General features: G+C 40.0%; 1 protein-coding gene across 1 annotated transcript; it reads right to left on the bottom strand.

Annotated features, from left to right (window-relative positions):
* Positions 1–15801: 15801 nt before the first annotated feature.
* Positions 15802–233341, bottom strand: LOC126259732 (uncharacterized). The gene is made up of 10 exons (XM_049956719.1): positions 231526–233341; positions 210604–210831; positions 179963–180157; positions 179252–179378; positions 158230–158484; positions 129219–129372; positions 100712–100836; positions 90928–91030; positions 55790–55998; positions 15802–20177 (listed from the first exon to the last, which is right to left on the bottom strand). The coding sequence occupies exons 1-10, from the start codon at positions 233042–233044 to the stop codon at positions 20060–20062; spliced, it is 3033 nt and encodes a 1010-aa protein (XP_049812676.1). The 5' UTR covers positions 233045–233341; the 3' UTR covers positions 15802–20059.
* Between the last annotated feature and the right edge of the window lie 55017 nt (positions 233342–288358).

Below are 288358 nucleotides of genomic sequence, written 5' to 3' on the forward strand. Positions count from 1 at the left end.
TGAGTTATAATAGGAAAGTGGGTAGTCTCCATGTGACCCGTGTTTACATTTAGTGATTTCACTGTTTCCTCTATGTCTACTGCACTCACGTCAAATGAAAACAAAATTGATTTCTTTGGCCAGGAGCTATCATGTGAATTAAAATACATTCACATAATTACGGAAGGCTAAAATATGTTATTAGTTTCAGATTGTATTTTATTTCCACCTTTCTGACAGTCAAGCATTAATTGCCATGCGGAACAATGAAGTTATTTTTATCGGTTTGCTGAAGAAATTTTCTTTTATTAACCTTTTCCGCTGAGGCAGTCCATGTATATGAAACAAAGGGTTTAATTTCAAACTATTAGCTAGTTTCGACTGTTCGGTGCATTTCAAGGGTACGTTTTCATCTTCTAGCACGTACGGCATTATGCCATGACAAAGAACCAGACATGAGATAACAAAGTACTGGTACCCAAGGAAATTTACATCCCAAAACAAACCACATTGAAAAGCTTAATATCAGGTCGATGCGTACTTCACTGGGAATCTGGGACTCATTTAAAAATCAGCTCTTTGATGACGAGCCACTTGGAAGAATTTATATCCCAGAAGATTATGTCGTTATTAAAAAAAAATTTACTGGCACATTTGTGTGGTATATCTTAAAATGTAATACATGCATAAAAGACCAACATTATATGTGAAAGCTTAGCTTCTCTTGCAGCGTATTGGCCTTAGAAACCAATATTATATGTGAAAGCTTTGTTTTCCTTGTAGTAACATTATATATATTAATTTAAACCATTAACTTTTCCTGTTCGTGTGATCGCGCTACTTAACAGTGATGTTGCTATTGGCTGACTACACCACGTGTCCAAAGCTCTGAATATCTGCTGTCATTGGCTGGTGAGATCACGTGACATGAGCTATGACTGGCCTAAAAATACGCATCGCAATCTCGATTTCAATGCTTCGGAAAGTAACATGTGGTGTTTGGTGGAATTCGAATTTATACTTTCGTAATACGAAAATATGCACCGTAACTGTTGCTGCACATCAAAGTTGTACAGTTCCGAGAGAAAATATACTGTCAATTAACAGGGAAAAACTATGTTTCCACCCGGGAGAAAGTGTATTTTTAACCGGGAAATCCGGGAGAAATCCAGGTTTTTTTTTTCCTTGTCCATGTATACACCCTGGAACAGCAAGGGTCCCAACACACTTCCCTGGGGTACACCCGAAATTACTTCTACATCCGATGATGACTCTCTGTCCAAGATAACATGCTGTGTCCTCCGCGTCAAAAAGTCCTCAATCCAGTCACAAAGTTCACTTGATACCTACACTATGTGATCAGAAGTATCCAGACACCACCAAAAACATACATTTATCATATTAGGTGCATTGTGCTGCCTCCTACTGCCAGGTACTCCGTATCAGCGACACCAGCAGTCATTAGACATCATGAGAGAGCAGAATGGGGTGTTCTGCAGAACTCATGGACTTCGAACATGGTCAGGTGACTGGATGTCACTTGCGTAATACATCTGTATGCGAGACTTCCACTCTCCTAAACATCCCTAGGTCCACTGTTTTCGATGTGATAGTGAAGTGGAAACGTGAAGGGACACATACAGTACAAAAGCATACAGGCCGACCTTGTCTATTGCTGACAGAGACCACCGACAGTTGAAGAGGGTCGTAATGTGTAATAGGCAGACATCTATCCACATCATCACATGGGATTTCCAAACTGCATCAGGATCCACTGCAAGTACTATAACAGTTATGCGGGATGTGAGAAAACTTGGGTTTCCATGGCCAAGTGGCTGCTCATAAGCCACATATCACGTTGGTAAATGCCAAATGATGCCTCGCATGGGATAAGGAGTGTAAACATTGGACGACTGAACGGTGGAAAAATGTACAAATCATGTTACACTATGTGGCGATCGGATGGCAGGGTCTGTGTATGGCGAATGCCCAGTGGATGTCATCTGCCAGCGTGTGTAGTGTTACAGAAAAATTTGGAGGCAGTGGTGTTATGGTGTGGTCATGGGTTTCTTGGAGGGGACTGCACCCCTTGTTGTTTTGTGTGGCAGTATCACAGCACAGGCCTCCATTGATGTTTTAAGCAGCTCCTTGCTTCCCACTGTTTAAGAGCAATTCGGGGATGGTGATTGTATCTTTGAACACAATCAAGCACCTGTTCATAATGCATGGCCTGTGCTGACGTGGTTACATGACAATAAAATTCCTGTAATGGACTAACCTGCACAGAGCCCTGACCTGAATCCTACAGAACACCTTTGGGATGTTGCGGAATGCCGACTTCATGCCAGGCCTCACCGACCAACATTGATACATCTCCTCAATGCAGCACTCTGTGGAGAATGGGCTACCATTCCCCAAGAAACCTACCAGAACCTGAATGAACATATGCCTGCAAGAGTGGAAGCTGTCAGCAAGGCTAAGGGTGGGCCAACACCATATTGAATCCCAGAATTTCTGATGGAGGGCGCCACGAAGTCATTTTCAGCCAGGTGTTCGGATACTTTTGATCACACAGTGTATGATCAAACTATTATCAATAAGCATAGATGTGATACTGAGTCAAATGCTTATTGGAAATCAAGAAATAATGCATCTACCAGATTGCCTTGATCTAGAGCTTTCAGTATGTCGCGTGAGAAAAGTGCAAGTTGGATTCGCATGATCAGTGTTTTTGGAATCCATGCTGATGGCATTGAGGAGGTCATTCTTCTCAAAATATATCACTGTGTTTGAGCTCAGAAAATGTTCAAAGATTCTACAACAAACTGATGTCAAGGAGATTGGATGGTAGTTTTGTGTATAACTTCTATTACTCTTCTTGTAGACGCACGTGACCCGTCCTTTTTTTCCCAAGAATTGGGAATGTTTTTTTTTTTTTGTTCAAGGGATCTACAATAGATTATGGTTAGACTAGGGGGCTAACTCAGCCACAAATTCAGTATAGAATCTAACACAGATTCCATCAGGCCTGATGACTTTCTTCAACTTTAATGATTTCACATGTTTCACACCACCACTGACGCTAATACTTATTTTACCTATCTTTTCAGTGGTATAAGGATTAAATTAGGGCAATTCTCTTGGGTTTTCCTTTGCAAAGGAACATTTTAAAACAGAGTTAAACATTTCAACTTTTGCTTTGCTACCCACAATTTCAATCTCTGTCTGATTTGTTAAGGACTGGACACTAACTTTGGTGCCACTAACAGTCTTTATATACACCCACAATTTCTTTAGGTTCTGTGAAAGATCATTTGACAATATTCTACCACGGTAGTCATTGAAGACGTCACACATTGCCCTCTTGCCAGCCAGATGTGTTTCAGTCAGCATCTTTTTATCTCTAGCTCTACACTTTCTTTTACACCTGTTATGCAGTAATCTCCATTTTACAGTGGCTGTATACCATGCAGGTTCCCTCCAACTGTGGACTGTTCTACTGGGTACATATCGATCCAGTGCATGAACAACTATGCTTTTTAACTTGAGTTACAGTTCCTCTATATGCTCCTGCACTATACTGAAAGTTTCAAGCTCCTCATCGAGATATGATACTGTATCTAGTTTACTGAACATATATCGCTCTCTGTCTGTTGTAGTTATGCTATATGCTTTGGTAATCATTGTTGCCACAACCACATCATGGTCACCGATACCAGTGTCGATGTGGACATCCTCAAAAGAGGTCAGTCTGTTCACTGCCATTACAGCCCATATGTTTACATCACGGGTGGGGTTCCCAACTATCTATTCTAGGTAGTCTTCAGGGAAGCCACTCAGTACTGTTTCACAGGATGTCTTACCACACCCACTACTAAAAAAAGCTGTAATTTTCCCAGTTGATTGTTGGATAATGAAGTCTCCACTGATGATTACAGAATGATTGGGGAACTTATGTACAACTGAACTGATGTTATCCCTAAAGTTTTTGGTTACATCAGGAAACGAGTCTGGTGGGTGATACGAGGATACAATTATTTCATACCCATCCGATAGTCTTGCCTAAACAATCTCACACAGCTTCACTTTATATCTCAGTGGATTAAGTTTCTTGTCTACTACGCCAAGATACATCACCTTCATTTCCCATTTGCCTACCCTTTTTGATATACATTTAAATTTCCCCTCAAAATCTCGCTACTATCAATTTCAGGTTTCAACCAGCTTTCTGTATCTAGTATCACATGAGTTTCACTGTTTTTCATGAGTGCTTCAAACTCTGGCACTTTGTTGCGAATGCTTCAGCAGTTTATCATTAGGATTTTAATACGCTCACCTGTGGTAGGCATTTGTATTGATCTCACACAGATTCTTCTGGGTTTCCTACAGTTGTCATTATCTAAATTGGATGGAGAGTTGCCTAATTAAAAAAAAAACTCTTGTGTGCACCTCCCACCCAGTCAGCTACCTGAGTAGCAGCCACTGACGTGTAGTGAATACCTGACCTATTTAGGGAGACCCTACAATTCTCAAACCTATGGCGCAAGTCCAGGAAGTCGCTGCCTAGCTTGTCACAGAATCTTCAAAGTCTCTGGTTCAGTCCTCCCACTCAACTCAGAACCAAAGGGACACAATCAGTTCTGGGGACAATGCTGCAAATTGTGAGCTTCGTTGAAACTCAACACGCAAAGCTGGTCTTCTCAACTTTCTCCAAAAGTCACTGACTGGAATATCCAACAATGACCTTGGAGTCCACACAACAGTCATCATTTGCTCCAACATGCACCAAAATCTGCAGTTGGTTGCACCCTGTTCGCTCAATGGCTGCCAGAATGGGCTCTTCAGCATACTGAATTAGGCCCCCAAGCATACATGCTAACTACATCTGGTTATCCTTTCCTGTCCCTTGCTGCCATTTCCCTAAGGAGTACCATCATTTGCTGTATGTTTGAACTGGCGGGGATTAATAGACGCCTACCCTTGTGTGTTTGCCTCCAGTCGACATTGGACAAAACTGATGAAGTGAGTCCCACTGGCTCACTTTCTGACCTGGACCGTTTATTTCATGTAAAGGAGAATTCAAGGAACAGCTGCATTGCAAAGACGGCAATGCACATGTGCAGTATTTGTCCAAAAATAAGGTGTAAGCATGGCTGCTACAAGGATAGTACACTGCAATATGACAATGAGTTACAAAAAACAATTGCTCTTCAAAATAGTCGAAAGCAGATAGACTTACCTTGGCTACTTGTGGATCCTTGAATCTCGTTTCTGTACCAGTTGGAATAACCACATCTATGAAAATGAAACTATAATGTAATTGGATAGATAAAAAATCTACTCACCAAGTGGCTCCTTCAGCCAGAAGTGTTGAAGGGGAAGGAAAAGGGGAGAATGAAAGGGGCTGGAGAGGTCTAGGAAAACGAATTGATTTGGGAAACGTCACCCAGAACCTTGGGACATGGAAGGCTTACCAAATGGGATGTGAAGGGAGGACTGATTGTTGGTCTTTCCTTCTCATCCTGTCTGATAAGTCTCATCCTGTCTGATAAGCCTCACTCGATCTGTGGTCCTGGGTGACTTTTCCAAAATCCACCCCTTTTACTAGACCTCTCCAGTCCTTTTCCTTCACCCCTCTTCCTTCCCTTCAAACCTTTGGTCTGAAGAAGGAACCACTGGCTCTGAAAGTTCACCTGATTATAATCTTCTTTTATGTGTGTGTCCTGCTGCCTCTTGGTGAGTAGATTTTTTATCTATCCAGTTACATTATATTGTCAAAAATAGTTTTTGTTATTGTAAACTATAAACTATGATACACTTGATAAATTAAAAGACTAAGGATTGAAGTCAGCTGACTTTTCTTGCTGAGTGAAAAAAAAAAAAAAAAAATCAGAGCTAGTAGTTTATAAAAGAACTGTAATTAGTTGTGTAAGTTGAGTTTCATGGTGTCTTATGTCTAAGCAGGGGAACCTGCAGCAAAATGTGAGATTTTCTGGAATAACATGTTCCACTATTATCATCTTAGGCTGACAAAAGATGTTCATGGAAGTCGAAAATAAATTTTTGTAGCTACTAAGAAGAGGACTGCATATCGTGTATGCATTTTTTGGATTTATGTGCAGAAACGAAGGGGAAAATGTCAGCACAGTGGATTACCGAGATGTGATGATGAGAAAGTGGTTTTATTTGAAACGCATGGCTTGGGGATACTGTGGACTTCAGAGAAGAAGAGGTGTGGATGACAAAGATTTCACATTGGAAAAAAATAAGATTGTTAAATAAACCCTGACTGACTTATTTACTCACCATCTATATGCCATGCAAAGAAATACTATGGAGAGACTAGCTACAAGCACATTGTAATAAGTGATCAGTTCACTCTATATTGTACAGAGTTTTGAGAATAGTTCTTTAAATCATGGTCATGTGATTTCATAGCAAGTTACTAGGAAGTATGAGGTCTCTTACAGCCCTCAACCCTCTGCAGATCAATATGAAGTTCAGCAGTCAAATTATAGGCACTGCTTAGCAGGACCACAGCATTAAGAAAATACATGAAGACAACTATCAAGACTGAATAAGATAACTCTTATTGCATACAGTATCAAGGTGATCGATCAGTACATGTTGTTTGAAGCAGTTCTACTAGTAGAATCCTCTATTAAAACACTTCATTCGGCATCCAAAGTGAAAGACATGCATGAGAGGTACTAAAATAAGACCGCTTCAACAGAAAATTTTATAAAATAATGGAAAAATATACAACATTGCCTGTGGCAGCTGATATAAACAACAGAGAAGATAAAGGCAAACACACGCCTTAGTGTCATCTAATATAAGTATTATACTCGAGAAGAAGTTATTTGGTGATTTAATGAAAACCACGTAAATTTGAATTATCACAACATCCTAAACGAAGAAAATTAGTTGGCCATTGCAACCCCATCAACAACCAGGATTATTTACATTCTTGAATAACTTCTCAGCTTCTAAGTTAGAAGAAACATTACAGCAACAAAATGAAAGATTGCTGCATGCTGTTTTCGAGCCTATAAGTGCAGCCACTACTTCAGACAGGAGTCAAGCTATGCAACAGCAGTGCAGTTATGCATTGCAATGCTGCAGCTGGTTATCTGACTACACAATGGCTACACAGCATGTCATCGAGACATCGTTGCAAACAATGACGATATTGGCAGAGCTTTGCAGCTGCTGGTACAACAAATTAGGTGAGCTGTACTATGCACCACCTCTAGAATTTGTCTAATGAATCATTTTAAAATGATTTGTCAAAACTCTTTTGAAGAGTCTGTGGTGGAGTTAATATATTTGTACTAGCAGGGAAGAGCTATCAAGTGAAATTATTGTAAATTAGATTGTATACCAGTCCCTACCCACAGCACAAATTGTGATATGTCAGAAATCTTAAATCGGATAGAATAAATGTTCAACAGTTTGAAGCCCCAAGAAGAATTGTCTAACAGAATTAAAACCCAAGGGGAAGAATTAAAATGTAGTATCAGTATCTAGGAACAGATGTTATAAGAGGTATACACAGAAGCAGATTAGATTTATGGTTGGGAAGCTACTTCAGAAGTTACCAAAGGATTTACAGATGGAAATAAATAACCAGTGTCAACTAGTTAGAATAGAAATGACTGAACAATTTAGTGAAGTAGAGAATAAAGTATGAAATACCAAGGTGGTAGTCACGAAGAATTGGAAGATATATACAACCAAATCTCAGAAATGCAAGGCTCAGTAACTGCACTAGGACAAAATAGAGACCTGATTAGCATTAGTAGTGATACAAAGGCTTAGATCAGTTTGGAGGAAAGACCATAGGAATTTGTAGAAGTAAAAGTACAAGAGAAGCTAGAATCTGCTGGCACTACACCTAATTCCAAGACTGAAAAAACAGATAGCTAAATGGAAATCCATAAGCTGAGAGAAGAATTTTTTTTTAAAAAAGAAAAGACTCAAATCAAACTAGGAAAAAGGTCAAAAAGAAGTAATATGGGGAGAGCATGTGACTGGTTAGAAGATTTTCAATTAGGAGCAGGAATGAAGTCACCGAAACAGTTACCTAAGTTCAAGCCTGACAGGGAACTGCATCCTACATATTTTATAAGGGTGTTCTCCAGATCATTACCAAAGAAATGGGATGACTCTAAGAAAACATATTTTGCACTCAGTTATATGGTAGGGGTCCGCCCCGATAGCTGAGTGGTCAGTGTGGCGGTCGGTCACGCAAAGGGGCCATTGTTCGATTCCCAGCTGGGTTGGAGATTTTCTCCACTCAGGGACTGTGTGTTGTGTTGTCCACATTATTACTTCATCATCAGCAGTGAAAGACAATGGGAAACCACCACTGGAATCACTTCCCTAGACGCTCATGCGGTGGACCTCTCTGACGAGGCTTCCCCCACGACAAGACCTGGGGAAGGCAGAACACAAAGTTCAGTTATACGGTAGGGGGTTCTGCAACATAGGAACAGCCCATTCACAAGAATTCATGTATTGGGATGATTTAAGAAAAACTTAAAAGGAAATATTGATCAACTGGTATGCGAGAGAAACTAATGTAATTATATCCTATACATTATAATAGCTTGTGGGGTCGTTATAAGATAGATACTGAAGGGCATTTAACTAGATTTAAATATTTAGACAATACCAAGCTGTGGAAAATCCAGGATGGAATGTAACGGTATTATGAAAAGGATGGTAGCTACTCACCATACACAGACGATGCTAAGTCAAAGATAGATACAACAAAAAGACGGTCAGAAAGTGAGCTTTTGGCCAACAAGGCCTTCATTAGAAATAGTCGTCGTCCCCCCCCCCCCCCCCCCCCCACACACACACACGCAAATGCAATTCACACACATGACCACAGTCTCTTGGTGCTGAGGCCAGACTGCGAGCAGTAGTACATGATGGGATAGGCAACTGGGTGGTGGGAGTAAGGAGGAGGCTGGGGTGGGGAGGGACAGTAGGGTAGGGGTGGGGATGGTAAAATGCTGCTTGTAGGAGCGTACAGGGACAAGGTGAAGAGACGGCAGGGCAGCTAGGTACAGTCAGGACGTTAGACAGAGGGCAGGGGGGTAGTGGGAAAGGAGAGAAGACCAAGGGTGCATTGGTGGAATAGAGGGTTGTATAGTGCTAGAATTGAAAAAGGAAGGGGGCTAGATGGTTAAGATCAATGACTAACCAAGGTTGAGGCCAGAAGGGTTATGGAAATGTATGATATATTGCAGGTAGAGTTCCCACCTGCGCAATCAAGAAAAGCTGATTTTGATGGGAAGGATCCATATGGCACAGGCTGTGAAGCACTCAATGAAATGAAGAACGTCATGTTGGGCAGCATGCTCAGCAACGGGGTGGTCCAGTTGTTTCTTGGCCAAAGTTTGTCGGTGGCCATTCATGTGTATAGACAGCTTGTTGGCCGTCATGCCCACATAGAATGCAGCACAGTGGTTGCAGCTCAGCTTCTAGATCACACGACTGGTTTCACAGGTAGCCGTGCCTTTGATGGGATAGGTGATGCTTGTGACCGAACTGGAGTAGGTCGCTGTGGGAAGATGTATGGGACAGGTCTTGCATCTATGTATACTTTAGGGATATGAACCATGAGAGAAGGGGTTGAGAGCAGGGGTTGTGTAGGGATGGACAAGGATACTGTGTAGGTTCGATGGGCAGTGGAAACCACTGTGGGAGGGATGGGTAGGATAGTGGGTAGGAGATTTCCCATTTCAGTGCAAGATGAGAGGCATCTGGAACTCCCATAAGCAGCACTTTATCATCCTCCCCCCCCCCCCCCATCCTTGTATCCTTCCCCCTCCCCACCCCACCACTGGTTGCCTCTTCCATCATGCACTGCTGCTCGCAGTCTGGCCTCAGCTGCCATAGACTGTGGTTTTGTGTGTGTGTATTTCCGAATAAGGCCCTGTTGGCCAAAAGCTCATTTTCTGATAGTCTTTATGTTGTACTTATCTGCGACTCAGTATCTCCGCTATATGGTGAGTAGCGACTATTCTTTTCAGAATATTTAGAATTTTGCCTTGCTAAGATATCAGTGCCAGTACATATGTTGCCACATAATACAAGAAAGGAAATCTAGTGCAGCAGAGGATGGATGACTGTTAGTGATGTATTGACCTGCATGGAAGCATTATATAAAGAATGTAATGGAGACATTCAGGAGATAATCGTGGAAATACAAATTCACAAAATAAATGCTTCCGCAATAATTTTGCAAGAAAGCAGAAAACTAATTCATTTTGAGTAAGGAACTGAGGTAACAATCAAAATAACTGATATAGGAGAAAATGAAGTAATACATAGTATCAAGAGTAGATAATAATAGCACTAATAATGCAATACCTGTAGATACATTCATGGCTAATAATGTGGTAAGAAATGGAAACTATTCTGCTACATAATGCAAAACATAGAATGCCTTGGGACAGGATCAAGGACATGACAATATAGTAGTACGCCCATATATAGAAAGATTCATAACCTTTATTCATAAAATACCTACACAGGAATGACTGTTAGATGATGAGGAAAGTGTTGGACACAAACCAAAACTTATAATAGTTGGGGGAATTATATGGAAAGAAAGTAGATATTTATATAGACTCTGGCCGTGACATTTCCCTGATATCAACACATACACGCTACAGAAAGAAGATCTGTGCCCTATACTAGCAGTTATAGGTGTGTATATTGTGGGTATTATTGGCAATACAAGTACATTAATTCAACAGGAAACAAGTGTTCCAATAAGTATCAGATATTTTCAGTTTACGCAAACTATTCTCACAGCGCCTAATACTAATCTACAGGTATTATTTGGTGTAGACTGGTTAGTGAGATATAAGGTAACTTTATATTTTGACACAGAATTATTGGTTTTTAAAATTAATAATAATGGAACAATAGTACAAGGTGTAAAACTTTGCTTCTGCCACTTTTTCCCCAATATTTGAGGCTCTAATGAAACAAATTGGTTACACAAGTTTCATTCAAAGTATTTTCCATCACTGGCCACTACTTTCTCCCACCTTTCGGGCAGTGTATGAATCCCGCGTCGAAAAAATTGTTCATCTTTTGAAGCGATCCATGAATTGATACAATTTGTGACTTCTTCATGAGATCGGAAGTGTTGGTCAGCCAAGCCATGCGCCATTGATCTAAACAGGTGACAGACAGAGGGAGCAATGTCTGGAGAATACGGTGAGTGGGGTAGGACTTACGATTTTAACGTTTCCAAGTATGTTTTGACCTATTTTGCAATGTGGAGTCCAGCACTGTCATGCTGCAAAATCATTTTATCGTGGCTCTCACTGTATTGCGGACGCTTGTCTTTTAATGCTCTGCTCAAACGCATTAATTGCATTCGATAACGGGCACCTGTGATTGTTTTACTTGGTTTTAACACCTCATAGTACATGACACTGAGCTGGTCCCACCAAATGCAGAGCATGATCTTGGAGCTGTGAATATTTGGTTTGGCCATTGACGTGGAAGCATGGCTGGGATATTCCCACGATTTTTTACGTTTAGGGTTATCGTAATGAGCCCATTTTTCGTCCCTGGTCACAATGTGATGCAGAAATCCCTTCTGTTTTTGCCTCTAAATAAATGTTCATAAACATACAAATGCCGTTTAACGTCCCTTGATTTCAGCTCACATGGGACTCAAGTTCCTTCTTTCTGAATCATGCCCATAGCCTTGAGACGTTTTGAAATGACTTGCTGTGTCACTCCTACTAATCATGCCAGTTCTTTTTAAGTTTGACGTGAGTCTTCACTCACCAGTGTATCCAATTCTGCATCGTTGAAAACATTCTCTTTCACCACTATGCCTGTCTACGACGTTAAAATCACTGTTCTCGAAGCATAGAAACCACTCAGGACACGTTCCTTCACTAACAGCATCCTTACCATACGTACGTGAGAGCATTCAACGAGACTCAGCTTTTGTTTTCTTCATACTGAAACAAAACTGTAACACTTCCCGAAAATGAAGAGAATTAGGCTCGTAAACTTACATTTTCAATCAAGAATAACTTTATGATGCATACACAAATCGACTAATGTTTGAATGAGGTTATGTTGACCGAGGTCCAAGCCAACTTCCTGACATCAGCGATTTGTTTCTTTTGACCGCTACTTACCGTTATCGCGACCTATCGGCAAAAGGCAGAAGCAAAGTTGTACACCTTGTACCAGTTAAGATAACTCTGATAATGGACAAACAACATGAAGTGATGCACAGTATATTATTTATTTCAACTCAGAGATTAAACAGCAGAGAAGAAGTTATAATTTATATGCAAATTGATGACACTCAATATCCTTTTAAGAAAGGCATAGGATAAGTACTTCGCATAGGTTTTTATAACAATACGAAGATGACAGAGAAAAATAATAAGCTGTTAGTAAAAATGTAATAAAAGCCATTGACTAGGCTGAAATAAATAAATCAATATCACATTAAAGTATATATTTGCTATTATGGGAAAGACATTATGTTAAGGAAGAGACAATATTAAAAGGAAGTGATGCTTTCTTTTATAAACTGAAGTAAGTAATAAATGCTTCTATAAAAATGAAACTGTAAAGTATGATACTTCCACTTCACGAATTGAAAGATTAGAGATTGAAGTTAACTGACTGAAGATCATTCATTTTTGTGTGTGTGTGTGTGTGTGTGTGTGTGTGTGTGTGTGTGTGCGCGCGCGCTAAATAGGGGAACCTGTAGCAGAACATGATATTTTCTGGAATAACATTTTCCACTATTATCCTCTTAGGCTAATGAACGGTGTTCGTGGGAGTTGAAAACGTATTGTAGCTGTTAAATAACGGATTCCACACTGTGTGTGCACTTTTGGGACATATGTACAAATATGAAGGGCGAAATGTGAGCATACTGTATTAACAAGATGTGATGACGAGTGTGTCATTTCGCTTGAAATGGAATTGTTTACATTTTGCCATGACGGTTTTTGGGTGTTGTGGACTTCAGACAAGAGGAGGTCTGGATAACAGCAGTTTTGCACAAGAACAAAGGAACGTTCTCAAATAATCTCGAACTGACTTACTCACTCACCATCTATATGGCATGCGATGAAGTATTATATAGAGACTGGCTATGAGCATGTTGTAATAAGTGACCTGCCCACTATGTTGTAATGAATTATAAGAATAGCTAAATACAGAAGAGTTCTTGAAATCATGATCATGTGATTTTGTAGTGAGTTTCTAGAAAGTACAAGCTCTCTTACATCCCTTGACCCTCTGCAGATGAAGTTCAGGGATCAAATTAGTGACAATGCTTAGCAGGTTCACAGCATCAAGAAAATATGAGGCGTGTTTTTTAAGTAAGTACCATTTCGAAATTAAAAAAAAAAAAAAGACGTGCTAAGATATCTCAATAATTTTAGTTTTACATGAAAGCCTGTACCTTAATCTACTTTTCTAGATAATTTCCGTCAATATTGAGGCACTTGTCATAACATTGTACCAGTTTTTGAATACCCTCCTCATAGATGTCTGCCGCTTGACTTGTAAACCACTGCATCACCACTGTTTTGACTTCATCATCATCTTGAAGACGCTGACCGCCCAGGTATTTCTTCAAGTGATGGAACAGATCGTAATCGTAGTCACTGGGCGCAAGATTGGGGCTGTACGGAGGATGATCTAGAGTTTCCCATTGAAAAGATGTGATGAGATCTTTGGTCTGTGCACATCCGTCAACATTTTTGGTACCCAATGTGTGCACAATTTTCGGTAATTCAAGTGTTAGGTCACAATGCCATACAAAACACTACAAGAAACATTAGGAAAGTCATCCTGTAAAGAGGAAATTGTAAAGCGTCTGTTTTCTATCACCTTATTGCCCACTTCCTGCACCAAACTTTCATTAACGATCAAAGGACACCCACTCTTTTGTTCATCATGCACATTTGTGCGGCCATCTTTAAATGCTCTCACCCACTTTCTTACCATTCGATCACTCATAATGTTTCCTCCGTTAATTGCACAGATCTTACGATGAATATCTATCGCTTTTAGGCCTTTAGCACTAATAAATCTGGTAACAGCTTGTACTTCACAGTCGGCGGGACTCACAATTATCGGAGGCATCTTAAACACTCGGTACACAACATAAACAAGGAAGAATCAGACAGTAATGGCGTCAGTGCGTAGACAACAGATGTAGGTACCCAATCGCGCATGCGCAGAACGCCGACCACAGCGCTGCGGCCGCGGTATGGCAAAATGGTACTTACTTAAAAAACACGCCTCATACATGAAAACAGTCATCAAGATTGAATAAGGTAACTTTTATTACTGACAGCATCAGAATGATGGATCCATACATGAAGTTGGAGGAGTTCTAAGAACCCACTATTAACACACCTCAGCAACCAGAAGAATAACACCTTTTTCTGCCAGTTTGTGTACTGGATGGTATGAAGTGCACTCAAATAGTAAATACATATGAAGCAAAGCCAACAAATATCTCCAAACAAATTTGTAGTATTTGGTAAGTTTGATCTAAATTGAGACACTTGTTACCAATAATTTTACTATAATATTCTGCAGATTTAAACTTCATTAATTGTCTGTGCTACAATGGAATCAGTTTTAAGTTCACTTGTCTTTTCACCCATCAAAAATGAACAACTGATATCATGAACACTGCATTACACTTGGTGGTACACTATTGTTGACGCAGAATGAGACACGACATTGTATACTCTCACATTGTGTTCCATTCCTAAGACAGGAAGCTATTTCCACAATTGTCTGTTTAGACTACAGCAATTTCCCTACATAAATTGATTAGTATTAATTATCACTATTTAAAGTTTAAGCAGTTTCTGAATGCTGCTGCCAAAACCAAGAATAAGGTAACGTATGCCAATTATATGAATATAAAAAAAGTAATTAAAGGTCTTGGGTATGTCGTGTAATGATACTGGTATTTATGCGTTCAATGACTTAGTGTCCACAGAGTTGAGATACATATTGCATAGAATTATATCCCCTGCATTTATTCTTAGTTGAAACATGGTGTTCGTGTCATAGCAAGAACATTTAATTACATTGCAATTATTTAATTAAGTAAGAGCAGTGCTTTTTTCCTAAAAAAAAGTTTGAGGGTACTCCGACATTGGATAGCACAAATGAAGCAGGCAACACCGAGAAACACCTAAACATACAAGAGAATGTGGTATCGAACACTTCAGTTTACATCACCTCGAATGAAGCATGCAATTCCCATCAACCCCTGAACAATAAAAGAAAATGGTATCGTACACTTCAATTGACCTATAATACACCTCAAATGAAACAGGTGAGTCCAATCAACCCTCAACAGTCAATGACATCACTTTTTCCACCAAAAACTGCACTGGTTTCGTTCGTATTGCAATTACCAACACTAAAAGATGAAATAAAAAATTTACGTCCGTGAAATAAATCTTTGGTACTCTTCCAAGTTCTCAACATCGTAAAAAAATTACTTTGTCGATGAAAAAGTTTAGGGGTGTGCATCCCCCAGTGTTCCCCCAGAAAAACAGCACTGAGTAAGAGTATGACAACACCATTGCAGTGGTAGACATACCGTAATTAACTTAAAAGGCAGCTTCCATGCAATAAATTATCAACATAAAAACATTTTTAAGATTATATGTCACTCACTTTTTCCATCTTGCACAGACTGAAAAGGAAAACACTGAAGGTGGAATTCAATTTGCTCAGCAGAAAAGGAAGGGGTAGTGGGGATATTTCTCTGCATTACTTTAATGTTATATTTATTAATATTAAATTAACACAGTCTGTATTACAAAATAAAAATTGCTGAACAGATAGAGGAACTAATCACATACAGCCTTGCTGCTTATGTGTGTTTTGCCTCTCATTGTGGGCCGTAACAAACTACATACTGGAGTTATTGTAACAAAACGGTTACCAAATGAATTACTTACAGCTTACAACTGTATTATTATTGTTTGCATCCAGGGAGTTGCATGTAAATGCTTGTAAAATGTTTTTACCTGTCTCCCCTAGTTCTGTTCTTGAGCTGATTGTGGAAGAAATATTTATGACATTTGCTTTTTCAAGCACATGAAAATAAACTAAATAAGAGTCTTATTACAGTTAACTGCAGTCCTATAAGTTTTGCTTTCTCATTCCACAATTGTGTATAAGAATAAATATTTACCAGCTTTTTTTTACATATCATTTCTTTACATATTAAAACTATTCTCATAACTTGACAAATGAGCAGTACTATAAACAAACAAATAAAAAAAAATAACTGTTCCAATGGTACAATTTGTAGTGATGTTTGGAGAGTATTTCAATAATATTATTCAACTGAATATCTATCTACCATTAACAAGCTGTCACGAAAGTGAAAAAAAGCAGTGTACAACTTGAATCCACAAAGGACTGAGTACATAAAACTTATGACACTTGAAGGATTAATACTGTAATAAAGTTGCATTATGAATTTATAAGAACTCTCGACATGTAAGTTTTGTTATATCTTGATTGTCATAATTCTATGTTCACTGATATCACAATTAGCTTCAGTCCACAGAATAAGGTAAATAAAAAAAAGTAGTTATTTAAAAATTATCATTTCCCTATGGGAGATGAACTGCACAAAAATAATTTTTTTTACATGCGTCTCACTAATTTAACAACTAATTCCATGCAATTTTGTAAGGTTTTATGTAAGAATAATTCACAGCCATTGCATAAAATAATACTACAATGTAGATGTGTTTCTGAACAAATATGAGATTACAAACCTTTAAATCAGACACAAGCTATGCCGGCACGCATGCAAGAGCATGCGGGAGCACGCGTGATCTCTCTCTCTCTCTCTCTCTCTCTCTCTCTCTCTCTCTCTCTCTCTCTCTCTCACACACACACACACACACACACACACACACAAAATCAATTTATAAGTTAATTTGTAACAAAGAACATGAAGGCAGTATTTACTGTATATGACATAGCAATGTTGACAACAAAGCATGCTCCTCACATGTGACCAGTCCACACATTCACAGGCCAATGGGTGTGCAAATTATCAAACAGTATTTTGAAAAATAAGTTTCAGATAAAATGTGTGCGTGGACTGCATGTGTTCCCATGAGTCACACAGATGCACAGTAGAAAATAAAATATTTTAAAACAAGTAATTACAAAGTAAAGCAGTCAAAATCTAAAAAATAAATGAGCAAGCCACTTCTGGCTGCAATTCCAGTCATGAAGTTGACAGAGGAAAGTGTACCAATGGAGTAAGACAAAAGGAGTATGTGAAACAACAGACCCCTTTTTTGTTACTTCATTTGGTGTAAAAGAATCATTTAGTGCAACAAATTTCATTTGGGTTGATTATAGTTCCATTTTCTGATAGCTGATGCATTGAATATTCTACTCCAGTAAGTGTTGATTGATTTAAAAATATCTGACAGGATACTGAGCAATGTAACCAAACTTGCTCCAAATCAACCAGTCAGGAAAATTTTTCTTATCTCTGTTCATCCAGCCATACTTCATCTAAAACAATGCTTGCTGCTTGGATACGCCCTTGAAGAAAGAGATACCATATGTTCTTAACTTCTCTGCATAATGATCCTGAGGCAGCAGTTTAATAAATCTGATACCAAGAAGTGTGGTGATTTCGACTATAATTTTCTTGGAAAACACCAAAAAATTATTTATTGTAGAACTCTGTTATATGCTGTCCAATTAAACTGAATGATTAGTAACACATAACTTTAGGATTAAAAAGTAAGCAGTGTGTTTAGTTGTTAATTTAGACACGTGTGATTTAAGGTATACCTCTGTCCATTTCCCTACTAATTCGTAGATACAAAAGAGAAAAAAAATCTGTAAAAGTCCGAAACTCACTTATACACAGGCGATATTCCTCCATTCTGTTACAAAAACTTCTAAGTAATACCACTAATTTTTTGATGTAACACTGAAATATAATTGTCTGGATACCTTTTTTTTTATCAAAGAAATGAAATAAATAGGATTTTTAAGGCATGAAATACATTAGTCACCACCACAGAAACACAGCCCTTCCTCAGTACTCAAGGTTTTACTCCTTTCTGGGTGCCAGGGATTACAATATGTGAACATACAAACTAAACCACTTTTGTTACACCTAATCTTCACAACCTCAAAAGTGCACAACATTGCAAATTTCAGCACTAGGGTTGTATGGTACTTAAAACTCTCTCTCATCTACTTCAGGAGAGTAAATAAAGTTAAATACTGTTAAATAATTCATTCATTTCACAAATTTGTATGATAAAACTCAGCAAGGGTCAGGCTAGAGAAAGAATCCCTCAATCTCCTTTCAATAAGATAAATGGAACCACACACAACTAAGCAGAATGTCTTTATTAAATAAAGGATGCTCCCATAAAATTCTGCTTTATTGGGTAAATATATAGCTTTACAAAGGCAATTATATCTGCTTCATATGTGTAAGCCTCTTGATGTTTCAGCTTATTACACTGCCGATGCAGGATTTAAGAACAGAAAACGTACACTTAAGTGTAATGAGGAGATGGTAAATTGCCTGCCATTACATCAGTTATGTGGATATCTTTCATAGCTCCTCAGGTAGGTATGGCGATGAACTTAATATGTCGATTGATAGAAGTGATACTTCTCATTACTAAAACAAGAGAAAATAAGCTAAATACCTTGGGCTCTAAGTCATGCCAAAATCTACAATACTGCAAAAATTGTTTGGTTTCTTGTAAAAATCTTCTGCTCCTTTAATATCAGTGTATCCACTTTTTTGAAAAAATTGCATTACAAATATAACCAACACAAAAACAAATTTAAACTGACTTTTTTAGAGAAGTTTGTATCACCAACTCCTCTTTCTTAACATAATATAACCGAAAGATTAAATTTGCATCTGAAATCCTGAAGTACAAGCCAAAGCTAGTGAATGTACAAGAAAGCAAAATAAGAGTGTACAAAATCATACAATATCCAAGTTGAAGAGGAAATCTCATTATGCCACAGAAAAATGAACATTTCCACTCTAATTATGATACTTGGCAAATATAGTTTAATTAAGAAGAACTAGCAGATAGACTGAAAGTGTTTGTTGTTCCCTCCTGTTGATGGGTCTTTTACAGTAATAAAACTCCTTATGACAAAATGTTAATGTAACACACGTCTAGGAAGCTTTAAAATCATTATTAGCAAGAAATGAAACTTCTGCAGTCATATACAAACATGATAAATTATCATGAACACAAACATTTTCTCATGTCTCTCAGTTTCATTTCAATAAAGAAAATTATTACTGTCACTACATAAGTGAGAAAACTATATACTTAAACACAGGTATGTTGACTCAGATGTTGGAAAACAAAAGAAAAAAAAGACCCTTACAAGATTTTGAATAGAGATATGGGTATTCAATACCAAGGCACATGAAAGACAGACTGAGTCAAAAGGAAAATGGATTAGGTACACAGTTGCAAATGCAACATCAGTATCTGATGTATGTTATCCCTTACACAAAACAAGCGGGAACAAAGGAACAAAATAAACCGCTTACAAAGAATGAAAAAAATATTTTCTACAGCATGTTTCATTGTGCTAAAGGTAGGGTAGTGTGTATGTTCTTGCACTTTTACCCTTCATAATAAAGCTGTTGTCACTGTTCCTCATTTCTCATCAGGGAGGATGCTTAAGCTGTAGAACCTTGAACAAATATCAAATTTAGGCTTTTGAATGTTTTTGTTAGCTACAGTGCTTCAGTCAGAGCGCAAGTGGAATCTATTTTCAATTCCTATTTATATAAAAACAAGAACACTGTCTGAAGTCATTCATGTGAGGCGTATGCAATGGTAAATAGTGAAACTATTATCACTACTTTAGTGTGTGTTATTTTTCTAATAAATTCAAAGCTGAATAAATCCACATTAAAGTGGTCTCACAATTGTAAAGCACATAAAGTCATACACATTAAAAAAATCACATTTTGTTAGCTAAAGATTCACTTCTTTTTTCTTCCTTTGCGACGGCTGCGACCTTGATCAGAACGGTTGCCACCTACTTCGCCATTGCTTGAATGACTGTAAAGATTGTTCAGAAAATTCTCCAAGTCAGCTTCACTGAAAAATGTTAAGATTAACACAACTGAAAAGTTTATTCACTTTTTAATTTTTGTGTACATTAACAAATTGAAAATACAGTTACACATAGACAAATTTTTCCCCATGCATTAAGATAAAGCTATCATCAACCCAAAGATTGGTCTAAACACCACAATGCTTTACTAGTCATGACCCTATTGCAGGTGATGTGTTTATGACCTATGAACCAACACAGCCAGCCAGTTACAGGCAGGCCCACAGTTTAATGTGGATTCCAAACCACAGCGCAACTTGGCATTTTTTACTTTAATCAGTCACTGACAGATGTGAAATAAATGATAAATGACAAACAAAAAGCCTTGAACCTTCATATTTGCAATCTGGCGTGTATCAACTGAGTCACATCCCCAGGCACTAGAAGTAAGATTCTCAACACTGAGATAAAATGAAAAGCTATTTTTTGTCAACAGACTAGTGATAGAAAAGCACGGTTCCATTCTTTAACACTAGCAGCACTTTACAGTTGTCTATTATGTACTCCAGAGTCTGGTGTCTATCCACATGTGTAAAAATTATTTCTTTAAACCAAATATAGAAAAAATGGAGTTGGCATGACAGTTCACCAACTGTTGAAAAGACAGATATCTACAAAATCTATAAACTTTAGCAATACATAGATACATTATGAGAACAAGGTGAAATTTCTCAATTTGCTTATGAGAAAGGGTGTTCTTTTAGTTTAAAAACTCACTGATTATTTTATGTAATCCTTTTATGTCAAGGCACTTTTTCTACAGTTTATCCCTGAAGTGCAATTCTGAAAGAGCACAAAAATGCCTTCACTGAAATCAAAACTTTTTGTAGCCATAAATTTCTTCACATGTGACAGTATCTGGAAGTAAGAGGACACAAATCTGCAGCATAGAGTGGATGTTCCAACAATTCGCACTTCTAATTTCTCAGTATTTTCCCCCAATGTCAAGGGCTTTTGTAGGAGATGCAAATGGAAGGGACTATTAATTTGTGGTGATTTTAATGTAAATTTTTTGAAGAAATCTGACAGAAAAGTGATCTAAAGGTGCTTTTAGCCACTTATAATTTAATATCACACACAAATTTCCCTACAAGAGTTCCTCAAGACAATTCACACAATAAGCAGAAGTTAAACCTATTCATGCCTACCCTACAGTAAATGGATTTCAGATCCTGATGCACTATAACATCATGTAACTTAGATCCATATATAGTTTAGAAACACTCTAAGAAAATAACGAGGCTGAGTAATGACAGAACTACAGCATACTTTATTAAAGTTTAAAAAATGCTCACTGAGGTGGAGTTTAATCAACACATTTTTATTTCTCAATAGGTTTGTATCCATTGTTAAAATAGTTTTCCTAAAAATATAATTAAATGTCATAGTGGGAAGCCTTTAAAGAAACCTTGGATCACGTATCAGCTTCTCATAAGGAAAAAAAGGACTTGTACAAAAGAACAAGTAAAAAGCCAGAAATACTCATATTATAAATAATGTAGTACTTTGACATATCAAGAAATGTAAAAAAGCCACAATTATATCCAACTTGTCAGAAACTGACAGATCAGACAGTAAAATCAATCGAAATGGAATAATTTTAAGAGAGATACAGTAAGAACTCATAGAAGATGATTTTATTGTTACTAAAGAAAACAGAAGCATTGTAAAAGACAGTTCATGTGTAGCAGATATTTTTTATGATTTAGTTTTTAACAGTATACTGAAGGAGCAATGCAAAGGACATTTAGTGAAATAAAAATTAATCTCACACCCATATCCAAAATACTTAAGTTCATATAGGGTGGATAATGTGTCTAATAAGGTACTAAATAGTTGTGGCCCCGTGATATACAACGTTCTTTGTCACTTATGTGTTTTCCAAGATAAATTACTATATGGAATTGTTAGGCTTCCCTACAAGAAGAATGACATCCAATATATCAATCAGTACCGCCCAGTGTCACTCCTTACATTATTTTCCAAATTTTTTAAAAAGATAACATACTCCAGAGTTGTCGCCCACCTATGTACTAATATGATTCTTAGACAGTCACATTTCAAATTTCAAAGTGGCCACTCTAGTGAGTTGGCTGTTTATACATTTACTGAGCACATAATAAAATCTTTAAATCACAAAATATCACTAGCTGGGATCTTCTGTGACTTACTGAAGGCATCTGATTGTATCAATCATAATATCTTATAAAAGAAATTAAGTTTTTTAATGAAATATGTAGTTCCACATATGCCTGGTTTTGTTCTTATGGAAAAAAAAAGAAAACAGACTATGAGAAGTTAACCTATGCTTTTCAAGTAATACAAAAGAGGATGCCATATCACCTGCTTGGGGAGAAATTACAATGACAGTCCTCCGCATTTGCTCATTGGGCCACTACTGCTGCTTTAGGTTAATAATCTGCCATCTTTATTTGAATCAGGAGCCACAATTATTCCAGTTTGCAGATGACACAACCATCATTCTGAATCCAAGAAAAGGCATATCAACAGAGAAAATAGAAAAATAAGTTCTTGTAAAAGTTACTGAAAGGTTTTTGCATAAATGGGCAAACTTTTAAGTTCCACATTCTGGCCCTAGACAAGCCAAATGGATCCGACAGACTGCTGTGTCATCCTCTGCCAATGGTGTCATCAGAAGCAGTATAGAGGGGACTGTGGTCAGCACACTGCTCCATTTCTTGATCTGGGAACCACTACTAATTGATTGAGCAGGTCCTCAGTTGACCTCACAGTCCTCTCACCAAGGAAAAACTTGCGGCAGTACCCCCAATGGATGTCAGTCATGCTGGCCACTTAGCTACAGAGGCAGACATTATGCTAGACACCAGCAATAGGTAATAAACAGGGCAGAAAATAGTTAGTCCTTCGACTGCATATTGATGAAAACTTAAAAGAGGAAAAGCCATATACTAAACCTGCTAAAATATTTATTCTGCTACTTTTGTTATACATACGAGGTGTGTTTTTTAAGTAAGGTCTGTTTTGTTGTAGACACTAGTAGTTTGCATGCATACTACAACGAGCGTGTGTGTCATGTACTGGCATGCCTCGGGAACAACTGTGCTCAGTTTCAGCTCTGTAGCTAACCTGTACGGTTCTGTTCTGTGCTTTCAAAATGTGTAAGACTATCAACTCACCCGCCGTGTGTGAGGTTCGCTCAGCGATATGGTTTTTGTCAGCAAGGAAACTGCCTGCATCAGAAATTCATCGACAGATTTGCAAAGTATATTGTGATACTGTAATGAGTGAAAGCAAAGTGCGTAAGTGGGTACGAGAATTCAAAGATGGCTGTGACAACAGCCATGATAAGGACCGCTCCAGTCGCCCTTCTTTGATTACAGACGATTTGGTGGCTTCAGTTGAAGCGAGGATTCGTGAGAACAGTTGCTTCACAATAACACATCTCTCAAACAAGTTTCCTGACGTGTCAAGATCACTGCTTTACAACATTGTTTCTGAACACCTAAAGTTTAGGAAACTGTGCTCCTGTTGGGTCCTGAAACTCCTAACAGAGGACCACAAAAACCAAAGATTTGAGTGTGCAATGAAGTTCTTGACTTGTTATCACGAAGAAGGTGACGGCTTCTTGAGTCAGATGGCAACTGGAGACGAAATAGGGGTTTCGCATATCACGCCCCAATCGAAGCAACAGAGCATGGAATGGAGACACACACACTCTTGTAAAGGTGAAGGCCAAACAGACTCTGTCCCAGTGCAAGATCATGGCATCGGTGTTTTGGGATAGGCATGATGTTTTGTTGGTCGACTTCATGCAACGAGGAACCACTATCAATGCAGAAGCATACTGCCAAACCCTGAGAAAGCTACTCAGGGCGATTCAAAACAAAAGACACGGCATGCTGACAAAGGGAATAGTCCTTATCCATGACAATGCAAGACTTCACACTGCAGGTCAGACCCACGATATATTGGACAGTTTTGGCTGGGAAGTTTTAGACCACCCACACTACAGTCCTGATCTTGCGCTGAGCAATTGCCATCTGTTCCTCCATCTCAAACAACACCTCAGTGGCAACCATTACAATGATGACGACATGAAAACGGCAGTGAACTCCTGGTTACTGGAGCAGGCGGCAAGTTTTTATGAAGAGGGCATTTTAAAATTAGTTGAGAGGTATGATACGTGTTTGAACAAACTTGGCAACTATGTCAAGAATAGTGTGAAATATGTAATTTCTGAAAATAAATTTACTTTTTTAAATAACCTTTCATTGTGACTTATGTTCAAATGGGCCTTACTTAAAAAACACGCCTCATATAATTGCCAACTTTGGGGATTCAGAAGTCAGGAAGTTAATATACTTTGCACATTCTCATTCACTGAAGCCTCAAAGGATAGTATTCTGGAGAAACCACTAACTTAGCTAAAAAGTATTCATTGTACAACAGAAATTAATTAGACAGTGGCAAATCCAGGATGGAATGTAACAATATTTAGAAAAGGATAGTTGCTACTCACCATATAGTGGAAATTCTGAGTCACAGATAGATACAACAAAAAGACTGATGGAAATGAGCTTTTGGTCAACAACGCCTTCTTTGAAATTAGACCACACACACACACACACACACACACACACACACACACACACACACACACACAAGACCACGGTCTCCGTCAGCTGAAGCCAGATTGTGACCAGCAGCGCATGATGAGAGGCAACCGGATGGGGGGGGGGATAAGGAGTAGCATGGGGGGGGGGGGGGATAGCAGGAATGGGAACAGGGATGCCTAGATGGGTAAGGACAATGGTTAATGAAGGTTGAGGCCAGGAGGGTTATGGGAACATATGATACATTGCAGGGAGAGTTCCCACGTGCGCAAATCACAAAAGGTGGTGTTGTTGAGAAGGATCCAGAAGGCACAGGCTGTGAAGCACTCACTGAAATAAAGAACATCATGTTTGGTGATGAGCTCAGCAACAGGTTAATCCAACTGTTTCTTGGCCACAGTTTGTTGGTGGCCATTCATGGGGACAGACAGCTTGGTTGTCATGCCCATGTAGAATGCAGTACTGTGTTTACAGCTTAGCTTGCAGATCTCATGACTGGTTTCACACGTAGCCTTGCCTTAGATGGGATAGGTGATGGTTGGTTAGTTGGTTGATTTGGGGGAGGGGACCAAACAGTGAGGTCAACAGTCCAATCAGAATAGGTAAGGATGGGGAAGGAAGTCGGCTGTGCCCTTTCAAAGGAACCATCTCAGCATTTGCCTGGAGTGATTTAGGGAAATCATGGAAAACCTAAATCCGGATGGCCAGATGCGGGTTTGAGCCGTCGTCCTCTTGAATGTTAGTCCTGTGTGCTAACTGCTGTGCCACCTCGCTTGGTTCATCGGGTGTTGGGAAAGGTAGTGTTCAATACCCATAAGACCATGGGCATTAGGGATGTTTGTGTAACATGTGGTAAAGGAAGAGGAACTGTGGAGAGTCGGTGGAGGAAATGGTTGGTATGTTTTATATAGGAGGATGGGTTGCAGGTAATAGGCTGAAGGTGCTGGTCTACAACAGCAGACATTCTCTCATTGGGGGCCAGTAACTGCCAGAAAGGGGCAGCTGGGTGGTTGAGTTTATGGACATTAAGAAAGAAGCATATAGTAGTGTGGGGAGTAGCAGGGGTGAGGAGAGAGATGGACACCGGGGAGAGGTTCTGGGATGGGCCTAAGGATTTGAGGAGACACTGGAGATCCTGCTGGATTTTTGGAATAGGGTCATTGTGGCAGGATTTGTAGGTGGATGAGTCTGACGGCTGGTGGAGTCATTCTACCAGTTAATTCTGGTGGTTCAAAACAGCAGTGGTGGAGCCTTTGTCAGCAGATAGGATTATAAGGTCAGAATCAGTTTTTTGATGGTGGATTGTGGTTCTTTCTGTGGAAGTAAGGTTAGTTTGCATGTTGAGGGATTTAGGGAATGATGAAGAGGCAAGGTCTGAAGTTAAGAAATTCTGGAACATTAACAGGGATGGCTTGGTGACAGTGGGGGTGGATCACGGTGTTGGATGGAGGGCTGAACTGAGTCAGGCAAGGTTCAACACTGATATGTGTGTGTGTGTGTGTAATTTTTTAGAAGGCTTTGGTGGTTTAAAGCTTAGTTTCCTCCAGTCTTTTTGTTGTGCCTATCTGTGACTCTGCAAACTATGGTACGTAGCAACTAATATTGTTACTTTCTATATTGGTTTTTCCATTGTTTGTTTTTGTCTGGCAGCTTTTCTTCCATCCTAACCCAATGCTGTTTTCCTTTGTTGCTACTTTCTAATGCGTTACTACACTCAGTGTCCATCCCGCTTTCTCTTCTTTCCTGTGTTTCTCTTGTCACCTTACAAACTGAACTGCACTCTTTAATTATGAGGCAAACTTATAAACTATCTTGGCAGTGCACAACAGACGGATGTAAGACCATGCTAATTGTTGGTACAGCATCTCAAGTCCCACATTATTCCCACAGATAGCATTAATCCTATATCTGCAAACTGATCACGCTTCCTGTGTCACTCTCACATATTTCTGCATGTTATTTCCCGTACCCTTCCTGAGCTACATGAATTTGTATCTCATCTTACCAACCCCGCCCCATCCCCCCACTCCTTCTCTTCTCTATTCCAGTTCTCACCTACTAACTTTACCCAATGTAGTCACATTTGCCATCCCTCTTCTTCCTTATTCACCCACAGACGTGCAGCCCACATCAAAATCTTTGTATTTATTTTTGTCTCACTGTACCTTTGCGCCAAATTTATTTGATTTTTGCCTTACACTGTCGGCCTAATCCCTTGATTTAATCTAGTGTTTGGGTGTATTTTTATAGGTTTATTTTTACGAATTTTTTCGCACATAATTTTACGTTATTTATGTCTTCTTATACCTTTTTATCCACCACCATGGATCCCTGCTCCTTCCATCTGCGACAATACACAAAAGTTTTGTTATTGCTGGCCAGAACCAAACCCCACATACGGTTTGTAAGTCATTACTCAGTTTATGGAATCTCTTACCATCTCCGGCTGCCACCCTTCCTTCCAAGATGACTTCATCTGTTCAGATTCCGCTGATCCTTAATCCTCACCAACATAGTCCTGCAAAACATCAGTCAGTCCCAAACCTCCATGCAATACCTTCTCTCCACCCACAAAATTCTTCTGCTGTGCAATTTCAAGTTCCTGGAACCCAAACAGACAAACTCTTGTCCTCCAGGAACTAGAGCAACATGCACAGCACCACCTCAAAAAACCCTCCACCCTGTTCATTTCCTACTCCCACCTTGGACTACCTATATTCATCACCTTTACAATGACCGTTAAACCTCTCACTTTCCCTCATAGCTGACAAATACCGTCTCACAGACCTACTACATTTACCCCACCCTCAAAAACTCCCTCCCACCACCACACAGAAACCAGAACCTATACAGACCTGAAACACAGTCATGAACCTTTCTTCCAAGTGCCGTAGCCCCGCAGAAGTATCAGTCCTTTCCAAAGGGTTCACATTTTGCCTCACTTCCAAATTGTATCATGCAGGAATTCTTAAAGACCTTCTCTCCTTCTCCCGGTCCCTACAGTGCAAAACATTCGCCACAAACCCTACCAATCAGGCTCAACCAGAAACCAATATTAAACCCTATCTGACTCATTTCACTCCTCCATACAAGTGTGATCACTCCCACTGCCCCCTAATCAACTCCTGTTAACTTCCCCGAATTTTCTTAACCTCCTTCCTTGCCTCACCATCATTCTCCAAATCCCTCAACATGCAAACTAACCTTACATCTGCAAAAACTGATCCTGACCTTATAATCCTACCTGCTAACAAAGACATCACCGCTGTTGCTGTTTTGAAGTACAAGGATTACCTGACAGAAGGATTCTGCCAACTGTCAGATTCGTCCATCTATGAACCCTTCCACAGAGAACCCATTACAGAAATCCAGAAGGATCTCCAGTCTCTCATCAAATCCTTAGGCCCGTCTCAGAACTTCTCTGAGTAATCCATTTCTCTCCTCACCCCTGCCACTACCCACACTCATACCTCCTACATGCTTCCTAAAGTCCATAAACTCAACCACCAAGGATGCCCCATTGTGGCAGTTACTGGGCTTCCACCGAGTGGATCTCTGCTCTTGTAGACCAACACCTTCACCTTCAGCCTATTACCCACAACCTATCCTCCTATATAAAAGATACCAACCATTTCCTCCACAGACTCTCCACAATTCCTGTTATTTTATCACATGGTGCCCTGCTTGTGACTCTTGATGAAATCTCCCATTGCACTAACATCCCTAACGCTCATGGTCTTACTGCTATTGAACACTACCTTTCCCTATGCCTAACGATTTCAAAACCAACCACCTCCTTCCCAGTCAGCATGACAAACTATATCCTCCCCCACAATTACTTCTCCTTTGAAGGAATTACCTACAAACAAAGCTGGGATATGGCTATGGCCACCATCCTGTACCAACCTAGTCATGGGCCATCCAGAGGAATCCTTCCTGAACACCCCTCACCTGGTTCTGATTCACTGATGACATCTCTGTGATCTAGATCGAGGGTGAGGACACCCTATCCAAATTCCTCCAGAACCTCAACACCTTCTCTCTCATTCACTTCACCTGGTCCTACTCAACCAAGCATGCCGCTTTCCTCGATGTTGACCTCCACCTCAAGTACCTCTGTCCATATCAAACCTACCAACCACCAGCAATACCTCCACTTTGACAACTAAGTGCCATTCCATACCAAGAAGTCCCTTTCATACAGCCTAGCCACCTGCTGTCGTCACATCTGCAGTGAAGAGCAGTCCCTCTCACTGAGGCCTTCACAGATTAATAGATCTACCATGCCTTATCGTTCCAATCACCCACTACCTCCCAAAGTCCCACTGTCTGGCCACAGAGGAGCATTTCCCTCACGAGTCAGTACCACCCAGGACTGGAGCAACTGAATTACATTCTCCACCTGGGTTTCAGCTATCTTTCATCTTGCCCTCAAATGAGAAATGTCCTACCCAAGACACTTCCCACCCATTCCCCAGTGGTATTTAGCCACCCACCAAACCTACACAATATCCTTGTCCATCCTTAAACAATCCATGCTCACAACTCCTTGCCTCATAGTTCATATCCCTATAATAGATCCAGATGCAAGACCTGTTCTGAACATCCTCCCACCATTACCTACACCAGTCTGATCACAAACATCACCTACCCCATCAAAGGCAAGGTTACCTGTGAAACCAGTCATGTGGTCTACAAGCTAAGCTACAACCAATGTGCTGCTTTCTATGTGGGCATGACAAACAACAGGTTATCTGTCTGCATCAATGGCCACTAAAAAAGTGTGGCCAAGAAACAGCTGGATCACACAGTTGCTGAGCAAGCCACCGAGCACGACATTCTTCATTTCAATGAGTGCTTTACAGCCTTTGCCATCAGTTTCCTCCCAACCAACACCAGCTTTTCTTAATTGAGCAGGTGGGAACTCTCCTTGCAATATGCTGTAAATTCCCATAACAGTCATGGCATGCACACCTGCTTGTTTGTGTGTGTATGCTGCCAAATTTCAAAGAAGCCCTTGTTGGCCGAAAGCTCACTTTCTGACTCTATTTTTGCTGTGCCTATCTGCGACTCAGCATCTCTGATATGTGGCGAGTAGCAACTATCCTTTTGACAGGAAAGGAATTACATTTGTGTGTGTGATTCACACACACGTCTTGCAGGTAGCTCTATAAGCACGTAGAACATTAACCCAAGCCGTACAGAACATTAACTCACTTATGAAATTTGTTTTCAATAATCCATCTGAGTTTCAGAGTAACAGATATATTCACAAGTACAACAACAGAAGGAGAAGTGATCTGCATTACCCTTTAATGAATCTCAATTTGGAATTGCTTTATATCCAATAGTACCAGAAGACATTTGGGATCTTGTGACTGTGAATTTGTTTGGTCCACTGCCTCACAGCCGCAGAGGAAAGGCATACATTTTTGTGATGGTTGAATGTTAGTTGGCATTGGTGAAACTATTATCATTATTTTAGAATGCAGGGAAAACCAACAAGTTGTATTTCAGTTTTAGATCTCAGCTCACTGCACAGATATTCACACCATTTTAGCTTGGCAAAATGTACACCATATATTGATTTCTACATGCAATCTGCAAGAAAATCCAGAGGAATTATGCGTGAACTAGGTTGACTTTGCAGAACCTATTCTGCAAAAAGGCTTTCAAAGTGCATGAAGTTAATTGAGGAATTTGAGAGGGTGCTGAATGAACTGACCCATTCAGTTATGAAATTGGCCCCCGTAGAGGTAGTAGGACATAAACCTGAAGGAAAACCACTCCTAAAATGGGTAAACTGGCCTCCGTATTGACCTGACACACAAATACAAATAACAAATACAAAAGAATGTTTGGTCAAGGAAGGAGCAAAATGGAAGAAATGATGGGAACACGGGAACAGCCATAGGAATAGCATAAAAAGTCAGGAAGTAGTAGAACAATTACGTCCACTATATGAAGGACCCTTTGTAGTTATCAACATGCTACACTCCAAGGCAATGGTGCTAGCCAATCCCACTACTGGAAAGATCAAAGGAATGTTTAGCACACAACATGCACAATTATTTGTAGGTCAGAAAACAAAAGCAGAAGGACTACAAAAACAATACCAAAATGTTGGCGGCGGTTCAATCCCGCGTCCGGCCATCCTGATTTAGGTTTTCCGTGATTTCCCTAAATCACTCCAGGCAAATGCCGGGATGGTTCCTCTGAAAGGGCACGGCCGACTTCCTTCCCCATCCTTCCCTAATCCGATGAGACCGATGACCACGCTGTCTGGTCTCCTTCCCCAAAACCAACCAACCAACCAACCAACCAACCAAAATGTTGGGCACTGAAGCATCTTTGTGATCTTCAAACCACAGTTGCACACTTGGGAATAAACTTTTGGTGATGTAATAATTTGAAAGGATATTTTTCAACAAGTCTCACAAATACCCACATTAATTTTATTTATTGAGAGGTACAATATTTTCCTTGATTTTGTAAGTAATAATTCTGATGGATGTAGTGGACTGGTGGGAAATCATGTACTGTAATAGCATATAAATGAACAAGCACAATGAATTACACTTTAGTGTGAAGAGTGATATCACCACCTTCTTGAGAATTGAAGTCATGCCTAGCTGGGATCCTAGTTTCTTTACCTTATACTTTGTTGTGATTTGTCTGTCATAAATATTCCTTTTGAAGTTTGTAGGGCATCAAGTTTGATCAACCTGTGCCTAACGTCATCCCAAAGTGCAGCAGACACCTGTGCCGTATACTGCTCCAAGAAATAACAATGACTCAAATGTCCTGCAGACAAGTATGTCAATGACATTAAGGCTTCTCTGTAAGTAGTGGACTGGTGGGAAAAATCACATGCTGTAGTAGCATATAAATGAACAAGCATGATGAATGTGTGTTAATGAGAAGTTAAATACTTATATGTAAAACACAATGAGAGTGGAGTAGTTGTACGAAGAGTGAAGATTAAATAGAGTTTTGTTCACAAGTGATTTGAGTTACTCCTTCAGTAGGCTTGCTAATAATTAGCGCAACAAATACCTGAGGAGAATCTGTCATGAGTCCATCAACTTTTACTGCATCAGAAGAGTTTGACAGAAATGGATTATTGCACTAATAATATACGAGGGTGTTAGAGAAAGGAAATGGAAAATGTAATTATAGAGTGAAGAACAGTAAAGCTGATTAGTGGATAGTGAAGTTGAGTTTAGTGTGCGCGTTTGTGTGTGTGTGTGTGTGTGTGTGTGTGTGTGTGTATTGGTGAAGTGTAAAGGAGTGGAGACCTGTGGAAAGTCTGCAAATAATTACTGACGGCTTAATACCCTTTTCTTTCTATGCAGAAAAGTGCACTTTTTCTTTGTTAACTGGAAGTCCCAATTTACTGGTTGAAATGCAGCTCATATACACTCCTGGAAATTGAAATAAGAACACCGTGAATTCATTGTCCCAGGAAGGGGAAACTTTATTGACACATTCCTGGGGTCAGATACATCACATGATCACACTGACAGAACCACAGGCACATAGACACAGGCAACAGAGCATGCACAATGTCGGCACTAGTACAGTGTATATCCACCTTTCGCAGCAATGCAGGCTGCTATTCTCCCATGGAGACGATCGTAGAGATGCTGGATGTAGTCCTGTGGAACGGCTTGCCATGCCATTTCCACCTGGCGCCTCAGTTGGACCAGCGTTCGTGCTGGACGTGCAGACCGCGTGAGACGACGCTTCATCCAGTCCCAAACATGCTCAATGGGGGACAGATCCGGAGATCTTGCTGGCCAGGGTAGTTGACTTACACCTTCTAGAGCACGTTGGATGGCACGGGATACATGCGGACGTGCATTGTCCTGTTGGAACAGCAAGTTCCCTTGCCGGTCTAGGAATGGTAGAACGATGGGTTCGATGACGGTTTGGATGTACCGTGCACTATTCAGTGTCCCCTCGACGATCACCAGTGGTGTACGGCCAGTGTAGGAGATCGCTCCCCACACCATGATGCCGGGTGTTGGCCCTGTGTGCCTCGGTCGTATGCAGTCCTGATTGTGGCGCTCACCTGCACGGCGCCAAACATGCATACGACCATCATTGGCACCAAGGCAGAAGTGACTCTCATCGCTGAAGACGACACGTCTCCATTCGTCCCTCCATTCATGCCTGTCGCGACACCACTGGAGGCAGGCTGCACGATGTTGGGGCGTGAGCGGAAAACGGCCTAACGGTGTGCGGGACCGTAGCCCAGCTTCATGGAGACGGTTGCGAATGGTCCTCGCCGATACCCCAGGAGCAACAGTGTCCCTAATTTGCTGGGAAGTGGCGGTGCGGTCCCCTACAGCACTGCGTAGGATCCTACGGTCTTGGCGTGCATCCGTGCGTCGCTGCGGTCCGGTCCCAGGTCGACGGGCACGTGCACCTTCCGCCGACCACTGGCGACAACATCGATGTACTGTGGAGACCTCACGCCCCACGTGTTGAGCAATTCGGCGGTACGTCCACCCGGCCTCCCGCATGCCCACTATACGCCCTCGCTCAAAGTCCGTCAACTGCACATACGGTTCACGTCCACGCTGTCGCGGCATGCTACCAGTGTTAAAGACTGCGATGGAGCTCCGTATGCCACGGCAAACTGGCTGACACTGACGGCGGCGGTGCACAAATGCTGCGCAGCTAGCGCCATTCGACGGCCAACACCGCGGTTCCTGGTGTGTCCGCTGTGCCGTGCGTGTGATCATTGCTTGTACAGCCCTCTCGCAGTGTCCGGAGCAAGTATGGTGGGTCTGACACACCGGTGTCAATGTGTTCTTTTTTCCATTTCCAGGAGTGTAGAACAGTTTACCAGAAAAGGTAATGCTAATATTAGCGGTGTTGGAGGAAGGAGGACATCCTATGAGAGTCTTTTGCTATGAGAGAAATGTTCTACATTAAAGATTGCGTCAATCCTCTGACAAGTTTCTATATTATGATTACTAGTATATAATTTTATTCATATTTATGGTTGGATTTCATAGGTTTAATTTATTGAGCAGTGACAACTGATAAGAGTTTGTGCTGTTTTCTACGGAGTGGTAACATCAAAATAGTACAGGTTTTGTGCACATGGAATACGTATTGTTTGGAATTTTCTCAATGACAATATGGTTGGTATTTTTCTAAGGATGTTTAGGTTAGTTGTAGTATGAGTACTCAAGCTTATTCTCATTTTTTCAATACCTAACAAATTTAAGAAAGGGCTGCATGTGTAGTTAGTCAGTCAGTCCACTTTGTAGTCTAGTCAAGACATTTTAAATGATGTTGCACCAGAAAGAACTTAACATTAACATTTTCCTAAATAGGAAATAACACTAATATTTATAATGAAACATGCCATATCTCATGAATGTGACGGGAATTTTCTTTTTATAAAAGCGTAAAAGAAGTGGGTTACCAAAATAAGACTACGGGAATTAATCAAAGAAAGGGCAATAGAACCTTTGTTGTAGTAAGTGGAAGATTTGGTATTGTCACTGGAAGACCAAGAGGACATCTCCATTGTAGTAAATGGAAGATCACGGTAGGTTAGAAGTGACAGATTCCTTAAAGTAGAACTTAACTGCACATGGTGACTAAGTTTCAGTTTAAAATACAGGTGGTACATGAAGTCTGGGAACACTTTCAATTACTATTGCACAAGAATTGAACACTGTACAGATGTCATACATATTGCATTTTGATGAGAAACTCTGGAAGTTTTTTTCACAAACATTCAATATGCAAACCATGAGTGACCTGGCAGACATCAATAAGGTAATTGAATTCTTGCCATACCCGTCCCAGCATGGCATCATCGACTGTGGCAGTCGCTTCCCATATTCTCTCTCGGAGCTCTGCTACATCACGTGGTAGAGGCGATACATACACCATATCTTTAATGTGTCCCCACAGAAAAAAGTCACACAGAGTTAGATCTGGTGATAGGGGAGGACATTTCATGAAACATGCTGTCCCCTTCTATAGCATGGCCGATCCATCGATGCAGCACCTCCGTGTTCAGGTACCCACGAACTTCACGATGAAAATGGGATGGCGCCCCATCCTGCTGAAAGATGAACAGAGTCCGATTGCATTTGAGGCATCAGCCATTGCTGCAACATGTCCAAGTAAGAATATCCAGTGAAAGTTTTCTCGGTGAAGAAGAATGGCCCATACAGTTTTCGATGTGACAAGGCACAAAAAACATTTACCTTTGGGGAATCATGCTCAAATTTAATGCATTCGTGTGGACGCTTTGTACCCCAGAGTCAACAATTATGCCTATTCACTTTCCCATTAGTGTGAAAAGTGGCTTCGTCGCTAAAAATTAAGCGATCAACGATGCCATCCCCACCCTCATTCAGTTGTTGCAAACTGTGAACAAAACTCAAAACGCTTGTGTTTGTTGTCGTCTAAGAGCTTCTGCACTAGCTCCAATCTGAACGGTTTCACAGACAGCTTCTGTTGCAGGACTTTCCATGCTGTCACTGGAGCCATTTCGAGTTCACAGGATGCACAACACACCCATTTCTTTGGACCCTTTATGAATGTCTCTCGTATGCGCTCCACATTCACTTCACTCACACTGGATCGTCCACTTCTCTTTGCCAGGCACAAGCAACCCATCATAACGAATTTGTTGTGCCAGTAGTAAATGGCTTTCCTTATTGGTGGTTTCTTAGCATACTTGGTTCCAAACATCTGTTGAATAGCTGTAGCAAACTTGTTTTTGTCGAACTCCAACACACAGAAAGCTCGCTCTGCACCTGAACTCACCACATTTGTGACTAGCTCCGACTATCGGCAAATTACCAGACATATACATAAAAGGGGGGGGGGGGAACTTTAAGGGTTTCTCTTCAAAATAACATATGTATGATATCTGTACAATGTTTGGTTCTTGTGCAATAAATAACTGAAAGTGTTCCCATACTTTACGTACACCCTGTATGTATTACGGCATAGTGTAACTGATAGCCAGGCAGATTTTTTAACAGAAGGAAAAACACTACACTGCTGAGTCATGTGACATCTCTCTCTCCACTCCTGCTATTCATACATGCGCCAACCCATCAGTCGAGCTGTGTGCCTGTGTGTGTCCATAGCCTGGCAAAAATTTTGAAAGAGCATCAGATTAATGTGAAATTTTGAGTGAAACTTGGAAAGACAGATAGAGACATCCATTCTTTATTGAAACAAAGGTTTGGTGATGACCATCTTTCACACACTCAGATTTCTGAGTGGTTTAAGTGGTTGAAAAAGTGATGAGAAGAGATTGAAAATGAGTCGCATTTAGGGCATTAGGGAAATCATCAACAATAAAAATGGGCGAAAACATTGAAGGGAGTGGAGATTTAATCTGAAAAGACTAGCAGTTGAGTATTCATGTGATTGCTGGTACTATAAGAATTGACAAAGAAACAATCCTACAGATTTTCACATAAGAAAAGTTTGTTCAGAAATGGTTCCGAAGAACCTGTTGTCTGTCAAGCCGTTTCTGGCTAAGCATGGGATCTCTGTGTTGTAACATCTGTTCTACTCACCAAATTTGCTCCATGTGATAGTCTTCTGTTTTTGAAAGTGAAATCTGCATTGAAAGGAACCAAATTTGAGACAGCTGAAGCCATGGAATAAAAATCGCACATGTTTTCAGATAACTTCAAACATTGCTTTGAGCACCAGAAAATTCATGTGGAGCAATGTAAAGATTGTGGAGGGGAATATTTTGAAGAAGATACAATAAAAGTTTTGAAGAAGTAAAAATAAAGAATGTTACATCCCAAATCCGGTATTTTTTTAAGCCAAACCTCGTATATACTTACCTGATATAATTCATAAGCTAATAGCTTGCAAAAGCAAACCTGGAATGGTATAGATATTTTGAATGTATTAATAGTTAATCAATGAGAAAGTAAGGTAAACATAATTAATATTCAAGGATTTGTTGTTTAACTAAAAGAAATGATTCTTATTATAATATTTCATATTTGAATTAGATGGTTTGGAAAACAAATACAAATTTACTAATATGGGGCTGCATGTGGGAGGATACAGAATTACGCTGAATTAAATTTGAAAATTTTCTGATAGGCATTAAAGGTGCAAAAATTTCTGTACCATTGTTTTCTATGAACGAGTAAGCATGTGTGAAACTTATTTTATTATAATGACAATGATATGGAAAGGATAGATTGCTACTCACTATAGAGGAGATGTTAAGTCACAGACAGGCACAACAAAAAGACTGCTATACATGACAGCTTTCAGCCAAATGTTGTTCTTTTAACGATGGAGAAACACACCTTCATATAAGCAGAACTCACACACACATGACCACTGAGTTTGTGGCGGGAGAAATGTTATGTCGTAAGAATCCAATGAAAGTGTTAGCACACAGGTCACTATCTTATAGGGAACAGCTTCCAAACTCCTCCACTGACCCTCTGAAAGATATCTGAATATAATTGCACCGAGCACCCAATAAGGCGACGTGAAGCCTCTGACAATGGTGGGGTTGAAGGATAAGCGAACAATACAACCGGACTACCGGACTAGGTGTCCACAGGGGAGTCAGAAACATGTAGCCAGTCATCGGTGAAACAAGTAGAAGAGCTGTATGGAAATACAGTCAGAGTTCTTGCAGAGTAGAAAGTACAGGTTAGACAAGAAGCAGTCACAGATGGAGGCAACCAGTGTTTGGCTGAAGTCGCTGAGAACAAGTTGGATAGTTGCAAGGGTTCTTGTGGTCTCAAAATTCATATCAGAGTTTCAGTGAATGTTTTTTGTTTGCTTTAGTGTGGAGGCACTTCAGCGAGGGAAGTCATTCTGTAACTTGAGATTCGGAAATAAACTTAGAGGTAAATTGTATTCTGAGTTGCTTATCAACCCCATCATCTATCCACCTAAGTGCATTTCCATCAGACGACCAAGTCTCCCTCTCCTCTCACTTTCATCAACCAACTGAATTCCCTGTGGCTAGAGCCCCTATTGCTCAATCCCTTGCCATACCCACCTTGGGATGTGACAATCCCATCCTGGATCCGTGCTTCACGCATGTCTGTTCAGAAAAGAATCCCTATGTACCTAAAACTTAGCTCCACATCATGTTCGTTATATGTTGTGTAATTCAGGTTTGTGAGCAACTGACCAGCTAACAACAATTAATGGCAGGTGAATGGGCGGGGAGGGGAAGGAGGAATCAGAGCAAGGTAGCTCCGCTACTAGTGTTAGTTCTGATGTGCTTCGCAGTGTCTAACTAATGCCTTTTGTGACACATTTATTTTCTTAGATTGTTACATTGACAAGAATTAACAATGACATGAAACTTACATTTCTGTAATTGGTTATGCAAAGAACACGGTGTACTTAAGCATGGAACCTGATATTTCTTATGATTCATAGTGTCTTATGACGAATGCCATTATCAGATGAAGTTTAAATTGATGTACACTTGTATTTCGCGACTATTTTATTCAAATGTCAAACATAAAAACACTGGATGTCAATGTATACTACTTATTCTGCTTTTCACCAAAGCATCAACGTCTGATACCATTTCTGACCACTGCTAATTTGAAGGCAAGATTTTAAACTGAAGTCTGCCTGTAAGTTTCTGTGGGTAGATTTCATTTTCCACATTGCAGAGAAAAGTTGCTCACATACGTACATAGGCCAAACGTCAACATAATTGTAACTGAAAACTTGTAAAGCCATGGATAGGCATGCTGAGTAAAATTTTTATACAAGTCTACTACAGTTATTTTATTACAAAACTTATCATGCAACTACCTGTCATGCCTTAGGTCTATAAGTTCTAACTATAGGTAGGCATCCTACACTGATGTGTTGTAAATTGATGTTGGTGTGCTTGAACTCCACTTTAAAGTTCCGAGCCAGGCCATCATGCTGCTTTCCACTGAATTAAAATGAGCTACTTCCACTTTAAGCACTGCACTGCTTGTATATACACTCATGTCTAAGGCTATGGGGAACCTAATACATGGTTATTCCTCTGAAGATAGCACACAGTTTCCACTTCCCCTGCACTACATGACGACATCTGATCGTCCCATTTTACCATTAGTGCAATTCTCTGGGGGCGAGCAACTACAACTTATCATACAGACATAGCTGCTCTGTGAACATGCCTGCTCTAATCCATGGAAAACCCTTTTCAAAGGACCATACATACAAATCCTTCTCTCTGGAAGTCATACCACCTTCCATAATGACCTTCGAATCTTCAGAACCTATCAATGTCTAACCCTCTTTAAACTAATAATAGAAAAGCAGAAAATCTCTGTCTCAGGCATCCCTGAACCATCTCTGCTCCCTCTGTAAGATACAGCTACTCTGAAACCACAAGCATTTAAATGTCATCAAGTTACTGGAAAACCTTGATTTCCAATATGAGGAAGAGCACTTCAGACACCACTTTGTAAAGTCTTTCAATTTATTAACATCCTACTCCCACATTGGAGTACCAATACCCACCAATATCTACCAGACAACTCCCCCCCCCCCCCCCCCCCCCGTGAATCCCCTAATCAATACTACATAGTGGCCACAACCTGTCTAGATGACATTCCACATGTGAAACATCCACCATACTTCCTCCTGACATTCCACAAAACCCAGAACACCATCAATGTTGACAATCTGTTGTCAAAATTTCTATAATCCCTAGAACGGAAACACTTTTCTGCTGTCAACCCCTCCAAGCAATTCCTTAGCTTCAAATTAGCCTCTTCTTCCTTTCGTAAGTCCCTTCCCAATTCCCGCAAACCTCTTGAAATAGAAAAGAACAGGCTTTCATGACCTTAAAACATACCCCAGTTTAATTATTCTCTTTGCAAACAAATGTTTCAACATTATCACAATGAAACACTGTGATTACCTGACATAATTATCCATTAGTCGCCTGACTCTTCTACCCACAAGCCCTGTCACTGTGATCCCATCCCAGAGGTCCAACATAACTTTAAATCCCTAATGATATATTTGGAGCCATATTGTAATCCCTCCCCTGAATCAATTACTGTCCTCACTCCAACTATCCAATGCCCATCCACCTTCTACACTCTTCCCAAAATCTCTTATCATGGACTGTAGCTGGTTACTGTGCTCTCATGGAAAGAATTTTGGCTCTTGTTGATAATATCTCCAGCCTGTTGCTCATAGCCTATCTTCCCAGATCAAAGATGCACACCACTTCATTCTCCATCTCTCAGCTAACCTATCCCATTATTACCTGGACCTTTACGTGCCACTGTTTCATCACCTCTCTCTATATAAACACTCCTCATGCCCATGGCCTCACCACTATCTCTCCCAATTTCCCACCAACTTCAAGCTCACTACTTCATTTCCTTTACACCCAACAAATGACAAACATGAGCACAGGTGCTATTCTTCTGAGGGGGAGAAATATACAAACAAACCCAGGGCACGGCCTTGGTCACCCACAAGGAACCCTCCACTTCAAATCTGTTGCAAAAGACTTGCTGTAGCTGTAAGTGAACTCTTGGTTGTGGAAAAATAAACCATGAAGAACATTAATAAATGTTTGTATGTAATGTGAGGTAATGGTGAAGTTCAGAGGAGTACTTCTGGATTATAGACAAAGAGAGTTAAAGCACCAAGAAGCACAGAAACTGAGCTCCATGATTAGTCACGTCTCATCACAGCCTCTGCTCGCAACATTGTGGATTACATAGATGCCATTAATCGTGCAGACTTGCACATTACAACTCGACAACTGGCTCTACAGCTATTAGTGAGCATTGGAAGTGCAGCTACAATGATTGAGACTCTTCAGTATTCAAAGCTCTCCTGAAAATCGGTTCCACAAATGCTTATGAAGGACCACAAGATTAGAAGAAAAGCCATTTCATCTGAATTGCTCGAGCAGCTTGAAGCCAATGGAGAGGCCTTTCAGTCAAGGACCATTACAGGTGGCGAAAGCGGGGAGAATCACTTTGAGCAGGAAATGGAAAAGCAGTTACTGGAGTGGCAACGCCTGCAATCATCGAAAAAGACAAAATTCAAGGCAGCTCCCTCAGTGGGCAAGTTTTGATGACAACACTATGTTGACATTGTCGTGGATGTATTGCCAAAATGGTCAACCATTAATGCAAATCCACATCTGATGACTCTGAACAAACTCGAGATCTGTTTCCGATGTGTCCAGCCAGACAAGAATTCAAAACAACTATTGCTCCCAACACAACACTGCACACTTAACACTTGTCTCAGCATCCACAAACACATCGCTTTATTGGGCTGGACACTATTGCCTCAGCCACTGTATAGCCCAGACCTGGTACCCTCGGACTTCTATCTGTTTGAGCCACTTAAGGGTTTTCTACATGAAAAACAGTTTTAAGGTGATGAAAACGTAATTGATTCAGTGAAAACAAACCTATGAAAACAGGAAAAAGGCATTTACCAACAGGGAATATGTGCTGTTACATGAAACACCACAGAATGTGATGGGCACCATGTAGAAAAATAGTACATGTAAAATTAATGTTGAGTGATACTGTCAGTAAATTCTAACTCTTAAGAATAAACATGTTCTCAGCACAAAACTGTGTGGCATTATTTACTGAATGACACTCAAACATCTACAACCTCAACATCTCCTCTCCCAGCCATTTCATGTGACCCCCATCAGCCCAATGTTCCACCTTTTTGGACACCGAGCTCCACTTCTCGAATTGCTCCACGGGAACCACTGTCCATATTATGCCAATTAATTATCAACAATACCTCCATTTTGAAAGCTGTCATCCCTCCCGCACTCTAAGGTCTCCTCTATGTGGTCTGGCTAGCTGTGGATGGCACAAGATGTTGAGGCTCTTACTAAGGCCTTCACAAGCAACCATTACCCGTCTAACACAACCGACAAACATATTTCCTGTTCCATATCGACACATGCCCCTAATCTTCCACTCACCCCCAGAAACCAACTGCAAATGAGTTCCCCCCTCATCACTCAATATCATCCCGGACTTAAACTACCTAATCATTTCCTTTGCCAAGGCTGTGACAACTTATTGTCATGCCTGGAAATGAGAAAAACCCAATCCACAATCCTTCCCACACTTCCCAAAGTAGTATTCCACCACCCTCCTAATCTCTGTAATATCCTAATCTCTCCTTATGCCATACCTATTCCAAACTCGTTGCCATATGGGTCATACCTGTGTGGAAGTAAAAGGTCCAGACCGTGCTCTATTGCCCACCCAGCACATTCACCTTCGGTCCCATTATATGCATATCCTATCCCAGGCCTGTTCAGGAAGTGGCAAGGTGAGCACGAATGCTCGTGCTTGCTCGCCACCTGGGTAGTGAGTGCTCTTGGTAAAATGCATCTGAAAGATGTGATTATGCAGCACAGAGGAAGTGCAAACTTTGTTTTGTCTTCAGAGGAATGACAATATGTTAAGTCTGCTGCAGTTTTAAAAGCAAAGGTTTATACTTAAAGACACAGTGCTTAAAGTGGAGAGTAGCTCTCTTTAAATTGATGAAAAGCAGCACTATGGCCAGGTCAGCAACTTCAAAGTGAAGGTCAGACACAACAGTCAGTATCAATTTATAACATGTCAGTACAGGATGCCTAGCTACAGTCAGAAATGTAAACAGTTAGACAGGCAGCTGAGTGATAAGTTTCATAATAAAATAAGTCTTGTAGACTCGAATAAAAATTTTCTTAAACATAATTTTCCAAAACTTCAAATGTTTCAGCTATAATTATGTCGATATTTGGATCTGCCTATCGGAGTGAGCAATTCTGTTCCACAATGAAGAGATTGAAATCTACACACATTAGCTCACTGACAGACTTCAATTTAAAAGCTTGTCTTCGAATTATCACTGCTCAGAAAGTGTTACCAGACATTGATGCATTAGCAAAATCAATAGTATTCATTGATATGCAGTGTTTTAATGTGTGAATAAAATAATCACGAAATACATACTGATATTAGTTTAAACTTCATCCAAAAACAACATTATCACAAGGCTGCATCAATTGTAACAAATATCATGATTCATACTTAGCTGCACCACATTGTTTGCCTCACCAATTAAAACAAATGTAAGTTTCATTTCATTGACATTTTTTATCAATGCAACATTTTTAGGAAATAAATTTGCCACCATGAAGCAATACATGTCTGTAGAACTATTAGCAGCTGTAAAACAGATTTGTTAACAATAGTTTATCATGCTGAGCTGCCTTGTTGTGATTCCTCCTTCCCTTCCTTCCTCTTCCCTTTCCATTACTCAACGTGACCTGGCCAGATGCTCACTACTGAGGCTTCAGTGCAAGCCAGCTTACACGAGTAGATAGTAGTCCAGTCACGTCCTGTCCTATCACAGCAAGGCCACTTGTGGAAGCAGCCGTGTCTCATACCATCTCTTCTGTAATTTCTACACAGCAGTTTGTGGGCATGAAAACCATCCAGATGTTGAATAGAATGAATGGCCTCTGCCAAACTAGTAAAAACAACCTACGGTGAAATTAAAAGAAAGTGTTGTAACATTAAGAATGCAATGGAAAGCTATCTAGATCCTTCTCCCAACAGAAGCTTATTTGAATTATGTAGACAGTAATTTTCCTCGTAACACATCCTTTGATCTTGTAATCCTCCTGGCCTCAATCTCTGCTAATCCCTGCCCACAACTACCTCCATCTCTGCTCCTTGACCCATCCTGCACTCACACTCGCCTTTCTGCATCCTCCCTCTTCCTCTGTTTTTATCCCCCACCCCCATCCAATCCATTCCCCCACATTCCATTCGACACAACCCCTCACCCCAGTTGTGCCACACGGCCAGCATAATTTAGTTGGCTGCGGCTTTAGGGACCAATTTGTCCAAAAGATAGCAACATTCTCATCTCCTTTACATGACTATCTATAAGGCGCCACCTCAACTATTTGATTAATGTCACCTTTACTGCTAAAATTGTTTATACTCCACCAAGACTTTCCATTACCACAAGTATTGTTCAAGTCAGTAGTTTAACTCCTGAAATACATGGGAATGCACGGAAAAAATACACTAAAATCACATTTGAAAACACCAAAAGTAATTTTCTGTCCCTACAAGAAAAATTATGGCAATTCGCAGACCTGTCAACATTGATTTACTGTTGTGTGAAGCTGGAGTTCCACAGTAAATTGACACATCTCAATTACATGTTCCATCCAAAATCATTGCACAAAACATCACCAGTATAACATCTTGTGCAACACAGATATTTAGTGAAAGCAGCTTACTAACTATTCACACATCACATCACAAAATTGACATGGTATCATAAAAACTGATCCCCACTTTCTGTAAAATAATCACAGATGAAGTACAGCAAATTTTTCTCATATAATACAGAGATCGTTGCTAACTATTCGATAAAATGAAATAGTTGATACGCTTAATAAATACTGCAATGAGTATCTGATGATGCATTATAACATGATCTAAGTGACTGGGATTTAGTTATCACTCAATTCAATCCATCTCAGGTTGAGAGAGAATATGTGCACAGTCTATGTACTCAGAGAGAAAAGAAAAGTTTGAAGTACAAATATCATCCTTTATTGCATTCATTTTACTATTAATTGCTATTATTAGCCATTTTCAAGCAGCATATGGAAAGGAAGCATTTAGCATATACATTTTATCTGCTGCATCTGTCAGCAATGGTGACAAGGATTCTCATTATCACACCACCAGCAACACACTGTTTTGCTAGCTTAGACCTAGGGTAGTACTTGTGGCAAAGAACATTCTCCCTGCCGCCACGTAGGGTAACATGGTTGGAACTAGTGGCATATAGGATCATGTGGCGAGAACCAGTGGTCTCCAGAGCAGTGTAAGTGTAAATAGGCCCGTATAGTGAACGACAGGCAGACTCCTGTGTTTGCTTGCTCGATATTATCAAGTTATATTCTGACTGCATCAGCTACAACTATGGATCTGAAAATGTAGCATCTCCTTTTGGTAAAAATCTGCATATATTTTTGGCAAAATTGCATATATTTTTTTAAATGATCAGACAGACCAATTAAAAGACCATGCTAAGTGCTTGTAGATGGAGCCTGAGTGCTTTAGCACTGACCGTAAAAAAAAGTGGTGATATACAATCTTCAACAGTTTCTTTTTCTGAAATGGTCTATGTTCGTTTTCTTTTTCTGAGTACATCCAAACTTACACAACAAATGATTGTTTTTGTTCTGAAGCTGTAGCATTTTCCCAACAGTGAACAGAGTGCTTCTCTAATTTGAGGTGTTCCTCAATATTAAGTTTTCTAATCCCACTTAATCTTCACCTAAATTCGATGATTACAAAATTTGCAGAATATTGTTTTCAATTCTTTGTGGGCATTTGTAGCCATGTTAGCCATGGACCCACTGTCGACAATGCTAAAAATAAAACTGACAAGGTATTTAGCACAGAAATTGAACCAAAAACAATGCATTTCCAGATCAATGGAAGACTTTTGATGTGAATTCATACCTCAGCATTCCTCCACAATTTCTACTCCCACACCTTCCTCCAATACCAAAATGACATTTCCTTGATGCCTCATCATGTGTTCTACCAATTGATCTCTTCTTTTAGTCAAGTTATGCATAAATTTCTTTTCTCTCCAATCTGATTCAGTACCTCTTCAACAGTCATACGAGCTATCCATCTAATCTTCAGCATTCTCCTTTAGCACCAAGTTTCAAAACCTACTATTCTTTTCTTGTCTAAACTACTTATCATCCATGCTACACACTAGATGGAAAATTCAGAAAAAGTCTTCCTAATACTTAAATTTATAATCGATGCTAGTAAATTCTTCTTTTTCATATTGCTTTCCTTGCTAAAGCCAGTACACATTTCATATCCCCTCTAATATCAGCAGTTCTTTTGCTGCCCACCCAAAAAGCAAAAGACATCTTATATCCTAATCTAATTCCCTCACTGTCCCCAATTTAATTCGGCTACATTCCATCACCCTTGTTTCACTTCTGTTGATGATCATCTTAAAACCGCTTTTTAATAAGCTACCCATTCCATTCAACTGCTCTTCCAAGTCCTTTGCCGATTCTGAAAATTACAATCACTGCCATTATACCTTGGAGTTTTTATTTCTTCTCCTTGAACTTTAATTCTGCCTCCACTTTTTACTTTGATTTCCTTTACTGTTCATTTAATGTACAGATTGAATAAGCTCGAGGATGGGCTATAACCCTTTCTCACTCTCCGCTCTATTACTACTTCGCTTTCATGTGCTTTTTACTCTTATAACTGCAGTGGTCTCTGTACTTACCAACTTCTGCTTCTTGTATTTTATCCCTGCCTCCTTCAGAATTTCAGGGAATGTATTAAAGTCAGTACTGTCAAAACCTTTCTCTAAGTCTACAAATTCTACAAACATAAGTAAAGACTCTCTCTAAGGTCAGTGTCTACCACTTTTTTCATTCTTCTGCAAATAATTTGTACCAGCATTTTCCAACCATGACTTATTAAATTTTCCAACCATGACTTATTAAACTGATAGTCTGGTAATATTCACATGCGCTGTCTACAGAAATGGTATTACTAAATTTTCTTGAAGTCTAAGGGTATTTTGCCTGTCTCACATATCTTGCACACCTCGTAAAACAGTTCTGTTGTAGCTGGCTCTCCCAAGGATCTCGATAATTCTGAGGGAAACTAGTCAACTCCAGGGGCTTTGTTTTCAGTTAGATCTTTCAGTACTCTATCAAATCCTTCTCACAGTCATCATATCTTCCATCTCTTCTTCGTCTACTTCCTTTTCCCTTCCTATGATATTCTCTTCAAGTTCATTTCCCTTGCAGGGCCCACGTATACTGCCGTGAGCTATTGTTCATGCAGCTTACTGTAGTGGGTGTAGTGGTAAGTATCACTGCCTGGAGTGTTGCGGGCCACCATTCGTACATGACAACCAGCAGTTATTTGTTATTTAGTACCAATCATTTCTGGATAATTCTTGTAATTTTCTATGTTTGTACATTCTGGAACATTTGATGTTTGTATGAAGAGCTGCACTCTCTGTCCAGGAGATCAGTCCTGCTCTGGCTGTAGGTTGGTGTCAGTAATAAATGTGCTTTAATGCTAAATGCTATCTTTCATCGATGACCCCGCTTTTGGATTTGGACACCTTTCAGCTATCAACTCCTTGCTTAGTATTGGCTTGCTGTTGAACTCTTAGCATTCACACAGCTGTTCTCTTCTGTTTAATCTCCCTGCAGGTGGTATCTATCGATCTATCTATCTACCCTTGTTACACATGCTTCAACAACCTTGCATTTGTCCTCTGGCAATTTCTGCTAAGCCATTTTGCACTTTCCGCTAACATTATTTCTTAGACATCTTTATTCCATTTCAGTTGCTTTACTTGCTGTATGTTTATGTTTTCTCCTTTTGTCAATGAAATTCAAACTCTCTTGTGTTATCCAAGGATTTCTACTGGACCTTGCATTTTTATCTATCTGCTATCTTAACTTTTCATCCCTCAAAGCTACCCATTTGTCTTCTACTGTAATCCATTCCCCTGTTTCAGCTGTAAGTTGCCTAATGTTCCCTCTGAAACTCTCAAAAATATCTGGTTCTTTTAAGTTATCCAGGTCCCATTTCTTTAATTTATTTCCTTTTGGCTATTTCTTAAGTTTTAAGTTACAACAACAATTCATAACCAACAAATTATAGTCATAGTCCACATCTGCCCCTGGAGAAGTTTCTCAGTTTACAATCTGTTTAACCATTACATAATCAAGATGAAACCTTCCAGTGTTCTTGGGTCTTCTTCATGTACACAACCTTCTTTCATGATTCTTAAACCAGGTGTTAGCCATGACTAAACTATGCTCTGTGGAAAATTGTGCCGGACAGCTTCCTCTTTTGTCCCTTTCTCCCAGTCTAAAGTATCCTATTATTTTTCCTTCTCTTCCTTAATTATGTGAACCATTTCTTACATCTCAGTCATCATACATTCTTTCAATTGTTCATAATCTGCAGAGCTAGTTGGCATGAAAATTTGTACTACTGTGGTGGGTGCTTGATTTGTGTTTATCCTGTTATGATAACGCAGTCACTACGCTGTTCATAGTAACATATACACAGTCATATGTTCTTCATTATTAACTTACTGCTGAATTATCCCTATCTGGTTTTGTATTTATAAGCTATACTTTCTCAACCAGAAATCCTATTCTTCCTGCCACTGCACTTCATTAATTCCCATTACATCTAATCTCAACCGATTCATTTTCTTTTTCACATTCTCTACCTTCTGTACCTAATTACAGGACCTAACATTCCACCTTCTGAACCACAGAATGACAGTTTTGTTTTCCTGCTGACAATTTCGTCCTGAGCAGCCCCCGCTCACTGATCCAGTCGTGAGACTTCCTTACCTCTGTAATATTTTACCCAAGAGGTTGCCACCATCATTTAACCGGACAGAAGAGCTGTACGCTCTCGGGAAAAAACAAGGCTGTAGTTTCCCATAGCTTTTAGTCGTTCACATTACCTGTACAGCAAGCCCATGTTGGCTATAGCAACAAGGGAAGATCAGTCACCACCTATACTGTTGCCCCTGCATCAACTGAAAAGGCTGCCACCACTCTTCAGGAACCGTATGTTTGTCTGGCCTCTCCACAGATACCTTTCCATCGTGGTTGCACTTATGGTTGACTATCTGCATTGTTGAGGCACTCAAGATACCCCACCATGGCAAGGTCCATGTAGGGCGAATGAATGTATTACATCTCAATGGTTGCAATGAGGCTATATGGAATCCACAGTGTTATGAGATGAATGCAACAATACAAGAACTTCTGAAATCCTAAGAGGAGTGACCGAAATCACAAAAGCAAAACCACCACTAGCAGATAGCCATGAAGCATCTAAAAATGGTCTTGCTGCAACAACAATGAGCAGCTATATTCACAGTGACACTTACAGTTTCACCACAACTATCATTTTAGAATGGTACTGGTGACTAGGACATGTAGTGAATCTTATATATCACCAATCTGCCACTTCTGATCTTCAAAAATATTTTGGTCCCCTTGGTAATCTCAGGAAACAGTATGCCATCTTAGAAAATTAACCTCCTTCACAATCCTGACAGATAAATTGTCCTCCAGAGTCTGAGAAGGGCTTTCAGAATATTATAGTTGCAGAATGTTTTCCAAATTAGAATTCCACCACCATCAGATATTACAGTCTGAATTGACCGTGGCTGGGTATCAAAACTTATAAGGATTGAGTCATCAATGCAATTTTGTGTGTGAAAATTAACTATGTAAACAACTGGACATTGCTTCTCTAATCAGAGACTGGTTTCTTTGCTAAGCATCTGGTAAAGAAGTGCATACTAAGATGTTAATGTTTACGAATCCATCTTTGGACAAAGTCCTCAGGTTTCTGCAAAGTTAAGAATTCTCACTGAGATTGAAAAGTGATGGCAAACACACTCCGAAGTTTCTGAACTGTGCACAAGTATAAGGGTCAAACAAACAGGCAGCAGGTACAGCTAAGGGCAGAAATAGCAAAAAATTGAGTACACAGAAGTATTCAATTATGGGGAAAATTATCAAACAACATACTCACAGCACTGTTTGGATTTCGAGTCTTCTTCCTCAGGTGACACTAATCATAGTTTAGCCTCAAATACTCATCGAGCGAATGTTATCTTCTTGTCCTGAGTGTTTTGTGTGGCACTCATGTCATCACTGTCTTAGGTAGCGTGTAATATGCTTCTATTATGAGATATCTACATCTACACTCTGCAAACCACCAAGAGGCGCATGGCAGAGGGTATGTCCCATTGAATCAGTTATTAGTGTTTCTTCCTGTTCCATTCACTTATGAAGGACGGGAAGAATGATTCTTTGAATGCCTCTGCATGTGTGTGCAGTAATTATTCTAATCTTATCCTCACGATCCCTATGTGAGCAATATTTAGGGGCTTGTAGAATATTCCTAGAGTAATTGCTTAAAGTAGTTTATTGAAACTTTGTTAGCAGACTTTCTGGGGATAGTTTACTTCTAACTTCAAGAGGCTTCCAGTTCAGTTCCTTCAGTATTTCTGAGACACTCTCCCATGGATTAAACAAACCTGTGACCATTCGTGCTACCCTTCTTTGTATACGTTCAATATCCTCTGTTAGTCCTATTTACCTCACACTTAAGCAATATTCTCGAACCGGTTGCACGAGTGATTTGTAAGCAATTTCTTTTGTAGGTTGATTGCACTTCCCCAGTATTCTACCAGTAAACCAAAGTCTACCACTGCTTTACCCATGACGGGTCCTATGAGAGCATTCCATTTCATATACCTACAAACTATTACAACCAGGTATTTGTATCGGTTGGCCAATTCCAACAGTGACTCATTGATATTATAGTCAGAGGATACTACACTTTTTTGTTTTGTGAAGTGCAAAATTGTACATTTCTGAGCATATAGAGCAAGTTGCCAATCTCTGCACTATGTTGAAATCTTATCAAGATATGACTGAATAGTTACGCAGCTTCTTTCTGATAGTACTTATTTATACAGAACTGCATGATCTGCAAAAAGCCTGATTTTACTATTAATATTGTCTGCAGTGTCATTAATGTACAATACAAACAGCAAGGGTCCCATCACATTTCCCTGGGGCACATTCAAAGTTAATTCTACATCTGATGATCACCCTCCATCCAAGATAACATGCTGTGTTCTCCCTATCAAAAAGTCTTCAAGCTAGTCACAAATTTCATTTGATACCCCATATGACTGTACTTTTGATAATATGTGTAGATCCACTACTGAGTCAAATGCTTTTCAGAAATCAAGAAATACTGCATCTACCTGGTTGCCTTGATCCAAAGCTGTCAGTATGTCATGTGAGAAAAGTGCAAGTTGGGTTTCACATGATCTATGTTTTCAAAATCCATGCTGGCTGGTATTGAGGAGGTCATTCTGTTCAAGATACCTCATTATGTCTGAACTCAGAATATGTTGTAAGACTCAACAAAAAATCGATATCAAGGATACTGTTTGGTAGTTTTGTGGATCATTTCTACTACCCTTCTTGTACACGGGTATGAATATTGCTTTTTCCAAGAACTGGGCACGGGTTTGGCTTTGATGAATCTATGATATAGTTAGAAGAGGGGACAACACAGCTGCAAATTCAGTATAGAATCTGACAGGGATTCCATTGGGCCGTGGAATTGTTCAGTTTTAATGATTTCAGCTGTTTCTCAACACCGCTGACATTAATACTTATTTCATTCATCTTTTCAGTGGTATGAGGATTAAATTGGAGCATTTCACCTGGGTTTTCCTTTGTAAAGGAACATTTGAAAACAGAGTTAAGCATTTTAGCATTTGCTTGGCTACCCTCACTTTCAGTTCCTGTCTCATTCAGTAGGGAGACTAATAGCCTTTACATATGACCAGAAATTCTCTGGGTTCTGTGAAACATCATTTGATAATATTCTGCTACAGTAGTCACTGAACGCTTCAAACAATGCTCTCGTGACAGCCAAACACGTTTCGTTCATCATCTCTCTATCTATAGCTCTACATCTTGTTTTACACACATTATGCAGTAATCTCCAAAATGGCTCTGAGCACTATGGGACTTAACTCCTGAGGTCATCAGTCCCCTAGAACTTAGAACTACTTAAACCTAACTAACCTAAGGACATCACACACATCCATGCCCGAGGCAGGCTTCGAACCTGTGACCGTAGCGGTCGCGCCGTTCCAGACTGTAGCGTCCAGAACTGCTCGTCCACTCCGGCCGGCCAGTAATCTCCATTTCTTTACAGTGACTGCATACCATGGAGGTTCCCTACCATTATGAACTGTTCTACTGGATACATATCTATCCACTGTGTGGTCACCTATTCTTTTAAACTTGAGCCAGAGTTCCTCTACATGCTCCTGCCCTCTGATGAATGTTTCAAGTCCCTAAATGAGATATGACACTACTGATTTTTTATGTAGTTTACTGAACATATCTATCTTTCTGCTTGTTTTAGTTGTCCTTTGTACTTGGGTAATCATCGCTGCAACAACTGTGTCATGGTCACTGATACGAGTTTCAATATAGACATCCGCAAAGAGGACAGGTCTATTTGTTGCCATTAGATCCAATATATTTCTATCATGACTGAGGTTCCTAACTATCTGTTCTAGGTAGTTTTCAGGGAAGGCATTTGGTAAAGTTTCACAGGATGTCTTATCACCACTAACAAAACTGTAATTTTCCCAATTAATTGTTGGATGATTATAGTCTCCACCAATAATGATTGGGGAACTTACATATAAGCGAACTAATGTTTTCTCTAAAGTTTTCAGTTAAATTGGTGATGAAGATGATATGTGGTCATATTAGCAGTGCTTTCAATTATTGTGCTCCATGTAAGGCCAAAAAGCAATCAGTGAATAAAATTCAAACTTAGTAAATATGGAAACAGGCAATCCACAAAAATTGTTAATAGACTTACAAATCTCAGGTAAAACAAAACGGATAAAGAAGCTTTTGTGTCACTTAACAACTGAGAAGCATATATAGTTCCTGGATCTCCTCCATTACAGCATCATGTAAGTGTGTAGCCAGAAAAATTTACTTTTTGATTACTATTTCATTGAATACTGACAACTTTTTTGCTTAGACACTTTCAATCAGTTTGGATTCTTAAGTAAAGTGAAAATCCACTGAGCTTCTGTTCAAAGTTCACAGGCCTTTTCTTCTTTTGGGTCAGGCTGTGCAGCTCAGACACACATCAAGCCACCTGCATGTACTTGTTTTGCGCAAGTCCAACCTACACCAAATCCTCCATGATGGAGTTAAGCCTACAGCCTACAGAAATGAAACACATTCCATCTCATCTACCTGCTGGGCACGTCTGATGTTAGTAGTTGTCTGGAATGCAAATGGCACCCAGACTGGGGGGGGGGGGGGGGGGGGCTTAAAGGCACTACATTCTCAAGTTGTAACACACACATTTCTGATGCCTTACACAGAAGATTTATTCTCCAAACTACAAGTAGGCGAGTGCTACACCAAAGACAATCTGACTGATGCATATTTACAATTTCCACTTGGAATTTTCCATGCCCCCATCATCTTTCAATGCTGTCAAAAATGGCTGATAATCAATTTTCCTGCATGTTGCAATTATCCTGGTTACATAATTGTCAAGGGGCTAATACATATGAAGATATGGGGAACATTTACACAATAGTAACTATATTGTAGAATGTGAACCAGAGAAGCAATCTAAAGAAATGTCACTTTTCCAACAATCTGTGGAATACCTAAATGGCAATAATCACCAAAAAGGATATTCTTCCCATCTGATCGAATGTAAAAGCCATCAAGAGTATGCTTCCATCTCCCAACATGACTACAATCCTTGATGGAAAAAGTAAAATATTAGAACAGATTCACTGCCAATTTATCAATGGAAAACTGATCAGACTATCAACTTGAAACCATTTTCTTGAGGGCAGTGGTGACGGGGCAGGGGGGGGGGGGATGAGAAAAGAAAGAGGCTGAAATAGGAAGTTCATATAAAATGAAAACAGTGTGCAAGGCACTTTGAGAGAGGACAGTAAATGAAATGATTGGAAAATGAGTCAAAAGGACACAAGCTACCAGTGTAATGAGCATTAAGTCACAATGAGTAAACAACAATGCTTCAAAATATACCACATATGACAGAAAATTATACATGAAAGGCCCCTAAATATGATTTCTGTGCATAAAATAAACACTACATTTCATTGTTAAATATTTTTGTATAAAAGATCCATCTTTGCTTCTAAAAATTCTGTGCATGCACCATGGGCCAGTTTTTTTTTTTTTTTATTTTCAAAAACAATGGTATAAGAGTAGAGCATAGCACACCACTTTCAACTAGAAAGTATGACTTTATGATTAATGTAAATGTCACTTCCATACTATAAACTTTCTGAGACTTACTATAGCTTAAGATACGGTAAAAAATGGTAAGGCTTTTCAGCACAGCTTTGCAGGACCTAATATTTTAAGCAAAGGAAAATGGTTTCATAATTCTAGAATGGAAGAAACAATAGAAAGTACATGAAATAATTCAAAACTGACAACAGGTGACTAGAAAACACAAACTCCTGACAACTGCTGATAATTAATTGTTTGAAATTTTTACAGCAAGGATGATAACTAAACCTAAGGAGAAAAAGGTGTAATTAAAAAAGAAGTACAAAAAGGTACAATTGAGAAACAAATTGTGCAAATGGAGGGAAAAGATAGAAATTATTGAAAAATGAGATCACACAGCGAAAGAATACAACATAAATACAAATGTCAAAACAATCAGAGGCTCACACAAGGTCTCGTAAATGGAATGGTATACTGTTAGTCTGTCAACAATTACAAATGTAGAGGTGACCCTTTACATAAAAGTTTCCAGACATTTTATCTTGCATGTTTAATATCTCATCACTTTGTCAAGGTCAGATGCAATCAATTTGCATTCTGCCATCATTATGACGGAGAGTGAACTAAAGCAAATCTCGATCTTTGCCAGTTGTTAGTTGCCACAGAAGACATGTCCCTGGCTCATTTGAACAATCCTATTGTATGAGGGTATGGTTACATTCACAAAACTGCAGTTTGAAACATACCGATGACATCTACTGTTTTATTTTGTGACTGAGGACATTGCTATTCCCCTTACAGTTTATCATTCCACAGATTCGCGAAATCAATTGCCAAGGTATCGTATCTAAATTAAAACACCACTTTAAACTCAAACGTATGATATCTGCAACTCCTGGAACCCAATATTTGAATTGTGTTGCAGTTAAAAGTCAAGAAAAGTGGAATGGGCATAATTAACTGCTTGTGGCAATCTCATGTGGTTGTACATCAAGTTTTCCTGGACATAACACATTAACCTTTCTCCCTGGAAGTGTCACAAATATTAACTGATGCCCTAATTGTTTGTCACTGTGGAAAAGGGGAACAAGGGAAGACTATGAAAGAGAATGTAGATCAAAACTGAAGATTCTTACATAAAATTGCTATTATGGGAGATGCAACAATAGCAGACTTTCTATTTTAGTACTGCTGGTGCAAACTACCGCTGCCGCCCCTCCCCCTTCCCCCTCCCACACACACACACCATTCAAACATACAAGAAAAACTACATAACTTTTGGAATTATTACTTCCCTTCTCAGGGAAGAAAGAGGAGCAAATTGGAGAATTTGAAAAAGGAGGGGCAGGTCATTAAGAGGGTTCCCTCTGTTCTGAAGACAAGGATAAAGGAGGAGGTGTTCAGAGATACAAGGATGAAGGAAGAGGTGTTAGAGAGACAAGGTAGTCCCTCTCATTCTCGGGTTTTAGGGATCTGCTCCTCCTCTTGAAGTTTCCCTAATGTATCCCTCCTTTCTCCTGTGGAAGGAACTAACATTTCCTCAAGCTAGACTGTTTCTTGTACAGTTAGGTTTGTGTATAGTTAATACTAAAAATTTCGACTCCTAAAAGTTAGTGCTGGTCAGCTTTGGAAGTCTTGTAATTTTATTGTTTCCTCAAGTTAACTTTCCTTCTGATACAGTATTACTTTTTCTTTAATTTTGGAACATTAAATGTGTTCCACATAATGATCTGCACAACAGATCATCCTAGTTAGTTACCCTAGCATCCATCTTAAAATGCTTTCTTACATATAGTCTCTCTCATTAATCTCTGGATTCTTGTTTTTAATCAAAGAAAGGTTTGTCAGATACAGCTACAAATTCGATAGATGGCTCTGCCGCGAAGTGGAAGGGATACAGAAAGGAGAGTTTGAAGGCAAGTGGTACAGCAAATGCAATCAAGTCTCATCTGTAGAGAGTTTACAATGTTGATATTGCACTAATAATCTACGAGGCAGGAGCCTGAAAATAAAAGTAGTTTACCTGTGTGGTTCTGGCCCACGATGTCGAGGTGGAGGCTGATGGCGGCCCAGCACTATACGGTATTGGACCGTATGTGTATTGGCACGTAAATGACGCAAATTATCAGCTTGACAGGCAGCCCACTCTGTTATGTCATATATTGCACCATCCATGCATGCATAGTAATGCCACAGGAAACCAAGCATAGAACTCTCTGCCCAAATGTCTCCCTAAAATCAAGAATGAAGTACGGTTATCATAGAAAGCGATTTCTCAACATCACATCAGCTTACATTTTTACAAACATGCCTGTGACAACTTGGAAACACAGTCCATTAAACAAATGGATTTGATGATTTCACTTAAAATATCTGTCTGGTCTTCATGCATTATGTTACAATAATGAGGCCAGGAAAAAAATGATTTTTGAGTATCAAACAACAGAAAATCCAGAATGAGATAACAACATTATGAACAGGATCCATTGCTACTTATTAAACACACACACATACACGGTTGTCGCGGTGTGTTAAGGTCTGACTGTGACTGCGTCTGAGGTGAGCAGCAGTCTATGGGGGGGGGTGGGCAGTGGGGCTAAAGGAGAGGTTTGGGTTGGGAAGGGGAAGGGATAGCAGGTTAGGGGTGGGGGAAGATGCTAGTGCTGCCTGCGGAAGAGTGGACAGACATGGTGGGGACAGGATAGTGGGTTGCTAAATGTGGCATCACGAAGCTACACTTGGGAGGGTGGTGACAAATGGGAGGGAATAGAAGTAGAGAAGGGCAACGACCACACACATGGGCTGGCGGGATAGAAGGGTTGATGAATTTAAAACATTTGGGTGCTAACCAGTGCGTACATCAACGTCCTTTCTCAAGATCATTGTACTGGTGTATGAGTAGTTACCCTTGTTAAAACAAAAGGCAAAGGCCAAAAAATTACAGCTATTCATATACAATCTGCGGTGTTTCTATTCATACTGCTTCATACGTTAACAACGTCAATAAAACAGTGAATGCCATTAAAATGGCTGGTTGAACATGGATATGACAGAATGAGCCATCCATCCAAAAACACATTATAGCCATTATCCAATTAAACTGGGTCGGAATCCTGATGCAATACAAAATGTCAACAATTTCCTTATTATTATTTTCCTCCTCATCCTTTCATCATCATCACCAACATGGAAGTCACCCAATGTGGCGTCACCTGAAATAAGACTAGCAACCCGGCAACCGAACTTCTCTGGATGGTCCTTTCGGTCAACAATGCCAAAGAATCATTTTTCAGTTTTGTCAATGTGTGAGTTTTGCATCAAAATTCAGACCAATGTACTTCCCCACCACACTGCTTCCCAGGTATTGTTTCATGTAACTTTTTCCTGTTCCCAAAATTAGAATCAATGATGAAAGAATCTATTTTGATGACGTCAAGGAGAACTCGTCAATGGTGCTGAAGGATATTCCAACGAAAGCTTTCTGAGATTACATCTCAAAATGTAACCACAACTATTGCAACTGAGTGAATAGAGGAGGTGTATACTTTGAAATAAGAAGGGACTTAACACCTGTAATAAACTAAAAATATAATTAACAATAAATTTGGTTATTGTTTAACAGATCAGTTACAATATTTATAAATGATCTGAAGGATATGTCAAAAGTTCCAAGAGGCTGTTCGCAGACAAAGCTCTTCCTAAAGTCAAAATGCTAGAAAATTACAATGAAATTATGGATGATACAGCTCTCTCATAAACTGATAGCTCATAAAAGATCATAGCACGTGTTGCTATACTGATTTGACATTCAAGAGAGACCAAGCGAGAATGACAGTTCTCATTTATTCTTCACGTATTCTTACATTTACATTATTGCTAGCGCCCTTTCATCCACCACTTCCAAGGCACTGCCAAGCCACAACATCAAACCATAAGAGAGTCTCACAGCAGATGGAGGCACGCATTCACTATCGTGCCTTGTCGATATTCTGAGGTGACTTAGTTTTCATCAGTCTGACTTCCTTTTCATCAGTCTGCACATACAGCAAACCAGAGCACACAGTGGGATGTACCACACTTAATATCAACCTAAACAACATTTTCGTTTTCCATGAACATCTTTTGTTGGCCTAAGTGGTTAGAAGTGGAATATGTTATTTGGCAGAATCGCCATGTAACACCACACAACACACAACTGAAACTGTAAATGCACAATGGCAAGTTGTAACAACACAAGTCATAGCACCACTTAATGATAACAGATAGTTACAGAGACGTTCCAAGATATATTCTACACCGTATTTGTGTAGTGAACGTGCCCTCTGTAGATGGTGGACGTGACATCAGGCGAGTGCTGCGGGAACAGGCTCTGAAAGCAAGAAGCAGGCATTCTGTTGCTGGCAGCCACGAGAACAACACATTTGTACAACGTGGAACTAGACAATCTGTTTTAACAAAAGTGTTCAATGTGCGTGAAACTTTTATTTCAATCCATCATCACTTAAATTCAAATATTTAAGTTATTATTTTAAAAATTTGTAATAGAACTTTATAACATGTGGGTTTGATGTGGACATGTCTGAAAAAATCACAGGCAAACCCTGAGTCGTGATTAAGGTAATATGAGTGAAACCAGAACAGTATGCAGGCAAAGAGAAATTTGAGACAAATGATATGATTTCTAAAAGACATCATATATCTACAATGACATCACAAGCAATGGCAGGTTTGGCGACAATAAGCTGTCAATGTAACCTCATGGCGCTACTGATCATCTTCCTCATCATCAGCAGCAGCAGCAGCAGCTACAGGACAGTGGGGAGTCCAGCAAGCGAGTGCTGCAGCCACACAGCAGCTGCAACTGCAACAGCAACCTACCAGCTTTGTGTGTGTTGTGGGAAACAGAAGGACACCTAAAGACAAGTATAAATGGTGAAAAGTGAACTATCTTGCAAAGAGATGTTTTTTCAAAACTTGTACTGCGATTAGTGAGAATATAAAAGTTAATAAATCAACTGGAAATTGTGTTAACAAAGTCCCCAGTGTCTGTAAATCTTCAGAGAACGAAAGCAGTATAGAGACCCTAAACAGCATTGAAATGAAAGTAGATCCTGTAAATTTAACACTGTAATCTCTAGCAAATACCATTTAGGTGAAATTAAACAGAGTATAAAAGATCAAGCAGCTGATGTTAAGAAAAGCATGCAGTCCATGGGAAATATTTTGTGGAAGGGAGAAACTGACACTAAGAACAAGCTGAAGTCTGAGATAAAAAGTAGCTCAAACAATTACATAAGATTTAACGGCAAGGTATGGGGGTGCGATAGACAGGGTAGATGATAAGACAGAAGCTGAATGTTCCCTATTAGAGCTGGATAAAGGTGAACATTTGCAGCAGCGAAATAAATTAAATGTATTTGTGAGAGTGACTACAACACAGAGTAACATGTACATTGACGTAGATCAAAACTCTGTAGTTTCACCCGTAAAAACTATTTATTTTAAGTGCAATGCTGATTATGGCAGAGCTGGTAGTGATTCAGATAAAGATGTATCTGATTTTTTTTTAATCATGTAGAAAATGTTGATGTTGCAGAAATGTTTCTAGTAGTGAAATTTGATACAACAGCTGCAGAAATGTTTCTAGTAGTGAAACTCGATATAGCAGCCGAGATAAAAGTAGATGATACTGTGGAACCAAAGGTGTTAATATCAAATATGGGGGCACCATTGGAAACTGTTACACAATGTCAAATAGGGAAAGCTATTACTGCTACTGAATTGATGGGAACGAGTGATTTTTATGAAGTGATTAAGAGGTTGCAGGGAGGAAATGATATTGAAAAGCTAATGAATTCAAGTTTTCCAAAGATTTGTTGTGTAAAGTAAATCAGAAAAGGTCACAGAAGGAGATATAAGAAATATATGGAAGTGAATTGGAAATAGAGCTTTTGGAAAAGTGATGCGGACATACACTCAGTTGCTTATAAAAATATCTTTTAAGACATCTGCTATGATTTTTTAATGGAAAGGATAGGGCAGAAGAAAAGACCATGAGAGCAAGGTAAAACAGATCAAGTTTAACAGTGTGACCATGTTTTAACTAGATTCAAAGAATGTCATACATATCTTAAGGCTTATGAATGACAAAGTTTTATTTGTTTTGTATGCATTGGACTGATTTTTAGTTTTATTAACCCTTCGAGTGGGCATGACCGACATATATGTCCACACTCTGCTAATTCACAGTGAGATGGATGGATATATCTATCCGGTGCATTCTGTGGCTAGTAGCTAATGGGAATGACGAGGTATCTGGTACTATAGTTGAATTCTTTTATCTTGGCGGCTCGCGCATGCCCGCCCAGACGCGGGAGATTGCTGCGTTGCCAGTTGCACACGACGCACGCGCCTAGAGAAACAGCGCCATAGTACAGTATAGTTCGCAAGCTTACGTTTAGGGGGGAGCGCGCAGTTTATGAAGTAAAGCCACCACGGCCGCATTAACCCTTTCGCTGCTACAGAGACGTGCTCCCCGCATTCCGCGCTGTGCGCGATTTTGTCACTGCACTGATCGCCTGTGCTGACACATGGTGTTTCCGACTGCTTTGACACACTTATCATTCGATTCCACAACAACTATTTGGCCCAAAAATTAGATTTTTACACATCTTATTGACTGATACCTTCCCCCCACTTCCTTTGACTGACTGAAGTGCTTTAAAATAAAGCCAAACGCGCCCGGTGTAAATAAAACTTTTATTACAGTCGCGAAAGACGGAATATTTCTCAATATTACATACGACACCTATGTGGTACTTAAATTAAATGAGATATTGTTATACAGTAAATTTTATATGAAATTTAGGTACCTTGTCCACATTTCATTCTCAACATTGTGGCAACTAAAATCGACCATACGGAAAGTATACGCTATGGACTTTTACCTCTGCAAACTCTTCAAAATTTCGTGCAATGGTTTACTACATTTAATGCTGCACAATAACTGGGTTGAACATCGAAACAAAATTAAGTTATTTATGGGGGGAAGGTATCAGTCAAAAAGATGTGTAAAAATCTAATTTTTGGGCCAAATAGTTTTTGTGAAATCGAATGATAAGTGTGTCAAAGCAGTGGAAACACCATGTGTCTGCACAGGCGAGCAGTGCAGTGATGACAAAATCGCGCACAGCGCGGAATGCGGGGAGCACGTGACTGCAGCAGCGAAAGAGTTAATGAAGAGACAAAGCACTAGAAATTTCAAAAAACTGCATTCAAACGAATAAAATTCGTGAAGTAAGACACTTCAATATTGTTTTAAAATAAAAAAAAATATTTAGCATCGCACAAGGTTTGAACTGGGTACCTATCGCCTTCAAATCCAACGCCTTAACCGTTACGCTAACGCAGCTCGTTCTGCAATATTACTCCATAAGGACTCTCAACACGTCACGCAAAATTCTGACAAACACTGTTGGTATGCCTATGAATTACTCGCACTTCGTCGAAGTACAATAGGAAATAAACAATTACCGCTGTTCTTTATTGCGAAAAAGCGGTTCGTGAAATTGATACAAACACCTTTCCTTGCTATCGCCTGAATTAAGAGTCTTATTGCTTGTTTGGTTTAATTAATTAATAGAAAATGAAGCAATTGGCATAAAGAATGGTTTTTCCAAACTTTCAAAAAACAAAGTCTGCTCTCAAGACATTGCTTTTGTTCTATTACTTTATTTATGACTGAACGTTTCTAAAACTGAAGACCCTCGTCCGTGCTCTGTACTACAGTCGAGATCTGGCAACGTCGTTCTCTGTTCATTGGCTGACTGTATGTTTTGACGTCAGATGCGCAGAACGAACCTAAACTCGGCCGCCAAGATATATGACGCGCACTTTAGTTGAGCTTAGTCTACTAGATGGCAGCTCTCTCAGGCACCACAGCACATTATGGGTTAGTTACAACATTTCCCACTTGAGCACACTTCAGCAGTATGCATCCTGTGAAGCAACCACAAATGCACACCATTTAATCTCTGTTTATCACTGCATTAGTATCTGATCTTTTGCAATGTCAAAAGAAGTCCTTTATTAGATTTGGAGGTAGAGCAGCTGATTTTAGAAAGTGATGATAATTTCAGTGACAGTTCTGAAAGTTTTCAAGATATGATGTTGAGGCTAGGGAAAGTGATTGCGATTCAAAATCATCTGATTATGAGACACAACTGCAGCGGGTAGTACCTAGTGCAATGCATTTGCGCATGTTAGTTCAATTCATGATCAATATTTGTTCAGTGGTAGTAATGGTACAGTAGTGCCTCCAAAACGATATGATGTGATGAGTTGTTTTATGTGCTTTGTGAATGATGCTTATAGCAGAACACTCCAGGGTTCATAGTTGGCAGCATACTACAAGGAGCGAAGTTAAAATATTTATTGGAATGCTCATACTTCAAGGAATTCTTCACAAACCAGAACACAAGATGTATTTTTCAGTGAGAGGATCAGTTGAAACACCTTTCTTCAGTATACTGACGAGTGAAAAGGGGTTTCATCTTTTACTGAAATTCTTCCATTTTGATGACAACACTTTGTATGATTCATTAGACACTATCAGTAGAAACTTATTCAAAATTCAACACTATTATGGAGCATCTGCGGCACAAATTCAGATCAGTATACATACCAGGGTGGGGGAAGGGAGGGGGGGGGGGGGGAGGTGACGACTGACAAATTATTGTTGTTCTTGAAAGGACAGTTTGGATGGAGGCAATTTAGTCCATCAAAATGCAGAAGATTCAGAATCAAATTTTACGAACTCTGTGAAAGCAGCAGTGGGTACGTACAGGACTTTGTTGTTTACACTGGAAAGGACATTAATCAGGGTAACCACAACCCAGAAGAAACAATAATGCTTCAAATTGTTTTGGAGCTTGCAGATGATCTACTTAAAAAAGGCACTGCATTTATCTTGACAACCGATATACAAGTCCAGATTTGATGGACAAACTAATTGCCAATAATACTGCTGTTGTTGTTGCTGACACAATGTGGCAAGACAGGAAGGGGTCCCCTGGCTTCGTACAAAAGGAAAAACTGAAGAAAGGACAGTACATAACAGGGTACAAAGGCAGGCAGATGGTACTGAAATGGAAGGACAAAAGAGATATTGTAATGTCAGCATCTTCCATGACGCCGCATTTTTAAATGTACACTTGAAGAAGGGAAACATTCACAGGCCACATGTTGTTGCTGATTATGACAAGAATATGGAAGGCACGGATAGGTGCGATTCTCACACCCAAACCTCCAGACGTCAGACACTCAGATCGGTACCAGATGTTGTATGCCGATAGAAGTACCAACCAAAACTCTGATTCAGTTTCTACTGTGTGCTGTCGTCCAGCATAATGGGCATAAACATTAATTAAAAGGAACACCAGAACTATAAAAGCATAACTGTGAGTAACCAATAGGTGTAGTTTCCATGGGAAAATTTGTACAGCATTAGAGCGTCGTACTAAGGGTTCTGGGTTCTAATCCCAATGATGACATTTTTTTACTGTATTATGCTTGAACCATGGACCTTCCCGTTGGTGGGGAGGCTTGCGTGCCTCAGCGATACAGATAGCCGTACCGTAGGTGCAACCACAACGGAGGGGTATCTGTTGAGAGGCCAGACAAACGTGTGGTTCCTGAAGAGGGGCAGCAGCCTTTTCAGTAGTTGCAAGGGCAACAGTCTGGATGATTGACTGATGTGGCCTTGTAACAATAACCAAAACGGCCTTGCTGTGTTGGTACTGCAAACGGCTGAAACCCAGGGGAAACTAAAGCTGTAATTCTTCCCGAGGGCATGCAGCTTTACTGTATGGTTAAATGATGATGGCCTCCTCTTGGGTAAAATATTCCGGATGTAAAATAGTCCCCCATTCGGATCTCCGGGCAGGGACTACTTAAGAGGATGTCGTTATCAGGAGAAAGAAAACTGGCGTTCTACGGATCGGAGAGTGGAATGTCAGATCCCTTAATCGGGCAGGTAGGTTAGAAAATTTAAAAAGGGAAATGGATAGGTTGAAGTTAGATATAGTGGGAATTAGTGAAGTTCGGTGGCAGGAGGAACAAAACTTGTGGTCAGGTGACTACAGGGTTATAAACACAAAATCAAATAGGGGTAATGCAGGAGTAGGTTTAATAATGAATAGGAAAATAGGAATGCGGGTAAGCTACTACAAACAGCATAGTGAACGCATTATTGTGGCCAAGATAGATACGAAGCCCACACCTACTAAAGTATTACAAATTTATATGCCAACTAGCTCTGCAGATGATGAAGAAATTGAAGAAATGTATGATGAAATAAAAGAAATTATTCAGATTGTGAAGGGAGACAAAAATTTAATAGTCATGGGTGACTGGAATTCATCAGTAGGAAAAGGGAGAGAAGGAAACATAGTAGGTGAATATGGATTGGGGCTAAGAAATGAAAGAGGAAGCCGCCTGGTAGAATTTTGCACAGAGCCAACATAATCATAGCTAACCCTTGGTTTAAGAATCATGAAAGAAGGTTGTATACATGGAAGAACCCGGGAGATACTACAAGGTATCAGATAGATTATATAATGGTAAGACAGAGATTTAGGAACCAGGTTTTAAATTGTAAGACATTTCCAGGGGCAGATGTGGACTCTGACCACAATCTATTGGTTATGATCTGTAGATTAAAACTGAAGAAACTGCAAAAAGGTGGGAATTTAAGGAGATGGGACCTGGATAAACTGAAAGAACCAGAGGCTGTACAGAGTTTCAGGGAGAGCATAAGGGAACAATTGACAGGAATGGAGGAAAGAACTACAGTAGAAGAAGAATGGGTAGCTTTGAGGGATGAAGTAACGAAGGCAGCAGAGAATCAAGTAGGTAAAAAGACGAGGGCTAGTAGAAATCCTTGGGTAACAGAAGAAATATTGAATTTAATTGATGAAAGGAGAAAATATAAAAATGCAGTAAATGAAGCAGGCAAAAAGGAATACAAACGTCTCAAAAATGAGATCGACAGGAAGCGCAAAATGGCTAAGCAGGGATGGCTAGAGGACAAATGTAAGGATGTAGAGGCCTATCTCACTAGGGGTAAGATAAATACTGCCTACAGGAAAATTAAAGAGACCTTTGGAGATAAGAGAATGACTTGTATGAATATCAAGAGCTCAGATGGAAACCCAGATCTAAGCAAAGAAGGGAAAGCAGAAAGGTGGAAGGAGTATATAGAGGGTCTATACAAGGGCGATGTACTTGAGGACAATATTATGGAAATGGAAGAGGATGTAGATGAAGATGAAATGGGAGATATGATACTGCGTGAAGAGTTTGACAGAGCACTGAAAGACCTGAGTCGAAACACGGCCCCCGGAGTAGACAACATTCCATTGGAACTACTGATGGCCTTGGGAGAGCAAGTCCTGACAAAACTCTACCATCTGGTGGGCAAGATGTATGAAACAGGCGAAATACCCTCAGACTTCAAGAAGAATATAATAATTCCAATCCCAAAGAAAGCAGGTGTTGACAGATGTGAAAATTACCGAACTATCAGTTTAATAAGTCACAGCTGCAAAATACTAACACGAATTCTTTACAGACGAATGGAAAAACTAGTAGAAGCCAACCTCGGGGAAGATTTGTTTGGATTCCGTAGAAACACTGGAACACGTGAGGCAATACTGACCTTACGACTTATCTTAGAAGAAAGATTAAGGAAAGGCAAACCTACGTTTCTAGCATTTGTAGACTTAGAGAAAGCTTTTGACAATGCTGACTGGAATACTCTCTTTCAAATTCTAAAGGTGGCAGGGATAAAATACAAGGAGCGAAAGGCTATTTACAATTTGTACAGAAACCAGATGGCAGTTATAAGAGTCGAGGGACATGAAAGGGAAGCAGTGGTTGGGAAGGGAGTAAGACAGGGTTGTAGCCTCTCCCGGATGTTGTTCAATCAGTATATTGAGCAAGCAGTAAAGGAAACAAAAGAAAAATTCGGAGTAGGTATTAAAATTCATGGAGAAGAAATAAAAACTTTGAGGTTCGCTGATGACATTGTAATTCTGTCAGAGACAGCAAAGGACTTGGAAGAGCAGTTGAACGGAATGGACAGTGTCTTGAAAGGAGGATATAAGATGAACATCAACAAAAGCAAAACAAGGATAATGGAATGTAGTCTAATGAAGTCGGGTGATGCTGAGGGAATTAGATTAGGAAATGAGACACTTAAAGTAGTAAAGGAGTTTTGCTATTTGGGGAGCAAAATAACTGATGATGGTCGAAGTAGAGAGGATATAAAATGTAGACTGGCAATGGCAAGGAAAGCGTTTATGAAGAAGAGAAATTTGTTAACATCGAGTATAGATTTAAGTGTCAGGAAGTCATTTCTGAAAGTATTTGTATGGAGTGTAGCCATGTATGGAAGTGAAACATGGACGATAAATAGTTTGGACAAGAAGAGAATAGAAGCTTTCGAAATGTGGTGCTACAGAAGAATGCTGAAGATTAGATGGGTAGATCACATAACTAATGAGGAAGTATTGAATAGGATTGGGGAGAAGAGAAGTTTGTGGCACAACTTGACCAGAATAAGGGATCGGTTGGTAGGACATGTTCTGAGGCATCAAGGGATCACCAATTTAGTATTGGAGGGCAGCGTGGAGGGTAAAAATCGTAGAGGGAGACCAAGAGATGAATACACTAAGCAGATTCAGAAGGATGTAGGTTGCAGTAGTTAATGGGAGATGAAAAAGCTTGCACAGGATAGAGTAGCATGGAGAGCTGCATCAAACCAGTCTCAAAACTGAAGACCACAACAACAACATGCTTGAAAGTGTTACATAAGTCTATTAATACTTCCACAAGTGTGATGCAGTTGTTTCTTTATTCTACTGTTCCAACTCTTTATGTTTCTTCTGTGAAACTACAAATGCACTATCTGCTTCATCATGAGTGGTGTCTGTTCTGTTGCACATGCCTGGCAGAACACCTCACTTATCTATACAAATGGACTCCATAGGTTTGCTACTTTCAACAAATGGGGCGAAAGCAGACTGCCAAAAGAACATTGCTGCAAACTCCAAAAAGTGCTTTCATGCTTTCACATGTCAGGAAAATGCTCTCCCTTATAACAGTTTCACATGTAAAAAAAGTGAGGTTCAAATGCAGGACCTTCGGTATGAAAACCTCGTGCTCTACCAACCCACCCATCTGAGATCTACAGTACAATCATTCTCAGATATGCTTTTCCTGTATATAGTTATGTGTTACTTTTAATTAACATTTACGCATGTTCTATTGGACAACAGCACATAGCACGAACTAAATGGGTGTTTTGATTGACACTTTATCAGTGTACAACATTTGGTACCAATCTGACTGTCAGACATCTGGAGGTTTGCATGTCAGTTCCAGAAGAAAGTTTTTAATCATTGTTTTAAACAGAACTTTTCTTGTAAAACTTATGTTTTTTGGGATAGAATATTTATCCCACATTAAACTGTTTTGAAGACTAAACAGTAAGTTACTCATACTTAAACGCAAATATACAGGAAAAACGAACAATGGAAACTTCAGCTTGCAATAGCAACAATATAAGGAATGTGACAGATTGCCAATCACTGTAAAGATGACCTGCACTGAGTTACAGACAGGCGCAATGAAAAGACTGTTACACATGCAGCTACTGGCCAAAGCCTTCCTCAGCAAACACACATTCACACAAGCAAGCACACCTCACACACACACTTGGCCGCCACCAGTGGTAGCTCCAACTGGAATGTGAATGCCACATGAATAGCCATCTAGAGTGTGGTGGGGAAGGGGAAGAGATAGCAGGATACTGATGGGAGGAGAGAAGAGCTCTGTCTGGCATGGTATGCAGGGACTAGACATTTCCAGATACAGTGTCAGGAGGTCCCTGGTGTGTGTGTGTGTGTGTGGGGGGGGGGGGGGGGGGGGTTGGTTGGTTGGTTTGTGGGATTAAAGGGACCAGACTGCTACGGTCATCGGTTCCTCTTTCCAAAACTTAAAAACACCTACACAGAATAAAAATGAACAACGAAAAAGACGAATGATGACACGGGACAAGAAATACTTAGACAGAGACCAGACAAAAGGAATTAAAATCACACTGAGTGTGACAGTAGTTGGCCGACCATAGACACAAAAAAGGAAAAGCCAACCATCGAGAAACACACTAAAAACTCAGACTAAAATCGTAGGCCAAAGGCCAGAATCAATAGAAAAAGGACAAACACTTAGATTAAGTGATAAAAGCCCCCTGCCCAAATAAAACGCAAAACTAAGCCTGCCATAGCAGGGCAGGGAGCATATCAGGCAGCGCAAACGTCTGCCTGAGCACAGTTAAAAGGGGACAGGCCAACAAAATGTGGACCACTGTCAAAGCCAACCCGCAGAGACATAGAGGCGGGTCCTCATGGCGCAGTAAATGGCTGTATGTCAAGCGGGTGTGGCCAATGTAGAGCCGACAAAGGACTACGGAGTCCCTGCGAGTGGCTTGCATGGATGACCACCACACATCCGTCGTCTCCTTGATAGGACGGAGTATGTTTGGTCTGGTCAGGTTGCGCCATTCAGTGTCCCAAAGTTCGAATACTTTACGATGTAAGATCGCTTGCAAATCAGTCTCCGGGAGGCCAATGTCCATAGATGGTTTATTGGTGGCCTGTTTGGCCAGGTGGTCAACATGTTCATTGGCGGGTATCCCAATATGGCTTGCGGTCCACACAAAGACCACAGAGCGGCCGCAACGGGCAAGAGTATGGAGGGACTCCTGGGTAGCCATCACCAGATGAGAGCGAGGGAAACACTGGTCGATAGCTCGTAAACCGCTCAGGGAGTCGCTACAGATAATGGACTCATCTGAGCAGGAGCGGATATACTCTAGGGCACGAGAGATGGCGACCAGCTCAAAAGCAGCGGTGGAAGGCCTCCGGAGGGACTGAGTCCTTCGGGCCCTGTGCAAATTCAAGCTGAAGGCAACGGCGGGGCACGCACCACGTGGATGTACGCAGAGGGGCCCGGAAAGGAGGTGGAAGAGGGAAAACCCCAAGCCCGGAGAGAAGCTCTCTGACGCGGACCGCGATCGAACAACCCAAGCGGGGCCGACGGTCTGGGAGATGGACGACCAACTGAGGGAACAGGAGACGATAATTAGAATGCCCGGGCGAGCTATAAACATGCGTAGCATAAGCGGCCAGTAAATGTTGGCGCCGTAACCGCAGTGGAGGGACACCTGCCTCCACAAGTGTGCTGTCCACAGGGCTGGTCCGGAAAGCACCAGTGGCAAGTTGGATTCCGCTGTGAAGGATTGGGTCCAGCACCCGCAACGCAGAAGGGGATGCTGAACCATAAGCCAGCCTCCCATAATCAAGACGGGACTGGATTAATGCATGGTAGAGATGTAAAAGGGTAGATCGGTTGGCGCCCCAGCTGGTGTGGCTCAAGCATCACAGAGCATTAAGATGCCGCTAACACATCTGTTTAAGCTGCCGAATATGTGGGAGCCAAGTCAACCGGGCATCAAAAACCACACCCAGAAATCGATGTGTCTCCACCACAGCAAGAAGTTCGCCATCAAGATAAAGCCATGGCTCAGGGTGAACAGTGCGTCGCCGCAGAAATGCATAACGCAGGTCTTGGCAGCCGAAAACTGGAAGCCATGCGCTACAGCCCAAGACTGCGCCTTGCGGATAGCGCCCTGCAGCTGACGTTCAGCAGTTGCAATGCCAATGGAGCTATAGTAGAGGCAGAAGTTGTCAGCATACAAGGAAGCCGAGACAGACGTTTCCATCGCCGCAGCGAGCCCGTTAATTGCAATTAAAAACAGGCAGACACTTAAGACGGACCCCTGCGGTACCCCGTCCTCCTGAACTCGGGGGGAACTATGGGAGGCCACGACTTGCACGCGAAAGGTACGATGTGACAGAAAATTTCGTAGGAAAATCAGCAGTGGACCCCGAAGACCCCAACCATGAAGCGTAGAGAGGATGTGATGGCGGCATGTCGTATCGTATGCCTTCCGCATGTCGAAAAAGACAGCGACGAGGTGCTGACGGCGGGCAAAGGCCGTACGGATGGCTGACTCCAGGCTCACCAGATTGTCAGCGGCAGAGCGGCCTTTACGGAACCCACCCTGAGACGGAGCCAGAAGGCCCCGAGACTCGAGTACCCAACTCAACCGCCGGCTCACCATGCGTTCGAGCAACTTGCAAAGAACATTGGTGAGGCTAATGGGGCAGTAGCTGTCCACCTCCAATGGGTTCTTTCCAGGTTTCAAAACAGGGATAACAATGCTTCCTCGCCATTGCAACGGAAACTCACCCTCGACCCAGCTACGGTTGTAAAGGTCGAGGAGACATCGCTGGCAGTCCACCGAGAGGTGTTTCAGCATCTGCAGTGGATGCGATTTTACCCGGGAGCTGTATCAGGGCAAGCAGCTAGGGCACTGTGGAGTTCCCACTCAGTGAATGGGACATTGTAGGATTCAGGATGGCGGGTGTGAAATGAAAGGCTCTGATGTTCCAACCACTCTTTAATGGAGCGGAAGGCCAGTGGGTAATTCACAGATGCGGAACTGAGAGCAAAATGGTCTGCTAAGCGGTTTGCGATTATGTCGGAGTCAGTACAAATTGCCCCATTCAGTGACAGTGCAGGGATGCTGACAGGGGTCCGATAGCCATAGAGGCGTCTAATCTTGGCCCAGACCTGCGATGGAGAGATATGGGGTCCAATGGCAGAGACATACCATTCCCAGCACTCCTGCTTGTGTTGGCGAATGATGCAGCGGGCCCGCGCACGGAGCCGTTTAAAAGCGATGAGGTTTTCTAAGGACGGATGCCGCTTGTGACGCTGGAGCGCCCGCCTGCGATCTTTAATCACCTCGGCGATCACAGGCAACCACCAAGGCACAGTCCTCCGCCGAGGAGACCCAGAAGAACAGGGAATGGCAGATTCTGCGGCAGTAACGATGCCGGTTGTGACCGAGTGAACCACCGCATCAATGGTTTCATTAGAAAGAGGCGCAATAGCGGCCATGGAGGAGAACAAGTCCAAGGCAGCCTTATTCATAGCCCATCTGCAAGGGCGCCGAAAACAGTGATGCTGTGGCAGTGACAGAAAGATCAGAAAGCGGTCACTACCACACAGGTCGTCATGCACCTTCCATTGGACAGACGGTAAGAGGCTAGGGCTGCAGATCAAAAGGTCGATGGCTGAGTACGTGCCATGCGCCACACTGAAATGTGTGAAGGCACCATCATTTAAAAGGGAAAGGTCGAGCTGTGTCAATACATGCTCAATGGTGGCGCCTCGACCTGTTGCCACTGACCCAACCCACAGAGGGTGATGGGCATTGAAGTTGCCCAATAACAGGAAAGGTGGCAGCAATTGGGTTAGCAGCACAGCCAGGACATGCTGTTGGACATCACCATCCGGTGGAAGATAGAGACTGCAGGCAGTAACAGCCTGTGGTGTCCACACCCGAAGAGCGACAGCCTCTAAAGGTGTTTATAGAGGGACAGACTCGCTGTGAAGGGAGTGAAGGACGTAGGTGCAGACGCCACCAGATACCATTTCATAAGCCGCCCGGTTCCTATAATAATCCCGATAGCCACGGAGGGCGGAGGTTCGCATTGCCGGAAACCAAGTTTCTTGAAGAGCAATGCAGAGGAAAGGGTGAAGGCTGATAAGTTGTCGGAGCTCAGCATTGTGGTGGAAGAAACCACTGCAGCTCCATTGGAGGATAATATTGTCCATGTTTGAGAAAGGCGTGAAGGGACTGGGGAGGCAGATTACGCCACTGGGTCACCTGCTGCTTCCAATGGAGCACCTGTGCAAGTGCTATCCATCGGATCCGAGGGACCGGCGAGATCGAGGTCCTCAGCGGACGCAAGGATCTCCACCTCATCCTCAGACGCAGAGCTCGAAGGGTGCGGTGGGGTGGGTGGGTGTCACCGCAAGTTCTTTGGCCTTAGAGGTCTTTCTCTTGGAATTCTCTCGCTGAACCTTGGGTTTCACCGGCTGGGAGGGCTTCACCAATTCAGTCTCCGGGATGGAGGAGGATTGCGAAGCCCTACAACCTTCCGGTGACGGGAACTTATGAAACTGTTGGGCGTCATCCTTTCCGCTGGTGGAAACTTGGGAAGGGAGGGAACCAATGGACCCCTTCCGAGCGAGAGTAGCCGAAGAAGTTGGACGCTTCTCTGGCTGAGAAGCGGGGATGGACTTCCCCGATGGGTGGGAGGGTGTTGCTCCCGAGGTAGGTGGCACAGGAGCAATGGTGTTGGGAGAGCCCTCTACAGGCAAGGGGGCATGGGGCGTTGTATGGCTCTGTGATTTTGCTGGAATATGCTGGAATTCTCTCGCTGAACCTTGGGTTTCACCGGCTGGGAGGGCTTCACCAATTCAGTCTCCGGGATGGAGGAGGATTGCGAAGCCCTACAACCTTCCGGTGACGGGAACTTATGAAACTGTTGGGCGTCATCCTTTCCGCTGGTGGAAACTTGGGAAGGGAGGGAACCAATGGACCCCTTCCGAGCGAGAGTAGCCGAAGAAGTTGGACGCTTCTCTGGCTGAGAAGCGGGGATGGACTTCCCCGATGGGTGGGAGGGTGTTGCTCCCGAGGTAGGTGGCACAGGAGCAATGGTGTTGGGAGAGCCCTCTACAGGCAAGGGGGCATGGGGCGTTGTATGGCTCTGTGATTTTGCTGGAATATGCTGAACTGATAGGGGCTAACACGTTGTCATTGCAGCAGCATAGGAGAAAGTCATTTGGACAGGATGGAGGCGCTCATGTTTCCTCTTAGCCTCAGTATAGGTCAGTCTGTCCAGGGTCTTATATTCCATGATTTTGCGCTCTTTCTGTAAGATCCTGCAGTCTGGCGAGCAAGGTGAATGAGGCTCCCCACAGTTGACACAGATGGGAGGCGGGGCACATGGAGCATTGGGATGTGATGGGTGTCCACAATCTCGACATGTGAGGCTGGAAGTACAGCGGGAGCACATATGGCCGAACTTCCAGCACTTAAAGCACCGCATTGGGGGAGCGACATAGGGCTTCACGTCACAATGGTAGACCATCACCTTGACCTTCTCCGGTAAGGTATCACCCTCGAAGGCCAAGATGAAGGCACCGATAGCAACCTGATAGTCCCTCGGACCCCGATGAACACGCCGGACGAAATGAACACCTCGACGCTCTAAGTTGGCATGCAGCTCGTCATCAGACTGCAAAAGTAGGTCCCAATGGAAAATAATACCCTGGACCATATTTAAACTCTTGTGTGGTGTGATGGTAACGTTAACATCCCCCAACTTGTCACAAGCAAGTAACCTGCGTGACTGGGCAGAGGATGCCGTTTTTATCAAAACTGATCCAGAGTGCATTTTGGACAAGCCCTCCACCTTCCCGAACTTGTCCTCTAAATGCTCTGCAAAGAACTGAGGCTTCACGGATACAAAGGATTCCCCATCAGCTCTGGTACAGACGAGATACCGGGGCGAATACATTTCACTGTCATTCATAGCCTTTCATTCCTCCCACGGTGTGGTCAGGGAGGGGAACGATTTGGGGTCATACACATTATCTTTAAAATGAGCCCTCGAACGCTTCGAGACTGCTGGCGGCTGGCCACCAGCGAGAGATGATGTACCATGCTTCATTGCGGGTCATTCGCCCTGATGCCACCCACTCCGACCAAGGGGCCTCCCCACGGGCACCACCCAGCCTCAGCAAGGGCCACCTGGCAGGATGGCCATTGCCAGGAGTCCCAATGCTCCAGGAAAATAGGCATCTACTCCTTGGCATACGTGGGGAGTTAACGGCGCAGGCATCAGCAGAGCGATCCCTGTGTTGTCAGGGGGCTACAACCAACAGGGTACATGGCGGCCCCACCACATCGGACTGGCCACCATGCTGGATCTGAGGTGCCAAAATGTCCAAGGTCGTCGTCGCAGCAAAAAGCAACACTGCACAGTGCAGCGTGGTAATCGCACCCAGGGACGTATCCTCGCCCAAGAGATGGAAAACGAGCGGCACAGCATTGCAACGACGAGAAAGCCGGCTAAAGGTCTCAACGCACAACGGATATAGTGCACCATGTAAGGCGCCCTTCCCCAATTGGCTCGACCTTCGGAAGAATTTGGAAAGAGAAACATGTGAGACTCCTTTTAGTCGCCTCTTACGTCATGTAGGAATATCGCGGGCCTGGGAGGGGGGGGGGGGGGGTGATAACGGGGAGTGAAAAAGGATGAGAGAAGAGAAAGAGTAGAGCAGAAAGCAGAAAAGGAGTGGAGAGGAAAAGGAGGAGAGTGGAAAAGGGGGGGAGCAGGGAAGGGGAAAGGACGGACAGAGGGTGGCACACAACAAGAATGTGGAAACACGAGAGGGGAGGAGGTGAAAGCACGAGGGGGCAGAAACTGTTTGGTGGAGTGTTTGTGGGCAGCAGGTTACCGTAGGGCAGGGCTTCACAACATACGTGCTCGCGGAGCAAGCTGTGAGCAGCAAGGCGCGAGCACGGAGCAGCGCGAGCACGCTACCCCCACTACCGGACCAGAGCGGAGAGGGGGGAGAGTCACGTGGGGCACACAACAGCTGCCGCCAGTCAATGTAAATCCGCAGCCACCTGCAGGGATATCACTCACGAATTATTACTGCGACAAATGAAACAAATAAAGGAGAATTTACACGTGCCACATAATTTTATTAGCTTAGTGTATGCCTCTACATTCGTATTAATTTGTGAACTGTTACACAATAAAAGGTGTCACTAAAGTATGGGATTCTCGGTTATCTTGTACTTTTTGCCCTTTACAATTGCATCTACGTTCAGAGTAATTGTTCTTTTGCATTGTAGGCGCAGCGTGCAGTTTAAATTTCGATCAGACAATGCGTTTCTCAGGCATGTCTTGTTACATTTAATTGCAGAGAACAGTTGTTCACAAACATATGTGGAACCGAACATTGATATAATTGTAGCCGCCAGTTTGTGCAAACGAGGAAATCTATCCTGAGGGAAGTGTCTGTAGAATTGCAAAATGTTTTTCTTGTTCTGAAATTTGTCTCTGTATTCTCTGTCACACAGCAGGTCAATAATTTCTAGTTGCAGCTCAGGACGAATCTCTTCATTATTCGCCGAATATGGAGAGGAGAACAGTTCAAAATAACTGTCTAGTGCTGTCAGATCTTGAAAGCGTTGATCAAATTGTTTCTTAAGGGCAACTAAACTATGTGAATAACGTTCACAGTCTTTGTGAACATCTTCCATGGATAATAATTTAGGAAAATGAGCTAGATTTCCTGTTTCCAGCTGACTCACCCAAAGTGTCAATTTCATTTTAAAAACTCGTATTCGATCTATGAAATGAGAAATTAGCAGATCTTTACCTTGTAGTGAAATGTTCAAAGCATTCAGATCGCTAGTTAAATCTGCTAAGAACGCGAGATCACATTTCCATGAAGGCTCTTTCAATTCGGGAACACACGTTATTTATTTCGATGAACATATTTATCTCATCTAATAGGCAAAGAAATCGATTTAATAATTCGGCACGACTAAGCCAGCGGACCTCGCTGTGTTAAGGCAGGCTACCATACTGGCTTTCTACATCCTCAAGAAAGCTTTTAAATTCATGTGTTGTAGCCCATGCTTCCTTATATAATTGGTTGTACGAACAACAACACTCATCACGTTTTTTAGAGTGATACTCTTTGCACATAATTTTTCCTGGTGGATCACACAGTGAACGCCCCTTATTTCATTCGGCATGGTCAGTTTTTGCATTTTCTCCTTCAACAGCGCAACGAAACCTGATTTTTTCCCTGTCATCGCTGTTGCACCGTCTGTAGACACTGAAACTAAAGAATTCCACGACAATCCTATATTTTCAACACTTTCTTCAACACTACTTAAAATATCACCTCCGGTTGTAGTGTTCTTCATGGCTACTACATCGAGGAGCTCCTCCCTCACCTGAAGATCTCTATTAACACCTCTAATAAATATGGCAAGCTGTGCTGTTCCAGTGATATAAACACTTTCGTCCAGAGCTAGAGAAAACGCCATAAAATCTTTATAGATATTTGCAAGCTGGCTCTGGACGTCGTCTGCCATGTCCTGTATGCGGCACATATAGGTCATGTTAGATAATGGCACAATCCGAAACTGTTCAGCTTGAGATGGACACAAATGTTCCGTTGCAACTACCAAACATTCTTTTATTAAATCGCCATCAGTGAAGGGGCGCAGGGCTTTTGCTAAAAGCAAAGCAATTTTGTAACTCACTCTGAGAGCTCCCTCGGTTGATTTTTCTTCGTCGTCCAGATCATCTTCGGATAGCTTCCTTTTAAGTTTAATAACTTCCTGTGCACGATCTGGACCATCACATTTTCCACTTCCGTGGTCTTTCGCGTGGTACGACATATAATGTCGCTGCAAATTAAATTTCCTAAAAGAATTCAGCGTTTTGTGACATACTAAACATTTTGCAACACCATCTTTTTCTGTAAACTGATACAATTCATCCCAATGGGGGTTGAACTGCGAAAGCATGGTTGGGGTTACACAACGGTGACTTCACATGATTCTTAACCAGCGAAGTGACTGTTATCTGGGCTGATCGTAGTACTTTAAACGTTACACAGTCGGCGCGAATTCAATAGGCACGCGGCGGCCCTATTCAAGCGTGCGCGCGCATTTCCCCTCCCTCCTCTCCCTCCGCACTCCGCGACCTTGCAGCTGCTCGCGAGCACGTGCCTGAGCAGACGCGAGTACTCGCGCTCAAAACCGGCCAGTTGTTAAGCCCTACCGTAGGGTAAGGCTGGGATGATTTACTGACAATACTAGTTTGACAAACGTTCGATATACTGTAGCGAACTCACACTATCAGTAACACTGACAAAAATTGAGAGTTGACAACGAGTTTTTACATGGTTAAGACATTGAACACCCAAAAAGAAAGCTTGCATAGCAATTCTATTAGCTACAGCCTGCAAGCAACAGAAAACAATGAGAAACGGAAATGGGCCCAAGACTGGTTGAAAAAAGCAGCAACTGGTCACATGTTAATTTACTAATAATTTACTAACTGAAATCAGAATTATGGATCCAAAATATTTCATAAATTATTTTCCAAATAGTTCTGCATCATATGACAAGTTATTAGTGTCGATATGAGATATAAAGGAGAAGCAAAATGTGTTAATGAAAGAGGTAATCACATTCGGTAAGAAATTAGGAGTAACTTTTCAGATGTCTGACAACAGACAGGTCATTCCAATGTTCAAAATATAGTTCTCTAATATCAGCAAGCACAATTAGTAAAATTCTATGGAAACCTGTGAAACAATTATATCTGCCTGGCACTGACAAGTTCAAGCAATTAAAGTAAATTTTTTTTATGCAAGCGCTGTGATAGTTTGGTGAAACTGACTTGTATTTTGCATATCTCTTACTAGTCATTACACATATATGATGTATTTCTCAAAATGGGAGCATTTTGCAAAACTGCTATGTAACACACAATCTATACTATATGTTCAAATGAATGAAGTAAGCAACGTCATAGAGAATCCTCCGTCAACCACCCTAAAGTGGCATATACAATAATTACCCTTGCAAAGGCCTACTAATATTTTTCTATGTTAAAGGCTCCTTAATAATCGAATCTGTGTTATGATATACACTATGGTGAATTGAAAATAAATAAATAAACAGAGCACAATAACACCACGTGGCTGATTCCTGAAGCTCTGTCAACATCTGAATGGAGAATACTGTCAAATTGTCAATATTAGAGCTTTCTTACAAATTCAGTATGTATTGACAATACTGAGAATATTTTGATTTCCATCAATATTGCTCATCAATACATTTAATATTGACAATATGTCAATAAGTGCCCTCAGATGGTCAATATTTTTATAGTTTTATCATATTATTGAATGTATTAGAGTTCCTTGAGGATAACTTCCGTCTGCGCCGTTCAAAAAAATTGGTGGTGGAGGGGAGGATCCAGATGTGAGCCAGTCGCTGAAATCAAGCATTTATGTTCTGCAGTATGTTGTGCCACAGGGCTGTCTACTTTGCTTTCGTCCACAGTTTGGCAGTGGCTGCTCAGCCTTGTTGGTTTTGGGTTTGCTTTGCTTTAGGGTGCAAAAAACAGCTAGGGTCATACAGGCCCAAGTGAAAACTATAGAACACAAAGACAGAGAGGAGTTAAAAAACAACTATACGTCAGTCCCAACTGGCATAAGAGAAGACAGCTAAACACAGGCATGTGGAGAAAGTTATAAAAAAAACACCATACAGGAACTGAGGTCCAAAACTAAAAATTAAATCGCCTTTGCCATATTGCTTTGGTGGATACAAAGTAAAATGCAGTCGACAGCCCACGCATCGTTTGCTAAAAAAGCTGATAACACAGACAGCAAATCCAAGCGGGAATGCAAACGATTAAAAAAACTGGCATTCCGTCAAGAAATGGCGGACAGTTAAAACTTGCCCACAATGTCTACAAAGTGGTGGGGTAGCGCCACTTACCAAATGACGATGGCTAAAAAGTCAGTGCCCAAAATGCAGCCAAGTTAAAATTACCTCCACACAGTGGGAGGGCCCAGAGGAGGTTGTCCGAGCCGCTGGTAGAGGCTTAATAAGCTGGAGATTATTCCCATGAAGGGAGGAGCATTGACGATGCCAAAGGGACACCACTTCCTGACAGACGGCAACACAGAGATTGTCGGAGGGAATATAGGAACTGGCAGGCTGAGGTACGAGGACTGAAGCCTTGACAGCAATCTCGTTTCCTGGCAGACCGTCATGACCAGGAACCCACAAAAACATCACACTGGCTCCACCAAGACTGAGCAAGTGACAGTTGTCCTGGACCCACTGCACTAAGGGATGGGAGGAGTACAGCGCACATAGACTTTGAAGGGTGCTGAGTGAGTCCGAGCAGAGGACACAACTGAAAAGGCCGTGTCGCCGGATGTACTCCGTTGACCGATACAGGGCAAAGAGCTCAGCTGTAAATGCTGAGCAGTGTGCAGGAAGCTGATATCAAAAGAAACAGGTGCCAATGACAAAGGCACAGCCAATCCCATCATCCGTCCGAGAGCCATCAGTGTATACAAAGGTACTATTGAAAGGTTCCACGCGAAGATCGTGAAACATAAGGTGATAGAGCGAGGCTGGAGTAGTGTCCTTGGGAAGTGAATGAAGGCCATGGTTAACATGGGCCACTACACGAAGCCAAGGTGGTGAAGGATTCACACCCACCGCGAAAGTTGCAGTTAGTGTGAAGTTAAGCTGCCATAGCAAGTGCCCAAAGCGGACTCCAGGAGGTAACAGGGAAGAGGGACGTAACCCATACTGGCGATCAAAGGAATCATTGAAGAATGGAGGCATAGGATGGGTGGCCACGCATGGCAGGTAAACAGCATGCATACCTGCTGTGGAGAAAGTCATGGTGGTAGGACCGTGGTAGTTCAGCAGCTTCAGCATACAGACTCTCAATTGGGCTAGTGTAAAAGGCACCAATGGCCAAATGGATGCCCCGATAGTGGACAGCGTTGAGATGTCGTAAGAGGGATGGATGGGCAGACGCATAAACAAAGCACCCATAGTCGAATTTCGAACAGACAAGGGACCGGTACAAATAGAGGAGGGTGGTTCGATCGGCACCCCACGAAGTACCATTGAGGAACCATGTACAGCGGGCTGCCAGGTAAGACACATGGGAGGACCAAGAGAGTTTCCTATCGAGCATGAGCCCAAGGAATTTCGTAGTTTCAACAAATGGAAGGGCAACAGGCCCAAGATGTAAAGATTGTGGGAGAAACCATTTGTGCCGCCAGAGATTCATACAGGCAGTTTTGTCAGTGGAAAAATGAAAGCCATTGTCAATGCTCCAGAGTAAAGACAATCAAGACATTGCTGAAGACGCTGCTCACTGAGACAGGTCCACGGAGAACTGCAATAGATGACAAAATCATCAACAAAAAGGGAGCCGGAGATGCCTGGCAGGAGACAGGCCATTATAGGGTTAATGGCGATAGCAAAGAGGATGACGTTCAGGACAGAACCCTGAGGCACACCGTTTTCCTGGATAAAAGTATCCAACAAGGCAGGACCCACACGCACATTGAAAACTTGGTCTTTTAAAAATTCCTGATGGAAACAGGGCAGGTGGCCACGGAAGACCCATGTGTAAAGAGTACGGAGGATAACAGTTCTCCAGCAAGTGTCATAGGCTTCTACAAATCGAAAAACACGGCCAGTCTGGGATTTCTGCAGAAAACCATTCATGACATGGGTGGACAAAGTAATGAGATGGTCAGCTGCAGAACGGGCACTCGAAATCCACGCTGTGCATTCGTCAGTAAATTGCGAGACTCGAGCCACCATACCAGCCGGGCATGAATCATACGTTCCATCACCTTGCAAACGCAGCTGGTAAGAGAGATGGGGCGGTAGCTATAAGGAAGGTTTTTGTCCTTACTGGTCTTAGGTATGGGTATGATGGTGGCTTCATGATAATGTCCAGGAAATGTGCCCTCTGCCCAGATGCGGTTGTACGTGTTAGGCAGAAAGTGCTTGCCTGCAAGAGAAAGGTGCTGCAACATCTGAATGTGGACAGCATCTGGCCCTGGCATGGAGGATCAGGATGAATTAAAGAGCATGATCTAGCTCTCTTATAGTAAAGGCAGCATTGTGGCACTCACGATTCGGACTAGAGAAGGGTATTGCCCACACCTCCTCCACTCATTTCTGATGGACGAAGGCAGGGTGACAGTGGGAAGAGCTCAAAAAGTCTGCAAAATGGTGGCCCAAGATGTTGGAGATAACAATAGTGCCACGATGATATCGTCTGCTACTGTCAGGCTGGAAGTTGGGGAACGGATCTTGGTCCCAGAGAGCCATCGGAGGTTGGCCCACACAACAGAGGAAGGGGCAGAACTGTTAAAAGAACTAGTGAATGAAATCCAGTGAGCTCTTTTGATATCCAGAAGAACAAGATGACACCTTGCACGTATCTGTTTATAATGAATGCAGTTTGCCATTGTAGGACGATGTTTAAACCATGGAGAGCTCGTCTCTGTGCACGAATTGCGTTACGGCATGCCTCAGTCCATTAAAAGACTGGGACACGACGTGGTGGGGAATGGAAAGTTCTGCAGCAGAAAGGATAACGCTTGTGAGATATTCCACCTGGTCATCACAACTGGGTAAATCTTGTGCTTCGAAGGTCGCCAGGGAGGAGTAAAGCTACCAGTCAGCCTTCGTAAGCTACAATTTGGGCGAGCATGCAGATGGGATAGGAGTCAGCAAACTGATAACACACAGGAAATGGTCGCTCGAATATGTGTAAGAAAGAATGGACCACTCAACACGATGGGCAAGCTGAGCAGTGCAGAAGGATAGGTCCAAATGGGAATAGGTGTGTGAGGCGTCGGTAAAGAAAGTGGGTGCTCCAGTATTAAGGCAGTAGAGGTTAAGTTGGTTAAGGTCAGCCAAGAGGGCACCTCTCCGACAGGTCCTGGTAGAACCCCAAAGGGGAAGACGCGCATTAAAGTCACCAAGTAGCAAAAATGGGGGAGGTAGCTGTCCAATATGCTGAAGGAAGTCTGCCCTGGTGACACTGAATGATGGAGGGACACAAATGGTACAGACAGTACAAGTCAGGTGGGGAAGGAAAAGGCAAACTGCAACAGCTTGAATATGGGTTCTCAGGGAGATGGGTTGACTATAAATGTCATCCCATATGAGCAGCACGACGCCCACATGAGATGGAATGCCAACCTCAGTGGGAAGGTCAAAACAAACCAGCAAGAAATGTGAAAGCTCAAATCGGTCGTGTGAGGGCACAATTTCGTTTCCTGAAGGCAGAGTACAAGGGGACACTGCGATGCTTAAAGCAGCCATGAATCCTCTTTGTGGGACTGAAGGCCGTTAATGTTCCATTGGAGGAGAGTCATGATGAGGAAGAGATGTAGGGGTGTCATCTCATCGTGGGAAAATCCCCCGATTGCCAGCGTCTCCGATGGCACGCTCTTTCCAACTGGGGGTCCCTTCACAAGAAGGTGCATTCGCCTTACGTGATTGGTCAAATCTCAGGTCACACTTCCCGAACACCTGACAGAGGAACCAATCGGCAATTTGGGAAGGTTATCACCCCCCCCCCCCCCTGGGCCTGTCCTGTATCAGGGGATATGTGCAATCCCTACCTGTCGATCAGGGGCTGGAAATTACGCTTTACCCAGTCACCTGTTAAACGTCAGACACGTGGGCCAGCCTTCAGGAGCGAGGAGCACACAGGGAAGGAGAAAAAGAGGAACCTCAAACTCCAAAGCAGAGGAATGACAGGAGAAGGAAAACAAAGAAAGGAAACGGGAGCAAAAAAACAAAGTTGGGACTGTTCTTATGTCAGGAAAAGACATTACAGAACATTCCGAATAACACCCCAGACATGTTCCCCAAGGGAGGGGAAAAAGAATAGCAAGAGGATAGACATGCAACATTGAAGAGTACAAATGCTGCAAAGGCTGGGGCCCCATGGTAGCCAAGCACGAAGCCACCAAAAGGTGACGAGCCCCCTGGGGGGGAGTGGCTCAGCCTTGTGGACAGCTAGTTGGTAGTCATACCAATATAAAAAGCTGTGCAATAGTTGCAGCAGAACAGGTACACAACACGGCTCCTTTCACAGGCGGCCCAGTCTTTGACGGGGTAAGAAAAGCCTGTGACAGGACTGAAATAGAAAGCGGTGGGTGGGTGGATTGGACGTGTCTTGCACCCATGCCTTCCACAGAGATACAATCTGTGTGGCAAGGGGTTGGGAGTGCGAGTGACACATGGATGTCCTAGGATGTTGTGGAGGTTGGGTGGATGACAGAACACCACTTAAGGAGGGGTGGGTAGGATCTTGGGTAGGCTGTCCCTCATTTCAGTGCATGAAGGAAGATAATCAAGGACCTGACAAAGGATCTGGTTCAGTTGTTCCAATTCTGGGTGGTACTGGCTGATGAAGGGCGCACTCCTTTGTAGCTGGCTCTTGGAGGTGGTGAGAGGATTTGGGATTTGTGGGGATATAGCATGGGAAATCTGATTGTGGACTCGGTCTGAGGGGTGGTGCCTCTCTGTGAAGGCCCTAGAGAGACCTTCAGTATACTGGGAAAGTGAGTTCTTGTCACTATAGATATGCTGTCCCTGGGTAGCAAGCCTGTATGGGAGGGACTTTTTGATGTCGAAGGAATGGCAGATGTCAAAATGTAGATACTGTTCATTGTTGGTGGGTTTAATGTTGGCAGGGGTGTGGATGTAGCCACCAGAGAGGAGGAGACGAACATCTAGGAAGGTGGCATGTTGGGTAGAGGGGGACCAGATGAAGTGTATGGGAGAGAAGGTGTTGAGGTTGTGAAGGAATGAGGATAGGGTGTCTTGGCCTTGAGTCCTGATCGTGAACATATCATCAACGAACCTGAACCAGGCCAGAGATTTGGGGTTGTGGGAAACTAGGATGATTTTCTCTAGATAGCCCATAAACAGGTTGCCATAGGAGGGTGCCATGAGACTGTGCTGCGGATTTGGTTGTATACCTTCCCTTCAAATGAGAAGTAGTTGCATGTTAGGCTTAAGTTAATTAGGTGAATGAGAAATGAGGTGGTGGATTTAGAGTCTGAAGGACATTGGGAGAGGTAGTGTTCAATTTGGCAGGACAATGAGCATGAAGACTGTTGGTGTAAAGGGAAGTGGTGTGAACAGTGACCAGTAGAGGACCAGGAGGTAAAGGGGTGGGGAAGGCGGAGAGCTGGTGAAGGAAAGGGCTGGTATCTTTGTCGTGGGAGGCTAGATTGCTGGCAATTGATTGGAGGTATTAGTCAATGATGGACGAAAACCAGCTACAATGGGGCGTCCAGGGTTGTTAGGTTTGTGAATTTTGGGGAGCATGTAGAACACAGGTGTGCAGGGTGCCACAAAGGTGATGAGGACAATGGATTCAGAGGAGAGGTTCTCGGAAGGGCATAAAGCTTTAAGCAGGTGTTGGAGGTTATGCTGGACTTGTAGAATGGGATCACTCTGGCAGAGCTCATAGGTGGCCAAGTCAGACAATTGGTGGAGCCTTTGTTAGCAGGGAGGATGATTTACTTCAGGATCTGTTTTGAGATTGTGTAGGGTTGTCCTTTAATCTGCTGAAAGGCTGGTGTTCTTAGGAAGGGATCTGGTGGAGGATGGTGAGGCAGGGTTCACTATTGGAATTAGGTTGGCTTTGGTTGGAGGGATTGCTGGCAAAGAAGTGTATCCACAGGAGAAGGAGAGTAGGTCTTTGAGTAGTCCAACATGGTGAGATTTGGTTGTAGGGCTAAAGGTGAGGCCTTTGGATAGGACTGAAACTTCTGTGGGGCTGAGGATTTTGGTAGAAAGTTTGACAACAGTATTCCGAGATTTTTTGGGCTCTGGATTTGGAGTGCTGATAGGGAGTTTCAGAGGATGTAGCAAGTTAAATAGGTCCAGATGCTATGAGGTGAGGATAGGCATTGGATAGTGGTGCCCCACGGTAGCAGTAGGATGCCAGCAAGTTGGATAACTAATGAAGGTGGTGTCTGGAATGCTCTTTCACGTGCTGGAGAGCAAGGGAGAAGCACTTTGTATAGGACAGGCATTGGATAGTGGTGCCCCAGAGAGTGGCGCCCCATAGAAGCAGTAGGATGCCAGCAAGTTGGATAACTAATGAAGGTGGTGTCTAGAATGGTCTTCCACGTGCTGGAGAGCAAGGGATTCAGTTTCAGAAATGTGATGTATGTAGCAGGGATTGCACAGTAGCAGTTTCTTGTGGAGGGGTCAATGGTGGTTCTGCGATGCTTATGCCATGGAATGAGTTTTTGCAGTACCAGGTTTGTGAAGGATAGGGACTGTTGGAATGTGGAAAGGTGGAGGTCATTGTGAAAGGAAGGCTGGGATTCGGGGAAAGGATTCCCCATATGTTTTTGTTTTGTTTTGTTTTTTTCTGAGGGAGACTTTGGTTGGTAACTGCATGTGTAACAGTCTTTTCATTGTGTCTGTCTGCAACTCAACGGGTCATCTTAACAGTGAGTAGCAATCTATACAATTCCTTGTATTGTTATCAATGTATAGGAAAAATGTGATTTATTTTATATTCTATAGAAACCATACATACTTTTCATTAAAAGTCTTTAAGTGTTAAGCTTTATTGGACAGCACACTTCAGGCACATATTACTGACATGATAACAGGCTGACTGCTGCACGAGGAGTGTTTTGGTGTCACTATGAGGTCCCGTCCTGCAGTTTAATTCTTCTTCATATGTATCCAAATATGAGTTCATAACTTTAAAGAGAATTGTTTGGTTTATATTGTGCACATATTGTGCAAGGTGCAGTGATAAGGTGTCATGATCATTCAGAGCAAAAAACTGCCTCATCATAGGGGCTCAAATATCAATGCGTGCAAAGAATACCCCATCGTTTTCAATTCCATCATTACAAGTTTCAGATTATTCAAGGACTGAAACTTAATGATTCTGTGTTTCACACACAGTTTTGTGAAAACCTGTTAGCTATAATCAATGACGATGCTAATTTCACTGAAAATTTTTGGATGACAGATGAAGCCCAGTTTTCACCAACGTGAATACTCAAATAAAAACAACTTGCGTTATTGGCTACATGCAAATCCTGCTACACCTCACCAGCATCAGTTCCACAGGGCTAAAGTTATCGTATGGTGAGTATTGTTGTGTTGGGGCACCATACAACTTCATTGAAAATGAAGGTGACTCCACTGTCAGATGATTTCTCAATGTCGTGTCAACATGACAGAGACATTGTCACTTCAAGATTCTGTTCCCAATCTTCGCATTAAGCACACTTGTTTTAAATAGGATGGAGCTACTTCACACACTGCCTGTCTGTCTATGGTTACTGTAAAGTATCTGTTTTGGAAGTGAATAATTTCAAGGAAAGTTGAGATTGCTTGGCTGCCACTATGTCCAGACCTCTCAGTCTGTGACTACTTTTTGTGGCTACATCTGAAGAGTGTTATTTACCTGATAAACCTTGCCAAGCACAAGATTCAGACTGCACTGTGCAAAATTTTCAGAATCATCTAACTGAATGTGCACAGCAAAATGGACAGCACTTAAATGACATAATTCTTAATAAGTTACACCTTGCAAAATTTCCACTCAGCACCAAATAAAATGATATAATATTATAAACAGGAGAGGCTGCTGCTCACCACATACAGGAGATGTTGAGTCACAGACAGACACAACAAAATGACGGCTTCCCAACCTTGTACAGAAACATGTATCTCGTGCCTTGTCTCTCCAGTCACCTACCTTTTCCCACATTCCCACCATCTGGCCAGAAAGGAGCACTCCCCTCATGACTCAGAACCACACAGGACTAGAGGAACTGAATCACATTCTACACCAGGGTTTGAGCTATCTATCATCATGGCCATAAACGAGGAATATCCTGCCCACTATCCTTCGCACATCACCAACAGTGGTATTCTGCTACACTGCAACTACTGTAATTGTTCTACGTCGACACGACAACCAGTAAGCTATCTGTCTGCATGAATGGCCACTGACAAACTGTGGCCAAGAGACAGCTGGACCAGCCACTTGCTGAACATCCCGCCAAACACTATGTTCTTCACCACAATTAGTGCTTCACAGTCTGTGCCATCTGGATCCTTCCTACCAACACCAGTTTTTCTGAACTACACAGGTATGAACTATCCCTGCAATATATTGTACATTCCCGTAACCTTCCTGGCCTCAACCTGCAGTAGGCTGTCCTTCACTCACATATCCCCTTTCCTGCTCCCACTCCAGCACTACACAGTCTTCCTATTCCACCACTGTATCCACTAGTGCCTTTCTCTCCGTACCTAGAAGCCCTACCCTGTACCCACTACATGCCTGCATGTACCCTCCTCCCCCTCCCACTACTCACCCCAGCCTCTTCCTTCCTTCATGATACAGATTGCTTCTCCTATCATGTGCAGCTGCTCAAAGTTGGGCCTTAGCGGCCACAGACAATGGTCATGTGTGTATGTATGTGAGTTGTGCTTGATTGAATATATGTGTGTGTTTTTTCTACTCTAAGAAGGACTTTTGGCTGAAAGCTCATATGTGTAGCAGTCTTTTATCTGTGACTCACCATTTCCTCCATATTGTGAATAGCAAACTATCCTTTTCATAATATTAAACAACCAGGATGGAATGTAACAATATTATGAAGAGGATAGCTGCTACTCACCATATAGCGGAGATGCTGAACGACAACAAAATGACTGCTAGGAAGTGAGATTTTGGACAAGGCTTTCGTCAAAAATAGACAACGGCTGTCGGAGACTGTGGTCACGTGTATGAGAGTTGCGTTTGGGTGTGTGTGTGTGTGTGGGGAGGGGGGGGGGGGTATTTTTTCAACAAAGGCCTTGTTGGCCGAAAGCTCACTTTCCAACAGTCTGTCTGTTGTGCCTGTCTGCAACTCAGCATCTCCTCTATGTTGTTAGTAGCCACTATCCTTTTCATAATGTTGTTCTTTTTTTATAATACAGGGTGATTCAAAAAGAATACCACAACTTTAGGAATTTAAAACTCTGCAACGACAAAAGGCAGAGCTAAGCACTATCTGTCAGCGAATTAAGGGAGCTATAAAGTTTCATTTAGTTGTACATTTGTTCGCTTGAGGCGCTGTTGACTAGGCGTCAGCGTCAGTTGATGCTAAGATGGCGACCGCTCAACAGAAAGCTTTTTGTGTTATTGAGTACGGCAGAAGTGAATCGACGACAGTTGTTCAGCGTGCATTTCGAACAAAGTATGGTGTTAAACCTCCTGATAGGTGGTGTATTAAACGTTGGTATAAACAGTTTACAGAGAACGGGTGTTTGTGCAAAGGGAAAAGTTATGGACGGCCGAGAACGAGTGATGAAAATCTAGCACGCATCCAGCAAGCATTTGTTCGCAGCCCAGGAAAATCGACTTGCAGAGCTAGCAGAGAGCTGCAAATTCCACAATCAACTGTATGGAGAGTCCTACGAAAAAGGTTATTTATGAAACCTGAACGTCAACTACCCGAGGCGATGGATCGGCCGCCAGGCAGCCCGTGACAGAGCACTTCATCACTGGCCTCCAAGAAGCCCTGATCTTACCCCCTGCGATTTTTTCTTATGGGGGTATGTTAAGGATATGGTGTTTCGGCCACCTCTCCCAGCCACCATTGATGATTTGAAATGAGAAATAACAGCAGCTAGCCAAACTGTTACGCCTGATATGCTACAGAGAGTGTGGAACGAGTTGGAGTATCGGGTTGATATTGCTCGTGTGTCTGGAGGGGGCCATAATGAACATCTCTGAACTTATTTTTGAGTGAAAAAAACCTTTTTAAATACTCTTTGTAATGATGTATAACAGAAGGTTATATTATGTTTCTTTCATTAAATACACATTTTTAAAGTTGTGGTATTCTTTTTGAATCACCCTGTATTATTGATATTCCATCCTGGATCTTTCAAATACAAGTTATGTCAGTTTACTTCAATTTTTCTAATTATTTCAAATATTCTTGTTTCTCCACACTTCACTGTATAATAAATAGTTACATATGTCTGCCAATAGATATTTTATATTGTATTCATGTAGCGAATGCACCCCATGTCACTGGCAGATGTGGTGACACCATGTCACTGGCAGATGTGGTGACAGGCACGAGATGCAGGAGGGGGCTCTGAGAGTAAAGAGCAGGCATTCTGTTGCAGGCAGCCATGAGGGCAACATGTTTGTATTGTGTGGTACTACCAGTATGTTTTAATAAATGTGTTTAGTGCAAGTGAAACATTTACCTTAATCTGTCATGACTTAAATTAAAAATTTTTACAGTTATTTCTTTAAAAACTGAAACAGAATATCATAAAGTAAGGAACACATCCAGTACAATTCTGTTGTCAATGGAAAACACACATCATCATACAACTTCGAAAAAATACCCCTACTGGCTCTGGAAAAAAAAGCAAAGAAAAAGAATCAAGTTCAATAGCTAAGATATATTCATCTTGTTTGTGTTCTGTGTTCATGTTTGCTTCCCATACTGAAGGGCTGTCTTTAGACAAACCATTGTTTGGATTCCAATGGATTTGTTATTGTTATATGTTTTAAATACTAATGTTACGTTAATATATCGGAAAACACTATTTTGTTTTATGTAAACAGATAACAATATGATAAATAATAATAACCAATTATTACTGACATAATAAGTTTATAAATATTGCAACCTATACGACGAAGTACAAACGCTTTATAGCTATAAATTTCTCATATACAAGGTGAAGAAGAAAGTGCTGCATGTGGTTGTTGGAGTGTGATTCCTCATCCCAATTCAAGACAAAAATGTATCTAGCAAAACCTAGTCCCACCAACTGGTTCAGCAGAAATATGATTAAAAAAAATTCGATTCTGGCAACTTCGTATTCATGGGTGACATGTGGGCAATAATGGTTGTTGTGGAGGTTGAAAATACCTTCATGAGTGAAGCCAAATTCATCAGTCCATATCACATTATTTATAAAATGTTTGTTATCTTCCACTTGGTGCAAAAGCCATACTGTACTTCTTGAATGAAGTCTTCTGGCTGCTGGTATTGAGTTAATGTGTGATGATATGGGTACAGTTCTTCACCAATCTTTCAGATATCGGGAACTGCCTTGCAATATCCTGGGTACTTCACCGAGGTGATTGATGAGAGGTTTCAAGAATCAGTTCTTCCGTTTGAGGAGTACATCTAGTCCTTGGAGAACTTCAGTCCATTTCTTGTGGACGAAGTTTATTGGTTTCTCGAAGGCCTTGCTCCAGGCAATGAAAAACATTTTCATCAGTAAGGCACTTTTGAGGATACCATGCAGTGTATGCACGAGCAGCAGCTCGGTTATTGGATGTAGCCGGCCCCAAAAGCATATCGACATATTCATTGTCTGTGTACTACTTTGGGAAGTGACCCTACATGAACTTGACACAACCAGTTATGGTAGTGTACTATGGGGTTAGTAGATACTTGCATGAAGTTTAATGGATCCCACTGTCAAATGACAAAATGATGTTCTGCTTATGAACAACAAGAACAAGGGATGGAAGTCTAAAAAATAAAAAAAGGATCCCAATGAAGATTCGAACCATTGCTTCATGTGGCAGAAGTGGGCTTGATGTCCCAGCAGGCTACCCAGTGACTATGATGGTTGGTATGGTATTGTGGGATGACGTGTTCCTCTGTAGACTCCAACACACTGCATGGTATGACAATGGTGCCAGCTACTAATTTTCAGACGTGTGTTTTCAAAATGCATCCAATCTGATTTTGCTAGATAAACTTTTGTCCTGAATTTGGATGAGGAATCGAATGCTGACCTCCAAGTGCTGCATTTTTTCTTCACCGTATAAAGCAAGCATGTTTACATTGTTTCTCTGAAGGTATCTGATATTGGCGTAATTTGTTTCACAATGTATCTCAAGTAACTGACTTTCCACCAAACTTTACATGGCCATAAATGTAGAAAGAAATACAACCAAATGCATACTGAAAATGTAGTCTGTAACATAAGGAGAAATTTTATGCTGGGTAGTAAATGCTTCCTCTATTATTTAGACATTTATTTCTTGGGGTGAAATATGAAAATTAATAAGAAATCCTAACAGATTACTTTAACAGTACCCATCATCCAGGATGACTCTTGTTCTTTGAGAAAAGCAATTTTGAGATCAGGTGATTTTGAAGCAAAATGACATTGTTTTACTAAATTTCAAGAGTTTTTACAACTTTTAAGAGCAACAGCACAGTTATGGCAGCATTAACAGTACTCAGTAGAACAAATGCTACTGTTGGGAAGAGTTCCTCTTTGTGCCTGCTTTTCATTTCTTGACTTTTTGCCACCCCCTCCCCCCCCTGTACTGTCATACCTTCTAAGTATAGTATAATAAATATAGGGGAACAGTACTGGTGATGAGAGATAACACTGGGAAATGGTCAACACTTATTTTCATGAATAATCCTGAGAACATTCATTTAGGTCAGTGAATGCAGATTAAATCTTACCTCCCTGGCTGCATGATGTATCTTGCACTGTGCACATAAACGAGCTGCATAACATGGCCGGTCAACACTTATTCTGCGGTGCCTCTTCCCACAGTTTGTGCATCTGTGAATGTATGTACAGCCATGAGTAAATTTTCTCACTTCATACCCCCCCCCCCCTTTCCCCCATTTTTCTTTACAAAAGAAAAGGTGTGACTTTGTAGGACATTTCATTGTTCCTCATGTAGTCATGAAAGTACAGGGGCTTATATGCTGTGATTAAATCTTTCAGTGTACTTTTGTAATGTAAATTTATATGTGGTGGCTGTGTTTAGATTATGTAACTACATTTTATTGCAGCAGGTGTACAGTTCATAAAAACATTTGTTTGTCAAACAACAGAAACTCCAGGTTGGAATACCAACAATATAAGGAAAAGATAAGAGTGCTGTTTACCATAAAGGCCACACGTAAAGTTACAGACAGGCACAATGAAGATACACTTACACATAAGCTTCAGCCAAAGCCTTTGTCAGAAAAGGAAACACACACACACACACTCGAGCAAGCACATTTATTCATACAAGCAAGCACATCTCATGCTCACATGACCACAGTCTCCAGCAGCTCGGACTGGAACACATTACAGTCTGAGCTGCTGGAGACGGCAGTTATGTATGCGTGAGGTGTGCTTGCTTGTTTGAATGAATATGTGTGTTTCCTTTTCTGATGAAGGCTTTGGCTGAAAGCTAATGTGTAAGCATCTTTTCATTGTGCCTGTCTGCAACTTAATGGATTCACTGCTTAGTTTTGCTTGCACTGATGTGGTGACGTAGCTCAAATTTAGAGTAACTGACTGATCACAGAGATAACTAGCAGATTTTCATTTCATGGCACAGGAATTCATTTTCATTTTTCTATGTTTCAAAATACAGAAAAAAGAAAATCTGTTCCTAAAGCATAAAATTAAATCCCATTTTTCATCCATGTGATCACAGGTAGTCAATTACACTTAATATAAAAACATGTAAGGTTGGTAATATAAATAACACTAACTGGATATCAATTGTAATCTTAGTTCAGAAAATGAAACCAGTTCAAGAATCTGCTAAATTTGGATCGGATGAATGAGTTTCAGTGTTGTTCTAAATTAGCACGATACAAATTCCGCAACACCACTAAATCTGCTAGTGACACAGTTATTCTAATTTGATAGCAGATATAAATCATACCTTACAGCTACAGAGTATTTACTACTGAAGGTTTTGTGTTGTAGAGATGGAAGAAAATACATGGAAAAAATTTCTCAAATTTCTTTACAAAACTCTTCACAGCTGAGCTGTATTCAGTAAATTACTATATGTAGATTAGTAATGAGGTTAAAAAAGACTGGCAAAAAAGGTGCTTCTTTCTAAATGTTTATTATAAATTTAAGTCTGGATTTTTTTTCTGTTTAAAGTAAAACTGATTAAGATTGGAAAGGGTGGAATACAAGTGAAGGTATTTAAGAGCCAGAACAGCAGCCCTCTGGGTCTTTCATTCATAGCCTTTTGCTTGTGGTCTTGGGCTTAGTATCTGAGTACTAACTTGGCTGCTGCTGTGAATGACATATAGTAATTTTTCAGTGAGAGTTTTAGCAATAATCTAACAGCAGTTTTGTTCTGTGGCTGTGTATGCTTCCTGAATCTAATATTAAAATTTCTATTCCTCTGCCCAATATAAAATTTGTCACAATCATCCCACTCCGTGCTTTGAAGACACTTGAATTTGAAACCTATTACATATGTTACCTATCTTGTGTCAAAGCCAAAGTTTTAGAGTGTTCTTTATCTGAAAAATAGATGTGATGGTTGTGTTCTTAAATTTTTTCTCTAGCTGTTGAGAAACTTTTCCATAGTGTGTCATCTGGACAAAAATTTTCTTATTCTTTGTCTAACAATAGACACACAATATTCTGAAACTTCAGCTAAGACACAAGACAGGTAACAAACATATTAACTTTTCGAACTCAGACATCTATAAAATACAGTACGATGGGCTGTTGTAGTTCTTGCACAGCCTGTTTTCTGACCCCATCTATTGATTGTTTTGCAACCTCCATTTAAACCACCCTTATAGTCAGTCAGTTAGTTAGTTAGTTGCATGTTCCATTGATCAATCACACGGTACGGTAGCCATTATGATGTGTAACGTGTCAAGTGCACAAGAAATGCACGTATGAAACAAAATTTTTTAACATACATATTACAATACAAAGTTAAAGAGTAATATTTCTATTATTTACCCCATTCCCTTAAATCACACAAAATCCATATACTATATTTATAGATTTATTTATTCCTATTTAACAATTCATCTATGATATAGAAGGAGTTGTCAAGGAGATATGATTTCAATTTATTTTTGAAGCTATTACTGCTGTCTGTCAGAAACATTATTTCATCTGGTAATTTGACGAAAAATTTTTATAGCACCATATTTTACCCCTTTCTGTGCCAAAGATAGGTTGAGCAAAGGATAGTGTAAGTCCTTCTTTTTTCTGGTATTATAATCATGAATGTCACTGTTGTTTTTAAACTGATTCATGTCGTCGAGAACAAATTTAATTAGTGAGTAGATGTATTGTGAGGCTGTTGTAAGAATTGCCAATCTTATAAAAAGATGTCTACAAGATGTGTAACTATGAACCCCCCACATTATCCTAACCACTTTCTTTTGAGCAGTGAATACTTTTTGTCCAAATGTTGAGTTACCCCAAAATATTATTCCATGTGACTTCAGAGAGTGAAAGTATGTTAGCTTACTAACATATATCTATATACATCAAAATTGGCAATTATTCGGATCACAAAAGTTGCTGAACCTAGTTGCTTTAGGAGATCCAAAATATGAATTTTCCAATTAAGATTCTCATCTATATGTACACCCAAAAACTTGGTATGCTCTACCCTGTCTACTGACTTCCGTTGATGTTATATTTATTGAAGGAACTGTACTTTTTGCACCAGAAAATAGGATGTACTGTGTTTTTTCAAAGTTTAGAGCAAGCCCATTTTCAGAAAACCAATTAATGACTTTTCCAAAGACCTTATTTGTACCATTTTCAATTGGACTTTCTTTTACTGGATTAATAATGATGCTTGTATCATCAGCAAACAGTGTCAGTTCAACTTCCTGTTTCAGATAGGAAGGGAGGTCGTTCACATATATCAAGAACAGAAGGGGAGCCATGATTGAACCCTGTGGAACATGTAATGTAATTTCACCCCAGTTCGATGAAGAGGCAAACTTATTTAAATCACTTGACCCATACAAGGACACTTTTTGCTTCATGTTCTGTAGTAAGACCCAAATAGAGAAGTAGGCTGAATCTCCAGGAGCGAGTTACAAGCACATTCTATGCATCATCTTATTCTTTAACACTCCTTTAAACAATTTTTCGGTTTCATGGAGGTATGTTCCATCAATGCTACTAATTGAAGGCAGTTTTTTTTTTTATTGCCATGCCCGTTAAATGTAAATAACAATCAATACAAGATCTCTTACAGGTGTAGTTCAGAGGTCATGTTCTACTGTCAGTTCCATTCTAAAAATTCGAGACGACAAAGTTTATATGTACTTTTTCTGTGATTAAAGCCTACTTAATTCCATACATACAAAAATTACAAAGATTGTAAATTGATACACAAGAGTGGTAAAAACTGTGTGTGTCCGAGAAAGTGGCCATTTAGGTGCTGCTACTTGGGATGGAGCAGGTGTTCCCTTCAGTTGTCCGCTACGCCCATTTATAAATACAGCCTAACAGGCAGTGTCCCAACTTGACTTTACTTCACACCCAGCTACCATACGGTCCACGTCAGTCAAACGCCGGCTTAGCACTGTCTTGAGTGATGTCACAGCCAGGCCGCAACTAAATGCATGTTCTGAGTACGAATAGGAAGTGAACTTGCGAGGACTGTAAACCATCCTGGACTGCTTAGATCTCACGAAGTAACTGTTTGAGTGTCACCTGTAATGTTAAGAAAACTGCATGGCAACTGATGAAATTATTTTCCACTTTTTTGGTGGGCAATTAACTTTGATTATCAGAAGTCATGGCGAAAGACCGTTTAATGGCAACTTACCACAGAGGTCGCCTCTGGACTGCTCATAATGCTGTTTATGATAGAGAGATTGTTATTTCTGACCTTTCTCAGACCTTAGGTCTGGTTCGAAATGAAAGTGACACGGACCTTGATCAAGCGTAACTTCCTTTTAACTGTACGGTATATGTTACATTGCGTTTAGGAACTTTCGGGTAATTGAACATGTATCAATAATTACGGATTTCTGTAGTTGTATATATATGTTTGGATGTAGCTGTATTGCGTTGATGTACTGGTGGATATTGTGTGGTATGACTCCTGTAGTTGATAATATAATTGGTATGATGTCAACTTTATCCTGATGCCACATGTCTTTGACTTCCTCAGCCAGTTGGATGTATTTTTCAATTTTTTCTCCTGTTTTCTTTTGTATATTTGTTGTATTGGGTATGGATATTTCGATTAGTTGTGTTAATTTCTTCTTTTTATTGGTGAGTATGATGTCAGGTTTGTTATGTGGTGTTGTTTTATCTGTTATAATGGTTCTGTTCCAGTATAATTTGTATTCATCATTCTCCAGTACATTTTATGGTGCATACTTGTATGTAGGAACGTGTTGTTTTATAAGTTTATGTTGTAAGGCAAGCTGTTGATGAATTATTTTTGCAACATTGTCATGTCTTCTGGGGTATTCTGTATTTGCTAGTATTGTACATCCGCTTGTGATGTGATCTACTGTTTCTATTTGTTGTTTGCAAAGTCTGCATTTATCTGTTGTGGTATTGGGATCTTTAATAATATGCTTGCTGTAATACCTGGTGTTTATTGTTTGCTCCTGTATTGCAATCATGAATCCTTCCGTCTCACTGTATATATTGCCTTTTCTTAGCCATGTGTTGGATGCGTCTTGATCGATGTGTGGCTGTGTTAGATGATACGGGTGCTTGCAATGTAGTGTTTTCTTTTTCCAATTTACTTTCTTCGTATCTGTTGATGTTATGTGATCTAAAGGGTTGTAGAAGTGGTTATGAAATTGCAGTGGTGTAGCAGATGTATTTATATGAGTGATTGCTTTGTGTATTTTGCTGATTTCTGCTCATTCTATAAAGAATTTTCTTAAATTGTCTACCTGTCCATAATGTAGGTTTTTTATGTCGATAAATCCCCTTCCTCCTTCCTTTCTGCTTAATGTGAATCTTTCTGTTGCTGAATGTGTGTGATGTATTCTATATTTGTGGCATTGTGATCATGTACGTGTATTGAGTGCTTCTAGGTCTGTGTTACTCCATTTCACTACTCCAAATGAGTAGGTCAATATTGGTATGGCATAGGTATTTATAGCTTTTGTCTTGTTTCTTGCTGTCAATTCTGTTTTCAGTATTTTTGTTAGTCTTTGTCTATATTTTTCTTTTAGTTCTTCTTTAATATTTGTATTATCTATTCCTATTTTTTGTCTGTATCCTAGATATTTATAGGCATCTGTTTTTTCCATCGCTTCTATGCAGTCACTGTGGTTATCCAATATGCAATCTTCTTGTTTAGTGTGTTTTCCCTTGACTATGCTATTTTTCTTACATTTGTCTGTTCCAAAAGCCATATTTATATCATTGCTGAATACTTCTGTTATCTTTAGTAATTGTTTGAGTTGTTGATTTGTTGCTGCCAGTAGTTTTAGATCATCCATGTATAGCAAATGTGTGATTTTGTGTGGGTATGTTCCAGTGATATTGTATCCACAATTTGTATTATTTAGCATGTTGGATAGTAGGTTCAGAGCAAGGCAGAACCAGAAAGGACTTAATGAATCTCCTTGGTATATTCCACGCTTAATCTGTATTGGCTGTGATGTGATATTATTTGAATTTGTTTGGATATTAAGTGTGGTTTTCCAATTTTTCATTACTATGTTTAGGAACTGTATCAATTTAGGATCTACTTTGTATATTTCCAATATTTGTAGTAACCATGAGTGGGGTACGCTATCAAAAGCTTTTTGGTAATCAATGTATGCGTAGTGTAGCGACCTTTGTTTAGTTTTAGCTTGATATGTCACCTCTGCATCTATTATCAGTTGCTCTTTACATCCTCGTGCTCCTTTGCAACAGCCTTTTTGTTCTTCATTTATAATTTTGTTCTGTGTTGTATGTGTCATTAATTTCTGGATAATGACTGAAGTTAATATTTTGTATATTGTTGGTAGGCATGTTATGGGGCGATATTTAGCTGGGTTCGCTGTGTCTGCTTGATCTTTAGGTTTCAGATAAGTTATTCCTTGTGTAAGTGTATCAGGGAATGTGTATGGGTCTGCAATGTAACTGTTCAATAATTTATATAATAGAGGGAAACATTCCACAAGGGAAAAATATATCTAAAAACAAAGATGATGTGACTTACCGAACGAAAGCGCTGGCAGGTCGATAGACACACAAACAAACACAAAACACACACACAAAATTCAAGCTTTCGCAACAAACTGTTGCCTCATCAGGAAAGAGGGAAGGAGAGGGAAAGACGAAAGGATGTGGGTTTTAGGGGAGAGGGTAAGGAGTCATTCCAATCCCGGGAGCGGAAAGACTTACCTTAGGGGGAAAAAAGGACGGGTATACACTCGCGCACACACACACACATATCCATCCACACATATACAGACACAAGCAGACATCTCACAAGCAGACATATTTAAATATGTCTGCTTGTGAGATGTCTGCTTGTGTCTGTATATGTGTGGATGGATATGTGTGTGTGTGCGCGCGAGTGTATACCCGTCCTTTTTTCCCCCTAAGGTAAGTCTTTCCGCTCCCGGGATTGGAATGACTCCTTACCCTCTCCCCTAAAACCCACATCCTTTCGTCTTTCCCTCTCCTTCCCTCTTTCCTGATGAGGCAACAGTTTGTTGCGAAAGCTTGAATTTTGTGTGTGTGTTTTGTGTTTGTTTGTGTGTCTATCGACCTGCCAGCGCTTTCGTTCGGTAAGTCACATCATCTTTGTTTTTAGATATATGTTAAATAATTTAGTTAGATGTGAATGTGTTGAGGTGAACTTCTTTAGCCAGAAATTTGCTATTTTATCTTTTACAGGGGCTTTCCAATTGTGAGTAGAATTAATAGCTTGGGTGACTTCATGTTGCAAAATTATCACTTCAGGCATTTGTGGTATCATCTTGTATGTGTCTGTTTCTGCTTGTATCCACCGTGCATGCCTGTTATGTTGTACCGGGTTTGACCATATGTTGCTCCAGAAGTGTTCCATGTCTGTTGTGTTTGGTGGATTGTCTATTTTAATGTGTGTGTTATCTATTGTCTGGTAAAATTTCTTTTGGTTTGCGTTGAATGTTTGGTTTTGTTTCCTTCTATTTTCACTTTTTTTGTATCTCCTAAGTCGTTTGGCCAATGCTTGTAATATTGTTATTATTGTTATTATTATTATTATTATTATTATTATTATCAGGAATATTCCTACGTTGTGCGTATGAAATTTTCTTAAATATAACTGAATCAGTTAGAATTCAAAAGTTTTATTTATAATTACAGTTCCTGATCCCGCTGAGTAAACAGAGTAGAAATGTTTCTTTCAGTGAACAAAAGAAGAATGTGGACTTGCAGACTGTAAACTATGGTCATTGTTTTCTGGGTGACCACAAAAGTAGAAGTAGTTTTCAGGTTCTCGTTTAGGATGCCCTTCAACATATACTGAAGGGTTAGTTCAGCACGAATTTGTGAGACGGGGACAAACTGTTAATTGATGGTACTATTGGGATGTGTTGTGAAGCCTGCGAGAACATGTGTTAACCTCCTCAGATCCTCTACCCTCTAAATTTAATTTTGCTAAAAAAAATTGCGTTTTATTTGATGTTATGGTTGATATTAGCAAGGAAACATTGTTCTTTAAAAATTTTTTTGATTGGTTTTTTTGAGAATCTGATGTGTCCTATCCGACACACGTGTACAAAGCCTTTTGTAGTACAGTGAAAAATATTATTTCGTGGTTTTAAAATGCTCACATACCGAGCATTAGTATTTGCGTCAAACATTATGCACGTTAAGGTAACACAAAATGTAAATAACTTTACATAGATGGGTACTTACAAAATCTCGACATCATTTTGTCCGCCTTTTCACGCATGCACTCAGGAAACAAAGCTCACACTCGTCACTTCACGCGCCAGACCGCTAAAACTCACAGGAATCCATGCTGACATCTCGCAGACGTCTGGGAAACTACTTAGACATGTGTCTCTGGCGTTACATCGGAGCTGTGGCTAAACAAAGTTCACCAATTTGGTGTGTCGTATACGACACGCGGGATCTGAGGAGGTTAAGGAAATGGCCTGAAATGTGGCGAGACAATTCGTGGCTCTTGCATCACAATAACACACCTGCACATTCATTCCTGTTGGTACGCGACTCTTGCACACAAAACGAAATCACTTTGCTGCCTCAACCTCTGTACTCTCCAGACCTGGCTCCTGAGGACTTTATTTAATTCCAAAGTTGAAAACCCTGTCAGAAGGATGAAGATTTGCAATGTTAGGCAAGATAAAAGAAATTCACAAACAGCACTTCGAGCAACCCAGCAAGAAGTGTACCTAGACTGCTTCCAGAAGTGGAAACAGCTTTATCAGCGTGTATCAATTGTGGAGGAGAGTATTTCAGAGGAGACCATGCACAATAATTAAAAGGTAAGCATAGAAACATTTTGTGGACAATGTTTTGAAGAGAGCTTGTATGCTATGCATAAGCTAACTTTCGTACACTCTTTTCGTTGCGCATTTCTGTGACCCAGCATCCCCGCTATATGGTGAGTAGCAACTATCCTTTTCATAATATTATTAATTTCCATCCTGTATTTTCCACTGTTTGACTCTGTCACATAATTTTTATGTTCATATAAAGTTAATAAACTGTGAAATAATTATTTTTATCATATTGTACAAAGCTAGTTATGTTACTTTGATTAGAGGTAAAATGTTTAAATACCAAGTAGGATCTGATGACAATCAAAGACCTCTGTCTCCTATAAAATAAAAAGTATTTTTCCAAGTCCCATACATGGTAACAGATTTGCAGTCATAGCTCATAAAAGAAAGTAAATGTTTCAGCTCTCTAGTTCTCATTTGATGGAATCAGATCAGACACAGTTTTCAATACTTCTGTATGGATCAAGAAACAAACTGCAATTAACTGAGATTCACACCACTGCTTATTTGCACTCTAATGATTTTACGTAATGTTTTTGATAGTTTTATTTTTCAGGCAGTCTGTGAGTCTGTAAATAGTATGAATTTTGCTTGAAACAAAATTCCATAATTTCTTGCTGCAAATGGTTGAATACTGGTAGATACTTGCTGTCGTCAATTACAAAATAAATAAACTAAGCAACATGGATAAGAAGAATATTTTAAAAATTCATTCACTGCTTCATTTCTTAAGAAGTGTGTTGCACGATTAAGCACCGAGTTACTTTCACATCAAAAAAATCTTGCTATAGTATACAAATTTTCTAGACCACACGACACAAAATGTCATTAAGTTCAAAAGATTTCCAAGAGTAACTAAAAGATTATGGTGTATTAAGACACTGTACAATGCACAATTCAAAATAAATTTTTATATCCAGATGCATCAGTAAGGCCAACTAAACAATATGACTGTAGTACCTACCCAAAGGAAAGTAATCCTCAAATGTTACATTTAAAGTATGAAAGCTCAAATACTATTTACCTTATTGTGTTGGCCGCATACTCCATCTTCTGATGCAGCTGAGACAGCAAGTCATTTAATTCACTCCACGCTTGTTCCACCTGTTGCGTTTCAGCTACTCTCCGATCATATGCTTTACGCCGTTCCTTTATAGATTGAAACAAGATGATCAGTATCTCATTGTCTTCATGTTAATGGTGCCTATGACTACACAAAAAAATATAGTAGAAATTACATGTCAGAACTTCTAATTAAGTAACACTGTTCAAATAATAATAAAGTTTTCCTTTGTTTTGAATTTTTTTCTGACATCTTTATACAACTGGAAAACAATATTTTCTATTCCATTATTAAATGAAGGTACATTCTCTTCATTTGTTATGCACTTCTTCTAATTAATAATCTTAAAGTAGTTAAAGAAATATAACAACACTGGAACCAATTAGGGAATGGTCCAACCTGACACGTCAAAATTTGCTCTGTAATTTTTTATACAAGAAGAATATGCTTCAAGAAAGACACTGTCAAAATGTTAGCAACTATGATGCACTGCAAGTATTTAAAAAAAAAAAAGTTAAAGTTGATAAATTCACAGCTCACCAGGTGGCTGGCGAATTGTACATCCCTATCGGAGCTGTAGCAAACTGCACATGCACAACATGACAGGTGTGTACCTTTGGTTGATGGCACATTGATAAACAAATAACATAACTATGAGAGACTGTAATTTGTAAAGCCAATTTGTTTTCAACTCATTTAATACCCTAAGTAATTACCTGTTGCTTTTGCGGTAGATGGAGATTAAACTGAATTAATACACACTATGTGTAAGACTTAATGTTAAGGAGCATGCAAACCCAGTTTTGTTTCGTAAAATATGACCATGAACCATATAAAGGGAAAAAAGTATTTACCCAAAGTAATAAATACATGCCAAAATAAAACTCACAAAACTGTGGAGAAAAAGAAAAAATATCCACAAGATATAATGTAAGGGTAGTCACAAAATCCCATTACCCCCCTTAATAACTGGCATAAACCACTAACTTGAGTTTTCTTGAGGTATGAGAGCTGTTTGTGAGAAGCAATGCACTGTTAATGATAGTGATCTACAAGACTGGATCCTCCGAAATGCATTTGAGATGAACATTGTTGATTTGAAGCCTTCTACGAGCTAGTTAAACAGATTCAAGAAATCATACAGTATATGAAGTTGCAGAGCAACAAGGTTTATTTCAAGTAAAAGTGTAGAGGAGATGCCGTTAATTCCTAGCTGACATGAAGATGAAGTTTGCTGTGTCTAATGCTGATAAGCCAAGTTTCATGAAGGAAATGCGAGCAACCCACACTAGATCATCTCCAGGCGAAAAAAGACAGAGTGTGCCGTGCAATCAATTAACTCTTAACCTGTGAGTTACTTGTATTGGGCACAGTTTGTGAGTTCAGGTCTACCACACCACTTTGCTTTATTATTTCCTCACATTTACAGAAATCTCAGATCGGGTATCCTGATTGTACAAAATAATATATAAAACTCTATATATGTACACTTTATACAACTTGCTTTCATTGCGCTTAAAAAAAATTCATAGAAAATTATTCTTATTGATTTAAACCTTTGTACCAAGTGTACTGTATTAGTAAAAATATTACATAATTTACTGCATATTTAGAGGTGAATGGATTCAACTGAATGATTAAATACTGGGTTTAATATAACGTATTCTGGTTTTTTTATATTTTTACAGTAATCCGAGTATTTCTTACCGCTGATGTGCAACAGTGATGTTTTGTAAAGAATAGAAGAAACACATGTGTATTATATTCATAGCTATTGTTCTGTTATAAAGAAAACATGAAAGTTCACTTACCAATACTTGCGGTGAACTACTTGCGGTGAACAACTCAAAGAATCAATACTATTATTTTGTAAACAAAAGAATACATATTTTTGTGACAATGAAAACTGCTTGTGCTTCACAGTTGTGCAGCAAATCGTTTACAACATTTTTATGCATTTAAGATACACTGTATTTTTACACAGAAAACAAATATGTCTTCCTCTTCTTACGAGGTTCGTACAAGGAGTAGGTTCTCCTCTTTTCAAGCTTTTCTTTTAGTGTGTAAGAAATCATCTCTTCTGATACCCCCAGGACTTTTTGAATACACACCTGGAGTTCACGATTTATTTCCGTGTCATTCAATCTTCTTTCTAGTTGAGGACTGACAACAGCTTTGGCCAGGTTCTTCATGAAGTCAAGCTTGGTTGTCTGTGAGTTATGTTTGAAGGAGCTATATACTATACATGGATAGAGAGCTCTAATGTCCAGAATCTGGTAAAATATTGCCATCATCTAGTAAGTCAACCACTACAGTAATTGGTGAACTTCTCATTCAGAGAATCTACTCCTTCTTTGGTGAGGTCATAAAATGCTATCAGGTCTGGTTTCTGAGTGGTGGTGTCAACAGACACCTCATGACGCATAGATGATAAAACAATCACTACCTTGTTCTTTTTTGGCATGTAAGAGGCTACAGTCTAGTTCTTCTTCTTGTTTTTTAATACAAATTGACAGGAACCTACTTCTCCCGATTTACTGGGGAGGAATTCAATTGGTACCTCTCTTTTTTGCCTCACTGTCCCAACATAATTCAGTCTTGGTCTTCATGATATCCACAAGCTGTATAGAAGAAAACCAATTGTCCCTGGTGATGCTCCTATTTGTTCCTTGTATAGGCTTCAATAGGCTTTTTACTTACTCTGTTCGTTTTGAGAATTTTAGTTGTTCTTCTGAAAGGGTATCTCCATCAGAATTTTTACCACCGCAGATATATCCACCCAGAAAATACCCATTTCCAACACCTGAACGACACATCAGTTTTATGCCATACTTGGCAGGTTTCTTAGGCACGTGTAATTTGAACTTCGAAAATAGTTCTGAAATTGGAGCTGTAGAATCTGTTTTCTTCTTCTCTTCTCTGGTAGCGGCACTGTCAAAGCACAGCACTGAAAGAAGTATCGCTCACGGCACACCGAAAAATCTCTCTACCATAACCACTGTTGCAAAAACTGCCCTACTACTATTGTGATTCGACTTCAGTGCGGCAGAATACATTAAAGGTCACAACAAAGTGCAGAACTCTAATGCCTATGTCATGCATATCAGTGCAGTGCGGAATTTTATATTTTTGCCCTTCAACTCCAGTTTTCTTGTTGGTCAAAGCTACTATTTCTTGTAGCATTTCTTCTGTGGGGGGAACAGATTTCAAACCACCTCAGGTTCAGCTGAATTTACTACTATACATGCTTGACTCTTTATGCCTGGCAGCTGAAGAATGATATTGTGCTTCGTGTCCTGCATCTTGTGATAAAAGGTTCACAAGACCACTTAAACCTGTTTTTCCATAATAAACCTTACCACAAACACTGCTTATTGCAATATCCTTCCTTTCATACATAACTCCACATAGAAGTCTTCCTCATACTCGTCAACATCGCTTACATCATTTAGGCATGACTGTATTACAGAACCGTACTGTGGATCACTTAGACGAATGCTACTATGTGCGGGCTTACCTCCACTCAACATAACATAGCTTGTGAGGTGCATCACACATACCGCACATGTTAATAATAATGGAACAGTTCTCACTCAGTAACAGCTGGAGATAAACTGAAACGTCAACAATTCTCATGGACATTAGTGCATAAGGTAGACAGAAGTTGGGACAGAAAACACAAAACAATATGTCAATGTAAAATTTTAGAATTACTGATTGGTAGAGGAGACCGCACTTCATAAGTTAAGGGTTAATGCTGTGTCACAATCAAATACAACAATGACAGTGATAAGTATGAGTGGATTACCATTTCTGCAGCTTTATATACGTCTACAGGTATCTCAAGTCATATTGTGACAAAAAAAAGAGAGAAGAAGAAGAAGACTGTTTAGTGGCAGACATCTTATAATCAATCTATCAAAATCTGGAAAAATAGGAAAAAATAATTTTTAACATTTCATTCAAAATGATTTCTAACCAGTTACAAAAATTAACTCATTTTGTTAGACTCTTGGTCGGGACATAACAATACCTCCGTCTCTAAAGAAGACAGCAGAAAGACTGTTGACATAATTCACATTCCACCCCGAACAACCAATGTGACTCTCCATAAAGAATTTTTTGACTGTGTTAAGTATTTTTAAGGAAATTATGGGAGAGAGTAATTTCCAACAGCTAAGTGTCATTTGACATCTATCAGGAGAGCAGTATTCTAAAATTCCAGTCTTTTCTGCATTATAAGTTCACACTGGCACGTTTTACGAATTGCTTAAAGTATGCTTGGTATGCAGCATAATAAATACAGCAACAACAGGACCACTTCTTAGTCCACCACAATTCTGCTAAATAAAACTAGTAATTACCTCAATGTGCCTGAAAGCATACATTTTTCTTTTGTCAAGTGTGCCTAGTGCAAGGAAAATGTTTGTTTTCATCATTCAAATCACACTTTGCTTTATTGTGATGCCTATGGGGCACAAACAAGGAGCTGTTACATTGCTAACAAAATTTAGATTATCATACATAATCATAAATGTACATTGTCATAAGAACTATTCTACATGAATTGTTATAAAATGATGTATGTGTAAGAAATACTTAATTTCAATAACATACAGTCATGACTGATGGAAGTCATCTATAATGTAACAGCAAACATCGCATTGATTTATTTTCCCAGAAAACACCGCCTTGATTTATTTTCCCCTGCTATCACCTTTATAAGAATTACGTATTATACAGTTTAACTGGTGATGCAAACTGTCTCTCTTTCAAAACATTTATGATACATGATGTTTTTAGATGGTTTAGGTGTTTCAAATACCTTTTGTGTCACTACACATCGCTATACTGCTGTCATAAGCAGCCCTTTGAGCGATATAAATGGGCAACTTCAACAATTTTTAAAAAATACTTGCAGTAAGTCTTAACAGCTAAAATTTTGACAGTGCATTTCTTTCATTGCATTATTCCTGCATAAAAATTTCAGGATGGGTTTTGACATGTCGGATTTGACCACTCCCTTGTAAGTTACAATTGTGTAACTTTGTTTTAGTGCATGCAGTATGGAATGCCATGAATAAGTTCTGTAATAGTTGATTTTAGACTTGTGGTTTCATGGTTTATTTTTATTATAACTGATAAAGTGTCAAAATTACTTAAACTGGAAAGCATTGCTTGCTTTTGTATTACACCATTCTTAGATTGTTCAATAAATTTAAGTGAAGGCTGAACACTTCCACAATACTTTCTATCTTTTGTTAATGGCATCACAGAAGATTAAGTATTCTTAATTTCACTTATATCTGCAATTCTTTTCAGTGTGTTATGAAATTCTCAGAGTGTTTTTAAATGATTGACATGCTCTGTAACCAATAACTTCTTTTGTGCTTGCTATTTCCAAACATATTCTTTTCAGTGTGTTATGAAATTCTCAGAGTGTTTTTAAATGGTTGACATGCTCAGTAGCCAATAACTTCTTTTGTGCTAGCTTTTTCCAAACATATTCAAGAAATTAGGAAGCAAGGATGTCTCTCACAAAAGACTGGAGATTACAAAAATTACAATGCAATTGAATATTAACTACTTTGTGGCAACAGATGTTCATTTCTCAAAACATTCTGATAATAAGGAATCAGGGGCAACCTTAATCCCACGAGTTCTGTACATACAATTAAAATTGTAGAGTATTCACCACATTACTTCACTTATTTTTGTTTCATTCACTTATGACTTACAATGATGTACAAAAGAATATGCACAGGCACATTTAAGTGTGTATGAATACAAAGCAACGTAAGTTATTTACATACGCAAATTAGTGACATATCATTCACAACCCTGAGGCAACACTGTATGATATTATATCTTACAATTTCTATTCCAAGCAATATCTGAGGCATATAGCTGAACCCTCTCAAACATCATTACGGAGTTTCAAATTTCATCTTAAATGGCTTTTAAATCTGGCATCTAATTTCAAGGTTTATAATGTGTTAATGGAGTGAGAGAGTGCTTCCTCATGGCAGAAAGGCATTTCTTCACAAAGACCACACATTAATACTTCAACAATTCAATTACAAAATTTTTGCATTACTTGCAAGTACAGATTGATACGTGGTCAGCACAAAGACTGAGTTAAGAGTCCAGTACAGTGAATATTTCACAATGCTAACATACAAGAGGTAGTCACAAAGATCACTTTGTAGTTAACCTTCTGTTTGTTTGCAGGTACATGTCTACATCCCTGGCACATACTGACTGCAGACATATACCTGCAAACCAACAAAATAATAATTATGTTCTTTTTTTGAGGTTATAATTAAAACTTTATGACTACTTCTTGTATATGTTTACCTTCACGTATGTGACTAACTTCACAATCTCCTAGAGATCAACAGTTTTCAAACTCATGGAAACAAAAGAGGGTGAAAAGTGGTTAATTGTATAGAAAGGAAGAACAGTAAGGAGGGACTTCAGGGACATGTAGAATGTTCTTTGAAATGGAAATAAGAGAATGACCAAACAAAAATCTTGACAAAACAGTTCATGGGTGAGCAACAAGAAGGCACTGTCCAATGGGCACAATTTTTTGGCAAAGGTTCATGTTGCCATTGTAAAGTGTGCTGATGAACTCAATGCCTAGAAGCTGGCAACAGGCTTATATACGTCGCCTCCTACTTCGTGCTCTGTACGAGGTTCACACGCAGGTGCAGGCTACTGTCCAGCATCTCTCCTACTCCCCCCCACCTCTCCTGCCACCAAGTCGTTCCGCCCAAGGGACATGTGCTGGTGGCGTCTCTGATGTTGCTCTGCCTGCCTCTGAGTCAGTTTGTCATTTGATGTCTCCTCCTTTTTCTTAATCAGACTCAATGCAGCTTTCCAAGCCTTATTAAAGACGTAGTAACTAGCACAAATGAACTTACTCGAATCTTGATAGATTCTTTAGTTGCAAAGTCCCAGACGTTAGACATCTCTGTCAGAATCTTAAATGGTCATAATCCAATCCATGTAATTCTGTAGGCGATGTGACCTCCCCTTCTCTCTTTGCTCCATTTCTTTTGCTGACCTTTCCTCTTCTTTCTTCCTTCTTCGTACCGTGGCTATATCTCAGGGTTTTCAATGCAGAAAGGTAGTGAGAAGGGGGCACATGTGTGTGGTGGTTCACGATATCGTAGTGCTGTGAGGAAGCGTCACTTGTGCCTCTGGTTTGAGAAGACTGATGACTGAAGTACGAACATTTCTCAAAAGAAAAACAGGTATGTCCTCTCTTTTCTTTTAAAACTATAAATAGTAGCATAGCTAGTACTATCTATAGTTCTACTAAACTGAATAAGCGCAACACCATCGAAGTTTCAACCTCAGAAGAAGTTTATTAATACTAATTAGCTGAAATAAAAAAAAAGCCTCATCCAATCCAGAAGTCACCCACAGTTAGAGTAATTAGTTTCTGATTTGTGTAGAGGTCATTGATACTTAAAAGATCGTTTCAGTAATTCTATCACTGTCTGTTTATGAGTTTGCTAAGCAACGTATCAACAAGTTGACTATGCAATGATTAATATTTGTCATATCCCCGCAGTAAATCGCTTCTCGCTTGCTTTAAGCATCAAGATGATTACTATGCCACTCATATAAGTCTTTCATAGTTATTATCAAGTTAATGTCCGTATATTGAGGTTAATGTTACTGAATCATACATGTGACAATAATGCCCAATATCCAGCCACGTATCTTAAACTCCGCACAGATATTCGAGAATAATCGCGCGATTTGTTTGCACCAAAGTCAGGCCGTGGTTTCCTAGAATAATTTTTAAATCAACTCCAGGTTGTAAATTAACAATTCTATGCTCATTCATGAAAGTTACACAAGATCCACACTCGACAACTACTTGATCAGGCACTCGAGCAACACAGAAGTTTTTTCTTACAAAGAGAAAACGTATCATGCATAATGCGACAAGGTGATTTGCTAGGTCGAAACATATTTATATCTATCTCATTAAAACTCATTACCTATTAAATGTTGTACATAATTAAATTCTTTACTCTGCAAATAATCAATAAAATTTAGAAATGAATTACATGTATATATAAAAAAAATCTCATAAATTAATAGAGGGAAACATTCCACGTGGGAAAAATATATCTAAAAACAAAGATGATGTGACTTACCAAAAGAAAAGCGCTGGCACGTCGATAGACACACAAAGAAACACACACACACACACACACACAAACACAAACATACACACAAAATTCAAGCTTTTGCAACAAACTGTTGCCTCATCAGGAAAGAGGGAAGGAGAGGGAAAGACGAAAGGATGTGGGTTTTAAGGGAGAGGGTAAGGAGTCATTCCAATCCCGGGAGCGGAAAGACTTACCTTAGGGGGAAAAAAGGACGGGTATACACTCGCACACACACACATATCCATCCACACATATACAGACACAAGCAGACATATTTAAAGACAAAGAGTTTGGGCAGAGATGTCAGTCGAGGCAGAAGTGCAGAGGCAAAGATGTTGTTGAATGAAAGGGGAGGTATGAGTGGCGGCAACTTGAAATTAGCGGAGATTGAGGCCTGGTGGATAACGGGAAGAGAGGATATATTGAAGAGCAAGTTCCCATCTCCGGAGTTCGGATAGGTTGGTGTTAGTGGGAAGTATCCAGATAACCCGGACGGTGTAACACTGCGCCAAGATGTGCTGGCCGTGCACCAAGGCATGTTTAGCCACAGGGTGATCCTCATTACCAACAAACACTGTCTGCCTGTGTCCATTCATGCGAATGGACAGTTTGTTGCTGGTCATTCCCACATAGAATGCATCACAGTGTAGGCAGGTCAGTTGGTAGATCACGTGGGTGCTTTCACACGTGGCTCTGCCTTTGATCGTGTACACCTTCCGGGTTACAGGACTGGAGTAGGTGGTGGTGGGAGGGTGCATGGGACAGGTTTTACACTGGGGGCGGTTACAAGGGTAGGAGCCAGAGGGTAGGGAAGGTGGTTTGGGGATTTCATAGGGATGAACTAAGAGGTTACGAAGGTTAGGTGGACGGCGGAAAGACACTCTTGGTGGAGTGGGGAGGATTTCATGAAGGATGGATCTCATTTCAGGGCAGGATTTGAGGAAGTCGTATCCCTGCTGGAGAGCCACATTCAGAATCTGATCCAGTCCCGGAAAGTATCCTGTCACAAGTGGGGCACTTTTGTGGTTCTTCTGTGGGAGGTTCTGGGTTTGAGGGGATGAGGAAGTGGCTCTGGTTATTTGCTTCTGTACCAGGTCGGGGGGGTAGTTGCGGGATGCGAAAGCTGTTGTCAGGTTGTTGGTGTAATGCTTCAGGGATTCTGGACTGGAGCAGATTCGTTTGCCACGAAGACCTAGGCTGTAGGGAAGGGACCGTTTGATGTGAATGGGTGGCAGCTGTCGTAATGGAGGTACTGCTGCTTGTTGGTGGGTTTGATGTGGATGGACGTGTGAAGCTGGCCATTGGACAGGTGGAGGTCAACATCAAGGAAAGTGGCATGGGATTTGGAGTAGGACCAGGTGAATCTGATGGAACCAAAGGAGTTGAGGTCAGAGAGGAAATTCTGGAGTTGTTCTTCACTGTGAGTCCAGATCATGAAGATGTCATCAATAAATCTGTACCAAACTTTGGGTTGGCAGGCTTGGGTAACCAAGAAGGCTTCCTCTAAGCGACCCATGAATAGGTTGGCGTATGAGGGGGCCATCCTGGTACCCATGGCTGTTCCCTTTAATTGTTGGTATGTCTGGCCTTCAAAAGTGAAGAAGTTGTGGGTCAGGATGAAGCTGGCTAAGGTAATGAGGAAAGAGGTTTTAGGTAGGGTGGCAGGTGATCGGCGTGAAAGAAAGTGCTCCATCGCAGCGAGGCCCTGGACGTGCGGGATATTTGTGTATAAGGAAGTGGCATCAATGGTTACAAGGATGGTTTTCGGGGGTAACGGATTGGGTAAGGATTCCAGGCGTTCGAGGAAGTGGTTGGTGTCTTTGATGAAGGATGGGAGACTGCATGTAATGGGTTGAAGGTGTTGATCTACGTAGGCGGAGATACGTTCTGTGGGGGCTTGGTAACCAGCTACAATGGGGCAGCCGGGATGATTGGGTTTGTGAATTTTAGGAAGAAGGTAGAAGGTAGGGGTGCGGGGTGTCGGTGGGGTCAGGAGGTTGATGGAGTCAGGTGAAAGGTTTTGTAGGGGGCCTACGGTTCTGAGGATTCCTTGAAGCTCTGCCTGGACATCAGGAATGGGATTACCTTGGCAAACTTTGTATGTGGTGTTGTCTGAAAGCTGACGCAGTCCCTCAGCCACATACTCCCGACGATCAAGTACCACGGTCGTGGAACCCTTGTCCGCCGGAAGGATGACGATGGACCGGTCAGCCTTCAGATCACAGATAGCCTGGGCTTCAGCAGTGGTGATGTTGGGAGTAGGATTAAGGTTTTTTAAGAAGGATTGAGAGGCAAGGCTGGAAGTCAGAAATTCCTGGAAGGTTTGGAGAGGGTGATTTTGAGGAAGAGGAGGTGGGTCCCGCTGTGACGGAGGACGGAACTGTTCCAGGCAGGGTTCAATTTGGATAGTGTCTTGGGGAGTTGGATCATTAGGAGTAGGATTATGATCATTTTTCTTCGTGGCAAAGTGATACTTCCAGCAGAGAGTACGAGTGTAGGACAGTAAATCTTTGACGAGGGCTGTTTGGTTGAATCTGGGAGTGGGGCTGAAGGTGAGGCCTTTGGATAGGACAGAGGTTTCGGATTGGGAGAGAGGTTTGGAGGAAAGGTTAACTACTGAATTAGGGTGTTGTGGTTCCAGATTGCGTTGATTGGAATTTTGAGGTTTTAGAGGGAGTGGAGCTGGAAGTGGGAGGTTGAGTAGATGGGAGAGACTGGGTTTGTGTGCAATGAGAGGAGGTTGAAGCTTTCGCAACAAACTGTTGCCTCATCGGGAAAGAGGGAAGGAGAGGGAAAGACGAAAGGATGTGGGTTTTAAGGGAGAGGGTAAGGAGTCATTCCAATCCCGGGAGCGGAAAGACTTACCTTAGGGGGAAAAAAGGACGGGTATACACTCGCACACACACACATATCCATCCACACATATACAGACACAAGCAGACATATTTAAAGACAAAGAGTTTGGGCAGAGATGTCAGTCGAGGCAGAAGTGCAGAGGCAAAGATGTTGTAGAATGACAGGTGAGGTATGAGTGGCGGCAATTTGAAATTAGCGGAGATTGAGGCCTGGTGGATAACGGGAAGAGAGGATATATTGAAGAGCAAGTTCCCATCTCCGGAGTTCGGATAGGTTGGTGTTAGTGGGAAGTATCCAGATAACCCGGACGGTGTAACACTGCGCCAAGATGTGCTGGCCGTGCACCAAGGCATGTTTAGCCACAGGGTGATCCTCATTACCAACAAACACTGTCTGCCTGTGTCCATTCATGCGAATGGACAGTTTGTTGCTGGTCATTCCCACATAGAATGCATCACAGTGTAGGCAGGTCAGTTGGTAGATCACGTGGGTGCTTTCACACGTGGCTCTGCCTTTGATCGTGTACACCTTCCGGGTTACAGGACTGGAGTAGGTGGTGGTGGGAGGGTGCATGGGACAGGTTTTACACCGGGGGCGGTTATTGTGTGTCTATCGACGTGCCAGCGCTTTCGTTTGGTAAGTCACATCATCATCTTTGTTTTTAGATATATAAAAAAAATCTCAAGTTGATATGACGTTATGGGTCACTACTTGTTTCGACTCCCCTACACTCACGTGATGCAAAGTAGGTCTGACTATATTGGACATACTCATGTAATGCTACACATTGTAAGAAGCATCACTGTCTCTGCCAAACATACTGCATCCCACATTTACACTAAATACTGTAAATGCCTGGCGTATGCAGTCCTAACTGGTCTTTGGAGGAGCCAAGCATGTCCTTAATTTTCTGTGTTGCATGGAAAATGGTCATTATTTGATGTTTTGCTGTTATTCTCGTCACCTTGGCTGTTGGAAGTCCTGCATATGGCAGAAACACTATATGTTTGGCTACTTCTTCCTTCTGATTTGTCCTCCCACTTCTTATCTGCCTTTAAGGCACGTCTCATATTAGTCTCACTGTAACCATTTTTGCGGAAAGTGTGCTACAGATGTCTTAACTTATTTAAAAAGCTCTTCTTATTGTCGATCAATCTTGCAGCACGTACTAAGATGGTTAATACTGAGTTGTGTTGTGTCTGATGGTGGCAACTCCAAGCATTAAGGTAAAGGGGCACATGTGTCTTCTTCCTGTAAACCCAGTATCGCAAAGTCTGGCCTTCTCTTGATCAAAAATGTCCAAGAAGGATATGCTTCCAATCTCTTCTATCTTCATGATGAACTTAATGCTGTTGTAAACGGCACTGTAGGTTTCTTCTGCCATATGGCCATACCACATATGTATTATCTTCATACCTGTAAAATGTCTTCAGTTTTAGATTGGTGGTATTCAGCACTATGTTTTTGAAATGCTCCATGTATATATTAGCCATACCCAGGGCTAACGGGAAGACCACAGCAAACTTACCTATTTACTCATAGAATTTCCCAACAATTTGAAATAAGTGGTTGTTAGTAAACATCAAAAAAATTTGTCTGTGTACTCCTCAAAGTATCCCTCAGTTAGAGCTAAGGAATCTTCCAGTGACACCCAGGTGAAAAGCTGAATAGTAGGTCCTTCTCATCTAAGTTTCGCCCACATGGGCTGCGCCACATTTCCCATCACTGGCATGGCACCTGCTTCCAGAAGCACATTACTCGCCTGCCCACAGGAGAGGACAGCAGTTCAGCGGCTATACAGATATGCAGAACACAGCAACCCAACATTTTGCCTGAAGATGATACATACAAAACTCACTGAAACGTTGCAACAGGACGACGCCACCTCTCAGCTGATCACCCAAGAAGATTTTGTTATTGGAATACAGTGGGAAAGCCTCCAATCACACACATTCTAAGATTGGTCATACTAGCATCTTGTATGCAATTTCCTGTACAGATGCACTGCACTTTCCTGGAACTCTTCCAGCAAATCTAAATCTTCCATTTGCTTTCCCTAGTAATGGTTTTGTGTCCACTGCATTACACACTGCTTCTTAGTATTATTCCTATATACTCATACAATTTGATGTGCTTGTGATGATCACCACTAATCTTGTAATCTGATACTATCTGGTTTGTTCTCTTTTGTACAGGCATTATCTTACATTTGCTAACACTTACACAGCACTGTCATTCATTTGATAAGTGCAAATTTTGTCGAAGTTTCGCTGTAATTTCTTATGATCCTCCAACAACAAAATTTTCCTGTACACAACAGCACTGTCAGCAAACACTCTTATAGGCAAGATAAGAACCCCTCATGTCTAAAATTACTTCTGCACTTCATGCAGCAATTTTTCAGTATTTTGATTAAGTGATGCTAATGACTGTGGCCGTCATTAATATGAGATGGGTACAATTTTCCTCCCCATACTTTACTGGTCTGTGTGTGTGTGTGTGTGTGTGTGTGTGTGTGTGTGTGTGTGTGTGTGTTTTATTGGTAACTGTTGCTACACACAGTACAGAGTGCACTGTGTCAGTTTGTATCCTGTTCGCTATTAAATGGGAAATCTCAACAAAAGTAACTTCAATAACTAATATCCAATTTTCTCAAATAGATATTTCAAAATTAATGTGCCTAAATAGGCTGGCGACCGTTCATTTTTTTTTCCATTCACTTATAATTTTACCACTTCTGTTAACTCCCAAGGTTAAGCCCCATTTGGTTTTACTGTCAACTTAACAAAATTCGAAATTATAGTCCAATACACTTTTCCATTACACACACGCACAGTCGAACTTTGAAATCCTCTCAGAGGGTAATATTAGTGTGTTTCACGTCAAGTTAGTGTTATACGTGGCAACCGTGACAGGACATTCGTCAAAGTTTTTCTTGCTAAAATATAGATTGTTACATAAATATTGGGCTTAAAATAACTGTAAGATGAGCATTGAATGTTCAGCGGAGCGAACATGCAATATATCAGGTGCAAAATGTTTAATAGAAAGCTTTACAGGTCTTTAAAAGGTAAGATATAAAGTATTTAGAATGGATACGAAAATGGCAGTAGGTCAGAATGAGCGTAACGAAAAAGTACCTAGTGTACTAGGTGGCAGCAGTTCACTAGGTGAGAGCATGGATGATGCCATGGGATGGCTACAGGCTTACGTTGAGTACCATACACACGCCAATGATCAAATTCAGATGATGAGCCCGTCACAAATAAAACAAGGTATGAAGGAGAACATGAATGAAGACAGTGGTTATGTTAATGACTCGATGGATACATTTGATTCATCAAAATTCGAAAGTGAGCCGAGTGAAACATGAGAAGTAGAATCTGAGTATGAGGACACCTTGTAACAAAGTAGCAAAAAATGACCGACCATGAATGATTTGTTAAAAATTGCAGCACAAGGTAGTAATATTAACACCCAGCTTAAAACACAGACAGATGTAATTAAAACACAAGGTGTTAAAATCAGTAAACTAATTGAAAATGTAGACTCAAAAATAGGTGTGTTGTGAGTAATGCAATCAAGGATTTAGAAACTTTAATAGGTACTATCAATAACAATGTCGCTACTATGCAGGGACAGATTAATGACATCAAAGATAGGTTCAATACCGAAATAATGAAGATTCAAAACACTGTAGAACATCTGGTTGTAACAAAAGTTGATGAAAAGGTTTTCGGCCTCAAAACCGAAATAGTAAACAAACAGAAAACCGAAATTTCTCAACTGGGACAAACAGTGAATGATTCCGAAAAGGAACTGAATAAACAAGTGACAACATGTGAAAAATAGGGTGAACAGAACACTTCCCAAATTCAAGGTAAAGTGAGTGACCTCGAATGACAAATAAGAGAAAAGCCAAATTATGTCACTGACAGAATAACATGTAGCAAATTGCTAGGGGGAGAAGAATGATTCAATCTGGCAAAAAGGCATAACAGATGGCACCCGTTAGATTTTTTGAAAAACAGTGAAAGGAATTGTCCTAATTATGTAACAGACCAAGAAAAGGTCAATGTGGTCATTAGCAAATTAGCTGGCGATGCGAAAAGATGGGACCTACATTTGGATACAGAACGAATGTCATTTGGTGAATTTAAATAGAAATTTATAGAGTAATACTGGTAGGTGCAAAAACAGGACTGCCTATGGTGGGAGTTTATCATGGCCAGGTTATATAACAGAGGCTCAATGAAAGAATTTTGGGAAATGTGGTATCAGAAACTGACACACTTGAGAAACAGACGAACGGAATCCTAAATAGTGTGGGAACTATGGAGAAAACTCCCGGAGGATTCAAAATGTTATGTGGGAAGTAATCACAAAAGCTTCTCGTCATTTTTGGAAAGGGTCAAAGACAAAGACCACTGGAGAGGGAACCGTGATTATCAGCAAAATAATAACAACCGGAATCGGGATAATCATGAGAATAATGAATAGAATGAGAACAAACATTACTGTGTAAATATGATGCAAAGAGGTAGAGGCAGAGGTCGCGGTAACATGTCATTTTGTGGTAGGGGATTTGCACTGTAAAACTATCAAAACTAAAATTATGCAGAAAGCTAAGGCCCGCGTGTTTTATGGGCCAGATTCGAACAGACAAATATTACCGGCCCAAACTAAAGAAATCATTCCGGCCAAAACAAAGTGTTTAAGACATGAGTAAGTGGCAGCACAGCGCCACAGGACAGTGCTCACAGAACAACAGGTGCATGCATAAGTGAGTCACAGGCAACAGGCTATGCTACAGAGGTGAGAGTGTGAACTTAGCAACCGCGTCAATGAACTTGGCAGAGCGATCAGCTGCCCGTAGCGTGGCTGCAGTAGTGGCAGCAGGGAGAGATGACGTCACAAGGGAATTCAGTGGACCTGTTTCGGTGGGAAATATCACCGAAGCGAGAATAGAATTGGACATGTTGTTAAGTAAAAGAGCAAGCATCCACAACCAAGCAAAGACAGACAATTTGTGTGAAAAGGAGACTTTAATGATTGTGGAGTGGCATGATGTGTGGGTTTTTTTTTTTTTTTTTTTTTTTTTTTTTTTTTTTTTTTTTTACGGTTTAAAGCAATATGAGTGGGAAGATTTTAAAAGGGGTTATATGGCTAGTGAATTAATAAAAGGGAGAAATGAAAATGGAAACGTCAAAAAGAGGGTGTTGTCTGAAAATGAAAAGGAGATGAAAGTAGTTAGTGCTATGCCAAGGTGCATGAGCAGTGATTTCAGATGAAGTTGGTAAGGGAGAGGAAGGCGTTGCGCAAAGCATGCGAGTTGGCGAAGTTAAAGAAATTGGTGCTAGAAACAGAAAAATGGTCGGTACAAATAGGAATCTGGAGGAGGATGAAATTCTCGATATTGCAGATGAGGTGATCCTGGCTGACGAAAGACTCATACAATTAGCTGTTGTTGACGGTCAAGAGAACATAGGTTCAGATGAGTATAAGCAAACCACTGAAATCCATGACGATTATACTAAATATGAAGTTAAGGTTGATGTCACCAGAAGTGATACTGAAGATAGTTTAGATGAAGAACCAACTGTGACTGAAAATGAATAGAAATGTTAGGAAAGAGTCGAAATTTTGAAAATACGAAAACTGACGGAGGGTAAAAAGAGGAGCTTGCTCGTTGTCTAAGAGTAGCGTTCATGTTAGAATCAGACAGTGAATATGAAATATAGTTCAGATGAGGAATATGTAGAAATGGAGGATAAGGAAAGAAGTACAACGGAAGATGACTCTGAAAAGCAAAATGAAGTCTTATCCAAACAAAATCCGGCAGTAAATACCAAACCAAAAAAGAAAGAGCAACCAGATGATACGATACCACAGCAAGAAATGATTAGAGTCATGAAAGACATCGAAATCAGAGAACCGAGGAAGCTCCCAGACATATGTGATTTGCCAGTAAATAACATATCTTGGAGCGATCTGATGGTCGAACAAGATTTCTTATTGGAGGAACAAGAAAATTCAGAAAATAGTACAATCAAACTACCATCTCAGCTGAAATTTACAGTATTACACTGAAATTACTTTTAGACACTGGATCCCAAATTAGAGCCTTTTCACAATCTTTCTTTGAACACATTTCCAATAGACCTGGGTTAGTTAGGAAGTCAGTAAATGGTGTGAAAAATGTAGGGGCAATTGGCAAATCCAGCAAGCCTATTCGAAGACAAGTGTTGGTAGAATTTGAAATTAATGGGCAAAAATTTGAACACGGCTTCCTGGTCATGCCTGAAGTGAATATTGAGATGATTTTAGGTATAAATTGGTTAGATAAGGTAAAAGAATTCATTCATTGTGATAGCGGGACTGTCACAATTAGTAATAAATCTGTTATTTTGGAAGTTGGATTTGAGGAGAACGAAATTTCACAGAACACCAAAGTTGATTCATTGCTATTAGAATTAGATCCTGGGAATGATGGTTTGTTCAATTTATATGAAATATACCACATAAAGAACATAATGATTGATGACCAAAAAGTAGAAAATTTTAAAGAAATTATTAAAGAGGTACAGGAACTTTCAGAACAGTAGCCGATCTGTTTAACATTCTGACTACTAATCAGGAAGTGTTTTCAAAGAAACCAGGAGTAGTAAAGAAATTTGAATACCATATTGAAGCAATAGAACATGAGCCATTTTTCATGAAATATTATCCAGTACCTCTAGCTAAGAGAGAAGCCACGCAGGCAGAAATCGACAAAATGATTGAATGGGGAATTATCAAAAGGAGCAATAGTGAGCACAATAGCACTCTCATTATTGTGAACAAGAAAGATGGAGGTATGCAAGTAGTAATCGATGCACGAACACTAAACAAGATTGTAAAAAGAGAAGCAGATCATCCATAAAATTTAGACGAACTGTTGCAAAAGTTCCTCAATGTGCGATATTCGACTACCTTAGATCTCATGGTGGCATATCGGCAAATTCCATTGCATAACGAGTCTCGAAAGTATACCACATTTCTATTTGTGGGAAAATGTTATCAATACAAAGTTGTTCCTCTTGGTCTTAATACTTCCTTCTCAGTCTTTATTAGGGCTTTAGATTCCGTGTTAGGAAGGGAACTAAGTGCCAGATTGACTACATACATGGACAACTTGTTGATCGCCACGGGAAATTGGAAAGAACACTGTGAATTATTAGACAAAACCTTTTCTGCTCTTCAAGCAGGAGGGATGACACTAAAACTGAAGAAATGTGAATTCATAAAACAGGAAATAAAATTATTGGGAGATATTATTAACACTTCTGGGATTGGAAAAGACCCAGACAAGTTTAATGCCATTGGAAAATGACCACCATATAAGAAGTGAAAGCAATTAAAAGCATATCTCAGTCTCTGCAGATTTTACAGCAAATTCGTGAAGGGGCAAGCATTTAATAGTCCTAATTTAAACGGGTTATTTAAGAAAAATAATGCAATCATTTGGACAGAGGAATGCCAAAAAGATTTCGAAAATTTGAAAAATGAATTAACAAGAAACAATATCTTGCATAACCATTCTGAGTGAACCATTTCATATGAGTACTGATAGCAGTGTGTGTGGAATCGGCATAGAAATTTTCCAAGAAAACATAGATACAGTAGAATCAAAACATAGGACAATAGCTTTCACTAGTTGAAACCTGATTAAGTATGAAAGAAATTACATCATTCTGAAAAGGAAGCTCTAGCCATCATATGGAGTTTGAAAAGGTTTTGAAATTATTTGTGGAGGCATAAAACAATTATACATTCTTATCGCAAAGTGTTGACATTTCTTAAAGACTGGCGCTTATTTAGTGACAGATTAAGCTGTTGGGCACTGTACCTCCAGCAGTTTGACTATAAAATTTTTTATGTTAAAGGAACTGACAATTATGTAGCATACTACCTGAAAGGATAGACAGTGTACCAAAGGGAAATAATGAAGATGGCACTTTCCATATGAGGTTCATCAAAGACAAGCAGGGGAAAAGGAAAATCGAACAGATTTGCAAAAACATGCAGTACTACCAAATTGAATACGAAGTCTAGAAATCAGTTAAAGTAAATTTTAATAATACAAAATATCCTCAAATTATTAAGTATTATAAGATCTTCAACAGTATTCTATACAAATGAAAAGATGTGAGTAGAGGGGAGTGGAAAGTGTGCTGGCCATCTCAATTTGAGACCGAAGTACTTGACTACACTCCTGGAAATTGAAAATAGAACACATTGACACCGGTGTGTCAGATCCACCATACTTGCTCCGGACACTGCGAGAGGGCTGTACAAGCAATGATCACACCCACGGCACAGCGGACACACCTGGAACGGCGGTGTTGGCCGTCGAATGGCGCTAGCTGCGCAGCATTTGTGCACCGCTGCCGTCAGTGTCAGCCAGTTTGCCGTGGCATACGGAGCTCCATCGCAGTCTTTAACACTGGTAGCATGCCGCGACAGCGTGGACGTGAACCGTATGTGCAGTTGACGGACTTTGAGCGAGGGCGTATAGTGGGCATGCGGGAGACCGGGTGGACGTACCGCCGAATTGCTCAACACGTGGGGCGTGAGGTCTCCACAGTACATCGATGTTGTCGCCAGTGGTCGGCGGAAGGTGCACGTGCCCGTCGACATGGGACCGGACCGCAACGACGCACGGATGCATGCCAAGACCGTAGGATCCTACGCAGTGCCGTAGGGGACCGCACCGCCACTTCCCAGCAAATTAGGGACACTGTTGCTCCTGGGGTATCGGCGAGGACCATTCCCAACCGTCTCCATGAAGCTGGGCTACGGTCCCGCACACCGTTAGGCCGTCTTCCGCTCACGCCCCAACATCGTGCAGCCCGCCTCCAGTGGTGTCGCGACAGGCGTGAATGGAGGGACGAATGGAGACGTGTCGTCTTCAGCGATGAGAGTCGCTTCTGCCTTGGTGCCAATGATGGTCGTATGCGTGCATTGTTGCGAAAGGTGGATATACACTGTACTAGTGCCGACATTGTGCATGCTCTGTTGCCTGTGTCTTATGTGCCTGTGGTTCTGTCAGTGTGATCATGTGATGTATCTGACCCCAGGAATGTGTCAATAAAGTTTCCCCTTCCTGGGACAATGAATTCACGGTGTTCTTATTTCAATTTCCAGGAGTGTATTTTCACCTCACCTTCAGACACTGTGGTCCGAAAAAGTGTATCGAATAACTTTCTGATGTAATGACAATAAATATCAGTTCTACAAAGAAAGTAACAGATCCAATTAAGCCATGTGATATTTGCCAGAGGCCAAAGGTCACAAGTCGAACCAATCAAGGTAACATGCAAACAATGTACCGGAAGATAATATTGACTTAATCTCAGTGAATTTATACCAGTCTCTCCTGAAAACTTCCGGAAATTCCACCTACATTTTAGAGGTATTAGAAGTATTTTCGAAGTTTATCAAACTTTTTCCCATTAGGAAAGCTACCGTAAAGGCAGTACTTAATAGAACGACTGAATATTTCAATGCGATAGGAATGCCAAAGGCAGTACTATCAGAAAATAAATACGAATTCATTAAAAAACTCTGGAAGGAAGGGATGGAACAGAATGGCATTCAACTGAAATATATTTTGGCATACCATCCTGCAAGCAATCCAGTGGAGCACTGTATGCATGAACTAGGTAGATTGTGTCTAACATACTGCCACCACGATCATAAGGCATGGGGCAAGTTTACTGCAGACTTTGAAATTATAATGAATACCCTCCACCATGAAACAACAGGATTTACACGTGAGGAACTAGATCTGAGGGAGAAAAAAGACTTAGGAAGAAAAAGAATGAAACAAAAAGTGGAAGCCAGATCTAAAAGGCATGATAAGCACCTTAAGGTGATCAAATTCGAAATTGGGGATTTTGTTCTCGTAGAAACTCACAAAAAAATCAAGTGACATAAACCACGAATTTATAAGTTCAAATATATTTATAATGGCCCCCTATGAATTGCAAGGAGCTGCGCACACTAACACTTATTATCTTGTTTACGCTAAGTCAAAGAAGCCATTAGGTGTTTGTAACATTGTCAATTTAAAACCATACGTCCACAGAAATGAGTAATAAGGGGCAACATTAAAAAGTGTATACGGAATTAATGAAATAGTATTTTATTCTGTAGATACTTGTTCATATGTTGTGTTATCAAGTGTTCTGTTGGAAAACTTTTCTGTTATGAGACTACTGATACATGTCTGTAAGTTTCAGATCCTGTGTAATATAATTGGACATATAAATTATATGTAAACTCCAGGCTATGACACACATAAGGACTGCACTGACTGAATACTTGCAGCATAATCAGGAGGACTGCCAAATTTGTCAATTGGCGGACAAGTGTTGAAGTTGAAAATAAAAGTTGACTGCCTCTAGTATTGAAGGGTCAGTGATGAAAAGTTTGTATAGTGCACTAAGTGTTATATTTTTCATGATGAACTGCATGAATATTTAAAGAAGACACAACATAGTTTCTTAATGATCACACAGTAAAAAATAGGTATGAACTAATCATGTGAAAGGAAAGCATTAAAATCTACATCTACATCCATACTCCGCAAGCCACCTGACGGTGTGTGGCAGAGGGTACCCTGAGTACCTCTATCGGTTCTCCCTTCTATTCCAGTCTCGTATTGTTCGTGGAAAGAAGGATTGTCGGTATGCTTCTGTGTGGGCTCTAAACTCTCTGATTTTATCCTCATGGTCTCTACGCGAGATATACGTAGCAGGGAGCAATATACTGCTTGACTCTTTGGTGAAGTTATGTTCTCGAAACTTCAACAAAAGCCCGTACCGAGCTACTGAGCGTCTCTCCTGCAGTGTCTTCGACTGGAGTTTATCCATCATCTCCATAATGCTTTTGCGATTACTAAATGATCCTGCAACGAAGCGAGCTGCTCTCCGCTGGATCTTCTCTATCTCTTCTGACCAGTATTCAAGCAGTGGGGGAACAAGCGTACTGTAACCTACTTCTTTTGTTGTCGGATTGCATTTCCTTAGGATTCTTCCAATGAATCTCAGTCTGGCATCTGCTTTACCAACGATCAACTTTGTATGATCATTCCATTTTAAATCAATCCTAATGAGTACTCCCAGATAATTTATGGAATTAACTGCTTCCAGTTGCTGACCTGCTATTTTGTAGCTAAATGATAAGGGATCTATCTTTATATGTATTCGCAGCACATTACATTTGTCTACATTGAGATTCAATTGCCATTCCCTGCACCATGCGTCAATTTGCTGCAAATCCTCCTGCATTTCAGTACAATTTTCCATTGTTACAACCTCTCGATATACCACAGCATCATCTGCAAAAAGCCTCAGTGAATTTCCAATGTCATCCACAAGATCATTTATGTATATTGTGAATAGCAACGGTCTTACGACACTCCCCTGTGGCACACCTGAAATCACTCTTACTTTGGAAGACTTCTCTCCATTGAGAATGACATGCTGCATTCTGTTATCTAGGAACTCTTCAATCCAATCACACAATTGGTCTGATAGTCCATATGCTCTTACTTTGTTCATTAAACGACTGTGGGGAACTGTATCGAATGCCTTGCGGAAGTCAAGACACACGGCATCTACCTGGGAACCCGTGTCTATGGCCCTCGGAGTCTCATGGATGAATAGCGCGAGCTGGGTTTCACATGACCGTCTTTTTCGAAACCCATGCTTATTCCTACAGAGTAGATTTCTAGTCTCCAGAAAAGTCATTATACTCGAACATAATACGTGTTCCAAAATTCTACAACTGATTGACATTAGAGATATAGGTCTATAGTTCTGCACATCTGTTCGACATCCCTTCTTGAAAACGGGGATGACCTGTGCCCTTTTCCAATCCTTTGGAATGCTACGCTCTTCTAGAGACCTACGGTACACCGCTGCAAGGAGGAGGGCAAGTTCCTTCGCGTACTCTGTGTAAAATCGAACTGGTATCCCATCAGGTCCAGCAGCCTTTCCTCTTTTGAGCGATTTTAATTGTTTCTCTATCCCTCTGTCGTCTATTTCGATATCTACCATTTTGTCATCTGTGCGACAATCTAGAGAAGGAACTACAGTGCAGTCTTCCTCTGCGAAACAGCTTTGGAAAAAGACATTTAGTATTTCGGCCTTTAGTCTGTCATCCTCTGTTTCAGTACCATTTTGGTCAAAGAGTGTCTGGACATTTTGTTTTGATCCACCTACCGCTTTGACACAAGACCAAAATTTCTTATGATTTTCTGCCAAGTCAGTACATAGAACTTTACTATCGAATTCATTGAACGCCTCTCGCATAGCCCTCCACACACTACATTTCGCTTCGCGTAATTTGTGTTTGTCTGCAAGGCTTTGGCTATGTTTATGTTTGCTGCGAAGTTCCCTTTGCTTCCGCAGCAGTTTTCTAACTCGGTTGTTGTACCACAGTGGCTCTTTTCCATCTCTTACAATCTTGCTTGGCACATACTCATCTAACGCATATTGTACGATGGTTTTGAACTTTGTCCACTGATCCTCAACACTGACACATCTTATCACCCAAACAAAAATATTATGTAATGTAAGCTGTGTATGTAAGCAATATGTAAATCCCTATATATGTTTTCACAGTATGGACACATGAATAGAATAGTATACATTTTCTGAATATGACAAAAATTCATGTTTGGGTACTTGATGAAACAGTGTTTTATGTAAACATTTATGTAAAGTGATTGTTGTGCAATGCACTTGCAATTTTTTTATAGTTGCCCAACAATGTTTTGAAGTGTTACTGATATTTCATTGATGTATCCCTGTCGGGAAATCTCAATGACACATGGAGCATGTGTAAAACTTATATCGATTATGAGTAGGTTTATTTTAAGTACCTGAGTATCTGCAATTTATAAAGTGTACATTCTGTGTTGTTTGAACTCCTTGATGTATGGCAAGAAAATTAGAGTTTTGTAATGTATATATGAAGAAAGCAAAAGAATATCTTGAAATTTTAAATTATTATAATATGAATATGTTTATGAAAGAAGTATGTATGTTAAAAGCTGGTTCATGCTTAGGGCACTTGTATCTGTAACATGTAAACACTGTTGGAAATTCCCTCCACAACGAAAGTGGCATGGCATGATGAAAAAGGTGGGTTTGGCAGTCGAGCTGAGTGGCTACTTTGTGTGAACAGCACGCAGTGTGTGGCTAGCCTTAGCACGGTAGACCTCGATGGTGCTAAGAGAGGCAATTGGAAGCTGCATTACAAGGGATTTGCCTCAGATGTGGATCTTGCTGTTATTTGGTAATCACTGAATAATGGAATGGCTCTAATATGTTGAAAATCTGATGCCAAGAACATTTTATAGAGCATTCTCACATCAAGAGTTGTGAGTACAGTTAGCTGCCATTTCGCCTGCCACCAATCTTCACCACTGCTTCACAGACTTCATACACTCAGTTACATAATGTATACTGGTATGGACAGTTAATTCGTGTGATGTTTCAATAATATAATAATCACATAAAATGTCAATTCATGTTCAAAACCATAACTTCAATCCTGATGACAAACCTATGCAGGGTCCTCACCTAAGTGCTACTAAAACCAGTATCCTGATTTAAATCAACAATTTTGGCATTCATGTGTTTAAAAGTGATTTTTTGTCTAAAATAAAAGCAGTAACAAAAGTTAAAGTGAGAGTAAAATTTGGATGCTTCATTTATGGACTACTAATAGTGAAATTGTTAAGGTAGAAAGTTTAAGTACAAAAATTTAAAGATCATCAATAGGAAAGTCAAAGCCTTAATTATTTAAAAGCTAAAACCATAAAAGCAAAGTTTGATAAGCTTTTGCTGAAGTATCCTTAGTTTATTATAAAATATAGCTTTGTAGGATTACAGTGCAAGGTTGTCTATATATTATTGCCAAGAATACCTGCTTCACAGGTGATTAAAGTACAAGTACGTACAGAGTGAGGCAGTGAAACGGCACAATTCCGACTATGGCTAAAGGGTGCGGTCGGGGGTTATGGGAGTGGGGGAAATGACCTTGAGTGTCTAGACAGGTGGAAATTTCAGTAGTCATGGAGCGTTGGTCAAGTGCGCAAAGTGTGTTTGCTGTAAAAGCATATTATAAAAACACAGATAGTGTGATTGGTGCCCAACATACTTTCCGTCTTGAGTTTAATCTACCGCCATGGGCTCCCGTGCCATCAAGAAAAGCTATCCTCCTGCGGGTAAAAAACTTTGAGGCCACTGCAAGCATGACGACAAAAATAGGCGGTAGTGAAAAAACAATCCGGACCCCAGAGAACATTGATCGCGTGCGCGGTGCATTGTCACGAATTCCCCGAAAATCAGCAAGGCTGCACACTGCGAACTTGGTCTCAGCAATCGATCAGTGAGATGGATTCTGAAGAATGACCTACACTATCATCCATACAAAATGCAGATAGTGCAAGCCCTAAAACCTAATGATTAAAATCAACGCATACGCTTTTGCCAAGCGATGCCTAATGTTATTGGAAGATATGGAGAAAGAGTGCATAACTTATGGATGAATGATGAAGCCCACTTTCACCTTAGTGACTACGACAACAAGCAGAACTTCCAGAATTGGTCTGCAAATAACCCACATGATCTTCATGAAAACCCTCTCCATTCTGAAAAAGTAACAGTTCGGTGTGCAATATCTTCTTGTGGACTCGTGGGACCCTATTTTTTTTTAAAGATGAACGTAGTAACACAGTAACGGTGAACTCTGAGCATTATGTTGACATGTTGGCAACTTTTGGTGTGCCTGAAATCGATCAGCATGATCCAGATGAAAAAACACTCTTCCAGCAAGGTGGTGCAACAAGCCACACCACTAAATGTCTCAATGGATTTGAATAAACTCACATTTCCAGGACGGCTAATCAGCAAGAATGATGATATCACTTGGCCAACCCGTTCGCTAGATTTGACCGCCCCAAACTTCTTTCTTTGAGGCTATCTTAAATCCACCAAGAACAAAAGAAGACCTGAAGGAGTGAATCCGGCAGGAAATTAACAACATTCCGTTGCAGATGCTACAGAACGCCATGGCCGGACTTCACCTTAGACTCTGACAATGTGCGCAAAACCAAAGCGCCACCTTACTGACACCATTTTCAAAAAATGATTGTTTTTAAGGTAAAACATTAATTTCCACACATGCACTTAAGATTCATGTTGAAATAATTACACTATTTTGTAAATATATTATTGGTGATTTTTCAAAATTGTGCACATTTTCAAAGATAGTGTAGTTTTGGTCCCTTTTGAAGTTAATTAAGCCCAGTGTTGCATTTTATTACCTTGCACAGTAATTTAAGTGAATGATCAGCTATTAGAGATAGTTTTTGCTTTTGCAATAATCAAAGACCCTTGGCTAGTGAAACTAAACCAGTTTTGGTCCCCATCATATTGTCCTCCTATTAAGAAAAAAGTCAAGATAAGAACCCCTCATGTCTAAAATTACTTCTGCACTTCATGCAGCAATTTTTCAGTATTTTGATTAAGTGATGCTAATGACTGTGGCCGTCATTAATATGAGCTGGGTGCAATTTTCCTCCCCATACTTTACTGGTCTGTGTGTGTGTGTGTGTGTGTGTGTGTGTGTGTGTGTGTGTGTGTGTGTTTTATTGGTAACTGTTGCTACACACAGTACAGAGTGCACTGTGTCAGTTTGTATCTTGTTTGCTATTAAATGGGAAATCTCAACAAAAGTAACTTCAATAACTAATATCCAGTTTTCTCAAATAGATATTTCAAAATTAATGTGCCTAATTAGGCTGGCGACCGTTCATTTTTTTTTCCCATTCACTTATAATTTTACCACTTCTGTTAACTCCCAAGGTTAAGCCTCGTTTGGTTTTACTGTCAACTTCACAAAATTCGAAATTATAGTCCAAAACCCTTTTCCATTACACACACGCACAGTCGAACTTTGAAATCCTCTCAGAGGGTAATATTAGCGTGTTTCACGGCAAGTTAGTGTTATACGTGGCAACCGTGACAGGACATTCGTCAAAGTTTTTCTTGCTAAAATATAGATTGTTACATAAATATTGGGCTTAAAATAACTGTAAGATGAGCATTGAATGTTCAGTGGAGTGAACATGCAATATATCAGGTGCAAAATGATTAACAGAAAGCTTTACAGGTCTTTAAAAGGTAAGATATAAAGTATTTAGAATGGATACGAAAATGGCAGTAGGTCAGAATGAGCGAAACGAAAAAGTACGTAGTGTACTAGGTGGCAGCAGTTCACTAGATGAGAGCACGGATGATGCCATGGGATGGCTACAGGCTTACGTTGAGTACCATACACACGTCAACGTTCAAATTCAGATGATGAGCCCGTCACAAATAAAACAAGGCATGAAGGATGACACGAATGAAGACAGTGGTTATGTTAATGACTCGATGGATACATTCGATTCATTAAAATTTGAAAGTGAGCCGAGTGAAACATGAGAAGTAGAATCTAAGTATGAGGACACCTTAGAACAAAGTAGCGAAAAATGACTGACCATGAATGATTTGTTAAAAAATGCAGCACATGGTAGTAATATTAACACTCAGCTTAAACCACAGACAGATGTAATTAAAACACAAGGTGTTAAAATCAGTAAACAAATCGAAAATGTAGACTCAAAAGTAGGTGTCGTGAGTAATGCTATCAAGGATTTAGAAACTGAAATAGATACTATCAATAACAATGTCGCCACTATGCAGGGGCAGATTAATGACATCAAAGATAGGTTCGATACCGAAATAATGAAGATTCAGGGCACTGTAGAACCTCTGGTTGTAACAAAAGTTGATGAAAAGGTTTTTGGCCTAAAAACCGAAATAGTAAACAAATGTAAAACTGAAATTTCTCAACTAAGACAAACGGTGAATGATTCCCATAAACACTGTGCAGTGGAATACTATAGCTATGAATGAATTGCTCACAAGATCAAATGAGAAAGACACAGTATTTCATGCATATTATTTAAAGCATGCACGAGGTATGCAAGTTATGTTTATTTATGGTCTTGCATATATGTTCTTGTGTGTGTGTGTGTGTGTGTGTGTGTGTGTGTGGAGTAGTTACTTGAGTACACTGTTACATCACTGTGAAGCCGTTACTGCTGTTGGCAATAATTGTCAATTGAGAGACTGATAAAATGATTCATCTGTCTATTATGTGTCTTCCCAGCATGTTGTGAGCACGCGCTTGCCCACACCCACACCCACACCCACCCACCCACCCACCCACACACACACACACACACACACACACACACACAATTTCCAGTTTACACATTTTTTTTTTTTCAGACAACAGGCAAAAAATACACTTACAGGTTCCCCAATGAGCTCGAAAGCATGCACAAGTATCTTGAACGCTTCTTCTGCCCCAGGTTGATTGTTTTTGTCCGGATGAACAAGAAATGCCTGTCGTTTATAATATTTCTTTATGTCATCATCAGAGCTATGAGGAGTGACACCCAAAATGCTGAAAGGAGAAATAATTTATGTTAAATATTCACTGTAGAAAATAAATGCTGATAACAAACATGAAACTCACAAAATAAGACAAATGCTCACCCTAAAAAAATGTTGATTATGAAATTGAGCTGATCATTAATTGTTCAAATAATGATCAAATCTGTGAAGGAAGTACAGGTATGATAATGAAAATCAGATACAGTGACCGTACAATGCATACCCTGCCTTATCATCGGCATTACATCAATGTTTATAATAAACAAACAAAAATAATGGATGCAAATAGCACTCGGAATCTATGGCTCACATGTTGCCAAGGTGGTTTCAATTACCCTGCAGAAGTTACCCTGGGAAGCCCTTCACGTCCTCCATACAGTCCTGATCTTTCCCCATGCAATTTCCATGTGTCTGGAGCCCTGAAGGAAGACGTTAATGGCTGACAATTTGCTTCAGATGAGGGAGTGCATGCATGTGTACAATCATGGTTCCATAGGCAACTGCAGCCATTTTTCCATGAAGACACCAGCCGCCATGTCTTACAGTGGAATAAATGTATTTTACGAGTTACCATAATTACTATCAAAATAATAAAGAGTTTACTTAGTTTTTATGGTTCATTACCATCTGTCTGTCCATCCAAATATTCCAAAACCCTTTCTCTGAGGAACAGGTATACTTATCTAGTTGAAATTTATGTCACACATTAAGGTCTACAGTCCCTTGGCGATGTAAAGAAGTGAAGCTTCTAAGTTCGTGCAATCAAAAGATACAGCCACATATTCTGATACTTGCAAACTCACTCATCAAAACCTGGTACTTCCCATTGACCTAGAATAATGAAATCTGCCAAGAAGCACAGATTCACCTTACAAATAAAAGGAAAAAATCCAAAAATTGTTAATTTGTAATTACATCACATGAAAAAAAAATTTTCTGTTATTTGTTACCTGACTTCGAACTTGAAACTAAAACATTCTCGACAGTGTTGGAATCCCTGGGACCGATATCTTGCCATTATCAATGTCAATAACAGGCAAAAATCACCCGAAATCCTGTATTCACCGAATAGATGAACTGTCTGTATACATAATTAGTTTTGTACAGAACCCACAGTGCACAAGTCCTACTCGCTTCTGGCCAATTTTTTGTCCTTTGTTAACAGATTGACTGTCTATCTGAACCTTCCTGGCAGATTAAAACTGTGTGCCGGACCAAGACTTGAACTCGGGACCTTTGCCTTTCGTGGGCAAGTGCTCTACCAACTGAGCTACCCAAGCACGACTCACGCCCCGTCCTCACAAGCTTTACTTCTGCCAGTACCTCGTCCTTTCTTTCAGGAGTGCTAGTTTTGCAAGGTTTGCAGGAGAGCTTCTGTAAAGTTTGAAAGGTAAGAGACAAGGTACTGGCGGAAGTAAAGCTGTGAGGACGGGGCGTGAGTTGTGCTTGGGTAGCTCAGTTGGTAGAGCACTTGCCCGCGAAAGGCAAAGGTCCCGAGTTTGAGTCTCGGTCCGGCACACAGTTGTAATCTGCCAGGAAGTTTCTTATCAGTGCACACTCTGCTGCAGAGTGAAAATCTCATTCTGTCTATCCATTTGTTAAGACCTCCTTCCATCCATCTCTTGAAACCCCTTCTTCTCAGGAACAGGTAGATGTATCATGCTGAAATTTACATCACATGCTGAGGTCTACGGTCCCTGGGAAGTATAATAAATATTAGCATCTAACTCAATGTAATCAAAAGACGCGGTCATTTGTGTCACATATTTGATACTTGCAAACTGACTCATTAAAACCTACAGGTTACTTCCCCTTGATGTGTGATCATGTAATTTGGCAAGAAGAAAGTTTCACAGTACAGGTAAAGGAAAAAAAAAAAAAAAAAAAAAAAAAATCAGAAAACTCTTAGTTTGTAATTGCATCGTTCAAGAAAAGTATTTCTTTCATCAGTTGTTGTTGAGTTCAAACTTGAAATTAAAACATTCCTGATACTCATGAGTCTCTGGGACCGATATCTTCCTGCTATCAATGTTGATAAAAGGCAAAAAAACGGCCATGCAATGTTCCCTACTCACGGTGTGGCAGTTCAGTTGCCACACACATACACATACACACATCAAAGGGAAGCACTGCATCTTCTGGCAGAATCTTGTACCATTTTGAAGGCCATCTGTCATCTATATACCTCAAAAATTGGAAACTGTTTGCTGGACAAGGCTTGGCAAATCAGATCGACCCAACTGTGAAACACTTACACGCTAAGAAAAATCTGGAGCCATATGAACCACATCAGAACCAGACACACAAAATGTGAAGCATTCATTTATGAACAGGGGATGGTAGAGGGACAGTAGACAGTCCCGAATGTAGTTGTGGAGGAATGGAGCAAATAAAAGACCACATTACTTGTGAACATCAAATAAGGAATTCAAAGAGACTGGAGCAACTTCATAAATGCTTCTCCAAAGGCTACTGCGTGGTTAAGTTCATTAGATATAGAGCTCTGATGAAAAATTAATAACATCCTTAAATGTTCACCTACTATACTTCAATACTTTGTTAATATTTTAATATTTATTTCATGTCTTCTCTTCCTCTTCTACGTATGGCATATATTTCTATAGTCCACCGTAATCTAAATACAAAAATAAATAAAATAATAGTAATCACTCCTGTGGGCCTCTGGCACATTCATGTCAAAATCTCTTGAACTTTAACAATATTATGAAAAGGATAGTTGCCACTCATCGTATATCGATGATCCCCCCCACACACACAAACGCAACCTGCACACTACTGACCACAATCTGTAACAGCTGAAGCCACATTGTTATATTGTTACGTCCCATCCTCGATTTCTCTTGAACTTTAGGTGCACACCCTGGCATTAGGGGATTAAAGTCATTTCCGGACATACAACTATTTTAAATGTGGTACATCTGATGTTCTCAACTCAAGAAGCTACCTACATGTAATTTTTCGCCATCCCTCTGATGGCTCCCAAAAATATATTTCCACACCAAATGTATGAACTACCAAAAATATCTCTACATAAATAAGTCCCTTCCCACTGGTCATCACAATCATCACATCTCCTGTGGGAGGCAGGAGACAACCAAACATACTGACGTCTTGCTAAAGCCTTTATGGACAAAGTTCTGCCCACTAAGTTCAGAAAAACATCTGTTGTTATTGTTGTTGTCTGTGTTGTGGTCATCAGTCCAAAGACTGGTTTGATGGAGCTCTCCATGCTACTCTATCCTGTGCAAGCCTCTTCATTTCCGAGTAACTACTGCAACCTACATCCTTCTGATCTGCTTACTCTATTCCTCTCTGGATCTCCCTCTACGATTTTACCCTTCACACTTCCCTGCAATACTAATTTGGTACTCCCCCGACACCTCAGAACGTGTCCTATCAACCGATCCCATCTTCTAATCAAGTTGTGCCACAAATTTCTCATCTCCGCAATTCTATTCAGCACCTCATTATCAGTTAGTTATTCAGCACCTCGTTATCAGTTAGTCTGTAGCACCATATTTCAAAAGCTTCTATTCTCTTCTTGTCGATGCTTTTTATCATCCACGTTTCACTTCCATACATGGCTACACTCCATACAAACACTTTCAGAAAAGACTTCCTGACACTTAAATCTATACTCGATGTTAACAAATTTCTCTTCTTCAGAAATGCTTTCCTTGCCATTGCCAGTCTACATTTTATATCCTCTCTACATCGACCATCATCATTTATTTAGCTGCCCAAATAGCAAACTTCATCTACTACTTTAATTGCCTCATTTCCAATTTTAATTCCCTCAGTATCACCTGATTTAATTCGGCTACATTCCATTATCCTTGTTTAGCTTTTGTTGGTGTCCATCTTATACCTTTCTTTCAAGACATTGTCCATTCCATTCCACTGCTCTTCCAAGACCTTTGTTGCCTCTTACAGTATTACAATGTCACTGGCAAACCTCAAGGTTTTCATTTCTTCTCCATGGATTTTAATTCCCACTCCAAATTTTTTTCTTTTGTTTCCTTTACTGCTTGCTCAATATGCAGATTAAATAAAATTGTGGACATGGCTACAACCCTGTCTTACTCCCTTTCCAACAACAGCTTCCCTTTTGTGCCCTTCGACTATTATAACTGCCATCTGGTTTCTGTACAAATTGTAAATAGCCTTTCGCTCCCTGTATTTTACCCCTGCCACCTTCAGAATTTGAAAGAGAGTATTCCAGTCAACACTGCCAAAATCTTTCTCTAAGTCTACAAATGCTTAAAAAATGTAGGTTTGTCTTTCCTTAACCTCTCAAGTCGTAGGGTCAGTATTACCTTGCGTGTTCCTACATTTCTCCGGAATCCAAACTGATCTTCCCTGAGGTTGGCTTCTACCAGTTTTTCCATTCGTCTGTATAGAATTCGTGTTAGTATTTTGCAACCGTGACTTATTAAACTGATAGTTCAATAACTCTCACACCTGTCAGCATCTGCTTCTTTAGAATTGGAATTATTATATTCTTTTTGAAGTCTGGCGGTATTTCGCCTGTCTCATACATCTTGCTCACCAGATGGAAGAGTTTTGTTATGGCAGGCCCTCCCAAGGCTACCAGTAGTTCTGACAGACAGTTGTCTATTCCCAGGGGCTTGTTTTGACTTGGGTATTTCAGTGCTCTGTCAAATTCTTCACACAGTATCATATCTCCCATTTCATCTTCATCTACATCCTCTTCCATTTCCATAATATTGCCCTCATTTACATCACCCTTGTATTGACCCTCTAAATACTCCTTCCACCTTTCTGCTTTCCCTTCTTTGCTTAGGACCGGTTTTCCCTCTGAGCTCTTTATATTCATACAGGTGGTTCTCTTTCCTCCAAAGGTCTCTCTAATTTTCCTGTAGGCAGTATCTATCTTACCCCTAGTGATATATGCTTCTACATCCTTACATTTGTCCTCTAGCCAATCTTGCTTAGCCATTTTGCACTTACTGTCAATCTCATTTTTGAGACATTTACATTCCTTTTCACAGACTTCATTTACTGCATTTTTGTATTTTCTCCTTTCATCAATTAAATTCAGTATCTCTTCCGTTACCCAAGGATTTCTTCTAGCCCTCGTGTTTTTATCTCCCGGATCCTCTGCTGCCTTCACTATTTCATCTCTCAGAGCTATCCATTCTTCTTCTTCTTCTTCTTCTTCTTCTGTATTTCTTTTCCCCGTTCTTGTCAATCGTTCCCTAACACTCCTTATGAAACTCTCTACAACCTCTAGTTCTTTCTGCTTATCCAGGTCCCATCTACTTAAATTCCCATATTATTGCAGTTTCTTCTGTTTTAGTCTACAGTTCATAACCAATAAATTGTGGTTCAGAGTCCTCATCTGCACCTGGAAATGTCTTACAATTTAAAACCTGGTTCCTCAATATCTTTCTTACCATTATGTAATCAATAAGAAATCTTCCAGTGTCTCCAGTTCTCTTCTGCGTGTACAGCCTTCTTTCACGATTCTTAAACCAAGTGTTGGCAATGACTAAGTTATGCTCTGTGCAAAATTCTACCAGGTGGCTTCCTCTTTCATTCCTTACCCTCAGTCCATATTCACCTACTACTTTTCCTTCGCTTCCTTTTCCTACTACTGAATTCCCCCCCCCCCATGATTATTAAATTTTCATCTCCCTTAAGTATCTGAATAATTTCTTTTGCATCATCATACATTTCTTCAATCTCTTCATCATCTGCAGAGCTAGTTGGCATATAAACTTGTACTACTGTGGTAGGCATGGGGTTTGTGTCTATCTTGGCTACAATGATGCATTTACTATTCTGTTCAAAAATGGCTCTGAGCACTATGGGACTCAACTGCTGAGGTCATTAGTCCCCTAGAACTTAGAACTAGTTAAACCTAACTAACCTAAGGACATCACAAACATCCATGCCCGAGGCAGGATTCGAACCTGCGACCGTAGCAGTCTTGCAGTTCCAGACTGCAGCGCCTTTAACCGCACGGCCACTTCGGCCGGCTACTATTCTGTTCATAGTAGCTTATACACATTTCCATTTTTTTTTTTCATTATTAAACCTACTCCTGCATTACCACTACCTGATTTTGTATTTATAACCCTGTACTCACCTAACCAAAAGTCTTGTTCCTCCTGCTACTGAACTTCACTAATTCCCACTATATTTAGCTTTAACCTATCCATTTAAATTTTCTAAACTACCTGCCCGATTAAGGGGTCTGATATTCCACGCTCTAATCCGTAGAATGCCAGTTGTTTTCTCCTGATAAAGATGTCCTAAGCAGTTCTGCCTGGTGATATGAATGGGGCGACTATTTTACATCCGGAATATTTTACCCAAGAGGATGCCATCATCATTTAACCATACAGTAAAGCTGCAGGCCATCAGTAAAAATTACGGCTGTAGTTTTCCCTTGCTTTCAGCCACTCACAGTACCATCACAGCAATGCTGTTTTGGTTGATGTTCCAGGCCAGTATAATCAATCATCCAGACTGTTGCCCCTGCAACTACTGAAAAGGCTGCTGCCTCTCTTCAGGAACCACGCATTTGTCTGGCACCTCAACAGATACCCCTCCATTGTGGTTGCACTTACAGTACGGCTATCTGTATGGCCAAGGCATGCAAGCCTCCCCACCAATAGTCCATGTTTCAAGGGGGAGAGGGGGGTGAGGAGGAGGAGGAGGAGGCGGGGGAGAGACTTCTACTAACCAGTTATTTCCATCATCATCATCATCATCATCATTTAAGACTGATTATGCCTTTCAGCGTTCATTCTGGAGCATAGTCCCCCTTATAAAATTCCTCCATGATCCCCTATTCAGTGCTAACATTGATGCCTTTTCTGATGTTAAGCCTTTTACTTCAAAATCATTCTTAACCGAATCCAGGTACCTTCTCCGTGGTCTACCCCGACTCCTCCTACCCTCTACTGCTGAACCCATGAGTCTCTTGGGTAACCTTGCTTCTCCCATGTGTTTAACATGCCCCCACCATCTAAGCCTGTTCGCCCTGACTGCTACATCTACAGAGTTCATTCCCAGTTATTCTTTGATTTCCTCATTGTGGACACCCTCCTGCCATTGTTCCCATCTACTAGTACCTGCAATCATCCTAGCTACTTTCATATCCGTAACCTCAACCTTATTGATAAGGTAACCTGAATGTACCCAGCTTTTGCTCCCATACAACAAAGTTGGTCGAAAGATTGAACGGTGCACAGATAACTTAGTCTTGGTACTGACTTCCTCCTTGCAGAAGAGAGTAGATCGTAGCTGAGCGCTCACTGCATTAGCTTTGCTATGAGGTGCGGCTAGAAAAAAACCGGACTGATGCTGGAAAAAAACATTTATTTACAATTATTTACAATTTCATGTTATCTCCTTCAATGTACTCTCCTCCTCGGTCTCTACACCGCTCCATACGAATTTTCCACTGTTCATAGCAATGCTGCAGATCATTTTCGGTAAGTCCATAAATTACTTCCGTCGCTTTTTCTTTTACTGCTTCAACAGTCTCAAATCTAGTTCCTTTCAAAGCTGACTTGACATTAGGGAAAAGAAAAAAGTCACAGGGGGCCAAATCAGGTGAGTAGGGTGGATGATCTAAGATGGGAATGTTGTGTTTTGCCAAAAACGTCTTCACTGACAACGCACTGTGAGATGGGGCATTGTCTTGGTGAAGGATCCATGATTTTTTTTCTCCACAAATCATTCCGTTTTCTCCGTACTCGCTCACGTAGGGTAGCCAGGACGCTAATGTAGCAATGCTGATTCACTGTTTGTCCCTCTGGTACCCAATCAATGTGCACAATCCCTTTGATGTCAAAAAAAACAATCATCATTGCCTTGAATTTCGATTTTGACATTCGTGCTTTTTTTTGTCGTGGAGAACCAGGAGTTTTCCAATGCATCGATTGGCGTTTAGTTTCGGGATCGTAAGTAAAAAACCACGATTCATCGCAAGTAATAACATTTTGTAAGAAGGTGGGATCACTTTCAATGTTTTCCAGGATGTCAGAACAAATCATTCTTCGGCGTTCCTTCTGTTCAATTGTGAGACACTTTGGAACCATTTTTGAACACACTTTGTTCATGTTGAAACTTTCATGAAGAATCTGCCTAACACTTTCCTTGTCAACTCCTGTTAACTCAGACACTGCTCTGATTGTTAAACGGCGATCTTGTCGAACAAGTTTACCGATTTTTTCAATGTTTGCATCAGTTTTTGCTGACAATGGTCTGCCAGTGCGAGTGTCATCACTGGTGTCTTCGCGGCCATCTTTCAATCGTTTAAACCACTCAAACACTTGTGTTCGCGATAAACAATCATCGCCGTACACTTGTTGTAACATTACAAACGTTTCACTTGCAGATTTTCCTAGTTTGAAACAAAATTTGATGTTAACACGCTGTTCTTTCTACTCAACATTTTCCGACGCACAGACAAAACGTCAACTACTTCAAACAGACGCCACGGGCAGACTGAGTGCAGGAGGCAGATGAAACTCGAGCAGTAGGCGGAGCGAGAGTCACATGACAGGCCACGCGACTTTCAGCCTTATTGCATTCGTTTTATTGTTTCACCAGTACTAGTCTGTTTTTTTTCTAGCCACACCTCGTACACCTCGCTTCCAGTTCTTTCGCTATGTTGCCATCCTGTGAGAATATGCATCCTAAGTACTTGAAACCGTCCACCTGTTCTAACTTTGTTCCTCCTATTTGGCACTCAATCCGTTTATATCTCTTTCCCACTGCCATTACTTTCGTTTTGGAGATATTAATCTTCATACCACAGTCCTTACGTTTCTGATCTAGCTCTGAAATATTACTTTGCAAACTTTCAATCGAATCTGCCATCACAATTAAGTCATCCGCATATGCGAGACTGCTTATTTTGTGTTCACATATCTTAATCTCACCCAGCCAGTTTATTGTTTTCAACATATGATCCATAAATAATATGAAAACAGTGGAAACAGGTTGCAGCCTTGTCTTACCCCTGAAACTACTCTGAACCATGAACTCAATTTACCGTCAACTCTAACTGCTGCCTGACTATCTATGTAAAGACCTTTAATTGCTTGCAAAAGTTTGCCTCCTATTCCATAATCTCGTAGAACAGACAATAACTTCCTTCTAGGTACCCGGTCATACGCATTTTCTAGATCCATAAAGCATAGATACAATTCCCTGTTCCACTCGTAACACTTCTCCATTATTTGCCGTAAGCTAAAGATCTGGTCCTGACAACCTCTAAGAGGCCTAAACCCACACTGATTTTCATCCAATTTGTCCTCAACTAATACTCGCACTTTCCTTTCAACAATACCTGAGAAGATTTTACCCACAACGCTGATTAAAGAAATACCTCTGTAGTTGTTACAATCTTTTCTGTTTCCATGTTTAAAGATTGGTGTGATTACTGCTTTTGTCCAGTCTGATGGAACCTGTCCCAACTCCCACGCCATTTCAACTATCCTGTGCAGCCATTTAAGACCTGACATTCCACTCTATTTTAAGAGTTCCGACTTAATTTCATCCACCCCAACCACTTTATTACACTGCAATCTATTGACCATTTTCTCCACTTCCTCGAATGTGATCCTATTTCCATCATCATTCCTATCCCATTGTACAGCAAAATCTGAAACATTATTATTTCCAGGAAATCAAAAAGTCTGTCTCCAGTACAAATGAGCGACATCAGCGACAGTACAAATGAGCGACTAGTACTGGTGAAACAATAAAACGAATGCAATAAGGCTGAAAGTCGCGTGGCCTGTCACGTGACTCTCGCTCCGCCTACTGCTCGAGTTTCATCTGCCTCCTGCACTCAGTCTGCCCGTGGCGTCTGTTTTAAGTAGTTGACGTTTTGTCTGTGCGTCGGAAAATGTTGAGTGTACAGAAAGAACAGCGTGTTAACATCAAATTTTGTTTCAAACTAGGAAAATCTGCAAGTGAAACGTTTGTAATGTTACAACAAGTGTACGGCGATGATTGTTTATCGCGAACACAAGTGTTTGAGTGGTTTAAACGATTGAAAGATGGCCGCGAAGACACCAGTGATGACACTCGCACTGGCAGACCATTGTCAGCAAAAACTGATGCAAACATTGAAAAAATCGGTAAACTTGTTCGACAAGATCGCCGTTTAACAATCAGAGCAGTGTCTGAGTTAACAGGAGTTGACAAGGAAAGTGTTAGGCAGATTCTTCATGAAAGTTTCAACATGAACAAAGTGTGTTCAAAAATGGTTCCAAAGTGTCTCACAATTGAACAGAAGGAACGCCGAAGAATGATTTGTTCTGACATCCTGGAAAACATTGAAAGTGATCCCACCTTCTTACAAAATGTTATTACTTGCGATGAATCGTGGTTTTTTACTTACGATCCCGAAACTAAACGCCAATCGATGCATTGGAAAACTCCTGGTTCTCCACGACAAAAAAAAGCACGAATGTCAAAATCGAAATTCAAGGCAATGATGATTGTTTTTTTTGACATCAAAGGGATTGTGCACATTGATTGGGTACCAGAGGGACAAACAGTGAATCAGCATTGCTACATTAGCGTCCTGGCTACCCTACGTGAGCGAGTACGGAGAAAACGGAATGATTTGTGGAGAAAAAAAATCATGGATCCTTCACCAAGACAATGCCCCATCTCACAGTGCGTTGTCAGTGAAGACGTTTTTGGCAAAACACAACATTCCCATCTTAGATCATCCACCCTACTCACCTGATTTGGCCCCCTGTGACTTTTTTCTTTTCCCTAAAGTCAAGTCAGCTTTGAAAGGAACTAGATTTGAGACTGTTGAAGCAGTAAAAGAAAAAGCGACGGAAGTAATGTATGGACTTACCGAAAATGATCTGCAGCATTGCTATGAACAGTGGAAAATTCGTATGGAGCGGTGTAGAGACTGAGGAGGAGAGTACATTGAAGGAGATAACATGAAATTGTAAATAATTGTAAATAAATGTTTTTTCCAGCATCAGTCCGGTTTTTTTCTAGCCGCACCTCGTATATATGTATAGGGTGATTGATTGAAGCTCCTGTTCCCTATTTCTACCATTATACTGCTTTTAGCTCTAGTTCTTACACTTCTTAAGCTAATATACACCATTTTCTTCCATTTTAGAAACAAGCACTTATCTTTAATTTATCTCACTTACTGGTATGAGATTTGATCAATTACATAAAAACACTGAATTATGACAGAACCTTATGATATGCAGTAACTAATTTTCTTGTAAGTTGAGAGACATTCTCTATTCTCATTATACACTTTTACCATCTATTGATAGATAAAAATGTCTGCCTTAAACTAGTGGAATGCAGCTATGAAGACAGGTCAAGATCAAATGTGCAGAAGTATATGGAAGTGTACTACGTGACTCAACAGCCAATCGTGTATCTGCGACATTCTTGTCTTCGATCTGTGTGCATTGTGCTATGTTTGTAAAGCTTACTGCTTATTCCAGTCACAGTGTCCTGTACTGAGTGATTATTTTTTCCCTCACAGCGTTCATCATGAGCAATGGTAAGCAATCATCACAACATGCAAGAGGAATAATGTTTCATTTGTATCTATACTTTACAAGACAGTCTTCTGCTGAATCCATGCCGGCACAAGTCACATTTCACACTACTGGCAAATACCCAGAGGAGACAGGTGAAACACATGGTATTGGTTTCAGGTCCATTCAAAGAATATCCATCAAATCTAAGGTGTCTATGCAAGCCTGTGGTTCGGCTGTTTTCAAGTCACAAAGCAAGCAAAACAATCGCAAAACGGAAGAGAGTGAGCAATATGATTTTGTGAAAAACTTTTGCAGAAACTAGTGTTCTACAAGTATGCTAAAGGCGAATACATCTGACAGTAGAAAAATTAGTTTCATATATGAAAGAAGCAAAAATTTTAACAGAAGCAAATGGAGCATGTTGAGGGCACTGAAAGACATGGGGCTCCGATATCAGAAAATGAACAACTAGAGGAAATCACTCATGGAACGAAGCAATATTGTAGCTGCAAGGATTGTGTTGTTGAGAACAATGCAGGAGGTCAGGTAACTTGGCATGTCTTGAATTTATAATGTAGATGGAACTTTCATCAATCAAAAACATGCAAGGGCTACAAGCTGGAAGATGAGCTACGGGTATAGTGGGTTAAAAGTTCCAGTTGGCAAGGATAAGAGAATTGTAGTGATTCGCATCATACAAGTAAAAACTGGCTTTATTTACCAGAGGAAGCTGGTTTTTAAGGCACCAAAGGGTAAGAATTCTGAAAATTAGGATTCTGAAATGATGTGCAGTGTCTTCAAATGGTGGTTTAAAGAACAACTGTTGCTGTATATCCCTGAGTGTTCAGCTATTGTCATGGATAATGTGGGCATCCAACCTGTGCAACTGAACAAAGCTTCATATACCAATTCCAAACGGGCTGACATCATTGCACGGTTGTCATCTAATGGCATGCCTTATAGTTCGTCACATACCAGAGCATAATTACTGGTTCTTGTCAATGCCCACAAGCCTGCATACAGAGTTTATGAGATAGACGAAACTGCAAAGCAGCATGGACACTGTATTGTTAGATTACCCCCATATCATCATCATTATAATCCAGCTAAGCTGGTATGGGATCAGGTGAAAGTACATATTGCAAAAAAGAACAATAATTTAAAATTGCAGATTTTGATAAACTTACACTTGAGGCAATAGACAGCATCTCAAATATTTGCAAGAGCGCCTTGTGTAAGACACGAAGAAAAACTGCAGAATGAAGATTACCACAGAGAAACTGGCAGGGACACTATGAAACCTTTCATTGTGAATCTCACTGAAAGTGAGACATCTACGTCAGACTGCGAAGACAATGGTGTGGATTTCTTAATGTGACATATGTAAGTAATAATTACTGCTACTTATGACTTTCTTTGTATGACTGTATCTGCAGTTGCACTAAAAATTATTAATCGCTGAAGTATTCATCTTTGGCTTCATAATAATGCAGTTTTTGTCATAGCAGGTTCCACAATGAAAGAAAATTAATTTTTAGTAACCCTTTAAATGATTTATTTCTGATATCCTTTTAAGGCGCCACATTTTTAAAGCTTGATGCCTAATGTAAGCAAAATATACTATTATTGTTCAAAAGATGAAACATTAAACATCAATAGCATTTAAAGGAAGACGCTAATCATTACTACTAAAAAAATTTGTGTGTGTGTGTGTGTGTGTGTGTGTGTGTGTGTGTGTGGGTGGGTGTGTGTTTTACTAAGAGCGTAGTTCACTGTGGTACAATGTGTATGGTAGCATCTCATCAGCTGTTACAGTGCTTGAACTGATGGAAGAACATCACAGCAGCGCAACAGATCTTCCCTTTCTATTTGCGCAAAACGTGCGCCACACCTGCCTTTGTAGCTGCTCTCACACTAGTTGTAAGCATCTTTATGAACAGAAAATTTATAAAAGTTTATGATGGCCAGATCAGGACTGCTGAGGTCAAGTACTAACAGTTCACATTTCAATTATAATCACTGACTTCAAAAACTTGTTTCAGAAACTCAAAGATACATGTTCCACTTGACTGTTGCCCTTGAAATAATTTGGTTCCTTACAGATTAATTTGTTCTTCTTCCAGTAATTTTTGGGTTTGCAGCTGGATCCCATCAACATTCTGTCTAGGTATTTCGGCCCAGAGACGTCCAGCCATCCTCACGTGAGCAGACGAAGTACTGAAGAGACCTGATGCAGTCAAGGTATTTATAACCAATTCTGCATATGGGAATCGTACTGGCAGTTTAGGGTGCATGCATTAGGAGGTGACATGCACGAGGCAGACAATTTGTGTGTGCTGCCCTCAGCGGTGAAGTAAGAATAATCTAATCGCTGAGTATCGACTGAGCATGTCGATTCCGTTGTGACCGCATAATTTTAATTACTGGATTCCAATTTTTATCCAGCTTAAAGCCATTGTCACAATTCATTAAATTATCAGCAAGACATTTTTCCACGGATTATTTAATTACAGAGTCCCAGAAGCTGGAAACTGGTGCTAAAATTTTCGTATTATTGTATTCCATTGAATGTCCCATGGAAATGCAATGTTCTGCTACTGCTGATTTCGAAGGTTGCTGCAGATTGGTTATGTCTTTCATGTTCTACACAGCGTTCCTGGACCGTTCGTGTTATCTGACCTATATATGCAGAGCCACACGCACAGGGAATTTTATAAACACCCGACTTCCCCAATTGTAAATCGTCTTTAAAAGATCCGACTAAGGCCCTGCTCTTTGCTGGTGGATGGAAGATGACATCGTATCACCACCTACTGCATGCGCCATAAACTGCCAGTACGATTCACATGCGCAGAATTCACTATAAATACCTTGACTGCATCAGGTCCCTTCAGTACTTCACCTACTCACCTGAGAATGGCCGGACGCTTCTGGGCCGAAATATCTTGGCAGAATGTTGATGGGATCCGGCTGCAAACCAAAAATAATTAGAAGAAGAAATATGCCGGGAAAATTTCAGAAGTCACATAATTTATTCTTATTCAAAATGTTAAGATACTTTCCTTGAATGCTTTACAAAAGCTGGATAATAATGACATGGGACTGTAATTCTTACTATTAATGTGTCATCTTTCCTACAGAATAACTGCATTGTTGAGTGTTCAAATATTTGTTGAGAATATTTACTGACTACAGAAATTTTGCTTATTATTTGTTAACTAATAGTGCAGTTTAATAAAATTTTTTTGAACTTCCAGCTATATCAAGTGACTAAAGGAGCTTTAGGACAAATGCTTCTTGGCCACTGTCATGCAGTAACTGCTTGCCATTTCACTAATGGTCTCATCCCTATAGCCATACACACACTATTTAATGCTGAGAAATCAACTATGGCACAACACAAATTATAAATTGGCATCTTATGAAACTTGATGCCACTCTCAGATAGTGTGACACAATAAGTGACAAAATTAAAACCTCAGTAAACACCCACATTAATATGGCAGTCTCCAACTCAGCACAGCCTGAAATTTGGCCACTGAGATTCTGCAGTGAATACGGCGAACACATCACGTAAATGCATCTCTGAGTCATTGGCTGTACAAATACACCTTCACTCTCTACCGGCTTTGATTCAATAACCATCTTCACTGGAAGAAAAGCTGTACAATGATGAGTCAAGACAGCTTTTCCTCCTGTGAAGATGGTTATCTAACTGAAACTGGTATACAATAATGGTGTATTTGTACAGCTGATAGATTAGAAATGCATTTCTTCATATATCTGACAACTGTAAACAATTATAAAATATCTAATCACATTATGTAAACTTGTCTAATTTGACAATGGACTGAGCACCAGTGGGATCACGGTCAGCAGTGAAGCTATATAAGGATGAGGCCAATGATGAAACAGCTGTCAGATATTACTCGACAATGCCTCGTAAGCATTCAGCCAGTAGTTCATGCAAATTTGGCTAGGAGCTCATGACCACATTATTTCATATTGTCATGAGATCATAATTAGATAAGCGTATTTTGTTTCAACTTAGCGTATTTTGTTTCAACTTCATCAGACAATCTTATATGGGATAAAGGCCATTTTTCCAATACCATTCCTGCTTCTTCTACTTTGTGATTATAGCACACACCTTCACTAAACATAATTTGAATAATATTTTATAATTTCCACGTGGAAACTATAAAATATTATTCGAATTATGTTTAGTGAAAGTGTGTGCTATATTCATATAATGTGCATGAACTGTTTTGGCAACCTGTAGGGATTTCTGTTTTCTGTTTCCGCCAATTAACTGCAGTTATTGTAATACAAGAGTACAGTATTTTTTAAGAAAGCTTAGTCTATATCCTATGTGGATGGATGCAAGATGGCAGCCAGTGTAAAAGTAGCTCATGTATCTCCTTGAAAAAATGTGAATACTGCAAGTAAAAAGAAAGCATATGTATATTCTAAGAATGAGATTTCAAAAGTAAACGCATATGTATCCAGTCTAAAATTTATCGCATATGTATCCAGTCTAAAATTTATTAACAGTGCATTAAAAATGGATATTAATAAATTTCAAGCACCAAAATGCGAACCACCTGCGACACGACATACATCGAAATTTCTGTGAGAAATGTTGGCCTTTTTCTGACAAGTGGTCAAAAATTGTATACGAGAACAAAAGTATAAAAGAGGTGCAGGAAAAGAAGTGTTGCATTGCATAAAGTAAGGGAGATGGGTGTGCAAGTAGGTCACTTTGACCAATCTGTAGTGGAAAATTCAATTCATAATGCATGTTACACATGCAATCTGTTAGATCTAAAACTACAACTAGTAAAGAAAATGGAAAACAAGTTTCAACTCACAATAAATTTACAATAAAAAATTTGTGATGCTCCTGAAATGAATCATTCACTGAATATTGGAAAACAAAAGTACAGTGGACTGGCAACAAATAACCAACAAGACAGGAAAACTACAGGGGAAACTTGGAGAATATTTCATGAAAACTTCCTGGTCATGTTGTATTAACTACAGAGTGGGAGATCAATTGATTAGGGTGAGTATTAGACACAGGGAATCATGTGAAACTGTTTTAAATGCCTTATCTGACAATCACCTTGAGCAGTTAATAAGGAAAGCCACTCATTAAGGTAATATCTAAAATCTACTGGTGCCAAACATATCAGAACTTTCCGACTCAGTGTAGAATAGGGAGTCACTGCTCAGAAGGCCATTACAAAGCATTATCTTAGCAACAAAGGCAATGAATGGATTTCAGATTACCTGAGAAATCAGCATGAAAATTTAATCTCCAGCACTAGTAATGCTGAGTATCACTGAACAAAGTTGAAGAGCACTATACAATACACTTTAGACAGGTACGTGTCGAGCAAATTTATGAGGGATGGAAAAGATCCTCCTGTGATTTCACAGCCACGTTAGAAAGTAGAAAGCTGCTACGAAATCAAAGAGTGCTGCACTGCAAATTTAAATATAGCTGAAGCCTCAAAATAAATAAATTGTACGAGGAGGGCCATACGTGAAGTGTTCAATGAATTCAGAAGTAAAATTCTGTCTACCAGACTTGACAGATAATCCCAAGAAATTTTGGACTTATGTTAAATAAGTAAATGGATCAAAGGGATCTATACTGACACACTTTGACTGTAACAGCATTGAAACTGAGGACAATACACAAAGATACAAAATAACAAATGTTTTTTTCCAGAACTTATTTTCTGAGGAAGATCGCACTGCAGTACCTCCTTCAAATCATCGCACAAATGGAAAAAGGGCCACACTGAAAAAAGTGGGATAGAAAAGCAGCTTCGACTGTACTTGACAAGATACCAACATGACTGTACATAGAGTGTGCAAAAGAACTTGTCCTCTTCTAACTCTTCTAATAACAGTGTCCCGTAGGTCTCTGAAGGAGCAAAGTGTTCCTTATGATCAGAAAAAGCACAGGTCATTCCCATTTTCAAGGAGGGTCATTGAAAAGGTGCACATAACTATAAGCGTGTATCTCTGAATTAGCCTGTTGTAGAATTGTGGTAAACAGTTTATGCTCTAATATTATGAGCTTTCTGGAAGCCAAAAATTCTCCAGCTCACTCTGTTTGTCCAAGAGACCCAGAAGGTGACAGATACTGATGCACAAGTAGATCCTGTGTTCTTCGACTTCATTCAATACAGTTCTGCGCTGTCATCTAATGAACAAAATATATGAGTTTGTCTACCCGACGAGAGGCCCTAGCCACACGAGATTTCATATGAAATAAAAAAATTGTGCGATTGGACTGAAGAATTTCTGGCAAATAGAATACAGCATGTTGTTCTCAATGGAGAGAAGTCTTCAGACGTAAAGTGTGTGCAGGCATATCCCAATGGAGTGTTATAGGCCGTCACTTTTCAGATTATATATACGTGATGTAGTAGACAACATCAGAAGTTGCATAAGGCTTTTTGTAGATGATGCTGCCGTATTCACAGATGCTGCAATGCTAGAAGATTGTAGCAGAATGCAGGAGGACATGCACAGGATCGACACTTGGTGCAGGGAGTAGCAATTGACCTACAACATAATAAACATAATGTATTGTGTATATATAGACAGAAAGACCCAGTATTGTATGACTAAGCGATTGCAGAACGATCACTAGAAGCTGTTACTTTCATGAAATACCTAGGAGTATGAGTATGGAGCAATTTGATGTGGAATGACCACGTAAAACTAACTGTGGGAAAGGCGGATGCTACACTGAGATTTATCAGAAGAATACTCAGGAAATGTAGACTGTCTACTAAGGAGGTAGTTTACAAATCCTCATTCGACCAATAGCTGAATATTGCTCATCAGTATGGGACCTGTAGAGATAAGACTGATAGAAGAAACAGAGAAGTTCCAAAGAAGAACAGCACATTTAATTAGAGGTTCATTTAGTATGCATGGAAGCGTCACGGAGATGATCAACCAACTCGAGTGGCAGATGCTGCAAGAGATGCATTCTGTATCACAATGTGGTTTACTGTTGAAGTTCTGTGAGTGTATGTTCCAAAGAAAAATATTGCTTCCTTCTTCATATGTCTTGCAAAACAATCACAAAGATAAAATCAGAGAGATTCCAGCCCACGTGGAGGCTTACTGGCAATCTTCTTCCCTTTTTTTTTTTTTTTTTTTTTTTAAAAGCGTGTGACAAGGGCCTCCCATCGGGTAGACTGCTCGCCTGGTGCAAGTCTTTCGATTTGACGCCACTTCGGCGACTTGCTCGTCAATGGGGATGAAATGATGATGATTAGGACAACACAACATCCAGTCCCTGAGCGGAGAAAATCTCTGAGCCAGCCGGGAATTGAACTCGGGCCCGTAGGATTGACAGTCCATCGCGCTGAGCACTCAGCTACCGGTGGCGGACAATCTTCTTCTTGTGACCCATTCACAACTAGAACAGGAAAGGGGGGGGGGGGCAGATGTGTACAGAAAGTGGCCTGTGCCACACACCGCAAGGTGGCTTGCAGAGCATAAATATAGATGTAGATAGAGAAAATTCAAGTGATAGTCACGGAAGAAATTGTAGCAAATTACTACAGTAAAAGACTGACAATCAATTCATTGTGAAAAGTATTAAAAACTCTGGTGCATAAATCATAGCTCAAATGACACAGATAAATAAGCCACTGAGTGTGTTTCGAAGGAACACAACAGATTTTCTGGAACAAATATTGAAACTAACACACAAAATGAATGTATTAATTAATCTGGTATCTATTAGACATGATACGTAAGACCTGAACAGAATAATGAAGTCTATGAATTCACAATAGGAAAAAAAAATCATTACTACTATGAATGTGTGTAGGAAGAGACTGACTGTGAATTTCAAAACTGCACTACGGCAAATAAATGTATACTCACCATTTCCAGCTGGACAAACAAGGAAAGATGAAAAATGTACATTTTGCAATGAATTGCCTCTTTCATACTACGAATGGAAAAAAAAAGTACCAGTAAGAAAGCATACACAAACAGAGAAACACATAAAACATGACTAAACAGCTGACAGACAATTACGGACCAGTATGTGAGTAGAAGCAAGCAAAAAATTAAGAAACAACACTCTTAGTGAGCTGAATTTCAAACCTACACATACAGTAACAATGCAGCTACTAATGGATGGATGAGTGAAAATGGAAAGTAATAAGTAATTACGTTAAAGTGCCAAAATAAAGCAAGACTATAGGCCCAAAAACAACTATGGGCAGGTATGCGAATAGAAAATACATAAGAAAATGCAACACTACTGCTGATTTGAATTTACACTAAAGGTATGTCTTCTTCTTCTTCTTCTTTCTTGGGTTTTCCTATTTCTTTACGGTGTTGGCATTGTTATACGGTTGTATGGGTTTTGGCAGTGTTGGTGACAGCTGGTGACTGGATGCCCTTCCTGACACTGTCACTACCTCTGGAACAGAATTTATGCACCCTATCTGCCTGTGTACATGTCATGTCCAAGAATGAGAATGTTTTCTAAATGTTTATGCACCGTGTATCTGAGTGGAATGTGGGTACCCGCCTGGCATTTACCTATTTGGATGTGGGAGGCCACCTAAAAATAACATTCAGGCTAGCTGGCTCACCAGCCCTCGTCATTAATCCATGAAGCCACCTGGGTCAGGGGAAGGCTCCCCTCCCCGAATCCCAGAAGGGAAAATATGGTACATAATTGTCAAACCACAAATGCACCTGATCTAAAAATTTATCATCATAATGTACAATCTATGAATAATAAAACAGACAAAATTTACAACATTTCTGAGGACTGGCTGAATTAATTCAATGTACAAAAATAACTAAATTCATTTTGTCTACCTATTACTGCAAAAACAATAGCAAGCAGGGTACAGGAGCAATTATGGTAAAGGAAGATACAGGTTTCACTTCAATACTGACTTCCTTATAAAATGTAGAAACAGAGGCCCTTTTGAACTTTGCTTCATTCTACAGTTTATATGGTGATGTGAATGCTGCTACCCGAGTAACAGACACTTGCTAAACACTTTATATCAGTTCCTATTAAAGAAAAGTTTATACCGCACTTCATTCAGATTTCCAATTGAGCTTTAGCTCAAACACTAAGCTAGAAAGTAAAATCAGTATTGGGAATAACATGTCTTTAAGAACCACATGTAGATGCTATAGTCAGAATAACATGAACTGCCTCAACAGCTTATTAAACACACAAAAGTGGTCACATGTTTACAAAATTAATGGGTTAAGTGAATAATTTTACACCTTCACTGATATACAGGGTGTATCTGGAGGAATCGCTAATATTCTGGGGTACGACAGCAATGATCATTTGAAGCAAAAAACATCGTATGGACATACGGCCTATTCCAAACAGTTTCCGAGATAGAACACATTTACTGTGCATTGTTATTTATTTTCTGTATTTTTCAATATGTTATCACATTTACAATTGTACAACAGTTAGTAAACTTTACAACATACATTTTACAAATATCAATCACATATTCACCTTTAAGCATTATACACATCTCATTACAGCTATTGTGCAGTTTGCAACAAATGTTCAAATATCCCACGGTCAGCTTCAGTGCGTTTATGCACTCTTGGAAGCACATGTTATGTTGCTTGTCAATGTGCCTCTACACATTCTCTAATGAGGACAGCAGTGCCCATGGTGTGCCCAAGCAGTTCATCTGGCATATTCACCTTACATTTGTACACTTCAGATTTCATCCAGCACCATAAACAAAAATCTAGTGGCGTAAGTTCTGGTGGCCTTGGTGGCCAGTTAACTGCATTATCATGACCAATTAGTGTAAGTGAGGTTACGACATTCCCCCAGGTCTGGTGAAAGGAGGAGGGGCTCCACCATGATGGAATTACGTTGAGGTGCACATGGCCAAAGGAATGTCCTCAAGGTGTTCAACAAATATATTTTTCAAAATGCAAGTAATTCTGTACTGTCAGTTGCTCGTTTAAGATGACTGGCCCTATCAATATGTTACTGATCATGCTGCACCAAACATTGATCGAAAAATGAACTTGGAAATTGGTTTCCACTGTAGCATTTATAATCGCTGTGACCATCAATGATTATTACGTGTGTTGTGATTCCATTTTATATAAATGTGGCATCATTAGTGAATAGTATTAATGGAAGCAAATGATGACTGTCATTTAACCAGTGGCAAAATTCAAGTCATGTGCCACTGTTGCCAATGTGAAGATTGTGGACACACTGCAAATGAAATGGGTACAAGTTTTCCACATGTAATATTCACCATACACATGTTCATAGGACATTGATGCATGCAACAAGGTAAATTGGGCTAGAGCAAAACATCAGGTTGGTGAGAGACAGCCATGCATGCCAGTACCTTAAAAACAAATGTGCACTAAATGTGTTCCATTTGGAAACCATTTGAAATAAGGTATATGTCCATACGAAGATTTTTGCTTCACATGATTGTTCCTGTCATATCCCTAAATATCAACCATTACTGTTGTATTAGCCCATTATTTTCAAATTGCATTTCCACAGAAAACTCTAACCATAACAGGCAACTCTAGAACAAACAACAGGGTCACAAGGGGAACATGGGCTTCATGCCAGAAGAAGAGGCTACTACATGAAATGTCTAACTTGAATAACTCATCAGCTGATTAAGTGTATGGCAAAAAAAAACCTCCAAAATTCTAAGAAAAGTAAAACGAGTAGCAAAGAATAATGTATACTGACAAATACATAATATAATTCAACAAATAAAACGAAGGCCATGTAGAGTGTAAAAAAAAAAAACACACACACACACACACACACACACACACACCACCACCACCACCACCACACAAAACTGAGCATCATGTAAAATTATAACTCTCTCACAAGAAAAGAAAAAAGTAATAAACCCTTTAGATGTTGCCAACACATTATATAACAACTTCTACAGGTGTTGCACATAATATGATAAGATCAAACATAAATGAGAATACTCAATTGAATAAACATAAAAGAAGTACATGCAGGTCTACGTACATCATCACTGTCAAACAAATGAAGTGGCAAAAGCAATATAGGCAATAAACGAACTAAAAAACTATTACTCTGCAGACACTGATGGTGTCCCTGCAACAATCTCAAACAAGAGTGCTCTAAAGCTAGTTGAACTATTTACACACTTATGTGACCATTTAATTCAAGTGCACATTTTCTTCAACTTATTGGAAATGTCTAAGGTAATCCCAATCTATTAAAAAAATGGTCGTAGAGATAATGCATATAACTAAAGGACTATCACACTTTACTCTTGCATTTCAAAAATACTAGAAAGAGTTGTGGATGACAAACTTATAGAATTTGTAAATAAAAACAAAATCATGTGCAATGAAATGAAATGTCGTGTGGCGAAGGTCCTCCTGTCAGTTAGACCGGTCGCCTCGTGCAAGTCTTTTTAGTTGACACCACTTCGGTAACTTGCATGTCAATGGGGATTAGATGATGAAACACCCAGTTCCTGAGTGGAGAAAATCTTGGACCCAGCTGGGAATCGAACCTGGGCCCCTTTGCACAGCATTCTGCCGCACTGACCACAGAGCTACTGAGGTGGACATCACGTGCAAAGAACAGCAAAGATTCAAAAATAAACAATCAATAATTACTGCCACTTATGAGTGCTTTAATTGTATGCTAAGCCTGATGAACAAGAGACAAGAATCAACAGCAGCATTTGCCTGATGAACAAGAAACAGTAATCGATAGGAGTATTTATTCACTTATCAAAAGATTCTGATGTGATGGATGATAAGATTGATAAGTATGGTATTCGAAGTCTGTCTAACAGTTGGGTTCTTCTTGAGCAATGGTACGCAAGCAGTGATCATCAAACACACTACTGTCAACCTTCAAATTATTTCTGAACACCTGTCAGAGTAGAGAGTAATTAAATCTGATGCACCCCGAGGTCAGTAATGGAACCATTTCTGTTTCTTTTGTACAGTAACAATTAAATTTAAATGAGGGTTCTCATACATTTGCCTCCCCCAAAAAATGAAGAAAGGAAAAAAGTTTATCGCTTATCACATTTTTGCTGTTTGTGTAGTGAAGCTGCCGCATCAAAAATGATGTTTAAATTTACTACTTCTTTACACTAACTCTGTTTGCATCACATTTTGCATATAGAATCCACATACACCACTAAATGTGCCCGCAAAATTATATCATTTTACAACACACAGTTCCGGAAATATAACATCATAAACATGGAAATGTGTGAAAACTGTCACATCAAGCATGATGATTTAATGTATTACTCATTTAGTACCAAATCTATTCGTAACAAGTTTTGCATGCTGTAGCCACAAACACCACTGAATGTCCCCACAAAATTATATCATTGTATGACATATGGTTCAGGAGATATTATGTCATAAACACTAAGATGTGTGAAAAACTAGCTGTTCTTAAAACAGAGAGCAAATTACCCAGACTATACTCATCCAGTGTTTGATAATGAGAGCACTTAGCAACTTTCAACAAACTTTAATATAATTTCAAATTTTTTCAAAACTTTTTCTCATCTGCACACTTAAAGTCAAATATTTAATACAATAACTCATTTGCAAAGTAATCAAAAGTTAGAGTTGTTTTATATAGGCAAGTTTGATTCTTTAAAGATTCCATCTGGAAAGAAGCTCTAAGGAGTTTATGAACTATCTACATCCCAGAGGCATGGCACTGAAAAGGGGGGTGACAGACAACAAAGCATAACTCGGAACACCAAATTTGTTAGGTACATGACTTATTTATGGTATAAAAATAATATGCGAATGAGATTCCCCTCTACCGCTAGGGGCAGGGTTGTGGATGAGAATGTATGACATAAAAACATTTGAAAAGGATCTGATGGTTTTTATTTCCAGTATTGAATTGATTACAAATAAATTTAAAAGTGTGGAGTAACATCTGTCTCTTATTTCTGCTGTTAAGTGTGTCAATCAGTTTGCAAGAATGAGCATGGCAGCAAGCAAATAATTTTGTTAGCATATTTCGGGAGCTAAGATCAGACCACACGGCTGAATATCACTGAAAAATTTAATATACTCCTTGGAGTAGTATGGTGTAAAACAGCAGAGAATCAGACATATAGTAGTGCAACATACATTACATATGCATATGTTCAACATCACTTCATAAGTCCCTGCATCAATTTCAACCACACTTGGTACATATCTTACTTACTATCTGGAAAAAATACCATGCGGGTAAAAATCACCAATCTCTCTTTGAAGTAGGGGTCAGAGTGGTGGACAGACAGAGGGGGAGGAGGAGATGAAAAGACGAAAGGGGGGTGGGGAGAGGAGGAGATGGACAGAGAGACGGGGAGGCAGAGATGGACAAGAGGGAGGGGGGAGGCAGAGATGGACAAGAGGGAGGGGAGAGGAGGAGATGGACAAAGAGGGGGGGGGGGAGATGAGAAGATGGACTAATAGAAGGCTGGAATAAATACATAACTGAGCAATGCTGGTTTCTCAGCTAATATTTAAATGTGTGAAGCATAGTATTTGTAATTTTAAATGAGTATTACGCAAAGAAATCACCTTCACCTGTATGCACATAAATTGACTTTTCCAATTTCTTATGCATAAACTGCTTTTGTAGATAACAGGACCAATAAAAATACAATACATAAGCTACAGAAGCCACCAACAGTGTGCAACACTTTCAGGAAATAAAATGCCAGTGATGTTAAAAGCATTGCCTGCCACCCTCTACAACACACATTGTTTGAATTCTGTGAGTTTGAATCTTATCACTGTAATAAGTGCAATAAAGTTAAGCCGGAAAGTTGGTTCAGTCCTGAAATTTTTTTTAAAGTAAGTCTAAAGATGTTGCACAAATTTTTGTATCAAAATTGTTGAAGAGACGCTAAATGTGCAACATGAAGCAGAAAAATTACCATAACTCATTTATGTCTGATCAAGAAAGGATAATCGTGGCCAAAGCAATGAGCAACAAGTAAATATTGTTTCTATTTACTTTTTTTACAAAAAAAAAAGAATACTGCAGAAGAAGTTATTCCTGCAGGTGATGGAGGTCAGGTTATATTTTTTAAATACACTTGTCTTTCAATTCTCTATGAAGTATATGTTGCATATAGCACCCCTTTTTCCCCTGATTTTTTCTAATACAGGCTATTTATGCTGCTTTACTCCCAAGAAACAACATTCATCCATTTCTTAGCAAAATTACAGTCAGCTGATTGGTTCACTTAGTAGCAGGAATTTGTCACTTACATACAGGACACGTAACCATGTCAACTGATGCTGCTGCTTGTAGCCATTATGTTGCACATCTAGAGCTCACAAACTGTTACATGATTTTGTTACTCATATAGGATGCAGCCTTAGGGACTATAGGTATACTGAAAGCGGTTCTCTATAACTACAGGGTGTTTCAAAATGTACTTTACAACTTTGAAAAGCCATATAAATTAATTCACAGTACCTACAGAGGTGATTGTAGCGTCAATTTGTAGTGAAATACATCAAGTTTTGTCTCGCATAGTTCAATAATACTGAATCTCACCGTAAGGGGTGCTAGCGGCAGTTGCGTTAGAGATGGCTGCCTTCACTGGACCAGAGCGTGCTAGCGGTGTGTTTTGGTTTGAAGAATTGAAGTCGGCTACAACAGTGCAGCGTAATTTCTGTACTAACAAGGGAACCTCCCCATCGCACCCCCCTCAGATTTAGTTATAAGTTGGCACAGTGGATAGGCCTTGAAAAACTGAACACAGATCAATTGAGAAAACAGGAAGAAATTGTGTGGAACTGTGAAAAAATAAGCAAAATATACAAACTGAATAGTTCATGAGAAGATAAGCAACATCAAGAACACTGGGAACGCAGAAGCGCTGTGGTCTCGTGGTAGCGTGAGCAGCTGCGGAACGAAAGGTCCTTGGTTCAAATCTTCCATAGAGTAAAAAGTTTAATTTTTTATTTTCACTTTATGTGACAAACTCTTATGTTTTCATCACTTTTTTGGGAGTGATTATCAGATCCACAAGAAAACCTAAATCGGGCAAGGTAGAAGAATCTTTTAACCCATTCGCCAAGTGTACAAGCTAGGTGGGTCGACAACATATTCCTGTCATGTGACGCACATGCCGTCACCAGTGTCGTATAGAATATATCAGACGTGTTTTCCTGTGGAGGAATCGGTTGACCTATGACCTGGCGATCAAATGTTTTCGGTTCCCATTGGAGAGGCACGTCCTTTCGTCTACTAATCGCACGGTTTTGCGATGCGGTCACAACCACAGACACTAAACTTATACAGTGAACAGAGACGTCAATAAACGAACGGACAGATAATAACTATGCAAAAATAAAGAAAGTAAAATTTTCACTCGAGGGAAGACTTGAACCAAGGACCTCTCGTTCCGCAGCTGCTCACGCTACCACGGGACCACAGCGCTCCTGAGCTCACATTCTGCATGATGTTGCCTATGTTGCCCATGGACTACTCAGTTTGTGTATTTTGCTTATTTTTTCACAGTTCCACACAACTTCCTCCTGTTTTCTCAATTGATCTGTGTTCAGTTTATCAAGGCCTATGCACTGTGCCAATTTATAACTAAATCTGAGGTGGGTGTGATGGGGAGGTTCCCTTGCAAGTACACTAAAGATCCTCCTAGTAGGCCTACAATTTATGAGTGGCATAAATGGTTTGCAGAAAGAGGGTGCTCGGTAAGACATGAGAAATCATCAGGTCGTCCAAGCACATCTGACGATGTCACTAAGCAAGTGAGACAAAGTTTTGTCAACAACTCTATAAAATCAACCCTGCATGTGTCTCACAAACTGCAAATCCCACATATGATTGTTTGGCGTGTGTTGTGAAACCATTTGCATTTGAATCTGTACAAACAGATGATCGTAGCAGCAATAAAAGACACTGATAAAACTGCTTGCAAGTACTTCTGTGTGGATATGTTAAATCGATTACATGAGGATGAACATTTCTTGAACAAAATAATCTTCTCTGACGAGTCGACTTTTCAATTAAGTGGCAGGGTTTGAGGCAGTGAAAGTCTGCACTAAACATTGCAACATGTTTGTGATAGTCCTAAATTGAATGTTTTTTGTGCACTGAGCAAGACCAAAGTGTACGGCCCCTTTTTTTCTCTGAGAGAACCATCAACGGGATAGTGTACCTAGACATGTTACAACAATTTGTGATACCACAGATCAATTAGGATGACCAAGAACAAAATGTTTACTTCATGCAAGATGATGAACCACCCACCACCAGACTGATGTCTGGGATTTTCTCAGTGACCGCTTTCCAGGTCAATGAATTTGCCGTCATGCACCAATTGCGTGGCCCCCACATTCCCCAGTCCCGAAACCACTCAATTTTTTTATGGGGATTCATCAAGGATAGTGTGTTTGTACCTCCTGTGCCGGCTTCTCTACCTGAACTTAATAAAAAAAACTTGATGTTCTTTCCTACAAAATAACTCTAATCCGAACTTTATATCTTATTTCAATAAATTTATATGGATTTTTAAAGTTGTAAAGTCCTTTTTGAAACACCCTGTATTTAAAATAATTTTAGTGTATTATTAAGAATAAAATTATAACAAAAAGTGTACTTTTAAGTAAGAATTTAGAGACATATCGATTGCTTTAGAATACTTGGCAATATAGCTCTCTGTATCATATGGACCAGAGCATCAAGAGTCAATTTCTACCATTGTTTCAAAAGCATGTAATTCTTAATTAATTCTTTATTAATGCTTTCTTTCACTCGCACAGCAGTTGATCACATCATTTTTGGGAGGTCAACTACCATTTAATTAATAACCTCCACTGGACACTGTAACTATAATACTTCAAAATGTTCCAGTGTCAATACCTAATCAGATCAATTATTTCCAGGGATTCAACTTTGCACAGGTATGATGATAAACATAAATATACTTATGCACATATTAAATTTAGAGATAGTGTATAATCTTCAGTGTGCATGTTGATAAACTCTAAGCCTAAATTATGTCCTCCTTTGTATGTTATTTGTACGTATTGTAAATGTGTGCAGTACTTGTTCTTTGTTCCTTACTTTCACACAAATCATAAATTCTATATCACTAACTGAGAAGAGGAGAAAGTAAGGTAATCACTAACACAAAAAGTGAATCAGAGAGGCTGAGCAAAAACAACAGCACAAGACAGCTATTGCTATTAATATGTAAATTGTAAATCAATAATATTGTTTCAGAACGTACCTGTATGGATCTTTACCCTTACATGCCAATAATCTTTTCATTGCTTCTTCTCCAGTGCATGGTAGTGAAATATTGTTCTCTAAACTGGCTGGAATACCACCGTGTGATTTATCTTTTGTTGTATTATTAGAATTTGATTTTGTACTACCTTTCCACCAGTTTCTTGGCCATATACTTAATTGGTAAATCACTGCAGTTAGCTTGAAGTATCCCTTTAATGACCAACTGTGCACCTGTGCACATACCAGCACACACCTGTGAACAATTTGCGCATAGTTTTTAACAATTAAGATACATACTGCAGACAGAAGAAATATACATGCAATGAAACAGAAGACCAACCATGGGTGCAAGCAACATGCTCTATTCATTAAATGGTAAAAAAAATGGAGATAGACACTGAACACATTACTCTTTTACCTGTCTCACTTCACTTGTAACACCAGAAGTACTGGGTGTTCCTCTAAATTTTCACATATTTTACATTTGTTCACTGTGTAAAAATCATTGTAACTGTATTATGAAGTTCTGACATATGTATGTCATGAGATGAATAAAACACAATTCACATTTCTACTAAAAGATTACACATACATATGTAACTTGAATCACAAAATATCACTTTGGGCTGGATGGTCCCTCTTTACATTATTAGGCTACATTACACTCATTTATCAAAAATGGAAAAAATTAAGATATACACAAGTTTTACATATTTCATTTTTCCCTGTATGATCATGAATATCTTGGGGAAAACTAATTAAATCTGTGACACCAGTAATAAAATATCTCTTATGGGGTTGGAATGTATGAATAATTCGAAGTAATAATTTAAAGTCACAGAAAAGTCTAAAAACCAAATGTGGCTCATCTTAACAAAATTCCTAAACATGTAACCCTATCGCCATTTTTGTTTGCACTTTTTTAAAATCAAACCATCTCCTGCATATTAACAAGTCAGCTACATGGGACCTAAAATTTAATGTGAAATCTAAACAACAATACAGCTCAATATTTGTAAAACACAAAAAGTACTATGAAACGGGAAAGTTGGGTTGATTAAGTTGAGCGAGGGGGAGAAGAGAATAAAAAGGAAGAAGACTTGGACTTTCTGCTGCCGAAGTTAAACCTTTAGATTTGTAGTTTCATGTGTATCCATGGTACCATCAAGCCAATAACCTTTACCATATTTTGAAAAACAAAGATGATATGACTTACCGAACGAAAGCGCTGGCAGGTCGATAGCCCAGCGCTTTCGTTCGGTAAGTCACATCATCTTTGTTTTTAGATATATTTTTCCCACGTGGAATGTTTCCCTCTATTATATTGTTACCATATTTTGATATTGAAAACCATGTCAACGCACAGTATTTAATTAACCACAGTACCTATTTTCAAAATTCAAGAAACCAGAGAATGGTACACACTAACCTTTAGATACTGAAAACCAATTATAAAGTATTTCTTATGTTTCAGACATTAATGTTAGAGGATGCAGTGAAGAGCACTTCTTGTCTCACTTCTTGCAAACAACAATTCTCACAGTTTCAACTGTGCTTTTCCCCAAACAATGATACAACTACAATCATATTTCAGCCTCACAACTCACATGTTATACATGTAACTGCGCACCGCAAAGTAATGGGATACACACAGTTTTAGGGAATTTAAGATGGTTGCAGCAAATAAGTATTGAACATGAGTAATATAATGCTGTAGTGTGACATTCATGAAGTTCAGCGAAGAAAGGAAGGTTTGAGTTTATCACCTTGTCGACAATGAGATCATTAGTGAAGGAATACAATTTATGATGGGGAGAGGAAATCTACCGTCATCTCCAAAGGAACTATCTCAACATTTGCCATAATCAATATAGTGAAATCAAAAGAAAAACTAAGTCTTAATGGCCAGATAGTGGATAGAGCCCCTTTCATTCCAAATATGAGTGCAGTGTTTGGATCACTGAGCCACCTCCCTTGGTAAGACGTAATGACAAAATTGGCCAATCATAGCAACATTTTGTCAAATTACATTTGCAGAGAATATTCCTTAATTAGGAATAGCTATTTAAATATTCTGTCCCCCTGTGCAAAGCAGTAACCTGGTTACTGACATCTTTAAAAATTATGGCACTTTTCCTCCTATACCATGCCACTGTCACAGTTCACATACGAATGTGTTTACACATAAATTTAAAAGAAATACTTGTGAATTGTGGCAGTCATATTTCATTAGGAATATTATTCTAGTACCAACAGACATTTACCGAGAGCAACAAACTAAAAATCTTTTAAACGGAACTCCACTAAGAGGAAAAAATAAGCACATTACTTCTATGTGGTAGTTACTTTTATATCTCATTAGCACTTGAAACTGTATCTTATTAGTCACAAATGGCATTTACAAGAAAATTTCCAGACAAGTTACCACAAGAATGGCAATGTTCCTGAAAAGGTGTCTGCTTGATGTAACATGCAATATATTCATTGACAGCACTAGCAAAATACTTTATTTCTACCCAATTTCAACTTGAACATCTCACTCTTTCTCATTATCAATTTCCAACATAAAATTATTTTCGCATTTCTTCATTTTCATGCTTCTATTTAAAAAAATTGATTGACATTTTTGAATAAAATAATTCACATAATAAAAAAAGAACAATCATCATCAGCCATTTGACATACACTCGTTGAGAAAGGCATCCTCAAGACTTCTCCATGCCTGTGCAGTCTTTGTCAAATTGCTGACACCATTTCATTATATCTGGATCCAACATTGCATCTGATTCATACAACATCAGATTTTCTAAATGAATCAGGGTGCAATTTAGATGTCTGGCCCACAAGAATTGTTCTGTTCTGCATACTTCAACTTTAGAGTAAATTTCAAGTTGCCACACCATCTCACTCATAGAAAGTGATGCACCTTTTACCCGTATTGCAACAGAATGTGTCCGCAGGAAATACGGAATATTTACTCTCTTCTGACAATGCACCACTCTTGTGCAATAGTCTTATTGTGGGACAAGACGTGTAACATTTACTTTCTGAGGTTCTCTTTGTATTACTATTTCTCCAGTTGTAATCATTTCTGAGATCTCCAGGCAGCTTCCCTTTATTCATACAATGAATGGCATTACAAATCTCATCTGGTATTACGAACACCATTATTAAGTATCTCATTCAGCTTTTGAATTATACAAACCTGGAAAGAGATTTTTAATTCTTGTAAAACTTCTACTTCATTGTTAGTTACTGTACCATCTGTCGTCTTAATCAATGAAATGTTATGTACTAGTCAAAATGATTGTCTATTCTATTTTCTTCATATTTCTGTTGATTTAAATGGTTTGACAAGTCAAAAATTTTCATTGTAGTTCCTCAAATGCCCCAGAATACACTGCTTGATCTCTTCGTTCCATTCAACGTGTTCTGTCGTGTTCCTACCTTAGTCTGCTTGAAACTTTATTTTTTAATAACTATTTTATTTTATTTGGGACTTTCATTACATATGACTTCTTTACGGCTGCAATATCTCTTGATGTTTGTCTAACTACCATTTTGGAAATAATTATCACATTTGTGTTTGCCTATATAATACTCATCATCTACAACGCTTAACTTGCTTAGTTTAATCTGGTGTAATTACTTATCCTGAAACAAATTCTCATTAGCTACATTTCTAATTTCCTGCCTGACGAGTTTCTTCCAATATAAATTCTCTTTTTTTTTCTACTGTGAACCTCACTTGTCTATGATGACCTGAAATTAATGGCTTAGGATTACAAGAGCCTGTATAATTTCTTTATTATCTGTTATAATGTTGTCAAGTTTCATTTTTTGTTCCATTTTGTACTCACCTGGTCTATTTCCTACACATTTTCTTCTGGAAGGAAGTGGTAACAAATATGTTGTTCATCTTGGCAAATTCTATTACTTTTGCATTAAAATCCCTCATCATCATGATCACATTCAGATTCAAATTCTTTATTCACCTTTGTCCACATAAAGTAGAATAGTATTTTCCCACTGTTAGCAAGTTACAGTTGCAATCTAAGTATTAAAATTTAATGTTCATATTACATGTACAAATGAAGTATCTTATAAACAGCTACAATCTTAAATATTAAAATTAATATTGTCCAGGTCATAGATTGCTTTTATACTGTAACACTGATTTTTTGCAAGCCAGTAATATAATTTTAATTTTTTAAATGACAAGGATCGAGCAGCAAGAGGAAACTTGTTAAAAATTTTAAGGTCATTAACTTCGTGGGAGTTTCCTGTTATTGCTAGCCTGTGTCTTGGGATGTCAATTTTTGCCTTATTTCTAGTGTCATGTCCATGAATTGTTTCCCTGATAACACATTCTTTAATGCTGTTCTTGACAAAGAGTGCAGACAAATACATATACAGCTCCACCGTTGTTAGTGTCCTAAGCATGGTAAAAAGAGGGGGGGGGGGGGGGCGTAACAGTGCCCTTTAGGACAAATCTTTCATATTACACAAGCTTTTTTTTTTTTTACTTAAAATGTTACTGATATGAGGAGAACATCCCCATATGAGTAGGCCATATGAAATACGCCATACAGAGATAATTATTGCCAAGCATAGTACTCAGTTTGCACATGAGGTAGGGCACTCATGAGATCTTTTTACAGACCTGGCTGATATGCTTTACTCAATTGAGTTTGGCATCAATACGTATTCCTAAGAGTTTGACACATTTATTATTCATGGTATTATGAGAAGGAAAGTTGCTACTCACCATATAGCGGGGATAATGAGTCGCTGATAGGCAGAACAAAAAGACTCTCACAATTAAAGCTTTCGGTCATTGGCCTCCGTCAACAATACACACACATATGCACACCACACACTCACGCAAACGCAGCTCACACTCATAACTGCAGTCTCGTGAACTGAAACCAGACAGTGGTTGTGCGAGTGTGTGGTGTGCGTATGTGTGTCTATTGTTGATGAAGGCCAAAGGCCAAAAACTTTAATTGTGAAAGTCTTTTTGTTGCGCCCGTCTGCGTCTCAGCATCTTCACTGTATGGTGAGTAGCAACTGTCCTTCTCATAATATTGTTTTATGTTCACAGTCTTAAGACAGTCCTAACATAAGCTTTTGGTTTTGTCGGGATAACAGATAAGTTTATTGGCTGCAAACTAATTTAATGCAAAGTCAAATGACTTACAAGTTCATGGAGCCCTCAATTGGTAATGCTGGAATTCAATATGGTATTGGCCCACCCTTAGCCTTGATGACAGCTTCCACTCTCTGAGGCATATGTTCAATCAGGTTCTGGAAGGTTTCTTGGGGAATGGCAGCCCATTCTTCAAAGAGTGCTCCACTGAAGAGAGGTATCGATGTCGGTCGGTGAGGCCTGGCATGAAGTCGGTGTTCCAAAACATCCCAAAGGTGTTCTATAGGATTCAGGTCAGGACTCTGTGCAGGTCAGTCCCATTACAGGGATGTTATTGTCATGTAACCACTCTGCCACAGACCAGACATTATGAAAAAGTGTGAAAGATGATCATGTTGAAAGATGCAATCGCCATCCCTGAATTGCTCTTCAACAGTGGGAAGCAAGAAGGTGCTTAAAACATCAATGCAGGCCTGTGCTGTGACAGTGCCACGCAAAACAACAAGTGGCCAAGCCCCCTCCATGAAAAACATGACCACACCAGAACACCACCACCTCTGAATTTTACTGTTGGCACTACACACAATGGCAGATGACTTTCACCAGGCATTCACCATACTCACATCCTGCCATCGGATTGCCACATTGTGTACTGTGATTTGTCACTCCACACAACAATTTTCCACTGTTCAATCATCCAATGTTGATGCTCCTTACATCAAGCGAGGTGTAATTTGGCATTTACCGGCATGCTGTGTGGCTTATTAGCAGCCGCTCGACCACGAAATCCACGTTTTCTCATCACCACCAACTGTCATAGTGCTTGCAGTGGATCCTGATGCTGTTCATAATTCCTATGTGATGGTCTGGATGGATGTCTGCCTACGACCCTCTTCAACTGTCAGCAGTCTCTGTCAGCCAACACATTTGTGAAAGTGGCAAAATTGGACTGAGCAAAGGTTGGGAATTTGTATGGGTGCTGATAACCGCGCATTTGAATGCCCTACAAACCAGACATCATCATCATCAATCATCATCATCATCTATCAGCCTGTGCGCTTTTGTACTGTACATGTCCCTTCAAGTTTCCACTTCACTATCACACTGGAAACAGTGGAACTAGGGATATTTAACACTGTGGAAACCTCACGTACAGACATATGAGAAAGTGACACCCAATCACCTGACCACGTTTGAAGTCCGTGAGTTCCATGGAGCGCCCCATTCCACTCTCTCACAATGTCTAATGACTACTGATGTCGCTAATATGGAGTACCTGTCAGTAGGTGGCAGCACAATGCTCCTAATATGAAAAACATATGTTTATGGAAGTGTCCGGATACTTTTGATCACATAGTGTATGTTTGAATTATTTCTATAGCTGAGGCATTGAGTGCTAGACAGGCAAATAAGCAAGACTAACTGAAAGAAACAGAGGTTGTACAGAGTTTCAGGGAGAGCATAAGGGAACAATTGACAGGAATGGGGGAAAAAAGTACAGTAGAAGAAGAATGAGTAGCTCTGAGGGATGAAGTAGTGAAGGCAGCAGAGGATCAAGTAGGTAAAAAGACGAGGGCTAGTAGAACTCCTTGGGTAACAGAAGAAATATTGAACTTAATTGATGAAAGGAGAAAATATAAAAATGCAGTAAATGAAGCAGGCAAAAAGGAACACAGACGTTTCAAAAATGAGATCGACAGGAAGTGCAAAATGGCTAAGCAGGGATGGCTAGAGGACAAATGTAAGGATGTAGAGGCTTATCTCACGAGGGGTAAGATAGACACTGCCTACAGGAAAATTAAAGACACCTTTGGAGAAAAGAGAACCACTTGCATGAATATCAAGAGCTCAGATGGAAACCCAGTTCTAAGCAAAGAAGGGAAAGCAGAAAGGTGGAAGGAGTGTATAGAGCGTCTATACAGGGGCGATGTTCTTGAGCACAATATTATGGAAATGGAAGAGGATGTAGACGAAGATGAAATGGGAGATATGATACTGCGTGAAGAGTTTGACAGAGCACTGAAAGACCTAAGTCGAAAGAAGGCCCCGGGAGTAGACAACATTCCATTAGAACTACTGACAGCCTTGGGAGAGCCATTTCTGACAAAACTCTACCATCTGGTGAGCAAGATGTATGAGACAGGCGAAATACCCACAGACTTCAAGAAGAATATAATAATTCCAATCCCAAAGAAAGCAGGTGTTGACAGATGTGAAAATTACCGAACTATCAGTTTAATAAGTCACAGCTGCAAAATACTAATGCGAATTCTTTACAGACGAATGGAAAAACTTGTAGAAGCCAACCTCGGGGAAGATCTGTTTGGATTCCGTAGAAATGTTGGAACACGTGAGGCAATACTGACCCTACGACTTACCTTAGAAGAAAGATTAAGGAAAGGCAAACCTACGTTTCTAGCGTTTGTAGACTTAGAGAAAGCTTTTGACAATGTCGACTGGAATACTCTCTTTCAAATTCTGAAGGTGGCAGGGGTAAAATACAGGGAGCGAAAGGCTATTTACAATTTGTACAGAAACCAGATGGCAGTTATAAGAGTCGAGGGACATGAAAGTGAAGCAGTGGTTGGGAAGGGAGTGAGACAGGGTTGTAGCCTCTCCCTGATGCTATTCAATCTGTATATTGAACAAGCAGTAAAGTAAACAAAAGAAAAGTTCAGAGTAGGTATTAAAATCCATGGAGAAGAAATAAAAACTTTGAGGTTTGCCGATGACATTGTAATTCTGTCAGAAACAGCAAAGGACTTGGAAGAGCAGTTGAACGGAATGGACAGTGTCTTGAAAGGAGGGTATAAGATGAACATCAACAAAAGCAAAAACAAGGATAATGAAATGTATTCATATTAAGTCGGGTGATGCTGAGGGAATTAGATTAGGAAATGAGACACTTAAAGTAGTAAAGGAGTTTTGCTATTTGGGGAGCAAAATAACTGATGATGGTTGAAGTAGAGAAGATATAAAATGTAGACTGGCAATGGCAAGGAAAACGTTTCTGAAGAACAGAAATTTGTTAACATCGAGTATAGATTTGAGTGTCAGGAAGTCATTTCTGAAAGTATTTGTATCGAGTGTAGCCATGTATGGAAGTGAAACATGGACGATAAATAGTTTGGACAAGAAGAGAATAGAAGCTTTCGAAATGTGGTGCTACAGAAGAATGCTGAAGATTAGATGGGTAGATCACATAACTAATGATGAAGTATTGAATAGAATTGGGGAGGAGTATGTTGCACAACTTGACAAAAAGAAGGGACCGGTTAGTAGGACATGTTCTGAGGCATCAAGGAATCACAAATTTAGCATTGGAGGGCAGTGTGGAGGGTAAAAATCGTAGAGGGAGACCAAGAGATGAACACACTAAGCAGATTCAGAAGGGTGTGGGTTGCAGTAAGTACTGGGAGATGAAGAAGCTTGCACAGGATAGGGTAGCATGGAGAGCTGCATCAAACCAGTCTCAGGACTGAAGACCACAACAACAACAACATTGTTCCCACATTCTGCCTGATAACATCGGCTGACAGCTTGGTCACAGTGCTTCCTGATCTCCTTAGTTTTCGGTGGGATCAAGGAGGTTAGAATCTATTATAGCTTATATATGTTGTGAAAAGAACTTGTTGACTACTGTACACTATTTTCTCAGTTACTTGAATAGCTATACAAGTTTTATGAAAATATGAGATGAAGAGAGAAACATTTTATTGCATACTCAAGATGATTTGTGATGACACTGAAAAGCACAATTACGGACACACTGCACAAATTCGATGACTGTTACTGAGTATAAGTGTGAAAATCTAACAATGGAAAGACCAGAATGAAATAACAACAATATGGAAAAGGCAGATTGCTACTTGCCACACAGAAGAAGCACTGAGTTGCAGAGAGGCATAATTAAAAAAAGAGAGAGAAAGCCAGAAATATTATAAATAGAAATATTACCTCTGAAGAAGGACTCTGTCTAAAAGCTAAAATATTTCTAGCATTCTTTTTAATTCTTCCTGTCTGCAGCTCAATGTGCCCTCCTATATAATGAGTAGTGATCTACTCTTTCCATATTCTTGTTAGACAAACATAAATTTTAGAATAAGATAATCTGAACAGCTAAAAAGCACTAAGCAGTGGAAACACATACACATTTGCCAACCATCTCATCTAACAGGATCACCACCCTATTGGTGTAACACAACCAGTACGAAATAATTATAATAATTTGAAGACATCTAACGTCCACCTACAACAACCTAAAAACAATCCACTACAATAACTTGAAGCTAAAAATTGACATATACCACTTCTCTCTTTTGAGCAAACATTTTGAGGTTCAAATCTAGGCTTAAAATGTCTGACGCACATTATGCCTTTATTGCAGATCACATGCAGTGTGAAGTATAGAGATGAGGCTAAAGTTGGGCCTGGTGGACTACTGGTAAAGCAAGTGCCTGGAAACTGAAAGGTTGTGGGATCAAATCCTGTTCAAATCATGGATTTTACAGTCTGCGTTTAAACCTAGAGTTCACCTCTCAACAATTTGAGGAGTCACCAGAAACCACAAGTGGTTCAGATTCCACATTGAACTGTAGGTCCCCTTTTTCCCAGTTGGACAACTGGTGTCAGTTAGGGACACCCGTGCTGCCGAAATGGCATCCAATAGAAAGACTGCCACCGGGCCACTGAATCACCTGAAATTATTATTATGAGGCTGAAATGGCTAAAGAGCCACAGAATATACATAGTATAAGGTAATGTTCAATTAATTATTATTAAATTTTCAAGCTGTTAGCAACTTGTGGTTCCCAGTAAAGTAGAAATCTCAGACCACATATGCTGAGATAAATCCCTGTAATTATATTACTCATCCTCAGGATGCCACCAACTCCTCCTTTTTAGCACTAGACCAGTTCAACCCAAGAATACAAACTGATCTGAATTACGCTGACCATCGCCTGAAGTCTCTATCTTTGAGCATTGAGACTGGTGCACCGAGAACACCAGTGAGACCCTTGATACTATTAACTGTGGTATATCAGAGTAGCAGGGACCGAAGAGTTTGGAGAGACACATGGACAATTCTAAACATTGGTAGAAATATAGTCATAGCAGACCAGACTACTTCTAAAGCTCAGATTCTGAGTACAAAATGACAAGTTAATATGCTGATCATGTGCCAGCAGAGCCCTCAAGTCAATATTATCATTTGCCATTCAGTTACTTTGTGTGTGTGACTTGCAATGAATTCAGGCATAGTAGGTTGTAGACATTGTTTGCAGTATAAGTTTGTGAGTAGCTCACCCACAACAAACCACACTGGTAGCTGAAACAGCTTTCGTTATTGTCCGTTTAGAATACTATACTTCAAAACACTAAGTAAAAATTTCTGTGAATAGTTACAGATTTAGAGGAGTTAAATATTTGCAGCAAACACCAATAGCCATGTTTACATTATGATTAATTACTGTGCTGTTCGGAAGACCATTTTGCTAGTTATTCTCTCCTTCATAGCAGTGACATGAAGATCTATGGTTCCTTCAGTTAAATTAATGGTGCACAGCTGCTAAATTTAAGACTGTTGAAGATACATTCATTTTGAGTTTAGTTTAAGCAAAAAAACATTGAAACTATAGTGTTTTATATTGTAGTACAGACTGTTGCGACCCACAACAGAAACTAAAAACAACTGAACATCTATGTTTCTCCTTCCGGATGGGACTTTCCATTTCCTCTTCATCATGGAAGTATCATCCAAACAAGAAACAATTTGAGAAGGCACAAGGAAGTGAGAAACAATGGAAACCATATCAGTTGTGCAGGGGAGAGTATGGAAACTATTCCCTGCAGGGACCTAGAGTAGCTATAATTCAATACTGAAAACTTCACTAGCTTTTGGATGAATCCTTTTTCAAGCTGGAGCTCATGGACTCACTCTCTCTCTCTCTCTTTCTGCAGTGTAACACGTGATTATCCGCAATAACATATTCCACTATTATCCTCTTAGGTCAATGAAAGATGCTTACGAAAATAAAAAATGTATTTTGGTAGTTCGTAGGTAGCAAACATGCAACTGTGTACACTTTATATTGATACATACAGAGATGATGAATGAAGCATGCACACAAGACACTGGCAAATCATGAGAGTGACTAAGTGTCTTCATATGCCTTGAAGGTGTCGCGGCTTGGCAGTGCTTCGGATGGCAGATCCCTTGTCTACAATGAAAAAGTGCACGAAAACAATTTTAAAATGTTTCAAGTCTGTTATGTCACTTGAATCGATGTACTCTTTGTGGTGATATCATAAGATTCACCCCAAATATGTTGCTCCAGTTAATGTCAGATCTGTTCACTCAACTGTGCAATGGTTTGATTTGAGCAACAAAAAACAGAAGAGTTCTTTCAAAAGTGGTTATATCATTTCACTGTAAGCTCTCTTACAGCCCTCGAGCCTCTGCAGACAGCAAAGAAGTCTGCATATTATAATTAGTGGAACTGAACAGGTCCATGTCATCAAATAGGTGATGCAAAAGATGAGCATGGAAAAGCAGCAGAGTGACAGACCAATTGAGTAGTGAGAACTTAGTTACAACCCATAACAAAGGAATCCCTCATTGTTTAACTTCAAGATACACCCACCTGTACCACTACAATGTACCAGCCAGATACACAATTGGTGGTTTTACACGCAACAAGCATGAACCATAATTAACAAACAGATTAAAAAAAGGTTATAATTAGTAAAATCCTAGTGGTAGCAGAGTATTATGTGCTAATGTTCTACAGCACACTGCAAACATCACTTGCCATCTCACTTTGAATGAGAGCCACAAATCAAACTAAAATTGCACCATTTCTCTTCAAATGATAGCCGTAAATCATTTCTCTTTGAATGTGTGCTGGCATCAAAATAAAACCGATGAAAACATGTTTTGTAGTGCTCTCTTCACAATAACTAGAAATCAGTGTCGAGTGCTGAAATGACCGTCAGGCACACTACAATCCACTCAGAGAAGTGACACAGCTTTCTGTTTTCTGCTGCATATGTTTTGTTGTGACGTCATCCCTTCTGGCACTATGACTGCTATGTTGCACATAGCACCATGTCATTATTTTTATGTGAAATTTTTTTTACTGTATCATGCAAGTGTAGAATATGATGACTTTTTAAAGAACCACTGTCATGATGGTACTGAAGGCAAGTGGTGTAAAGCACAGATTGGTAATTTATGGACCCAGGTTTGATTCCTGCTGATAGCAACATTTCTTTTTTTCATTTAATTTTTGATACAATCTTTGTAAGTCAAAAGCCTATAGGCTAGATGATGGTAAAACAAGTGAGTATATGAGGAAATGTAGTATGAAAGTATTTCTGTAGATAATTTGCTAAAGAGGCACTTTTCCAGTAGACCTTTCAGGGAAGTGAGATTTAAAGAGTTAGACAGATGTACTTCAAATGTAAATCTAATTACAGGGCTCATGTATAACAACCTCGGTTGCACAAAATTATCGTCAAATTGACCATGGTTTCAACTGAACTAAGGTGGTCTTCATCAGAATAAAAAAAAATTACATAGCATTACCTAGAAAATATAATGACATGGCTTGAAATACTATATACTTAATAGAATTGCGTCCATAAATTGTACAGACAGAGAGTAATTACATGTAATCACACCATGGGTGAAAAACATCTGAGCAAAAATGCTCTCGTCAAATAGAAACTGTCACAAGATTAAAAACTAAAATTTAAAAATGTAACATGTTTGTCAACTGGAGAAAATATTCCATGGTAATACAATGACAGCCGCAAGGTCACTTAGGGCCAAGAACTGCATCAACACAGCTGCTACTGTTGGACTAAAACAGCTAACAGGCCAAGGCAGCCACGAGGTGGACACAAAAACAAATTCGCACCATCTAGCAAGAAGTAATCGAACTACAGACAAGAGCAAATGAGGCACTGCAAAGACAAATTTAAATATTACAGTTAACAAACAGGAGCCAGTGTATGAAAGTTACAACATAACAGGCTTTTTTTTTCTTTTTTTTTTACAAGAAAATACAGTCCAAGTAATGTACAAAGAAAACATGAAAAAGGAAGGGAAAACAATGTTTAAGAGAGCACATTGAGGAGAGTGGCCCCATTCAGACATTTTTAATAAGTGGCTCTATAACTTGAAAACGTTTTTGTTGCATAATTGCAACTGTTTGTTAAGAATGAGACTGTCCTTCATAGATAGGTGTTTAAAAATTTCTAGCTCTTCTAAGATGTTAAGCCTAAAGTCTTTTTCTCCGAGTGCAAGATCTGGAGGTCTTTTACATCTTAAGGATTATGTCCTGTGATTAACAAAAGATCAGCGAAAGTTGGATTGTGAACATTGGTGCCTTTTTTGCCTAGAAGGCATTCCTTGAATCTTATCGAAATAGCTAGGCCTGTTTGCCCTATGTAATAGGCGGGACAATTGCCGCAAATAATTTTATAAATACCAGAATTTTGCAAAGGGGAAAGCGTAGGTTTCAAGTTATGTGTGATGTTACTTTTTAAAGAATTATTGGTGGAGAAGACTACTTTACAGTTATATTTACTTGAAGCAGACACTGATTCCTGTAAGAAATTGGACCCAGAAATGGTATAGACAAAATTGTTTTCTTTTAATTAGATTCATTATTAGAAAGGCCTAGGATGGTGATTCTCTTATTGGTTTTCCCACTAAAAATATTATCTGCTGAAGGGTTGTAGCCATTATTGACAATAGTTTTAATCAGATTTATTTCACAATTGAGATTTTCACTAAAAAAGGGAGGTGAGGTGGCTCTATGATTAGCTGAATGAAAAAAGGCCTTCTTATGAGAATGCGAGTGTACTGAAGTGAATGGTATAATTTGATCAGAACTGGTTTCTTTATGGAAGATACTGAAGCTAATTTTGTCATCTACTATCATGAGATCTAGAAAGTTTAACTGCCGGATCTTATTTTCACGATCACAAGTGAAAGAAATATTTTCACGAAATGCTTACAATATATTAAAAAGCACTTGCTCGCGAAAGGCAAAGGTACCGAGTTCGAGTCTCGGTCCGGCACACAGTTTTAATCTGCCAGGAAGTTTTATTTGGTTCCTGTTTGCACTGCTTAAAGTTCAAATAACACTTCACATAATTAGGTACAAGTCCCCTCACTTCACATTGTTTATTGAAAGTAATTGTCATACCTGTATTCAGAATTTTCATATTCAAGTCTTTGTATTTTGTAACAACCTTAGATGCCTCGGCAGGTAGGAATCTCGAAATTTTAAACATTTTTGTTGGCTAAGACCAAGCAACCGTACATTATGTTCTAACATTCATACACTGGCTTCTGTTTGTTGCCTGTAATGTTTAAAATTGTCTTTGCAATGTCTTATTTGCTCTTGTCTGTAATTCGATTACTTCTTGCTATATGGCACGAATTTGTTTTCGTGTCCACCTACTGGCTCTCTTGTCCTGTTAACCATTTTAGTTTGACAGTAGCGGCTGTGTTGATGCAGTTCTTGGCCCTAAGCAACCTCGCGGCTGTCATTGTATTACCATGGAATATTTTATCCAGCAGTCAAACATGTTACATTTTTATATTTTAGTTTTTGTTCTTGTTACAACTTCTATATGACAAGAGCACTTTTGCTCAGACATTTTCCACCCATGGTATGAATACATGTAATTACACTCTGTTTGTACAATTTATGGAAGCAATTCTATTATGTATATTGTATTTCAAGCCATGTCATTATATTTTCTAGGTAATGCTATGTAATTTTTTTTTTATTCTGATGAAGACTGCCATAGTGCAGTCGAAACCATGGTCAATTTGACAATAATTTTGTGCAGAGGAGATGTCTATACATACATCCTGTAGTTAAATAACGTACGGTTGCTAGATCTCAGTCAATAAAAATCTTGTAAGCTACAAGATTCCTACCTGCCGAGGTATCTAAGGCTGTTACGAAATACAAAGACTGGAATATGAAAATTCTGAATACAGGTATGGCAATTACTTTCAATAAACAATGTGAAGCAAGGGGACTTGTGCCTAATTATGTGAAGTGTTATCTGAACTTTAAGCAGTGCAGAACAGAACCAAATACTTTTTAGTGCAAAAAAATCATGTCTGAAAAAAGAAGTCAGAGCTGCAATTAACAATGACAAATCTCTTCTTAAACCTTTTCAAAAAAAGAAGGTGATCGACATGAATCTGCAGACGCCTAAGTTACGAGTTCAATTTAAAAGTCCATAAAAAAGACAATCCGATCCGACAAAATTCCAATGGAATTAACAGTGCCTATCACGACTTTGCCAAATTCTTGCAAGATATAATGAAAAAATCTTTTGTTTTCCACAACAATTATTTTGTTTACAACAGTAGAGATTTAGTTAATAAAATTAAAGACCTTCACTGTGTTGGAGATATGAAATTGCTTTCTTTTGAGATTAAAAATCTGCGGACAATGTCCATACATACTACACTAGAGGAAAAAAATAACCTTTATTACCCATTATTAAAGCTGTCAGTGACTCAGGAAGGAGTTCCATATGTAACAACAACAAAATTTTGATGACTTTCCCAATAATGTAAAAAGTCTGACAAGTAGGATAGCAAGTTTTAAATTTAACCTCGTGGACAATGCCTTATATTCCGTAGATGAATTTTTATTTAAAAACTGGTAGCCGGGAGAAGAGAGGGAAAAATCCTAGTTTTTTAAAGTGTAGTTGCTTGGATAGGACTAAACATACATTTAGTAATATTAACACTACTCACCTATACATAGCCTGTAAACTGACTTGTTCCACATCATTTTGATAAAAGAATCGTTCAAATTATCTACAGAGAATGTAACTTAACTAAGCGACTGTATGCGTGCGTGTGTGTGTGTGTGTGTGTGTGTGTGTGTGTGTGTGTGTGTGTATTTTTGTGCACTCTAGCGCAGAAAAGGATTCCTCAGAAATTTAGTGAAGTTTTTAGTTTCATTTTGTAGTCTGTTGACAACTCAATACCTCTAGTATTTGAGGAGCCAATAAATCTTAGTTGTTCTTGTGGTCTTCAGTCCACAGACATTTTATGCAGCCCCCTACGCTAGTCTATCCTGTGCAAGCCTCAACTGCTGCAACCTACATCCATTTGAACCTGCTTACCCTATCTAGGCTTCATCTCCCTCTTTTTTTTTATCCCTCACACACACACACACACACACACACACACACACACACCTTTCCTTTAATATCAAATTGACAATTCCTTAACACCTCAGAATGTATCATATAAATTGAAAAAAATTGTTCAAATGGCTCTGAGCACTATGGGACTTCTTAAAGGCCCTCCTCTTGCATGGGTGGAGTCCTAATTTAAAATAGAAAAGGATCACTTTTGGAGATTATATATCAGGAATTGGAGTAAATTTCAAGTGGGGGAACATAATATAATGCATCACAGCATTAAGTGTTTGGCTTGCTACTGTTATTGGTCTACATAAATAATTTACTTGGGACAGCCAATGCCTTCACCCTTAATAACGTGATAACTAATATCGTGCACTTCCAAACAAATCAAATTGACTTCCAGCTGGTGCAGTAGAGATCAATGAACATACACTGGATGAGGCTTCTTGAATGAAGTTTCTGGGCATCCAGATGGATAATAAACTAAGGTGGCACAGTATGTAGGTAAGTTAAAAATCTCTATTCCGTTTGATTTGCACATAAAAATGTCTCTCATGGTGTTCACCTGCAGACAGCATTAAGCATACTTTGCACACTTTTCACTCAATATTGTCCTTTGACCATCGTTAGGGCACTGCGGGTACAACCAAAAAAGGATTTATTCTACAGAAGCATACAGCAGAATGCTGTGAGTAGTTGATACCCACACATCTTGCAGAAATCTCTTAAACACCTAAGGATTTTTACCCTTCTGTCTCGATAAATGTTAGTCCAAAATGGTATTTGTAGTTAATAAGAAGGGTGAACTTAAGATGATTTTTTTAAATTCCCAACCATAATATGAAAAGCAAAAATAATTTTTCTTATAGACTATGCAGCCTTCTTTGGGGTTCAAAAACGTTTTATACTATAGTGCAAAAGTCTATAACAGGTTGGCAGTGGACATCAGGCAGGAAACTGAACATCCCCAAATACTCAAAAAGATAGTAAAGAATACTTCTTAGGCACACCTCCTACAATTTATCAGAATATATGGATTCCGGAATGTAAATTCCACAAGACTCTGATATTTGTATTAGATAGATCCTGACTTAACACGTTCACTGCCATCGGCGCACCAGCGCGTCCGGCCGATACTAGTGCATATGCCGTCGACGCGCCTGCGCGGCGAGACACTCAGCTGTTTCTCAGCGCCACAGTTTAGTCGGGCACAGCCATTCGGTGTGGTTCATTGCGCAGGCACTCTAAGAACGTATTGTTTTCAATTTTTGCGGGTGCGGTTCGTGTGTTTTCCCTACAGTTTTTCTCTGTTGTGGGACTGAAAATGGAAGACAATCGTGACACGGCGGGCCCTTCAGAACCTAAGAAACGTAAAACACAGGACACAAGAAACGTACAAAAACTAACGGATGCGGAATTATTACGAATATTAGAAGAAAGCGATTCGGAAACGGAACTGGCCAGTGAGGAGGACGGCGTGGAATCCAGTGAAGAGTCTGACGGAGCCGAGTTTGTTTTAGATGAGACTGTAGAAATGGCTGTGAATCCTAGCGACAGGGAAATGGCAGAAGGAGTGGTAACAAGAGATAACGCAGCTGATACAACTGTTGCGTGGGAAAGAGAGCCAGTTGGAATGATAAATTGCCCATTTATAAAAAAAGAGGGACTGCTTATTCAACCGACGGAAAACACTCCCTTAGATTATTTTCGTCTTTTGCTGACGGACGAATTTCTATTGACAGTTGTAGAAGAAACAAATCGAAACGCGATTGAATTATTCCTTTCTGCGGGAACCAAAGGACAATCACGAATAAACTGTTGGAAAGATGTGACTGTTGGCGAATTGTTAGTGTTCTTGGGAGTTTTCCTGCACATGGGAAATGTAAAGATGAGGAATTTGCAGGACTATTGGAAAAAGGACGCTTTATTCAACGTGAAAGGAATTGCCGATAGTATTTCACGAAATCGTTTTCTGCTAATACTACGTGCATTACACTTTTCTGAAAATCCAAAACAGGGCAAACCAACACCATCCGACAGGTTGTATAAAATACGTCCCGTTATCAATTTTTTCAATGAAAGGATGTGCCAAGTTTACTACCCTGGACGGGAACTGTCTCTGGACGAATCAATGATCCTTTGGCGTGGACGATTACTTTTCCGCCAATACATCAAAAACAAAAAGCACAAATATGGCATAAAGCTATATATTTTGACAACTCCCACTGGAATGGTCCTAAAATTCGCGGTATACACTGGCATGCTGGACGATTTAGGAGGAAGAGGCCATGCGCAAAAAATTGTTCTTCATTTACTAGATGAAAAGTTGAATGCTGGTCACCATGTGTACATGGACAATTACTATAACAGCTTCGCATTGGCAAAGCTGCTCCTGGATAAGAAGACCCACTGCACGGGAACTCTGAGGGCGAATAGGAAGGATACACCCAAGGAAATACAGGAAGCAAAACTACGAAAAGGTGAAGCCGTTGCCAGATTTGCGGAAGGAGTTATGATAGGTAAGTGGCGTGATAAGAGGGAGGTTTGCTACATTTCTAATGCATTTACAAATGAAATGGTTGAGGTTGAAACCAAAAGAAAGGAGAAGAAATCTAAGCCCTTGGCCATTGTAAACTACAATAAATTTATGGCGGGAGTTGATCGGCACGATCAGATGTTATCATATTACCTCTCGGAACGCAAAACCATACGCTGGTACAAGAAACTTTTTATCCACGTTGTGGAAATGATACTGACAAACGCACATGCCCTACACAATAAATATTGTGGCACAAAAATGCCCCTCCAAGAATTTAGACTCAGTATTATAAGAGCACTATTGCCACGAAAGCAGGTAGAACGGCCAGTCAGAAATCCCCAACATGTTGTGGTAAAACGAGAATCAAATGGAAAATCAAAAACACCGCGAAAAAAGTGCAGATCATGCGCCAGCCGTGGACAACGAACAGACACGATTTACGAGTGCCTAGATTGCCCAAATAAAGCAGGATATTGTTTGAATTGTTGTGTTATTCACCACCTCTAAAGGCAGATAGCACTTTCGTTGCTCATTTATTTTTCGACAGTTATGTGTCGGTACTATTCTTAAACTTTGTATTTATTTTATTTGTTTGAGAGTAATGGATAAAGCTCTAGATTGTATTTTTCTTAGATTTGACATACATTTTATTTCAGAAGTTTCTTCGAGATCTTGTGTTTGTATTTGAATGTTTCTACTATATTTTTTGTCCAATAAATATGTCGTTTGTCAGTAGGATGTTTCGTTTCATTTATGAATATAAAATGAAATTGTAGTAACCTAAACTGTCACACTAACCAGGAACAATACACTAGACGCATTGGCGCGTCCACGGCCACCCGCTACAGAATATGGCCTGATATGCCACTGACGCCTTAGTGCGCCCCAAAACAACTTTGATTCACGAGAGTAAATTTGATTGTGTACTTATAAAATAAATACATGTTATATTACTTTTAGCAATATATTTTCAGATTCTATTAAGAAAAATATTGGTTACGTGGCAAAGCAAGGCCAATTACAGTGGCAGTGAACGTGTTAACCAGTATTTACACAGATGATGGTAGTTCTGTCTTAAATGACATGAATTCTTTGTTTAATGTATTAGATAAAAACAGAAGCAAAATACTGGCTTTCTTCGAAGTACCTCTTTTCTCCTAAAGTATATATGTACAGCATCGAGAAGCAATTACCATAATAGTCAGTAGGTGTAAAAAATTATTCGTAATTTGTCGTTAGTACACTTTACAAAAGTAGCCAGCAGCGGTTTCTTTTCCCTGCTAATCTCTAACATGACGTGTTCCACATCCCTGAATGCTCTCCTTCATGATGGGATTTACAGAATGTGATGTGTGAATGAATGAATAACAAGGTGCGTATACTTCATCAACTTGTGTTTGGTTTCAGAACTGAAGTATCATTCCTCGTACCTCATTTATTCATCACCTTCTGCAGTGCATTGGGACTGAAAATACAAAGCTGACCCTGGTATTCATGTTTCTGTTGCTCTATCAGTATAACTTGCATCCACCGAATACACATTTTCCACACCTCAAAAAGCAGTTACAGACTTGAAAAAGCTCACCAAGCCAAGCTGTTAATATGTTTCCATGCAATGATTGGTTCGTGACATCATTAATCTAATCATTAATATGCTGTGATGCACAAGGGGCCATAAATATTCAAATGCACATTAACAATTTTAAAAGAAATGAAGAAGGATTGAAATCAAACAAGTTGTGGGTCTTAGTGTTAAATAGAACAAACAGCACCAACTCTTCCTCACTGTAAGCTCTATAACATATGTTACCACGTATCTGTGATCTTTGTCAGTGGCCTGATGTCACGAACAGACCTCTCAAATACAATAACTGTTTAAAACAATTCATCTCTCCAAGTAATTATCTCCACATGTACACAGAACCCCCCAGCCCAAAAAGGGAAAGATCTATATTTCTCATCAAATCAAAAACATATGCAGAATGCAAAGGGCAAATGGCAACTGCATTCATCACATCCAGAAATCATTAACAGATCTTATTTTCTGGGAAAAAAAATATTACTTCACTGTAGATAAAATGTGTAATGCATAAATAATCCGAATGTTTCAAGGCAGATTAAATTGTGAAGTCTTACAGATGTGCCAATAACTGTGTGCTCATGTCCAAGACATCAGACAGCAGAAGCATGAACCACAACAGAAAACTAAACACCATCTGACCCCAACGCCATATCTGTTGCCTTATTGGCTGGCACACCATAGCTGAAAAAAGAAAAACGTTTTAATTCAGATTACTGTGTGTTGCCCAAAAGAAGCAGAATTCTAGATTTTAAAAAGAATTATTGGCTCTGAGCACTATGGGACGTATCATCTGAGGTCATCTGTCCCCTAGAACTTAGAACTACTTAAATCAAACTAACCTAAGGACATCACACACATCCATGCCTGAGGCAGGATTCGAACCTGTGACCATAGTGGTCGCGCAGTTCCAGACTGAAGCGCCTAGAACTGCTCGGCCACACCGGCCAGCAAAAGAATTATTCAACATGTGAAAAATGAACACTGTAAAAGAATTATAATTACACAGAGTACTGCCCGAAGGCAATAAAGGTAATGGTTCTAAACATTGTGCTTTGGATAAAGTAGGAACTGCATACTGCACATGAAATATTAAGCTCATAACTGAGCATTATACTGGGTTAGCAAACACAGTTCACATTCCTAAGCAGTGTCTACAAAATGCTTCCAACTTTTTCTGATAATTATCTTTAAGAATGCAATTCATTCAAAATAAAAATTACAATGTAATTATAAAATAGGTAAGAAATTCAGAATGAATTTATAACCGATTGGCGAATGCAAGGTGCGCTTCCTTCCACGTTGGTTTCTTTTGGCTTGTGCTGCTTTTTCCGGTCCTCCAAATCCATTCTGTGACACAGGCAATGGGCTTGCACTACTAGCTCCAGCACCCCTGCAAGATGCACTCCTTCCAGAGCTCTGTGATCCAGCTTTGGCTTCCCCTTTCAAGATTGTTGAATTCCCTGTAACAGCATCATAATAAATAACAACTTAACAACAAACATTCTCAATACTGTAAATCTTTGTTACCAAGACACATTTATAGCATAAATAAATGGCTTTTGAAGAGAACAATATGAGAACACATTGTTTACCTCTAGTAGTAGCAGCAGCATAGGAGAACTTTATAAGCTAATGTGAACACTCATTCACATTTTTCACAGTGCTTTTTGCCAGGAAAATAATAGTGTTAGTGTGTTCCTGACCCCCCTCTGCACATGCGCGCGCCCGCCCAGACACACACACACACACACACACACACACACACACACACACACACACACACACACACAATTCTAAATACAGCATAAGCTGGCCAATTTGCAGGCTGCTGTTGTCTGTAGATGAAGTGTTGTCCTCCGCTCAAGCTGTCCATTAGTGTATATGCTTATAGTGTACTGTAAATGATTTTCAGAGTAGATGCTGTGCTCACTATTCAAGCCCAATCACTGGATTTTTTTTTACTAAATTTTGAGTATATGGTAAAGGTATGCATCTAATGGAATGAGGATTTACTTTACTTTCTGACTTGCTAATAACAATAGATCTATCTAAGGACACTTCTGTGACATAAATGTCTGGTTATCTTCGAAAGCACACTTCACACTTTCAAGTTGGCCTATTACGCATAATGCAGCAACTGCTGCCTGACAGCCACTGTCTAGGAGTTCACATAAATGCATTCACCTAAGATCTAAAGCATCTGCTATTGCTCTCACTTTGGCAAGGATTAGGTTATTTATTGTTGTTGTGCATACTTCAACCAAGAAGTTATTTGAGAAACTGAGTTAATATCCTGTAGTGCACACTCAATGAAAACACAGATACAGAGCCCAATTCTGATTTTCCTGTCGTGAGAGTCATGAAGGGCATTTGCTCATCAAAAGTGATACAGTGGCTATTCAACTACATTTTTTCCAAAACTAGTTCTTTTTAATGCTACCTTTTGTAAAAGGGTGCAAGAACTTAGTTGCTGCTGATGTCAATATCAGAAAATTTCAGACATAATGATAGTAAAGTTAGACATGTGACAATTGTTAATGCAGGCTACAGAATGAGGAATACTGAAGTACACTACTGGCCGCCAAAAATGCAACTCCATTAAGACAGTATGTAACAAACATGAAAATGAAAAGAAGTGTGAAAGGTGGTTGGATCTGCAAATGATTAGCATTTCAGTGCAACTGTAAAAGGCAAGTAGGTGTAATGCCATTCTGTGAATAAGGAAAAGATTACACAGAGGGTTGCTTATTAAGAAATTGTATTTTAAGGTCTGTTTTTTTGTGAGAATATTGTACTACAGCTCATATTAAAAGGAGAAACATCAAGAAGCACCTGTCAGAATTCAACAGTGGTAGGATTGCGGTCTACCGAGAGTGCATTTTTTCGTCCTGTGATATTGCTGCTAGCATCGTTTAGGATCCCAAGACTGCCGTGCCAATATGGAATAGAACTGTTCACCAGGACCACACTCAGCACTATGCAGATCTCAGTGATCCAACACGACTAGAACCTCAGAGGTCTGATCGTGTTCTCTCAGCTGTACAGGATTGCATAACCCAGCCTGGTACCTCAAAACAGAAAATGGGTTCGTTTGCTGCAACGCAAGAATCCCCATTGGCAGTCATGTGAAGAGCACCACAGACTGTTAGCATGACAACCATTGTTATGGTTTCCACTGATGTGACAGTGGAGAGAAATGAGCTGGCAGTGATACCTTCAATGATAATACGGAGACAGGAGTGGCACCACATCACATTTTCAGATATTTCACTTACAGCACCGTGGTAGGTTTATCTGTGTGTGGTATTTACACAGAGAATGCTGTCAAATTACATTTGTCATAATCATACGGACGTCACCTGGCACAACACTACGAGCTGCCGTAGGATACACAAGACAATACCTTCTGGTTCCTATTCCTGACAATTTGGACAGTAGGCATTTCATTTCCAATGTATTAAGTCTAGTGGCTAAGCCTCATATTCAATGTCTCTATGACATTATCTTTTGAAACTTTAATGCGAGACAGAGCATTGTGCACGCTATCACAACCTACTTCAACTACTGCCCTGACTGGCATATTCTCCCGATCCATCATCCACTGAAAATATCCGGCACTGAGTTGCCGAGAGATTGGCACATCACTGATCACCAGCCACTGCGACTGATGAACTCTGGCACAGAACTGAAGCAGAATGGAATGAAGTACCAATATCTGCCCTCGAAGTTCTGTTCACTCAATGCTCAGCTGGGTTAGAGCCATTGTTTCTATCAGAGGTGGCAGCTCTGTGTACTACATACATCCCAAATGACCAAGAAATTTCACTGTGCATATTTCTCACTGTTTGTACATGTACATGACAGAAAAAGTAACATCAAAATTAACTTCCCAAAAGAGCATAAAACAGTGAAAGGAGGAGGTACTTTTGTCTTAACTGACAGTCTATGTGCAGTCTTGTATGATACACAAGTAACATTCAGGACTACCTCAAAGGTGTGGAAATGTAGTTTTGAGAGTACAGAAGCCCAACTGAAAAGAAAATATTTAGTGTCATACAGTAGTCAATCATCTTTAGTGAAAATTATAAAAGTCAATGAAGAAACAAAAGTGCAGAATGAAGAACTTGTTTTACAACGAAGCAACACTAATTAGTCTATTCATTCCTTCCATAATGTTCCCCAAGAGGATTAGTGCCTAATTTACAGCCAAAATCTGAATTTGTGTCATTAATATTTCCCTCACAGTTTTTAACAAACTCCTGTTGTGAAGTAAATAGGTGTTACCAGATCAGATACTTATGACTACTCCTCCAACAAGATACTAAATCAAATTTCAAAGGAGAAGACTTATGGAGCATGGGGTTTCTTAAGATTTAATAATTGAGTTTAGTTTTAGTTGTTTGCAATTTGATTGAAGAAGAAGGAAAACTTCTGACAAAGTATATTATTCATCCAGTGTGATTTGAGTCATTAGATACATCAGCATTTTCTGCAGAAAACTAGTGCATTTGCCTTGAAGCTAATGAGACATTACTGTGTTTAAGAGTCTTATTGGCACAATGGAAGTCAAGAAGTCAAGGTAGGTAGTTCACAGGGTTAATGATGCAAGTAGTTGTGGCTTATGCATGCAATTAAAAATTAAATTTACTTGCTATAACATTTCAAATGAGAATTTTTCAGAATACTTCATCAAGGTGATACAAAAAGTTAAGTGACTTTAGCTAGGTAACTCAATGCCACATCTAGAAGTAAGTGACCAATCATTAAGCTTCCAAATACTTCTTGCAATATTTTTGAAGATAACACCTTGCCTGTATATGCGATAATTTTTATTCATAAGAATGCATCGGTAATTCCAAACTGTAATAACAAAAAAAGAATACAGACTATTAGAAACTATGGCACCTTTCAAGAAAATCTGCACAAACCAATCAATTTCATGTGTAGTCTCAACTACAGTTGTAACCTGAAGAATTCGTTTTTGTAGACAAGCTTGAACACATCCAGACATCTCATGCTACTAGAAGGACTTCTTATACACAGAATAGGTAATGCACTAAAGCACCGGTAGGAATACTACATATGTGACAAAGTCACACAGGAAGCAGATGACAATTCTTACAATAATCACTAGTTCTGAATTCAGGATGACAGGGTCACAATGGTAAAAGTCAAATATCAGGTACAGAATGACTTTATTGCTGATATTGTGTGTTTCAGAATTATCCATCATCAGATATCTACCAAAAAATCAGATACAAAAATATTTTATAAAATGTATAAATGGATTCCACTTTGATTGAAAACACCTGGCACAAACTACAATACACCTATCCAGGAGCGATTGTTGCACATAGATATAGCATTTCCAGTTGTATGTGTAACAAATATTCTCAGACTACTGACATAATTTTGCAGTGTGTGGACCAAGTAGACATTTTTGCCGGCAGGTGGCGATACAAAATGTATAGTTGCACCACGTTGCATCAACAACCATACATTTATTATATTGTGACCTGATGGCTGTGAATCAAATTGTCATGAAGAAATATTTTCTATATACAACTGGTAACGACTTTACAGTGATAAAAGGTTACACAAAATGTTTGTTAAATTCGGGAGTATTACATGGGACCACACATCGTCAAAAGTTACAGTCACAACAGGTGTCCAATATGACATGAGACATAAAATTAAAAATACAACATCAGTACAAACATACACTGCAAACTGAAATACAGGCAGTAAAATGGGGGAAGGGAAATACAACAGTCATGTTGCAATTAGGATTGTCTGTCAGATTCAATTCAGATTCCAGAATTTACTCAATATGTGCTGCTGTACTTATATCAAACAGAAGAACAATTTTCTGATAATGAGCACAACCAGCTTTTTAATGACAAACAGAAAGTATTTTAGTACAAACAAAAATCAATCATGAGGGAAGGGGGGAGAGGGATTACACATCATATCTATACAACTAAGAAATATTATTTGGTTCTATGTATCGTCAAATGTTAAAAATTGTAGTTTCAGGTGATGCTTCTCAAAAGTTATAAACTCACAAGTATAAAATACATAGTGTAACTATGTGTGAACCATACAACATAAGACACACACAGTAGAAATTTGGGGATGGAGGAGGGGGGGGGGGAGGGGGGAGGAGGAAATCAGTATTTTATGAAACATAAGAAATATTATTTTAGTAAAGACACAAGTCAGTCATCGGATATTACAGATCAGCCACATAAAACTAAGAAACATAACTTGGTGCTGCACACTGTCAAATGTCAAAAAGCAAAACGTCTTGTGACACTTTACAAAAGTTGTAAGCCAAAAGTATAAAATACATAGTGTAATGGTTCATCACAAGCCATAAAATATGAACTATAGGCAGTAGAAGTTAGAGGGGGGAGAGGGAGAGTTTGTTTGACTCTATGTGCAAGATTGTTAGAGACTTTTCATCGTATCTCAATAATTCTTCTGATCACTGAGATGACAACCCACAGCAGTAGTGTTTTTATAACAATGTTTCCTGAATCTAGTTAAAAAGTCATGTCCTGTCTGCCTAACATAAACACTGTCACAGGATCCACACGTAATTTCATATACTTCTGACTTTGAATACTTATTCTGCTTATTGTCAAAAGATGTATGAAAAAACTATCTAAAGTTCCTTGTGTGCCTGGAAGCCAGTATGTATTTTGGCTTTCTTAAATGCACTCAAAATGCGTTCATGGAAATGTCCTGTACAGGATAAAATACAAATTTATGTGGATTCTCAGGAGGACCCAGAATAACATTTTTCCTTGTTTTTGAAAAACGATTCACAGATGCTAAGTATGATACATTCAGTATAAATGTTTTTCAGACCTATTTGTGTGATATATAAATTTCTTTTCTAACACTTGCTGGGCTTAAGTCAAGTTTAGCTAACCTGTTTAACACTGACAGAAATAAAGCAAACTTATGTATGTGTGAATGACAAGAGTCCACATTAATAGTTACAACTCTAGTGGATAGTTTGATGAAAATATCTAAACAAAAAAATCTGCATATTGCCTAGTAATATTCAAATCTAAGTAGTTAAGACTTCTATTTGATTCCAACTCTACGGTGACAAAATTCAAGAAGAGTAGCTACCCACCACATAGTGGAAAACATACACGACCATTGTCTCTGGCTGTTGAGGCCTCCCTCCCTCCATCCCTCCCCTACCCCAATCACAAAATTAAATTTCTTCTTTGTCATATGTTATATGGTTGAGATGTAGTTACACTATGTACTGTATAATTTGAGTTCTTAACTTTTTCACATTTAACAACACACTAAAACAAATACCATTTCTTAGTTATATGGACACGACATGTAATCCCCCATACAACTGACTTTTATTTATACTAAAATACTACTATTTTTAATAAAAAACTGGTTGTGCTCACTAGCAGAAAATTATTCTTCTATTTGATGTAAATACAACAGGACATATTGGACACTTTTCTGGTACCGAAACTGAGACTGACAGATGTGCTGTCCTACTTGTAACAAAAATACTGTATTCCTCCTCCCCTATTTTACTGCCTGTATTTCAATGTGTGGCATATATTTGTATTGCTATTGTATATTTTAGTTTTAAGCTATTTGTCAAATTGCACAGTGGTGATTGTAGCTTCTGACGATGTGTCATGTAATACTCTAAAATTTAACAAATATTTCTTATAATGCCTTAACATTGTAAAATCATTACCAGTTGTATAAAGAGAATATTTCTTTTATAATAAGTTGATTCACAGCCATCAGACACACAGTATAATAAATGTACAGTAGTTGATGCACCTTGGCATCACTACACATCTTGTAATGCCACCTGGTGGTAAAAAATCTATGTGCAGCAATTGCTACTGGGTAGGTGTATTCTAGTTTGTGCCAGATGTTTTCAATCAAAAGGGAATGCTACAGCCATCCATTATTACATTTTATAAAATATTCTTGTATCTGATTTTTTGAAGATATCTGATGATGGGTAAATTCTGAAATGCATCATAAGAGCAATAAAATCATTCCTTACCTGATGTTTGACTTTTACCATTGCATCTCAGTCAGCCTGAATGCAGAACTACTGATTATGGTAGGAATAATGTTCAGATGCACAGAAGACAATCTTCCCTGTAACATAAGCACATTATGACTGTGTGAGTGATCCTTCTCTGCAGCAGCTGCCAACATTATTTTGATTTTTTCTATAGTTTGAAAAGCTCACTCTATTTTTTTTTCTAAATGACATATTTTAATGGTTTTTTTTCCCCATATGTTTCCACAACACCTGCTTTTCTTTTCACTGTCAGAAAGACTGGAATCAAACTCTGACTGTAGAAATTCATCAGTTTCACTTACTCAGGCTTCTTGAAGTGGGTCCTAGAACTTGTTTAGGGAATGAATTAGTGCCGTTTGCTTTCTTTAATATCCAGTTCTAATGTTATCTCACTCTTCTTTTTAAGTCGGCCTCCTGTTAATCGTCAATAAATAACACATTCCAAATAGACATCCTTTCCTGCACTTGCAATGATATCAGTTACAAGCTACTGAAATAATTTTTTTAACAAATATTAATGTTGATTTTCATTTTCTTGTGTAATAAGATGAATAGTTTGCCATCAACGTCAATGGCTTGCAAAGTGAAAAAGCACAGAACAACAGTTTTTTTTTTTTTAATGAAAGAAAAGAAATCCCCCCCCCCACAAACACACACACACACACACACACACACACACACACACACAGACAGACATCTATGCACACATGCGCACACAGAGTCTATACAAACAAAATTTTATTGTCACTCCTAAACACCTTATATATTCCTCCAAGTCAAGTGGACATAAATTTTCTGATAGTTTTCAATTAGTACCTGCTATTCACAGGTAAATTCAATTGATCTCACAACTTATATTATGAATAAAGCTTATTATTGGAAATATGTTGTCTTGATTCTAATTACAGTATACTATCAATAACAAAATTCAGTAAATGTGCCAGCTCAACTGTAGCTAGAACAATTTCCATACAGCTTCAGATCGGTGATATACATGCTGCAAATCAGGTTTCTGAAGGAAAGATGGTATTGCAGTAAGAATGAAGCTATAACTTTTCATAGCTAAATATAAAATGAAAGGACACAGTGATACCAACTACATCACAAGCATAGGTTGAACGTCTGTGGAGTTGGCATGTTTATAGGCGTAAATAATATGGTCATTTCTAGTAGGGTTAGTACAAATTTGTAATGCAAAATAATTTGGATGAAGTGGATCAAACGTGATAACTAGATGTTTCTATAGACCCCCTTCCTCAGGAACACTATTGCCAGAAAATGTTAGGGAAAACTTGGAGAAGATTTGCATAAATTTCCTTGTCACATTACAGTGTCAGATGGAGATTTCCACTTCAAGCTATAGACTTAAAGAGTCTCAGGAGATTTGGGTGGGTAGTGGGGACAGGGAATCATTTCTAAATACCTCATCCCAAAACTGCCTTGAGCAGTTGATCAGAGAACTGACTTGTGAAGGTAATGTCTTAGATCTTCTGATCACCAACAAGCCTGAACTTTTATTAGGCTCGGTTAACACGAAACAGAGAATCATGATCATAAAGCTGTTACACCATTGCCGAATAATGTTGTAAATAGGCATATAAAGAAAGGTAGGAAGATATTTCGGCTTAGTATGTGCAACGAAAAACAGACTTTAAATTTCCAGAGTGGTTATGACGTAAGATTCATATCGAGGACTGAAAATATGGAGCATAAATGGACAGGTTCAAGAGTACTGCCCAATGCATCTAACACAGGTATGTGAGCGATGGGAAGGACCCTCCGTGGTCTGACAGAAATGTTTGAAGGCTTCTCCAAAAGCAAACTGGAAATTTATACGTAGGCAAATCCCACAGAAAAACTAAAACTGAACACAGCCAAAATTAATGTAAGGAGAGTCTTATGTGAAGCATTCAACAAATTCTATCTACAGCAAACCCTAAGAAGTTCTCTTCTCACATTGAAACAGTAAACAGATCAAAGCCGTTTGTTCAGACACACTGTGACATTGAAATGGAGGAAAGAATGCTGAAATACTAAACTCTAGTTTCCAAAACTGTTTAATGAAGAATACTGAACCACAGTTCCTGCATTAAATCATCGGACAAACATCAGAGTGAAATATCAAAATCAGTGAGCGTGGGATAAAAAATCAACTAAAATTGCTCAACAGAGGAAAGCCACTACATCTGTGGGACACCAATACAATTATACACACACAGATTATGTGAAAGAACTGGCTCCTCTTCTAGCAGCAGTGTGTGGTAGGTTCTGCAGTAGCAAAACATTCCTGGTGATTGAAGAAAAGCATAGGTCATTCTTATTTTCAACAAAGGCTGTCGAACAGAAGTTCAAAATTATTTGCCTATATTGCCAATGCTGGTCTACTGTAGAATTTTGGAACATGTTTTATGACATTACTGAAGACTGAAAATCTGCTCTGTAGGAACCAACATGAATTTTGCAAACAATGTCGTGTGAAATCCAGCTCACTCCATTCGTCCACGAGACGAGACACAGTATACACCAGTGAAAATGCTGATGCTATGTTCCTTGACTTCTGGAAGCAGCTGGATACAGTTCTGCACTGCCACCTAAGGAACAAAATATGAAATGTCACATCAGTCACGTGGTTGGACTGAAGAGTTCCTAGCAAACAGAGCACAACATGTCACTTTCAACAGAGAGGAATCTTCAGATGTGTAAGCAACTTTGGGTCTAACCTGAGGTACTGCTATAGGTCTGTTACTATTCACACTATATACATTGAAGCGCCAAAGAAAGTGGTATAGGAATGCGTATTCAAATACCGAGATATGTAAACAGCCATAATACAGCAATGCAGTCGCCAATGTCTATATAAGACGACAAGTGTCTGGCACAGTTGTTAGATCAGTTACTGCTGCTAAAATGGCAGGTTATCAAGATTTAAGTGAGGTTGAACATGGTGTTATAGTTGGCACATGAGCGATGGGACACAGCATCTCCAAGGCAGCAGTGAATTGGGGATTTTCCTATACGACCATTTCACGAGTGTACCGTGAATATCAGCAATCTGGTAAAACATCAAATCTCAGACATCTCTGCGGTCAGAAAAAGATCCTGCAACAATGGGACCAACTAGGACTGAAAAGTATCATTCAACGTGATAGAATTGCAACTCTTCTGCCAACTGCTGCAGACTTAAATGCTGGGCCATCAACGAATGTCAGCATGCGAACCATTCAACGAAAGATCATCGATAAGGGCTTTCGGAGCCGAAGGCCCAATCCTGTACCCTCGATGACTGCACAACACAATGCTTTACACCTCGCGTGGGCCCGTCAACACTGAAATTGGACTGTTGATGACTGGAAACATGTTGCATGGTCAGACGAGTCTCGTTTCAAATTGTATCAAGTGGATGGACGTGTAGGGGTATGGAGAAAACCTCATGAATCCATGGACCCTGCATGTCAGCAGGGGACTGATCAAGCTGGTGGAGGCTCTGTCATGGTGGGGGCCGCATGCAATTGGAGTAATATGGGACCCCTGATATGTCTAAATACGACTCTCACAGGTGACATATATGTAAGCATCCTGTCTGATCACCTGCATCCATTCATGTCCATTGTGCATTCCAACCGACTTGGCCAATTCCAGCAGGACAATGCGACACTCCACATGTCCAGAATTGCTACAGAGTGGCTCCAGGAACACTATTCTGAGTTTAAACACTTCCACTGCCCACCAAACTCTCCAGACATGAACATTACGGAGCATACCTGGGATGCCTTGCAATATGCTGTTTAGAAGAAATATCCATGCTCTCGTACTCTCACAGATTTACAAACAGGAATCATGGCGTCAGTTCCCTCCAGCACTATTTCAGACATTAGTGGAGTCCACGCCACATTGTGTTGCGGCACTTCTGCATGCTTGCTAGGGCCCTAAACGATATTAGGCTGGTGTACCAGTTTCTTTGGCTCTTCCATGTATAAATGGCCTAGTGGTATCATCAGATGTCCCACAAGACGTTTTGCAGATGATGCCGTTACATAGTCACAATACTAGAAAACTGTAGAAAATTGCAGGGAGATCTACAGATGATCAATGCTTGCTGCAGAGATTTGCAGTTGACTCTAGACATAAAGGAACATTATGTATAGAGCATACGTAGGGAGAAAGGTACGTTATGGTATGATTATATGATTGCAGAACAATCTCTACAAACAAACATAATATTCTATTACAGACACCATGTTTTTTAGGAATACATAGTTCAGTACATGCCTGGTTTATTTCTTATTTATGGAAGAGAATGCAGAAAGTGATTCATTATGTGACATGGTCAAATTTGGAGACAAAGCAATGTGAAAACAGTGGATTCAGAAAAACCCTTAATAGTCAAGACAGCAAATGTAATTTTACTGATTACTAGTTTTGGCTTATCTAAAAGCTATCTTCACATCTGTGATATAGAATATTGCATCTAAGGAGTACAGAAATGTTAAATTGTTAACATAAAAGTTCCAGCTCACAATACATACCATAACAAATGTTAGCAAACAGAAGTATATCTAACTCTTTTGTTCTGTATAATTAATTACTCATGTTGTCATTATATTAATTGTTCATTGGTTCTGCTAAGAGAAGACTTAGTTATTAGTGCCATCTGGCAAAACTTGGCTTCCTGTAAGCCTTGACGCACAGCATCTGTTAGTCTTCTGCCTGCCACAGCATGAGACTGACTTGTCTACCGAGGCTTGTGTCATGAGCAACACATGATGTTTATGTTTGCATATGGACTTTACATACTTTCTGATGTAAAACAGGACCTCATTCTACAGAGTTCACAACAGTCTTGCTTATCAAGTTACTTTAGAATAATGTAATGTGGCAAGCATGCTCTCAAGTGTTCACAGACAAAAACTATGTGATTCTGTCAGTGCGCATTACATATGACAACGTTTTGTTGTGGGTAAGAGTTGTAGCTGGGGTAAGCCAATCAAGTGTACAATGAATTCTGAAGGCTGCAAAGTGGAAAGTGTACATGCACCACGAGGAAGAATGGTTTGCAAGGATGGTTAACTGGTCTGACGAGGCTCAATTCGAAATGAACGGTACTGTAAACTGACACAACTGCATGTACTGGGCTCTTGAAAATTCTCACGTTCATGTGGACAAACATGTTAATCTACGAGGTGTTAATCTTCGGTGTGGTCTGTCATCAGGGGCATGGTGGATTGGCTCATTCTTTTTTGAAGGCACTGCAACTGATTGGGTGTATCTTCATACACTGCAAACATCAATTTTACCTGCCACCCGAGAGCATTAGGAAATTAAAATTTTATCTACAACAATATGGTGCTCTGCCTCACTACCACAGAGTTGTCAGAGCCTACTTGGATGAAAATCCCCCTGAATGATGACTAGGTCGAAGAGGAGCTGTTGGGTATCTACCACAGTCTCCAAACCTTACACCTCTTGACGTCTACCTATGGGGAACCTTTTTGTCAGTCAGCAACTGAAAATTGTCACAGCACTGAAAATTGGAAGTCATTTAAAAAAAGAGAACTTCTGAGCTAGCACAGGCAGCCATTAACAGGTGAGAGTGAAACGAATACGAAAATCAACAAATCAGTCAATTATGTATTGATGTATTTAAACAATAAATTTTACATAAAAAAGAATTTGAAAATAAAATGAAAGTAAAATCCACTACTTATTCAATGCTGTTAATTGTAAGCACTGAATGGCTTTTCTGGTAAATCATTAGTCTCTGTCACAACTGCACAAAATATGACCCCTTTTAGAGGTCCTTACTTTTTGGTTGAAAATATTTTGAAAAAATGAATTAATGTATTTACCTTGCAGGTGCAAGTTTGGTTGGTTGGTTGGTTTGTTTGTTTGTTTGGGGTATAAAGAGACCAAACTACAGGTCATCAGTACCTTTTTCATCATGCAAACAAGGCCCAAGTTAAAACAATTCCCAAAAGTAGTTGGGGAAAGGAAAAGGGCAGAAAAGTAATGGGGGACCACACGAAAAGAGAAAAGGAAAGAAGCTAACCAAAAGGATAAAACGTACAATAAAAGGAAAAGTAGTGAAATGTATTAAAATAATATAGTAGATGGCCAAGGTTGGCTGATCACAGGAATCAACAATGACAAGCCAGCCACTCTGCAACATACCAAAATCTCCAGCCCAAAAGAGAAGGCGAGATGAACACACATAAGGACAAGAATAACACCAAGGCAAACAAATAGCCATGAAAGAGTGAGTAAGAGGTAAAATGGAGGCAGAGAGGGAGGCCTGGGAGAGAAGGCCAGATGCCCAACCTTACACTGTGTGATAAAACGTAAAATAACAACAGCCACTGAGGCATTGTGACTCAACACCAGAGACAGGGTGCTGGAAAGGTTAATAGTCGGCTGCAGAGCAGCTAAAATTGGGCAGTCTAACAAGATGTGGACGACAGTCATGTGGGAGCCACAGCAACACCAAGGTGGGTCCTTGCGACGGAGGTGGTGACCATGTGTTAGCCAAGTATGGCCCATGTAAGGCCAGCAAAGGACAATGGAGTCCCTGCGAGGGGCTCGCATGGATGACTGCCACACATTCATTGTTTCCTTGATAACATGTAGTTTATTTGGTGTACTGACACTGCGCCATTCAGTATCTCAGATCATTTGCGGCGGAAGACCAATTGAATATCAGTCTCCGGCAGGCCAATCTCCATAGTTGGTTTACTGGTAGCCTGTTTGGCCAGGCAGTCAGCAAGTTCATTGCCCGGGATCCCAACATGTTGTGGAGTCCAAATGAAGGTCATTGAGTGTCCATTGTTACCAAGGCCATAAAGTGACTCCTGGATAGCCAGCACGAACGGATGGTAAGGGAAGCACTGGTCGAGAGTTTGTAGGCTGCTTAAGGAGTCACTACAGACGGCAAAGGACTCCCCAGCATATGCTCGAAGAGTGCGATAGATGGCTACCACTTCTGCAGTGAAAACACTGCAGCCAGCCGGCAAGGAGTGCTGTTCAGTATGTCCAACATGAGTGTAAGCAAAACCAACATGATTTTTGACCAGTGATCCATCAGCGTAGCCTATTTCTGAGCCCTGGAATTTACCGAGAATAGAGAAAAATTGGCAGTGGAGGGCCTCAGGTGGAACTGAGCTTTTTGTGTCTTACGATAGGTTCAGACGGAGCAGTGGCTGAGGCACGGACAATGGAGGTGTACATAAGTGGAACTGCAGGAAAGGTGGTAGAAAGAAAGTGCCGAGTTCAGTAAGAAGCGACCAGACATGGACTGCAAGGGGATGCCCCATTCTGGGTCGTCGTTGCGGGAAATGGATCGCTGTGTTAGGAAAACAGAGACAGTAATCAGGATGGTGAGGCGAACGATGAATGCGAGCAGTAGTTTCCACTGGAGCCACAATAGAGGAATGTAAAGTTCCACAAGGAGGATGTTCACTGGGCTCATTCAGAAAGCTCCCATCTCAAGCCGAACTCCACAGTGGTGGATAGGGTCTAGCAGCTGCAGTGCAGAGAGTGATGCTGAACCATACACCAGGCTCCCATGGTCCAGACGGCACTCCACAGTACAGCTGCAGCAATGTAGAATGATCAGCACCCCAGTAGGTGTGGCTCAGGCATCAAATAATATTAAGATGCCACCAGCACTTTACCTTAAGCTGACAAAGATGGGGAAGCCAAGTTAAGTGGGCATCGAAGACCAGTCTGGAAATGCGGTAAGTCTCCACTACATCAAGTAGATGGTTATCAAGATAAAGTTCTGGATGGGGCTGGACAGTACGACAATGACAGACATGCATGACACAAGTCATGGTGGCCGAAAACTGAAAGCCATGAGAGAGGGCCCACGACTGCACCTTTTGTATGGCTCCCTGCAACCAGCATTCAGCCACACCAACAGAAGAGTAGCAGTAGAAAATACAAAAATCATCAGTGTTTAGGAAGGGAGATACTGATAACCCTCTGCTAGTGCAATACCTTTAATGGCAATTAAAAGAAAGGGAAACTCAGGACAGAGCCCTGTGGGATCCCATTCTCTTGGATATGGGGTGCACTGTGGGAAGCACCGACACGAACTCTGAAAGTCCGAAGAGACCAAATGTTCCGTATAAAAATCGGCATTGGGCTCAGAAGACCCCACTCATGCACAGTAGTGAGGATGTGGTGTCGCAGGCCTTTGTCAGGTCAAAAAAGACGGCAATAAGACCAATCGAATGGCAGACTCCAGGTGGACCAAATTGGTGGTGATGAGCACCCTTGTCGAAAACCGCCCTGGAACAGAGCCAGTAGGCCCCGAGACTCTAGGAGCCAACACAACCATCGGCTCACCATATGTTCAAGCAGCTGGCGCAGAACATTGATGAGATCAATAGGACAACAGCTATCTACATTGAGCAGGTTCTTATCAGGCTTTAGCATTGGAATGATGATACTTTCCCACCACTGCAATGGGAATTCGTCATCGCTCTAGATACCATTGAAGATGGCAAGGAGGTGGCACTGGTAATCTGCTGACAGATGTTTAGTCATTTGGGAATGGATGCAGTCTGTGCCAGGGGATGTGTCAGGACAGTCAGAAATTCCCACTCACCAAAGGGGGCATTATATGGCTTAAGATGGCGTGGAGCAAAAGACAGTTGTAGTTCCACCTGCGATCTGCAGAGACAAAAGGAGAGGCGGTAATTCTCAGATGCAGAGGCGCAAACATAGTGCTTGGCAAGGCACTCTGCAGTTACATCTGGACTGGCAGAAACAGATCCATGTGTGGAAATTCATGGTACAGCTGCAGGGCTCAGATAGCCGTAAAGTCATTGGAGCTTGGTCCAAACCTGGGAAGAAGAGGTTCATGTTCCAATGGTGGAGACATATCATTCCCAACATACCTGCTTCTGTCATTAGGTGAGTAGGTGGATCTGGGCACAGAGAAGTTTGAAGGCAATGAGGTTCTGTTGGCGATGAGTGGTGCTTATGATGTTGGAGGGCCCGCCTACAGTCTGGCCACAGCGATTTCCGGCAACCTCCAAGGCAATGACTTCCCCCGCGGGCAACAGGAGGAACAAGGGATTGCCAATTCAGCTGTGGCAACAATGGTAGTAGTGATGATGTGGATCACCTCACTGATGTTAACATGCAACGAGATTCAGTGGTGGTAGTGGAGTGAAAACATACCAGTCACCCTTGGTAAGAGCCCATTTGGGGAATCGCCAGATGAGTGAAGCTGGGGTAGGGACAGAAAGAATGGAAAGTGGTCACTACCCCACAAGTCGTCGTGAACTCTGCAGTGGATAGACAGCAGAAGGCCAGGACTGTAAACCGAGAGATCAATGGCCGAGTATGTACCAAGCGCTAAACTGAAATGAGTGGGGGGTACCTGTATTTAGAAGGCAAAGGTCGAGTTGAGTTAAGAGGTCCTCAATATCTTTATCACAGCCAGTAACCTTGGTGCCACCCCACAAAGGGTTATGGGCGTTAAAATCACCCAAAAGCAGAAACGGTGGGGAGAGTTGGGAAATTAGTGCAACCAATAATGAGGCAGCATTCACCATCTGGATGGAGGTAGATGTTACATATGGTAATTTCCAGAGTTGTTCTCACCCTGACAGCCACAGCTTCTAAAGGTGTTTGAATGGCCCCAGGTTCGCTACAGACGGAGGTAAGGACATAGATACAAACCCCACCTGACAGTCAGTCACAGTTAGCATGGTTTTTGTAGTATCCCCAATAGCCACGAAGGGCGGGGGTGCACAATGCGGGAAACCAGGTTTCCTGAAGGGCAACACAAAAAGCAGGTGTAACACTTAAAGAGTTGTCGTAACTCAGTGAGGTGGGAGAAAAAACTGCCGCAGTTCCACTGGGGGATGACACTTCTGTAGTCGAGGATGGCATGAAGAGAACAAGGAGGCAGTTTACGCCTCAGCATCACTTGCTGCCACCAGTTGAGTATTTGTACCAATTTCGATTGCGGGTGAGACGTTGGCGAGATCCAGGTCCTCAAGTGATACTAAAACCTCCACCTCATTCTCAGACGTAGAACTTGTAGGGAATGGTGGTGCTGGGTCCACCAGAGTCTTCCGTTTCCTAACAGACTTCTTCTTTGTTTGTTTGCACTCTCACCACTTCTTAGGGGCTTGCTGGGTTGACCACGAGGGGGACTTTGGAAGGCAGAGCCCCAAGGGACGCCTTCCGCATGAGTGGAGTCAGAGGAGGGGACCAATGTCCCTGACATTTGTCGGGGCAATGCTCCCAAAGCCCAAAGCAGAAGCTTTGGGGGCAACAGTAGTAGTGTCCCCAGCCAGGAGGGGGGTGGGGAGGGATGAAGATGAGCAGCCCTGAGGGCCCAGTGGAGTAAGCTTAGATGAGGAGTGTAATTGGATCACAGTGAGCAACGCCGTCATAGCGGCAACATAAGAAGACAGCATTCGAACAGGGGTCAACCTTTCATATTTTAGTTCAGCCTCGCGGTGAGAAAGCATGTCTTTCTTCTCATTTTGGAGTACCAGGCAGTCCAGCGAGCAGGAGGAGTAGTGCTCTCCACAGTTGACACAGGTGGGAGGAAGCACACTTAGAGTATTCGGATGCCGTGAACGTCCGCAGTCTCTACATGTGGTACTCGAATTGCACTGGAAGGACATGTGCCCAAATTTCCAGTATTTAAAGCACCGCATATGGGGAGGCACATAAGGTTTAACGTCACATCAGTATACTATCACCCTGACCTCTTTCAGGTAACGAATCACCCTCAAAGGCCAAGATGAAGGCACCAGTTGCAACTCTATTGTCTTTCAGCCCCCTATAGAAGTGCGTGACAAAGCCAATGCCCCTTCGTTCTGGATTGGCATCTAGATCATTGTTTGACTGCAACAGAAGGTCGCGATAACAATTAATTCCCTGGACCCTGTTGAGGCTTTTATGGGGACTGACTGAAACAGGATTACCACCCAGCTTGTCACAGGTCAGTAATGTCTGGGTTTGAGCTGGGGATGCCATCTGAATGAGGACTAACCCACTGCGCATTTTGGACAGTGCTGTCTCTTCCCCAAACTTATCCTCCAGGTGCTCAACAAAGAACGGAGACTTCATATCCAGAAAGGAGTTCCCATTGGTTCTGCTGCACACTTTGTTCTGTAGCCCTACGTTCTTTCCATAGTGTTGCTACGGAGGGGAACAACTTGGGGTCATATGCCACTGCATTGTATTCTACCATCTCTTTCTTAAAGATTGCTGGGGCTATTCAGTGCCCAGCAACAGATGGCTTTGTCAGCTTCACTGTGGGTCATCCACACTTATGCCGCCCACGCCAATCAGTGGCTCTCCCAATGGGGCCACCCAGCCACAGCAAGAGCCACCTGGCAAGATGGCCGTTGCCGGGAGTCCTGATGCCCCAAGAAAATGGGCATCTACTCCTTGGCATATGTGGGCATCTACTACTTGCATACATGGGGAGTTTGCAGCTCAGGCATCAGCAGTGTAATCACTGTGCTGTTGGGGCTACCACCAAATCGGTACATGGCACCACAACAGACTGGCTACCATGCTGGATATTGGGCACGGAGAAATCCAATATCGTCATGGGGTGAAAGAGGACAGTAGACAACGGAAGATGAAGACATACCTCAGAAGGTGTCCTCGTGCAAATAGCTGAAATGCGGGTGGAAATGCAGAGCCACGACAATAAGAGGTGCAGGAGATCTAATGTAACTGCCATGTGGACAACTGAGGCACCACGTAAGGTGTCATTCACCAAATGATTGGCACTTCTGTAGAATTTTGAAAGTGGGAGGTCCAACCATGATATGGGACCTGAATGTATTGAGCCAAAAAATGGGAGACTACTATTAGTCACCTCGTGCAACAAGCAGAAATACCTCGGGCCTATTCTAACCCCTGAATCCACAGGGGGCAGCAGGTACAAGATAAATGAAATGATTATATTGATAGTTTTTGAATTAATGGTGAATTCTCTTCTCGAAGAACCATCTCACGAAGTATCTTTCCATGCTCCTGAGGGATCTAAACTGTGGATGGTTAGACATTCACGTACTGAGAAAGTTTATGTTTCTCAATGAAGCTAAACTGCGACCACAAGAACAAATTGCAATTCATTCTGCTCATATCTTCCTTACTGCTATGTATGTCAAAGCATGATCTTGTGCTACTTCACAAGCAAAAACTCCGTAGTTGGATTTCAGAATTCTTTCAAAACTTCATATTTATAAATTAGGTTGTTAATAGTGACAGCCTGTGAGTGGCTTTACAAAAACTGAAATTTCAGTTATGGTTCCTGTCCCTTGCTGTTGCTTTAGTCTTCTGAATCCAAATTTAAAACTATCATTGTACTGAGTCATGAAGCAGAACTACAAGACAAATATACATAATAATTCAAATACAAATCAATCAAATCCCAAAAATTATCACTAATGGAACTGAACGGCTAGTTTCTAATAAAATAAGAGTATAGTTAAACAATTTGGTTTGAATGACAAGTTCCTTAAGAAAGATTCCCCACAGTGTCATGTACACTGAAGTGAAAAAAGTTATGGAATACCTTCTAATATAACGTCGGACCTCCTTTTTACTGGCATAGTGCAGCAATTATGTCCCACAAATGTTGAATGCAATTCATGTTGGGCGATTTGTGTGGCAAACTCCTTTGCTCAAATTGTCCAGAATGTTCATCAAACCAATGGCGAACAACTGTAGTTCAATGACATGACGCATTGTCATCCATAAAAATGAAGTCCATGAATGGCTGCAAATGGTCTCCAAGCAGCCAAACATAACCATTTCCAGTCAATGATAAGTTCAATTGCCCCAGACGACCCAGTCCATTCCATGTAAACACAGTCCACACCATTATGGAGCCACCACCACCTTGCACAGTGCCCTGTTGACAACTTGGGTCCATGGCGTCTGTGCCAAACTCCAAACCTACCACCAGCTCTTATGGACTGAAATTGCAACTCATCTGACCAGGCCATGGTTTTCCAGTCGTCTAGGTTCCAACCCATATGGTCACAAGCCCAGGAGAGGCACTGATGATGATTCTGTGCTGTTAACAAAGGCACTAAGTCAGTTGTGTGCTGTCATAGCCCATTAATGCCAAATGTCGCCATGTTGCCCTAAGATACATTTGTTGTACATCCCAAACTGATTTTTGCAATTATTTCCAGCAGTGTTGCTTGTTTGTTAGCTCCAGCAACTCGATTTAAACGCTGCTGCTCTCGGTTGTTAAGTGAAGGCCGTTGGCCAATGTGTTATCCATGGTGAGAGGTAACGTCTGAAATTTGGTGTTCTCAGCACACTCTTGACACTGTAGATCCCAGGATGTTGAATTCCCTAATGATTTCCAAAATGTAATGTACCACACATCAAACTGCAAATAGTATTCCGCATACAAAGTCCATTAATTCCCATTGTGCAGCCATAATCACATCAGAAATCTTTTCATATGAATCACCTAGCCCCTTGCTTGTTCCCACTCCACAGCTTTTTATTCTACAAGTGCACCCAGAGGCTTTTTACTTCGCTCCTTTTCATCACCCCCCCCCTCCCTCCACCGTCTAACCTTCTGACTGTCTCTAGCTGCCCTACCCTCTCACCATCGCATCCCTGTAAGCTCTCATACACAGCACCACACATTCCCCAACCTATACCCTGCTCTTCCTCCCTTTCTCCATCGCAGCCACCCCCACCACCCAGTCTGCTTCTCCAACCATATGCAAAGTTATTGCAACAATACAGAATAATAATTAAATTGCAAGTAATAAAGTTTCTTGCTGAAAAGGTACTTCTGAACAATACTTCTTCGAGATAAAAAGGAAATACAATTTTATGCCATTCTACAATTTTTCACATGGAGAGCCATCCCTTCTCCCTCTTCTACGGAACCAAAATCATAAACAACTCACTTTTTGTGCAAAGAAAATAAACTAGGTGGCAGCACAAGAAAACAACCAAATTTGAAAAGTAAGAGGATACCTAAGTGTCACATTTTATTTTTTATGTGCAATGGTTACAAGAAATGCAAAAATCAAAAGTTTTGTGTAAACCAAAAATACATACCTTGTGATAAACGTGTGTTCTACAGTTGATCAAAACGATACAGAGATAAGTAGGTTTCTTTGTCTGCTGTGTGAAAATATGTATACATCACATACAACTTAATTTTTATAAAATTACATAATTACAAAAAAGTTGAACTGGAACTTGGAATAAGTGACTACCCAAAAAAGTACAAGTCACAGGTGGGAACGAGACAGGTCGCAACCATTCGGAGAATGAGGACTATCTGCTACTGTTCCTGGAATGACCAAAGTGAACAGTGAATGAGCCTTCCTTAGAAATTGTTCCTCAGTCTTTCTGTTCTCTTTAATGAATCACTCCTTTGGACCCATGCACTTGTGACCCACCTATCTCTAATCTCAACTGTTAATTGTTTTCCTGAAACTACAGTTTTAATCCTAAACTATTCAGGTAATACAAAGAAGGATGCCACAGCACAGTAGAAATTACAGTGGGAGTCACACTGGGTCTGATCACTGGCCCACTACTGTTCTGCTATAGCTTGATGACCTGTTGTTTTATTTGAATCTGGAGGCTGAATTAGTCCTGTCTGTAGGTGATACAAGCACTGTTGTGAAGCCAAGCATAGAAGCATCAACAGAGAAAGAGTTAATTAAGTTTAAAGTTACTGACTGGTTTTGTACAAAGAGGTTAGCTTTAAACTTTGAAAAACACAGTTCATCGAGTTTCGTACTATCAAAAGTATAAAATCATCTATAAACTTAGTACATCAACAAGAAATAATAAACAAGCAAAAGGTATTCATAGTATAGAAAATGTAATTTTAATTATGTGTGGGTTTTACAAATGTACACCTTGCAGGCACCTCTCTAAGCAACTGGGAATATTAACCACACTCTCAGTACATTTATTTACATATGATTTTTTTTATCAGTAATCCACCTGAATTTGAAAGACACATTTACAACACTAAACGATGACCAACATTACCCTTTAATGACTACCTTTGGCACTGAAAGGGGTGAAATATATAACAATACAACTCTTTGATAATCTACTCATGATAATAAAATGTTGGGCGGAAGTATTTCCAAAAAAAGATTAGAGATGTTTCTGCTTAAAACAACTCGTTCTATTCTATAGAGCAATTCTTGAATTGAAATAATCAATCATTTTTACAGAACAAGACCTGTAATCACCAGCATATAGGCATATAAACATTTTTTTCATTTAGTATGTGTGTTGTGGGGGAAGACCCCCCCCCCCCGCCCAAACACACACACACACACACACACACACCATTATGTTTACTGTGAATATGATCTAGGGAACAAGAGCCTAAATACCTAAAACATTAATTAAACATCTAGAAGTATGTGTACAGAGTATTTTAAAGTGGAATGGGCACATAAAATTAATTGTAGGCAAGGCAAATGTCAATAGAAGAATTCCCATGAAGAAGGTAGCTTAACCACTGGGGTAATTAGTATTAAGACTATAGGGAATGAGACCATCTTAACCAACAATACACAAGTAGTTAATGTATTTAAAAACCATTTCTGAAGTGTAGGTGAAAAACTGATGAGAATAGTTCAGAAGAAAAAGCCAAGCAGTACATGGAAGAGTCAGTTTTGAGAAATATTAGTCAGATTAATTTTCACTTAATGACCACTTGTGAAATAAGGAAAATCACTAAATCTTCAAAAAATAAATGTTCTGTTGGAGTAGATGACATCTCTACCAAGATATTAAAACAATGTGGAGCAGTTACAGCCAATGTTCTGAGTCACATATGTAATCCATCACTAGCTCAAGGTATTTTCCCAGATAAGTTAAAATATGCCATTTTCAAGCCTCTCTACAAAAGAGGGACATCACAGATGTCAATAATTACTAGCCAGTATCCTTGCTTACAGTATTTTCAAAAAAGTAATGAACTCTCTCCATCTCAACAGCAACGGGATACTTAGTAAACCACAGCTCGGATTTCAAAAATGCCGTTCCCCTGAGACAGCAATATACAATTTCACTGCCCACGTAACAGAGTCTTTAATAGTAAAATGTCGTCAATAGGAATTTCCTGCGGTTTATCGAAAGTATTTGATTGTGTGCACAATGACATGTTACAGAAATAACAATTCTGTGATATAAATGGAACAGCATATGAGTGGTTCAAGTCATATCTGCAGAATAGGAAGCAAAAAGTTTCTTTATGTGGTTTACGTGATTTAAGGAAGTTTGCCACTTCGTCTAAGTGGGGTGAAATTACATTAGGTTTTCCACAGGGTTTGATCATGGGTCCCCTTCTGTTCTTGATATATTATGTGAATGATCTTTCTTCCTATCTGAAACAAGAAGCTAACTGACCCCGTCTGCTGATGATACAGGCATCATTACTAATCCAGTAAAAGAAACTCCAATAGAAAATCATACAAATAATGTCTTTGGAAAAATTATTAATTGGTTTGCTGCAACTGGGCTTTCTCTGAACTTCGGTGCTGGTGGTGGGGCGGGGGAGGGGGGGGGGCGTTTGGGGGGGGGACGACACTCTATCCAGAGTATACCAAGTCTTTGAGTGTACTTATACATGAGAATCTTAATTGGAAAATTCATATTTTGGATCTCCTATAGCAACTAGGTTCAGCAACTTTTGCAATCACAATAATTGCCAATTTTTGATTGTGTGCACAATGACATGTTACAGAAATAACAATTCTGTGATATAAATGGAACAGCATATGAGTGGTTCAAGTCATATCTGCAGAATAGGAAGCAAAAAGTTTCTTTCTCTATCCAATTTTCTGCTGCAAGGAGTACAGTCCCGTCAATGAATATAACACATCAACAGCAACAGAATTCAGTAGCCAGAGCAGAGTATACCAAGTCTTTGAGTGTACTTATACATGAGAATCTTAATTGGAAAATTCATATTTTGGATCTCCTATAGCAACCCCAGTGGTTAAGCTACCTTCTTCATGGGAATTCTATTGACATTTGCCTTGCCTACAATTAGTTTTATGTGCCCATTCCACTTTAAAATACTCTGTACACATACTTCTAGATGTTTAATTAAATCAGGTAATCAGTAGAATTAAATCAGAATAATTGCCAATTTTCAGGATATAGAAATTAATAACCTAACATACTTTGCACCCTTTCCTCTCTGATGCCATGGGGAATAATATCTCGGGGTAACTCAACACTTGGTGAAAAGTATTCACTGCTCAAAAGAAAGTGGTTAGAATAATGTGTGGGGCTCTTAGTAGCACATCTTGTAGGCATAGTTTAGAAGGTTAAGAATACTTACAAAAGCCTCACAGTACATTCACTTAGTAATGAAATTTGTTATCAACAACATGGGCCAGTTTAAAAACAGTAGTGACATTCATGATTATAATAATAGAAAAAAAGAGACTTACAATATCATTTACTTGACTTATATTTGGCACAGAAAGGGATAAAATATGCTGCTGTAAAACTTTTTGATAAATTACCAGATGAAATAAAATGTCTGACAGACAGCAGTAATAGTTTCAAAAATTATATCTCCTTGACAACTTCTTCTATGTCACAGACAAATTCTTGAATAGGAATAAATAAATCTAGAGGTCTAATATATTCATTTTCTGCCATTTAAGGGAATGAGGTAAGTAATAAAAATTTTAAGCTGTAAATAAATAAATAAATAAAATAAAGTTGTGTGCATTTCCTATGCACTTGACATGTCCCATATCATAATGGTTACCAAGAGATTAATCAATGGAACAGTTAACTAACTATAAAACCCTCATTAGACTAATACTTTAATGTTGCCCATCCACTGGTAACTGTACCAGATAGACTGATAAAGGAAACAGAAAAGATCCAAAGAAGATTAGCATGTTCCATTATAGGTTCATCTAGTAAGCACAAAAGCATCATGAAGCTGCTCACCCAAATCTAGTGGTAGATTGGACTGGACTGCACTGCACTGCATCATGGTGTGGTTTACTGCTAAAATACTGAGAGCATACATTCCTAGAAGAGCCAACCAGTATGATGTTGTTGTTGTTGTTGTTGTTGTTGTTGTTGTTGTCGTTGTGGTCTTCAGTCCTGAGACTGGTTTGATGCAGCTCTCCTTGCTACTCTATCCTGTGCAAGCCTCTTCCTCTCCCAGTACTTGCTGCAGCCTCATCCTTCTGAATCTGCTTAGTGTATTCATCTCTTGGTCTCCCTCTACGATTTTTACCCTCCACGCTGCCCTCCAATAGTAAATTGGTGATCCCTTGATGCCTGAGAACATGTCCTACCAACCAACCCCTTCTTCTAGTCAAGTTGTGCCACAAACTCCTCTTCTCCCCAATTATATTCAATACCTCCTCATTATTTATGTGATCTACCTACCTAATCTTCAGCATTCTTCTGTACCACCACATTTCGAAAGCTTCTATTCTCTTCTTGTCTAAACTATTTATCGTCTACGTTTCACTTCCATACATGGCTACACTCCATACATATACTTTCAGAAACGACTTCCTGACACTTAAATCAATAGTGGATGTTAACAAATTTCTCTTCTTCAGAAACGCTTTCCTTGCCATTGCTAGTCTACATTTTATATCCTCTCTACTTCGACCATCATCAGTTATTTTGCTCCCCAAATAGCAAAACTCCTTTACTACTTTAAGTGTCTCATTTCCTAATCTAATTCCCTCAGCATCACCCGACTTAATATGAATACATTTCATTATCCTTGTTTTTGCTTTTGTTGATGTTCATCTTATACCCTCCTTTCAAGACACTGTCCATTCCGTTCAACTGCTCTTCCAAGTCCTTTGCTGTTTCTGACAGAATTACAATGTCATCGGCAAACCTCAAAGTTTTTATTTCTTCTCCATGGATTTTAATACCTACTCCGAACTTTTCTTTTGTTTAATTTACTGCTTGTTCAATATACAGATTGAATAGCATCAGGGAGAGGCTACAACCCTGTCTCACTCCCTTCCCAACCACTGCTTCACTTTCATGTCCCTCGACTCTTATAACTGCCATCTGGTTTCTGTACAAATTGTAAATAGCCTTTCGCTCTCTGTATTTTACCCCTGCCACCTTCAGAATTTGAAAGAGAGTATTCCAGTCGACATTGTCAAAAGCTTTCTCTAAGTCTACAAATGCTAGAAACGTAGGTTTGCCTTTCCTTAATCTTTCTTCTAAAGGTAAGTCGTAGGGTCAGTATTGCCTCACGTGTTCCAACATTTCTACGGAATCCAAACAGATATTCCCCGAGGTTGGCTTCTACCAGTTTTTCCATTCGTCTGTAAAGAATTCGCATTAGTATTTTGCAGCTGTGACTTATTAAACTGATAGTTCGGTAATTTTCACATCTGTCAACACCTGCTTTCTTTGGGATTGGAATTTTTATATTCTTCTTGAAGTCTGAGGGAATTTCGTCTGTCTCATTCATCTTGCTCACCAGATGGTAGAGTTTTGTCAGAAATGGCTCTCCCAAGGCTGTCAGTAGTTCTAATGGAATGTTGTCTACTCCCGGGGCCTTCTTTCGACTTAGGTCTTTCAGTGCTCTGTCAAACTCTTCACGCAGTATCATATCTCCCATTTCATCTTCATCTACATCCTCTTCCATTTCCATACTATTGTGCTCAAGAACATCGCCCCTGTATAGACGCTCTATATACTCCTTCCATCTTTCTGCTTTCCCTTCTTTGCTTAGAACTGGGTTTCCATCTGAGCTCTTGATATTCATGCAAGTGGTTCTCTTTTCTCCAAAGGTCTCTTTAATTTTCCTGTAGGCAGTATCTATCTTACCCCTCATGAGATAAGCCTCTACATCCTTACATTTGTCCTCTAGCCATCCCTGCATAGCCATTTTGCACTTCCTGCCAATCTCATTTTTCAGACGTTTGTATTCCTTTTTGCCTGCCTCACTTACTGCATTTTTGTATTTTCTCCTTTCATCAATTAAATTCAGTATCTCTTCTGTTACCCAAGGATTTCTACTAGCCCTCATCTTTTTACCTACTTGATCCTCTGCTGCCTTCATGGGGGGGGGGGGGGGGGGGGACAACCAGTATATTGCATCCTTTTCTGTATAACACACAAAAAGACCACCAGAATTGAACTCACGTGGAGGTTTAGCATAAATGCTCTTCCTATGACCTGCTCTTGAGTGGAATGGGATACGGGTAAAGCAACAATGGTACAAAGCTACGCTTCGTCACACCATAAGGTTACTTCTGGAGCACACATGTAGGTATAGATAACATTAAATTTAAAGAAAACGATAATTTTAATCAACATGCTAAGCAGATAACAGCGATCTGTTCTGGATCAATTAGTAAAAACAGCCAATATCACAGAATATCTCATTTAACCAACATAGGAGGTAACAGTGATCTGCTCCTACGACCAACTGGATATTCTACAATCTTCAATGTTTTTACTAACTGATTAAAGAAACTCAGTTACTACTTTATGAAAGTAGTCAAGACATCCATTTCTTCAGATACGTAACCGTTACTTACATGCCAACTTGCATAAATTGTGGTTAAATTCTGCTTTGCTGCTGCCCAGTATCTCTGTTGCAAATAAATTTGGTGTTGGACACTTATCAAGATGAACTGTAGAAATTATGGGATAGGCAATTCCTCAGCTCTGCTAAAGCCTTTGGCTGGGTATCATGCCACTCATGTGTTTCTTTGCATAAATGTACTTAGAGCTACAGTAGCAATAAAGTCACACTGCTCCTTATTTGTCTACAGTAAACATTCAAAACATGCTATGTATTTAAAAATCTGCCGATGTGTAATCCGTTAAGTGAAACAGTATTTAGTGAGAGGCAAAATCTCAAAGCTGATATGTAGTTTATACAAACTCAAAGTGGTAAGTGAAGGTGTGTGTCAACGGTGTGGCTTGTTTAAAAGTGGAAGGATGAATATTCATGATGATAGAAATAGCCATTCATCTGTAATTAGCAATGAATGGTACAAAAAACAGAGGTAAAATTCCAAAAAATCGAAGCTTCACAGTAACTCAGTTAGTGGAGGACTTTCTGTAGGTTTCATATTGTTTTTGAGTCCAATTGTTGCTGTACAATTAGGGTACCACAGGTTCTATGCCTGTAGGGTAGCAAAATTCCTTTCTGAAAGCCACAAAACTTGATGGGTGTAAGAATTTTCTTTTTTCATTATAATGTGAAGGAGATAGCCTAAACATAAGTAAAGCGGTCATCAACAGAAAATTTGTTTTGAACACAATAGTCTAACATGGATTCCAAATCATGGTGTAGCTTGGCATTTTTCACATCAACAAATATTGCCAGAGGTGACAGAAGTGATAAGTGGCAGATAAAAGTTTAACAACTGACCTGAGAATGAGCCTGAGACTACAAATCAATAGTCTGGCATAATGATCGAAGCAGACGAAATGAATTAAAATTCGTGGTGTGGCCAGGACCCGAACCCGGGTCTTCTTGCTTGCTAGGCAGAAATGCTAACCATTAAACTACCACAGCATGATAGTCAACATTGCTGCATGAACTACCTAAGCTGAGTGCCCTTTCCAACAAAAACTTAAATTCATTTTTCCCTTATACAGGGTGGTCCATTGATAGTGACCGGGCCAAATATATCACAAAATAAGCATCAAACAAAAAACTACAAAGAACGAAACTCGTCTAGCTTGAAGGGGGAAACCAGATGGTGCTGTGGTTGGCCCGCTAGATGGCACTGCCATAGGTCAAACGGATATCAACTGTGTTTTTTTTTAAAATAGGAACCCCCATTTTTTATTACATATTCGTGTAGTACGTAAAGAAATATGAATGTTTTAGTTGGACAACTTTCTTCGCTTTGTGATAGATGGCGCTGTAATAGTCACAAACGTACAAGTACGTGGTATAATGTAACATTCCGCCAGTGCAGACGGTATTTGCTTCGTGATACATTACCCGTGTTAAAATGGACCATTTACCAATTGCGGAAAAGGACGATATCGTGTTGATGTATGGCTATTGTGATCAAAATGCCCAACGGGCATGTGCTATGTATGCTGCTCAGTATCCTGGATGACATCGTCCAAGTGTCCGGACCGTTCACTGGATAGTTACGTTTTTTAAGGAAACAGGAAGTGTTCAGCCACATGTGAAATGACAACCATGACCTGCAACAAATGATGATGCCCAAGTAGGTGTTTTAGCTGCTGTCACGGCTAATCCGCACATCAGTAGCAGACAAACTGTGTGAGAATCAGGAATCTCGAAAACGTTGGTGTTGAGAATGCTACATCAACATTGATTGCACCCGTACCATATTTCTATGCACCAGGAATTGCATGGCGACGACTTTGAACATCGTGTACAGTTCTGCCACTGGGCACAGGAGAAATTACAGGACGATGACAGATTTTTTGCATGTGTTCTATTTAGCGACAAAGCGTCATTTACCAACAGCGGTAATGTAAACCGTCATCATTTGCACTATTGGGCAACGGAAAATCCACGATGGCTGCAACAAGTGGAACATCAGCAACCTTGCCGAGTTAATGTATGGTGCGGCATTATGGGAGGAAGGATAATTGGCCCCCATTTTATCGATGGCAATCTAAATGGTGCAATGTATGCTGATTTCCTACGTAATGTTCTACCGATGTTAATATAAGATGTTTCAATGCATGACAGAATGGCAATGTACTTCCAACATGATGGTGCCCGGCACATAGCTCACGTGCGGTTGAAGCAGTATTGAATAGCATATTTCATGATAGGTGGATTGGTCGTTGAAGCACCATACCATGGCCCGCACATTCACCGGATCTGATGTCCCCGGATTTCTTTCTGTGGGGGAAGTTGAAGGACATTTGCTATCGTGATCCACCGACAAAGCCTGACAACATGCGTCAGCACAATGTCAATGCATGTGCGAACATTAGGGAAGGCGAACTACACGCTGTTGAGAGGAATGTCGTTACACGTATTGCCAAATGCATTGAGGTTAACGGACATCATTTTGAGCATTTATTGCATTAATGTGGTATTTACAGGTAATCACGCTGTAGCAGCATGTGTTCTCAGAAATGATAAATTCACAAGGTACATGTATCACATTGGAACAACCGAAATAAAATATTCAAACGTACCTACAGTCTGTATTTTAATTTAAAAAACCTACCTGTTACCAACTGTTCGTCTAAAATTGTGAGCCATCTATTTGTGACTATTACAGCGGCATCTATCACAAGGCGAAAAAAGTGGTCCAACTAAAACATTCATATTTCTTTACGTACTACAAGAATATGTAATAAAAATGGGGTTCCTACTAAAAAAAAAAACGGAGTTGATATCCGTTTGACCTATGGCAGCGCCATCTAGCGGGCCAACCACAGTGCCATCTGGTTTCCCCTTTCAAGCAAGACAAGTTTCATTCTTTGTAGTTTTTTCGTATGATGCTAATTTCGTGAGATATTTGGCCCCGTCACAATCAATGGACCACCCTGTATATTGTCACTACTGCCAGGGCTCTCCAATATTGGATACAGAGAAGTTATACATATGTGTACTTTTAAGGTTTTTCTATTACATTTGCTGTAACTATTTCATTGGCTTATTAACAACCTAACAGAGGTTATTTTCTGGTTACCCTAATATTAAGAAACATTTAGCATTAATGTTAGCCTTAATGGGGGGAAACAGAACAGTATGAAACAAACACAATTTACTCACTACCATTCATGAGATTGTACTAACAAAGATATTAATGTAAGGAAAGAGACTTTAACTGAACTTGATACCTTTCCTGTCTTCTGAATTAGGCTTGTTGTTTCTCGTACACCCAACTCTATTCTGATTCCAAACAGGTGTGCCCAAATTATTGTTTATTTGGATAGGACGTTTGTTTCCTGTTCCTGCATTTCCAACTCCACTGCTAGCTTTGCTAGTAGTTGCAGATGTAGCTGTTGTTGCTGTTGGACAAGCAGACACTTTATGATTGTTGAGTGTTCCTCCTTCCCATCTGTCTTCTGCATTCAACATGAAACAAATAAAACAAAATTTAAGCTTAAAACGAGAGAGAGACAAAGAGAGTGAGAATACTGTTTTGCTGAAACCTGTTGAACATAACTATATCCCTAAAACTGGAATGGCAATTTGCAAAGAACAAAGTGCTAATGGAAGAAACACAAAGTATACATAGAAATGTGGAATATTTAACAATACAATATGTAATGAAGAAGGAGGAGAAGGAAGAGGAAGAAGAAGAAGAAGAAGAAGAAGAAGAAGACAGAAAAAAATAAAGGAGGAAAGCTTTTGTTTTAATTGTACCCAATCTGTCAATAACATAAAAATGTGATCTGACTGTTTTTTCACAAAAGAGCGAAAAATTTATGATTTCAGTACTCTAAGTGAAGGTAAAACTAAAAATCTGATCATATTGAATGTCTCTTCTATTTTTCTTGCTAATATACCTTACACAACAAATACATAATTACAATTGCTGTTGTTACTGTTCACAGCAGGTAAATTTTTTTTCATGATCTCTATTTATCCATTTCTGCTAATTTTCTAGCACCTCCAGAAAATAAACTAGGGCTTGAGGCAAATCAATATTAGGAAGTAGTGGCCTAACAGAATTGATGAGCGATATCGCAGTTCTTAAATTTTTATCTGAAATCTGTGGCTGGTTGCTTGAATTTTTTATGGTTTTTATTAGACTAAACTGATATCACAAAATAACACACCTGTCCACACATTAGTTATGGTAAGGTATTATATGACCATATACTGGCTTGTTGTATTTTGTTTCTGAGTGAATGCTGTTCATCATTATGACAAGTTGGCATTGAAGCTACTTAACAAGTGGAGGACTGATACATAAATTTCAGAATACCACTAAATCTCTAACTTAGGAGTTTTCATATATTTCCACATGTAACCTTCATCCCCTTTAAGTTGCTTTTCCTCATTCTCTGCTCTTGTAAATTTTAATGTTTCTTTTTTCCAGCCACATTTTTCTTGAAGAAAGCATCTGAAAACAATTTAATAGCTGTAGATTCAACACTATTTTTAAATTTTTATTTCTGTTGACTCTGTTGCAACTGCTTCTGCGCCAGTTGCTGGTTACCACATGTTCTACTTGTATCAATATAAAGTCGTTCTCAATAACTGGAACTCACGTTAATTTATATAGTCAAACTGATGCACACAAATTCTTACAATATTAATACTGTCTCTGTTTAAACATACTATTGTAATACAACAAAATCCATATAACATTCACCTCAACATTAATTAAAAAGGGGGCAGATTGAAACATACTACTGTAATACATCAAAACCCATTTAACATTTACCTCAACATTGATTAAAAAGGGGCAGATTGATCAGTAAATCTACTGCTATTCACTAGTAATTTGTTCACCAGAAGGAACTGCAAACTAATACATCCACTCACTGGAGAATGTAGTGTCAGAAAGAAGAGTTTTGACAGATGACAGTGCTGTTGCCAGTTTTCAGCTGTGAAGTGCAAAAAGCTACTGGTGGTTGCAATGTCTATAGAGCTGCAGAATGCTGAGGTAGTGTCACAGAGACATGTAAAAAATCGTGTTCTGTGATTGGTTGTGGTAGATGTGCCAAGCCATTTCAACTGTCACCGCTCTTCTTTAGCAGTATGGACTGTGGTATAATGATTAAAACCAAATTACATTTATAAAACAGTTGGTCAGGGTAGCATATTAGGTCCAATACTGTCCCTGCTAAACAATTACAAGTTACCCACTGGTGATACTCATGGGGGAAAAATTATCTTTACTGATAGCAGAAATTTTATAATCAATGAAAAAACAAAAGGATTCATCACAGAGAAAGCAAATGAAAACCTCAATAAAGTTTACAACTGGTCAACATGCAATAACGTTACATTGAACATAAAGAAAACAAATGTCATGAATTTCAGTTTTAAGAGGAGAAAATGATGCTGTTAAATTAAATGTACATGGCTCCTCTGCAGATTGTGAAAAACACACAAAACTTCTAGTAATGAACTGATTTTCAAATAAACTGAAGGAGGCTGAGGATCAGACAGACGTACCGTCATTTGACCATCGGTCAGACTCCCTTATGGTGGACACAGTAATACCTCCAGTGTAGTGATGCAACTGAAAGAGTTGAAAACAAATAAGTGCTGGGTCCTGGTGGAATCCCAATTCTCCTTACTTAGCTTGCATGTATCATGAATATCTCACCCAGCGCAAAATCCCAAGCAACTGGAGAAAAGTGCAGGTGACTCTTGTAAGTAACAGGGTAAAATAATGAACCAACAAAATTATAGACCAATATCTTTACCATCAGTTTGCTGCAGAATTCTTGAACATATTGTCAGTTCAACTACAATAAATTTCATTGAGAAAAAATAGCTCCTGTTCACAATCAGCAAGGATTTAGAAAGTGTCAGCCATGTGAAACTCAGCTTGCCCTTTTCTGATATAATATCTTGCAAACCACAGATGGAGGACAAGAGATAGAGTCCATATTCCTAGATTTCCATAAAGTGTTTGACATGGTGCCCCAGTGCAAACTGTTAACGAAGGTCCGAGCATACAGATTAGGTTCCAAGGTACGTGATTGGCTCAAAGACTCCTACAGTAAAATAACGAAGTATGTTGCCCTGGATAGTGAGTGCCCCAGGGAAGTGTGATAGGACTGCTCTTTTCCCTGTATACATAAATGATCTGATTAATGGGGTGAGCGGTTTGCTGAAGAACTGTAGTTTATGGGAAGGTGGTGTTGCTGAGTGACTGTAGGAGGATACAATATGACTGACAAAATTTATAGTTGCTGTGAAAATGGCAGTTTATGCTAACTGTAGAAAAATGTAAATTGATGCAGATGAGTATAAAATATAATTCTGTAATGTTTGAATACAGCATTAGTAGTGTGTTGCTTGACACAGCCATGTCAACTGAATATCTACATGTAATTTTGCAACGAGAGATGAAATGGAATGAGCACATGACAGTGGTACTAACAAGGGAACCTTCCCATCGCACCCCCCTCAGATTTTGTTATAAGTTGGCACAGTGGACAGGTCTTGAAAAACTGAACACAGATCAATTGAGAAAACAGGAAGAATTGTATGGAACTATAAAAAAAATAAGCAAAATATACGAACTAAGTAGTCCATGCGCAAGATAGGCAACATTAAGGAAAATGTGAGACAAGGAGCGCCGTGGTCCCGTGGTAAGCGTCAGCAGCTCCGGAATGAGAGGTCCTTGGTTCAAGTCTTCCCTCGAGTGAAAAGTTTACATTTTTTATTTTCACAAAGTTATGATATGTCCGTTCATTCACTGACGTCTCTGTTCACTGTAATAAGTTTACTGTCTGTGTTTTGCGACCGCACCGCAAAACCGTGCGATTAGTAGACGAAAGGACGTGCCTCTCCAATGGGCACCGAAAACATTTGCTCGCAAGATCATAGGTCAACGGATTCCTCCACAGGAAAACACGTCTGATATATTCTATACGACACTGGTGACGGCATGTGCGTCACCTGACAGGAATATGTTGTCGACCCATCTAACTTGTACACTTGGCGAATGGGTAAAAAGATTCTTCTACCTTGCCCGATTTAGGTTTTCTTGTGGATGTGATAATCACTCCCAAAAAAGAGATGAAAACATAAGAGTTTGTCACATCAATTGCAACAAATGAATGCAACAGTTTCACAGTCGCACAGTTTTCCCTGTGCTCTGTCAAAACATATGTTTTTAACGTTTTCAAATTTTTCCGTGTGTAGACCGTCAAGTCCTGCATGTGTCCAAGCAAATCTGAACATGTCCTGGAATTTTGGAGAGCGAAGTTGATCATGTTTGAGTACATGAACTTTGATAATTGTCTGAAAATAAAAATTAAAACATTTCACTCCAGGGAGAATTTAACCAAGGACCTTTCGTTCCGTAGCTGTTCACGCTAACCACGGGACCACGGCGCTCCTCAGTTAAAATTTCCTTGATGTTGGCTATCTTGCGCACGGACTACTCAGTTTGTATATTTTGCTTATTTTTTTCATAGTTCCATACAACTTCTTCCTGTTTTCTCGATTGATCTGTGTTCAGTTTTTCAAGGCCTATCCACTGTGCCAGCTTATAACTAAATCTGAGGGGGGTGCGATGGGGAGGTTCCCTTGTAAGGAAGACAAATGGTCAACTTCAGTTTATTTGGAGAATTTTAGTAAAGTGCAGCTTTTCTATGATGGAGACTGCATATAGAACATCAATGTGACCTATTCTCGAATACTGTTCAAGTGTGTGGGATCCCCACCAGGTCAGATTAAAGGATTTGTTACCAGTAGGTTCGATCAACACACAAAGTGATTCAAATTAAAACCTTATAAGTGCTATAATATTTTTAATTGTGAAAATGAATAAAAATATTTACATGTCATTTTCCAACACAGTCTCCTGACACTGAATGCACATGAATCGAGTTTTTTTAAAGGGGCAGAACTCATCATTTCACCGATTTTCAGTTTTTTGTTGTTTCAGAAACCCGATATGCCTATTGATTAGTTCTAAAAGGGGGTTTCTAATGCTCCACATTGAGCAAGAATCCTAGACCGAAGACCGCAATTTTTTTTTAAATGAGCGTATGTCACTGACTTCCGCCTCTTTAAAAAAAAAATCTGTTGGCTGCATTCTAAACAGCTGTTTCAGTTTGCCACTTATTTGCTAACCTGTGATATACAGCCTTTGTTCCACTGCTGTTCAGTTGACAATTAGTTCACATCAAACGATAAAACGAGTGACATTGATAGCGTGTGTAGTGGTGATTACGCTGACAAATCTTGAAAAAGAAAATGTGGTGCCAATCCGTCATTATATAAGGTAAACAAAGTAGCCATGTGAGGCTAAAAAACCTGAGGCTAAGAAACCTGAATTTTCCTGCAGGTAAGCCACTTTGCTTCAATTATTTTGTACCATTTTTGTGTTAATGATTTATCAATACATTATTGTTTCAAAGCTATACTTTATGTTTATCATTAAAACAATTAATAACAATATTACTGATAGGTAACCAAAGTTGATTTAACTGGTAGCCTCCATCATCTTCAGAATGACCATGTACTACTTGTATTTACAGCAACAATTACTTATTTGTTTCTTTCTTTTTTTTTCTTCTGTTAGATGTACAAGAAAGTGTTTAGACAATCTGGGGGGAGAGAACCGTTTGGATGTGTTTTCAAAATTTTACAATATTCTTAGTAAGAATGCCCAGGATTTATATCTACAACGTTTGACTGATGTAGGTAAAGTTAAACAGAGAAGACCAGACGGTAGAATTAATCCCAAGGTAGTGAAAAGTGCTACTTTCTCTTACCACATTCTTGTAGGAAGTGATCGAAGGAAGGTGTGCATGAAAGCTTTTCTTTCAGTTTTTTCTGTGAATGAAAAGCGAGTCAGAAGAATCAGAGATTTAAAAATGGCTGGATGTACTCCAGAAGATAAAAAGAGGTAGAGGTATTACCAGATGTCTCACACCTGAAATGCATGAGGTGATTCACGATCATATTAGATCTTTCCCACTGTATGAATCGCATTATTCTCAGGACAAAATATGCTATCTGAGCTCTCAGCTATCAATAAAAACAATGTGGAAACTACTCAGAATGAAATATCCCGAATTCAGAACTGTCTCATACTACACATACTGAAACAATTTTAACAAGAGTTTTGGCTACAGATTTGGTAGCCTTCAAGTAGATGTATGTTGTACCTGTGAAGAACTTAACCAGAAAATTAAAGCCCCTCATCTTAATGAGGTTGCTAAAAGGACAGCTACAGCCGAACTATTAATACATAAACGCAAGAGTAGGAAGTTTTATTCTGCTCTCAAGCATGAATTATCTATAGAGGGGCAAAAAGAAAGCCATGTCTTGTCCATCACAATTGACCAAATGCAGAAGATTCCAGTTCAGGAGCTTTTCTATTTAAGGCAGCTTACTGTTAGTATATTCTGCATCAGTAACATTAAAGAAAAGAAGAGTACATTGTATGTTTACCATGAGGGGAATGGCAGAAAATCCCCAGATGAGGTCTGTTCTTTTTTCTCAGATTTAGAGATGCCTCAAAATAAAACAGAGCTCCATTTATTTTCAGATAACTGCACAAGCCAAAACAAAAATCAGACACTTTCTCGATATCTTCTCTCACTCACAGACACAGGTCGATTTAAGAAAAGACAACAATTTTTCCCTGTGTGAGGCCACAGTTTTTTACCTTGTGACTGTGATTTTGGAATCATCGCAAAACATCTAAAAAAACTGATAGAATCTATTCAGTGCACGAGGTTGCTTGTCATATTATAGAGAGTTCTGTACCAGGAAAGTTTGTGGTGAAAGAAGTGGCAACCACAGAAATTCTAGATTTCAAAAGCTGGTGGCCATTGCACTACAAAAAGTATGCTATCTCTGAGGAGACTAAAAGCAAACCCGGAAATGAAAGAATTAAGTTTTCAATTAGTATTCTTTATCACTTTGTCTATTCCCATGAAAGAAAGGGTTACATTTAGGGGTATTCAACAATAGATGATCTGGTCTGCCACACTTTCTTTAAGGCTCTCAGTTCAATGACACCTGCTCCGCCATCATCACCATCATACTCTTCTGGGAATGAGCAAAGATTGAAGACCTGAAGAAAATCGGACTCTAAGTTCCTCAAGAGTACATGTATTTCTACACAGAACTATTTTCTTGGCCAACTGAACCTGAAAATGCCACAGAATAAGAAGAATGCATTTTATGTACTCTAGTTGATGACAGTACTGGTGTTATATTTTTCTAGTAATTATTGTGATTTGTATCATAAACCATTGCTCTTAATAGTATTTTGTTTACCTTTGAAAAATAATTAAACGAAACTAAAAAAAAGCAAAGTTTGCTTAATTCTAACATGAGTTTTTTTTAAATTTAGGATGTATTTTTTTAAAAGAGCGTAAATCAATGAAGTTTATAGTTCAATTACACATAGCATAATTACTTAAGGAGAAAATCCTTCTCACATAAACTCAGATATTACTGTACTAATAACATAAAACCAAGAAAAAGCACCTATGTTTTGTAGTTTGGAGTTGATAGTTTTTTGTGTGTCCTGAAAAATTTACTCAGCATGAGATACGCCATTTTAAAAAAAACTCGATTCACATATTCCACAGCTTCAGAAGTGGATAGAAACCATGATGAAATTCTTTTGGTTACGGGTTCAGACAGTCATGCCACACATTTTTCACCTCTTCATCACTTCTGAAATGCCTGCCTGCCATTGCTTCTTTGACTGCACCAAATAGATGAAAATCACTACGAGTGACATCTGAAGAATAAGGGGGATGTACTACACAATAAAATTCAAATTCCTGGATAGTCTCAACAGTCTTACAGGCCATATGCAATCAGGTATTGTCATTCTGTGGCAATACTTCTGAAGTCAGAAATCCTCATTGTTTACTCCTGATTGCAGGGCAAAGTTGATTTTTCAGCATGTCTGAATAAGATAGGTAAATGTGACTCCCCTATCCATGTAAAGCTCCAAAGTCACTCCATTTGCATGCCAGAACAGAATGAGCACAACTTTTTCATAGATGGTTGAGTGTGGAATTTTTTTGGTTTTGGTGATGAGCTGTGACACCATTCTTTGCTTGATGTTTTCATTTCTGGTTGGTGACAGTGAATCTATGTCTCACTGCCTATAACAGTTTTCTCCGGAACTGCATCACCTTCAACACAGAAATGATACAAAAGTTCTTCACAGGCATCGGTGCAAGAGTCTTTCAGTCCGGCAGGCAACTGATGTGGTGTCCATTTTGCTGACACCTTGCTGAAGTGTAGTGCATTGTGAGCAATATTTTGTGCTGAAACAATATTAATCGTCAAACCTGTGCTCAACTGTGGTGCATGTTGATAGTGGGGCGGTCATCTTGTTGTGGATGCTGCTGCCTTCTCCTGCATTGTACCATCACTCTGCCATCTGTTGCTCACTTTCTGAATCTCAAGGAAAACTACTGCCACCTACCAACTCCACCACAAAACATTTCAATATTTTACAGAATTTTAAGGTTTTCATTTGAATCACCATTGTATTACAGAGATGCTTCGTGAACCCAAATGGAAATCCCCTGGAAGGAAGACGACATCCCTTTCATGAGGCACTACTAAGAAAATTTAGAGAACTGGCATTTGAGACTAACTGCACAATGATTCTACAGCTGCCAAAGGACATTTCGTGCAAGGATCATAAAGATAAGATAAGAGAAATTAGGGCATGTATGGAAGCACACAGACCGTTATATTTTCCTCACTTCACATACGAGTGGAATAGGAAAGGGAATGTCTAGTAGTGGTAAAAGGTATCCCCCACCATGTACCATGTGGTGGCTGCGGAGTGTTATGTAGATGGAGATCCTGATTTCCATACAAACTGTTACACCCAGATAATTGTATGAGTTGATTGATTACAGCCGTAACTCATTGTTACTGTAGTCATAGGGCACTTCATTTCCTCAATTTGTGAAACTGGAGTGACATCGTTGACTTAAGAGAAGAAAGGTCTCAGTTGAGAAAAGACATCAGACACATCAGTGAGGTACTTGAAATGTTAACACTACAGCTTACAGAAGGTATTTCTCAAAATAATAACTAAAAGAAAATACACATCTAGTGCATTTAAAGATACTGGAACCAGTAAAACAAGTAGCATTGAATTCTGTAAAAAAATAAATCCATACAGAATGAATACTTCCTAGGTGTACAAACCAAAATAAGGTAGCCCATATCAAGAACTGTTGAAAATACAGCAGGTGGTGGAAAGTTTTGTCTAGAAATCGAAATCCACCAATCAAACAGATTTTCAAGTTACCAACATGTAGGAGATGTGTACCTTTTAGTCTCCCTAATAATTCTTCATGCTATCTAAGCTCTATTCTGGGATAGAAAAGTTAGAATTAAACTTGTCACAAGTTATCTTGAAACTGAAGCACTGGAATGGCATGAACTTCTTGTTAAAGACTTTAAAAAACAGAAGTTCCATGGCAATCATATTTACATCTATATCCATACTTGTGAAGTGCATGGCAGGGAGTACTTTCCGTGGTACCACATAATAGGTTTTCTTCCCACTCCAACATAGTATGAGGCACAAGAAGAATGATTGCTCGAATACCTGTGTGCACGCTGAAATTAGTCTAACCTTGTCTTTGCAGACCCTATGAGAGTGACAGATGAGCAAGTGTAGTATATTCTTAAATACCTTACTCAGCAGTGGTCTTTGAAACTTCGTAAGTAGGCTTTTGTAAGATAACTGATGTCCATCTTCAAGCGTACGCCAGTTCATGTTTTTCAGTATTGTCATGATGCTATCTCATGAGTCAATCAAATCTTTGGCCATTCGTGCTGTCCTTCTTTGCATATGTTTAATATTTCCTTTTAGTCCCCCAGCATCATTCACAAACAGCATTACCCATCCCTGTATTGACTGACAAAGTGCAACAGGCATGGAACTCCACCCCACAAAGTGACTTCAGTGGTTACGCTGGCTATTAATGTACCACTATTTCACATTTGCAATGGCTTATCTTGTGCTTACATTAAACTGTAATCTTGCAATGTTAATCACTTACATATGTTACCTAGACAAATGTATCCTATAGGTTACATAGACAAATGTATCCTCAAAAATTCATTACCCTACATTAATTATTTTTTGGAGACACTGAGTCACAGATAGGCACACCAAAAAGACAGTCACAAATAAGCTTTCGGCCAGCAAGGCCTTCATCAAAAATAAATGACAGACGCATGCGCACACACTCACGCAAATGCGCACACACATGACTGCAGTCTCTGGCAACTGAAGCCACACTCAACTGTACTGAGTGTGGCTTCAGTTGCCAGAGACTGCAGTCGTGTGTGTGTGTGTGTGTGTGTGTGTGTGTGTGTGTGTGTGTGTGTGTGTGTGTGTTATTTCTGATGAAGGCCCTGCAGGCAGAAAGCTTATTTGTAACAGTCTTTTTGTTGTGCCTATATGCGACTCAGCATCTCCACTATATGGTGAGTAGCAACTTTCCTTTTCATAATATTGTTACATTCCATCCTGGATTTTCCATTGTTTAATTATTTTTTAGTGTTTCAATTTTTTCCATCAGTGTATTATGAAAAGAATATTAACAGAAATCACAGAACACAAAAAACACTGATGTAGTATCATTCCATACACTACATTTCATTCACAGTTTATACAACCACAACTGGTGACAACTAAATGGCAAGAATCAAAAATTAAATCAACTAGCAGGCAGCAAGATTTCTTTTCTCTAGTCACTAAAAAACTCTGCAGAATTTCTTTGAAGAACTGAAGAGACTACATAAAACTTAATCATTTACAATGAGAAGTAACTTGTGTCACAGGACAGTGCCCTGTAGGAGGAAGATAAAGTTATTTTCACCTCAGTGGTAATGAACAGAGATGTCACAATTGAATCATTGGCTTCAATGGTTGCAGACTGTTGTCCATCAAGCCAAGCCACACTTACTCCCACTGAAATTCAGTTCTATAATTCAACTGTGAAGTAACAACCTACATAGGGATAGCATGCTGTGTCTTATTTTGTACCATTGCTTCATTTGAAGCCTTATTTCACTAATTCCTAAGTGATACAGAGGGTACTCATTACAGATTGTTTGTTTGAACAGCCAAGGTATCTGCTCAGATTTTTGGAATCCTAGTCATCTGAATGATTAAACCATTGGCTGCTCTCTCTAACATGCAATGTTTCATAGAGTGCAATCCATTGGTTGTTAGAGCAAGCACAGAAAAAAGCATTACACTGTGTCCTGAATATTCTACATGTAAGCAAGTTAAAATGAATGAAATAAGATGGAGGGGGGTGGGAGAGAAAGTTATAGATTTAAATATGGTTATGCATGAAAATACTGGTAAAAACTGAACAAGATTTGCAAAATAATGGGAAACAATCTGAATAATACCTCATCTCTGGTTTCATAACAGTTCCCATCACTATAAGGTAATTTAGACAGGAACAGATGATGGAAAATTAAAAAGTAAGGGCTCCAGGATGAGAAGAGCCATCCATTGTGAGGACAAGGGGACACAAAGAAAGTTGGTTTTCGGGACACAAAGAAAGTTGGTTTCCCAAGCAAGAAACTAATAGTTCCAAAATGTAGAATAATCTCTTATACTTTCATATGTGTCTATCAGCAGAAGCCTACTAAAAATTTCACTTCCTGGAGTCTCAATTTTGCAGTTTTTCAACTGAATTTAGCATTTTATACAATTAAGTTTATATAAATCTTTGTCCCTTGCTTTTATCATTATTTAAGCACCCTGAAGATGAGTATAGTCAAATTAGGGCATAAAAACATTTCACGAGGCAATAATACCTTTCACATGTAAATATTTTTTAGGCAGCTACCAGATTCTTCATACAGCAGTATATTCCAGGAATCCTGTAATTAAGATGTATTCTGACTATAAATGGGTAGGAACAACAGGCAGACATTATTATTTATTGCTGTAAGCGCAAATGTGACAATGTCTCATATACAAGTTACCGGTTGCACACAAGGAGTGTGGAAATAAGTTAGTTAGTTAGTTAGTTTCATGTCCAATGGATCATTTTACAATGCTGTGGAATGAGTCATTTTACATTCACCTTTTTTAAATATACAGATGAATTCCTATCATCACCTTTTACACATTACAATAATGGAAGTTCTTCTATAGTATAGAAGGAGTTGTCAGGAAGAAAGTTTTACACTTTTTTTTTTTTTCAAATTTTAGTTTGCTGTCTGTCCAAACATTTTATATCACTTGGTAAGTGATAAATTTTTTTAACTGTGGCACTATTCCCCTTTTCGTGCCAAAGATAACCTTAATGTGGAGCAGTGAATGTCATTTTTCTTTCTGATATTGTAATTATATGCATTTCCCTTTCTTTTGAACTGCAGTGTATTATTTAGGACAAACTTAATGAGGGAATAAATACACTGTGAAGCAATAGTCAAAATGCCCAGCTCCTAAAGCAGATATCTACCAGATGATAGTGGTTGCGCACCACATATTATAATATTCTTACAGCATGTTTTTGAGCAATGAAGACTTACTTTATTAACAATGAGTTTATTTCATTGACATTATTGAATGAAAATATGCAAAATGTGACAGCTTACTTATTTGCCTCTCCCCTGAGTCTAAGAGTAAATGTGGCTGAATGAAGTTGGTTTCGGACTTCCAAAATGTGCATTTTCCAGTTTAAGTTCCCATCAATATGTACACCTGAGAATTCTGAAGTTTCTGCCCTATTTATTACTTCCCCACAATATGTTATACTTGTTGCAAGCTTAAAGAAATCTAATTTATTGCAACATTTAACTATACCAGACATTACAGACCAAGCAACTTCATACAAATAACAATGGCATACTAATAAAAGCAAAGGAAAAATGTATGTCAGAGATTACATTATTCAGTTTTATGTTTGGCTCACACTTGTCACTACATTGCACAAACACTTCAGCACTCCCCACTTAGTGTAATGGTCACTTTTGTTAAAATGTACGTGATACTCAGATCTTGTAACCACAGGCTAGGTGTGAGCTGCCATCAAATCATTAGTGTGAACATCCAACGTCCGTTGTAGCTGGTAAGTGATGCACGGTGGAATGGCGGGCGAATCAGTCCTGTCCGTGGCAAGTCTATCCGGTGATGTGTTTGTACCGACGCAGCAGGTGCTGAAGGCAGGTTTGATTCAGTCAATGGAGATGGTGGTTGGCAGTCAAATAATGTCACCCATAAATGTCCCTTGCTGATAACTGGAGATGGTCTATCACCACGGTGCCCGCAGTGGCTTGCTACACCTCTGGCAGCCCTGTACTTTAAGCAGCCTCTGCCATTGCAATATAGAATGGCTGGCAGCACCTGCTCAGCCCACCTGTGCTCAGAGCCACATTGCTACATAAAGCTACACAGATGCCGCCTAGCTGCAGTGCCATCATCATTGTTGTTACTGCTGTAATAGCTGGACTTCATTTGTTGCTGCATTATTTGTAACACATCTTTGTACATTTGGAGAAATACACGTTAAGTAAATCTTCTGTTTGTTAAGTTAAGTTTTTCGTTGATTATTTCTGCTCCTATGCTTTCCTATGACGATAGTTGCCACACCACTCCGTAGCCCACCTCTCCTTACTGTTGTGTACAAAGTTATACAATGGAAGCAATACTTTTAATTGTATGTGCATGCATTATATTAACCCATTCGCTGCTGTATGGAATGCTGTAGTCCTAATATGCTTCATTCCCAATAGGACTGCAAGTGATTTGAATAGGTATCACTTGAGTTGTCTGCCTTGGTCAGTTGTAACACACATAAAAATTCCAAAATGGGCCATTAATCCATGGAAGAATGTGGTCACAACTGTTTTGCCAGATATGTCAACCTCGGAGGACACTTCAGGCCAATGAGTGAAGTGGTCAATAGCTATTAGGTAATTTGTATAGCCTCTGGACGGTGAGGCAATGTCCAGATGTGCAATGTCGCATGATCGGTTCGGGGGAACAAAAGTGCCAAAGGACACATTGACATGACTGCTGATCTTATTCCATTAACATGTCACACACTGGGGCATAAATGTCTTGCAGTAATTGTCCATGTTTGGTTACTGAAAAGCACGCTTCACATGTTGTACCACGTACCCCAGGATGACAAAAGTCACTGGCCACAAATAGTCTTGGTTTTATCATGGCAGGGCCATGGTGTTACTTGGATGTGACGGAGTTGCAGACCTGATAGTCATCTCAGCAAACCCTCGCTTATTGATAGCAGTGTATGCTGCATACAATTCATGATTGTAGGTTACCAGCTCTGTTGTGATGGGGATAACGTTTTGCTGAGATATGCCAAGAGCTGCCAGTGTTTGCCTACTCATTGTTGCAGTATGGCAACAACTGCAGTGGCAGATGTGTCGACCATTAGAGCGAGGGGCACCTGCAGAACTGGGTGGACTAACAGAATAGTCTCCATGTGGCAGTCTTCACATCGGTAAATGCCAACTCAGATTCACTCGTCCACAGCAATTGTATCGTTTGGTTTTGGTGAATCTCATAGCAAGTAGTTCAATGGGGCAGCTTCCAGTGCATGGTGATACACAAAATGGTGATAAAAGTTGATTATAGCCTCAGCTCTTTCCTGTGGACGTTGTGTTTCTTGGGTACTGATAGTGTAATCCAAAAATTGGATCTCAGTTGCTCCAAATACACACTCCGATAGACTGTTAAGTAATCCATGTGAATGGAAGTGAGTAAAGACTTGGCACATGTGTGTAAGGTGTTCTGTCACTGAGCTTCACAACACCAAGAATCATCATTGTCAATACAGCAAAACTCATGGTTGCACATGACACTGCCCATGAACTGTTGAAAGATCTGTGCAGCACTGCATAGACCAAAAGGCATCCTGGTAAATACTAATAGCCCAAAAGGGGTGTAGACATCACGTTCAGCTACATCATCCCGAAAAACAGATATCTGATAGAATGCACGTAACAAGACTAACGTGGAGAAGATGCATTTTCCATGGATATTTGCTATAAAATCTTCATTGTGTAGTACTGGATAATGATCAGGGATAGTACTAGCATTGGGCTGTTTATAACACCCACATGGGCACTACCTTGGGACCATGTGGAGTGGAGATGCCCAACTTCTGCTCAACAGGTGGCAGATTCCTTATGTGAGCATAAAAGAGAACACCTGCTTGCTACTTTCAACTTCACTCAGTGTTAAACGGTGAGAATGAACGTGAACTTGCGGTCCTGGTATGAGCAATACATAATGCATTATATAATGCTGAACTGGTGCTACTGTAGGTAGTTGCAAAGTGATTTCCGGGAACTAGTTCAACATACTTATCATTGGTGTAATACTCTTAGCTGCGCAGAATTGAATACGTTGTGTCTTTTTCAAAATTTAGGACCGAACGATTTGCTAAAAATCAATCAATGACACTTTTGAGGACATTATTTTTGTTTCTGTATGTATGTTTGGATTGATTACAATACTAGTGCTATGTGCAGGAAAAAAAGGTGATCAAATTAATTGTGCTTGTTGTATGTTAGACAGAAAATTATGTACATATATGAAGAACCATAATGGACAACTGAGCTTTAGGGAACCCCATAAGCGATTTCTCCCCAGTCAGAATACTGTCCTCAGACTACAATGCTTGAATTACTACGTACAACTGCCTCCATTCTTTTTATTAGATATGACATAATCAGCTGGTTGGCTATACCATCAATCCCATAAAACTTCAATTTATCTAGGAGAATACTGTGTTTCGTACAATCAAATGCCTTAGATACACTGCAGAAAATACCAACCAACCCTATTTTATTATTTAATGCTTGTAAAAATTTGGTGAGTGAACGTCCTCAGTAGAGCAACTCTTCTGAAATCCAAACTCTGATTTGCTGAACATATTATTGTTACTCAGTTGAGAAATTATTCTAGAATATATCACCTTCTTAAAAATTTTGGAAAATGGTATAAGCAATGAAACAGGTTGGTAGTTATTTTACAATATGTCTCACATCACGTTTCTCAAAGAGGGGTTTGAAAATGGCACATTTCAGTATCTCTGGAAAATCCCTTGAGTTAGTGATGTATAACATATTTCAGATAAGACCAGGGTTATTATATACGAATAAATCTTCAGCACTATATTGGAAACACCATCAAAACCAGATGAGCTTTTATTTTTGAGATAATATGTAACCTTTTCAATTTCAAAAGGAGAAGTTGATGATACATTAACAGGAATGAATTTTAAGAGCACTGCTTTTTCAACATACTGCTCCGATTTTCCTCTTGAAGTGTTTGTCCCTTTACTTTTACTATATTTAAGAAATTATTACTAAATATATTTGCTACATGTGCTTCATCACTTACAGCCCTTCCCTTCTGTTCAATAGTGATGTTATTCATGTTCTGTGGCTGGTTGTCCTGCCTCATTTCACTACATTCCACATAGCCTTACATCTGTTGTCGGAATTACTGATTTCCGACATTATGTGCATGTTCCTTGATTTTTCAATATCTTTTCTTAGTATTTTTGAGTAGTTTTTTTAGAGTGCAAGTACTGCAGGATCTCTACTTTTTCTTGCTAACAGATACATTTCTCTGTTCCTTTCACAAGATACTTTAATCTCCTAGTGATTCATAGTTTAGTACATGGCTGTAAGATATTCTTTATTATTATCTAATGTGGAGCTATTTTAAAATAATGATATGAATTTATTATGGAATAAATTACATTTTATATTAACATTTGGTTCATTATAAATTTCACTTGTAAACTATTCTTGAAAACATCTGTCCTGGAGTTATTAAATATTATTACTGATTTCCAGTAAGGAGTATCCCATACATAAGGCACTACATTATTTATTCTGACTAACTGTGCATCATAGTCAGCAGGAGCATTTATTACTGTGTAAACAGTTATTTTCTTGCTTTGAGCTTCACTAAAGAAAACATTTTCTTATGGGTTACTACTATCTTTATCAATCCATGATGTAAAGTTAATTATTGAGCTCAAATTGCAGGGTCCAAATAAGGTTTCCAGATCAGTTTTCTTGTCAGAATCCTTTAGAAAATCTACACTGAAGTCACCACAGACTTGCTGCTGCCTGATAGATAGCATAGTAAAGGACAGAGATTCATCATAAAAAGAAGAATATATGACGGTAGTATCTGTTCCCGAAAGAACAGTTACCGTGGATGACCATGCAGCTTGCTAGAAATGAAATGATAATTAAATGGACACCCTAGCTGCAAACAGGCGTTGATGTACTTCATTGGGGACATGTTGAAATGTGTGCCCCGACCGGGACTCGAACCCGGGATCTCCTGCTTACATGGCAGACGCTCTATCCATCTGAGCCACCGAGGACACAGATGAATAGCGCAACTGCAGGGACTTATCCCTTGCACGCTCCCCGTGAGATCCACATTCCCAACATGTCAACACCACTACGTTCGCAGTGTGCCTAATAGATGTTTGCCCATCATACTCATTACTCATGGCAGATTAATCTACCTAGTCCCGTACGAGTTCGGGCATAGCGTGTGCGTTCGCACAAGAAGGTCAATGGCTGGGAAGCCATATTGTAACTATATATGACGGTAGTATCTGTTCCCAAAAGAACAGTTACCGTGGATGACCATGCAGCCTGCCACGTAAGCAGGAGATCCTGGGTTCGAGTCCCGGTCGGGGCACACATTTTCAACATGTCCCCAATGAAGTACATCAACGCCTGTTTGCAGCTAGGGTGTCCATTTAATTATCATTTCATTTCTAGCAAGCTCCATGGTCATCCACGGTAACTGTTCTTTCGGGAACAGATACTACCGTCATATATAGTTAAAATATGGCTTCCCGGCCATTGACCTTCTTGTGCGAACGCACACGCTATGCCCGAACTCGTACGGGACTAGGTAGATTAATCTGCCACGAGTAATGAGTATGATGGGCAAACATCTATTAGGCACACTGTGAACGTAGTGGTGTTGACATGTTGGGAATGTGGATCTCACGGGGAGCGTGCAAGGGATAAGTCCCTGCAGTCGCGCTATTCATCTGTGTCCTCGGTGGCTCAGATGGATAGAGCGTCTGCCATGTAAGCAGGAGATCCCGGGTTCGAGTCCCGGTCGGGGCACACATTTCAACATGTCCCCAATGAAGTACATCAACGCCTGTTTGCAGCTAGGGTGTCCATTTAATTATCATAAAAAGAAGAAATATGAATATCAATAGATTATATACTGATAGACCTCTTACTGACTTATGGAGAAGAAATATAGATGTAGACATACAGCCCTCAGCCACTTCAGCTGATCTGTTTGTCATTCAATTATTACTGTTCTCTGATAAAATTTTAGCTGAAGGTTAAAGGTTATTAAACTGGCCAAATAAACAAGGTAGCCTACGTTGATCTTACTGTTCCTCAGATGACAACTCAGTTAGTCTGGTTGAATGACAGCATTTGTTGTTATCAAGAATAATGACATCTTTCTCTGACGATATCAATGTAATTTACTGGAGAATTTCACAATTCTGCTTTGTCCTCTGTTCTTTCACATGAAAGTATATATCAGTGATTTGCATATTCCAATATAACATTACAACTAAATCTCTGACATTTTGGAATAACATGAATTCTAAGTCTCATTTGCAAATTTTCAAATAGCCACGTACACAAAGCAATTTATTCTATTGGACAAATCTTCCATTTTCAGCACATACTACCCACCTTACATTTACGATCTTCCCTTCGTCTTTTCCTATATCTTGGTCCACTGACTATCAATTCCCACCCACCTTCAATTCACTAATAATTATGTCTTTCACTTCACTCTGTACCCTGATCCATTTACTGTTTATTTATTTTGCTGTCAATGTCTTCAAGTACCTAAATACAAAAACTCATCAACTGGTTACATAGATTCAGTGTTAATGTGTACTAGTTTCTTTTCAATCTGTTGGTTATACGTTTAGTCCAATCTTCAGGCCAATTTTCATATTAGCCTTATTAAGTTACCTTTGTCAGTTGTTGAAGTTAATCAGGTAAGAGAGAAACCTCACAATGTCATAATCAAAACAAAGATGATTTGAATATGTTTCATGAACACACATTCCTCCGCCCTTTTTCTTGGATTGAGGAAGCAAAAATTTCCTTTAGGGCCCATAAGGATAAATTTGCCAATATGGAATCTCATTTCCAGTTTCCTCTTTTTCTAAATTTCGCATTATGTAGTCAATATATGTGGTAAAGACAGACTGATATACAGAGAATGTAGCGTAATGACACTGACAAACTATCGGGGATTTTACAGGATATCTTCAGAAACAAATTGGGATAGGAACACCTATCCGGAAATGTCATTCAATGACAGTACAGAGATTCAGTGTTACCACATTGCATTAGGCCACCCTTTCAGTAGTAATTATGTGAGTTTGTACAGTGACAGACCACAAGCAGAACTCCTTGCAATGGTCCTGACAGTGTTCAGGACTTAAAGATGGTGTTGAATATGTTCAAGGCTTTAATAGCAACACTGCTCTACCAAAGCGTTGTCCTACTGGCAGGTGATGACTCCTTTAACTTTGATGCTATGTGTAGTGGTTGAATGATGTTTCTGTACAGGGGTTCCTACACCAATTCTCAATTGCCTGCATGTCTTTCTGCATTTCACTACAATCTTTCAGCACAGCAATCTTCTGTAAACTGCCTCACAGAGCTTCTGAAGTATCAGACCTACATACCATTATATACTGTAATTTGTAACAGCTCTATTCCACTGTATCATTCTTGACCAGAATTTATTAATAAAGTGCTACATGAAAGATAATGAAATCAACAATATCAAACAACTCCCGGATTTCTTTGGAATTAACTTACATTTTTCATTCAATCTCCAGAGTAGGCCGATACCTACTAGGACTGTCAATATGAGTAAGTCTCTCTAGTCCATAGTTCATCCCACATGGGTGACTCTGCTGCACACTATCAATAGGCCTAATACATATTCCAGTTCCATCCTGATAAAACATATATAATTAATGGCGAGATGATCCAACAGAGTGCACAGGTGACTTTATCAGCTAGTTTCACCCAGTGCTTTATATCTGTAACACAACACTCTGACCATTAGTCGGAATGAACGGTTACTGATTAACTGTCATACTAGTAAAACTAAATATGCTATTGCTGCAATCATACTGTCTGACAGGAAAACATGAAGTTGGGTACTTGCTCCATAATTCCTGCCATTAGAACCTCCCTACACACCACAATACTCCCCAGCTCTTGAACAGGAAACAGGATCTCTGTAACATTGCTAGCTTTCACCAACCACTTGGTTTTCATACAGTCTCCCAAACATTTAGAATATGAAATATCAATATAACAGAGGATCACAAAGTAACATGAGATAAGAAAATAATGGTCAATAACGAATATTTAGTTTTTTTAAGACATAAAAACTTTACCCATTACAGTAACAACTGAAACTGATGGAAAATGTTCAAGGTGCCAATGACCAGTCTCAATGCAAGAATTACAGTGAAGCACAAAATTTTGCGGCAGTCTTTCAAATCTATCCATTTCTGTTGTGCAATGAGACATATGGAAGGCTACCAGACAGTGTCTTTCCAGTTTCTACTTGGGTTTCATACACAAATGACATCATGCAACCCCATAAGGACAAAAAATCTAGAGTAGTTCTGAGATGACACTGAGCATGAGACACACCTCTACTTAAAATTCAGCAAGAAAGTTTATTGTTGTGCAGGCGCTCATTGACATTAATATCAAAGTGGGGCAGTGTACTGTTGCATTTAACCCACATCCTCTGCACCCATTATGGTAATACAGTTTTCATGATAGATGTGTAATTAAACAAACTGTGAATGGTTCAGTCTACATCACTAGCAGAAACATTTTCATAAAGTAAAAAAAGCATGCAAAACGTTATCACATTAAACTAAATTGCGATGTGTGCGGTTCTATGAGTAGATACTTGTGCCCTCCTATAAACTTATTTTAAAATATAAAGATTTATCTCCTTCGTAACAAATTAATAATGACTTTATTACCTTGAGATGCATTCTTTGACCGTTGTGATGTGTAACTTTTTCTTGACATCTGGCAATCATTACCACAGCTCTTCATGCTGCTTGTAACTGATCTAGTTCTTGTGTCAATGCTGTGGAAAGGATCACCATCCTCTTCATCATCATCATCATCATCATCACCACCATCCTCATCATCATCTTCTTCTTCATCCTCCTCTTCCAATGAAGGATTTTGTTTCTCATTGTCTAAATCATCTAATGAAACCCACTTTCGTGGCAATGAACTAAATCCTACAGAATCAACATGCTTTGTGTCACTCTCTGCTGTCCTGCGCACAACAGATGGACTTTGTACAGTTTTTAATGCACTTGAACTTCCACTAATACTTTGCTCCTCACTACCTGAAGAATGCTGACGCTTCAACACACTGTTTTTCAATTTCTTTGAATTTGATTTTTGCAAATTGCTGCCCTTCGGCTTCCCTAGAGGGGTAGTTTCAGCCTTCACTGAACTGCCAGAATTAACTGACATGTTGTTTGACGTATGTTTTGTTAAAGACGTGGAGTTATTTGAAGTGGCTGGAGCAGACTTTGCAAGAACATCTGAATATGATGGCCTCATTGGCTTTACTTCTGCTACTATTCTGGTTTTACGAATGCCATGCCCCATATTTTTGGCATCATTTTCAGCATCTGAACCTTCTGGAACAGTTTGTGTAGTCTGCTGATTTGTTGTGGGAGCTGGACAAATTCCTGTGTCTGTGCATCCAAAGGGGCTGTATGTTCCACTCTGATTCGGCACCCAATTCCCAACCAGATTTTCAATTAACTGTCCATGGGTACTTCCATGTGCAGGTTGGAAAGGCTGCTGTTGTGGTTGGGCCACTGGTTGTTGATGAGGCTGCTGCAATGTCTGTGCATGCGACTGCTCACTAGCACCAAACAATCCAAATTCATCAATGTGATTCTGCCCACTATTTTCAAGCACATCTTGATACGGAACAAAACTGCTCAATGCATGAGGAACAAGTTCCCTTTGGGTGTCTGAAGGAATCATGTGATAGTGTTGGGTCATTAACCTACTTGAATTTACAGCAGGAGGCCTACTGCCATACACTACATTTACAACATTACCACCTCCCATGTCTAATACCGTGCCAATTAGTTCATGGTTATCGTGCAACATATTTATTGGTTGCCTTGGCGGGGAATAGTAAAATCCAGATTGTTGCAACACTTCAGGCTGTTTTGATACGTGAGATGTGACATCCATCTCGTAAGGAATATGTAAATCCGTATAGTAAACAGTGTTTTCTGCAGTGTTGTGAACGACTGGTGCGTGAGGCATAAAGTGTTGCAACGATGGGCTGTTAACATTAGTTTGAGCATATTCTGACCAGATATGGTGAGACTGCGGCGTGGATGGCGGCGTGAAGCCCAGCTGAATATACTGTCCGTCACTGTTCTGTACATCCGCAGTCATGTGTTCTATCATTTTGTCTAAAGACCGCTTTCGCGAATTATTTGCGTGGCTATCCATTACTGGTAGTCGGCAAGGTCTTTAAATTTATCTACTTTCACTGAACGTCTATGCAGCTTTTGCACAACAGGCGCCGCGCATACTTCAATATGTTAATATTAGGTTATTGCAGTCAAAACAAAGAACCGATTCACTAAGCATGTTAGCTCAGTAACATCAAATGCTCTGAAATTGACAGGGTGAATCGTGGGAACATGTTACGTAAAATACACAGAGCGGTGCACATCACACACTTCTACAAACATCTAGTGCGACTGTATGTAAACATTGCTTCACCGACTAACTACACAACACAGCCATTTTGTAAACCGGAACATCCGCCAACGTGCTACGCCAAGAAAAATCAATAACACAACGATAGTATTTCGTTTCAAACTTCACATTAAATTGTAAGACATGCGGAAACTAACAAGATGTTTCTTCCTTAATATGTGTGCCTCTAACGCCAGAAAATGCTTGCAATAATAAACATACTAAGAATATGTATCTGCTAACAAAATGCTCAGATTCACGACTTCTGTTAGAGGCCGTGGATATAATTATTAAACTCAGACGTGTAACAAACTACATAGCTAAAGTTCTAATTTTGATTTACCACGGGTAAGAATTAAAAGAAAATAAAATATACTTTTTGGAAATATCGATATTATCTGAGTAAATAGTTTAAATTTCAATTTACAAAATAGATTGAGAATTATCTTCCCCATATTTTTGCCGTTTTGCAGGAAATTTAAATCATGAGCAAAAGATCGATTCACATTTGACGAAACTGATGGGAACGCCGAAATATTCCCAGTACATTAAGCAGCATTTACAGGGGCAGCCCACGGGAAGGTAGGGAAGTTAACATAGCCTCACCAAACTTACTCATGCCATAAAAGTGGATGTTGTGGTTTTGTGACCTATTGGTCTTTATTATTTGCTTTGTTTTCGTGACACATTGGGAAGGTTTCGCAAGGCCTTGTATATTTTTTCTGTGAGCGTTTTTCCACAAATGAGGCTACATATATGTCAGCAAGAAATTTATTTACTAGCCCGTAGAAACTTTCAAGCTTCCTTGCGCATTGTTCACAGATAAATACATATAATATTTTGTACCTGTTAAAAAAAAGTGTTGGGCGAAAACGTTTGTGGGAATATCGATACCTACGACCACGACTAGCGAGCGAGGACTGTATGACACGCGATACGTGAATTTTCATCACGGACGGTCTACTACACATAATATTGCGATGATATTTTGTTGTATTCTCAATTTCACCAGCTCCATACAGAGTTGCATCTGGATTAACCTCATGTAAAGTGCACCGACAGTGTAATTACTGTGCACAAAACCACCCACTGGCAAAACGCCAGAGCATCACAACGTTAAATGATACACTGATCACTGAATCTACAACTACCACGCCACGACAATCGCCGACATCAGACATGCTATTGCTAGACTTGGAACAAGATTACCCTGTGAATTCACATCCCTGTGAAGAGAATCAACATGTGGCAACTGTGTCTAATAACAATTTTTATTCAAACATTCACTTGTTCTGCATCCACATCCCCAAACAATCAATTACCATCCCCATCAGTACATCTAACATGCATCAGGTGGAAAGCGCCACTTAATGGGATATGTTTTGTGAGTCGTCCACGACTCCCAAGTCGTGTAATGTGTCTGAATTCCTGCCCCTCTGGTGTGGCTGTGCGGTTCTAGGCGCTTCAGTCTGGAACTGCGTGACCGTTACGGTGGCAGGTTAGAATCTTGCCTCGGGCATGGATGTGTGTGATGTCCTTAGGTTATTTAGGTTTAAGTAGTTCTAAGTTCTCGGGGACTGATGACCACAGATGTTAAGTCCCATAGTGCTCAGAGCAATTTTTTTTCTGCCCCTCTTGTGCCTGCTAATACAAACTGCTTGGTGCGACGACACACTAAGTTACATGTTTGATACCTCACACAACCTCACATATTTTCAAGACTGAAATAACTGACTGTGACCACACCACCTTTCAGACATTTGCATTTTCACAAACCTGTGTTCCAACCAGCTACCACCATTGAGAACAGAATAATGACAAAATAATATATAATGCAGACAATAAAAGCAAAGCATTCTGGGATGTTGTAAAAAAGGAAATGGGGAGAGGCAAACAAATGCAGAATAACATACTGCTAAGGGAGGGGTATAAAGTAATAAATGATCCACAGCACTTAGCAAACTATGTAAATGGGCATTTTTCAAGAATTGCAGAGAAGTTACAGCAAACATTCCCTCAAACAGATATAACACCTGTAAATAATGTTACGCTAAATACAATGATGCTACTTCCAACCACAGAGAATGAAGTCAGTAAATCAATTCAAAAACTAAAAAATATAAAGTCAGTAGGCTTAGATGAAGTACCAGTGTGTGTACTGAAACAATGCATAGGGATGATACAAGGCCCCTTAACAAATATAATAAATGAATCCATCACATCAGGGACATTTCCAGAGCAGTTACAACAGGCAAGAGTTGTACCTTTGCTTAAGAAAGGTAATCCAGAAGATATAGAAAATTACCGGCCCATTTCCCTGCTTGCAGCATTATCAAAAATAATAGAAGTAATTATGAAAGATAGATTACTGAATTACCTGAATAAATACAATATTTTAAGCGAATCACAGTTTGGTTTCCGAAGTGGCAAAAATACGGAGTCAGCCATAGCAGAATTCACAAAAGTTGTACTTGATGCTCTTGAAAAAGATGAGTGTGTCACAGTCATAGTTTTGGATCTTTCTAAGGCGTTTGATACAGATGACCACAAGAATTATTAAATAAATTAGAAGCATTAGGAATAAGAGATGTAGCTAATGACTGGTTTAGATCATACATAACAGATAGGGTACAAAGAGTAGAGATAACACATACTTCAAATAGATCTAAACATTTAGTAAAACACTTATCAGAACCAAAATACATTAATATAGGGGTTCCCTAAGGTAGCATATTAGGACCAATACTGTTCCTGATATACATCAATGACTTTCCCAGTAGTGTTACTCATGGTGAAAAAATCTTCTTTGCTGATAAAAGCAATATTATAGTCACCGATAAAACAAGCAAATGAAACTCTCAAGGAAGTTCATGATTCGCCAATATGTAATAAAGTGACACTGAACACGAAGAAAACTATTGTCATGAATTCCAGTATGAAAAGGAAAAATGACTATGTTAAAGTAAATGTAGACGACACTTCTATAGACTGTGTAACAAATGCAAAATTTCTAGGAATGAATAATGATTCTCAGCTGAAATGGTGTGAACACACAAAGGTACTTACAAACAGTATGTCATCAGCATGTTATGCCCTTAGAATCCTATCATCAGTGTGTAGCATGCAGTGTCTTTTAGTTACATATTATTCATATGTACACTCAATTATTAGCTATGGCATTCTTTTTTGGGGAACAAGTGCACAAAATACGAACACAATTTTCAAACTCCAGAAAAGTACCAAAAGAATAATAACCAAAAATACTAGTCGAGCTCATTGTAAAGATCTGTTCAGAACAATGGGGATTTTAACTGCTCCATGTGAATACATTTACTAGTCAGTTCTACACATCAAAAATAACACTTGTAATTAATGCACAAACAGCTCTGTCCATGACCATGCAACAAGACATAGACTCAACTTACATTTACCAAGAAAAAATAAACATAAAACTCAAAACAGCATTTTCTACCAAGAAATAAAACTGTACAATAAATTACCAAAATAGATTAAAGAAATTGGAAAAATACAATTATTTAAAAAGGCAGCTAAAAAGTACCTGTTATGCAATACATTTTATACATTGAAGGATTACTTATCTAAAACAGAGTAGTGGTTTGATTAAAATGTTATACAAATAAATAATAATACTAATGATTATAAAATATCCAACATTCCACATAACACCTTCACTTTATGTATTTTTCCTTCTTTTTTTCCTTTCTAGAAATACTTACTCCCAAGCTATGCATGGCACAATACTAACACCTCTTCGTCTTTCTGAGCTCAACATCTCACTCAATATGGAGGGATGCTGACTCATTTTTTCAGGACAGCAAATGGGAAGTTGTGGCACAGAAAATGGCTCAGAGATCACCAGTGTGTCTGTGAATGTGTGTGTGTGTATGTATGTGTGTGTGTGTGTGTGTGTGTGTGTGTGTGTGTGTGTGTGTGTGTGTAGTGAAGTGTTAGGAAATAATGTGTTTATAGTGTTTGCAGTGACTGATAGTGAGGTATGAGTGAACAATGTGGCATTACATTATTTAATAAGTTATTTGTAAAAAAAGTAGCATATACTAGGAGTAAGTCTAATGATTGTCTCTAACAAAAAATATGTAAATATATGTGTATATGAATTAGCTTATTTTAAATTGATCTAAATTTGTAAATACTTTGACATGTCCTATATCCTTGTAAAAAGAGATCTATGGATGAGTACTACTACTACTACTACTACTACTACTAATAGCTGGCGCTACTGTTCGTCACAATTGAGTGTGTGTTCAGTTTGCTAAATATCTTCGATGACAACACCAAATACGACACAGTCATCAATAATCTCACAGAATGTACCAATGTAAACATTAATGTCATCTTGTCGCCACATGCCTACAATAAATACAACACAGGTAAGACAGTGCTGTTTCAAAGACAATCGAAAACACTGGAGAAACAATTTCAATGAGTCCTGTATGGTGAACAGTTCGAACACAATATTTTGCCGCAACTCTTGCATCTTCTACATTTCTCAGTTGACATGAATCTCATGACGGAAGCCTTTTTGTGGCCGTTCTGGATCGTGAAACAATCACAGCAATTACAACTAATGCTGATACTACCACATGAAAGAGAACTACAGGAGGGACGCTTGACCCTTGCAAACGGAAGGTGCCATACCAGGCTGTAACTGTCGCTCTGTTAAGTTTCCGCTCGGGACTGTCGCTGTCGAATGGGCCCGGGCCTATTTTTGGCTCGGGGATAATTGTCAACATCCCTGCCACACTAGACTGTTATTATCGCCAGCCGCGCAGCAGCCACAACGATACTGCACTCATTTCTGTGCCGTCTGTGGGTGGCAATGTCCGAAAACTCCGTAAATGTCATTCCAGTGGATCATTTGGACAGTGTAATGATAATAATTCAATGGGTGAGTTGAAAAAGGTACACATTCCAAAAACATAAACATTCGACAAATTAAAAAAAAACTGTTTTGTGAGAAAACTGGTTGTTATACAGAAAATTTTACTATTGTGAATGTGTACAATTAAGTGTAGCAAACACATTGCACATGGTACCAATGTATAAATATTTGTTATATACCATGTAACTGTGTAAATATGTTCAGGATTATGTACCTTTTTCAGCTCAAAGTTTTTAAATGCACAAACTTTATCCGAATTTGTGGATTATGCTAAAAATGTTCCAGAAGTAAGCAAGCCAAATTATTCAATCTTTGTAAAGACGCAAAAAAATTTATTTGAAAGCTGTTGGCCACATATATTTACAAAAAAATAATGTTTACCGATTAAACATTTTTCATTGTTGGACTTTTCATTGTAGACAGTCGTCAATCTTCTTGTTCTAGTCGATCAGCAGCTGAAAAAAAAAGCCTTGTTTGAAAAACATTATGAAAATGTTCTTTTTTATTTTTACTATCATTATTATATTTAGTTTCATTTAGTAGTATGCGATACATAGCCCATAAATGTTACTTTAAAATATGTTTTTATTACTCTTTCCTTGTAGGTGGCTCAGTTAGTCTTCAACATCATCTTCATTAACGTCTCTTGTATCTCTGGTTGGCCAAGAGAGTCTTTCATTAAAAAAAGGTCGATACTTATCTGGGATGTAGTGTTTAATTTTCTGCAGATCCTGAAGTTTCTCTTTCTTTATGGGAACCTTTCCCATTAGATATGCCTTGGTGTCAGGACTTTCAACAATATTTGTTTTCTTCAGCTTGAAGGTCCATTTTACAGGGTTGTCAATATAGGCAGATGTTTCAACAAACCCTTTTGCATCATTTTTGAAGACAAAATGTCTGTTTGTGCTTATTTTGAAAGTAACTGCACTGCTTTCTACACTTCTAGACTGTTTCACAAAGTACTGTGACCACCAGTTCTTGATTTCCAAAAATAAATCACATTGCATAGTAGCACTTCGAAAGTAGGCTGTGTTTTCTTCGCACTACCAATCATTGAATTGTGCTGTTCAAGTGAGTAGACACGATCATGTCGCCAGACTTCACGCTTCACTGTGCCAAACATACGATCATGTGGCATAAAAGTATGCCCTGTAATTTGGCAATACTGATGTATAACCTTGAATCTACTGTTCATGGTCAAGGAGCACAAAAGTCTGCACAGAGCATGATTTCGATTTTAGCCTCCACATGCATCGCTAAATACATGGAGGTACTGCATTTCTTCGGAACTGTGATGTGTGATCAAATCCAAAACCATTGAACATACATCATTTGGCCCTTTGTTTCCCTCACCTTTTGCGTAGGTATAAAAATAGGCCTTGTCATTTTTTATGTCATAAACATTGAAGACATAGAACCTTTGTTTTCTAAGGTAAAATACTTCTGGTACAGGCAGCAATGGTAGTGGCAGGTTTTGTATATAATCTAAAGCAATTCCCATGACATCAGACCTGGATTTTGATAGTTCTTTTATTTCCTGCATCTTGTTATAAAAACGCTTAGCACGTCTGTTATGCACCATTAATTCAGCAAATGCTACACATTTTGGATTGTCATTAAGTATGTTTGATTTAATTTTGATCTTCAGATCTTCACAAGTACTGCAGACATCGACCTGAGGTCTGTGAAACCGGTAACTAAAGTTTTTCTTGAAATAATTCAAGTAAAACTCTTACTTAATTGCATTCTCCATGTCAGGAAATTTGTATATGAAAAGTTCATGCATTTTTGCCACATTAAGTTGAGCATCAAGATATGTGACTAGTGTAGACGTATAGTGAGCAACATATTTTGGAAATGAATCAATATGTTCATGTACTTTAACTAGATGTGAGGCTGGAACAACATTAGAACAGTTTTCATGTTTACCTCTCATGTCAATAGGGGATTTCCCAGAGGCCAAAATATGTGTCAACCTAATGAGAACTTTGTGTGACACTGCATGTAGGCTTATGTAAGCATTATGACATACTTCAACTCTGCTTGTCCTTTTCATGGCAAAGTACTTGAAAGAGGACTCATGTGGTTTGGAGTTTTCATTTGATAGCCTGTGCCTTGCAACCTCATACCTCTCAATTAGGCTCATTAACAATGTGTCCTGCTCGTTCTTAGGTCTGCCACTATATAGGATTTTAATAATGTTCTCCTTTTCCTCAACACAGAAACTATCCATGCATTTCTTCCTACACTTAGTTAGGTCCGGTTGTTCTGCCTGGAACATGAATGCCTGCTGAAGTTACAGATTCCTCACCACGACACCTTGCTAACTTTTCCATCTCCTGTACATGTTTTTCTTTGTGATGTCTTCCCTTTTTACGTCTTGGTTCTCCACTGTTACTGTCTGTTGCTGACATTGTTACTTGGTTAAAGTAAACCAAAAACTAACAAATGTTATCACTTTACACTGTAAACATAACCAACATAACCTTAACCCTAGCATTACCAACGGGGGGGGCCTCGTAGGCCCACTGACTCAGTTTTTCTATGTTGTATCCACACCCTTTGATATATGAACTTGAAAGCAAAGGTAATTGTTCGTTATTGAATGTACTATTGAGTCATTACAGAATTTCGGAATAAAAATGTAATTAAAATTCATTTACTTGATTTAATTCTCTGTGGGCCTTAGAAGCCCACCCGTTGGTAATAGCAAGGAAAGATTTACGAGGTTGAGTCTCTCGTTTCAAATTCTTACCATGAAACGAATTTTGGCATTGTTGCCTTCAGACATATTATTATGAAGCGGACCATTGTTATTTTCAGTGTTTCTGCTGCTGTTGAACCAGCAACATGAGTAGACATCGTTTACGTGATAGTTCCATTGAAAGAGTGCTAGAAGAAGTTTTGAACGAATCAGATTTAGAGGAAAGTGAAGTGGATGATGATGTGGAAGAAATTAGAACTGATTCATCGTCTGAGAATGAAGATGAGGTTGAAGCCAATCCACCAGATGATAATGATACGGAATGTGATAAATTCATTGCAAAAAGTGGACGAGAGTATATTACGAAGCCATCTCGACAATATCGGCGTTCTGTACAAAATATAGTGCGAGAAAGAATGGGGCTAGGACAACAAGGAAGAATTGCGTCTCCGAAAGAGGCTATAGAGCTCTTTTTTACACCTCAAATTATGAATCTAATAAAACTACACTCAAATGAAGAGGCTTCTCGACTAGGTATTCAGCACACAGATGAAGATGAGTTATTTTGTTATATAGGACTCTTGCTAATCATGGGTTCAAATCATGACAATAAGATACCTGTCCAAGATTTATGGTCTTTGCTTCAGGGCCGACAAGTGTACTATGGATCAATGAGTCGGACCCGATTTTTCGAATTGACTAAAATATTGAGGTTTGATGATAAGAACACAAGAGAAATTCGTCGCCAGACTGACAAGTTTGCTCCAATGAGGGACATTTTTGAAAGCTTCAATTCTTCACTTCCATTGTATTTCATTCCTGGTCTACATACAACAGTGGATGAGATGTTGTCTTTGTTCCGTGGTCGCTGTCCATTCAAGGTGTTTCTAAAAGAAAAACCTGGAAAATACGGCATTCTAATTCGAATGCTGTCTGATTCTGAGACTAGATATGTGATCAGCATGGACATCTATACAGGCAAGTCAGGAAATACACAGCATTCAAATGGACTGATGGAAATTGTAAAGAGACTAATAAAACCTATTGAAAAATCAGGCCGTAATGTTACCACAGATCGGTACTATACTTCAGTGGAGCTTGCTGAGACTCTATGGAATGATTTTCACCTCACACTTGTTGGCACCCTACAGTCTAACAGACGACACATACCTGAAGAGCTGAAGACTACAACTGGCCGCAGTTTACACTCTTCCATCTTTGCTTATACTGACCCTCAGACACAGAGGCCACCAGTTACTCTTGCATCAACGCTAGTCTGCGAGAAGCCAAAACGACTGCTGTTGATGCTTTCAACTTATCACTCAGAAGGGGTGTTGAATGAAGACTCAAAAAAGACTAACATAAATCTTTTTTATAATTCTACAAAGGGAGGCGTGGACACCATAGACCAGATGGCAAGACACTACAGCACAAAGAGAGGAACAAGAAGATGGCCTTTGTCCCTCTTCTACACACTCATTGACATAGCAGCAATAAATGCATATTCACTCTTCCTCCTCAACTTTCCGAATTGGAAAAAGAATTTGCTAAACCGCAGAAGAGTTTTTATCACTAACTTAGGTCTAGAACTAATAAGATCTCAAGTAGATAAACGGGCACAAAATTTGTATGGACTTCAGAAGCCAGTAATAATGGCAATGGAAAGCATCACACAACGGAAGCTCAGCTGCTCTGTAGAACCATCATCCTCAACAGCAGAACCAGGAACACGTGGACGGTGCCACCTATGCTGCCAAGAAGCTGCATCTAAAAAGATCAAGTACAACAAGCTGGGAAAGTCAACTGTTACCTGCTCTCAGTGCCACAAACACGTCTGTGGGAAACACTGCAGGAAGACAGTGTTGTGTGAAAAATGCGTTGCAGAATGAGACAGTAAATTTTGTTTGCTCCATGTAGTGTATCGAATAAAAAAAGTCGTTTTTATAAGAAAACACTACTTTGAAACATTATTCCAAAAAATATATAAACTGAATCTCGTGATTTGTTCATTTTATTCCTATTATAATAACATCTTTTATTATCCAGTATACAAAAACAATGTCTAAGCATTTTGAATTGTTATTAGAGGTATCAGAAGTAAATAAACTTGATTTATGATAAAATAAATTGTGGTATTCTTTATGGGCCTTTGAGGCCCCCCCGTTGGTATTACATGTAACAAAAAATACGTTGGTAATGCTAGGGTTAAACAGCTCGCTCATCTGCTACATTACGCTCCAAACACATGATTGAGCAGCGAGCACTAGCGCTATGGTAGGTGTTGCCAATACTAGCGCGGCTTTGAGTTGAAGAAGGAACATATTCCAGGAATATGTCCCGTCTTCAACTCACTCGTATCTAACTACTGCTGGCAAGCAAGAAATTGCTATCTCAGTTTAATTTGTGAAATTTGTGGAATGTGTACCTTTTTCAACTAACCCATTCAATTGAGGTAGAGAAATATCCCTGTCTCTACAACAAAAAACCACAAGATATAAAGATCGTCTGCTGAAGACAGAAGCATTGAAGAAGGTGTGTGCAGATGTTGTTGGGGCTGAGAAGTGGAACTCGTTATCACTGGATGCACAAAATGCAATAGGGAAGATGATATATGTACATACTTATATATAGGTGCATGCAAAGTTTCATGACAATTGGCATTAACTTTCTCCCGACAACTACTAAAAAAGTAATTTAATTTTTATTTTTCCTTCTCCCTCTAATAGTTTGACATGCATCCATTTTAATTAATTATGTTGAAACTTTACATGATTTAATATGATGTTTTAGAGGTATTTTCAGACTATTTTCAATATTATAAGAAAGTCAGAAAAATAAATAATCTGAATTTGTACAAACTTTTCTTATTAATATCTTAATCCAATATTAACAAAGGTAAAAAATAACATTTTTGAGGATACAGTTGAAAAAATCAAAAACTTAAGGTTTTATGGAATAAGTTCTTTCAAAAGTTAAAGGGAAAGCTACAAAGGGCTTCTGAAAGAACGGTATTCTTTTGAACTATTTGTAGCATTATGTATTTGTCATAAACCAAATAGTGTAACATGACAATATGAACGTGAAATGTATCAACTATCAGTACAACCAAGTAGAGCTTTTTACAACAATGACATCCTTATCTGCAGACATGTAGTTATCTTTGCTGATAATGTATGCACTTTTCCAAGGAACTGATCCATCCACACAACTGAAGTAGTAGTCCTACGTTTTCAATACATTCCAGAGAACAGGTTTAAGCATCTTCAAACCTATAGCGATCATGCTTTCATACAAAGTTATGCAGCATGCAACGAGTTTTTGCAATACTTTCAGCCAAATTAATATTAATATCTATGGCCCTGTGGGAAATTCGCCACTTGTTAGCAAGGATGCAAACGAACATTCTACTACACACCTTGCTCTACTCAGCCTATAATTAAGCACTTTCCTCGTGAATGTGAGTGTTTTCCTTTCAAAAGGCTGCATCAAGTGTTCATCAAGAGGAAAAATTTCATCACCTATAAGTACGATAGGCACATTTTCATTGTTTGGCCCATTAGTCAGAGGTTTGGCGTCTGGAGAAGGTAACCTTTCATTATAAATTGCCCTTCCGAAGTTAGTTCCTTTTAAAATATTTGAATCATCATCGTGTCCATATCCTCCCATATCAATATATTGGAAGCAATAGTCACTATCCGTAACTGCCCTAAGCTCTACGGAATGAAACTGTTTATGTTCACTTCCACTATTCCAGGGCTACACAAACTGCACATGCTTACTGTCAATGGCACCTATGCAGTGAAGAAAACTTGTAATTTTCTGAAAATTCAGAGCTATTTCTTGTAAGTCCTTTTTTGTTGGCATTGGCATGTACTTTGGTTGTATGCAGTTCGAAATTTCTCTGTATGTGTCGTCAATTATAGATGCACTTGATGAGCATCCTAGTAAACACTCTTAATGCAGAGACTTCATGGAGCATCCCATTCCAAGATAGCTGTTATAAATAAGTAGAGTACAAAACACAATATCAGGTTGATGGAAATTAATTAATTTCAATGAGCAGGTGTAAGAATAATTATTTTTAACGTTCCTACAGGAAAAGAAGTGCAAAAACGGTGGTTAAATTTGAGTGATGCATTCAGTTACAAAAAAATAAAAAGAGTAGCAACACAACGCCTACAAAAAACCATATGTCTACTATAGACAGATGTCTTTCCTGCAAAAAGCCATGGAACTGAGGCTGTAAGTAAAAACTTTCTTCTGCAGCATTTAAATGTGTTTCCAATGGGTATGGTGTTAATTACCTACTCAGTACCGACCTACTACATACTTATCACATCACATACCTTTGCACAGTACAAAGTGGCATGTGGGTTTTTCCAAAAATGTTTCTTTTAATTTCAGGAACTCTGGAAATATGAATGATGACTCCATTCTTGAGGATGATGAAGCAGAAAAGCCTCATGAAGACAGTGCACCACCACCTAACACTGCTAGTATGTCTTCCACTGCTAAAGCAAATAAAAGGAAACTTCAGGACCCATTTGAAAGAGAGATGATAAGAGTTTTGACACATGGTTCAACTTGAGCTGTACCACAAAAGGATCCTGATGAGCTGATTTTGACATCTCTTTTGTCTTACTTACAAGAAATGACTACTGACGATAAACTAGACTTTCAAATAAAAACATTGCAATTAATAAAATCTTACAGCCGAAAGACTGTAGAGAGCTACACTACTACGGACTCCTTCACAAATACTGTGCTGTCAGGTAAGTCGGCATCGCCAAGCGCGCAAAGCCCCACACCTGAGAGTTCAATGACTTATTTTTCACCAATTACTGGACTGCCAGATGAAGACTTGATCTTGTCTTTTGAAGAATATTACAAGTGATGAGGTAGAAGACATGAATTTGTAATATAAACTCTTTCATTGTAACCTAGTTTATGTTAACATTATGTTAAGTGTATGTTCATGTCCATAAATTACTTAATCTATTTAATTAAAGGATGTACCTCAATGTCATTGCAAGTTTTTTTTTCTGCAGCAACACAGTCACATAGCTTTGTATCTTTCTTTTGTGAGTTAGTTTCTATATTCGAGAGCAGTAAGTCAGACAAGCGATAATAATCAAAGAGTCTCTCCAGATAACTCCCAAGTATCTTGAGTAATAACACAATCTTTCCTTCACTTGGACGATTCATAATAATTGGATGAATCCACCACTTTCATTGGCAGTTACACCTTCTGTGATTTCGAACTACATATAATGCTACTGCAGCTAAATATTTTAGTTTTGAATGACAGGTCGTCATGCATGGTGTCTATTGTGGTTGGTTGCAACACAACTGCAGAAGTCCGTTGGCACGACTTCATCCTCTGTGATTATAATCGTTTGAAGTGTGGCACCCTAGGCGACTATTTCAGCTGCAAATATTATCAGGGGGAGGAGAAAATCGGCTAGTGTGGCATTAGCCTTATGCTATTACAGCGCACTCATCATATCAGCCAGAAAGTCACCCACCGGCACTCTACAAATCAGCAACTTGCCTTACATGCTGGACAGTGTCGAGCACAACCGAATTCCATTGACAGTGACATCACCACCAATGCACAGTGGTGGACTACACACTGCACCAAGCCAGCAGTAGATAACATGATAAAGGTCACAGAGGCAATTCAAAGTTACTAGACTGCTAGTACCACAACTGGTTTGGTGACAATGCACACAACTGCTGTGCCCCTGCAGTTTTCCAAACTGCAAGCAAAGCCATTGTAGGCACACCACCTTACACAACTTTACCAAGTCACTCCCATCTTCCATGTGTGTTGCAGACACACACTCATCATGGAGGCAGTTTATACATCCCCTACCTCAACTCTGGCGAGTACTTCCTCATCGACACCGGTTCCAATATCAGCTGTGTACAACAGAAGCCTACAGCATGGAGTCACTCTTAACTGCGTGCAGCCAACACCACCACAATTGGAGTGTACACACTCACAGCATGCAGTTTACATCTCTCAAGTCAACACTAATTCACATGGACATTCTACATCACCAATTTCACCGAATGTGTGTTGAGCATCGATTTTCCTTGTCATTTCCGATTCTCAGTCGACATCACAACTGCCTCGGCCGTGCAGCATGGCACCTGAAAACGTATGCCAAGACCTTTCGAACTGACCGCACCTCCACTGCTCAGTCCAGTATCTGCCCTACCTGAAGTTCAATAACAGTTCTATATAAGCCAAGGTTCTCCACAAGTGTGTAATGATGGCATACGAATTTCTTGTTCCCCATCAGCATTACAACAACTGCCGCACTGATAACGACATGCTTCATGCAGAAAATGCTTCGCTACTCCAATGTATCAATGACAATTCAACTGCCTTTGAATTAGCTCCTGAACAGCTGTGGCAACTATGCTCCCACATGGCAGTGACCATCGTGCAGACACACCCAAGTACATACCATGCGATCTGATTGCATGCCCCTGGTGCCCCCACACAACATGAAAGTTAGTACCACACTATATGCTTCACCTCACTCTGCCTCATGTGCTACCTCTACTCCGTTCTCCAAATCCCACATAATCAAGGCTAGAGCATGCACAATCATAATACCAGCAATCCACCCATATGGCATAAAGCACACCAAAGAGCACCAGCTAAATCGCGCGCTGCTAAAGAAGTGATTGACAAGACGCTGCAGGATGGTATTGTTCACCTATCTGATAGCCTGTGGGTGTCGGCTATCAAATTAGTACCAAAAATAGACAGCACCCTTTACCCCTGTGGTGATTACAGAGCTCTCAACACCAGTACATTCCACAACAGTTACCCAATATCAAATATACAAGACTTTACTCATGCACTGGCAGGTGCCTTCACCTTTAGTGTACTCTATTACAAAAAGGCCTATTCAAATCCCTATACACACTGTCGAAATGGTAAGAACAGCAATTATCACATCCTTTGGCATTTATAATATTTTTATATGCCTTAGGGGTTGAAAAACGTCGCACAGAGATGGTAACGATCTATTGACAATATCATCTTCTACCTCGATAATTGCTATGGATACACTGACGACATCCTTATTTTTTGCGCCATCTCTGAAGAACATAAGATACGCCCCAAACAAGTTCTCAGAACCTTACGAGATCAGTCGTAATAAATCTTAACTACATCGAAAAGAAGTCACTTTTCTTCGCACACTTAATCAGTGGCACAGACATTGAACCAGCACCAGACAGTGCACACGCCGTGCGAGAGCTACCACTACCATTAACTTACTCCGACGTTTGCTCAGAATTTAGAATTTCTACGGACGCCACCTACCATAAGCTGATGCCTTGCAAACACAGCTCACAGACACTTTTCCAGGTCACAACGTGGACAGAAAAAGGAAGGCCGAGTCAACTGAAGACATGTTAAATGCTTTCGATCTCACAAAAGGATCTCTCAGTAACGCAATCATCCTCAAACATCCAATTCCAGATGCTTCACCGACTGTTGCCACTAACCTGACTTACACTGCCATAGGCACAGTGCTACAAGAGTTGGTGAGCAGAGAAGCCCAACCTCTCTGATATTTCTCTCGCAAACTGACAGCTTCCCATCCAAATGGTCAGCATTCGACAGGGAATTCCTCGTGCTTTATGAGACAGTTAAGTACTTTAGTGATGATACTGAAGGTTGTACGTTATTCTACTCATGGCCCACAAGCCACTTGTTGACGCTATGAAATAACTATCGAAGAAAGCCGCCCCACAGCGTTTATGACACCTGGATTTCATCTCACAGTACTCAAAAGACGTAAATCACGTCGACAGTGCAGCCAACATCATTACCAATTACCTATCAAGGATTAATATCATCTCCGTCCAACCTCACCATAAACAGCTTGATGCTGTTCAACAAACTTACACTAGCATTGCCAAATTACTACACAGCAATGAAATCAGCCTCAAAATTGAAAGACGCAACGTCCCAAGTAGTGGAACATCGATCCTGTGCGATGTCTCTCTCAACAAAATTCGACCGATTGTACCACTAGCAATGCGATGTGAAATCTTTAACCAACTGCATGGCCTTTCGCGTCTTGGTATCATCCCACAGTCCACCAGATCACTGTACATTTAGTGTGGCCAACCATTAAGAGAGACTGCCACACCTGCGCACAGACATGTGAATCTTATCAAGATAGCTAGGAAGGATGATATGCTCAACCACAATTTGGTCAATACGAGATATCCACAGCTGGCTTTCCCCACCAACCAAATGGTTCTCATGGGCCCCCTTCCTAAATAAGAAGGTTGCAAGTTCCTTCTCTGCATCACAGAACAGAGCTTCCAAGATGCTACTCCAGGTGAGTGTAATAATGAATGTACTCAACAGAAAATACTTATCGCAAAAATGAAGATTTGGCCCTGTCTGACTACCCTCTGAAGCAGATCTTAGGATCTCTTAATTGTGATATTATTTCCTCCTGCTTGCTCTTTAACATATAAATTACAACATAAACATAAATGAATGGTTAAGGAAACTAGTAAATACAAAATGATAAATGTAGTTTCTGCTTATACATTTACTGTAGATCAAAAACCCTGTTACATATTACAAATGATTACATAACAATGTCCAATGGACATAAAGAGATACAAATGAATATTCTAACTAATACGATTGATCAAATTGCACAAATCTGCACCTTTTTTTGGCTACACGATCTAATATAAATAATGCGAGATGACTGACATCATCTACATACCAAACACTAGATGACAATACGTTCAAAGATGCTCTACAGTGGTGTCCAACCTCAGTGGAAATAGAACTTACGTGACCACAGCTATTTAGCTTTATAGCTCTAATATGCCGAAGTAGTTAGCAGCATCAACATGTGTACTGCGTCTGGTGCGTCAGAGTAATGGTTCTCGTACACGTCTGCGACGATGGAAAGACTCCAGCCACAAAATATAAAACTCTTTCAAACACTAGGACGGCAGATGTCGGTCCTGTGAGTAGTATAATCTAGTACTGTCTTCTCCTCTCTGTGTTCTACAGAAAAGAAACGTGAACTCCCAGGCACAAGGGTGGAATTCAGATAACGTCTCTAGGTGAGTACAGACAGAAGAAGCGCTCTCAATCACTGAACACTGCGCACTCAACAACTCCCTAACCGGAGGTGAAGTCCAGAATAGTGTAAGTTCACAACAGTACAGTGCCTGTCCGTCTAACTATAAAATCTTCTGAGAGTAAAGACAGCAAGTCTGTGTGTACCAACAAATCTGATACTGAGCGACTATCAAACACAGGTGTTCAAAACAGAAGACCCCATTTTCTCCATCGCTGGCTTCCCAGCAAAGTTAGGCTGCCCTCCCTCGTAACTGCAGAAGGCGAATCATATTCTTAAAATGACGGAATATTCTCCCTCTCTACGGATTCTTCCAAACGCCGACCAACCACATTTTAGACTTTCGCCGTCCAGCGCGGAAAGTTACCCGTTAATTAGGAATTCATACAATGGTATGAAAGACAGCTTTACTGTATGGTTAAATGATGATGGCGTCCTTTTGGGTAAAATATTCCGGAGGTAAAATAGTCCCCCATTCGGATCTTCGGGCGGGGACTACTCAAGAGGACGGCCGGTCGCGGTGGTCTAGCGGTTCTAGGCGCTCAGTCAGGAGCAGCGCGACTGCTACGGTCGCAGGTTCGAATCCTGCCTCGGGCATGGATATGTGTGATGTCTTTAGGTTAGTTAGGTTTAAGTAGTTCTAAGTTCTAGGGGACTGATGACCATAGATGTTAAGTCCCATAGTGCTCAGAGCCATTTGAACCATTTTTTTTACTCAAGAGGACGACGTTATCAGGAGAAAGAAAACTGGCGTTCTACGGATCGGAGCGTGGAATGTCAGCTCCCTTAATCGAGCAGGTAGGTTAGAAAATTTAAAAAGGGAAATGGGTAGGTTAAAGTTAGATATAGTAGGAATTAGTGAAGTTCGCTGGCAGGAGGAACAAGACTTTTGGTCAGGTGAATACAGGGTTATAAATACAAAATCAAATAGGGGTAATGCAGGAGTAGGTTAAATAAAACAATAGGAATGCGGGTAAGCTACTGCAAACAGCACAGCGAACGAATTGTTGTGGCCAAGATAGACACGAAGCCCACGCCTACGACAGTAGTACAAGTCTATATGCCAACTAGCTCTGCAGATGACGAAGAAATTGATGAAATGTAGGATGAAATAAAAGAAATTATTCAAATAGTGAAGGGAGACGAAAATTTAATAGTCGTGGGTGACTGGAATTCGGTAGTAGGGAAAGGGAGAGAAGGAAACGTAGTAGGTGAATATGGATTGGGGCTAAGAAATGAAAGAGGAAGCCGCCTGGTAGAATTTTGCAAAGAGCACACCTTAATCATAGCTAACACTTGGTTCAATTATATAATGATAAGGCAGAGATTTAGGAACCAGGTTTTAAATTGTAAGACATTTCCAGGGGACAAATGTAAGGATGTAGAGGTTTATCTCATTAGGGGTAAGATAGATACTGCCTACAGTAAAATTAAAGAGACCTTTGGAAAAAAGAGAACCACTTGTATGAATATCAAGAGCTCAGATGGAAACCCAGTTCTAAGCAAAGAAGGGAAAGCAGAAAGGTGGGAGGAGTATATAGAGGGTCTATACAAGGGCGATGTACTCGGGGAAGATCAGTTTGGATTTCGTATAAATGTTGGAACATGTGGGGCAATACCGACCCTACGACTTATCTTAGAAGCTAGATTATAGAAAGGCAAACCTACGTTTCTAGCATTTGTAGACTTAGAGAAAGCTTTTGACAATGTTGACTGGAATACTCTCTTTCAAATTCTGAAGGTGGCAGAAGTCAAATACAGGGAGCGAAAGGCTATTTACAATGTGTACAGAAACCAGATGGCAGTTATAAGAGCCGAGGGACATGAAAGGGAAGCAGTGGTACGGAAGGGATTGACACAGGGTTGTAGCCTTTCCCCAATGTTATTCAATCTGTATATTGAGCAAGCAGTAAAGGAAACAAAAGAAAAATTTGGAGTAGGTATTAAAATCCATGGAGAAGAAATAAAGACTTTGAGGTTCGCTGATGACATCGTAATCCTGCCAGAGGCACCAAAGGACTTAGAAGAGCAGTTGAACGAAGTGGATAGTGTCGTGAAAGGAGGATATAAGATGAACATCAACAAAAGCAAAACGAGGATAATGGAATGTAGTCGAATTAAGTCAGGTGATGCTGAGGGAATTAGATTAGAAAATGAGACACTTAAAGTAGTAAAGGAGTTTTGCTATTTGGGGAGCAAAATAACTGATGATGTTCGAAGTAGAGAGGATATAAAATGTAGACTGGCAATGGCAAGGAAAGCGTTTCTGAATAAGAGAAATTTGTTAACATCGAGTATAGATGTAAGTGTCAGAAAGTCGTTTCTGAAAGTATTTGTATGGAGCGTAGCCATGTATGGAAGTGAAACATGGACGGTAACTACACTCCTGGAAATTGAAATAAGAGCACCGTGAATTCATTGTCCCAGGAAGGGGAAACTTTATTGACACATTCCTGGGGTCAGATACATCACATGATCACACTGACAGAACCACAGGCACATAGACACAGGCAACAGAGCATGCACAATGTCGGCACTAGTACAGTGTATATCCACCTTTCGCAGCAATGCAGGCTGCTATTCTCCCATGGAGACGATCGTAGAGATGCTGGATGTAGTCCTGTGGAACGGCTTGCCATGCCATTTCCACCTGGCGCCTCAGTTGGACCAGCGTTCGTGCTGGACGTGCAGACCGCGTGAGACGACGCTTCATCCAGTCCCAAACATGCTCAATGGGGGACAGATCCGGAGATCTTGCTGGCCAGGGTAGTTGACTTACACCTTCTAGAGCACGTTGGGTGGCACGGGATACATGCGGACGTGCATTGTCCTGTTGGAACAGCACGTTCCCTTGCCTGTCTAGGAATGGTAGAACGATGGGTTCGATGACGGTTTGGATGTACCGTGCACTATTCAGTGTCCCCTCGACGATCACCAGTGGTGTACGGCCAGTGTAGGAGATCGCTCCCCACACCATGGTGCCGGGTGTTGGCCCTGTGTGCCTCGGTCGTATGCAGTCCTGATTGTGGCGCTCACCTGCACGGCGCCAAACACGCATACGACCGTCATTGGCACCAAGGCAGAAGCGACTCTCATCGCTGAAGACGACACGTCTCCATTCGTCCCTCCATTCACGCCTGTCGCGACACCACTGGAGGCGGGCTGCACGATGTTGGGGCGTGAGCGGAAGACGGCCTAACGGTGTGCGGGACCGTAGCCCAGCTTCATGGAGACGGTTGCGAATGGTCCTCGCCGATACCCCAGGAGCAACAGTGTCCCTAATTTGCTGGGAAGTGGCGGTGCGGTCCCCTACGGCACTGCGTAGGATCCTACGGTCTTGGCGTGCATCCGTGCGTCGCTGCGGTCCGGTCCCAGGTCGACGGGCACGTGCACCTTCCGCCGACCACTGGCGACAACATCGATGTACTGTGGAGACCTCACGCCCCACGTGTTGAGCAATTCGGCGGTACGTCCACCCGGCCTCCCGCATGCCCACTATACGCCCTCGCTCAAAGTCCGTCAACTGCACATACGGTTCACGTCCACGCTGTCGCGGCATGCTACCAGTGTTAAAGACTGCGATGGAGCTCCGTATGCCACGGCAAACTGGCTGACACTGACGGCGGCGGTGCACAAATGCTGCGCAGCTAGCGCCATTCGACGGCCAACACCGCGGTTCCTGGTGTGTCCGCTGTGCCGTGCGTGTGATCATTGCTTGTACAGCCCTCTCGCAGTGTCCGGAGCAAGTATGGTGGGTCTGACACACCGGTGTCAATGTGTTCTTTTTTCCATTTCCAGGAGTGTAGTTTGGACAAGAAGAGAATAGAAACTTTCGAAATGTGGTGCTACAGAAGAATGCTGAAGATTAGATGGGTAGATCATATAACTAATGAGGAGGTATTGAATAGGATTGGGGAGAAGACAAGTTTGTGGCACAACTTGACTAGAAGAAGGGATCGGTTGGCAGGACATGTTCTGAGGAATGGAGAGGGATCACCAGTTTAGTACTGGAGGACAGCGTGGAGGGTAAAAATCGTAGAGGGAGACCAAAAGATGAATACACTAAACAGATTCAGAAGGATGTAGGTTGCAGTAGGTACTGGCAGATGAAAAAGCTTGCACAGGATAGGCATAGAGAGCTGCATCAAACCAGTCTCAGGACTGAAGACCACAACAAGAACAACAACAACAACAACAACAATGGTATGCTTCTCAGAGTAAAAATCCTCAGAAATAACCCAACCTGCGTGATTTCCGAGGTAACACTTCCTCGTTCCTCTCCATGGCGACCAAGATTTTCAGAGTTTCCGCAGTATTATCCGGTTATCCTTCTGTCCCATTACAACACTGGCCAGCCGCTACTGTATTGTGCTTGAGCACTCAGATGCCCGGACTGTCCGTCTTGGGATACTTCCTGTGTTAAGCAGACCGACACACCTATGTGGGCTTTATCATCCAGGGCCTGAGTTACGCCTGCCATTTCATTTCCACTGGCATTCCAACCTCTGCTGGTATTGGCAATCATTCATTACGCTGTTTTGATAATAAGGACATTCCATCACCTTTCATGCAATAAGCGTTAACAACTGTTTACAAGTTGTACATGACAATGTCAGTCTTTTTAAATATTCATATATACAATGGACAACCTGTCAAATGATACCTAAATCCGACTGTAAATCACGGCAAAATATGTAGATGAGTGCTTGTAAGGCGCGAAATTATAGCCACCTTACAAGCTTCACAGTGGGCGAAACAATACACATTCAAGACATTACAGATTCAATGGCAGCACATACTTTTGTTGATACCTGTATATCATCTCTTTGCACACCAGAAGCCATCACCGCAGGCCAGCGCCACCAGTATCAATTGGCGCTCGTTATGGCACTTCGCAACTGTGTGGTATTAAAAATACTTACATACCATCCACCAACTGCAGAGTAACAGCCTGGTCGAGAGATGATACATCGCTGCAGCCAGAAAAGGATCTTTTAAGAATTGAACCAACACTGACTGAAGAGAATCATTCAACATGACAGAAGTGGAACCCTTCCTTGCTGCAGATTTCAATGTTAGGCCATCAACAAATATAAGCATGAGAACCATTCAACGAAACATCATCGATATAGACTTTCAGAACGGAAGGTTCACTCGTGTACCCTTGATGACAGCATGACACAAATCTTTACGCCTCGCCTGCGCCCATCAACACTGACATTGGACTGTTGATGACTAAAACATGTTGCTTGGTCGGGCGAGTCTCGTTTCAAATTGTATCGAGTGGGTGGATGTGTGTGGGTATGGAACAACCTCATGAATCCATGGACACTGCATGTCAGCAGGGGAATGTTGAAGCTGATGGAGGCTCTGTAATGGTGTGGGGAATGTGCAGTTGGACTGATATGAGACCCCTGATACGTCTAGATACAAATCTGACAAGTGACACATATGTATGCATCCTGTCTGATCACCTGCATCCATTCATTTCCATTGTGCATTCTGCCGGCTTTAGGCAGTTCCAGCAGGACGATGCGACACCCCACACATCCAGAATTGCTACAGAGTGCCCTCAGGAACACTCTTCAGCTGTCCACGAAACTCCCCAGACATGAACATCATTGAACATATCTGGGATGCCTTGCAAAATGCCGTTCAGAAGAGATCTCCACCCCCTCGTATTCTTACGGATTTAAGACAGCCCTGCAAGATTTCTTGCGTCAATTCCCTCCAGAATTACTTCAGACATTAGTTGGCTCCATGCCACATCGTGTTCCAGCACTTGTGAGTACTCGCAGGGGCCCTGCATGATGTTAGACGGGTGTACCAGATTTTGGCTCTTCAGTGTAGTACCTCAAACAACCTACAGACTCCACAAGTGGTCTGTTACCTTAGTAGGTCTAGTAGTGTGACAGCATGGGTTCCCGCCTAGATAGCAATATAATTTGCGACTTCACTGTTGACCCTGATAGCAAGCAGTTAATTGGGATCCTATGTAATTACATTCTCTGTCTAATTCCAACCCACACCTTCATTCCCCCTCCCCTACCTCCCCCTCCCCCCTCATTTAATGCTTGGTGACCAATAGCATTTGAGTATTGGGCTATTTTTATGCCGATGGACTGTTCAACTCTGATGGTTCCCAGGTGTCCGCGTGGAGTGCCAGTTCATATTCTCGACTTGGCGGGCAGCACCAGCTTCAGTCATCATCCACCACCACCAACAGTGGCAGCAACAGGAACCACATAAATTCGCAAATGTCACAAAAAAAATGTATTTTAAGTAGCAGCAGCAGGCAGCCAGTAAGCATTTGTCAAGCATATTTGTGCTATTGTTGCTGTTTACAGTTTTTTTTCAGCATCCAATAGCATTTATGCTTCCAGCACCGCAACATTAGAGAGCATGGAGCAGTGGAAAAATAGCTGAGACAGTAACAAGCTGCATTGAATGCTCGCCAGCAAGTGTACTTTAGCATCAACACGCAGTGGCGGGGAAAAAAATTAATACTTCCCCATCTGCATAGTGTGACAGTGGCATGGGTAGGTAGGTGAGACAAATTACTATTTTTTCGTATCGGAGTCTATGGGTCAGGAGCAGTAGTGCCAACACGCAGTGATGTAGGTAAAAAAAATTATAAGTGTGTTCGTATTAATAACACAATGTGGATGCAGTATTATTTGGTGGTCTCCACCGCAGATGTATGTGTTAGGTTGCAGTCCATCTGTTCAACAATACTTAAGTTGTATTACATCATTCGAGGAAGCACCAGAGACCACACACGTGCAGGTATGAAAGTACTCTCATAATACATCTATATTTTCATATTTAGAATTGCATCGTGGCAGTGGCATATTGCTCTCCACCAATTACAATGAAGGATGGTCTCGATTTATTTACCATTATTCTAACAAAAAATACGCCAGTAAACATGAAATTCAGTGGCAAAAACATACAGGAAAAGCACAAAATACACTCTTGCTATGTTATGAATGCAATGGGAATTTCAATGTTAAATGCAGCTGAGAGTGCGGATAGATCGAAAGAGTACATTAAAGCCATCCAAGAGGGGGAGGATTTATATGATATGACAGAAGAAGAAACAGGAGTCAATTTAGAAGAGATAGGGGATCCAGTATTAGAATCAAATTGATAAGAGCTTAAGATCAAACAAGGCAGAAGGGATAGATAACATTTCTTCAGAATTTCTAAAATAATTGGGGGAAGTGTCAACAAAACGATTATTCACGTTGCTGCGTAGAATGTATGAGTTAGGGGATATACTATCTAACTTTTGGAAAAATGTCATCCACATAACTCCAAAGACTGCAAGAGCTGACAATTGCGAGAATTATCGTACAATCAACTATACAGCTCATGCATCCAAGTTGCTGATAAGAATAATACATGTTGCTGTGTAGAATGTATGAGTTAGGCGATATGCCATCTGAATTTCGGAAAAATGTCATCCACACAACTTCAAAGACTACAAGAGCTGACAATTTCGAGAATTATCGCACAATCAACTTAACAGCTCATGCATCCAAGTTCCTGACAAGAATAATATACAGAATAACGGAAAAGACAATTAAAGACGTATTACCTGACGATCAGTTTGGCTTTAGTAAAGGTAAAGGCACTAGAGAGGTAATTCTAACACTGTGGTTAATAATGGAAGCAAGACTAAAGAAGAATAAAGACATGTTCATAGGATCTGTGGAACTAGAAAAAGCGTTCGACAATGTAAAATAGTGCAAGCTGTTCGAAATTCAGAGGAAAATAGCGGTAAGCAATAGGAATAGATGGGGAATATACAACATCTACAAGAGCCAAGAGGGAATAATAAGAGTGGAAGACCACGAACGAAATGCTTAAATTAAAAATTGTGTAAGACAGGGATGTAATCTCTCATTCCTACTTTTCAATCAGTATATCAAAGAAGCAATGACGCAAATAAAAAAAGTGCTCAAGAGTGGAATTAAAATTCATGATGAAAGGATACCAATGATAAGATTCGCTTATGACATTGCTACCCTCAGTAAAAGCGAAGAAGAATTACAGGATCTGCTTAATGGAATGAACAATGTAATGAGTACAGAATATGGACTGAGAGTAAATCGAAGAAAGAGGAAAGTAATGAGAAGTAGCAGAAATGAGAACAGGAGGAAACTTAACATCAGTTCTTATAATCATGAAGTAGATGAAGTTAATCCTTACAATACCAGGAGCACGCTAGCACCCTCCTCTATCCCTCAGCCAGCGACAGAGGTGTACCGGCGCACTTCCACAGTGACTGAGATTTCACGGCCCTTCACTTTTATATTTACCTCGCTCCAAGACATTCGCCTGTTAAAATCCACGTAATTTGTCAGTGACTCTGAAAGGCTTAGAGAACCATGAGCATATCTTAACTTTGCAATATCTATAACAGTTCGCCAGCGGCAATTCTGCAATCTCAGGGTAAGTAGAGTACATTTTTTGTGCATTCTGGTTCGGTTGTTAGGTTTACTCCTTAAATAAATCATTCTGTTTTTCGTATCTAATCAAGGCACAATCACAAGTTATAGAAGGTTATTGGAACAAAGAGCTTTCTTAGTGTATCTTTGTCTAAACATGTGTGTTATTCTGACTGATGACTTTTAGTAGTAATATTTTCTGTAAATATTTTTCCATCCTACTAAATAAACTTATTTTTCAGTCAGAATGGTTCTCACTAGTTCAGGTCTGGGTTTACTTTACAACGGGAGCCTTTCCAGCGAGCAGAGTATGTGATTATTGGAGCATTGACACTGCGCTCTTTGGATTACCATGATTTCATTGAGTAATGGACAGGGATAGTTTTTTTTTTTTGGGATCTTGCAAGCTTTGCATTTTGCAAAGAATCCAGAACCCAAAGAACCTCTACCTGCTGACAGACTGAACAAAATTCGACAACCGTTCGACCAGTGTCATAGGACAATACACAGACTTACATAACCAACCAAAAACTTGACAGTGATGAATCCATGGCTCTGTGGAGAGGTAGACTCATGTTCCAACGATCCTTATGGAACTAAATTTTGTATGTTGAATGGCTTAGTAATGAGATTCATTGTATATACAGGTGCCTATGATCAAGAGGTTGGTGGAAGAACACGCTACTTCAGTTGCCCATAAATTACAGCGTTGCTAGCATATTCAGATGAATTTGGTTCTATTATTCCTTGATGAAGCCACATCTGGACTTGGTTGTCAAGAATTTCTTTCTCTCTTGGTGACAATCCTCTAGGTGAATTACACGTAATCAGTTTTGTTCTCTCACAATAATCTCCATTCTGACGCCAATGGACTTTGTCTTTGTTGGGGTGTGATTTGGCACTAAATCTTCGATGTGTGTCTTTCTTTCATCACTAAGAAAGCTTTGATATCTAATAGTGGCTTGTGTGCTACATGGATACACAGAAGATGAGCTTCCTCTTATGGTTTCCTAACAGTAACTTAGTCCTTGTTTATTAAGACTTCAGTTTGATCTAGAAAATCGCTTCCAACTAAAGATTCTAAATTCGCTGCTTTTCTATAAGGAACATAAATATCTGTCTCAATTTGCGCATCATCAGTCTCAACAATGCCTGTATAATACACTTGTGGAGAGACGAAGTTTTTATCAAATCCTGTCAACACTACATCCATTTTTTGCAAACATGGAGCACAAGCACCCATATTATATGTAGTTGACATTCACAGTCAATTAGCACCATCATCTCTCAATTACTTACTGGCACATTTCTAAATTTACGGTTGTTAATATTCCTCTTAACAGTGTTTGCATTGATAGCCGCCTTTTGGCTATTCTCCCTTGTGCATTCAGATGATATATGTCCATACTCGTTGCAGTTGCAGCATCTCTTTCCCTTGCTCTTGTAGTTGCAATCACTGTAGGATTTGTGACCACTAATTGAATAGTTTTTGTTTGGATCCCAAGCTGTGATTTTAATATTTCTACTACTTGAGTTTAAATTTTCATTGCTCTATCTTTCGTTACTTCTCTTCGGAAATGACTTCACAGTTCTTTCGTACTGCCTCATTTTTTTCCCTTAAACTCTTACACACTTCCAGCACCTTAAAGTAGAAGTATGGTGACTGAGTCGTCTTCTATCCCGTCAGTCACATACTAAAATACCGAGTCGTTTTCGAAATCAGCACGGTTGCAGTTTCCTTCATTACGAGAACATATTCTTGAAGAGACACTTCCCGTTTCTTCTTTCTTCGAGACCGCAACTGATGGATCTCTGAAGCACTTTTTGTTTCACTTCGATATCTTTCTGCAAAGCTCAAGTGCAGCTCTTGGTGTAAGACCCTTCTCACGCTGAACAAAAAGCTTATCTAGACCTTCACACGACTGTTTTTTGCGAAAACAAGCATTTGCATTTCACTCGACCCACTAAAAATGTGGTTTCCTCGAAGTCCATGTCCACTTTCAAACCAGATATCCGTCACAGCCACTAAATGACTTAAAAGCATCCTCGACCTCACGAAATGACGGTAGAAATTCACATTTACCTCATGAATGGGGCAGGAATCGCGTTCCCTTTTACCGTCTCTTTCTACACCGGAATCTGTCTCCATCTTCTCAAGTAAACTCGATATTTTATTGCTACCCATGTGTATGGCGTCCTCTTCTCCATCATCAGCATCATTACTATCCTCCTCATATTCTGTGTTGCCGTTAATTTTCATTTTTTGGCCACTATCTTCACAAAATGTACTGGATATTACTCCTAACTCTGCTTCATTGATTGACTTCCAGTTCATCAGATGGTGATTGAACAGTAAAACCAGAAAAGTCTCTCAAGTGTTTCCGATTTCTTCTGTCCTCTGGAACTGTTCCGAAAATTAACTTATGTAGAGATTTAATGGTTTCAACCGGCGCAGAGTTTATATTGTTATTTAGTTTACCGATTTCAACGAACATTGCCGTTTCTAGTTTTTTTCCTTCTTTTTCATCGGCTATTTCTCCTTTCGTCATGCTTAAAATTTCTCCTTGCCTCGCTCTGCTATTACTAATCGTCGTTGAAATGTGAATCTTAGTCGTAGATCCAATATCACCACAATTACACGTCGCTGCGTTGTCGCTGTCGAAACGACGCTCAGGAAAATTCATCATACGCATTGTAGATTAGGAGACAAAAATGCACCATCACTCGTTCAGTTGATTTCGGACGGAGTCCCCAAAATTTGTGGGAAAAATATTTCCTACTTTCATGAAGAACTGTTTATTAATTTCCTAGTTACAAACTTGATTACTCAAAAGTAAAAAATAAAAAAAACAACAAAAAAGCCTTAATCATCAAACTCGAGTTTTTTTCATGAAAATTTTTTCATGAAAATTTTTCTCCATGAATACACAAAACTATTGTCCAATATGCATCATCTGTGGTATCTCACCAGTCTCGGCAACAGAAAAACCCTTGAACCCCCTTTTTATTTATTATTTGCATATTTTTCTATGTACTTATTTAAGAGTGTACCAACTCTAGATTGTTAGAAAATCGGAAACATAAAGTTTGATTACTATGAGGTTTTACTAACAAAATACATGGAATCATAACACACATCCACAAAGGAAGATGTCTCAAAAAATGTACTTCTTTAACGGCAAATTTTGAGAAAGAAGTGAAAAGAACGAAAGATTCCACGGAAATTGGTACAGGCTCCAATGAACTAGTGGCACGTACTTTATGGTATTTCGACGAAAATAATATGAATGAACTATGCAAACTGCGAAAAATACTGCGCTGCATCTGCTGCATAGATTGTTACAGGCTCGTATGGACTTCATGCTGTTGTGGCAGAAGTAAATGCAGAGACCAAACCTGTGACTGCGGAAATGGGTGTAACTTTGCGCAGTTACTGCACATATTTCCAAGATGCCGTTCATACATATTTCATTAATTGCTTTCTTGGCATATGTCTGCTGTTCTCGAGTCATTCCGTCCTGCCACACATCCTAAGCATTGACTTTCGTGAATCACGCTAATAAGCAGTGATTTTTAGTCTCAACACAATACTTTATTTTCAATTCACAGATCATACATATATCAAAGAGTTTATAACATGTTCTGTCTTACAAAGAGTACCATTATTCAAAGATATAGATGTCTGTGGAAAGATTATCATTATTCAGAGATATAAATGTAGAAAAGACTTCAATTTTCAACATCTTCTCCAACCTGGTCAACCTCTGGCGGGTGACCAGCTGAACTGGACGTGCTACCTGCTGTCCTTCTGGCATGTGCAGTATTATGGTCCTTATTTTATTGTCTCCTCCCTGGACACATCTTTTTATTTTTCCTTTCTTCCACATGTGTCTTAGCCATCCATCCTCTTGAATCAATGCCAGATTACCAGATCTGAATGCAATACATCCTGTAGATGTGCATCTAACTTCGTGTAAGGTCCTAAGCTTCATTAGGTACTCCTTGGTCCATCTTTTCCAAAAGTCGTCAACTAGTTTTTGCTGTAGTTTAAATTCTTTAGTCAGATTCTGTGTGACAACAGTTTTTGGCCCAGTGGAGACATGTAACAGGCCTTCACCAAGCAGAAAGCGTGCTGGTGTCAGAGGTTCTGCGTCATCTCCTGCAGAGACTGGCATCAAGTATACTGCCACTTCAGTGCTGACCAAGAAGGTATAGAGTTGCTCTGCAGTTAGACTTCATCGTCCAAACACCTTCTGTAAGCATTGCTTGATGGTGTCCATTATCCCAACCCACCATACTCCCCACGAAGACTCTATGGTGCAATGAACTTCCAAGTGATTCCGGTTTTGGCGAGTTCCGCAATTCCGATAATTCTTGGTTAGCAGCATGAAACGTTTGCGCTGTGCCAGTGTAGATAGTGTGCGGGAATTCACTTCTACTAGCAAATCTCTGTAAAGTCATCAAAAATATGTTGGTGTTAATATTGTAGCAGAGCTCTAAATGTACTGCATATGTTGCTATGCAAGAGGAGAGTATTATATAAGCCTTTTCCATGGTCAAGCTTGTCTTGATGTAAAGAGGAGCAGCAAATCTTCTCTCATATGAGTAAAAGTCTTAGATGGTCTCATTCGATCTGTGGGTGGGGGAGCATCAATTTGTTTTCCTCTTGAAGTCTTCATGATCTCGCGTGGTAAGCATGTTTGCAGAAATCTTTTAATGGTTTAATGATCATTAAGTACTGAAAATTCTTCCCAAAGTTTGGATAACACAATTCAGACACCAAGATGATGAAGATCAATAAGTGTTGGAAATATGAGGGGTCTGGTGAACAATCTAGAAGTAATGAGTGGCGTTCCTCACTCGTGAGGTCTGCAAACTGCAGTCTACGTTCCAGATGAATGAGTCTGTCTTCAATGAAAGGATGAAAGTATCCAATTTTAGAGTCTTGTGCGATCGGTTTACCATTCTGGAGTGCATATAATTCCCACATGAAGTACTGACTTTGGACTGTTTTGATTCATTAAGTGTGGGCATTTGCAAACTCGATTGATGTCAGCTCCCCAGCAAATGTGTTTAGTTACGAATCTTACATATGAAGTGAAGGATCCAGCCGGTTGTACGAGATAGTCTCCAGCAGGAATTTAATTTAGAAATGTCTATGATGCTGAGAGGTATAGCAACTGCCATCACGTGTTTTACATTCCTTCTGGGAGGTCATGATACATATTGTAAGTAACCTGTTTGTATGTTTGCATCGCTATAGACTGTGTTAATATCGCTGACAAAACTCTGCACCCTCAGCAAGAGATTCTGTGGTTGGATGGACTTTCAGTTATCGAGTGGATAGGGAAGTGTATGAACATGATATTCTTAGGGGAGACTCTGTGTTGGTAGAACTTGCATTGTAAAATGAGATGCAATGATGTGTTTACAAGAAAATATGGAAGGAAATGTATGAGGATGTATGTATGGTTGATACTGTTTGAACAGTGGAATTATTGACCCTGTATAATGTTTGGAACACGATGTCACAGAAATAAGATAAAATTTTCTAAATGCATTGTTTGCTAGCCAACAAAATCTTTCTTTTTGCCAACAATATGCTTCCTAGGCCCCGGGAGTAGACAACATTCCATTAGAACTACTGACGGCCTCGGGAGAGCCAGACCTGACAAAACTCTACCATGTATGAGACAGGCGAAATACCCTCAGACTTCAAGAAGAATATAAAAATTCCAATCCCAAAGAAAGCAGGTGTTGACAGATGTGAAAATTACCGAACTATCAGTTTAATAAGTCACAGCTGCAAAATACTAACGGGAATTCTTTACAGACGAATGGAAAAACTGGTAGAAGCCGACCTCGGGGAAGGTCTGTTTGGATTCTGTAGAAATGTTGGAACACGTGAGGCAATACTGACCTTACGACTTATCTTAGAAGAAAGATTAAGGAAAGGCAAACCTACATTTCTAGCATTTGTAGACTTAGAGAAAGCTTTTGACAATGTTGACTGGAATACTCTCTTTCAAATTCTAAAGGTGGCAGGGGTGAAATACAGGGAGCGAAAGGCTATTTACAATTTGTACAGAAACCAGATGGCAGTTATAAGAGTCGAGGGACATGAAAGTGAAGCAGTGGTTGGGAAGGGAGTGAGACAGGGTTGTAGCCTTTCCCCAATGTTATTCAATCTGTATATTGAGCAAGCAGTAAAGGAAACAAAAGAAAAATTTGGAGTAGGTATTAAAATCCATGGAGAAGAAATAAAGACTTTGAGGTTCGCTGATGACATCGTAATCCTGCCAGAGGCACCAAAGGACTTAGAAGAGCAGTTGAACGAAGTGAATAGTGTCGTGAAAGGAGGATATAAGATGAACATCAACAAAAGCAAAACGAGGATAATGGAATGTAGTCGAATTAAGTCGGGTGATGCTGAGGGAATTAGATTAGGAAATGAGACACTTAAAGTAGTAAAGGAGTTTTGCTATTTGGGGAGCAAAATAACTGATGATGGTCGAAGTAGAGAGGATATAAAATGTAGACTGGCAATGGCAAGGAAAGCGTTTCTAAAGAAGAGAAATTTGTTAACATCGAGTATAGATGTAAGTGTCAGGAAGTCGTTTCTGAAAGTATTTGTATGGAGTGTAGTCATGTGTGGAAGTGAAACATGGACAATAAATAGTTTGGACAAGAAGAGAATAGAAGCTTTTGGTACTGGGAGATGAAGGACCTTGCACAGGATAGATTAGCATGGAGAGCTGCATCAAACCAGTCTCAGGACTGAAGACAACAACAACAACAACAACATGCTTCCTATTAATTAGAGTCTATAGTAGTTACAATCTTTTTATTTAACTAGCCATTGTTGCTACTTGCCTGCAATTGCTGTAGTTTGTGTTATGAAGATTTACTGTGATGTAAGTGACTTATGAAAAAGAAGGAGTTTGCACTATTGGGATTCGTGATTGAAATGAGTGTAGGCAATGAACAGAGTTTCATATTTCTTTACTTTCATATTTTTTGGATTTGTATTATTGTTAGGATTTCTTGCAATTCAGGGCCATTCTTTTGTGTTAATTATTGGAAGACATGTTGTCATTGTATAGCGGTCAGATTGCGTTGGGCTTGTATATTGTGGGTAATAAATTAATAGGTTGAGACGTCTTTGGCAGTGAATATTCTGTAGGTCACTCTTATTAAAAATAATTAAAGAGGTACACCTGTCGACCCTTCGGCCAAAAATACTTCACTGTAATCTTCTGATTTTCTTGTAGTTTGAATAATTAGTGCAAGATAAGAAGTTAGTTATTGTTTACTGGTAGTGCATAATTGTATGTATGGAATTTCCTTTGTAGTTGTAGTTTCTTAGTTTTGTACTGTATTGTCATGAGCAAAGTACTTGTGGTATGGATGTGGGTTTGCATTAAGTATCTCAAAGTAGCTGTAGGGATTACTTAGATATTTACATGGTGCGTCAAAAAAATGTATACACACTTTGAAGCGTCATACAAAAATTATTTCCCGTTTTACAATGTTAAATTTCTGGAAATGGAAAGCGTAAATTCCAATTGGAAAAATAAATGTACTTTGCAAATGTGATTAATGTTCAAACTGGTGGCCTTGAGCATCAATACATTTCTGAGTACAAGTCACCGCTGATTCCGTACATCGTACCAAAGTTTCCAATGAGATTTCTGTGCACACCACCTGAATCTCATTCCAAAGTGTGTCCAGGTTACGTGGTTACGTGGTTTACGTTTGTACACCTCATGTTTTACTGTGCCCCATAAGAAGAAATCCAGCGGCGTGAGGTCTGGAGAGCGTGCAGGAAACTCGATTGGTCCCCTACATCCTATCCACTGGCCTGGCACATTGTGATCCAGGGATGCTCGTACGTCCCTATGATAGTATGGTGGGGCGCCATCTGGTTGGAAATAAAACTCATCATTACTGTATAATGCACAAATGGCAGGGAATATGGAGACAGCAAGCATTGTTAGGTACGTTTCTCCAGTAACAGTACGTTCAAAGCAGAAAGGCCCAATGAGTCTCCTTGCAGACAAACCACACCACACATTTACACCAGGCAAATTCACAGCCATTTCAACTGTAATGTAAGGATTATCTTCAGCTCAGTACACACAATTGTGCCTATTGACAGTTCCATTGGGTTTGAATTGGGCTTCATCCGACCAAATTATGCTACCCATAAATCCCAGTTCACATCTCACCATCTCCTGAACCCGTCCACAAAATTCTAACCTTCGATCTGGATCGTCGTCACTTAGCTGTTGCACCAGCTTTGGAATGTAAACACGACTCTTGCCTTTCTTCAGAAAGCGTAGCACACTACTAGCACTTACATTACTCTCATGTGCCGCTTGCCTTGAAGATTTTTTAGGCGAACCTGAAACAGTTCCGAGACCGCGGTTGTGGAATCATCACTTGCAGCTGTACAAGGTCGCCCTGATCGACCTTTATTGAACATCACACAGTGTTCCATAAATTTCGAATTTGTCTCGTAGACGTGTAATTGTTAACATTAAAGGTGGTTCTGTACCATACTCACTTATCCACTGTCTTCGAATTGCAGTTACATTCTCAAACTTCCAGTACCACTTAATTATCTGCTTCCGCACTTCAAAGCTCAAACGCCGTCATGTTGCAGTTACTTAGTTGTCACTGCTGCCACCTGTTGAAGAAACATAACATTACTTTCTCACAGATATTTAACCTTGTAGAACGGGAAATAAATTGTCTATGACAGTTCAAAGTGTGTATACATTTTTTTGACACACTCTGTATATTTTCGGAGCTGTTTTAGTGTTTCTTTTTATGCTTGCTTTTCAATTTTTTTGTGTTTTTGTGCGAAATAGTGTGATAATCATGATGTGTGAAAAATGTAACACTAGGCTCAAAAGTAAATTGAGAAATAACAGTGACGACGAGAGTAGCTTGTTAGCACCACCAAGTAACGAATTGACAAATGTTCAAGACAATAATTTGGTAGTGGTGCATAGGGACATGGACCAGACGGTGAATAATGGGGTAGAAATTGAAGCAATCAGTGAACAGGGAACTGTTGACGATCGATCGGTCGGTAACAGTTCACCTCAGGAATGCGAAATAACAGAAAAAAATCTTGCAAATACCATAGATCCAGGTTTTGCATCAATACGCCTTTCGCAGTTAAGTCAAGACACACTCTCAGCTTTTCAAAATACAAATATTACCGGTGCAAACGCATTGACGAAAAACACAAAGGAACATGTTTCAGTCACTTATGCATTGTTATTGCAACTAATTCAAAAATTTGATCAAACACACCAAAAGCTTCAAAAGTTAGACACAATGGAACAAAATCAGAAACACAGCATCAACTTCAAAAATCAGACATAGTTGACGAAATTAAAGTAACACTTGAACAAACACGTGGACATTTAACCGCCGAGATACAAAAAATCGAATCGAAATATCAAAACATGTCTGAATACACAAAAACACAAAACTTGTGAACATTTTCAGCCTATTTTTTCGTGACGTTATGAAACATTACAGAACCATGAAACAGCAATAAAAGGACTGCAGATCATTGTACATGAAAATCACGACACCTTGCAGACTAAAATTGACTCTTTTCCATTTACCAATACGGTTGTGGGACTCGAAAAAAATCAGGAAAACTTGAAAGACACAGTAGATACGATAACGACACAAATGGGCACTCTACAACTTGGCTCAGGAAAACACACGGACGAAATCAGCACATTATCGGAAAAGTAGCCGAACTTTCGGATCAGGTAACAAATTTATCTACGAAGGTAGATAATGATTTGAAGTATACTAGGCAGCAGCATTTACTGGCTCAGAGGATTACGAGGAAATTAGGAAATTTAAACAGAGTCAGAAACAAATTAATACGCAACACAAAAGAGAAACACGAGAAGCACAAGATCAGATTGGCACAGGTGATACAAGAATTACATATTTCAGAGAATACTCGCGCTCCTACACGGGAAGAGGGATTTAGAACATGGAAAAGTCACACGGTAATAATACGTGGTATCTTGGAGATCTTGAAAGGAGTCGGCAGGATGCACCGAGCCTTGAGATGAAACCGCTGACACAACGTAACAATGACTGATTTGCGACTCGCCGACACGATGACTTTGGCTATAAGCTCTTCATCACAACGCATAAATTTAAAACATTCAAGAATTCGAGTAATGACATAACATCCACAAGCTTGGTTTCATCCATTTTCTCAGTGTTTTTCTCCTAAATTGTCATTAGAGCATAGATTAGAATTTATTTGTGGCTATTTACAAAATGAACCAGCTGTAAGAATGCGATCGGTTATTCGTGACTGTCAAAGTGAAGGAGATTTTTATCATGCCTTCCTTTCTGCATATTGGTCTCAGGCTACATAAGATCGATTTAAACACAGTATTATAATGATGAAGCATTTCGGACAGTCTGATGTTCCAGCCCTGTAAAATACTTTGAAGATACATTACACAAGAAGCAGTATTTGGCAAACCCTTACATCCCCTCGGAACGTATTCGTAATTGCTTAATTAAACTGCCTGAACACTTAAGACATATTATTTTGGCTGGACGTTGTAAAGATGATTCGAAGATTTTCAGGGACTTTTGCAACAACTGGAAATCGACACGGATAATCACATGATGCGAAAACTGGAAAACAACAATTACAGGTCACATCCATTTCGTGACGACAAAAACAATGACTGTACACGAGAAGTCTACCGTTATAATGCAAATCGAGATCAAAACAGACACCACCCATATGACAACCACTGGCAGAATAAAAATAATCACAGAGACAGATCACATTTCCAAGGTAATTACTATTACAGAGACAACCTTAGAAATATACAATATGGGAATCGAAATAATTATTATCAAGGGAGACAAAAAGACTTCAGACACAATAGTCCACCCTGTAATTACGATTCCGGGAGAATTTCTCTACCACCTAATCGACAAGAAAGAAACTACAGAAATTAACGACAAGACGGCAGACATTATAGTCATGACAACAGACCTGAATTTAATCAGAACTGGCGTGATTCAAATAGGACAGGGCCCTCTCGACAAGTTGAAATTGTAGAAATTAGAACTCCAAATCCCAGTAACGACATGCGACAAGAAAGAGATAACAAGGACTCGCACTGCAGGCAGCTACCAAACGTTCTTATGAGGCTGACGATGTAGTTACTATGACTATCAATTATGTGATAATGGAAGACATAAGGGACATGACATGAAACAGAAAAATACTGCATATTCTGTAATTCACATCACAACAAATCACATAAAATTTACAGCAGTACTTGACTTCAGCTGTCCTATTTTGGTAATCAGAGAAACATCTTTCAGTAAATGCAACAAAGCGAATGATTGCCCCAAACTTCCTTTACGTAACATTAAATTACAAGGTGCAATTTTTGGAAAAGTGTAGATGTACACCAACAAACTACTTCTTTTGTAAAAGCCACAGGTTTATTATGAATTTTCTTTTTGTTCCATTATTGTCGACGGAGATTATATTAGGTGTAAATTTTTTGAATGAGTATAAAGCAATTTTTAACTTTCACGTCGCTGAAACATGTTTAGAGATAGAAGGTAAGTCAATAGTTTTGAAATTTGAAGATTGGCTTTCAAACCATGGCCTGAAAATCAGTCGGCTTTACCTTTTGTCAGATCACAGTTTGGAACTATCGAAGGAATTTGACATTAATGATCACTTTGCAAGTACTGACAGTGATGATATTGATGACGAATTAGACACTAACGTTTTAATGCAGGAAAAAATTCAGACAATTGAGAACTGTAATGGCACTGATAGGCAGGACCTTTTTGACACCTTGCAATCACATTCCACAGTTTTTACTCAGAAAACAGGAACAATTAAAGGATTTCAGTACAAATTTCGTGTTCGTGAGCATACAAAATTTTGTTTCAGACCATACATAATTCTGGCACATTATAGGGACTGTGTTAGATTGGAAATAAAACCTATGCTTGACGAGGGCACTATTGAAGCAGCGATAAGCTCATACAAGAATCCATTGGATGTTGTTGAGAAGAAAAACGGATCGATCAGGCCTGTCTTATTCCAGAGAAATAAATATCATAATTATTCCTGAAACAGACAGGCCACAAACGTTGGAAGGACTTCTTCAAAATTTCAACGGCGTTAAAGTGTTGTTTTCTGTTGATCTCAGGTCAGCTTTTGCAAATTGAACTTCATCCCGAATGTAGAAAATATACAGCTTCGCTATGTTTCGGCGTTTGTTACCAGTTTCCGAAACTTCCTTTTAGTTTGAAGATTTCTTCAGCAGATTCATTCGTGGACTAAATTCCGTATTAGCTGAGTTTTTAAAACGACACATCACCTCATATGTGGACAATATTTCAATAGCACAAGTCTCTTGGAAACAATGTAATTGTATCCTCAACAGTTTGTTACGTATTTTTGCTGAATCTGGACTTACAGTTAACTCGGAAAAATCTGAATTCGGTAGGACGAAGGTGAAGTTTTTGGGCCACATTATTTCTTCTGATGGCAAAAGTCGGATCCTGAAAAGTTGGAAGCAATCAGACCTATTCCTGTGCCATCTACAAAAACAGAAGTTCGCATTTTTCTAGGTGTCATGAATTTCTACCGTCGTTTCCTGAATATGAAAATTCTAGTAACTACAAAACTTTGTTCTCTCACTGGCAAAAACACTATTTCGAACTGGGGCGAACAGTCACAATTGGAATTTGATTCTCTGGAAGAAGTGCTACTTAACGCGCCAATCTCAGCTCATGACAAAGTATTTGGTTTGTTTGATAGCTACACGATTATATTACTACGCTATTAATGAGCGACAATTTTCATTATTGCTTTTACGCTGTATCTGTTTTATGTCTGCACAGTTTTTCTACGTTCTTCTGGAAAGTAAAACACGTTTTGGTAATGACTTTTGTGACATGACTACAATGAAACATTCCGTTACAGTACAGTACTTTTAAGGTCACGGCAATGAACGTCATAACTACGACATTTATACGCATAGCGCTTTACTTTTGTATATGACAAGGTAAGTACATTGATTTCTGGAGAACTTTGATTATGAACGACGGTAACTACGACAGTCGGCTCATTTTTACCGTTAAGCGATGACAGAAATTTTCTTACAGCAAGAAGTACAGTTTAGGGCTACACGACACACATTTGAGTGATTACTTTTTCTAATTGAAACATTATTAGAAATATTTTTTAGCTGCAGTGATACAGAGAAGGTTTTCGATGATACATTTCATTCCACAGCTTTTATCTGTAAGATTTGAGGTATAATTACATTATTCCTCAAGCGCAAGGAGCCCTAGCTAATATTGTATTTGCTTATTCAGTTTTACACATTGGTACCATATTTTTTTTAACACAGAATTACACGGCTATCTGGTCATTTAACAGAGAGAAATGAACTTTTTTACTATGTCACTAACACATGTATACGTAATTATACAAATGGATTAATTTTGTATTTAAGAAATTGTACTTTGTCTGAATTTTGTGAACTGGTCATATATATTTTCGGAACCACTGTGATACTACGAGAGTTTTGAGTGATTTATGTTGTATGAGATCATAATTTTTGAAGTACGTTTGAGGTAGATGAGATTATTGAAACGAGCAGAGAGCATTTTTTTAGAGGTTTTGAGATTGTTGTAGGAAGCTAGGACGATTATGCGATTTTATTGATATGCTATGATGATATTATTACGACGAAGATGTGCAATATGATACTGAGATATGGTTATGGTCAGTTAGGTGGGGCTGTATGAGGAGTATGATTTTGCTACGTGTTTATTACGATGAAATATTGAAGAAACAAAGAAGTCCCCATGTTAGGTAGTCTGTTGGGTTATCATTTCCAGGACAATGTTTCCACTGACTATAGGACGTATATGGATGAATTTCTGTCAGTGTATTACAGGTGAAAGTCTTCCATAGATTCGCTTCCAGCCTAAGGCCACTGCAGCGTCCATCCACAACATTACATGAGTAATGTCACACCCTGTAGGTGTGCAGAAATATCTTAGTAATCGTCCTTCCACGAGTGTACCTAGAAGTTGCAGTGTAATCTTTTTGACAGGTGCAAGTCTGTTCTTGCTACAGGGCAAGTGAATCACTGTGTTGCCATGTAAAACACTGCGGACGCAGCGAACTGCGCCGTACGCTCGCTCCGAAGCACAAAATATATGAATCTGAACGTAGCGATCTTTGGTAGCTGATATCCATTGTGGGATACGAATGCAAGACAACGGAGGTAAATTAGACGCTCAAGTATTCCACTGTGTTGCCAGACTGTTAGATAGAAATTTTTTCCAGTCAATTCCGCTACACCAGGTTTCCAATAATTTTGTCATGACTGACGCAGGAGGGAATAATCCTAGTGGATTGTAATAGTTTCCTTTTGACAGAAGGTTCATCAGATAATTTTTCTGTGACATCGTCAGTGCTAATGTGACAGCTGTCTGTTGCTGTGTTCCAATACACGCCTAATGCTTGAGTAGATGTAGTAATCCTTCGTCCTTCGGTTCTCCACATGTGCTGGAAGTGATCTGAAGTAGTGGCCCATTTCGTTGATTTAAGTTCAATAGTTTCATAAGGCCGTTAGTTCGTAATACATAGCGATAACTTCATTGTCATTATGTGCACCAAACGCGAAATCATCCATGAAAATATTGTTTGTTATTATCCGTGCGGCGAGGAGAAATGCGGTCTCGTGTCTAGAAGCGTGTTCTTTCAGCATTGCCGAAAGCAGGAATGGACTGCATGTCTGGCCGAATGAAAGTCTAGTAAAACGGTGTGTCGTTACTTCGTTCGTCGTATGGTAGTTTCCGTGACTGTCTCCTAAAACCTTGTGCCATAGAAATCTTGTGAAGTTTATGTCGTCGTCGTGCAAGGTAAGTCGCAGAAATGCTTGCATAATATCGCTAATAATAGCCACAGGGTGTATTCAGAACCGTATCAGAACTGCAAGTATTTCTGGCAGAAGATTTTGTCCCACTTTTAAAGTGTTGTTAAGAGAGGGAGCGTTGATCTCGTGAAAAGACGCGTCAAAAACGATCCTTTACTTTATTTTACCAAGTTTCTCCTTCCTAACTGCAAGATGTTGAAGATAAAATGTGGTGTTAGATGGGTCTTCAGGAGGAGCGAGTTCTACATGGCTCTTTGTAATGTACTCGAACATAATATGGTGGTTAGTGTCTTTTGAGGAATCGTTGTTAAGCAGCTTTTCATGTAAACTTTAAAATCTACTTTCTGCATTCAATCCATTAGTTTAATATAAAAGACTATTGTGTTTCTTAGGAGGACGAACGATTCTTTATGATCCTGCACAAGGTAAGATGCCTGAAATTCTTGAAGGAGAGGAGAATCATTATTAATCTTTACCGCATCATTATGCGTAGTTATGCGAATAGTATCTAGATCCCAGAATCGTCTCAGCTGGTCATCTGTGGGCATTTGAGTGTGAAGTAAAAAATTAACAACTGCTAAATTCGCAGAGACGGCAGATCTGCAGCCATTGAGGATCCAACCGAATACTGTGGGAAACATAACAATGGATTTAGAAATATGGATCGGTAAATAATCGGTTACAATCTTCCAGTAACAATCACCACCAATGAAAAGCTCGATGGACATATCTTCTTGGGAATCTGTCTGTGGATAAACTAACTGTAGTGTGCAGACATGTGTTACATTCTTAATATCGTGTGGAACTCTGGGCTGAGGTGTGAAACAGTGGTCACTTTCATACGTGTTGATGTAAGCTGTAGAATTAGTCCACACTCCTCTAATTTCGAAATTGACAAGGCTACGCCATCATGAGGAGCTAGACTGAGATTCGAATGTGCAGACAGATGTAGTTGGTTCATGGCAGGCAATTTCAAATCTTCTATTAATAGCTTTGCTAAGGATGCTCCGCTTCCATTGTCTAGCACACGTGACTACTTAGTCTTGTTCGTCCTACGATGCGCACCTGAGCAGTTTGCAAGAAGGTAAAGGACGATGTAATTTTGTCTATTTTACCAACAGAACTGACGTTGCTCTGTGTTGCTTCCTTACTCGTCGTACCTGCGATGCATATCGTATTGTCGTGTGGTTTTTTACAGTTAGCACAAAATTGTCGACCCCTCTTCGCTTAGTACTTTTCAATTTCTGTTTCCTTTCAGTGAGGTCAGTAACTTTATTACATTCTTGGGCCCAATGACCTCATTCTTCGCAAAAGATTCAAAATGGACCGTAGTTTTTGTTGCCCTTGAGTAATGTTTGTCCCTGAGTAGCATGGATATTAAGGGCTGCAGCTGTGCGAGTTTGAGTCAACGTTTTATTGTCACAGTGAATCTTCTGCGAAGCAAGCGCTGCGTCTATTTCCGTCCCTATAGATTCCATCAACTGAAGTATGCACCCTTCGGAAAGACCAGTTTGCTTGACATCGATGAGCAAGCATCGGCCAATATCTTCTAGAACAGTTCTGAGAAGTTTTGGTGCCAGCATGTGACCATACGCATTTACATCTTCACCGAGCGTGCGCAAAGCTTGGACGTGGCGGTTGCACTCGATAGCAGTAGAATTAAGGGATTCTGGACTCGGAAACTGACTGGCTTTAATAGATTCTGAATAGTCCAGGTGAGCTTCTATAATTATATTTTTACCGTCATAGCATGCTGTGAAGATTCTCTTGGTTTCTTCATATGTGTCAGAGATCACAGCAATACCATCAATTAAATACTTTGGTTCCCCTTCTGGAGCCACGCAGAAAAATGTGTTTGTGAATGGTAAATATCGTGGGATCTTAGTCAACCGATTGCCGGAGTTGTTCCCAAAAACGAGCCCAGTTCTCAACATTTCCAGAAAATGTGTCAAGTTTTATACTGGGCAAACTGATATTAGGCGGTGGAACGACTGAAGTGACTGTCGTAGCAGGTTGTTTATTACTGATAGTAGTATGAGCCATGGAATTCGTAAGTTTCCCCTCTATTCCTCATGACGTGTGCACAATAGGGCGCTTGGCTGCTTCTATGTATTCGTCACATTTGGACACATCAGCAGCGTAATGAGCGCCGTCGCAGTCGAGAAGACCGTGTATGTTGTCATTAAGATCTGTTAGAGCACACAATAGTTACTGCAATCGATTTTTGGAATATCCTTAATCTTCAATAGTAGTTGTGTCATTAAATTTGTGTACTTCGTTCTAAATACGTTTAATATCAGCTCTTGCTCTCGCCCGTACTTTTTTCAAGCGTTGTAACTGATGGTTGCTTTCAGTGTTTTCTAAATCAGACACCGTGAAGTGATTGCAACTAAGTGAGTCAAGAGAATTTGATGAACAGTAGTTTGGTAAACAGCAAACAGATGGCAGAACCAGTCATGAACACAATGCAGGCATAGCGTGAGATGTGATAACCAGTAAAGGAACAGTCGATCAGCTGCAATAGCAGTATAGAGGGGCAATGATGTGATCAGTTGGCTTTACAAATGGCGCTATGAAATATATAGCGTAATAGTTCAGTTGAACTTAACTGTGTATGCAGGCGAACGTCGTCAGAGAGTTTGTTGCATCGCGTGATGAGCCATTGTAGTAAACCCCTCGTGGTAATGTCGCGTATGGGAGCCTTTATATTTTATGAAGTAACAGCTTTTTCATGAGATGAGAAAACATTTTATTTTCTAAGCACAGATCAAAAACTCACAAGAATAAACAACTCGTAACCAAGCCGACTACGGCAAAGATAAATATCTATCAGCTGCAGCTTTCACCCGCTGTTTTTGGCGCAGTGGATAAATGACGTCGCCACATCAGCCCCCCTCCTTTTGAAACCGGGTGCACCAGGTATGTGGGGAAACTTGCACTTGATTTTTCTACCAGCTCTCGTGAAAACATCTGGTGCAGGCAATGGCTGCTCCTGTTCTGCACTTGCTACTTCGTTGTCCTCTTCTGAAACCGAGGGCTCGGCGAGACTCTCTGCTGTTTCTTTGACCTCCACGTTTGAGGGTGATTTTGCAGACCGAAGAAGGAGTGTACCCTCTTCGGTGTAAGCAGGTTTAAGCCGCTCAATTGATACTGTCTCTTCTTTACCATCCTTACCGATTTTGAAGCTGTGGCTTCCTCTTGTGACCTGTATGCCCAGAGTAAGGCGAAACAAGCGGCGGGCGCACCGTATCATCCCTAAGCCACACGTGGGACGTTGCTTGCAGGTCTGTATGTACAAACACTCTCCGGTCTCCATGTCTGACAGGGTTAGTGGGTTTGATGTTTCTCATTCTAACGCTGAGTTGTCTCGCGAATTGCGTGCATAGCTCAGGGGCGAACGGCTGTGTAGATGCTGGAACGATAAATTCTCCAGGAACCCTCAATTACTCGTCATAAACCAATTCTGCGGAAGAGCATTGTAAGTCCTCCTTCACGGGCGTTCTCAATCCGAGTAGGACCAGCGGTAGTGCTTCAGGACATGAAGTGGAACTACACATTAATGCAGCTTTGAGCGTGCGGTGTAGTCGTTCCACCATTCCATTACTAGATGGATGATAGCTTGTGGTGCGTAGGTGGTTGCTCCCGCACAGTAGTAAAAGTTCATTGAAAAGTTGGCTTTCAAACTGCCTTCCGCGATCTGTTGTTATGTTTTGCGGAACGCCAAACCTGGAGAACCATGAATGCAACAGTGCTTTTGCAACCGACTCCGCAGAAATGTCTTATATTACAACTACTTCTGGCCACCTGGTAAAACGACCAATGATTGTGAGCAAATAGCGTTGTTCTGAAGAGCATGATAGCGGGCCCACAATGTCCACATGTATATGTGAAAATCTTGCAGATGGCGTCGGGAAGTTAGCAATAGGTGCAAAGACATGTCTGCTGATTTTATTACGTTGGCATGTTAGGCATGCACGCGCCCATGCACGACAATCTTTTTGTATTCCTGGCCACACTACTTTGAAGGAAACTAACTCGGCTGTAGCTCGTACTCCTGGATGTGATAGGTTATGTAGTGCACTATAAATCTCGCGACGATATTGTTCTGGTATGTAAGGTCGCTCCTTTCCTTTTGCTACATCACACCAAATTCCGTCTGGAACATTTGGGACAGACACACGTCTGAGCTGCAGCGCAGTTCTCTGTTCCTCTATTAGACGGCGCAAGAAAGGATCTTCTTGTTGTTTAGACGCTAACTCGGTCCAACGAATTGAATTTAAACTGGCACAATTCCTAGGCAGGCAATCTGCGACCAGGTTGTCTTTTCCTGAAATGTGACGCACGTCAGTTGTGAACTGTGCAATGTACTCGACTTGCCTGCACTGACGTGGTGAATTGAGCTCTGTGTCTCGTTGAAATATAGCTACTAACGGCTTGTGATCGGTAAAAATTGCGAAGTGCCTCCCTTCGACAGACGCGCGAAAATGCTTTATGGCTAAGTAAATAGCAAGCAACTCACGGTCAATAGCACTCCATTTTTGCTGCTGTCGAGTCAGGTTTTTCGAGAAAAATGCGAGCGGCTGCCATCTGCCATCAATTTCTTGCTGTAGCGCTGCACCCACTGCTGTTTGGCTCGCATCAACCATGAGCGCTAAAGGAGCGCTCAATCTTGGATGTCCCAGTAGCGTTGCCCGAGAAAGACATTTCTTCAAGTCATGGAAAGCTGCTTCAGCATCTGGACTCCATGGAATTTTACGATTTCCTGTTGTATTTTTACCTGCAAGTAACGTTGTGAGTGGCTCTTGGGCGGCAGCTAATTTAGGTAAGCGACGTCTGTAATAGTTGAACATGCCTAAAAATCTGCGAAGTCCTTTGTAAGTTGTGGGAAGGGGCATCTGTTGTACTGCTTCAACCCGCTCAGGCAAAGGTGACAGGCCTGCTGCTGAAACCAAATATCCCAGGAACTTAACCTCGCGTTTACCAAACCTGCACTTTGTTTCGTTAATAATTATGCCATACTCTGTCAGACGGCGGAAAAGCTGCCGCAGATGTTCGACATGCCGATATACAGAACCTGAGAATACTAAAATGTCGTCCATATAACAAAATACGAATGGTAATTCTCGAAGCACCTCATGCATGAATCTTTGCCATGTTTGGGCAGCGTTTCTGAGGCCAAATTGCATAAAATTGTACTCAAACAAACCGAATGGTGTGACAACTGCTGTTTTTTTAATGTCAGATGGAGCCATGGGAATCTGGGAAAATGCTTTGGCGCAATCAATCACACTAAATATTTTGGCATTGCTAATCGTACTTTTAAAATCAGTCACATTGGGTACTGGGTAGCGGTCGGGAATTGTGCGGGCGTTGAGCGCCCTGTAGTCTCCACATACTCTCCATGAATTGTCTTTTTTACGGACCATGTGAATTGGAGATGCCCATGAACAATCAGACCTACTTACATGTTTTTAGAAGTCTGTCGAACTCAGCTCGCGCCGCGAGCAGCTTCTCTGGAGGCAGACGCCGCGGGCGGAAGGCAATGGGTTGACCTTGTGTCGTGCTGATGTGGTGTTGAGTATTGTGTCTGCATTTCCTGGTTGCGTTGACGGGTTCGGTAAGTGCTGGAAAGTCTTGAAGCAGTTTACGAAAAAGTGATTCCTCCGACAGTGCTCTGATATTGCCTACAGTATACGAATCGTTACGACTGTCGGGTGTCTTCTTGCGTGACGCACACGTGTGCGCCCCGCTTAGTTGCGGGTACGAAATCGTATCACAATATCCCGACGCGGATGACGCGGTAGAGGACCCGGAAATCTTCGTGCGGAAAGACACGGGCACATCGCACTGCACTTGAACCGACGCGGAAGACGCAGTAGGCAATATCCCTTCTGTGGGAAGTCACCAAACGACGGTTAACCAGGTAGGGCATAAGTCGGTAGTTCCGTAAAAAGTCCGCTCCAATTATAGGACTCGGCACATCATCAACCACAAAAGTCCATTTTGGATGGAAGTTGGAATTCAGATGTAATGCCAACTGTTTCTCACCATAGGTAGATATTCTGGAATTGTTTGCCGTAGTCAGCACATGTTGCGTTGTTGTCGTGAGTATATCACCTCTCTTTCTTGGATAAACACTGACTTCTGAACCTGTGTCAATCAGAAACTTCTCACCTGAAGAGAGGTCCAACACGAACAATCGGTGTGATTGGTTGACTGCAGATACCGTGGCGTTTCCACCTCTTTGAATCACGCTATGACTCGGGAGCCTATGTTGTTGTTGACGAACGTTAGCGCCCTTTAACGCCCGCCTTTTAAGTTTGGGTAGCTGCAGGGTTGAATACATTGACGGGCAGTGTTACCGAAGCGTCTTTGGTACCAGCATCATTGATCTGTCAAATCCTGTTGAATAGCATTTCTTCGTCTTTTCCAACTGCGATTTCGTAACTGCTGGTGGTGTGAAGTTACTTGCACGTTGAGTTTTGCCACTTGTGCTGCCAGTTGCTGTATGGTGGGTTCGGTCGATGAGCACTGCTGTTGGGAAGCATTATTGCATGTTCCTGGCTCACTGACGTCAGACTCTATCACACTACACGTTCTTGGGCCTCTATCCTGGCTGTAGTTGAATTCGGAACACGCAGAAACTTCGGTTAAGGTGTTTGCGATGGTGTCTGCCTTTTTTGCTAAGACTTGCAATGGTAAGTCTGTTTCTGATGCAATGACGGCACGGATGTTGGCAGGAAGTTTACGAAGCCATATTAGACGTAAAGACTCTTCAGGTAGGAGTTCCGGGCCGGCTAATGTACGTAAGGCTTTGAGTACTTGTGATGGAGTCTTGTCGCCCAAATCTTCGTATGCCATAATTTTTTGTAGTCGCACATCTGGTGACAACGTATAATGCTGTATGAGAGCTTCCTTTAGCACAAAGTAATTTTGTTGCGATAAGGTTTCTTCTACTTGCTCTATCACTTCTAAATTTAGATGATTTAGATGTGAAACCACTATATTAAACTTGTCAATGTTGTTAGACACCCCATGCTGCCGAAATATGCATTCAGCCTGCGTAAACCAATGCTGGGGGCGCGTCGGCCAGAACGCGGAAAGCTTAACATTTCCGTGTCGCGCGTAGGTACTCCCATCTTTTGCGTTAACATCTGTCGTTCCGTTTTGTGGCGAATCAAAGGGCGTGGACCGCGATCCTTGGTCGAACAGACTGTAGTCTTCAATCTTGATTCCACTACCCCATGCTTTTGTCTCTGAATTCATTATTCTCGTCGGTATATATATTTTCTTTATGCTTCTGCTACGATTTTTCGGGGTCACCACTATGGGAGCCTTTATATTTTATGAAGTAACAGCTTTTTCATGAGATGAGAAAACATTTTATTTTCTAAGCACAGATCAAAAACTCACAAGAATAAACAACTCGTAACCAAGCCGACTACGGCAAAGATAAATATCTATCAGCTGCAGCTTTCACCCGCTGTTTTTGGCGCAGTGGATAAATGACGTCGCCACATCGCGTAATGTGCATCCAGAATTCATGATTCAAAACAGCAGTTCTGGGGACCTGTCGGGTATCGACACCATTTTCTTACACCGTGAATCACATTAGCAAACAGCGATTTGTAGTCTTGGCACACTTTATTCACAGGTCACGGATCACATGTATGTTAAAGAATTTACATGTTATATCTTACAAAGAGTGTCATTAGTCATAGATATAAATGTCCTTATAAAGAGTATCATTATTCAGAGATATAAATGTCTCGACGACTTCATTCAATTTTCAGCACTGATAATGTGCGTAGAGCCACTTTCTGTGATAAGCAGGTGCTATCAGGCTAGAGTTAGGATCTCCTCTTGACTCTTCTTCTTTTAACTGGAGGCCATGGGCAACCTACAGTCTCAGTTTCATTGACCTACAACAGAGTTTATCAGAAATGAGAATATGATGAACTGAATGCCTAAAAAATGTAACTTCTCTTATAAGTTACTTTAATGGCGAGGGTACAGTATATTGGGAAGATAAACCTCATTAGGAGGACTTGAATGGCTTTTGATAGCTTGACATGCGTATTCACTAACCTGATATATGTTTTATCACCGACTGTTGTGCGTTTCATAGGAGTGTAAGTAATCAACTGATTGACTCTTCCAGCTCATCTACAGATTCCAATGTACTGACAAAGCTCACTGCATCTTGGTTGAGAAAAAAATTCATTTGATCGAAATACTGATATTGCACCACTTTTCCTGTAATAAATCATTCTTTTCTCGTCTTTGTGAAAATTTGTCCTTAAATAATTGCATTTTTACAACATCTCCCATTGCGGCTGTGTCATACAGCTTTATGTATTGTATTTCGTTAGTAAAACTTCATAGCGCCCATTCCTCATGTTTCTGTTTTTGTAACTTTCGTCTTTTATGTCGCACAGTACAGACATCTTTCTGTAGAGCTCTATGCACTGCAATGAAATCGCTCTATCTTCTTATTTTGCAGTCATTTTAAATTTCACACGCTCAAAGTCGCTGACAACATCGAATTTTGAATACAGACGTCCCCAGACTGTAGCATGCGAAACACACTCAGTACTGTTAATACTGCCCACAGATGGCACAATTTTTCCAAGAAGCGCAAAATATTTCAAACGTTTTTGATGTTCTCAATATTATTGCGCAATCTCTCAATCTCACCCCTGGACGATCACTATTTTTTATTACGCTTCACGAAAAATTGTGCAAATTTAGAGACCGTCTTGGAGGTACTTATTAACTTTTCTAAGAGTCAACAACTGTAACTATGCCGACTGCAGCAAAGATAATCTTTATAGGTTCGCTCACTTATTGTGGTGATGTGGACTAATAATATCATCACATCAGCCCCTGTCCTTTTTTTTTTTTTAAACCTGGTGCCTCCGGTATTTCGGAGAACTTGCACTTGATTTGCCTGCTAGTTCTCATGAAAACAGCTGGTGCAACCTAAGACTGCTTCTGTTCTGCAGTTGTCGCTTCAATGCCCTCTTCTGGTGCCGAGGGTTAAGTGCAAATATCTGCAGAAACGTCGGCCTCCAACGTTGGAGTGCGATGTTGTGGAATAAGAAAGTGAGAAAGGAGTGCACCTTTGTTGATGTACGTGGATTTGAGCTGCTCTATTGAGACTGTCTCTTCTCTGTCATCCTTTTCAATCTTGAAATGGTGAATCCCTCTTGCATTTTCCCAGTAGTGTTCAGAGTACAGTAAAATGAGAGGTGGACGCAACATATCATCCTTGAGCCACACACAGTACTTAATTTTTAGGTCTCTGTGAAAAAACTCCCTCCAGTCTCCATGTTAAACGGAGTTGGGAGGCTGAATGTTCCTGATTCCGATGATGAGTTGTACAGACTGTGCACATTGTACAGGAACAACTAGTTGAGTGGATACTGGGAAGATTAATTCTCCTGGAATCCTCAGCTGCTAGCCATAGCACATTTGTGTGGAAAAAATTTGTATATCTACCTTCGTTCTTTATCCGAGTAGGACTAGGGGTAGTGCTTTGGACCATGATGATAATCTGCACGCTAGAACAGTTTTGAGCATACAGTGAATCCGTCTGCCATTTCATTGCTGGCTAGATGATAGCCTGTAATTTAGAGGTAGTTGTAACTGCACAGTAGTAAAAGTTCACTAAAAAGTTGGCTTTCAAATTGCCGCCAACGATCCGTAGTTATGTCTCACGGAATGACAGACCTGGAGAACAAGGTGTGTACTAGCAACCTTGCAGTCAATTTAGTTGATATTTTTTGTGTTATGACGACTTCTGGCCACCTGGTAAAACGATCGATGGTCGTCAGCAAATAACATTGTCCCACGGACTGTGTTAGCAGCCCTGCAATTTCTACATGTATGTGCAGATATCTTGCCAGTGGCATCAGAAAATGAGTAACAGCTGTAAAGGCATGTCTAACAATCTTATTACGCTAGCATGTCAGGTATACTCATGCCCATGTGCAACAATCTTTTTGCACTCTCAAAAGTTGTGTGACCCAGAGTGCAAAAAGATTGCCACACATGGGCATGTGTATATCTGACATGCGAGCATAATAAGATTGATTACACGCACTCCAGAATAGTAACCTGATCCCGCAAGACTCTCAAATTGGACACTTTCATCCATTCATTGAAGACGGAATCATTCGTCTGGGGTGTAGACTACAGTTTACAGACCTCACCATTACTTCTAGATTGTTCACCAGAGTCCTCATATTTCAAACACATATTGGTCTTCATCATCTTGGTGTCTGAATTGTGTTATCCAAACTTTGGCAAGAATTTTCGGTACTTAATGGTCGTCAAACCACTATAAGAGTGCTGCATACACGCTTACCAAGCAAGATCATGAAGACTGCAAGAGGAAAACAAATTGAAGGTCCCCCACCCACAGATCAAATGAGACCATCTACGACTTTTACTGTTACGAGCAAAGACTTTACATCAAGACAGGCTTGACCATGGAAAAGGCCTATATAATACTCTTCACTTGCGTAACAAAATATGCAGTACATTTAATGCTCTGCTACAGTATGAACACCAACACATTTTTGATGGTTTTACAGAGCTTTGCTAGCTGAAGTGGATTGCAGCACACCATCTACACTGGTAACGCAAAGACCTTTCACGCTGCTAACCAAGAATTATCGGAACTGTGAAACTCACTAACCACCTCAGAGACCCATAGCTTCCTCACCAAAGATGAAATCACTTGGAAGTTGTGAATCTTCAGGTTTTGGCGGCGCAAAGACTTTCCACCAGAATTTGTTCGGAGATTGAAACCAAGTGGTCCGGTGCCTCCTAGACTTTATGGACAACCAAAGGTCCACAAGAAAGATGTTCCTATACGCCCCTTAGTGAGTAACATAGGCTCTCCGACCTATGACGTTGCCAAACATCTGGCATTATTGTTGAGGCCTCTTATGGGAAAATGTACTCACCACATAAGAAACTCGGCTGACTACATTAGTAAACTGAAATCATTGAAATTGAACCTATCTGATATATTAGTTAGTTTTGATGTGGTGGCTACATTTACAAAGGTTCCCATTCCAGAATCTCTACAACTTATTGAAAGAAGTTTTGACAAAGAGATTTCAGCTTTATTTAAACATGTTCTGATCTCCACATATTTCTTATTTTACAACGAATTTTTTGAACAGACGGACGGAGTTGCCATAGGTAGTCCCTTATCCCTTCTGGCGGCCAATTTATTTATGGAGGACTTCGAGGAGAAGCGCTTGAATCTGCTGACTTGAAACCCATGGCATTCTGGAGGTATTTTGATGACACCTTTGTAGTTTGGCCCCATGGTGAACACAACTTGCAAGACTTCTTAAGACATCTGAACTCCCTCCACGATCAAATAAAGTTCACAATGGAAATTGAAAAGGAGGGATGCCTTCCATTCTTGGATGTTTTGGTTTGGAGCAGAGAGGATGGCACTTTGCGACATGAAGTGTATAGGAAGCCGACGCACACCGATCTGTATTTACGTGCAAATAGCTGCCACCATCCTGCCCAGACAATGAGTGTTCTCCGAACTTTGACTCACAGAGCGCATATTATTTCTGACGAAAGCGGTCTGCAAGATGAACTTTCCCACTTACAAAGAGTGTTTGAAGACAATGGGTACTCTCCACAACAAATACAGAGGGCACTGAAAATGAAACCGAAAGAGGCCACAAAGAAAGCAGAAGAAGGTGAAGAAACCTTTAAATCGATGGCCTTCCTGCCATATGTGGGTAGCCTCTCATCAAAAATAGGACGCATTCTCGGCAGACACAAAGTAAAAGTGATTTTTCGTCCTCCACCCGAGACAGCTGCACTCGTGGGATCTGTCAAAGATGATTTGCTGCTCCAGAAATCTGGAGTTTACAAAATTCCATGTGAATGTGGCCTTTTTTACATCGGACAAACAACTCGTACTGTCCAAGAAAGATGTACAGAACACCGGAGGTACACACGACTTTTACAACCTAACAAGTCGGCAGTGGCAGAGCACTGTATGGATAATGGTCACAGTATGTTGTTTGACAACGTCGAAATTTTGGCAACTACATCATCCTTTTGGGACTCGATAGTGAAGGAGGCCATTGCAATTCGCTGGACAACGAATTTAATTAATAGAGATTGTGTTTTCAATCTTGATAAATCATGGAATCCGGCACTTGCTGTAATAAACTCGCAAAGACGTCATCAGAGTGCAGCTCACAATGATATATCGAAGTGCCAAAACAGATCAACTGCGGAGTCATAGATACAACTCGCGCATTATGCACGTCTCTGCCGCCGACCAACGTCTCTGGCGCATTTGCATCTGTGGCCGCATGCGCAGTCGCGCGGTACAACAGTATAAAGCGACGAAGCGAGCACTGGAGCGGCAGTCTTATATATATACACTCCTGGAAATTGAAATAAGAACACCGTGAATTCATTGTCCCAGGAAGGGGAAACTTTATTGACACATTCCTGGGGTCAGATACAACACATGATCACACTGACAGAACCACAGGCACATAGACACAGGCAACAGAGCATGCACAATGTCGGCACTAGTACAGTGTATATCCACCTTTCGCAGCAATGCAGGCTGCTATTCTCCCATGAAGACGATCGTAGAGATGCTGGATGTAGTCCTGTGGAACGGCTTGCCATGCCATTTCCACCTGGCGCCTCAGTTGGACCAGCGTTCGTGCTGGACGTGCAGACCGCGTGAGACGACGCTTCATCCAGTCCCAAACATGCTCAATGGGGGACAGATCCGGAGATCTTGCTGGCCAGGGTAGTTGACTTACACCTTCTAGAGCACGTTGGGTGGCACGGGATACATGCGGACGTGCATTGTCCTGTTGGGACAGCAAGTTCCCTTGCCGGTCTAGGAATGGTAGAACGATGGGTTCGATGACGGTTTGGATGTACCGTGCGCTATTCAGTGTCCCCTCGACGATCACCAGTGGTGTACGGCCAGTGTAGGAGATCGCTCCCCACACCATGGTGCCGGGTGTTGGCCCTGTGTGCCTCGGTCGTATGCAGTCCTGATTGTGGCGCTCACCTGCACGGCGCCAAACACGCATACGACCATCATTGGCACCAAGGCAGAAGCGACTCTCATCGCTGAAGACGACGCGTCTCCATTCGTCCCTCCATTCACGTCTGTCGCGACACCACTGGAGGCGGGCTGCACGATGTTGGGGCGTGAGCGGAAGACGGCCTAACGGTGTGCGGGACCGTAGCCCAGCTTCATGGAGACGGTTGCGAATGGTTCTCGCCGATACCCCAGGAGCAACAGTGTCCCTAATTTGCTGGGAAGTGGCGGTGCGGTCCCCTACGGCACTGCGTAGGATCCTACGGTCTTGGCGTGCATCCGTGCGTCGCTGCGGTCCGGTCCCAGGTCGACGGGCACGTGCACCTTCCGCCGACCACTGGCGACAACATCGATGTACTGTGGAGACCTCACGCCCCACGTGTTGAGCAATTCGGCGGTACGTCCACCCGGCCTCCCGCATGCCCACTATACGCCCTCGCTCAAAGTCCGTCAACTGCACATACGATTCACGTCCACGCTGTCGCGGCATGCTACCAGTGTTAAAGACTGCGATGGAGCTCCGTATGCCACGGCAAACTGGCTGACACTGACGGCGGCGGTGCACAAATGCTGCGCAGCTAGCGCCATTCGACGGCCAACACCGCGGTTCCTGGTGTGTCCGCTGTGCCGTGCGTGTGATCATTGCTTGTACAGCCCTCTCGCAGTGTCCGGAGCAAGTATGGTGGGTCTGACACACCGGTGTCAATGTGTTCTTTTTTCCATTTCCAGGAGTATATATATATATATATATATATATATATATATATATATATATATATATATATATATATTTTGTGGTATTCTGATGGGTGGCTAAAGGGTTTCTCTGTTGATGAGACTGGTGACATACCAGAGAAGATGAATCTTGCACAATAATGTTGTGTATTCTTGGAGAAAAAATGTTAATAGAAAAAACGCGTGTTTGATGATTAAGGCTTTATTTATTGTTTATTATTTTTTACTATTGAGTACTCAAGTTTGTAACTAGGAGATTTATAAACAGTTCTTCATGAAAGTAGGAAACGCTTTTTCTACAACTTTTGGGGGCTCCGCCCGAAATCAACTGAACAAGTGACGATGCATTTTTGTCTCCTAATCTACGATGCATTCGATGAATTTTCCTGAGCGTCGTTTTGCCAGCGACAACGTAGCGACGTGTAATTGTGGTGATTTTGGATCTACGACTAGGATTCACATTACAACGACGATTAGCAACAGCAGAGCGAGGCAAGGGGAAATTTTAAACATGACGAAAGGAGAAATAGCCGATGAAAAAAGAAGAAAAAAACCTAGAAACAGCAATGTTCGTTGAAATCGGGAAACTAAACAACAATATAAACTCTGCGCCAGTTGAAACGATTAAAGCTCTACATAAGTTAATTTTCTGAACAGTTCCAGAAGACAGAAGAAATCGGAAACGCGTGAGAGAATTTTCTGGTTTTACTGTTCAATCACCATCTGATGAACTGGAAGCTAAGAAGTCAATCACTGAAGCAGAGTTAGGAGTAATACCCAGTACATTTTGTGAAGATAGTGGGCCAAAAAATGAAATGACTGCTGAGATTTGATGCTATTTACCCAGCACTGACAAACTTGAGGTGAAAATTAACGACAACATAGAATATGAGGAGGATAGTAATGATGCTGATGATGAAGAAGAGGACGCCATCCACATGGGTAGCAATAAAATATCGAGTTTACTTGAAAAGATGGAGACAGATTCAA

This window comes from Schistocerca nitens, chromosome 1 (genome assembly GCF_023898315.1).
Source record: "Schistocerca nitens isolate TAMUIC-IGC-003100 chromosome 1, iqSchNite1.1, whole genome shotgun sequence".
Classification (NCBI taxonomy): domain Eukaryota; kingdom Metazoa; phylum Arthropoda; class Insecta; order Orthoptera; family Acrididae; genus Schistocerca; species Schistocerca nitens.

Bases quoted from the DNA above. Each gene is read 5' to 3' on its own strand.
- LOC126259732 (XM_049956719.1), bottom strand. From the start codon at position 233,044: ATGGATAGCCACGCAAATAATTCGCGAAAGCGGTCTTTAGACAAAATG. The intron at 179,379-179,962 runs GTTATAAATTCA...TTCTTTTTTCAG, and splicing joins CACCTTGCATTCGCCAATCG to CTATGGTGTGCCAGCCAATA. The intron at 158,485-179,251 runs GTAAGACTTCAC...AATTGTTCACAG, and splicing joins ACACAGTTATTGGCACATCT to GTGTGTGCTGGTATGTGCAC.